This window comes from Peromyscus maniculatus, chromosome 12, assembly GCF_049852395.1.
Source record: "Peromyscus maniculatus bairdii isolate BWxNUB_F1_BW_parent chromosome 12, HU_Pman_BW_mat_3.1, whole genome shotgun sequence".
Classification (NCBI taxonomy): Eukaryota; Metazoa; Chordata; class Mammalia; order Rodentia; family Cricetidae; genus Peromyscus; species Peromyscus maniculatus.
In genome coordinates this window covers 42,504,193-42,792,550 of record NC_134863.1, presented here as the reverse complement: position 1 = coordinate 42,792,550, position 288,358 = coordinate 42,504,193, and the positions used below count along the sequence as shown (strand labels likewise).

Here is a 288,358-nt window from a genome sequence, read left to right as displayed (position 1 = left end):
AATAAGAACCTCCTTTGCTTTCTTCGCTTTTCCTTTCTTATTCTCCAGGCTCCCATCATAGAAGACTGAAGCTTCAGACACAAGGGAGGAGTGAAGGGGGGATGGAGAAAACAATCAAGATTCCTTTCGTTGCCAGACACCAAGGACAAAATCTACAAAACAAAGTCTTCTCTTGTTTTGAATGTTATGTTGCTGACTAACAGCTGGCCTGGCATGCTTACTGAAGCAAGTGAAGATTTCATAATGTCATGTGGCTATAGAATTAGTGTTACCCGTGAGAGATGCAGAAGTCTGTGTGCTGCCCAGGTTTCCACCCAGGGCAGGAATTCAAAACATGTCTGTCTTCTGCTTGAGTGTCTGTTTATTTGAACTAAAAGTCAAGACGTAGACAATAACAAATAAAACAATTATACTTTTTATCACATTATTACATTTACAGATAGCCTTAAAAAGAAAGAATGATCAACTAAGGTATGGCTTCCATAAGAGACAGCAAAAAAAGAACTGTGCTAAAGGTAATCTCTTTCTGGACTTTTATCTTTCAACTCTTATTCAAGTCTTACTCACATACCAGCTAGAGTGCCACAGATTATCTGATCAACATTGTGACTCAAGAGATTGTCTTCCTATTATGGGTATTACAAATTCTAGTTTGTAGTGAATCTGCCTTCTATTGTGACTTAATTTGTAACTTAGTCTTATAGAATCCTTGGCCTCATGTCACTGAGAGTGGTTTAAAGGATTTGTTTTCTAAGTCAATCTGAGTCGATGCTTGGTTTGATTAGAAAACAAGTTACAATGCAATCCAACCATTACTGGATTTTTCTTTACAAAATTAAAATAACACATGGCTAGAATCTCCTTCCTTGACCGTCCCTTTATCCCAGACAGTATATAATTAACATGCAAGGACAGTCATTCCAAATGCAAATATTAATACCAATGACACGTTCCTCCCCTAGAAGCTGCAACTTTAATCCCTTATTATTAATTTGATTAATGCAAACTACTATGTGGACTGTGGAGGGACAGAGGCAAATCAAGGTGAGCACATTGAGTCATTTAAATTTAAATTGCTGAGGAATTTATATACTCTATAGCATGTGAGATCAAGCAAAGAAAAAATATTCTTGTGTATAATAATAGATTTTTCTCCACAGAAAAATACAGGGAAATACTTGTAAGTTCAAAATGACTATATGCATTCTTGTTCTCCAAGGTTTTAAGAGAGGAAAAATAAAATACATAACATACCTGACTGTCAGCAAAGGTGGCTTAGTTGGCCAAAAACCATATGCTAAATGAAAAGGTCATTTGGGCTACAAACAACACTCTAGAGACATATAAAAAAGATAATTATAAACCTCACTTATACTTCATTTTCTATGTAAATGATCTTTTTATATGTCTCTGCCATCATCTTAAGTAGACATACCATTTTTCTTTTTCACCTTGAGGAATACAGAATCGTTTATCAATGATAGCTTGCAATATACTTTGGTTTTTAAAAGTAGCATGCATGTTTTAAAATAATTTATTCAGGTAATATGTAAAAACAAGAATTTCAATTCAAGCATGAACTTTCTGAAGAGTCTAAGTCAGTAGTTGGAAAGACTGCAATTTATTTCAACATTGATAACCTGTTTGCATGTTCATCTAAAATGTCTTCTGTTTCCCAGTAATCATTCTTACAGTTTTAAATCTTCTTTCTTTAAAAAACAAACACCATAAACCTTTTAAGATTGATTTGGTTGTTTTACATGCATGAGTGCTTTGCCTGCGTGTGTGTATGTGCACCACATGAGTACCTGTTGTCCACAGAAGTCAGCAAGGGCATCAAATCCTGTAAAACTGGAGTTGCAGATGGCTGTAAGTGGTGGTAGTAATAAAACCCAAGTCCTCTGTAAGAGGAACAAATGCACTGATTGTTGAGGCAACTCTCCAACCTATGCTCAGCATTTCATTCTATAAGGATTTCCAAACATTGATATCTGGTTTATAACAGATACTTAATATAGGAGAGGAGGAAAATAGAAAAGGTAGGAATGAGTGGTACATTGTTGCATGATACTCAATTGAAGAGTGGTCAGTTGTGCAGTATACTAACATGATTCTGCCTCTACAAGCTTGTGATAGCCATTTTTTAAGCTATAATATTTCAGCAATCTTAAGGCAATCATTTTTCATTCTCACATTTCATCATCTCTGTAACTGAGACACCAGTTCTGGTCAATGACCTCTCACTTTGCTGACAGCAGCCATGAAAACATTATCGTTTTATATGAAAACATCAAAAGTTTCAGCATGGAAACTTGCAATATGAAATTTGAGTATGCTGCAGGTGAAATCGGGGATGCTATTGGCTTGTGCAAGCTATATGGAGCTCAAGGGTGAAATACCTCTATTTCATTGTAAAATTGACTTAGGAACTTAGCGCCAATGGACTTCAATTATATTATGCCCTGTAATATGACAAGGGAAAATGTGCAAAGAAACTCAAACATTGAGAGCTTTTCATTGAAAAGCAAGGAAGAAAACTCATACTTTGGATTTTAAGAAATTTTAGGAATTCTTAGGCACCTCACTCTGCAAATATGACTTATTTAAATTAAGATAGAAGTGGCATATGTCTAAAAATGCATACCTAATCAGGCACAGGTGCAATGAGTTATATCTATAGTGCTGCTTGGAAGACCAAGGCATAAAAATGTTTATGTCTGGCATTCACGGTTAACCTGGTCAACAAAGGACGATTCTAACATTTTAAAACTGGGTGTCTAAGAGCTGCCCCTGCCCCTTGATAGCCACCACACATAGGAGAGCTATCTTTGCCCATTACTAGGGCAGTTTAGAGAACATGTAGGCCAACTCCAACTCCTACCCCATATATGAGCTTAAGGGGGCACATTAAGGGTCCGGTCCTACAGAACCATAACCACAGGATCTCCGTGACTCTGGACAACAGCAGGATATCCGAGAGGAGTCTTTGTGATGATCCGATATGGATCATGTGGCAGAAGCCAGAGGCCTTGAACCAGACCAACAACTCATTGCAATAAAAGCTGTTTAGGCAAACAGGTATACTGTGTGACACACCATAGCACCCAATGCCACCATGACAAACATATATGTGACGGAGAGGCAGGTAAAATGGAGGAGCTGAATTGTACAAATACAGCAACAGCTATGACTGTTATGAGAGAAGGTGGCAATTGATAGAGGAGCAGGTGTTGCCCCGAGAGGTCAGTGAGTTATTTTATCTTAATTTTTATTTTTTATCTTTTCTTTTGTAGGGGAAATAACAAGGGTGGAGAGCAGAAAGACTGGGAAATGAATGGGATTGGGCTACATGATGTGAATTTCCCAAAGGATCAATTTAAAAAATTATGTTAAAAATAATAAAGTCTGTGTGATAGTAAAAAGAAATATGGGTGTCTAAATAATACTAGTGGAGTTATTTCACTATGTAGAAAACAAAATTTGAATGGATAAACAATGCTATAAATGGATTGAGAGTCTTTTTTACTTTTTGGTATATGAAATAGTTGTGAGTCTTACAGTTCATTAAATTTGAGTCAGTACAGTACCAAGAGCAAACCAAGGACATGTCACAAAGAATGAATAGCATAAACAGAGAAATATAAACAATACTCTCATTAGTGAATTTGCTACTCTATGATAGAGAACTCATTGGCAGTGGACTTTGGAGGTTCTGGGTGTCCATAGGAAGTTCTTAACTTTCCTGATGCCTTGGGTTCTTCACTTATAAAATGATATAAGTAATCTGCTGCACAAAGGCTTGTTGTAGGATGGAAGTGAGAACCAGAGACTACGTGCCCAACCTCTGAAAACCTTTTATTAACAGTAATTATTTTTTGCAACTATTTGCAATTCTATAGTTTTGGGTAGTGCATTTCAGGGCCTCCAGCATGCAGTCTAGATGTGTTGTCATGGAAATGACTTTCCTGCTCTCTACTTGTGGCTCTACCCTCTTCTAATACCCCTCCCCTACCTTTCCTCTTGTCAAGACTATAAAGTTCTGCTCAGAGCCACATATTCAGGTCCTTTGTCACCCTGTAGTCGCTGTAAACTTGGAATTAGGTTTGGATGCTTGAATGGATTTAGGTGCAACTATTTAGGCAAACATGTATTATGCCTTGTACGGCACCCTATCAGGAGGCTTGCAATATCTGATTGTCTCACTTATTTAGATATAGAGTTAAAGTGTGGCAAAATGATCCTTCCCTCATGACATTTCCAACTAGGGTTTTCAATGTTAGTTTAGCAACCATTGATCAGCATTGACCAGATTCATTTTTAATTTAGAAACTGAAAGGTTATGATTTTCTAATTCTTGCTGTACAAATTAGAGGACACTCTTAAAAAAAAAAAAAAACAGTGAGGATGCCTGCTTTTTTGTATCTGTTTCTGTAGTAATGAAATCAGATCTAGTGAGCTCCATACAGTGACCAAGGGCTATTTTTCCTGTGTGACTCATAGGAATTCATGGGATTTTTATGTTTTGTGTATTTAACGCCATGATAGTTGCTCATTTTGAAGCTCTAGTTATCCTAATTTCAATCAATAGAAGGGGATAGTTTCCATGTAATTTTTGTTTTCTTGTGCAGTGTAACTAGTATTCTACATATCTCCTATTATGATAAGGTATCTATATTAATTTTATGTTCTCATTTGCTGTCCTAGACCTTACTGGAATCAGCTGCTTCACCACTTTCCTGGGATATGCTTATTGAAAAAAATCATATTTAGAAACCATATGAGTTTTCATTGCTACAGGGACATTTTTGTGGACAAAGTTTAAGAGAAAAAGATGAGTATAAATTTCACATTTCTGATCACAACTTTTTGTTTAACTTGGTTAAACCAAGGATTGCCAAGTAATTTAATATTTACTCTTGTTATTTTAATGTATAAATGTATAAGAAATATTTCTTTTTAAAAAATATTTATTAGCTTCTTTTTAAAAGTTTCATTTCTTTTGTATAGTGTTCTGCTGCATGGATGCCTGCAGGCCAGAAGAGGGCACCAGATCTCATTACAGATGGTTGTGAGCCACCATGTAATTGCTAGAAATTAAACTCAGGACCTCTTGAAGAGCACCCAGTGCTCTTAACCTCTGAGGCATCTCTTCAGGCCAAGAAAAATTTCTTAAATTAGTTTTATCTTCTGACTTTATTTTACTGATAAATGTATTACTTTTACCCACTTTAACTTTGGGTATTGGATACTTTCTTCTCTTAGATATTCTGTTTTTGTACTTTGTCTTATCTAAGATTTTTGAGAGAGATACAATTTATACCATTTGTTATGAATTATTACAAGGGGACTCCGAGGGTATTCCATGCATGCAAGGAAAGATGTTGGCATGCTGGGCAGACGCAGCAGTGGACTGGTGGGCAACCCATTGCGTGCAGGCATGGCAGCAGTGGGGCAGCGGGTAGACTTTTACCACAGACACTACATCCACATGGAGAGTTTATTATAATAGAGAGATGAAGAGGCAGAAAGACAGAGGGAGAGAAGGGAGAGGGAGAGGGGAAAGGAGAGGGGGGGTACACACCTTGTGGGAGAAAAAGCAGAAGGGAGAGAGAGGAAGAGGAGAAAGGGCAGCACCAAGGGGCAGATCGGAATATTAACATTCCTCCACTTTGATTATTATAAAAAGAGGTGAGTTATAGAAGCAAGTGGAAGAACAAGGGCACCAAATTCTCGAGACTGCTTCAAGCTGACAAGGGCGAAGTGGGGAGGAGGGAACATGCAAGACTCCCACCTTGACTTTGCTGTATGGGGCAATTGATCCTCCATTGTTCCTCTTATTCACAGTCTGGACAGCATCTCAGCTTTTCACTGCATGGCCACCCTTGCCATGAGCATCTGGGTGGAAATTCTCCTGTAGCTATCTATCTTCTTGGAGGAGATACAGGATGCTGCCAAGGGCTGACATGACTTTTTATCATAATATATAAAGTTTTTTATATTGAGTGCCATATTCTCAGATCTCTATAGGTATTTGAGGCCTGGGGAAACAAAATCTGTTAGATGTATTTACAACTTTGAGATATGACTTAAATCTGAATATATAGGTTTCCCAGTTGTAGCTTAATGAAGTTAGCAAGGCGGTTGATCTTTGAGTACAGTCAGATTATAATCCTGAATGGCTTATGTAGAAATAATTATTTCTTAAGCTGTCTCCTGAGAAGGCAAAGAAGAGTGGCAGGGGAAAGATCCCAAGGACAAATGAGAACAGGAGAAAGGGGGCTTGAGTCCAGGTACAGCCCAACTCTGAGAAAAGGAAAAGGACCTTTTGGGTGGACCAGAAACTCGATCCTGAATAATTTATATAGAAATAATAACTTCTTAAGGTTATATAATACCTCGCTGGTTCTGCATAAAGAAGGTCAATCTTATTGCAGAACCATGTTAATTAATAAATATCAGTGGCCATTAGATAGCTAATCAGTCCTCTATTCCAGGGGGTTTCCTTTTGACCCAGCATTTCAGTCTATTCTGGACAGGGAACATGGGAGGATATATTCTCATCTGGAACTGCTTCAAGCTGGCATTAGGGCATTGTTGTCAGGGTCCTCCAAAAGTCTAAAAGGCCAGTCAAAGGCTTAAAGGCCAGTTAAAGGCTGGGCAATTGGGCATTTGTTAGAAGCATGTGGTTGTCTGACCTGGCTGTAGAGGCACAAAACAATTACATTTGGCTGAACTGGTCCATATTACATAGAAAAGAATCTCTGCTGGCTTCTGTAGCAGGGAAAGTGCTACAGGTTGTGGTCTACAACTGCTGCTTTGATGTTTCTTCCAGCCTGCTGAAATGTATAGACTAGAGATAGGAGTTAAAATTTATGAATTTATTTGGAGCATTTTGGTGCATGGTCTTAATAATTGAGAAGAGCAAGAGTCCCAAGACCAAGAGAGAGAATACACAAGTGAGGAAAAAATTAAAGTTTTAGATAAATTAGTATTATCAATCAGTACTGAAATCCAAATCATAGAAAAGCAGGTAATGAGTAACCAAGAAAAATTTAAAATCCTGGGCTTGTGACCCAAAGTGTATCAGAATTGTATTAACGTTAAAATCTGAAATTTAAAATCTTAATTATTGGTGCTGCTACCCTATCCCAACATAGGGGTGTGCTGTCTCCACCTACATGAGCAACCAGAGAGGAATGAATGTTAGGCTGTGACTGAACCTCCCTCCACCCAGATGGCTGAGGCCTGGGAAGGGCAGCTGGGGAACACCAGGCCAAGGCTGGAGGACTTTTCCTTTGCCCATAAAACAATGGTGAAATAATGCATGGTGAGTGATTCCCTAACCTACCTCCATACTGATGGCCTGAGGGCTGGGTGCCTCACCCACGCTTGTGTTAGTAAAGATGGCTGTGAAGTCATATGACTTGCCTGTTTTGACTTAGGCAAGATGGCAGCTAGACCAGGTGGTTGCCCTCATTTAAGATGGTGCTGCCTGATCACGTGATCTCTCCTATCAAATATATCAAATATGGTGCCTGACCACATGTTTATGTGGGGTTTTTTTTTTGTTTGTTTGGGTTTTTTGTTTGTTTTGCAAAATAAGCTGAGCAGATAAGGAAGAGATAAATTGAAACATTTAAAACATTCAGTCAGGGAGTTAGGAGTCACCAGCCAGACACAGAGGAAGCAAGATGAAAAGGCAGAACTGAGAAAAGGTACCAAGCCATGTGGCTAAACATGGGTTAATTTAAGTGTAAAAGACAGTCAGTAGAATAAGAACGTGAGGAGATTCAAGATGGCGGAGACAAGCAGACACAGGTAGGCCTGTGGTGGAGGCCCGTGGAGGTGGACGGGCCCGGCTGCGGCTGAAGGGAACATTCAGGCCCGGCGGCAGCTGGCGGAGACATTCAGGCCCAGCGGCGGCCCACAGAGGTGGACAGGCCCTACGGCAGAGATAAGTAGACGGAGGTGGACAGGCCCGGCGGTGGCAGCCGACAGAGACATTCAGGCCCGGCGGCAGCCCACAGAGGTGGACAGGCCACGCGGCGGAGACAGGCAGATGCAGGTCGGCGACCTGCGGAGGTAGACGGGCCCAGTGGCAGCAGCCGACAGGGACATACAGGCCCAGCAGCAACCGGCCGAGACATACAGGCCCCGGTGGCGGCCCGCGGAGGTGGATGGGCCCGGCGGCAGTGACAAGCAGAGGTAGGTAGGCCCGCGGTGGCAGCCGGCAGAGACATACAGGCCTGTTGGCGGCCCGCAGAGGCAGACAGACCCAGCGGCAGCTGACAGGGACATACAGGCCCGGCGGTTGAGACAAGTGGACACAGGTGGGCCTGTGGCAGCGGGCCGCTGGGGTGGACAGGCCCAGGGACAGAGAGGGCCGGACGCAGCTTGGAGTGGGGACGCCCCTGGCCCCAACATCTGGGGAAGAGGCTATCTCCGTGGGTCAGAACCAGGGCGAGTCTGGACACTCCGTCCGGGGACAACCCAGGGCCCAACTGCTGATCCTGTGAAACCCAACAACTTGGAGGTGTTGGTGAGACTACCCTGCTCAGCTGAAACCCATCTGGGAGAGGATTCAGATGCCTACAGTTGGAAGTCTGAAGAAACAAGATCAGCTGAGGAGTTGACAAATGAACAAAACGTGACCTGGGAACACAGAAGAAGGCGCTACCCAGCCACTAAACCAGATCACCAGAATCATAAGTATATAATTCACCGACTGAAATCAGCTGTCCCTGAAGAAACAGCCCAATAGCACCAATTTAACCAAGAACCACTACTAAACCAAGACTAAAAATTAGAACAAGAGAGGCACTCTCAGACACAGACACCACTTGCACCGCACAGAGGAAAAGATGAATAGACACCAGCGCAAAAATACAGGCAATAACATAAAGACCTATATGGCAACATCAGAACCTAGTGATTCTACATTTGCAAGACCTAAACATACCATGACAGAAGAAACAGAAGAAATCAACCCTAAAAATGACTTTAAGAAGATGATAGAGGCTCTTAAAGAAGAAATAAAACATTCCCTCAATGAGGAAATAAAAACTTTCCTTAAAGAGGAAATGAAAAACTACCTTAAAGAGGAAATAAAAACTTTCCTTAAAGAGGAAATGAAAAACTCTCTTAAAGAGAAAATAAAAACTTCCCTTAAAGAGGAAATGAAAAAATCCATTAAAGAGGAAATAAAAACTCCCTTAAAGAAATGGAAGAAAAAACGAATAAAAAATGGGAAGAAATCAAATCAAACCAAGAAAAAGCAATTAAACAGATGAAAGAAACATTCCAAGATCTGAAAAATGAATTTGAGACAATAAAGAAAACACATGCTGAGGGAATGCTGGAAATAGGAATTCTGACAAAACGAACAGGAACTACAGAAACAAGCATAACCAACCGATTGCAAGAGATGGAACAGAGAATCTCTGATACTGAAGACACGATAGAGAAAATAGATTTGTCAGTCAAAGAAAACACTAAAGACAAAAAAGTCGTAACACAAAACGTCCAGGAAATTTGGGACACCATGAAAAGACCAAACCTAAGAATAATAGGGATAGAAGAAGAAGAATACCAACTCAAAGGCACAGAAAATATATTCAACAAAATCATAGAAGAAAACTTTCCTAACCTAAAGAAAGAAATACCTATGAAGATACAAGAAGCTTACAGAACACCGAATAGGCTGGATCCAAAAAAAAAGTCCCCTCGCCACATAATAATTAAAACACTAAACACACAGAACAAAGAAAAAATATTAAGAGCCTCAAAGGAAAAAGACCAAGTAACATATAAAGGTAAACCCATCAGAATAACACCAGACTACTCAATAGAGACTATGAAAGCTAGAAGATCATGGACAAATCTCATGCAGACACTAAGAGACCACGGATGCCAACCCAGACTATTATACCCAGCAAAACTCTTAATCACCATAGGCGGAGTAAACAAAATATTCCAGGATAAAACCAGATTTAATCAATACCTGTCTACAAATCCAGCCCTACAGAAAGCACTAGAAGGGAAAATTCAACCCAAAGAAGCTAAACACATCCATGAAAAATCAAGCAATAGATAATCCCACACCAACATACACCACAGAAGGACAACACAACACAACCACAAAAAATAACAGGAATTAACAATCACTGGTCATTAATATCCATCAATATCAATAGTCTCAACTCACCTATAAAAAGACATAGGCTAACAGAATGGATAAGAAAACAGAACCCATCCATCTACTGCATACAAGAAACACACCTTAACTTCAAAGATAGACACTACCTCCGAGTAAAGGGCTGGGAAAAGTCTTTCCAAGAAAATGGACCTAAGAAACAAGCTGGTGTAGCTATCCTAATATCTAGAGAAAAAGGATGTTTCAAAAGAGAAGAAGTCTTGTGGCAATGCCTCAGTGGTCCAGGTAATTACCAGAACTCGGAAATCCGCGACTGAGACTAAGGCAGCAGAGATCTGGAGTGGAGTGCTGAGTTCTGGCAAGCAGCTGCATCTTTCTTCTAGTGAGTACCTGAACAGGGCTGATGTGAATTATGTAAAGTCCAGATTTTAAGAATCATACTCTCTTCAGGGATCTCCACAGACTAGTGGGTGTCCTCCCTCACTGCCCCTGTGGGACAGTCTCTGTGTGGGAGAGGCCTCGCGTGACTTTGTCTCTGGTGTTCCTCTGGGGACATCTGTGTGAGAGACTGTATGCTCCAGAGCCAGCTCTCGTGTCCTTTGGCCGGTGCCGGAGTGTGAAATAGTCCAACGTGGGAAACAAGGGATGATCCCAATCGGGAATCGGGACTTTTTTTTTTTTTTTTTGGATGATGGTTATGTTCTGTTTTGAAATAACCTCTGTGTATTTCATTTGTTTTCTTTTGCCTGGCGATCTCTGAGCAGGCTTCAGATTTTGACAGTTGATGAAAGATACGACAAGCATTAATGTGTGGGTGAAAAGCTTGGTGAAATTCTGAGTGAAGTTTTAGTTAGAGTTGGTTGAACTTGGGATTGACTGGGAGGCCAAAGATTTAAAAAGCAGAAGATTCTCTCAATACACAAGTTGTGTGATAATAGTGTGTTTTGTGTGTGTGAATGAGAATTTGTAAATGTTGAATTCTAGGCTTCGACAATCATTGTCAGTGCAGATCAAGCTGCAAGTATTTTTTCAAATATCTTAAGTTATATTTTCTTTTTCAGAGCTGCTTCTTATTTGGGGCTACTTTTTTTTTTTAATTGAGGCGTAATTCATAAAAGGGTATATTGTTTTGATGAGACTTTTTACAACTGTGGCTGGATGTCTTTCTTTAGTCTTCCAAGAAGGGCCATTTTACTTTTTTAGAGTTACTTTTTAAAGTCATGAGGTCAACAATTTGGACTACTATGCATGTAAGTGCTAGTGCAAATTAAAATCCAAGTTGACCTCCAGCAGCAGTTCATTCTATGTTGACAGTGAGAGAACACTTTGCCTGTTAGGATACTGTTACTCGTGGACTGAAATGCTGAAAAAACCCCTCCCCCTATTTTGTTTTTTGCAAAAATCAAGGTATATTCTAGGGTTTCCTGGTTGACCTCAACAGATAAACTGAGATGATAGTCTTAGTTCAGAAATGATCTGAATGTAGATTTACAGTCTACGTGTACAGCTGGCTAAGTGAGATCGCTTTCACAGTTCTGCATGTATCCCATCGGCTCCCCATTAGTCACTGAACTCTTAAAACTGGTATTGTAACATTATCACAATGTTTTGTGCCAATTTTATAAACTTTACAGTGCAATATGTGTTCCTTTTCTGAGGCAAACCAAAGGTATATTTCTCAAGGTTCTGCTGCTAACAGCAGCATTGATGGAGGATTTTTTTATACATTTGTAATAGATAGAAATAAACCAGAAAGAAAGAAGAAAAAAAAGTGGTGGAAGAAAAGGTGAACACTGCAAGAATACTCAATAGGGCTGAGAGTTGCAAATGCCAAGAATGGCTTTGCATAGTAAATGGAATAGAACAGCTCTGAACTATAGCTTACTTTTCCTGGTTTGGTCTGACAGAATGATTGAATGCTTTTGTACAAAAATCAGAGCCTTAAAAACAAGGATTTGGTGAGATTGTAAAATGGTGTGCCACTTTGGCAAAACAGTTTGGTGGTTGGTCAAAATGCAAAACACTGTTACTCTGTTACTCAACAATTCTACCCTTAGGAATAAATCCTCAAACTACCGAAAATGTGCACCTATGAAACATGTACATGAAAGTTTACAGCAGTGTGTTGCTAATAGTAAAAAAGTTAAAACAACTCAAATAGCTATCAAATACTGGAGAGAAATAAAATGTGGCTTATTCATACAATAGAATATTATTAAGACATAAAAATGAATGAGAAACTGACAGATTAAATGACTTTGGTGAACCTTCATAATTTCATTTGTAGATCTTTCCATTTCTAATTTATAAATACATTTGGGTTTATAAATTATAAATGTACTGCCTCCTGTCAACATTGTATACTTCTATTTGATGATTTCTGTGTCAAACATTATATGGAAATGTTTCCAAGTATTTTCTGTATTAACTGTGAATGAATAGAACAAATAAAAGAATAAAAAAAAACATTCAGTCAGAAAGAAGTATAGATGGCCATATCAATCATATATTTCCATTCATACATAGGAAATAGACTTTGTGAAAGAAAGACAGAGAAAAGATGGAGCTCAGAGGCTGTGCTGTGGAGGGCAGGAATTGGAGTAGCAGTGCAGCCAGATGAGAACAAGAGACACATAGGGGCCTGTGGTGGTATTGTGTTCCCCAAAATATTGTGCATTCTAATAAACTTATCTGGAGTCAGAGAACAAAACAGCCACAATATTAAACATAGAGGTTAGGTAGTAGTAGCACATGCCTTTAATCCTAGCATTCCAGAGGCAGAGATCCGCCTGGATCTCTGTGAGTTCAAGGCCACACTGGACACAGCCAAGCATGGTGACTCACGCCTTTAATCCCAGGAAGTAATGGCAGAAGGCAGAAAGGTATTTAAGGCGTGAGGATGAGGAACTATAGCTGGTTAAGCTTTCAGGCTTTCAAGAAGCAGTTCAGCTGAGATCTATCTGAATAAGGACTCAGAGACTTCCAGTCTGAGGAAACAGGATCAGCTGAAGAACTGGCAAGGTTAGGAAGCTGTGACTTGTTCTGCTTCTCTAATCTTCCAGCATTCACCCCAATAACTGGTCCTGGGTTTGTTTTTATTAATATGACCATTTAAGATTTGTGCTACAGGGGCCAAGGGGCTATGAGCCCTAAAAACACATGGTGCTGGCACCATGATCAAGAGAGATGAGTGAATCCTCAATTGTGGGAAAATGGACAAAAGGGAGGCTGACCGAAGTGGGAGAGGGCTTACCAATTATGCAGTTGTTGGATGAAGTGAATGTTGAAAGTTCCAGGGCTCCTAGAGTGTCTCAGAATGCTAGCAGGTAGAAATGCACCAGGAGAACCCCTTCTGAGTCACTAGCACCAATATTATGAATTGTTATGCAAGGACCCTGAGGGTATCTTGCATGTTCAGGGAAACGTGCTGGCATGCTGGGCAGATGCAGTGGTGGGCTGGTGAGCAACCCACTCCATGTGCTCATGGTGGTGGGATGGTGGGTGGACATTTACAACCCAGACACTACATCCACGTGGAGAGTTTATTATAATAGATGAAGAGGCAGAAAGACAGAAAAAGGGACACAGAGAGAGAGAGGAAGGTGGGGTGCACACCTCATAGGAAGAAAATCAGAAGAGAGAGAAGGGGGAGAGTTTTTCCTTAAAATGATGCTTTTATATCAGGAGGCAGGACAGCACCAAGGGGCAGGATTTCAAGAGGCAGATCAGAATATTAACACTACCAAGAGGTCTTATTTCCATAATATTACCATTCAGACGTGGTGGCATCTTCAAGAGGCAGAATTTAGATGAGATTCTCAGATTATGGGGTATGCCCTGTTTGGATTGGGGGATCTTAGCTTCTCTCTCTCCCTTGCTACTTCTCTCTTTCTCTCCTTCTCCTTTTATCTCTCCCCCTTCCCTGATTCAGAAACTTATTATGTGCACTCTCAGTCTGCTTTGTGAAAACCACCATGATGTGCTTGCCTCACTAGCAACAGAACCAACCAATGGGACTAGAACCTCCAAAATGATGAGGTTAAAAATGAAGCTTGCCTTTGTAAGGTGCCGACGTTGTTGTTTCTGTTATAGTAACAAGCAGCAGATGTCCCCAATAGAAAGAAGGATTCACAACCTTCTTGCAGTTGTGAGGGCTAATAGGACGAAAATCTACACAGACTGCTTGCTAACAGGCTGCTAAATTCAGGGAGGAGTCCGATGTCTCTGGGATGAAAATTGGGGCAGGTTTCTCTTTTGTTATCTCCAGGAAGCACTTATTGTCTTCTGCAGAAAACTTTACATTTTGCTCTTAAGACTTTGATCCTATGAGATGACACCTAGCCACAGTATGGAAAGTAAGTTCCTACTTTCTCTAGTCTACTTATTTAGATGTATTTACAGGTATCAAGTACCTTCACAGCAAGGAGTGACCGCACAATGGAGTCAAGCACATTATCATGTTAACCATCACATAAAACAGAGGTGTTTTCTCTAACAACTACCGTTTGACATTGACCATTTCAAATCTTGTCTGACGAAAGAATTCAAATAGTTGTTGAGTTTAATTGGCATTAATTTAACTGCATTATCCATTTTTACAGAGCCTTCTGGGAACCTCTAAACCTTAGTGTTCTTCTGAACAATGCAATCAGAATAGTAATGATTTGTTTAATATTGATAATTCATTAAATAACTTCTGGAGTTTATTTATAATCACACTTTGCATGATTTTTTTTATCATAGACCTGAGGCAAACTGAACACTTGCATATTCACAGAAACCTTGGGTTTCTCTAACAAGTTTCTGTCACTATGGAATATCTTTTAAACTCCCAAGTCAAAAAATAATATATGTTATTCATTTATGGTAAATATAATTACCTCAAAATTTGAAAGGGCATTCTCACAAAATACCCCTTTGTGTGACTTTTGTCTCCATGGAACAATGGTGAAGCACCTTTTTTCCCCACATTGTTGTGAGTGAACTTAGGACCTCAAGCATACTCTGCAAGCACTAGAGTGCTAAGTTATATCCTCAAGACTTCTTACTGTTTCAGATTTTATTTTGAGACAGGGTCTCACAGATTTTTCACAGGCTGGCCTTGAAATCACAATGGCGCCCAGGCAGTTCAAATCTACTATCCTCCTGCCTCAGCTACCCTAATATTGGAGATCACAGATGTGTATCTCCAAGCTTGGCAGCCTCTATGTTTTTCTAAGTAGTTTCTACTTCCCATTATCAATTGTGCAAGTGATCATTTCTGTCATCCCAGACACCTCTGGCCACAGAAAACAGTTCTAATCAGGATAGAAGGATCTGTATACCCTATATGATCTTTTGACCTGGGAAGAGAGGAAGAAATTAATTTCTGCTTTTCTCTACTACAGGTGATAAAGCTATCTGAGTCAAGGTATCCAGTGGGAAGATACTGATTGTGTAAAACTAAAGAATGTGCACCCAAGGAAGACAGCAAACTATTGTCAATATTCTTATTGTTGGTTACTCCAGGATTTCCTCCCTGGATATTCAGGTTTCCACCTATAATTTATTTAAATTCCCTTTGACATAAACTGGTCTGGCTTCACTTCTTGTGATTTATAACACAAGAATTCTAATATACACACATGCACACAAGTTTTACACATTATTTCAGGGGTTCATGGGACTCATGAACTTCCTCAAAGAAGATAATCTTAGAATTCTTAGTCTCTTCTTGATGCTGTGTTTCCATTCTGTGACCATTAATCTCTATGATCTCATTATCAAGAAAAACCAAATTATTGTAAGTGCTTTTACTGAATAGTTTTTATTCATTTGATCACACTCAGTATTTATCATTCTTTTCCCTAAATGTACAGGCTGTAAATGTTAAAATTGTTTTATGTTTTATAGAATGGTGCACTAAAATAAGCTGGGGCCTTTGCTTTGTATATGGACTTCTTTTTCTCCTACCTAAGCTGACTTTAAGGCTCACTGGATCTACTGGTGGTCATTAATTACTTTCAACTTACAAACCTTGAAATTAACCTTTAAGTGTATAAATGCAATTCAGCTAAAACAGGAAGTTATTCACTGTTGGTAATATCAAAATTCAACAATGTAAAAATGTGTTGAATGTAATTTAAAAAAGCTTGATTGCTTATTTTCATATTATTTCACCTCAATTTTTAACTAAAATAAAAAATTGGTAAATATCAGTAGCCTTCTAAAGTACTCCAAAATAAAAAAATTCCTTAGGGGGAAAGAGCTACAATGTTATTATAAATAATTAGAAATGACTGCCACATCTCCACCCTTCAAAGATTTGTCGGAAATGACTAGCATCTAACCACTTGGATTAATCCTTCAGCTTCAGTTTACTTTTCATAAGAATTTAGTTAGCACATAAAACTCACAAAAGAAAGCCAGAACAAAGCCCATGCCTGTGAGATAGGGCTCTGTTTTTCTCCTAAATGCAAGGGCAAAAGCTTGTGAATCGGCGTTTGCAAGGTGGCATTTCTGAAATAATTGCGACAGCAGGAGAATCATGCTCAAGCTGCTATGCAGCGTTCTTCTCTGGCCAGACACAGGGAGGAATCCTGAGCAGAGCCAAAGGAAAGCACATTCTGACTTCCAAGTGAAGGGCTTCCCCTAGCTTACCCCTAACCCATCCCAGTCCCAAACTTTGGTGGAAAAAAAAAAAGAAGTTCCTTCAGATCAAACAATTCTTGTAAATGACAAGCGACAAGTCAAAACATTCTGTGAAACATTCTAAAGGACAAGTTCAATAAACGGAGACAATCGGAGGACTCTGTGGCACTCCTATATAACAGCTGTCCTAGATTTTGTCCTCTCTGCGGAGCGATTATGTAGCATCCCCTTTCTCCTGGTACACAAAAGGCTTCTGTGCCCCTCTATTGAGGAAGGGCTGCTCCCACTGCTCGCACAGTAGTTTTCAAGTTGTCTAGCAGTTCATCAATTTATAAGACTCTCTGGCTGCTCTGGACTGCCTAACTCCCAATTCCTCTACTCCAGCAATGGAAATGTTCTGCTAAGAGAGTCCTAGGAGCTTAAAATGAGTTCTCTTGAGTAGGATGAGTGGTGATGTGGTATTGTCCAGCTAACCCTGACTCCCTTGTTCTCTCAAGCAGCTAGCAGACAGAGTCAACAGGTAGGCAGCCCAGCTTCTCTCTCTCTCCCATCCCTCACTGAGCTTAATTAGGTCTACAAAGACCAGTAGGACCAGGGAATGTCCTGTCTTTTTTTCTAGCACTAGAGAATTTCCAGGTGTGGAAATTTACCCTTTCACTCCTGAAATTACCTCTCCTCCCCAGGGAGGCTCCATTCTTCCTGTGTTCCTCCTCTATGCCCCAAGAATAAGGAGTTATACTGCTTCAGTTATTTCCACAGCTACTCGATCCTCTAAATTTGTATCAAGTCTGCTGACATCAAGCAGTGAGAGGGGCTATGAAAAAGACAGAAGAAAAACTGGTAAGAGTAAGAATTTATGCTGAAGGTATACCCAGAAAACACACTAAGCAAGTCTCTATGGGTAGCAGAATATTAAACAGTATTATGCATCAGTTATATGCTAGGCATTCTCTGCTCATGCTATCACTGAAACTTTAATAATCCAGTGCTGTTGTGTATTACTACCTCCATGTTAGATTTAAGAGACATGAAGCTTAAATGATATAAATCCACACAAATAGACAATGAGAACCTCATCACATTGTAAGACCCAAATACAAAAGCTATATTTTCCTTAAAACTCACTCTCCTTCTTAGGAAGACGAGATTCAAACTATGATGCTTTAGAATCCTGTGACTAAATAGTAGAGATAAATGTTAATAATTTAAATATTGAGAATGACTGGAATTTTCCTATGAGAAAACCTCAATATTAAGATTATACTTGGCTTTCAAGATAAACATGAATGGAAGAGCATTTTCAGCATAGAGTTGTAATGATGGGCTTCCTAGGGTTGTGCAAGTTCATGGAACTGCGGGAATTGGACCAGTTAAGGATGTGACCATATGTGTCCAGCCAGGAAACATCCTAAATGATTGGCCGCATCAGTTCACTTGGTTTGAGCTTCTTTCTCCAGAGAAACGGTCAGTTGACTGTGGGCAATAAAGCATCCCTATCTGCTAACAGCACATTCCAGGGAACACTTGTGTGGCCATCGAAAGCAGCTGCTGCTTGGAAGGAGATAATGAGTATCCATCAATCACTCAGAGTAGGAAGTGATGTCTGGGGCTATAGCCCACTTATTCAAGTGTAGTATCCTCTTGTCTAGACTGAAGACTCCCACAGTAGAGATTTGCCAGGAAATGACAAACGTCATTGACATTTATTCAACGACTATTCTTTCCTATATACTTAATACTAACTCCTTATAAGAATCCCATGAGGTTGAATATTACAGCCCTATTTACAGCCCTCATTCCAAGGTTGGCTCACCATACTAGACTCATATTATATAAGTTTTAGCACCAAGACTATTTGTTATCTTGGAGCCCAACAGCAGCATCCCTAGCAGAAGAATGGCAGGAAGCAGCAGCAGCAAAAGGCATCTTTTTGGTCACATTTCTGGGTCCCAGATGTTATGAAAAGACTAGTTCCTTTAATGTAAGGTAATTTTTGAAATCGTGTCTCAAGTCATGAAGAATTTTACCCTTTTGCTCCTGAGACTGAAGTCAGTGAGTTTATCTATGTGTAGTGTTGGGTGCTTGTACAGTTGCCTGTATTATCTGATGGTGTTAGCCAAGGAATGAATCTACAGAGCAGTGGTTTCATTACTGAAATTAAACAAAGGAGAAAATATTTCTTTAGCAAAAATCTGCAGTGTCATTGGAACTGTGGAGCTTTAGCCAACTTTTCATCTCATCCTTGAGCATGTAGTTGTGCTATTCGGTAGAGTTGCTGTCTGGGACACTGCCTTTCATTTGACTGCATATACCCAGCTCTTGTTCATTTATTATTAACCATATTACCACAGGTTATATCTTGTAGGGTTATATTCATTATATATATTCATCATATATATATATATAATATATACATATATATTTAATATATATGTACATATGTATGTTCTGGAAGGTTATTTTTCAAGTGAGCCCTCACTAAGAACTATACTCCAGATACTTTTATGAACTTGTTCATATTACAAATCTCAAGGAATTATGGAGGCTATTACCTAGAATAGAAGCGGGGAAAAGATTCTCTTCAAAGGAGATTTTCTATCACAGCCCAGCTCATCACTCAGTGAAAGGATTAAATGGTGTCTTTCTTTCCTCTTCACTGAATAAGGTTGAGTAGATATAGCTCTTCCTAGGTCACTGTGTATTTTTCTACTGTCAACTCTAGGTTTGCATTCAGTTACATCAATTATTATTATTCAATTAAAGCTACACCACAGGCCGGGTAACACATTTACATGAATCTATCATTTCTCTCCTATTCTGAAAGCTACCTTCTGTTCAGAACGAGAACTTTCCCGAAGGTAAAGAGCCCGCACCCCTCTGAGATTCCATCCATGAAATTGATTTTTACTTCCATTCTTAACTTGCCCTCAAAACACAGATGCTGTGCTTAAAAGAAAAATTGATCATTTTATTTCAATTGCACACAGATGATGTTGCAAAAGTGAGCAGACCTTGGGCCATTAGAACTCAATATTTGGCAGAAAGTGATCTGCTTATCAATTAAAATAAGAAACTCAAACCCTTCACTGTTTCTCATTGTCACACTAATAAGAGAAAATATATCCGAAATGCTATAGTATTGACCATCAAATTCAAGCCTGTGGACTAAGTCTAATGTAGTGTTTATAAGATTAGCATTGCCATTTGCATTAGAAGTCTCTAGTCCTACTTACTAATCATTCAAATGTATTTTTCTTCTACCACAAGCCATAAGTGAAATGCCATAATCATTAAAGGCAATAGACCTGATTCCTGCTTCTTCCACACACGACATGAAACCATTTACTGTTGATATCATTTATGTGATTTAATAGCTTCTTTCTCTATACAATTTTTTTTATTTTTTAAGTAAATGACATTTGGAACATTTGCAGTGATTGAAGACTAGTGAAGACTAGAAAATCCAAAGAGACCAAAAAAAAAAAAGACATTCAGGTTAAAATAAGAATCTCTATATCTCTATATCCCTCTGCATTTAATTGTCCTTTCTATAAGGATTCACTCTGTTTCAATTTTGTTATTTTCATCATACTTGGCAATGAGTGGAATCAGTAGAAATCGAGATACAGAACTCGGCCAGAAGCATATGCAAAGCTGGGCACAGTGGTTCACAACTCACAAGAGTTTCAGGCCAAGGAACAGGAGTTGACTGCCAGCCTAGGCTATGTAGCAAGACCCTTTATCAAAAAAAAGTGAGAATTAATTATAATAAAAAGATGGCCAGGAGAAGTAATAGTCATTATCGTGCAGGACTTTATAACAATGCTGAATAAGAAGGGGCTTTTTTGAGAATAATGGGTTTGAAGAACATTCACAGAGGAAAGAAAAAAAAAAGAAAAGGAGTCTGGGTAAGAAATGAAAAGAACTTGGCTACACACACACACACAAAAAAAAAAAAGTAATGTGAAGGCTCCAGAAAGGTGGAGGCAAGGCAGGACACAAAAATGCATCTTTATTCAGGGGAGGGTTGGGAGGACCTGGGTCTCTGAACCAGGTACCAGGGGACTATGAGTCTGGAGAGTTAGGGCTGCATGTTTTCTGCACTATTAGGTAATGGGGTAAACTACAAAAGTAGTCACAAGTTTTTCTCAATCCCTTGTGCTCACGATTCTTCCCTTTTAAAAATAGACTGTGGTTTTTGTAAAGCATTTCAAGTTTGTAAGAAAAAGGTACAAGAAGTCCAGGATTGTCTATAGCCTCATGCCTCTCCTGGGTACTCTGGCAGTTTCTCCTATTATCATTTTTTTGTTTTTAATTTCTTTCTATTTCATTTTTATCAAATTATCATACAAAGTAATGGGGCTCTCTATGCATTTTTGTGCATACATGACACATTTTATTCTATTTAAATATTTCTTTTATTTTTTGAATTTAATATAATTAAATCATTTCTCCCTTCTCTTTTCTCAACCCAGAACCTCCAACTTGCCCTACTGTTGCTCTCTTTAAAATTCATGGCCTTCTTCTTCTTTAATTGATGTTACATACATATATTTACACACATATGCATTCCTAAACACATAAATATAACCTGCTCAGTCTGTATGATGTTACTTATATGTATGTCTTCAGGGCTGACCATTGGATAAGCAACTGGTGTGCTGTCCCCTGGGGGAGACTATTTTTTACCACACCCAGCATTCCTTACTTGCTTGCTTTGTGTAGGGGGCAGATGTCATGAGCTTTCCCCTGGCCACTTAGTCATGTCTATTGTTGTTGTTCTTGTTAAGCTCATGGTTAGGCAATCCTGCTGGTAAGATTTTATGGGTGTGGCTTCTGATATTACTAAGACACTCAGTCTTAACAGTAAACTCTCCGATCCTCTGGTTCTTACAATCTTTCTGCCCTCTCTTCTACAATGATCCCTGAGCCTTAGGAACAGGAATGTTTTGCAGATATATCCATTGGGACTGGGCTTCACACCTGTATATTTTGGTTGGTTGTGGTTTTCTGTCATGTTTTCTACATCTGTTACAAAGAGAAGTTTCCTAAATGAGGGATGAGGACTATACTTTCATGTGGATGTAAGGACAAATATTTATCATTTAATTATGAATTATGCTGGTTTAGTATTATGGCAGTTGTAAGTTCTCCTCCAAAATCCATGACTTCCTTAGCCCTGGGTAGTTGGTTTGATTTCCAGGACCAGGCACAGTTTCCCTCTTGCTGAGTGAGTCTTAAGTCCAATTATAGAGCTGTTCTTTATCACCAAGATATGAAAGAGTGCCACTGCTATACCTTTAGGAATATCATGCCATGTTGACCATTGTTATGGCTCATAGGAGTCAGAAATAGGACTGTTGGCTGTTTCCCTCCTTTAGAAGCTTGCATGGTACCTTCTGATATCATCATAAAAGCTAGTCCTTAAGGAGGGTTGAGGTCAGATCTAACTCAGGGCCTTCTAGTCCCTGTGTCAGAAGTACATGGTGTCTTCAGCCATATGGACTGACCTTCTACCTCTGGCAGTAGCCAAGGGCAATAGCCTACAATGTTTGGGGAGTCTCTTGAAAAAAAACAGCTAAAAAGATTGATTCTTGTGCCTAATTGGGGATTAGTTATATTAATCTTTGGCTCTTAAAGGGCACATTGTCAGCCCAGATGAGAAAATTTCATATATTTACATGCACACTAGGTTGTTTGTAGATAGATAGTTAGATATAGAGAGATCAGATAAGTATAATTCATTCCTTATGTCATTTTCAGATAAACTTACTGTTATTTTACCATTCTCTAACTTTCTGCATTTATTTCCCTCTCCTCTCTTTAGATCCATTTCCTCATCAGATCCTTTGTACCCTGCTATTCCAATCTCACCACTAAATGCCCCCTACACGCCTTTCCTGCTCTTGTTGATCCCCTTCCTGCACTTCAATCTGCTTTCATACCAAATATTTCAGCACTTTCTCTTCTCCACCTGCACCAGCTTTTTTATGTTCTTAGCATGTGCTTACACATATGTCATGTTCTTAGCGTGTGCATACACATGTGTATTACACACTTTAATCTAGATCCTGCATCTGAGAGGAAAGTATGCACTATTTATTTTTTCTGAGTCTGGCCTTTTTTTTTCTCTTTAAGTGTATATAGGGATGTTTTTGTCTGCATGAATATCTGTGTGCCAAAAAGTGTCACATGTGTTCCTGGTACCTTTGGAGGGCAGAAGAGGGCATCAGATGCCCTGTAACTATAAGTTACAGAGAGTTATGAGACATCGTGTTGGTATTGGCACTCAATCTGGTTTATGTGGAAGGGCATCTGGCACTCTTAACCTCTGAGTCATCTCCCCAGCCCTGCTCTGAGTTTTTATTTTTCTTTAAGTCCCTCCCTCTCTATGTACATGCATACATATATATTCTAGCTTTCTCATTCATGTCATAAATCATCCTCATTTCATTGAATCTCTGTTCTGTTATATCTTCTTGTTTTTAATATCTTTCTTTGGATTTTTGTCAGGTAATCTATCAACTTCCCTTTCTTTGTGATGTCTTACTAGAGAATTATGGTTTCCCATTGTGGGTATCACATGATTCTGCTTTTTTTCTAGCCTCTGTTTTTTGCATAAAGTTGGACAGTTCTTTATCCCAGTTTTATGAGGTAAGATACTCTGATGATCCTCAAGATTAAGATCATCCACTTATTAGATCACCACAGAGACATATAGTCTGACAACTATTTATGTACCAATCTACCTTATCAAGTCCTGCAGGAGCAGGTGGGGGACATTGTGATAATAATAAAAGATGTACTGAAAAGGACAGGAAAGATGACGCTCACAAGTCATTCCTCTGACTGTGAGATTCTTGCTGCTGTGCTCTTGTGTTTTAGACAGTTTCTGATATGTTCTTTGTGTTTGTTTGGATATACTGGACTTGGTAACAGGTGAGGGTTTTAGTATTAGTAGCTATGTAACTACTTAAACTACAATCAATTTTGGTGATACCCATAAGTATCTCAATGGCCTAGACTGCATTACCTAACTGGGATGTCTTCTCTAGTTGGGAAACATTAGCTGGCAGCTCTGATTATGATGTACTTCCTGTAGATATAATGTACCTATCAGTCTTGAAAGTGTGTGAAGTTAGCACTACCATATTGGGTAGATTATACCACATGCACATTATCAGGGTGAGAGCCTTGACAATGAACTATAGGTTTTCATGTAAACTCATAGGACCTCCAGCGAACAATCTGTACGAGGTTCTGCCCAGCTGAGGTGAGGGGTGTGGAGAGGCATACATCTACTTCCTAGGGCCCAAGTCAGTAAAGTATGTGAAAGCAGATTGTTTGTCTTCTTGCGAACAAAGTAGAACAAACAGGGATCCACTTTAGCTTCTTTGAGGGTTACAGTATGCCCAGACAATCAGAAAAAACTATTTGGCTATTTACCAAAGACAGGGCAAATGACAGGGTCATTCATATTATTCCTCTGAGACAATGCAGGTCATCTCACTGTGACATGCCAAGATTCTTGATCAGTCCATGGAAATATGGATTGGACCTCCTGATTGATTTCCAAGACATTATAGATAGAGCTTTTATGGGCAACCATCTGTAGTCTATGTAGTTAATGGCTCAATACACTCTTCTATAGCAATAAGATTTGGGGAAACTTACTACATGGCTAGGCTCTTTTCTATTCATTATTACCACAGTGTGGTAGATATACATAATGGAATTTTATTTCTTTATGAGCAGGAATTAAATTATGAAATGTATAGGAAAATGGGTGAAACTTATGAAGTTATTCTGAGTGAGGTAACTCAGGCATGTCCTTCTCACATGCGTATCATAACTTCAAATTTTTATATTTGTTTCTTTAAATTGGAAAATCTGTAGAAGGATGTTGAAGTGAAAAAGAAGCCATTGTGAACAAGGGTTTCAGAGGCTTTAAGGAGGTTGAGGATCATAGAATAACTGTGCTATAAAAATTTGAGAAAGAATTCTAGGGGTGGCAAGGTTTAGACAGTAATTGGGTTAAATGGTGGATTAGAAGATAGGGTGCAAGGGTTATAACCAAAACTAAGAATGGATGAAAAACCACATAGAAACTTACTACTTTGAGCCGGGCGTTGGTGGCGCACGCCTTTAATCCCAGCACTCGGGAGGCAGAGGCAGGCGGATCTTTGTGAGTTCGAGGCCAGCCTGGGCTACCAAGTGAGTTCCAGGAAAGGCGCAAAGCTACACAGAGAAACCCTGTCTCGAAAAACCAAAAAAAAAAAAAAAAAAAAAAAAAAAAAAAAAAAGAAACTTACTACTTTGTAAGGTAAGTTTTTAAAATACTTGAACAGAGGTACTATTCACAGGTAGATAATGCCAATCCCATAATCCTTGGATTTTGAATGGAAATCCCAGTGCCAAGAGTGAGTTACCTCTTAAGAATTGTTGGTCACTGAAACTATACAAGTATCTACAGCTCAATTGGTTGCCTTCCACACTGATACAAACCCAATGTTGATGACACCACATATGTTGGTAGCAGAATACAGAGAAACCATGCTTGGATTGAGCCAGACACTTCTATTCTGCTACACAGTCTTTATGATACTAGAAGTTGCTATGCAGACAACTAGGAGAAAAGAGTTAGGAAAGGTTGTCACCCAGTCTTAGGATTTACATGCTACCATTTCAAACTGGCAGGAAAACAATGCTTATAGGGACATTAACTGTTATTGGGATAACAAAATGATTTCTGATTTTCTCCGGGGCATGCTCAAATGGGTCAGGTCCAATCCTGTGGACCTGACCAAAGGCCAATTGCTGGGGATGTCATAGGCCCTAGGGATGAACCGTTGTTATGATAAATGAACATATTGTTAAACTGCCTCTTAAAATATTTATCTTTATACCCATAGTCTAGTACTGTCATCAGCCTTGAGTAAAGAAACATCTCTTTGCAGGAAATAGTAGTTAGTGCAGAGACTCATGGCCAGTGAAGATGCTGAGAACTGTTGAATGTCCAGCATTAAAAAAGATACCCATATCAATCTCCCTTCCAACTATGGGAACATTGTGGAGAAGAAGGAAGCAAAAGAAAATCTAAGGTCCAAACAATAGGGAAAGAGGCTTAGAATGCTGTCTTATGGGCATGATATGACCATGGTAGTCATGAATTCACAACAGTTGCCATTGTTTGCACAGAGCCTATATAAGACTGAGGCAGTAAATATTCAGTCAGAGATGGAAGAGAAGCTCATGGGTCTTGATCTATCCAGGGGAGCTAATGTCACTTAAGAGCTACTAGAGGACAGGAAGGCATTGTCTTCAGTAATGTAGCCACAAGTGAATTACTTATGTTCTAGTAGACAGTGTCACACCCACGTCAGGTGACTAATATTAATAAAACCAATGGATCACAAAACAAAAATAGAACAAAATAGACACGAAAGTGGGATGGGGACTGGGTGTGAGAAAGAAAATGGGTGAGTGGGGGTGGCAGGAAGATATACATGTATGAAATTGTCAAAGAATAAATTAATAAAATAAATACAGAAAAGAGAAAATGGATTTGATTTTTTAAGAGAATATAATGATAATTGTCTTCTATAAGTAAACTGAAGCTGGTTACAAAGAAATCTATAGACATATAAAAAGAAGAGAAATGAGACTGTGTTGGTGGTAAGTGACCTAGTCAAGTAAACCATACCTAATAGTTCACTGGATCAGATAATTGGTCTAAAAGTAGTTAAATGTCATAGCGCTTAATGTCTTTGTACTGTGGGTACATGTAGATCACTTCTGCTTCAATTAAGTATTCACTAAAATGTCACCTGTCGCAAACATCTTATTTGGCTACATATTCTAATTTTTTCTCCCATCCAGAATCAAATCTGTTATGTCATAACCTATTATACTCTTCTTAATATTTATCATTTCTGATATATCTTTCCTGTGATTTGCTTATTTTATTGTGTCACACCCCCCGCCCCCGCAAAATACAATTGTTATCCATGATAACAATTGTATAGATTTCTTGGTGCATCTTCAGCTTCCTGTTCAGTTTCTGATCTAAGGAATTCAAGGAATACTGTAGAATTATTGACCAAACCAAAGGTCAGAAAGTTTATGCAGAAATGGGCAGAAAGAAGAGGGCTTGAAATTCTGTTCTGCCTCAACAACGTGGGACTCAGATCCTGGGGTTGCTGAAACTTTATGTAGATAACACCTTTAGACTCATCTATGAAAAACTCTGGCACTTAGAACTGCAGGCAGGCAGAACAGTTGAAATGTAATGATGATCAAAATTCCATTTGCATTTTAAAAATCCCTCAGATAAAGTTGGAGTTTGTCAAATGACACCTTGAATTGAACTGCTTTGGACTCCAAAGGGAGCAAGCAAGGAGTAGTAAGGTCGGAGAATGGATTTCTCTGGATTCCCTGATTCCCTCTCTCCCTTAAATGACAGAGCCTCCAGGTAGCATTTGATTGTTCTCAATCTCTTTCCTGAGATCTTGTCAGTCAGGAAAGACAGATGTATTCAATAAGAAGGAATACTAGATTTGAGACCATATCTAAAGCCCAGGAAAACTGCTATTCTTTATGGGCACATAACTTCCTCTAAAACATTCTACTTTCTCTACATCACTCATTCCTTCAAAGAAGACATTTAAATCTCTGAATCATTCATGGATACTCACTTTTCTTCAATGTTGCCATGATGTGATGTTTATATGCTTTCCCCTTTAATCTATTGTGAGTTTATTTTAGATTTTCTATTAAACATCTAGAAGGGAAAGGCAAATTCTTTTATGCCTATAATAGCAAAATAGATCATGATAAAAAAAAGCATAAATGAATGGATATGAAATGAAGTTTAACTATTTTGCAACTATTTTCTTTGTCAGTTATGATTCACTTGAGGTAGAGGATGGAAAAATAGGTTAAAATCAGGTACTCAGTGATAGCAGACTTTATTCCCTAAGAACTATCAATTTCTCTTACCCTAATTATCAAGATATCCATGAGTTTGACCTTTAGCATACTGTCTTTCCAAATTAAAACCACATTTCCACTATGTGTTCTACCATAGCCTCTTATGTGCTCCTGACCTTATCCTGTCCTTATCACACCCAGCATCTAGACTGTCTTGTAGTCTGGTACATCTTTGCAAGTCTCTACATTTGACTTCACCTTGCCTGTGCCCTCCCCAATCTGCAGACCTAGCCTGATATGTGGATCCAATGCATGACTGTCATGGGGTAATTAACTGCTATTTTACTGGAATATAGTTCTGTTAGGAAGGAATCCATTTGGTACTGTGAGCCTATTCAAATACCCATAGGTTGGGCAAGTCATAGACCCTACTGTGCAAGTTACCACTGTTGTTTTCCTAAATGGATGTGTTATGCTTGTCAAATTGTCTTCTAAATATTTGCGTTTGTGCCCATATATTCATGCTGCCCTCAGCTTTGGTCAGGTGAGCTCCTTTTCACACTTGGTTATGGTTATTGTAGAGACTTATAATTGGTCAAAGTGCCAAGAATAAGTGATAGTGAAATGTTAAGTCCTAAATGGGACATCAATATCCCTCAAAAGCTCAGAGAATATCATGGAAGAAGGGCCAATTAGAATGTATGAGACAAAGGAAGGGAGAGAGTGTTTTCTAGACATTATGTTGCTGTTGTACTAAAACCAAAAACAACAACAACAGCAACAAAAACAAAACAAACAAAACCAAAAAAGCAGCTATGATGAACTGAACAAAACTAGGCCTGTCAACATTTCATCATGAATGGGGAAAGGTCCTAAGCGGTCTCACTCTTCCTGGTAGAACTATTGGCAGCTAATGACTGTTGGAGAAGTGGGAGGGATTTTCTTCAATGGTATCACTGCTAAGTTACATCTGCTAACTGGTTGAGTTGTTTATACTCTTAGTAACCCCTCACCCACACTCAGGTATGCAATGTTACTAAAACTCTTTGCTTCACAAAAAAACAAAGATAATAACAACAAAACCATGAAAGTAGAAGGAAGACTGACTAATGGGAGAGGACCAGCAGGTATTAAGGGAGTGAATATGATCAATACATATTATAGGCTTATATGAAAATGTCACAAGGAAAACTCAGTGTGCATCATTAGTATATACTAACAAAAACACAATTTCAAAAGGAAATCCTATTATAAGTACTTACTATATAGTTTGCAATCCTGGAAATTATTTTCAAGATCCTAGTGGATATCAAAATCCATACCTAAATTCCTTACAGAAGAGTCTCCTGTGTATTTTAAGTAATGTGTAGATTGATTGTAATACAATTTTCATGAAATCTAAATATCTATGTTGCATTGTTTATGTCAAATGGATGATTAAAAATGTATGCTAAAGTTCAGTACAGGTGCAATTTAATTTTTTTAAAGAATGTTTGCTATTCATAGTTGTCTGTATCTGTGAGTGTGGAACCCAAGAAGATAAAAAGACAATTTTATTTATCTAACCCTTTCTATATCACCAATTATATATAATTATTTTTATTTTGTGTTAGTATCCCATTACTGTGAAAACAGCACTTTACTAGTAGTAGATATTTATTTTGGTTTATGGTTTCAAAGATTTAAGTCCATATTAGCTCATCCACACCATTGTGGACCTGTTGCAAAGCAGGCTGTCAAGGTGGAGACTGTGTAATAGAACAGAGCTGTTCATGCCATGGTGGGCAGGGCATTAAGAAGGATAGAGGAAGGGGCTGGGATCCTAATGTGCTTTCAAGAGCACAACTAGGGTGGCCATCTTCTATCAACTAGACCCTACTTCCTAACATTTCCATCATTAGCTGGGACCAAAGCTTCCATACATGAGCTGTGGACTACAATTAAGATCCAAGCTGTAGCAGCTATTAGGGTAGAGTTCAATGATTTATGTATGTGCTGTTTGATTTCAAAGGCTCTGTATCTCACAATGTTTTGTTTTATTTTGTTTTGTATTTTTGTTTTGTTTTTTTAACTGGCTGGTAGCTAGTAAGAGCAATGATGTGGCAGATATTGGCACAAAGTTCTTAAACAGGAGCACTAAGGAAGAGAAAATTATGGAGTGTAAATTTTCCCCAAAAGGGTGTGTTTAAAACATTCTCTCTCAGGATGTGGGTAAGGGTGGGTAACAGAACAACACCACCCTGTGTTGAGTGGCAGCAATATACAGACTGTTCAAAATTAAGGTAGACACTTGATTCCTCCCATTAGAACTAGTGACAGATGTTTCCCTAGTGATATGTGTCAATACTACTTATTCCCTCCAAAGTTCGTGACGAAATTGAATACCCATTATGAGACACTAGAATAGAAACTTAATCTGACTACAGTGGTTAGAGATTCCTTTTGGAATCAATTCATATTAGATAAGGTCAGGAGGATGGATCCTCCTCTACTTCCTACTGATAGCTTAATAGAAGAGGGGTGGGAAAACCTGAAGAGACTTAAATGTGCACCTCTTGTTACTACTCATGTGCTTCCGAACGATTTGCACTTCTAGGACCTAAGCCGGGTCAAGCCACTCTATATTAAAACTTGCCAAGTCTGTGGTATTGGGTTATTAGCAACAGAAAAATGGACTAAGGCAATATAAGGCATTGAACAGATACCAAAGGAACTCAATGGAAGAGTTGTCAGATCCTTTAAAATGTCCTTGAGGCCTTCCCATTGCGTTCATTGAAAGTAGACCTACTGCTAGCTCACACAGTGTGTACTGAATAGTGCAAACAAAATCATAGCCTTCCATTCTGCCTCCCAATTTCTGTAGGTTTCATTCACCAGTATTAACCAAATGTGCTAAATCTTCCTAATGTGCCTGTTGAAAGTAAAAGTTGATCCAACGGTGAATGTTGGGTGCAGTGTTTGTTTCTGTCTTTTACATATCTTTACTCTTCTCGAGAGTTTCATCTCATCTCTGTTTCTTGCATGTCCTACTCCCTTTCTGTGCCATTGTCTCCTTGTCTTTCCTTCTATTTCCTCTGATTTACTTCCTTTTGGGGCTCTTTCAGTGCTTCAGCATCTAGTGATTGATAATAACATCTTGTTCTCCCGCTGTAATTGCTGCATCAAGACAGCAGGCACAGCAGGTTGCCACAGTTAAACAGCAACTAAAGAGCAGATTGCTGTGTGCAGATTAATTGGGAGGGGGTGACTCAAACAAGGAAGTGACTCTTCCCTAGTGTCTCCATTCCTCACTTAGAATCACCAACCATATACTAGAGTGACAGTTCACTATGGACAAAGCAATACATCATTCCATACAGCAGTGGTTCTCAACTTTCCTAATTCTGTGTCCCTTTAATATAGTTCCTTATGTTGTGGTGACCCCAACCATAAAATTATTTTCATTGCTACTACATAACTGTAATTTTTCTACTGTTATGAATTGTAACGTAAATATCTGATATGCAGGATATCTGATATGGAACCCAGAAAGGGGTCCTGCCCCACAGGTTTAGAACCACTGCCATATCATATTAGTTGGTGTATTAATCAGGCTTCTCTAGAGTCACAGAACTTTTGAAATGAATATCTCTCTCTCTCTCTCTCTCTCTCTCTCTCTCTCTCTCTCTATTTTATATATAATATATACATGTATATATTTATATCATATATAGAAAGAAGGAATTATACATATTATATAATCTCTCTCTGTGTGTATGTATATATATATATATAATCTATCTATCTATCTATCTATCTATCTATCTATCTATCTATCTATCTGTCTAACTACCTATCTAGTCCTTCTTCCATTGTCCTTACACAGGATTCTAGCGGAAGGTGTGACCCGTATTAAAGGTGTGTCTTCCAGCCTCAAGATCTTGATCAAAAGTCTTTGTCGTCCAGACTCAAGATCAGGATGAGAGGTATGCTCTCAATTTCTGGGTTGTAGTTCATTCCAGATATAGTCAAGTTGACAACCAAGAATAGCCATTACAGTTGGTTTTGAAGAATTTTTTCCTAACTCTTCAAGACAATCCCTAGTGTTTTTCAAGTTCTTTAAAATAAAAGAGTCAGTAGGGTTAGTTTTCTTTACAGACAGGAAAACAAGTAATGGATAGTTTGCTCATCTTTCTCTCTCACTGTGAATACACAGTACTGAGGGTAGGTCAGGATTACAGGACATTTCCCCATTCAACCAGTTTATATAATACATCCCATACTACATACACATACACAGTTAATATAGATATTAATAAAGAGATAATTTACAGTGACTATCTCTAAAGATAACATAAAAGCTTGTCAATAAAGATAGCTCATTGGGAGTTTTGTTGGGTGAGTGCAAGTACTCCATTCTATTAAATATCTAATTCCCAAGTCATTTATATTTAGTGATGTCATTTTCTTTGGGACCCTTAACAATAGATGTTGTATTAATAAAATAAATCAAAGTGTGAAACTATAACTGTTACCATATTAAACGTATAGTTAGAGCTAAAATTTTAACATTGTCTGATACTATTTGATTTATAGCTAGTTATACTATATCTATATCTATCATCTATCTATCTATCTATCTATCTATCTATCTATCTATCTATCTATCTATCTATCTATCTATCTATCTATATGCATGTACTTACCCTTGAGGAAACTTAATCGTGTCTAAACATTCAGTGGAAAGTTGGAGCAGAATGTGAATGTTGGCTTGTCTCACAGGACGTCAAGAAATAAGCTTCAATTTTAATTTGTATTAACTAAAAAATACTATAAGTATTTTACTCTCCTGTTTATGGTCCCTAAAAATCCAGGCATGCTTGGGTCTGGATTGCACTCTGCGCCTATCTCTTAAGGACAAAGCAACAGGAAAGGAGATGAAGAAGATGACCCCCTGAAGGCCTTTCAAGGTCTCTTCCCATGAAAATGTCTTCTCAGTAATGCCCCTTAAGTTCGTACTTGGCACACGGCCTCCACAGGCTTCTCCAACCAGGCAGATTTTGTAGCCTAAAGATAACAGGAGAGCGCAAAGCCGGAGGCAGTGGCTAATCTTTAAGTTTCTAGAATTTAACACTGAGGGATTTAGAGCAAACTGACTGCCTTGATGGAAATAAAAGGTCACTCATCTAGCTCAGAATGAAACCAGTAAGTGCTTAGAGTTAATCTCCCTAATAACACATGAAAGTCAGCAGTGTGGTAAGCTGCAAGTCGGTTGAGGAGTCTCTAAGAAATTCTGCCAGAAATTGTGTTAACTTGCAAATTCCTGCATTGCTCAAGTTTCATCAAAATTATACTATTGTCTAAAAAGATTTTCACGTAGTCTTCTGAATCATTAGTGGAAGGGATATTACAAGTCAGTTGTAAGTGTCTCTATCACATGGCATTGAGCTACCCTCAAGTTTTTAAAGTTAAATAAATGTTCAGTTTGTGGTCTTCACAATCACAGTTGAGCAATATTTTTATGTGTGATATTTTCTCCAAGTATATCTGGATTTGAAAAAGTGTAGGATATGTCAGTCAAAACTTCTGATATCAATGTAGAATGTGACCCAGAGATGACATCATTTGCCAGTGTGACTAAAAAAAAAAAAGTTCATCACCAACCAGATTGTATTGAGTGAATGTGTATTCTGTGGCTTTATGTGAGAAGAAAGATAATAATAGAATGTTTTGTTTTGGTTTGTTATTCAGAAAAAAATCATTTACAAAAGAAAAATTTCAGGGGCCAGAAACTTGGTGGGAACTTTCCAACTTACATAATTAAATTTCTTTAAGAACCTTCTCAAGAGAGAATTACATGTGGAAGGAAGCACTGTAATAAAGGAAGTTGGGGGAAATAAGAAGAGAACTGAATCAATGATAAAATTCTGTTCCCGGTCCTTTTAAAATATTTAAAGGATGTGAAAATGTATTCTGTATAATTATTGAGATAAAGTATATTGCACATCCTTGTTAGGTGCATTATGCCAATTCCATACTTATTTGCAACATATAACACTCAAATCAGAGTAATAAGCATTTCTGTTTTCAAACATTATTCATCTTTTTGTGTTGGGAATCTCATGTCCCCTAATAAATTTGTCCCCATCCCCTTCCCCACTTTTTTGTGGTCTCCACTAACCACTACGCCATTCTGTTCTTTTACAATGTCTTAAAAATTTCCATAAAAGAGGGAGAAGGTGTGGTATTTGTCATTCTGTGACCAGCTTATTTCACTTGAAATGATGAGATCTGGGTCTATACATGTTATTGATAAAGTCAGGATTTCATTTATGATCAAATAAAAACCACATACATATCATCCCCAGGAAGTCATCTTTGTTGACTTCATATTTTAGCTATTGTGAACAGTATTGGAAGCAAAATGTACCTGATAAGGCTGTGCAAATATTGTATCTCAATAATAACATAGAATGCATTCTTATATCTAGTAAACACTATAAAATCAGTATATTTGGGGTATAATAATTCACCTCCTATGTTGCTATACACAATAGTTGATTGGTGGGTTATACAGTTGCTCTATTTTTAGTTCATTTTAGGCATCTCTACTGTTTCATATACTGACTGCTCTAGCTTACATTTCCACCAGTAGACAATGTAAACATGGTGAGATAATATTTCATCATTATAATTTATATTGCTCTGATCAGTGAGTTCAGCACTTTTCACATATTTTGGCCTTTTTTTTGTCTATTTTTGAGGAGTGATTACTGAAATCTTTATTTGGCCCATGACTTACTGGGTTACCTATTTCTTTCCATGCTCACCTTTAGTTTTTTTTTTTTTTTTTAATTTTTTTTATTTTATTTTTTTTTATTTATTTATTTATTTTTTTTTGTGATATATATTTTTTATTTTACAATACCATTCAGTTCTACATATCAGCCATGGGTTCCCCTATTCTCCCCCCTCCCACGCCCTCCCCTTACCCCCAGCCCACCCTCCATTCCCACCTCCTCCAGGACAAGTCCTCCCCCGAGGACTGTGATCAACTTGGTAGACTCAGTCCAGGGAGGTCCAGTCCCTTCCTCCCAGACTAAGCCAAGTGTCCCTGCATAAGTTCCTGGTTTCAAACAGCCAACTCATGGGATGAGCACAGGACTTGGTCCCACTGCCTAGATGCCTCCCAAACTGATCAAGCCAATCAACTGTCTCACCTATTCAGAGGGCCTGATCCAGCTGGGAGCCCCTCAGCCTTTGGTTCATAGTTCATGTGTTTCCATTCATTTGGCTATTTTTTTTTCAATAATTGAGTAAAACTGAAATTTATTATATGCCACAGTCGTCCTAGGGACCTCCATGCTATATATATAGCCTCTATGGTTCTATGGGTTGTGGTCTGATTGTTCGTTTTATATCTAGAATCCACCAATGAGTGAGTACATACCATAACTGTCTTTCTGGGTTTGGGTTACCTCACTCAGGATGATTTTTTCTAGTTCCATCCATTTGCCTGCAAATTTCATGCTTTCATTGTTTTTCTCTGCTGAGTAGTACTCCATTGTGTATATGTACCACATTTTTTTCATCCATTCTTCCGTTGATGGGCATCTAGGTTGTTTCCAGGTTCTGGCTATTACAAATAGTGCTGCTATGAACATAGCTGAGCATGTATCTTTATGGTATGTATCAGCATTCTTTGGGTATATGCCCAAGAGTGGGATGGCTGGGTCTTGAGGTAGTTCGATTCCTAATTTTCTGAGAAACCGCCATACTGATTTCCACAGTGGTTGTACAAGTTTACATTCCCACCAACAGTGGAGGAGTGTTCCCTTTGCTCCACATCCTCTCCAACATTGGTTGTCATTGGTGTTTTTGATCTTAGCCATTCTAACAGGTGTAAGATGGTATCTCAGAGTCGTTTTGATTTGCATTTCTCTGATGATTAAGGATGTTGAGCATTTCTTTAAATGTCTTTCAGCCATTTTTAGTTCTTTTTTTGTGAATTCTCTGTTTAGCTCTTTAGCCCATTTTTTAATTGGACTGTTCAGTGCTTTGATGTCTAGTTTCTTGAGTTCTTTATATATTGTGGAGATCAATCCTCTGTCAGATGTGGGGTTGGTGAAGATCTTTTCCCAATCTGTTGGCTGTCTTTTTGTCTTATTGACTGTGTCTTTTGCCCTGCAAAAGCTTCTCAGTTTTGAGAGGTCCCATTTATTAATGGTTGTGCTCAGGGTCTGTGCTGTCGGTGTTTTATTTAGGAAATGGTCTCCAGTGCCAATGCGTTCAAGAGTGCTTCCTATCTTCTTTTCTATTAAGTTTAGTGTAACTGGATTTATGTTTAGGTCTTTGATCCACTTGGACTTGAGTTTTGTGCATGGTGACAGATATGGATCTATTTGTAATCTTTTACATATTGACACCCAGTTATGCCAGCACCATTTGTTGAAGATACTTTCTTTGTTCCATCACCTTTAGTTTTTTAAGTATCTTGGATGTCAGTACCTTCTCAGATGAATTGATGGAAAACAAAATTTCCCATTTTGTATATTAAATCAAATTTATTGATAATCTCCTTTGGTGAACAAAAATTGGGTATGAATATATATATATGTACATAGTATATATATATAATAAAGTAAAAATACACATTTACTTTTGTTTTCTGTGCATTTAGGGTCCTAAGTAAAAGATCATTGTCTATACCATTTTGTTGAATTTCTTATCCTATATTTCCCTGTAGGAATTTCATAGATTTGAGCTTAGTATTTAGATATTTGATTCTTATCTAGTTGATTTTTATGTACAAGTTTCACTTTTCCATTTTTTAGTATCCAGTTTTACAAAGCACCTTTATTATATAGACACCCCCCCCTCCATTGGACATTTGATGTGTTTGACAAAAATTGATTAGCTAGATTAGCGTGGACTCATTGGGTTTTCTATTCTGTGCTATTGGACTGTAGATTTTGAAAGTTAGTATACAGCTATTGTAGTTGCGATATCTTTCTAATGTTATTTGACATCCTCCAGGATCTTTTGTTTCACTCAAAAAATGTTTGCTTTTTTTGGGGGATTAATTCTCTTTTAAATGAATTTTAGGGTACATTATGAAAAGCATCAAATCCTGCAAATATTTCAGGTGGGGGATTTTTAATTACTGCTTCAATCTCAATACTATTATTTGTTTATGTTTTCCATTTTTTTAAATTCAGTATTGGCAGGATGTATAAGTTCAAGAATCTACCTTCTCATCTACGCATTTTTTTTAGGCACAATTGTTCAGAGTGTTTTCTTATATTAGTTTCATTTATGAGTGTTGGTTGTTATGTCTTCCTTTCTACCTGTTTGTCACATACTTTTAGCCCATTTTTGGTTTGGTTATACCCCGTCATAGTTATAGCAGCTAGCTAGTGTTTAAAATTTTGTTCAGCTTCCCCTCAAAAACTAACTCCATGATTGGTAGTTTTTATTTGTACATTATTTATTTGTTTGTTTATTTAGTATATGTGTGAGAGCACACAATACCAACATTGTTCCCTTGGTACTCATAGTCCTCAACCTAAGGAACATAGATGATCTTCTTTGATCTCCAGGTACAAGTTTATTGATGCCAATGTGGCTTCCACAAACAACTTCAGTCCAAATGCTATAGGTGTGGACGGATACCTTCTCTTGCTTCTATTAAGACAGTGTAGGCCGGGCGGTGGTGGCACACGCCTTTAATCCCAGCACTCGGGAGGCAGAGCCAGGCAGATCTCTGTGAGTTCGAGGCCAGCCTGGGCTACCAAGTGAGTTCCAGGAAAGGCGCAAAGCTACACAGAGAAACCCTGTCTCGAAAAACCAAAAAAAAAAAAAAAAAAAAAGACAATGTAGGTTTAAGTGAGAACATCAGCCACTGGTAATCACATTCTTTCAGCTACAGGGCTCACCTGTACTGGAACAGCGAAAACCTATATTTATGACTTTGCAACAGTAGCTCTGGCAACAGATACTTCAACATAACTTAAACAAAAACAACAACTGTCGAATTCCCCACTGGTACCTGCCCGTGGAGATTTCTCCCAGGGTCTGGAATAGACACTACCAGTGAAGAAATTAATCTTAGGGATATCAAAAGAATCTATGCACACCGAGCTCTTTAGTCCATTCACTTTATTCTTCTAAGTCTAATCTATCTACACAGCTTCCCTTCTTTTCTCATACTTAGTTCCTCTCTGACCCTTCTTCTGCTGTTCTCTCACTGTTCTTAGTTCTTCTCTTGTTTTCCCCCTGCACACGCACATGCGTGCACGCAAACACACACACACACACACACACACACACACACATATCCATTCATTAACAACTTGTTAGTAAAAACTACAACCTCTCAGGGACAAGCATTCTGATAAGAGTCACACTTGACAAAGACTTGGTCATCTTAATTGGTGACTGACAACAACTGTAGGTTGTAAAAAGTTCCTGCTCTATCTTAAAGGGAGAGCTACAAGAGTTACAAGAAAAAAACTCAACAACTCAACCAATGAGAAATTTAAGAAAAAGGCAAAGAATACATGTACAATTTTATGTGATTAATAAGATGCACACATGGTTAGTAAGTTAACAGCCTTTATCTGTTAATCACCAGAATCTCAGGACCTAGACATAATCTACTGAGCCTAAAACCTTGTATTAAAAACTGATGTAGAAATAAATACAAAGTGTTAATTGTTATTTGAATCAAAGTGGGGAGGTGCTAGTGGAGGAAGCTTAGAGCAACACAGGTGCTATTGATCTCTTGAAGGACTGAGATATACCAAGGCCAGACACCTGCACTATCACTTCTAGTTCCCTATAATTCTTATGAAGGGTTTTGATCCAACAAGACCAGGCATCTGCCATTCTGTTCTGTGAAAGTTCTACGAGGACACTTTGTTTGGCCAATTTTGCCTCATCAGTGACTAAGGATGGAGAACAAGACCACTAAGTGTCTATAATTCACATGGGACAATAGACCTAGAATGAAGCATATTTTAGTATGTTTCTATTCATAAAACTTGAACACTTAAATAAAAAACTATCTTCTTGACTATCTACAATTAGGTGTGCTCATAAGATTGAGATGTAATCATGAGATTACATGTACACATTACAAGGAAATGCATGGTAAATGGGAAGATATCATAGCTGTTATTGCACAAGAAGTTTACAACAAGAAACAGCCAATTCATTTAAAAGGCAGTAATTCCATAACGCCTTGTGTGATGGTTTTCTCCAACAGGACCCTTGGGTTCTTACAGGTTAACCTTCTGTACACTAGTCATGTCACCCATGGTCTTTTACTACCAGTAGCTCTCAATAAACAAGATGCACAGCTTCTATAGCATCAATAAGTGGTTAGGCAGGCTTTCATGAAATGTATACCTCATCTTTACATTAGGTTCCCACTAGTGTGCATGTATTTTACAACTAGGCAAAACTTACTGTAAGACATTTCAGTGACTGTTTCATATTTCTGCTCACTCTTAGTCAACATAACTTGGTTTCAGAGCAGGGAAGATGATTGTACCTTGTGGAGTTTAATTTTCATGAACTGTGTTTTCATGACTCTGACTTTTTGTTATATTTAATGATCATGTAGACTTTGAAGACAGCGTTGATTTCACAGTCTTTCATCTACTTGAAGATGGGTCTCCTTTTAACCCCTTATTTCCTTGTATGTCTGCTTATTAACCTCACAAGGCTGGTGAGTAACTGAGATATATCAAAGGCAGTTCCTCAGCTATATGGTGGAAAGAAGACCTTACTTAGTTCTTGCTAAGCAGACTAGTAAGTCACAGTTCATGGCCACTGTAGGCCATGTCCTCATGCAGCAGGATGCTGAGGGTGCTGTCATCTGCCCAGTGAGGTCCTTATCAGCCCAAGACTTCCAATAGGATCAGATGATCTATTGGTAGTCCCTGTGATGAAATGGCTTCTGGCAATGACCCTTATACCCAATTTGAGTTCCCTGAATGAAGCAGAGAATTTATTTTTTAGACCAGTCAGCTCCCCCAGTGGGTGGTAAATCTTGTCAGTACTATGGGATCCTCCTGCAGGTGGTGTGGCTTATTTGCTCTTATGATTATGGGTGATGGCCAGGTGCCTCCATTTAGTCTTCTTGCCCCTTCATCTTAAGAATATTGTTCTTTTAAAAATGTGAAGAATTTTGGGTGTAGCCACATAATGTCATTTAAATTTACCTGTGGCTCTTCACAAGATCAAGAGCTTGTAACATATGCTAATTTTTTCCAAGTGAAGCAATTTTTCTATCCAGCACATCAAATCTGAGAATGTTAGATTTTTAACTTAGCCGATGAACACAAAATTAACAAGAACACTCAACACTGCTTGAACCTATTGTGCAATTCATTGCATTTTCTGTGGTATATTTTAGCAAACATCTTGACAATTCTAAGCAAATGAAGCTTGAATTTCCTTATTGATATCTGGGCAGATTTTAATCAACAGTCGAGGGGCTGCTTACTTTTGAATGTTCCAGGTGGAAAGAATGTGTACGATCTTGAAAAGGGAAGTAAGGGCTCTTGACGCCATCTCCAACTCCGACTGAATTTAATCGAAGGGTTAATACCACAAAGGATTGATGAGTCATGAGCTGAAGTGGTAGTGGCCCTTTGAGATGGGAACAAGAACATTGGTCTTTTCAAAGCTCTGAAGTGATGATGAGAGGCACAAGTGTCCTAACGCGTCATTAATGTGAAAAGCAAACTGTATTCAAGCTGAATTTGCAGTGTCCTCACCGTGACAAGTTTATAGCCTCTCACCAATTGATAGCACAGCTGCCAAAAGCACTTCTGTGCCTACACATTGACGCTTCACAAATGAAACAGATGTTTTCCGATTTAACCTGTGAGAATACATATTTGTTCTCCTTTATGCATTAGCTTTTTCACTGAATGAAGCAATTAAGACAGTTTTTCTCTTGCTGAGAAATTATAGGCTGAAGCATGAGTTTTTCCTTTTCTACTTTTTAATGAACGCAATAAATAAAAATGTTAAAGTAGGTGTTTCTACACACTCAAAATGGCTGGGTTTAAGACCCACTGTTACAAGCCGGTTTGGTAAGCAGGTTGCATAAATCAGTCACTTTCAAGCGCCTGAGCTCTTTGCCTTGGTGGCTATTTGCACCTATTCACCTGTGCAAGTCTATTTTACCATCGGCTGACCAACTAACAAAATACCCTTGAAGAAAAATACTCTTCAGCAAATAAATATATGTTTATCTTTTGTATTCATATTTGCTATGATATAAGTAAAGGTCACTCACCGGTCATTCCTTTTTAATTTCTTTTCTTGCCTATGAAGGGAGGGCTTAGAACTTTCCTCATATTTCTGAGTTTCACTCTCATGTTTAATATGTGTGATAAACTTAATAGTAGATGATGATCTACTCCTCTGTTTTTTTAGCATCTCATGGAACAAGACTGATTTTCTCTGGTTTACCTATTTTCTCTATGTGCAAAGAGAAGGAATGACTGTGTCTGAGTTCCAGCTTTAAGAATTTGGAAAACAAAATATAAACTTTCCCAAGCCACAACTGCTATATAAATGTTTAATTATGTTAGTGAATATTAAAATGCCCAACAGAGATACATTAGTTTTGTTGTCGACTATTTCTTTTCCTGCTCATTTTGTAGGAAATTCCAGATAAGTAGACATTCCACATTGCACCTGATTAAACATTTATACAATAAATGCATTTGGTACTGCTAGTTTTGATTTATGCCTGAATAGCCCTGGGCCTGGGCACACGTGGTTAAGTTTAATTTTCTTTATAAATACCTTGCATCTTACATTGGAATGGTTCTTTAGGGAAACAGGTTCTATTTGAGAGTAATTGCAGGGTGGTCATTGATGTTCTAGGTAACTTGCTGCCAGCTGGTTTATTTCATGTTCCTTATATTTATTTCATACATAAGCTAACCAACAAAGCAGGCAGAGTTCACTCGGGGAGAAGAAATCACTGCAGTGAAGGGGAAATGAGATGAGATGGCCCCTGCCCTGCTGGCTGGCAAGAAAGGGATTCCTCAAGGAACTGGTAGGGATCAACTAGGATCTGCTCACAAGGGCTGGAGACAGCTGAACTTGTCAGAGAAAAAGATTTCCAGAGAAATCAAATGGAGAAGTCCAGGTGAGAGTTCCTTTCCTGGGAAGTCCCCTTTTGGGTAACTCTTCTACGAAACAGGCTATGCCCATGGGAAAGAAAAATGCTCATTATTTGCTGAACACTTTGGACTTGAGAGAGTACCAGCATGGTGAGTGATGGCTGTTTTCTAGTCACTGCTTTGATTTTGTTGGTCCTTGTTTAGTCATAATTGAATTCCAATTCAATCTAGCCTGCCTACTCTTCTCCAGTGTTGGCCACTGCTCTACCTAAGAACATAACAGAGTGAAGATCCACCCCTTTCTTTCATCGCTCATCACTCTTATACTTCTACAAATCTGGGAAAATGCAAGACAAGTTTCACAAAGGGATGTAGAAACAACCATCTTATTAAATAAGAAACACAGAGCCAATGTAAAGATAAAAGCCCAAGAGGTCAGAGCTAAGAGCCTTACCCTTCCTGCTTCAGCGATCCTCTTCAGCCAAGAGAGCTACTTCCTGTGTTTTTGTCTTTATATAGACTTTCTGTTCTGACTTCTCATTGGTTGTAAACCCAACCACATGACTGCCTCCATCACTGCCTGTCTGTACAGACCTCCAGGTCTTCTATGGTTGGTATTGAGATTAAAGGTGTGTGTCTCCAATGCTGGCTGTATCCTTGAACACACAGAGATCTACCTAGCTCTGCCTACCAAGCGCTGGGATTAAAGGCTTGCACCACGAACGCCCAGCTCCGCTATCGCTTACTATTAGCTCTGACCCCCAGGCAACTTTATTTATTAACATACAAATAAAATCACATTTCAGTACAAATAAAATATTACCATAAAGTGAAGACTATCCCCCTCTTTCATAGGTGCTGTTGGAGGCACAGAAGTCCTTGTACCCACAGAAAAGCAGCAAGAGAACCAGGAATGTTAATCACACAGGCATGTATCCTCTATGGAGGAGATAAAATCAAGTACCTGCATTCCATCCAGAAAGCTAAGCGTGAAGGTTGTTAATGACCTGGTGAACTCTTTGCTCTCTGAAGGGGCAGATCTCACCCTAATTCCTCTGAATGATTATCCCAGACTCTTCCCTCCCTCGACCATTACCCATCCTTAGGGGAGATGTCACAAGTACTTCTGACCTGTTAACCTCTATGCGATAGGTCAGAGATCACACTAGATTCTAGTCTTTTTATCTATAGGCACCACTGTCATGGTCACATGCACTTTGTAAAAGAGTTTCTATGTAGTCACCTACATAGCTTTATTGTGCACCTAGAATTAGAATAATTTGACTGATTGTTGCCTGGAAATGTTTCCCCAAATTGTACTGTGTTTTAAACATGCTAACAATGAGCTGCCTGGCATTAGACCCTAAACTCTGATCCAGGGTGACTAAGTCAGTCTACACTGGGATTTCATTCTCATCTATTCGTTCGAGTAACTTCCCTGTATGCACCTGCAGGGACCCCCTTCAATGTGTCACCGTAGTGTGTCCTTGATTTTTAAAACTTTCCATGTAGCCTTCACATGTGCACACTAAGCTCACATGCATGTTTGCCAGGAAACAGCTAGCTGGCTTATTGTCTCAAGTATCACATATCCATTGACTTGATTCCCTTGAGTCTAGTTCATTGGCGCACATCCTAAGGCTCCTTGGGTGAGTGAGCCTGGGAGCAGGCTTTGCTGGGGTCTTTTCAAGATGGTTCAAAGCTCTGGCAAGGATCTGTGGGCTCCATGGGAATATGATCAAGACTTGCCCTTCAGTGGTGGCGATAGTTGTCAAATGATTCACTGCTGGCTCCCTCTGGTTTTGTTTTGCTCTGATCAAACAAGAAGGAATCCCAATATGTCAGAATGTTTCTAAATCCCTTAGTGTTCTTGTGACTTTTTAATAGCTGTTAAATGATTTTGCTCTTTGTTTAGTGAAAGAAAATTAAGGCAGTCTGTGTAATCATGTTAATAAGTAGTTTTGCTCATGATGTAGTCCATGAGTGAAGAAAACAAGATTAAAGAGAAGTGAGGTCTTTCTACCCAGATGGCTACAAGTACAACTCAGGACTGTTGTTCACTTACTGGAAACCCTTTGCTGAGTTGATCTATTTGCTATGAATGAGATGTGCTTCTTCATATGTGAACTTCAAAACCCCACCATGACCATAGTATTGGCTTTGTGTGATTCTTAAAAAAAAAGGGGGGTATACTGAGGAAGGCAGAATGTGCTTCACAGAGGCATGCCTTAGGTTGTGCTTGGAAGAATTATCCAAGCTAGCAAAACGGAGGGGCAAACATTAGGAAGGACTGGCAAGCCCAGGCATGGGCATATGTGGGCAACTGCAAGCTAAGCAGAAACAGAGGGGCCATCTCAGGAGAGAAGAGGCATACAGACATGGAATGGCCACCGAAAGACACTGCAAAGAGTTGTGTAGTAGAGTTATATAACATACAGTATTTATTGTGCAGAATTACTGATGTGTATCTCCTCTGACTGTAGGTATTATGGTACATGGGATTTTGCATGTCACAATTACTTTTATGACTTTTTGCTATGATTCTTGTTATAGAATGAGTTCCCTGAATAAGGTACCTCAAAACAACAGCTGTCACTGATGATTCATTAGCACCCACATTCACCCATCAAGTACTCTTATCAAACATCTACTGTTTCGATGGGTGCCCTTCCCACTTTTATTCTGTTGTTTTCTCCATGGTGTATGCTAGCCAGTATCCAGTGATTACAAATGTAACCATTTTAAAGAAGAGATGTTAATATTATTAATCAGCAACTGCCCACTCATTATCTAGCCTTTCACTGATAATAGGTTTATTACCTGTACCCTGAAATTCTGACTTTCATTTCTCTGACGTGACTGAAGTCAGACTGTTGTTAAGTCACGTGGGTTTGGCACCTGGTGACTAAGTCATTTTCTATGATGGACATGTCTGCCTACTATATCCAAATAGCTCTGTAATGTCCTTTTCATATCCTTTAGAAAACTGACATCAGCTGGGCAGTGGTGGTGCACGCCTTAAATCCCAGCACTCAGGAGGCAGAGGCAGACGGATCTCTGTGAGTTTGAGGCCAGCCTGGGCTACCAAGTGAGTTCATGGAAAGGCTCAAAGCTACACAGAGAAACCCTGTCTCGAAAAACCAACCAAAAAAAAAAAAAAAAAAAAAAAAAAGAAAGAAAGAAAGAAAACTGACATCAGAAACGTGCTCTCATGGAAATATTTGTGCTCCTTTGAAAAATAACATACAAACTCTATTTGTTAACATTAATTTTTATAAAATACCTTAAAAGAACAGATAAAGTACTTGAGGTTACATATCCAGAATTGGAAAAAATGAATAAAATATAAATTAATTGAACACATAACTATTTGCCACATTAGACAAGTTTAAAAAATGCATTTCAAAACAATAAAAATGGTAATTGGGAAGAAAACCTTTCTTTCTATTGCTGTCTTTTTCTGGAACCTCTTCCTCGAAGCTCTAACATTCCAGGTTTACAGGCAGTACCTGCATTAATATTTAAAATATACCGTATTTTACTTCCAAATCAGTCCATTTGAAACATTTTAAAACCAGATGAGATAATTCAGTGCAAACTAAAGCTTCAAGTTGAAAATCCAAGAGGCAAAGTCACGTTCAAAATGCAGGAAATACTTCTGGAACTGAACAATGAAGGAGTTCACATTATGAAGAATTCTTTGCAGGTGTCCCTGTGTGAGAAATGGTGAGTCAGCAAACAGACCTTTGGAGGTTGTAACTCGGGCTCTATTGCACTGTGCACAGGGCAAAGTAGGACAGGCTAACAACTATACTTGTGGGAGCAAGTTCACGTTAAACATTAAAATGGCTGGATGTGGTTCTAGAAAATTTGGCTGTGATATATCTGATACCAATAGATCTGGAGAAAAAAAAAAGGAAAAACAAAAAACCAAACCAAAACAACAACAACAACAACCAAATAACCTCCCCGAATTCTGGAAATACAATTACCAGAATATTGTTGGAGATGGATCCCAAGTCCTTAACACCCAGAGCAATTTGTAGGTAGGGGCTAAAATTGGCCATGATCTGTTTTAATTGTATACTAAAGCCATACTAAGTATTGGCTTAAGGGTAATTTTATTATCAAATCTTGAGCATTGGGAAGAAAATCTAACTTTCTGGATCGGCGGGAACAAAGTCTGGATCACTTCAAAGAATTAATAGTTTCATAATGAAAATTAGTTTGTATTATGTCTTCAAACCAATTCTGTGAGTTTCATGGTTTCTGTCTCTTATGTATGACTCATCAGATTCACTTTAATGAGAAAATTGGCAGCCGCCAGAGTGGAAGATGCAGAGGTCTTTGTACAATTCAGAAAACTATGTTTTTCTTTCTAGACCTCAGGTTCAAAGAAACGGTGTCATCACAACTTTTGCTTTTAAATTTTTGATGAAAATTACCTAAGAAGTGCATGAGAATTTGCTGTGGCTCCCAGCATTCCTGTCTTACATCACCCCCTAGTCTGTCAAGGATGTTCTAACAATGTTAGAGGAGAACTTTGGGTTTTAGGCTATGCCGATTGTTGGCAAGTTACATGAAGCCCAAAATACACAGCACTGTCCCAATATGACATCAGAACCTATAAAAACAAGTAAAAAAAATATGGGCAGATAATAAACAACAAATAGCCAATTGTAAAAAGTATATAAAAAAGAACTGTATTCACACCTCTTTACAGGAATAGCATCTAAGGAAATTAAAAAAAACACCCCTCTGGGAGCAGAAGCAGCACAGGACCATCTAAACAAATCTAAAATAAGCAAAGACTATGAATCCTCAAGTCCTGTCTCATCCTATGAAAGCTAGACTGTAAAGGAATGTGCTGGATCCCCTTCCTGGGCAAACATGGCTTTGTGCATGAGTTTTTTTACAATACCAACTCCATCAGATTTATACAGTGGTCCTTCTTCTCCCTAGTCAGGATGAAGGACTCCTTATCTGAGGCATTTCTGTGTGTCACACTGTGTGTGGAGTAAGGAGTGGTACAAACCTCCATAAACCTACAACTAAGTCTATCTTTAGAAAGTATCTAAATGTGGTTCAAGCATTTTGCATGGAGATAGTCTTGATTCTTTTTTTTTTCCCCCACTGTTAGGGATGAAAAAAACCCTGAAATTTCTGCAGAGTTCTGAAGCCCTAACATCAATTTCTGGTGCTTACATCCATCAGATTAGAGGCATTTACCATCAAACACATATATACAAATATGCTGGAGTCAGTTTGTGCTTTAAAAACAAATCCAAGAGTGCAAAGCACATTGTAGACGGTCAATAAATATTTTCAGATGAAAAGTAATACCATGGTTTCAGAAGAACCACTCATTTTGTTTAAAAGGCAGAATTATGTTGAAGTCTTCCATCTGACTGGATGGGGCAACATAGAACAATCAATGAGAAAACCCACAGAGTAAACAGGAATCCTAATTTGACTGAAAAAAGGGTCCTAAGATTTTTGCAAGAACCATAGCCGCAGCAGCAGTGGCACATAACAGTCATCAGTGCCTCAAGAGGAGGCTTGCACACCGGGAGAAGCCCGTGTGACATCAGTGAAATAGAAAATGGACTCTATTCCACTTGGGAAAGGTGTGTCCATGACCTTAGCTAAAGGCGTATTAACGTATTCCGAGGTGACGGCCACCTTTCCCAGCTCGCCTGAAAGTGTTGTAGGCATAAATATCAGGGGATCTCATTATGGTACTGTAATACAGCACTGTCTCATGCAAGCCTGTTTCTCCTGTATCTGCAGTAGTCACTTTTACAGCATCATGGCACTCCTGGGGCTATAAGAGGGAGAATATGGAAAACTAAAGGTCACAGAACTTACACTAACAAGGGAAGCTCTTTTATATCATATAAAAACCCCTTACAAAAGGCAGTTTATTGACAAATAAATGCTTTATACATTCAGGTTTTTCCCCACCTCTCAACAGTGATGGTTCCCAAAGAAAAGAGTCAGTAGTGAAGACAAGACCACACACAGTTTTCTTTTTCTTTCTGCATTCATTTGAGACACAGAAAACCAGAACCTTCAGACTAGCGTGCCGTGTAAATGGGAGTCATGGAACTGGACCTGGGGACTTGAGGTGGGGCCTGGAGAGAGAGCAACACAAAGAAGGGATTCTGCTGCCGCTGTGGACAGCAGGGGTGGCGTGGAAAGGTTACAGCAGACATGACCAACTCTACAAAGGGCCTGTCAGGAACACAGTACAGGGATCCAAAACAGAGACGAACTGCAATTCTGCCAACGTGTAAACAAGGAAAAGCGTTTCACAGATTCAAAGTTCAAGGGGAGTAAACGTCTTTAAATTATTCCATCAGTTCAACCCTGATTTAAAAGTATGGCTAGTACAAACAGAGAAGCTGCAGCGCGGGCATCCTAAGGGAGCCGTGGTCTCCAGAGGAGTTGTGCTCCTGGCCTCTCTTCTGGAGATGCCACGCCAAAAGACGCTGTGGCTCCCGCATTCCCTTTCTCAGGAATTCCTTCTGGTCCATACTCCTAGAAGATTCTGTCAATCATTTTACCCGCTGCTGTTTGTAGTTCGGGCTGCTATAGATTCAGACGTGGGGAGACTGGAGGAGGGAAGGCGAATTCTCGAAGTATGCTCCTGGCCACCTCCACGTTATTCTGCGCAATCTCTAAGGCTCTTTTCACTTCTTCAAAGGCGTACCCCTCTCCCATGAGTTTCGCAATTTTGGCATCAACATTTTCCAAGGCTGCCTCAGGCCCATGGGGTTTTCTGTGGTGAACTTCTGGTGCAGTCCGCCGGGGCCGTGGTTTGGGGGGTCTAGCTGGTGCTTGCGAACCATCTGTAGAGATTTTCAAAGACAGACACCAAAGAAAGAGTGAGACAAAAATGAATCCGAGAGGACACAATAGTATTATCGCAATGCTTTTGATTAACTGTTATTTTCTCTACAAATGCTTTTATTTGCTGGCTAGCTTATTGTGAAATGGGAAATGTTACCTCATTTTGAAAGTCAGAATGTGGTAGGAGAATGTGGTAGTTTGATTGAAAACATTTTTTTCTGATTTCATATTTCACAAGAGATATATAAAAGAAAAAAAAAACAAACCAACCAACCAACCAAACAAACAACAACAACAACAAAATAGCCAAAGCCCACAGTCTAGAGTAAAAGTGGCCACGATCTGTTAGTCACATACCTTATCTTTCTCAACTATGGCACAGCCTTTGGCTGCTCAAGTGGAAGAGTGGATCGGTCCCTATCACAGGGGATGCTTTCCTTATGACCTAACGGAAGAATGCAGAATAGCTCCCAAATGTTCTCTGACCCACTCATGTTCTGGTATTCTGAACTACTTGATAAATAGACCACGTAAGCTCCCCCTCTAGCTGACTGTGCATGTTAATAGTGCCGAACCTCCTGATACTATAGAAAAATCAACCGAAAAGAGCAGATCCTTTGACTCTAAGAGTCAACAGGCTCACCAAATTAAATGTGGCTTCGCTTCAGCAAACACGTTAGATTCTCATACAGGAACTTCTGCCCAAGAAAATGCAAACGCCGAGAAAACATCAGGAGGAGACTGGCTTATAGTTCAGGCCCCTGCAGCTAATTACATTTTCTTCCTCTCATGCACTTTTTTTCAATGTGTGCAGCTGTATGTGTAGCAGGTGTGTACACGTTTATGTGTGTGAGAGTGGGTGCTCCTGTGCTATGACCCACATGTGGAGGTCATACGGTAACCTTGGGTGTCAGTCCTTGCCTTCCACCTTGTATGAGGTGGGCTCTCTTGTTTGCCTTTGCATATACCCGGCTGGCTGGCCTACAAACTTCTGCAGATTCTCCTGTTTCTTGCTCTCATTTCACTGTAGATAGCTGAGATTATAGATGTACTCTAACATATCTGGCTTCACATGGGTTCTGGGAATGCAAACTCAGGCCCTTACAGCTGTATGGAAAGTAATTATCTACTGAGCCATTGTCCTATCCCTGATGACAGTTTCTTAAAACAAAACCAGTAACATTGGTACCCATGAACAGGCAAGACTCTTGAGAGCAAAGGAAATTAATTATATAGTCATGTAATGAACATATAATTTCTGGGTCTTGCCAAAATCTGTATTGGCTTTGCATTTCTAATTGAACTATATATCCCTGTACAGCATCTAGGCCCTCACTGCTTACTGGTTAGAGAAGAGGTGCTGCAGGCTTCTCCCAACTGCTGATGCCACTTATGTCTCCAGGCCCTTGCTACAAGTAGAATCAACAGCAACATGGCCTGGGCTGATTTCCACCTTCCCACCCCAACACACAACAGGGATCAGCATTCTAATTTCAGGAGTATCTACAGAGTGAGCTCCTCACACTTTTTGCTGTTAATTCCTCCTTCCCTACTGAATGGCTAGTGTCTGTATTCTTGTGTGATGCAGAGACAGCTGGTCTACCTGATTGTAACAAGGAAGAGACAATGCCCAAACTCACTAATGCCAACTGGGATGTGGAAGGGACACTCAGCTAGAGTCAAAGCCAACACTGTATAATAAACTAATGCCTACGGCTCAGGGAATATTGGGGGAAAGGAGCATGGAAAGATTGCAAGAGCCAGAAGACAAAGGTGCCTGCTGTGGGATGAATATATGAACTTTTAATATATGAAAGGGGAAGCTGCACCCATAAAAATCTCAAATATTTATGGTTACCTAGACAAGCGTTTCATAATGAAGACAAGAGTTGATAGGCCATTGCAGATGGGGGAAATCGAAAAGGCCCTGCCCCTAATAGGACTACCAAACAAAGTAGTAATAACTAAGTAACCAGAGGTGCAAATTTCAAAATAGGAACATAATAATTTTGAGAAACCAAAAAGGTATTATGCTGCCTCTAGAAGAACTTAACTCTAGCAACAAATTTCAAAGAAACACACATAAAATGCCTGACAAAAGAACTGAAAAGAATGAACAGAAAAACACATCAGTGTTCCAAGAGACTTGAAATAAACAGGTGAGTGAAATGAGGACGATGATGTGGGCATATGAATGAGAAATTTAAAGTGAGATTATGAAAAATAAGCAAGCAGGTCCTAGATATGAAGAGCTCAGAATGGAAACATCAGCAGCTGCCATTATCAAGGGGAGGAAACATGAACTTTAAGACATGTCTTTTGAAATACCCTGTTCAGACCAACAACAAAAGAATCATAAAGTACTCAAGATCTTTGGTATACCAACAAATAAAAAAAAAAAAAAAAACCCACAGCATAAAACCAAATCCACATTTTTGGAATACCCACGTCAAGGAGAAAAATGTTGTGAGAAGCATTGACAATGTATGAATAATAGCAAAAGCTTCCATAATCTTGGGAGAGATACAGATGTTTGGGTAGAGGAAGCATACAGAATCCCAAATAAACACAATCAGAAAAGTCATCACCACAGCTGATTACAGGTGAACTATCAAAACTATATAACACAAAGAATTTTACATCTTCCACTGAAAAAGGCTAAAATCATATTTAAAGGCACTATATCAGAGTAACAGTGATTTCTGAGCAGAAACTTTATAGGTTAGGAAAACATGAAGTGATGTATTCAGATTCTTGAAGGAAAATAATGCTTGACATAATTACCATACAAAGACAGCAATCATTGAGAAAATCTGTGATTTGCCAGAGAAGGCTTCCAAACGATGAATAAGAAGTCCTGCATCATAAGTGAAGGAAACATAATCACCTCTGTGAAAGCATATGAAAGAGCAAACCACACTGAAGAGGAGATACACCACAAAGCAATAGAGCAAACACAGTGAACCAGCAAAAAGGATAAACAAAGCCACAGGCCTAAGAATGTTCAACACACACACACACACACACACACACACACACACACACACACGATAGTAAAACAATTTTCAACAATAGGTCACCTAAGACTTTAGTGAGCAAAAAGGATAAACAAAGCCACAAGCCTAAGAATGTTCAACACACACACACACACACACACACACAGGATAGTAAAACAATTTTCAACAATAGGTCACCTAAGACTTTAGTGAGCAAAAAGGATAAACAAAGCCACAGGCCTAAGAATGTTCAACACACACACACACACACACACACACACACACACACACACACACACAGGATAGTAAAACAATTTTCAACAATAGGTCACCTAAGACTTTAGTGAGCTAATGAAATGATAGGGGAATGTCTGTATACTGAGTATGTGTTGCTCTGATTGATTTATAAATACTCATAAATAAAATTGTTTGGTCTATGGCAAGGCAGCTTAGAGGCAGGCAGGAAATTCAAAGAGAGAGACAGGAAGAAAGCAGGGAGAGCACCAGCGAGCTGCTCAAGGAGCAGCATGTAACAGGCACACAGGTAAAGCCACGGAACACATGGCAAAATATAGATTAACAGAAATGGGCTGAGTTTAAGTGTAAGAGCTAGTCAGTGGTAGGCCTGAGCTAATGGCCGAGCAGTTTTAATTAATATAAGCCCCTGTGTGTTTACTTGGATGATGTAAGTGGGAGAGTCCTGACCACCAGCAGGCTGGGACACAGGAAAACTTTCAGTTACAGTGAAGTCCTCAGAGAATGTGTACTGCCTGATATGGGCATGGCCACATCAAGGACTTCAAAGGCTCAGCCCCACAGGAGGGACAAACACTTGCCCAATGAGGCCAAAGGGCTGAGAAAGCATTCCTTGGATCTGAATGTGAATGCTGGCAGTGTGTGGAGAACATGTCATCCACAGCTTTCTCTCTCCAGGTATTTACAGTCTAAAAACTGTTCCTCTACAGAAACTGCTCCTACGGAGATTAGTCAGACCTGTTTGTGTGTTCAGCTTTACATAATAACCCCACCTCCCTGTTCAACTGTACATAATAAACACATGGAGCGTCGGGTCGGAGTGCTGCAGCTTTGTCAGAGCCCCCATTACCTGATCTCAGATTTTCTGTGTACGTCTGTGTGTCTCTGTCTGTCACTTACTCATTCCCAACCTCCCTAGTTAAGTCAACCCCTGGAGCCATACAAACACAAACTCACTTCACTGGTAAATACACAGACTGGTTGAGAGTAAAGAATGTAGAGTGATGTTCTAAACAGAATCTTAAAATAGACAGGACTGGCTACATTTATATCTAGAAATAAACCCAAAGATACCAAGAAAGTCACTTTATAATGAACAAATAGGCCATTCGACAAGGCAATATGATGAATCTATATGAACTTAAATATCAGAATACCTAATTTTATATAACAAAACTATTGCGCATGAAAGGACAAACAGCCTTCAACATAGTGACGGTGATAAGATTTCAACATCCTGCATCTGTCCAGATCATCCAGATAACGACATTATTGAACACCAGAGCTCAACTATAATAAGGATAAATGAACTTAGAAGACACCTACAGAATATTCCATCCAACAGCTGCAAAACAGTCATTTTATCTGCACATGAAGCTTTCTCTAGAATAAATAGTCCATGTTAGGTCATAAAACAAGTATTAACAATTGGAAAACAAGTGAAATGATCAAAATGGAATAAAATGTGAGTTAAGAAAAAGATTCCAAAGTTGTAAAAATTCATGGAGACTGAAGATACTTTTCAACAATCAAGTGAGTCAACAAGAAAGTTGGGAATGTTCTAAAATTTCTAAAAGATAATAAAAAGAGAAACAATACAAAAAACATATGAAATGCAAGAGGCACCCCAAGGCAGAAGATCACTCTGTGAGGACCTTCACAAAACAAACAACCAAACCAAAGAAACACCAAAAAAAACACCAAAAACCAAAACCTTAAAATAAATATCCCTACTATCTCTAAACGTTAGAAAAGCAAGAACAAACCTAAACCCTATTTAGCCTAAGGGAGGATTTCAGCAGAAGTAAGTGCTAGAAAGGACTCACAGAACAAAAAGCTGGCTCTTCAAAAAAAAAAAAAAAAAAAAAAATTAAAGAAAATAAACTTCTAGATAGGTTAACTAAGAAAACTAGCAGGTATAGTCAGAGATGGAAAAAGAAGCATTACAACCTCAAGCAGAGAAATGCAGTTATTAGAGAGCCCTAAGATCAACCATATGCTAACAAGCAGAACACCCAGAGGTACAGACAAATGCTTGGGCCTGTAAAATTGGCCAAAAATGAACCCTGAAGACACAAGAAACTGAATAGAACAACGGCGGCAACGAGATTGAATCAGTCTCCAACCAATGCAAAGCCCAAGATCACAAAGACTTACTGCCCAAGTTTAACAAACTAGTTTCTTTCCACTTTATTTTCACAATTTATCAGGACTAGAACCCTCCCAGAAAACACAGCACTATCTAGTTTCCAAAACCAGACAAGGAGGAAACCAAAAACAACAACAAAACCCCAAAAAACTACAGACCTGTTTATCTCTGATGAACACAAATACAAATATGCTCAACAAAATTCCATGGAATCAACTCACTAGTTAGTCACAAAGATCATTTACCACCATCACACTGGTTTCATCCTGGGGATTCAAGTTAATTCATCAGTATTCAAGTGGGTTGCATTCCTAGAGTCAAAAGGTAGTTCAACATATGAAAATCAATAAATAGATTTATACACTGGCAGAATAAAGTATAAAAACCATATGATCATCTCAACAGATGCAGAAAGAACATTTGATACTGCTTAGCACTTCTTGATCAACACCTGAACAAATTAGGTTCAAAGAACTGTTCATCAACATAGTATGAGTTAGGTACAATGCCCATAGATGATATTAATCTGAATAGAGGGAATCTGAGGGTATTTTCTCTGAGTTCAGGATCAAGACCAAGGCGCCTACTGTCATCAGCTTGTTTAGTACAGAACCATAAATTTCAAACAGAACTTCTAAGAGAAACAAACCGAAAGCCATAAAAATAAACAAGGGAGGAAGTTAAACTAACACTTTCTGTAAATGATTTTTGTGTGATTCTGTACACAAAAAACTAAGGAGGCCACCAAAGAGTATTAGTAAGTATTAGTTCAAAGGAGTGGCAGGATGCCAAGCCTTCATATGAGAATTAGTAGCTTTCCACATATAAGCAATTCAATGAAATAAAAAAGCAAAAAAGCTACATATAAAATTTCTAGGAATGAACTTAACTACAGAAGTAAGAGGGCTTTACTGTGAAAGTTATGAAATAATAATTGAAGAAATGGACAAGAAAAACAAAAAGAAAAGCTCTCCATATTCACTGATTTGAAGACTACTGTTAAAATGTCCTCATTACACAAATCATTCTAATCAATCTAGATTCAAATCAATCTATAGACTCAAATACAATCTCCATCAAAATTCCCATGGTCCTTTTCACAGAATGGAAAAAACAACCCTAATATTTATATGGAAGCAAAAGGACCTCAGAGAGCCAAAGCAACCTTGAACAGAAAGAAGAAAGCCTGAGGCTTCACACACCAGACTGCATGACACACTGGCGACCCACAGCAACACAACAGACTCAAAGGCTAACGGAATTGAGATTCAGAAACAGACCTGTACATCTGCTGCCAACCGGGTCTCACAAAGACATTAAAATCACACACCGGGGAAAAGAATGCCTCAGAAATGGGGCTAGGAAATACAAATGTCCACATGTAAAAGATTGAAATCCCACCCTTATCTCCTACCGCTTAAGAAAAATCAACTCTGAATGTATGGGAACAACCCCGCAGTGGAGCTCGAAGTCATTTCCTTTCTCACTGTTGGTAACTGCATTGTGCTCTTCAGTGTCTATGTCATACTCGTGCAATTCACAAAATTACAGCAAACAGATGAGAGTCCTTCTGCTTCACCGATGTGAGCTGTTCAAGAATGAAGACCAAGATGCCAACAGGGATTTTCTGATATGAAAAAGCAGCAAGAACCCACGAAGGGCTCTGCCAAGGTCAGGGAGGTGTCTGCTGCTTCCAGTACCTTCCATTCCTTTGTTGTCCCTGCTGTTCCTTAGGACTGTTCCTGTTTTATTATACTGGAGTTCCAGATGTGTTTTAGCAATCACTGCTACACGAAGGTGCGATCTTTGATTATGAACTAACTCGGTCTCAGCTTGGCCCCTGATTATGTTGGTAATCATGACATAAACTTGATTAACAGTAAAAGAATAAATGTGTGCACAGCTTACAAAAATTGTCAGAATTAACTTAAATTCTATTAGGCTGGTGCTTGTCTCTGTGGGATCCTGAGAAAATTATTAAAGCTTGCTGGTTTTCTATATTTTATAAATTAAGCTTATTGCAGAGTTGTATGCATTTATTTATATTTATGTATTATAACTATGTTTTAAAGCATAACAGCATATATATTACATAAAGTATAACATTTTATGAATATGGACAAAAGAATTGTGTATATTATACTTGTATATGAAATGACCTATATGATCCTCATATCTAGCTTTCTAGAATATGTATCACAGTTTGTCCTATAGTAAATGCTTAATAAATTAAATATTATATGACATGCACATATATCATCTGGGAAACAGAACTTCAGTATTATAGTAAGCAAGTACAACTCTTAGAATAAGCATTAAAACTCTTTGACTAGTAATTTTTTAATGTATATCAATAATAGTTGATAATTAGAAATAATGTGAATTCAACTAAATAAAAAGTGAATAAAATCTCAAAATATATTATAATCTTGTTATTCAAATATAAGTTGGGTCAATTACTTTTCGAGCCCATTTATGCTGTGATGTTGAATTACTACACTACCTTAAACACTAACAGACAGGATTTCACATATGGTTTTCAGTGCAATACAAATAAATAAAAATCTTCACATACACTGTGCTTAGAATACACAGAGAGCAGCATGACTTTTTAGATACTCATGGAAAAACACTTCAGCCCTGTGGTTTTAAAACTGAAGCCATGTGCACGAAGGTTTTCAAGTGGCATCAATTACCAGATGAACCGGTAAGGCTCAACCACACTGAAATTTCCATCGTGGAAACAAAACTAAGTGTTAAACACAATTTACCCTGTCACTGGTGATTATCTATGCATTTCTAACCTTTGTGTGAATTATAACCATAATTTCCAGCTGAAATCTGCAGAAAGAGTAGTAATATAACAGTCTGTTCAATAGCCCATCAATTTTCCACTAAGTTAATAATAAATAAAGGAAAACAGTACTGCAGTTCATCCCCATTACAACAGTATCTCCTTATTTTCTCAGTATAGTTAGCAATTTAATCATTTCATGAGTCATGGACATTCTAACATTGTTTTCAAGTCCTTGAACTACTTTTTAACTGCTAATAATATGAATAACCTCCACCAAGGCTAACACTGCAATATAAGAACAAGCATTATGGAATGCTTAAGGAATTCAAACTGCAGCATGATATATATTATGACAAGAGGAAAGCAGCATCAAAAGTTTACAAAACTTATATGTGGTTATTAGAGACATGAGCTATTGCCTGAGTGATGTGCTCATGTAAAGATGTCAACTCCTGGCAAAAAGTTAGCTCAATACAGAAGTAAGTGATTTAGAAATAAGCCAGTGAATTTTTATTTCATTTTTTGTAACTGCTTTTTTATCACAATCATTGGATGAAATACCAATAGTAACATTAACTTTTTAATCTATAACGTATTTCCTTTGAGAGAAAAGAATACACTTGAAGCACCTTTTAGTTACCTAGATGTACTTGTGCACACGATGTGTTTAAAAGGCAAACAAGGAAGATGATTTTATTTTAATTTATCTTATCCATTTTATTTGTTTGTTTTTGAGACAGGGTTTCTCTATGTAGCCCTAGCTGTTTCGGAACTCACTCTGTAGACCAGGCTGGCCTCAAAATCAGCTTCACCTGCCTCTGCTCCCAGGGTGCTGGGATTAAAGGTGTGTGCCATTGCCTGACAGAAAGAAAATTTTAAATTGATGGAACTATATTTTTGAATTCTTCAGAACTCTTCTTTTCCTAGTTTGTTGATGAGTAAGCTACTATCAAGTATTTATATAGCTCTGAAAGGTCACAGACATTCAACGTTTTAGAATTATTAACCACACCAGAATTGCTGTTAGGTCAGTTAAAAGAGACTTCGATAAGAACAGGTTATTGTGGAACAGAATCCTGAAAGCACATAGCATCCAGGTCAGGTTTTAAATGAGGATACCTAATCCAGAGGTGATACAGATGTGCAGTTATGGAAAACTAGCATGCTGCCTTGCTAACAAACACAAGTCAGAAACAGGGCATTGTTTCTGTGCTTTGCTAGTGTATGAAAAGTTTAGGAAGTAGGATGAAATATTTGATGCTACAACTGGCTTTGGTCCTCAGTAACCTTGTATTTCTTAGGGGAAAAACTAATTTTTTCAGCTTAAGTGGATGTTTCTGTGCTTGCTACTCCAAGCTCTCTTGAGATTTCTATTGTAATGCTAACCCCATACCAAACACTTGAGTACCTGCAGGGGTGATGCTCCTGTGCTTACAATGTCCACATGTTACAGAGCCAACACAAAAGAAGCCGTGAAAACAGTGTCTTGTGATAACTCTTAAATACTCACTACTTAAATACCTTTAACACAGAGTTGGTGCTGCTGAATATATTATTTCAAGTTGGATGTGGTGCTTTTGCCAAAGGTCTATTTTAACATTATTTCAGTCTATGTTTTACTTGGAACTACAGTCTACACACAGAAGGGTCTGAAAGTTCTGAGTGGCTAGATGTGAACTGACAGACAACAGGAACCAGAATTTGAAAAGGTCGATAAGGTTATTTGTGCTTTCCCAGGTCATGCATAATGTTAACACCACTGAGGTTTTAGAGTGAATTCTGCATCTCCTGTATGGCCCCATGGAGAAGCTACACTGTTCTCACTCCTCAAAGCAGCTTGATAACCTTTATTCAGAAAGTCTCAGGTACGTGACTATTATACTTAACAAATCTTCAGTGAACTGATTTGAGCATAAGACGAAAAAGTGGAAATACTGAAATCCAACAAAGTCTATAGAGTGTGGAAAAACTTCTGATGTTCGCAAAGAGGAACCGAATGTGTTGCTCATGAATCCATGTATCCAGCTTAATGAAGACATCAGTGATTGAGTGTCCCTTCCTTGTTCCCATCTATCTATATACTTCTTTGTGCTGGGCATCCTTCCAGAGAGCTGGGATATGGCAATACTGTGGTCTCACTGTGTATCACTTAAAGGGTTTGTTTGGGGACAGGGTTTCCCTATACAGTCCACACTGTCCTTGGCTTTACTATGTCACTTTTAGCTCAGTCTGTTCTTAAACACATTGTAAGGCCCCTGCTTCAGTTCTAAGAGCTGGGGTTACAGTGCTGTGGCTCTGTTCCTTGCTCTTGCTTGTCCTGTTCAGTGAGATGACATTTGTGGTGGTTGAGTTAGTTGTGAGGGTGGAACCTTCAGGAAAGGAATTAGTATTGATATAAAAAACGTCCAGCACTTCACTGTGCCTGAGTAGGAAGATGGGCACCTATGGAGAATGAAGCCAATGCTCCCCAAATACCAAATATGTCATATTTTTCTTGGCCTTCCCAGCCATCATTATGTAAGAAATGAATATTTGTTGTGGAGTCACAGCCTGTGGAGTCACTCCAGCAACCTGAGGTGACACTCTTCGCGTGAAAGTGTTAAGACACAAGCAGAAGATACAGACAAATGAATCAAGCAAATAACTGCATGATGAAATCTGGGGGAGTGACAGGTATTAGGAAGACTCTCTGTCTACATATGAGACTCCATCTCAAAAAACCAAAACCAACCAACCACACACAAACTACAAAAACAATTAATAGTAATACTGGTTTGGTAGTAGTATTACTTCTAGAAAGACTTTTGTCTTGATGTGAAATGAAAAAACACAGCATGGGCAGACGCACAAAGAGATTTTCTGTATTTCTCAAATCTGATGAGACAAAACGGAAGGTAAAAGAAAGAAAATTTCCTGAAACAAAGACTGGGGACTTACTGACTATTCACACAAAATATTAAGCCTCATTTTTCTTTCCCTGAGGCAGTTTTCTGCATGTTGCTTTCATATGGATGCTTTATAAGCCAAATACAAAGGATGTTAAAAATAAGTGAATGCTTAGATACAGTGCAATAAACTAAAGACAAGGCTATAGAGCAAGAAGTGCTATATAAAATAGGACATCATTGTTACCGTTCCCAGTCAACTCACCAGAAGATGAGGGGAGCTGGTCATAGTCCTGGGAGGCTCTGTTGGATTTGACGCTGTCTCCTGGTGGTCTCCTGGCAGGAGGCAAAGGAACTTGGCCACTTGCAGGGTCAAAAAAGGGATCTTGAAAATAAAGATAATTTTTTAATTAAAAGGATGATCCCTGTTCATTGGCTGAAGAAAGAATTCTGAGAAATTTTGAAGGACTGTAGATTCTCATAATGAATTGGATAACTAATTTCCTGACCAATAATAACCACTTTGACTGTGTGGGTTTTCTAACTCATTCATTTGTTCTGGAAAGCTGCTCACTTTACTTCTGAAATTATGACTATAGATTTTGATTTAGCTTTTCAGATCACTTACTTAGCTTCCTCTTAGCTATAATTTCTGTCCCCACATATGCTCTTTAATGAATAAAAGCTGCTGAGAAGGAAGCATGAAAAGCAAATGGCATCCACTTTGCCTATACGTTGGATCACTTGGGCTCCATGAGCTGTATGTCAATATAAACCTGTAAACATATCTGAAGTTTGGAATTTGTAAATGAGCTAATGAATGTACAAATATCTATAAATATAAGGTATTTTTTATTCATTACACTATATTGCAAGTTCCAAAATATGCTAATACTCAGTTGTCAGCCTGGCTCATTGAATAGTAAACTCAATTGCCAAAAAAAAATAAATAAATAAATAACCATTAATTAAAATAGTTTGAATGTACAGTAAAAATGTGCTTTTTAAAAGCCTTGCCATGTAAAATTGTGAAGTATAAATTGTAGATTCAAAAATTATTTCACTATACATGACAAAGTTCATTAAGTGGAACGACAGAGAGAATACGAGTCTGTGTTGGCAGAAGTCATTAGAAGCACAGGCCTAACCACTTTGAAATTAGAGGTACTTGGGCGAAAGGCCTTGGCACCTTACTCTTTTCTAAACATAGTAATAATAATAATAATAATAAAACATTATCTCTGACATCTTTGGCTCACTAATAATTTATAGGCCATCACCTCCACTCTCAGGTTTTTCTCATGTTAATTTCTTCTGCAGGTACCATCTCTGAAGTTATTCCAAGTTATTTGGAGGACAGCATTTTCCTCACTTATATGGTTTATATCATATCTCCTTACTCAAATACAGCAACGGGCAAACTTCTTGGCAGTTAGCTTATTCTTATGAAATACTTTAACTACTAAAAACAAATCCATGACAACAAAGACTTTACATAATGAAAGACAGACTGTAAATATATACAGTTAGGCTACAGTTTAGTTCATTGGTTTTTCATTTGAATTTGGCAAGAATAATATATAGAATGTGATTATTTAAGAAGAATTTACATGCTTTTGAATTTGCCCATTTTTATACTAATTACTGACTAGAGAAGGTAAGCACCATTTAAAGTTATTAGCTAATTAATATTTTATTTGCTCTTCCTGGAGCAATTATCAGCAGGTTTATGGTGCCTTCACAGTATCTATACTGGTTTATTGCCTTAGAGCCAATTCGCTGGCTTCCCAGACATATCTATGTTATTTCTAGACAGTCACTAAAAGTCAATGAAGTTAAAATCTGTATACATTTCAGCATTATAAATGGAGTACAAAATACACAATCGTAGTTTTTAAATGTTTTCCATTAAACCATTTTACCTAAAAAGGGATACACTAAATTATTAGGACCACAGCAAAAACACATAGGATCTGTTCCATTGCGACACACTCTACTTTGCTTCCAGCTAAGTGCTCCTGATGACGTACAAGGTGAAGGGGTATCCCTGCTGACAGTTATGGAATTGGAGCTACTATTTCAAAGGAAATGGCACTATGTAGAATAATTACTCCAGACAGTGTTATAATTACTAGCTGTCCTCTGATAAGGAAAATGTGAAAATCAATAAAGCTTTGGCAATTAAATTCTGTAAAAATTAAGTAAGCCTAATGTCCATATTTACGATTAAAACATACAAATTGAACATGCCTCAGCCAATGGGTAATTATACAGTCATACGTTTTTAGAGAATGTAACATACACAATGTGATCAATTTGCTAAAGAAGCAATGTAGTACTGAGTATAATTTAAGCACAGGAAGGTCCTGCCTGACTTCCCACTCACAGCAAATCCCCAGAAGATGCTGCTGCGCTGTAGAAGGAGTAGGGACTGCTGCTCTCGCCCTGGAACTTCCCACATCTGAACATGGCGGCCTCCACATGGGAAGGGCACTGAAGATGACTTTACTACCTGACTTTAGCTCTGCGAGGGCAACCTCCCAGATGACATCAGCTCTCTGGCTAGCCCCATCATGACAACGTTTCACTAGGGTTGAGTAAATAATAGCCCCCGCGTTCTTTTCCATGGCTGTTGCCAATCACCTGATACTTCTTTGTATTTTATTTAAGCAAATGAACTTCTATGTCTCCAAGTTAAAAATACGACTTCTCTTCAACAAAGTCAACTTCATTAGACTTTAAACTTGAATTGTGACTTTGAGATTGGATAGGAACCTGAAGAGACTCTAGGTTAGAGAAAGCCATAATAAGGCTGCCAAATGCACAGTGCATCCCGTGCCCTTCACAAAGACATCCATGCAGGGTACGATCAAGACTTAAGTGCTGTCCTGGCTTTGTTGCTTAAGCGCAGGCCCTGGCACAAAGCTGCAGAAATGCCTATTTCAACCTTGCCACACAAAGGAATGCTTCCTTTCTCCCTCTTTTTGTTAGACAGAAAAAAAAAAGGCATGTATGCCAGCAGTTGCCTTGGGTTTGGGGACAGGAAATCATGGGGCTTTTGTTGAGGACTCCGGTTTTGTTAATGTTTGATTGGCTTGTTCCTAATGGATGGCTCATGCACGGTAGTGGGAATTATAATTTTGCCAAAAGAAATCTTGTGTGAAAGCCCAAGATGGGAAGCACAAAGGAGGAACTGAGCTGTATCTCTGCATGGCTTCCCTTCCTCTATCGGGCTGGAGGCACGAGGCTTCTTTGTAGAAAGGCAGCTCCTGCAATCTGAAAACTGAACTACAGAGAAGTCACTGCGTGGTAAGGCTGGCACACTGGACCTGACTCAGTGTGCAGGGCATAGAAGGCTGGCATACAGAGGCAGGCGTTTAATCTAATATTTTGAGAAAAGGCAGTGTCTTTTTGTAAGGTATCTATCTTGTCTTTAAATTGGGCTATTATCTCAAGGACCTCAAATCGCAGCCCTGTGAAATAATTTAAGTACACTAATTAAGAACACGCTATGCAGCAGGAGGACCACAGTAGCAAACATTCAGAGAGAGTTGGGCCACCACCTTCCTTTAGTTTTAGAATTCTAAAAGCAGGAAGCTGAACAGTAGTCTAGTAAGGATGTCTTTCATGAAGTTTTATTCTTAGAGTGAAGAACTACCATTAGCAATGTGCCACTGCATTTCTTTAGAAAAATGATTAAACATTTTGTAAAATGTACCAAAATCTTTTCAGCTAGCTCTTGGAAATCCTGACTTTGTTGTAAAAGAAGCTGGTGCACAGAGGCCACATGAATCAGGACTTAAACCATGCAGGTAATAGGTATGCACAGGAAGCCAATCAGAAATTGCCTACAACATAGCTCTGGAGAGTTGTGGCTATATGCTTGCCTTATTTTTTACTTGGAGCAGATGACCTTAGGACACTTGACCTTAGATAGTACCCTAAGAATCCATAAGCTGCATGAAGATAGACTCCACTGGCACCTGAAGGTATTACTGGCTTTGAATACTATGTAGACCATGTTCCCTCTGTCCTTTCTTTCTTTTCTTTTTTTCAAAAACTCCCTACATGCATGCAATGTACAACCCAGTCCCAACTCCCTCCCACCCACCTTCAATGTTCTGCCCTACCAACAACAACATTTTCAGTCTAACTTTGCATCTTTTTTAAAAATATTAAATAGCCCACTACATTTAATTGGTGCTGCCTACATGCACATGGGTCTGGAGCCAGCCACTGGGCCCTGGGCAACCATTATGATTCCTTATTGTTCTTGCCATCTCTGTGATGTTCCACCATTAAATCCATCTGCTGTCAAGCAAACCAGCCAACCACTGTTCTCACTACCCAGAAGTCTTTCTGCTAGTGTGGCAGAGACTCAGGAAACACGAACATGAATTTGGTGGCGTGATCTCAGATGTACTTTGTTTAAGAGAAAATTCTTTCTTGGCTTATCACTCACTCGTACCTGAAGGAAGAAGGAAAAGGTCTTGTCCTGAGGAAGGTCGGCTACTGGAGCCTGGAGGTTTTGAATGTTCAATGAGACTATGTCTTGCAGGAGGTGGGGGAGGAGGGAGAGATGGAGGAAGGGCATCAAAAGCATCGTCACCTGCATTTAAAGAAAGGTCATTATCAATAGTAGAACTCCATTAATCAAAACATACAGAATCAAGCCAAAGCCATGGCTGACTTTTCTCCCACTACATCTAAGTAAGTTCATTTGCAATTTTTATTCAATAGTTCCCTGACTTTCATAATGGGATTGATTACTTTGTGGAAGAGTGTGGAGAGAAAATACACACACACATGCACACACACACAAAACACCAAAACACCCCTATGAAAACTTTCTTTTTGCTTTCTGAGTCTTTCTATAAAAAGCAGCATTTTCGATTATGAATCAGCTCATGGTCCCTTTGTAACCTTTGTACTATTAGTATACCAGAACTCTGAACTGAAAATTATTATCAGTAAAGCCAGTAAAACAGAAATCTCTGAGCAATAAAGAGAGTTCATAGCCTCTCATGAGAAAAATCACACCATGTACATATAATTTAATGCCAGGGAACACTTCGAACCACCTCTCACATTTGTCCCACTGGACTGTAATTCATTTAAACTGTTCCAAGCATTCAATTCACCATCAAAATACAAAGCCCACGCACAAGTCCAGGAGAATGGACTGTTTACTTGGCAGTCATCTCCAGAGAAGAACACGTCAATGGAGACCCCCTTTTGAATGGCCACAAAGCTAGGGGCCTACACGTATGTATATCTAGGTTTATTGAAAGTATAAACAATATTGCAGTGTGGTCTTATGTCTATGTACTTCTTCCTGCCACACGGTGCTAGACTACTCAGAGTCTTTCTTACCTTGAACCCTTAAAAAAATAAAGTGAATGAAATATAGTTTTCAAATATGTATGTCATATGCACTATCAATGAGACAAGCTATATATGAACAGCTTCATAATAAAAATTCACATGTATTTAAGCTGAATGAATTAAATATAAATACTTTAAAGTGAATTTGCCATTCATTGTGCTTGCTTTGCAAAAATATGCAGAATATTTGATCTAATCATAAATATTTTTCTAATTAAAAGTATCTGAGGAGATAGGAGAGATTTGTCACCATTCCAGGCTCTTGCTGTCACATGATCAAATTCAAACATCTTTTTTTTTTGCCCCTACATATCAGCACCATACTAGAAATTGACTGTTATGAATATCAAACCTTAAGTAGCTTCTAACAAAGGGAGCTAAAACCTGTTCACAAACATTTATGACTGACAGGTCAAAGTGTGTGATTGGTCTTATAAAGGAGAGTTTATGAGACGAGAGAAGAGAAATACCAGTGGCATCTGTGAGGTATTGACAATTAGGAACATGTGGAATACCAGAGGCTTGGAAACAGATATTCAGGAAAATCAAGAAGTGAGTGTCTTTAGCTGAGTGAACAGTATGAACTGATGCAACGGACAAGCTAGAGCAAGGCCCAAGAAGAGAAATGGGTTGTAACTTCTATTATATTAGCTAAAGAGCAAGGTCATCATCCACCTATGGCTATCATATTGAACAACAACAACAACAAAATGACTTCACTAGACCAGATGCAAACACACAGATCCCTGAAAGACCCACAGAGAAGTCTGTTTAATAATGTAATCTAGACCATCGGGACTTGAGTAATGGATCCATAGTCAACACAGAGAAAAAGCAAACAAGGAAACAAGACTATAGACAAGAAGTTAGGAAGGTCTTTGAATTCAGGCAGATGAGGAAAAAGAGAACAAAACAAAACAAAAACCCCCGACCAATAAAAGAAGCAAAAGACATTGTAATTGGACAGTTCAAAATACTGGTCAGGGTGCATATCAGGAAATACAGAAGTTCATTAATATTCTTAGTGGTTTAACAAACAATTCAGAAAGCTTATAAATGGATTAAACAGAACTTGTTCTTGTTTTCTAGAATGAAATATGTACTTTTTAATAATTTAGTTAACCTAACAGTGCCTGCCCATTTCATGCTGAAGTAAAGTGTAGCTCATGCTTACTAAGAATTAGTACACTTGGAGGAGACCTGCCTTACCACTCTAGACCATCACTTGAATGTCACTGAGACCCAGGCCAGGAGAGTGAGCAACACTCTGGGGTCTTAACACTAAATCTTCTAGAAGAGACAACCTGCTGAAATCCTCATTGATAGTTCTTTTAGGTTATCATTTTGTTTTAGTTTGAAAGGATGATATAGTTGAAATACAGCTTCAAACAAACTAGCTTAAGTGTTTTGCTCTGATTATAAAAGTAGTGCATTATTATAGAAAATTCAGACACATTAAAATATATAAAAGATGAAAACCTCTTAAAATTTCACAGTTATTTCCTATATCATTAATTTTTCTGGTAGAGTGATTATCACATGAACGCAGGAGCCACCATCACCTGGAGGACCCTTTCCAAGATTAGGTAAATTCTCAATCCAGAGTCTGCATTATACTGGACTCTTAAATCTAATAATGCAGATACAAAGAGGAGGGCAGGGGTTGTTTAAGCTGTTTTTAAAGTTTCAACCTAATGGAGGGATGAGAAGATCATAATCAGAGGGCGTCCTGTTGAGTGAAGAACCATGCTTTGGGTTGTCCCGGGGTGGAGGCCTGGCAGGTGGTAATGGCACTGGATCAGAGGCTGAATCAAAAACATCTCCTAGAGGATAACACAAAACCTTAATGTATTTTCAGTATGAACACAGAAGGGAACTTTGCCTTTAAATTCCAGCCATTAAGATGTAGATTGCAAAGGAAAATGCATTTCATACATACCCTTCACATAGATGCCTAACTCTGGGATGTTTGATTTCTTCATCTCTGAAGGCGTACCATGAGTTCCATTCAATATACAGTGACCATTATCACAAGACCTAATGTGGAGACCAGAGGGTAAGAATCATTTAAATGTCAGGGCCAGCGTGAAGTGAGGATCACAGAGGGGACTGTCATACCTACAAAGATAATAAGACTACAAAACAGAAACAATTGTCTTTTTGGAAGAAAGTACTAGTAACACTATGCAACTACCCTGCCATGAACTTTAAAATCCGATGTAAATGTCTGAAGGTAAAAGTGTCTCTCTCCCCATCTGAAACCAGAGCTACTAAAACTGCCAAGAGCTGGTGAAAACCTAAACACGTCTGTGCAACTAACATATCTCTTTGCAAGATTTCAGTTGTACCTGACCAAAGTTCTGAAGTGATAGGGAAGTATATGCCACGCAAAACTATGTAAGTTCTAATGGCCTCAATATTTGCTGATGGCATCGAATGTGTTTGTTTATGCAACTTCAGCATTCTGTGAAATAAAATTAGACTAGGGCCTTAAAAGAGAGGAACTACTATGAAGTGGTCAACAATTTCATTTAAGTTCGGCACAGAACACTCAAAGCCCTACAGCTTCTAAACCTGTATCACTTACTACTGTGCAGAGCAAACTCTGGCTCTTGGACACCTTAGGGAAGGGATGTCAGCAAAGGCTCTGGATGCAGAGCAAGTGTTTAATCCAGGTAAATATTAATTCACTAAAAAGGCATGATTTTGGTGTTGGCATCAATGCTGGATGAAACTGGGGCATGGGAGGATCCAGGAGGGCCAGGAAGCACAGAACACACTTGCTCTTTAGTACCTGGCTTGGTAACAGCTGGTTAATAAGGAGCCACAGAAAAGGACGCTTTAGACTTTTTTGAATTATTCCGATTTCTTAGAGCAAAGGAAAAGTGCATACATAATGGAGGAGACAGTGGATATTTCAATAGATACTACAAGAGTGATTCATCTGAAATTCATTTCTATTCTCTCTGGTGGCCACTTCTTCTTAACGGGCAAGATATGGTTCATTTAAGAATAGTTACGTATTGAATCTTCATAATGATGATGGATTTTGCTGAAACTGAATTGAATTATTCATTTACTGTTTCACTTCCCACATATTGACAATTTATTTTTCTTGATGTTCCAAAGGGAATGGGGTGAGTAGCATACAGGAAAAGGAAGTGAGTGCTATGGAGAGGAAGTATTCTGCAGATGACATGAGATGTCACTCCATCCATTGGTTTTCGAGAACAAATTAGATAAAGAATTCATTACAATTAAGTTTAGGGATTAGCAACATTTATTACTTCTCTATAACTGTAGAGAGATGGATATGATGGCTATAATTCAAATTTACTTTCAGTATCCAAGAGGCCAGTCACTGAAATCTCATTCACTATGAGGTGACAATTAAAACTTGATGAACTAAAATTGTATCCTCCAGTCTTCCAACCATGAAAAGAATGAGAATCCCAGAGAGACCAAAACATTCCTGTCCAATTTCAGCTTTTAAAAAATTACTACACTTAGTAAGAGCCAAAGAACTGGAAATTGTTAGCAATTTATACTTGATGAAAAGGTGAGACTTCCCACTATTAGCTCAGTGGGTGCTAGCTTCTCCCAATGTAACAAACATCCTCCCAGTTATTTTCTTCTCAATAACACTCAATGGGATTTTTAACAAGAAATAGCTGGCTCTTATCATGATCAGTAAAAGCGCAGACTACAGCACATCATTAAGCCTGGGGAGTAACTTTGCCCACCATTATCCCTTATGAGACACAACTCCGGTTTAAAAAAAGATCTTAGCTGGGTGGTGGTGGCACATGTCTTTAGTCCCAGAACTCAGGGGGCAGACGCAGGTGGATCTCTCTAAGTTTGAGGCTAGCCTGGACTATGGCTCGAGTTCCGGGACAACCAAGATTACACACACACACACACACACACACACACACACACACACACACACAAAGATCCACTTCTTTTCCAAGTATTTCCTTTTCTACCTAGTGACACACCTGGAGAAGTGTTCACCTCAAAAGAAGGAAACACTTCTCATAAAATGCTATCAGCTGACTGAGCTGGCCTCAGAATGAGACAGGCCATGGGACAGATGGCTGATGGGTTCACTGTCTCCCATCACTCAGTCATTAGGACGCTCTAGGAGTCAGGGCCACCACCAGCAGGGGTTGAGCAGAGCAGCCAAGCATAGCCCCAGGGATATTATGCAAGGGGAACCCAAGCTCAGAAAATAAGTTTTAAAGCTAAGATTAGATTGCTACATACTTGACATGTCAGGAAGATAAAAAATTATCATATAAATGCTATTACATTTTATTAATTACATTAAGTTACACACATGCAAAATCATGATTTTGCTTAAAGACAAACTGATATATCAATATCAGTAATATATGTAAGCCACAGTTGATAGCTCTTATAAAACTCAATGTGGCTGACACTTCAAAGACCAAGAATGTCTCCATTACAGTAAGTATAACAAACAATAAAAAGAATAAGAAAAGGAAACTAGTGCTTATATTCTTGTCCCACCCAAGAGGTTAAAACAGTACTTGGTCAAAAAAGAAGTTAAGAGAAGGAACTTTAGGGCCCCTCCCCCATTGTCTTATGATTTTAGTAGAAGCACATTACATATCAAGAAGCAAAATGGATATAAATTATACTAGTCTTCACATTATGAAGAAAAATTCTAAGGAAGGTTGACCTAGCACCTTAATATTAGTTTCTAAGCACTAATTTTTCTTCATGATATATATGCTTGCAGCTGATGAAACTCATTAAAATTCCTTAGGGGAAATGCATGCATTAATCATCATTATAAGTAACATATAGCTACATTTTATTACATTGTAATTTGGCTTTTCTGTGGTGGGGTGGTGTGTGTGAAGAGAACAAAATGTTATACCTAAAAGCAATGAAGAAAATATATAGAAAGGATAGGCTAGGAACAGGAAGTTACAGACTTTTAGCCAAACACATAAGGTTGAACTGCATACAAATCACCCCCATGCTTGACAGTCTGGTGATGTTTATGCAGATGCAGGATGGAACAAGGATGCTCATCTTCTTACCGGACAGGAGGTTTGACATTATGACAATGAGATGGTTGTGAATTCAGGGAAACAGGGTGGGATGAAGGAATCTTGTATTCATCGTCATCTTCCTCTACCGTGTCTCTTGTTTTCTCTGAGAGACAATTTGCTAATGGACCAGTACACCTACCAAGAGGAAAAACAAAATCCAATCTGGTTTAAATATCATAAATATTCAGAGTAGGGAGATCTGATGTGACATACACAAAGGAAAAAGCTACTTTGTCACTTGCATGCTTCAACTATAAATGGTTCTTACATCCAATATAAATGGAAAGGCCTTGAAACGTTGAGATAAAACACTCATACCTATGGTTTTTAAAGGGTGCAATAAGGAAAAAAAGTAAATTATAAAATAAAGAAAGTGCCTTATAAACAGGAAGTTCTTCAAAGGTTCAAATGTGTAGTCTGTGGCTAGTACCTCGAGTTTTAAAAAGCTATAAAGGGAAGAAACAACTTTCTTGGGAGCTGGTGAGCCTCGCACTAGTGTTCCGCCCTCAGCAAGAACTGAGAACCAAACACGACCAGAATTAGAAGCAGATAATCCCAAAATTCGCTCAACTTTTGAATTTGAAAGGCTTTATTTTTATAATTTGCAGTATCTAATTGGTAAAAGGAGTTACAATGAATAAAACAATTATCTAATACCATGATAAATTTGAGCTTTTTACATCATCATTTGGGTAAATATATAAAAATGAGACGTACTTCCTACTTCCTCTGTGAAATTTACTCTAACCCTGTTATTGGCCAAGAAAGATTCCAAAGGAAAAATGTTCAATGGCAAGTTTGCTAGGTACTAGAAAAACATGGATTCAAATCCATTTTAATCATCAGGAACTACATAGGAAATGTTTCATTTAAAAAAAAAAAGGTGTAATGTTTCAGCACCTTCTGTAGAGGGAGCAAGGGCCCTTTGGTATATGAGGCAATCATGCCTATGCATTTTTAAATTTTCATTTATTCTTGCCACAAAATACATTTTTCATTTTGATTTCTTTTTGCCACACACTGAGTGTCCCTATCTGAACTCTTTGGAACTGAACCTTTTTCAGATTTTTTTCTTCAATTTTTGGAACATTTGCATACTTTACCAGTTGCATATCCCTAATGTAATGCTCACAAAGCTTTGGACTTTAGAGACTTTTCTAGAATTATTTCCTTTTCGGGTCAGTTAGGATGAACAGTTGTTACAATGGAGAATAATTTCTGAGGTGTTCTCTGTGTGTGCATGTACGTATGTGCCCATTTGGAAAGATAGTTTGGAAAGCCCAAGATTTTTAAGTTTCAACTGTATGGATACATTTCTAGTGAGTTCAGGGATAAAAGAAAAGACTCCTTTAGGAGTTTTCAAAAGCTTACATTTCAATCCTTTTTTGAAGAAGTTTTCAGTACTGATTGTTAAAGCTGTGTTTGTTAGAGGTATGTTAGGATCCAATGACAGTTAATGGTGACCTAAGCCCAGAACACAGGGCACAACACTCATTAATAAACTGAGGTGCTGCAGCCAATATGGCTAAACCTTGGCAGACACCTTCCAACTCAAGGCAGGCAAGTACTTAAGTTTCAAAATGATGATCTGACAGTGTTTTCATAGGATAGAAACAACTGTATTTTCTTGCAAATGCTAAATTCTTACAAACAGATATCAATTTCACCAACTGCTGCAAGGACAAGTATGTCTCTAGAACCAGAGCAAGTGTGACCTGTATGCACCGTCCTATGTCCTGGACTCTCAGTCTCAATGCACACTCTACTTTTACAAAATTTAAGTACATAGTACAGAGAGAAAAGAGAAATTTTTGTCCTAAGATTTAATAACCACACCTGTGGCAGGAATGTTCAAATCTGTCACAGGTTACTTCCAAAGCAGCACTTCATTAGGAAGAATGAATAATCATTTTTATTTTGTATTACATTTATTCTTTATTTATGTGTCTGTGTGGTCGTGCCAAGGTATGTGGGGAGGTCATAGGACAACTTGTGGGAGTCAGTTCTTACTCTCTCCTTTCACCCCGTGGGTCCCAGGGATCGAACTCAGGTTGGCAGGCATTGTAGCAAGTGCTTCCATCGACTATTTTGCCAGTGCAAGAATAGACAATCAAAAAAAAAAAAATCACACTTGCTATGGATAATTATAGATTTCACCTTCACTGACAGAAGATCTTGCCCAGCTGAATGCAAGGCAATCAATCATTCTTTTGTAGTCAGAAAACAACTGATGTAAATACGAAAGGCAATAATTCTCTAGTAGTTTATCAAACAATAAGGGCTTAGTGTCAGAAATTACTAGTTGGGGATTTTATCAGGTTAAATGGATTTTGGTGTGTTATAACTAGAAGTGAAGAAAGCTCTGTGCTCTTTATATTGAAATATGAAAAATACATTCTGGTATTTCTCATTTATCATATTTTAATAAAGTCTTTTAAGAAAGTTCCCTACTTTCCCTTAGTTTTAATGCTTTAAAATTTTATTAAAATTTTATTATAAAGAACTTGTAAATATAAAAAGACATTAAAGTGAAATTAAGCAGACCCAAACTCTATATATTTTATGCAACTTTTGTTATAGTTAGAGTAGGCAGTCAGAAGCTGTGGGACTTCACATGGATATTATACCCTCACTATCAAATATATTTATGCACTTATCCACTCACATGAAATGAAAAATATATGACACATTAAAACTAAAACTACAAAGATAATTACTATTACAATGAGTATTTACATCCACTCAAGTGGCCATTACCTCTACGGAGTCCTTTCTGTTCACTTAACAGTGACTATTTCCTGTACTTCTTCCTACACTTTATAGTGTACCCACATGTTACACACACACACACACTCACTCACTCACTCACTCACTCACTCACTCACTCACTCACTCACTCACAGGTACATGCACATGCTAGGGTACACTGTGAGGGAGAACATGTGATTTTTATTTTTATCTGAGATGATGTGACCTTACTCAATATTTACACATTCTACCTCCATCAATTTTCCTGCAAATTATCATATTCTACTTAAAGTACATACAAACCAATTTCTAAGATTTGTTCAGCACATTTCATTCACTATTACATTTTTGGAATAAGAAGAGTAAAAGCCACCCTTGTCACAAAAAGAAACTGAAAACAAAGGTTCAAGTAAGAAAGAATTTGTGTACAAAATAACCAAGACAAATCCGAACTCACATAATTAACTGCTGTGTTTAGAGCAAGTTTCCCCTCTAAAAACCCATCCAAACCTTTATGTGTTAGTCAACAAGAGGTGGCTGGCATAAATGGACTCAGGATTACGTTTGTGTATATGCTATCTAGATGGTAGACTTCGTCCCTAAATGATATTTCTAGGATCCCAAAGGAATAAAGTGGACAGGCTATTTGGCTGGCTCCAAGTTAAAGATGCTAAGTCATCACTCAGTCATTTGTATCCATTACTTCAACACTGTTTGTTATATCACTCCACATTACTGCTACGTCTTGCACTCTGCTGCCATTTCTGAGTCACTGCACATGGGGGTACACTTTTCCAGGTTGCAAAACTATGATCCCCTTGACTTGAAAGTTATCTGAGCCTTCCTAAACACACACTGATTTGCTGTCTTGAATGCAAAGGCGTACGCTTGATGTTAAGAGGTCGACTTTCAGACCATCACAGATGCCTTCTGAGGTATGTGGTGAATACTTACATCTTTCAATGCTGAAGGTTCACAAGTGTATTGCTCCTGAGAACTGCATATTCTCAGAGTGAGGTGTATAACAGGGCTGACTGCACATGCCATTACAATTCACCCCTACAACACACCTCAAATATTACCCTCAAGTGGTTTTCATTCCTAATTGGAGCAACCCTTGACACATCAACTTTCTTTGAAAACAAAAAGCAGACCCCTTCAAAAATCCCTGTGAGACTGGCAACAAATTCAATAATTTTCTTTGACCTTTTCTATTATGTATACTTAGTGTATGTTTTTTCATCACTGTGTTTACTATACTGTTATTTTACTGTTTCTGCCTGAATTGCAATGTTTAAGGGGAGACCTTAAGTTCATCAAGGATTACCCTACTTTGCACATAATGGAGCTCTTACAAGCTTTTAGATAAAAATAATGAGGGGGTATTAGAGAAGAAAATGACCAAGCTGGTAAAGAGAAAGAGAGAGAGCAACCATTTTCAGAACCTTTCATAGACAGAAAAGCATTTCAAATAATATGTCATTTTACTTGTTTTCTATATAGAAGAATCGCTGTTCACTCACTAATGGCAGAAAGTGAAGCTACAAATGTTTTTATTAAAATAGAAGCTCAAGCTGCCATATGTTATATTTCAGGTTTCTTCTGCTTCCCTGTTCTTACCCAGACAAGGAACATCTGTAACTCAGAGAAACCAAAGCCCAAGAATGAGCAAAACAAATAGTGATATTTGACGTGAGTATTTTGTGTCTGCAGCATGTAAGTTATTTACCAAAAAATATTGGGCATGAGTTCTACAACAATTTTGAGGGTTTTTTTTCATGCTATCAAGAGAAGGCGAGTGTGCTGCAGCCTTGAGCTTTAGAAGCTTTGATAGGGAGTAATTTCACAGATGTGTTTTTAACCTGGAGACAGAGCTGTAGGAATTCCACACCTGTGCCCTGGGATCACACTTTATGCACAGGCAGGGTGGGCCCTAGCTCCTTTCTCCTATGGTACTGCTTAAACACACCCTCAGAAGAGAAGCCTTTCCTCAGGACCTCATCTCCAGTGAAAGCCTGTGAGTCATCAGTTATCCTGCTCCCAGTCTGATTTGCCTGCCGGCACTTCCCTCTAACTGACAACATCCAGCACAGCACCTGTTACTTTCTACTCTCCTTAATTACAGCATCCATTCCGAAGGGGATGGAGTTTTTATCTTCTCCTCAGTCTCCAGTGAGCATAGCAACAGAATGAAAATAAGATAGCTGGACAAAAAAATGGATTCTCTTCTCAATGAACCCATGAAATTAGTACCTTATTTGCTTAAAGGATGTGTAACAACAATAAACACCACTACCTTCTAAAGCAGAGAACTTTTTAAGAAAAGTATGAACCAAGCAGTATTGGTTCCAAGGTATTTGAAAGCTTGTGATTAATGTGTCAAAAGTACAATGGTCCATTTGTAAACAGCAAAGCATAAGAAACCATTCTCTGAGAGCAGTGACATCCTTCAGCATTCTACAACATTGTTTTACTTGGAAGTATCCACTCCATTATTATTTATAAGATCATCTCTGTTCATTTGGCAGTATAGTATGCTAAGGCCAACATAGGTTGAACCATGTCTTCCATTTGATAGAACTTAAAAATGAAGTTAGTCAAATATAATTTAATAAGCAACATACAATATACATTTATATATAAAATATATATTATACTACAATTTAAATATAAAATAAAATAATCCATGTAGTATTTTTTGTCCTCTCTATAAAATTTATTATAATAAATACCTATATTTCAAGTGTTTACTTAAAGCTTTGTATTTATAGTCAGGTGTCAATAATGTTAAGTAGAAACCATTTAGAAAAAAAATTCAGGAAACAAAGTATCTCTACAAATAATGATTGTTTCTGTTTACTTTTACTATACACTATCATATTTTCAGAAATAAATTATAAATTGTGTAATAAGAGTCACATGATCACCAAGATGAAGTTTAGCCTGAAGGGAAACCTCACAGAATATCCCTCTCCCTCAAGAAAATGGGCATCGAGTACCAGTATCAAATGTCTAGTAATCTTGGAAACCACTTTAATAACATGACTGAAACTGAATGCTAACTGCTAGCTTTCGGATTCTTAATTTAACCTTGAGGTTTTCATTATTTGTGAGAAGCATAGTTTATTTTAGGCAGTGATTTATAATTTGACTTTGGCCTGATGTTTGAACACTGACCAATAATTTAAGATGGCGATAGGGATCTAAATGTCCAATAACCCTATGTCGGAGAGCATAGGCATTTTCCTAAGACCTTTTCTCTACTATCCGCCAATGGTGTATGCTCGCTGGACTCAGACCATACTCTCCAATGGGTCAAAGTAGAGCAGTCTTAATAATAGAAGATGTAGGTATTATCCAATGTACAATTTCATTATCCACATTATATCAGATATAATAATAATAACATTATGAACAACACAATGATTATAATAAAAATATTATAACCATTATAATAGTAACATTAGTAAGGACAATAGTTCAACTCATACTGGTTTATGCAATAGAATATGGTCAGCCAAGTGTACTTGAGAGCATTTGGTCACCAAAATTTCCAATATAATTGACATCACATAGTGAATAACTCATAGCAATTGCTGCATAGGCAATTGAAGCTCAAAGGATTTTAGACAACATTTAAGTTAAATGTATCCTCTCACTTATTAGCCAGATAGACAGAAGACCCAGAGAGGGTACCTTCTTTAAAATATGGCACTACTGAGTGCTGGAGTAAAGTGTGGAACCCAATGTGGTTTTATTCTACTGCTGACTTCAGAATTTCAGGATTTCACAGGAAAAAAAAAAAAACAGTATATATACTCTGAGGAAGAATGGATGTGATGACATCAAATGACAAGGGAGAGCATGGAGTCATGTCCACAAATAACCAAAATGATGCTAAAATAGGTCTCAATGAAAAAAATGCACACGTATTAAATTTTGATATTTGTATTTTGGGTATGTCTATGTGCTGTTAGGATTATAATTTTATTTTCTTTTATATACTTTACATAATTTCTACAATTATAGTTAGGGGAAAAAGATAAATATAATAATAAAATCCAATTTATAACTTTGCATAACTTGTGACATACAATATCAAAACTATTCTGCTACTAAACATGTTTGCTAAAGTATTTTTCTAGTTAAAATTAGAAATACTGAGAAAAAATTAGGAAATGAAGAGAAAATATAATCTGATCTTAGAGGCTCTTACAAAGTTAATTATAAGAAGCTTACCAGTGAATGTACTTAGCTATGAATTTGCAGGTCACATTAATTTATAAAAGGACCAAATCTAAACAAAGAAAACCACAACCCCTTCTCCAGTCATACTCAGCTATAATTAAATAAGCACAGGGGGTGGGAAGTGTTAATAAGTAACTAGGACCACCTCATTTAATTTGTTCCTGAAGACCCTGAATTTAGAGGTTATGGAGCTAGCTCAGATGTCTTACTGTATGTACACATATTAGAGTATACATGAACTAAACTATCAAGGTTGTTCTCACTGACTAGACTCTATGACACAGAGTGCTTGTAACTGCTTCTGACTGCTGTGTTTCCTACAGACCTGGCAGCTCCTTTAGGGAAGGATCCAATAGCTCAACTTCTCTACTCTCCCCTGAATGATAGAAAATTCCACTCTGTCTTCCCCCCACCCAGCCCCACAGGCTATGAAACATGTCTCACTGGCAAAGTTTGTAACAGTACTCCTTAAACTCCTAAAACTAATCAATGAGCATTACATTGTGTAATTGGAAGTTTTTCTATGTCCTGCCTGGTCCCGCAGCTGCCCAGACCCAAGTAAACATACAGAGGCTTATATTATTTTCAAACTATGGCCATGGCAGACTTCTTGCTAGCTAGCTCTTGTATCTTAAATTAACCCATTTCTATAAATCTATACCTTGCCATATGGCTTATGGCTTACTGGTACTTTACATCTTGTTTTTCCTGGCGGGGCTAGCAGTGTCTGCCCCACTCTCCTTTCTTCTTTCCCATCTCTCTTGATTTTTCCACCTAGCTCCATCCTGTCCTGCCATAGGCCAATGTAGCTTTATTTATCAACCAATCAGAGCAACACATCTTCACAGCCTACAGAAAGACATCCCACAGTAACACTGTTTGGTACAGTGCTCTCTTCTGACATGACACATGATAAAATATTATTTTCTAGAGTAGATAGATTTCTAGAAGCTGAGATTAAGCTTCTCCTTTTTGTAAATCTAGTGGAAGCTCAAAGACCTCCAGAGGAAGCAATGAAGATGTTCCGAGGCTTTTGATCATAAAGGAAGTCCTTAGCTGGTTGTCAGTAGAGCTGTCTAGCATGCACAAGATACACAACTCGATCCATAGCCCAAACCAAAGCAAACAAAGGAATAAACAACAGAAAATGACAAACTTGAAGATTTTAGCAGATAAAAATTAAGCAAACCAATTTTTTTTAATCTTCCATGAGAATATTAGAAGGTATAAACCTTTATCTTTTTAAAATTAGGAAACCAGTTTAGCAGAGTACATAATTACTTATATAATGAGCAATAATCTATAACAAGAATGCAAATCAGTCTTTTCTATTGTTTTCTGATATAGGGACTCTCTCTGAAGCTCCAGCTGCCCTGCAACTCATTATATATCTCAAGTGGCCTCAAAGTTACAGAAATCTTCCTACCTCAGCTTCCCAAGTGCTAGGATTATAGGTATACACTGCCAGGCTTGGCAATGCCAATCAGTATTAATCTCTGAACTGAAATTAAATGAGTTCTTATAAAAAGCAGAGGCTGAGACATGGATCTTGAGGAAGAAGTAGGGTATGGGGTGGGGGGCTCCATCAAAAACACAAGCCAGACAGATGTGCATACAATCATAGGGTAAGCATTAGAATACACTAGAAACTTTAGCTGGTTAAATTCTGAAGGGTCTGACTACTAACAGAAGAAGCCAGAGCTATAAAAGAGAAAGCAAAGCTGGTGTGGGAGTGGGAAGAGGGATGGGGAAATCAGGAGGGAAGGCAAACCAGCTTCAGTGAAGAGAGTATGTAAGACGAAGGGGAGTGGGGACTTGGCTAGATATCACCTAATGGTTTAGCATGCCATGTCCCCAATTCCCAGCTTTGCTTCCACTGATACCAACTTAGAGTAGATATGATGACATTCTGAAGAGTCTTTCAGAAGTCTAGCTGTGAGTTTGGGCTGGCAATGGAAAGCTTAACTGGATAGGAAAAACCCCATGAGGACAATCAACAGACCTTGGGTGCTGAAGATATCTGAGAAGTAGGGAGCTTGGTGGAACTTTAATGATGATGTCAGACTGGGTAGGGGGTCAAAGCCAAGGAGAAGAAGGCTGGCGGAGAGAGCTTGCTGTGCAGCTCTTGCCCCACTGTTCTGTTAGTCTTCTCAAGAGTTTAGTAAGTCTTCAGGAGCTATTATCAGAACTAGGAGGTCTCAACATCTGATATTTTAATTTATAAACATGACTCAGATGCTTTTGTCTTTACTGGTTCCTTTCTATTTACCTTGTAGTTTCTGTACCAAGAAACTCAAAACTACTCTTTTCCATACAATCATGCCTAGACACACAGTCTGCCAATTCAATGAAACTCACTTTATGCTAGGGAGAAGGGTGGTGGCTGGAGGAGGAGGGGAAAGCCGAGGAGGAACATCATATTCTTCACTGGCAAGGTGTCCATTGGAGAAGACCTGAAAGTAAATGAAATGGGTTAGTTCTCTGGACTTGAACCCCGGCAAAGCCTAAAACCATGGAGGCTCTTAGAATTTTACAGAGCTCATATAATATTAGTTTATTTAGACTACTGCAGTGTCATACAATTTATTCAGGCGTCAGCAGGACCAGTGATGACTAACCACAACTCACAGATTACATGAAAATATGTCACAATCTGATTCTTAAACATAACTAAGCGGCAATGCTATAATTTATATACATCAGATCAAGATAGCTAAATACATAAATAGGCAGTGCCATTTCCTAAGAATGATCCAATTTTACTGCAAGAACAGGGGTTGGCTAGAGAAAGAAGCTGCGTGGGCCCAATTCCCATTTTACTTCCCTCCAAACAGGTGTTCCAAATGACATCCCTTTAGGGCTACGAGGACCATTTTCAATTTCCTGATACCACACTTTGTGAATGGACTCAGACAGGCCTGTGTTATGTCCAGACCAAGCTTGAGAGCTATTTTAGATAAGGAGATGATTGTTCTGGCTCTCCCTGTGTGTGGAAATTCCAAATATACTTTTGGTTTATTTATAAAAACCACAAACAACTGGCCCCTTGTTCATCAGATGCTAGGCAGAGCCAACATTTGTTCACTGGGGATCAGGCGCTTCCAGTTTACAAGTGCAGGGTAGCACTGGAGGAAACGCCCAACAAGTGCTCTCTGCCTCTCTTCCACTCTGGGACTGGAGTCACTTAAACGATGGTACAAATGGAAGGATAACTTTACAAAGGCATCCTCCCAAGACTACAGAGCTTGTCAGGTCTGGGACTAACCACTAGGTATTTTTCTCATCAACTTCTTTCACAAACTCTTATGACTTCATCTTGAATCAGCAGAGACTGACAGTGGGGCAGGATGGATGGGATGTCACGTCATTAGTCTTGGCTGAATGAGTCCAGATCTACTGGTTAGTTTCTCTCTCCTTCATAGACGTTACACAGGGGTGAGGATTTAAAATGCAAACCTGCAAAGGCCACAGGTACCCTACCCATCACCAGATTGAAAGATCACCTCTGAGATACAGGGATGTTCTCATCTATTGTAAAAAATCCAATTTTGTAGCATTAAAGTTTCACTCTAAAAAATGAGAGCCTGTGTTAGCTCAAATTTTCTTTCCCCAGTCTCCCCTCATTAGATTCAACACACTGCAGTTACATCCTGATAAAACATATCTTTAAATGAAATGATTTTATCTTGAGCTTTTGACTGAGGACCATGTAACGGAACATGACAAAATTTTTTGAACTTTGCTAGAGAGGAGAAATTTCCCAAGAGATATGAATCATTACAAAATCCTTTAACATAAAAATACCTTTTATCAGATGAATACATGCATCCAACTACAAATGCCAATTACAACACTGAACATTTGAAAGTATTCTTCACCTAATTTTTTTGCATTGCTTGAACAGCCATGGTGCTAAAATTTTTGTAGTAAAAACTAATGTTTTTGTCAAAATTATGTTTAAAACCTGTATAAAATGAAAGGTTTTTTTTAAAATGTGGACTATATGTTCTTTTTGATAATAATATCTATCACACTGACACTTGAAAGTTTGGTAACAAAAGGAAGGTGTGAAAAACATAGTTTGTGGTATTGACTTTAGTTTGACAATAAGCCAACTATTATTTTATTTTGTTTTTTCGAGACAGGGTTTTCTCTGTATAGCTTTGTGCCTTTTCTGGAACTCACTTTGGAGACCAGGCTGGCCTCGAACTCACAGAGATTCACCTGCCTCTGCCTCCCAAGTGCTGGGATTAAAGGCATGCACCACCACTGGCCGGCTTAATTTTATAATCAAAACATATGAGCACATTTGAACAGGAATGCCAATGCCCAAACACCCACTGGCACTGATCACAAGCGTGCTTCAATGTTGATAAAGGAGAGAGCTATACATGAATGAGACAACGCACACAGCATTTCTGTGTGATAGAAAACTTCACAGAGGGAAGTCTCCTGACACAAAAGATGGCTCAGGGGCTAAAGTGCTGGCTGCACAAGAAAGAGGACCTGAGTTCACATCTCAGCACCCACATTATAGCCGGGCATAGCCGTGTGCATCTGCAATCCCAGCACTGTGTTGACAGATTGAGAGTTCGCTGGACAGCCCTAGTCAGGCAAATCAGTGACCTCCAGGTTCAGTGAAAGGCCCTAAATGATATTTCACAGATATGCTGGAGATGGCTCAGTGGTTAAGAGCACTTTCTGTTTTTCTAGAGAACACAGGTTTGACACCCAGCACCCATATGATGGCTCACAATTGTCTGTAACTCCAGTTCCAGGAGATCCAGTGCTCTCTTCTGGCCGCTGCAGGCAGTAGGCAAGTACACAGTGCACAGACCATACATTCAGGTAAAACACCCATACACATAAAAAATAAATAAATAGATAAAATTTTAAAATGAGAGAGTGATGAAGGAAGATACTAGAAGTTAGTCTCAAGCCTCTACATGAATGTATTCATGCATGTACAAAAGAATAACTATATACATATACAACACACACACACACACACACACACACACACACACACACACACACACACACACAAAGAAAAAAGAAATCACACAGCCAGTAAGAGTTGATCATTGGAAAAACACAAAATCTATTACTGGGGACACTGATTCTCAGGTAGGGCAATTACTTGAGGGGATGAAGTAACTTCTTCCTAACTTTGTGAAACAAATCAGTATGTTTCAAAGTGTGAATAGCATTTTATCTAATGACTTTAAAAACTGTCATTGAGAGACAGAAGCTTAAAATTTTCTCCTGTCTCCGAATAATTAGTCTTCTATGAACAACTTATTTGGTATCTGCAATTTAGTTATATTCTGTGGACCACATTGTGTCTGCTTGTTTCAAAATGCAGTCTTTTATGTCTCACTCATTTTACAGTAAAGTCCCTTACATACTTCATGTGCAATAGAGCTTCCATGAATGTTGAGTGACAACAGGCAGGTGACCTCAATGGTGAAGGTATTGACCAGGGAAATGTCTTTGCTATAGCTGGAAGAAACATCTTGACTGAAATACTCTCAGCAAATACACACCAATTGTTTAGCAGCAGATCTTCCTGTAATCGGTTCTAAACTATGTCCTGAGACTTAAGCATATTCTTAATACCCTACCTGGAATACGTGAGGAGACTGAAATTACGCAAACATGCAAACAGCCAAGTGTTTACACGTGCTGGCTCTCATTTCTATGAATCTAATGTGATTGTCCCAAAAGGTAGTGGTTGGCGGATGAAATCTAACATTTGATTCTGACTTCCATGTTCAACCTTACCCATTTCATCAGACCAGAAACTGGATGCACACTCTCTGAGGGAGTGCCATATACTACTCTCACCTAGCTGAAAATGAATAGTACATGCTCCTTAGATGTCTGAAGGATCTGATTGTGAATGGTGGAGACAACAGGATGTTTAGACAGACTGTATATACATCGCTAAAGAAGTCCGCAGTGAAATCCAGACTCATCTGGATCTGACTGGCCTCTGGGCTCAGCCCCCAACATGACTGTCACCTATCCCTCAGAATTGTACCGGAAGTGTCAGACTTACGTTTTTTAAAGTTCACATCACTGACCACGTTAGTCTGGAGCTATCGCTACTTTAAAAGCTCTTTCCTACATGAAGAACTGAAAAAAGCTTCATACCAAAACTGGTTTCAACCTGTATCACCCAGTTTTGCTGCACATGCCTCTTCTCTTTATACACACTATACTCTCTTCAAAATTGCCTCCATATCACTGTCCAGATTTCCTACCTCCATGATATTCCTTCCTGTTATTCCTACAGGAAAAAAAAAGGGCTACCCCTCTCTGTAATTTCTGTCACCCTCCAGTCAGGAACCCTCTTGGAGGAAACTGGATTCCTTTCTGCCTTCCCTTTCAGATTTCATTTTCTTTCTCAGGAAAGTATATATTTTCTGGATCTTTCCAGCATATTTTTTTTTATTAAGTTCATCACAGTGCTGCATTTACACTCTATTTCATTCTCTGTACTCTGCATCCCCAGGGTCATGGATATCCAACTACTTACGGAGCTGAGTGAAGACTATGGAATAAGCACATTCCTGAAGGTTCAGACTTATGAAAGTGTCCAATTTACTGTAAACCAGGCTATCCTAGATTTAGTTTTCTGTATACCTTTGCATCATATAATCTTAACTTATATGTTTGAAATATTTTCCTGGGACGCATATACTGCTAAATATTTCTGGGACTCATATATCATCTAAACATTTGAGATCCTTGAAATGTACAAAAAACATTTTAGGAAAAAAACTGTACAATGAAGAAAATGATTTTTGTTTTTAAAATGTATTTGTTTGTTTTTATTTCGATATGTGTAAGTGCTTACCTGAATGCATGTTGTGTGCACCACATCGGTGTCTAGATTTTTTATTTTTACTCAAAGTACAAATACAAACATGTTCCCTGTCTTATGAATATGACCCCTCCACCATCTGAAGAGGTTCCTCATCACATGTCCTTCAGTATCACACTGCAAATGAAACCTGTGCGAAGGATTTCCATTTGAAAGCCAGATCTTGGAACTTACAGATAAGCTCAGCATCATATGTATGAACATGTGTTTCCTCACCCAAACTGCAAAAGCCACAATCACAAGAACGGGATCATACGACACCCTTATCTAGCGATACCTTCGGAAGATTGTTACACGTAGGGTCATCTGCAGAACAATGTCACTGCAAGGCACATGACAAGTTAAAGACAGTGGTTATCACTAAGAACCAGCTGGGTCCTCGGGCTCTCAAAAGGAACCAACAATGACAGATGGGCGCAGTGTTAGTGCCCAGCAGTGACAACTTCAAGTTTGAACCATATTTTAAAACACTTACTGCAAAGAGGTGGTTAAACTAGCAGCTTTGTTGCAATGTGAAATAATCTTTAAGGACATGAACATGGCATTACTAGTATACACAATGTACTTTGAATAAGAAAATAAGAAATTAGGAAAAACGAGTATTCTTTTATTTCCAGGTAAAAGTATTTGCTCAAGGGGTGAGTGGCAGAAGGTGGGGGGTGGGGGTGGGGTGGAGTGGGGTAAGGGGAGAGACATGAAAGTCGAAGTCCAGAAAGCCTCTAAGAGGTTAGTTAGAAATGGCATAAAAACCCAGGTTTCAGTGAGAGGTGACTCCCGAGTCACTAACTCCTGCACCCTATTAATATCATCCTCTTCAGAAGTTAACAGCCGCGTTCCAGCGTTGTATCTACAGTGACGTACTGTAAGACAGTCTCAAAAAGAATCCTGAAACAAGGGGTCTTCAAAGAATTGGCTCTGACCGTTACTATACTGGGTATTTCTAAGTCATCCAGAAAATACCCTGTGATCCGCCCCTGAGGGTAACCAGTCTACTACACGTGAGAGCGTAGTCCAAGGCTCTTCTCAAGTCACAGACGACAGAGGATAAAGGAGGAACACAAAGAGAAGTAAACCCCAGACATTCTCTCCAGACAGTACTCAAGGCTGTGAAAAAGTCCTTTGAGGACAGGCTTGTGACTTCTAGACGACATTATCCAACTGCTTTTTCTATGTGCTTTCTCCCTACACTTACACTATATTTCCTTAACCTTGAAAAAATCTTCAGGAATCTTAGTAATTACAGGAGTTGAGAACAATGCTAAGGCAAGTCACTGTCAATCATGGTTTGCAACCGATGCTCCTGTCTCTAATATGCTGTGTATCTGAGAGCTGGCTCTTCTTGGCTCAGAATATTCCTGATGCATCACTGTCTTAATGATGTCACTACACAAAGATTTTATCATCACGATGTTTGTACAGACACACACACAGGCACACACACACACTCACTAGAAATCAAATACAGGCTCCTGTGCCTGCTTGGAGTTCCCTATGTAACTGAGGAGACCTTAAACTTCTCATTCTCCTGTTGGGATTACAAGTGTGTGTCAATATGCTGTTCCTCTGTTTCCTGACTGTCAGATGAACACATTAAATTCCATCCATAGTTTTGGAGGAATAGATTATTCTCCCTAAAAAAACAACATTAAGCTGGGATCAACTGAATATTAGCTAAAGATGCAAACTCATTATCAGTACGGAGGGAGAAGACACAGATCTGATCTCACAGCCAAAGCCACCATGGAATAAAGCAGCAGGGATGATTTCCAGATGGTTTGCTGTGACATCGCTCAGTCCTCTAGGCTCAATGGCTGCTGCCGTCACCCCTCCGGTTGCCTGCACACTTTGATTCTTTCCTGAATGCAGATGACAGAGGGTTTGTGTTTAAAGGAGGATTTAGAAGTGTGGGAATCTCTTTAAGCTTGCTTGGTGAGCGAGGGTGAAATGGTCATTTTTTTTTTTTTTTTTTTTTTTTTAAAAGTAGGGGACAGATTCAATTCTATGGGCTGGATCAGGTACAGACCAAGTCCTAAACAACACCTCATTTGAAGACTGATCTATGGCAAGTACAGTTACACAGTGTTGCCAATTTTGATAGAACAGGAAGACTTAGTACTAAACAGTATGATTTTAACAATACTGAGATATTAGTGGGAGAAGCTCTCAGCAGGACAATAAGGAAGGGGACCAATCTCTGTCCAGTTACCTCACATCTGCATCTTAACTTATTTCGTATAGACAGCCTTTCCCTCACTTCTTTCAAGTTCAACTTTAAATGAGTGTCTCACTATTCAGAACCCATAGGTAATTAAAGAGCATCTATGGCCAGGCAGTAGTGGCGCACGCCTTTAATCCCAGCACTCCGGAGGCAGAGCCAGGCGGATCTCTGTGAGTTCAAGGCCAGCCTGGTCTATAGAGTGAGTTCCAGGGAAGGCACAAAGCTACACAAAGAAACCCTGTCTCAAAAAACCAAAAGAGAGAGAGAAAAAAAAAAAAAGCATCTATGGTAGGCAGGTAAAAACAACCAAACTAAACACTGCCCTGCTGGACACAAAGCCTCCCATTGGAGAGCTTGGCAAGCACCTCCCCCGCTTCTGAATTGCAAACTGACTTACCTTGGCTCCTTCTGAAGGCAGATCATGGCGTCTGTGTTTCCGCATAAGGACCTGGTCGGAGCCCATTCTACTGTGTCTTCCATTTAAGTTGGAGTTTGCTGTGACCCCAGGCTTTGGAGAGCCATCCCCTAGGATGCGACATCCCATCACCTGGTTAGTCCCAAAGGCATCCCGAGGGCACCAGGCTTCAAGAGGCATTGGCTGGTCCCTGGAAGGCACACTTTCCCCATGGTGGAAATGTCTGCTCAGTCTGTTCTCAGGTGGGATTGGGGGAGGCCTCTCTGGTGGAGGTGGAGGGTCTCTTAAGGGAGGAGGGGGTGCTGGGAGTGGCTTGTCTTGTTTTCTCATCATGCACGGAGAAGACTAAAGAGACACAAGAGAGACAAAACACAAAACCAAGAAAAGAATTGCACCATGCACTGAAAAGATTTTCAGGCTCATATTACTGAATTTGCATTTTAGCCACAATGTGGTATTATTATATTTCTAATAAGCTTTCAAGTGACTTTTCCGACGTTTCCTTTATTACTAATGAAAAATTTAAAAATTAATGAAAAATTTACATCAGAATACCACATTAAGAATTTTGTAGAAATGACTGTATATATGCAAGAGTTCTAGAAATCATATAAAAAGAAGTAGAAGGTTAAGTAAAATTATATTCTTTGGCTACCATTATAGCATCATGGAAAAGAATACTTTATGTGTTGATTTCTGTGACTCAAGAGACACAGAAAAAAACCACTAACACTGTTTCTATTGTCTCTTCACCTTTTAAAAGATTTGAAATATTTAACAATGTTATAACTGTTTTTTGTTTTCCTCCTTGCAGCTCAATGAAAGCTACATGGGCCATTTGCTTAGGCTTTTTTTTTTTTTTAAACAGTATTACTAAAACAGTAAAGATATAAATAGCAGAGCAATGACTGACAGAATCACTTGACTTTCTGGGTTCTTAAAATGGAAAAAAAAAAAAAGGATATCTGTCAGTGTAATTGTTAGAGGACAACCTGAAGGTATGTACTCCCAAGAGGATTTTGCATGCCTCTTAGAGCTTTTAGTGTTTATTTTCATGCTTATTTTGGTAAACGTTTTGTGTTTTTTACATTAGAAAATGTCAAGGAAAACGAATGTGTTGTATGTCTATACAATTCGAAGTTCTGTCCTATAAGGAGTCACATGAGATTAAAGCCAAGTTCAAGGCAGTGTGAGAGAAGGAAACAGCACTAAATGTATTGTACTTCTTAGCCATCCTAGACGGTAAGCATATTAGCAAATGGTATTTAAGTTTTTATAAATTTACATTTAATAAAGCAAAATATGCTCTTATTATTAAATTTTAAAAGAATCCACATAAAACTAAAATGAACTGTAGGCCCAAGTTAAAATTACGCCTTTAATATTAAACAGTAAAATAATTACTTTATAAATACTGTAATTTATTGTAATTAATTCCCTGGGTTCAAAGAAAGTACATATGATTCTGTCTTCTGAGTCACCTGAAGCACGGGTGATAATGTATCACACCTCGAGCCCTTATGCAAATATACTCCCCTCACATTTTTCTCGTCATGACATTATGAAAATAAGTGTAAAATACCATTTGAGAACAGCATGCAAATTATTGTAATGTATATGATGACCTTTTAAATCCACTTTATAGAACACTAGACTTACACTGCTATTTATTTTAGCAAATCAGGGGCCTACAGACATGCTTGAGTAATTATGTAACTTTTATAGTAATTTTATAGTAACAAAGCAAGAGATATGACAGCAGGCTCACCATAAAATGAGAAACTTACCACAGTTATTTATAAACAATTAAAAGCCTAAGACATAGGTTGATGTTGCACATAAGGAGGCAAGAGCTGCCTTCAGTGTTGCTGATGGCGCTGACTCACCTTTGGGGAGCCTGTGGGACTGCCACAGGGTGATCGGACGATGCCTTTCTGAATGAGATCGAGGCGAGGAGGCACTGGCGGCAGGCTGAGGTGCGGGATCTGGAGAGGGTCTGGCTGAGGCTTTCTTCTCTGGGCAAGGGGTGAGGATCCTGGTGATGTGACTGGTGAGTTCTGCCTGTCAGTGCACTAGGAGACAAGCAGAGAGGCTTCTGGGTATCTGATGGTGCAGTGCTGGGCAAAGAGTACAAGGCTCTGTCCTTGCTGAGGTGGCAAGGATGGGGCAAGGCTGCACACTTGTCAGACCAGCTCGGGCGCGTTCAGGGTGGTATTGCCGTAGGCTGCACACTTGTCAGAATAAAAACCTGAGTAATAGGTCTGGAGATCTCAACGTGTCATTTGAGGGGAGGATTATGGAACGGACAGACTGAAAGTTTGTCCTCACACCTTGTAGGAAGGGCCTCTGAGAAAAGCACATTAGAATGCAGTGTAATCCAATGCAGGCAAATGGCTCTTTCTCCTATGAGGAGGTCAGTAACAAACAATGCAGAGGTGCATATACCTCTAGGTGACCTAGATGAGAAACTTTAGAAAACTATTTGCAAACAAAAATTCCTTATTCCATATGCTATGCTCTCACTACAACATGATGCTCCTGGAAAACGATGAAATCAGGTCAGCCTTAAATTAACTAGACATTAGACATTTAAAACACACATATTTAAACCAAGTATTTTTGTTGTTGTTTTTCTTAAGCTTCCATATGGAAAAGAAGTCCAGAAGCTAAATGCTTTTCTTTAAAAGCAGATAAGCAAATCTCAGAAGTCTATACTTGAGCCACAACAGGTAAAGATTCTATGCTGCCTGAAGTTCATCATCTGTGGGAGTCAGTACACAGGCTACATTTAGGGACCAGGAAATTAAATCCTCCCCCACTTTGCAAAGGCCTTAAAAAAATCAATGGAGGGTCCATTAGGTAAGTGTCCCAAAGACAGGACACCATTGTATGTAAGAGTCACCTGTACTCCTCTACGGAAAACTGCTATTCACAGGAGCCAAGATAGGAAATCAATGTGGGAAATACTATTCAAGGGTAATAAAGAATGCTTTATTGTCATCTGTGGTGAAATGCATGGACTGACCTGTAAGCTAAGACAGGCAGTAAAATACAGATGCTGTGCGTTCTCTACATGAACACGAAGAAAAGCTCACTCACAGGAGAGTAGAATAGTGGGCACTAGAGCGTACAAAGGGATAGATGATTGTTTGGTAATGGGTATGAAAATGTACCTCATAGCACGAGTATCCTACAGGACAGGACAGAAGATAGCTACTGTCAGAAATGTCACAGTAACTTAATGATACAGAGAGCTACGAGCTGTCAGCCAAAGAGATGTCAGAAACTGGTGAAAACACTTGGCCTAGACGGCTAGAAATTCATGTGCCCACCAATCTTGGAATACTGAGGAGAGTATGAAAGAATAGTGTGTTAATTAAAAATAAATAGGAAGAACAGGAAATTGGAATGGCACATCAGATAAGCTTGAGTATCTTCCTCCTATTGCTTATCTACAAAGTTACACCCCTGCCAATATAAAAAACTCAATAGAGCTTGATTAAAACATTCAAATAGCTTTAAATATTGAAAATAATTAGAGTCATATTACATGCAGATGTCAAACAGAAACACTTGGTGGACTATGTGCTCTTACTAACACTGATCAATACATAAACAAATTTGGAACTGATTTTTCTATGATTATTTTGTTTCCAAGGCAGATTCTAAAAGACAGAAATCCCTAACTATAATGTGCAAACTAGTTAAGGAGTTCTTGGTTAGAGTATGCACAATTGACAAGCTTTTTGTAATTAAAAATGTTTTACTGGATAAAGTATCAATCTCCACACAACTCTTCAAATTATCTGTTTATTTCATGCATTAACATTCCAATGAAAATAATAGACTTTCACTCGGTAAGCTTTGAATTTATCTCTACAAATGGCTATAGAAGTTGGCTATTTACTAAAAATGCAGTTTTGAGTCCATTCTACACTGGTTTGCAATAAATACACCAGGAGTATAATAGCCATTGTTAAATATCCTCCCAGAACACTGTCCGAAAGTTGCCTTTGACAGATGTCCTGGCATTTAATAATCATTGCCCTGCTGTGAAAACTTGTACTGAACTCATGGTTTGCCACTATAAAGTAGTAGGAACACTTCTATTAAGAAAGGATCATATGGTTTTTCCATCACAAAAGAAGTAACAGAACATATTGAGAAAGTCATTAATGTGTGTGGCACTAATATACAGAGTTTATTATGTAATATCCAAAATCATCCACACTAGGGAGAATGGACCATTCTTTCCAGTTTAGGGAACTGAGTAACATCATGTTTATCTTGATTTCAGGTCTATGTCACTTTTAGTATTGCCCTAGCCCTCAGAACTTTAGGATAACCCATTCATGTATTTCAGCTCCTTTCAGAATCCATGGGCCTTGATTTCTGTTTTCAGAATTACCACATCGGCATATGAGTCTAACAGTTTCTCCTAAGTTCATAAAGAAAGGCAGTCAATGAATACATCTACAAGCAGGGACTTAGGGACTTAGGGACTCTAGAAATGTCAGAAGCACACTGGATCGTTCCATGTGTATATACCTATCAAATCTTCCCTAGTCATTTCTCTGACAAAATTCCCGATGTGTTTTATAACTTAGGAGATAACGCTAGTGACCACCATGTAGGATCCACATTTGTGATTTTGACAGAACATCTCCACAGAACCAGTTAAAAAAGCAAAGCATTCAAAAGCCACTGCCCTCAGCTCAGCAATTGCTAATAATCATGGGGGCCCTCACCCTATTCAAGTTACTTTTCATTTATCCACATCTTCAAAGAATGACTTTAGAAGACCATGTCATAAGAGCTATTATTAGGGAAATGGTAAAACACCTGCTAAAGGAGCTTCCAGCCCAGGCAGGTTATTATAAAAATGGGGCAGGAGAAAGGCTTTCAATAACTAATGAGAGTTCTAACAATACATAGATAATCAAAGTCATCTTATGATACTTCTAGCAGAATCTTTACTTAATGAATTTCATATTTAACAAGGGTGATACTTGTATGGTAATAACAGTAATGAGAAAGACCCAGAGAGTCAATATTTTTCTCTAAATGCATAAGAATTAATGAACAGTGGTAAATTTTTTACCACATAGAATAGAATAAAATAGTCCAAGTATATTTTCTTTGCTTCCAACTATTATCTTGGTCTTTATTTACTGTATTCGTGAGCATAACAAAATTAAAAGTGTTTAAAATAGCCTGTGTAGAATATTATTCAGAAGTTATACACAACAGCAATGTTTACATTCACAATCTAACATTCACACATGATTTATAGTTTAAGCACAGATAGCTAATGTTCTCTATTTTGAATTATCTCTAGCACTGGCCCCTTTAAAGTAATAAACAAAAGGTCCTATGAGGCACTGGTGTAAAACCAATGCAGACACTTCCTCTTTCTCCACAGCCAAGCTCCCAGAAGCTTCAGCTAGCAGTAATTTGGAAGAAACTCAAAATGGGATAGAAATGTCCAGCAAACATTTCTTGGACTTCTTCCCAGGGGAAAACAGTGGGGGGCCCCTGCTGCCTCACTAAGAGATGGACAGTTAATCCACTTTGGAGCAAAGGTGAACTGGTGTCTTACTTACTTTTCTACTGCTATGTTAAAGCACCATGAGCTTATAAAATGAAGGTATTTAATTTGGGACTCCTGGTTTCAGAGGGTAGTAAGAGTCCATGACCATCATGGCATGGACCATGGCAGCAAGCAGGCAGGAAGGCACTGGGGCAGTAGCCAAGAGCGTACATCTTGAGACAAAAGCAAAAGTAAAGAAAAATGGAAAAGAGAGGAGAGGAGAGAAGAGAGGGGAGACAAGGAGAAATGAAGAAGAGAGGAGGGGAGGGGAAGGGAGAGGAGAGAGAGAGAGAGAGAGAGAGAGAGAGAGAGAGAGAGAGAGAGAGAGAGAGAGAGAGAATGGGGATACACATTATCTAATAAGGCCACACCTCCTAATCCTTCCCAAACAGTTCAACCAACTGAAGATCAAACATTTAAACATTTAAGCCTATGGGGGCCATTTTTTATTCAAACCACTACTGTTGGGGTAAAAACTGATGAACTGAGTAATTTGTTCAAAACCTTAGAAGGTGACAAGGACTTAAATAGTCCAAAAGAATCATCACCTGAAGCTGAGAAAGAATTGGCCTTGGTAGAAAAGAAAGTACAGGAAGGACATATGGATCGGTCGATCCAAAGCAGGATTGCATTTTGGTTATTTTAACCTCTAGGTATTCTCCTACAGGAATTTTAATGCAGAGGGAAGATATTATATTGGAATGGATATTTTTACCAAATAAACAGAGCAAAAAATTAAAAACTTATGTGGAAAAAAATCTCTGACTTGATTTTGAAAGGAAAATTGAAACTTCGTCAATTAGCAGGAATAGACGCAGCAGAAATTGTTGTACCTTTAACTAAGGAGGACATTGAAAAATTAAGAGCAGGAAGTGACCCTTGGCAAAGAGCTTGCAGTAATTTTTTGGGAGAGATTAACAACAAATATCCCAAAAGCGATAGAATTGATCTTATAAAGAGAGCTGATTGGATCTTGCCTCGAATTGTACGGAGAAAAGCCATATCTGGAGTTTGTACATTTTATACAGATGAAAACAAACGAGGAAAGGCAGGTTACAAATCAGAAAATTAAAGTAAAGTGGTTCAAAGTCCTTATAATTCAGTTCAAAAATCGGAATTGTATGCTATTCTGTTGGTATTAATGGATTTTTTTCAGAACCTCTCAACATAGTTATTGACTCTCAGTATGCTGAAAGAGTGGTATTTCATATTGAGACTGCAGAATTTATCCCTGATGATTCAGAATTAACTTCACTATTTATTCAATTACAAGATATAATCAGGAATAGGAATCATCCTTTATATATAACTCACATCTGATTCCATACTGGTCTGCCAGGCCCTCTAGCACAAGATGATGATGAGATTGATAAATTATTGATAGGAAATGTGCTGGAGGCTTCAGAATTTCATTTACATTTGGCATCCACGTGGCAAAAATTCATTAAAAACTGTTGGTGGTTACGGCTCAGCCGCAGCTAGAGTTTACAGGCCCCAGGTCTGGCTGGAGCTACCGTCTAGATGCATGCAGTCGAGTGCTGTAGCTACAAGCGGTTGGTTACCTGCAGCTGGAGCTGCTTGCAGCCAGATCGTCAACTCACGTGGTTGGTGTCAAAGGGAGTTCAGGCCCAAATCAGCTCAAGCCGGAGCACTGGCACATAGCTTTTTCTCTTCTTTTGGTAGTAGGCTCTCTCCCTCCCTCCCTCCCTCCCTCCCTCCCTCCCTCCCTCCCTCCCTCCCTCCCTCTCTCTCTCTCTCTCTCTCTCTCTCTCTGTCTCACTCAGGGGAAGGACAGCAGTGAGTGGTAATATAAGGTGGTCTTGGCTACTGCTCGATCTCTGGGCTTTTAACTCTTTAGGTGGCTCTGTGTTTCTTATTTAATAAGTCCATTTAGAATTACTTCTACACACTATAGTTAGTATCTGTGTTCTACTGGTAACTTCTGGAAATTTTCAGATACCACAAATTCAAAATAATAAAATGGAGGAAACAGGTTATAAAGTTATAAATGGAGAAACAGTTATGGTGATGGGTGACTTTACAGTCTAGCAGGGAAGTAGCCAACAAAATTGCCATCAGGGTCTACTTTAGTAATACAGAGTGTGTCACACATGCCTCTAACCCCAAGGGCATGTCTCTATTAAAGTAATAAACTCTGCTAAGCATGCAATGTGACACTGTTTCTCCTTGAGGCTGTCTCTAGTAGGAAGGTCATGAACCCCTGGCCTGTGAATAGCCACTATAATCATTAATTTCTTTGAAGTTTTACATTTTACCTTAATCATTTCTGTGAATTTCACAATCTGATGCAAGTATATGTGTGATTTTAATTTAAATTTGTGGTTCTTCTCTCTTCCTGCAATGCATCCTTAAATCCTGTCGCAAAATGTAAGTTTCTAGAAATAAGTTGTATTGAGTGCACTGGCTTTGTATGCCCTTTGGTTCACTCAGCTGCATAAGCAATTTTGAGAAGGCAGGGAAGGGTGACATATAATTCAGAAGTGGTTCCACAGAAATGGCTGAGAAGCATGAACACTCACTCTGGGCATTAAAGGAATGAAATTGAGTCAGTGAGAAAATGCTTTCAAATGAAACCCTTATTTCTCCCCATACCATGTAGAGCTTTACAAAGAACAAACAATTAATATTTTGTAATGGTTGTTCTTCTCCCTAATTTAAAGAATTCTTAATCTTTTAAATTTACTTCCAATACAGAAAATAGCATGCCATATGGGTACCTAAATTACTTAATTCTTAAATTAGTATTGAGGCTAACATTTGGCTTTGCATTTTCTCCGAGTCTTAAACATGAAACATGTTTTAGTAGTGAATCATTTTAATATTGTCATGTACTGAAGGAATAATGCAGTATTATTATGTAGGTGTTAAGATACTGAGTATAACCAATTTCTTATTGAATCAATATAGTTTCACCTTATATAGGGTGATAAATAGTAATATCTAATAAAATTTTTGTGGAAATCTCAAGATACTGATATTTAGTTCTCAGGACAGTAATATTCTAAGGAGTTTAATTTTCACTATATTAAAATAATATAGCAACTGATGCTTAGCATTTGCCATGCATCAGAACCATTCTCCTGATGTTTCTGGATTTAAGTCATTTAATCTTATCCTTAAGAACACATAACACAGGGAGAGCTAAAAAATGCAAGGCCCATAGACACTAAGCACACACTAGAAGAAGACATGAGCAGGATAACTCAGTATGATTCAGAGCAGCAGAGATAAGAGCAGTGTCACTAATGGTCATTCAGCACAAAACCTTACTCAAGGGTCTACCATGCAGTCAAAAACATCAGGAGTTCCTGAACAGTGATATTCTGTTAGTCCAGATAGACTCAAAGCTGATTATGAGAGTTCAAATGTTTGCTTTTCCTACTATGCTATATATTCAAATAATTCTTGAGCAATATGCAACAATGCTTGCCAGGTCACCTATAAGGTCATGTATCACATGATAGATGAGGTAGTGTTTCTTTTGTTTATGAATATGAAAAGTATACTGTTCTGCACAGAGAGCTTTAAGACAACTAAGCAATTAAGTGTCCAACATGGAACTCGTATCTGAAGATGGCCTATTATCATCCATAACTCTACCTGATGATTGTAGCAGGAGAGGTGGGACCATCTCATGGCTGGTGGACCATTGGCTAGTCCACTCAGTGCCAGCAGTTACCGCCCCCCACTTCTGTCACTACGGAAACCAAAATGTCTTTCTATATTTCTGAATGACTCAGGAAATGAAATTGCCTCTGATAAAGCCCTCTTTTGCCTCCTCGAGGTCTGTTTTCACTCTGATGTTCACTTCTGTAGCCAGTTCTATCATCATGGCTCCAGCATGGACTCTGGTCTAACTAAAACGCTTACGGGCTATGAGCTTCCGAATCTACTATGAAAACCCGGGAATGGGACACACAAAGCCTTTCCTGAGGATCAGGGAAATTATAAAACCTTTTCCACACTTTATCACCAGGAGGGAAGGCAGTCAGTAAATAACACATGGTTTTTAAGGGACACTGATTTTTAATTGATGAGGAAAACAGTAGGAAAATGTTTTCAAAGATTAAAGACATTCCTTTAACCTTTGTTCATAGCTATTTTTATCCTGCTCTAGTCACCTGCTTACTAATATTTTTTTTTATTTGTTATGGCATTAAGATTGAACCTAGGACCTAATACATGCTAGGCAAGTATTGAACCATATATTAGTATAAAAGCCGGGGGTTTCTGGTTTTTTGCTTTTTAGAAAATATAATGCTAATACCACAAGAATTAATTCAGCTTCAATCAGAAGCCGAGCCCATCAATTGCTTTATTTTACATTTAATTTCTTAATTCTTTTCCTAAGTTACTTTACATATTTGTTGAGTAATGTATTCCATTCAAGATTACTGCTAATACACTATTAAGAATTTGCTGATGTCTTTCTTAATATTAAGAAGATGTTTGAGCAGCAACAGACATCTCTTTGCTGTGATGACTGAGAAAGCTTCGATGTTCTCTTCCATTAAATATGGACTACTTGGGGCTCATCTCACACAGACCCAATTATCTAGGAAATCGGACAGCTCAGAAATTCAGGTAATGACACAGATTTGGGCAAAATCTAAAACACTTTCCAGTTAAATGATAAAATACCTTCCATCCAATAAGGCAAGTAACTCATTGTCTTACAGAATTGTGGGTTCTCTCTGCTTATTGGAAACATCATCATTACTAAATATGCTTAACTTATTAACGAATGCCAAGGAAACAATCTGTATGCCATGACTTATAAATATCAGTTGTTGGAAATCTCTGTGATAATTGGAAAATACAATCGGCTCAGTTCTCTATGCAGTGATGGAAGAATTATCAATTTAATGAAGGCAACAAGCTTAAGACAGACAAGAACAATTGTACAATATGGTCATCAATGAGTTCATGAAAGGAGAAAAAGATGAGCAACTGAAATGGAACAGGAAAAAATTGAATCATTCTGCTGGCAAATGATTGACAGTCACTCTTGAGTTGGAAAAATAAGACACTTTAAAAATGAATGAATAGACACTGAGACAATGAAGATTATAAAACAGAGGAAGAACATGCATGAAGAATGGCTTTGTGTCAAAGATCTCAATCTTCGTTCAGAACCTTTTCTCTAACTCATCACTGCATAAGACCTTATTAAAATCTGGCCTTTCATGCAATATATTTATTCTTTAAATAAAGTGGAGATTAAAGAGAGACATCTGATCAGGAAACTGCCCTCGGAGAGCAGGTGCACATGCATTTCCTGGGTTTCTTTAAATAGCTACTGAGTATGTCTGGGTGACAGGAACAGTAAGTGTGATTTGGTCTTAGGAATTTACAGTCCTCTATAATAACTTAGCACAATGATTGTATCAAAACGTATAAACAGAGCAATATGAATATGATTTTAAAGTAATATTTTCCCAATTATTCATACAGAATTTATGCTTATATTCGTACTAAAATTTAGGATGCATTGAAAGTTAAGTGGCAGAGGTTGGTGAAATAATATATAAGTCTGCTTAACTTACTAGCAGCAGATTAGTAACATAAGAAACATTTAATTAAATCATGACATCAAATTAAAACCAAATAACTGTAATTTAATTACATTTCTAAAATATCTAACTGCCATCAAAGTGCGGAACAATGAAGGCCAGAGACTTATCACGGGACAGAAGCCAGGAATGCCGGAGAACATCCTTCTCTTGGTGGGGCTAACAACAGAAGAGAGGATTACTCTGAAAACCTCTCATTTTCCCGACAGACACCTCCCAAAGTAGCAGAGGGAGCAAATCCAGAAAGGCCAGAGAGGGTGGAAGGCAGCAGGCCTGTTCCTCCCCTGTACATTTCATTCTCAGTTTGTGTTACGGGAGCCGCTGTGAGAAGAGGCCTCAGCTTCACATTCATTCAGGTAGAATGAACTGATAGAGGCAAATGTTTTCCCCTTCTCTAAGTGGCAAGGTACACAAAGTTCGAAAGAGAATTATTCTGGGAGCCAAATCCCCAATCCCCATGTGGAACACTGAAAGAAAACCCATTCAGCCTGGAAAAGTGAAATGCCTTTCTCCAAGCTAGAAACCTTTACCACAGAGGTCATATGAACTTCGAAAGCTGTTGCATGTTTCTCAAATACTTTTCTGCTATTTCAGGTTACCCAGGCATTCAATAAACATTCTTTAAATGCACCCTGCACCCTATACCTGGGGCAACATGCTTTCTTAAAGGGCCAGGTAAGAAATACTTTAGATCTTGCAGATCAAGAGATAGAAATCAACAGAATTATATAAGCGATCCATTATCACCAAAATACAGTTCACTTGATATACAACATTGTCACTTCAAGGGAAAAAGTGTCGTCAATCAATGAAGACAATGTTATAAGCATATACCACTTTATTCCCAATGTCACTTTGCATCTGTCTTCTCGTTTTTGAATGAGTCTTACATAGGACCTGAGATATGGCCAGACTAGCACAACAGTGAGCTCGCATTCAGATATTCAGATGTCCTCTGGATGAGGGCAAGCATCATCTCTGGTGTGCTAGTGTAGCTCTTTTTACATGCACAGGATGCAATGATTTCTACTAATTCAGATTGGGAAATGTGTCACAAGGCATTCAGCACACAGCATTTTTTTTTTTTTTTTTTTTTTTTTTTTTTTTGAGACAGGGTTTCTCTGTGTAGTTTTGGTGCCTGTCCTGGATCTCACTCAGTAGACCAGGCTGGCCTCGAACTCACAGAGAGCCACCTAGCTCTGCCTCCAGAGTGCTGGGATTAAAGGCCTGTGCCACCACCACCTAGCTAGCAATCCTAAATACGATTAACAGGGTCAGTATACCAAGCATTTGTGGTTTCTGTGACTTGACACTATGTTACTGTCTGAAATCTAAGATCTCATTTGATCATTTCAACAGTTAATGGGAGGAAACGCTGTTGCTGTCCTGCTTTACAGGAGGAAGCCAACATCAGCAGGAGTGGAAGGAATCAGCTGAAGGAAGTCCCAGTTCTAGCCTGTAACAGAACTGGTATGTCACCTCTTCTTCAAGGCAGAATTTTAGCTGGCTGGGGACTCAAGTCATACTTGTCTCTAAGACTTCTTTCTTCCTTATTCAACCTTTAGAGTTACTGAGGGATAACAACTTTCTCTTGGATCAAAGAGATCATGTAATTAAAAAATATTCTCAACAGCTGTTATCACTGAAAGATGAAACATACAGTAGTTTCTGAGTTAGCTTATGAAACCTATGTAAATCAAACAGTGTGAAGAACCAACACCATCATCCCAGCCCAAGGTTGAATCGGAGAGTAGTAAAATTGGGGATATCAACATAACTTCACATACAAAATCTTTCATATAAAAATGATAAGGGGGCCGGGCGTTAGTGGCGCACGCCTTTAATCCCAGCACTCGGGAGGCAGAGCCAGTTGGATCTCTGTGAGTTCGAGGCCAGCCTGGGCTACCAAGTGAGCTCCAGGAAAGGCGCAAAGCTACACCGAGAAACCCTGTCTCGAAAAAACAACAACAAAAAAAAATGATAAGGGGATGTCTGAAGTCAGCATGGAACTCTGGGACAAAGAAAATGCAAGAATTTTCTTTCAGCGAAGTTTGATACAGCCTTGAAGTAGCTGTAAAAATGGCCTCTCCTGTAGTCTGCACCAATTATTTTCCTACTCTAGCAATAGGTGCACAGTGTAAACAATGGGAAGTGGCCATCATGATCGCCACCCACCTCAGTGGCAAATGGTTCTCCTCAGGGCTACCTTGGAAAGCTCGGAGGCCAACCTGAACTCCAGAGGGATGAGCACTGTGGTTGATTAGTTATGTCTGCATGAGCCAGGAGGCAGACAGTTCACTCCTCTACAGATGCTCCCACAGCAATTAATCCCACTGTGACTTCCACAGCGTAAAACTTCTCAATCTAATCTGAATTTCATGTGCATGGCTACACCACAACAAGTACCCTGATATCTAGGGATGTATCTCCCAGTCCTGATTTCTAAATTATTCAAGCAGCACGCTGATTCTTTTGTGAAGTAAACACCAGTGGGCAGTAGCATCCACTCTCAGTTCCTAAGGCCAGTTTTCTAAATTAACAAGCAAACCTCAAATTACAATATTCTCACAGAGATGAATTTATATGAATTCTTATAAATTGAACACCAGGATGTCATTTCTGTTAAGAAAATAAATCTACTCAACACTTCTAGACTCAACAGAAATGTTAATCAAGTGCATCTTACCATTTGCAAATAAAATAACTTCCTTTCTTCAATTTTTCTTCACATCTATTCATCTCATTATTGGATGTTTAATTCTATACAAATGTTCTCATCTGCCTCACATGAGTTTTAAAACCAGGTGGGTTACCTTAATAGATGATTCTGCTTGAGCTACTGTTTTATGAGTTGGTCAATATTGCTTATAGTTTTTAAAATTATTTCTTTTATTTTTTAGCTAATATAATCACATAATCCCTAGCTTTCTTCCCTCCAAACCTGTCCATAGTACTCCCTCCTGCTCTCTTTCAAATTCATGGCCTTTGTTCTCACTAATTGTTGTGAGATGCATATATGCATATACATATATTTCTAAATATAACATACTCCGTCTGCATAATGTTACTTGTATGCATGCTTTCAGGGCTGACCATTTGGTACAGGATAATCAAGTGGTGTGCTCTATCCTGGGAAGAACTATGTCTCCCACTGCCAGCATTTCTTAGCCAAACAGAGAGACAAGGAGGAAAAAAGCAGAGTCCGGGAAGACACTGAGTACTGCTGGGGAGCAAGATGTAATGAAACACAGGTAACGCCATGAAGTCATGTGGCAAAACATAGATAAATAGAAATGGGTTAATTTAAGATGAAAGAGCTAGCTAGCAAAAAGCCTGAGCCATAGACCAAACAGTTTGTAATTAATATTAACCCTCTGAGTGATTATTTTATCAGCTGCTGCAGGCCAGACTGGTCACAGGAAAACTTCCAGCTACACTCTGGCTCCTACAATCTTTCTGTCCTCTTCCCACATTGTTCCCTAAGCCTGAAATGCAGGACTATTTTGTGGATATATCCAATAGGATTGGGCTGCACAACTCTGTATTTGCTTGGTTGTGGTTTTCTGCAGTGGTCTCTATCTGTTGCAAAGAGACACTTCCTTGATGAGGTATGAGGATTACACTTTTTTTTTTTAAATGGGAAACTGCTTGTATTTTAACCTTAGTTTTGAATCAAGAATGCTTTCTTAGCCAAACACATGATCACATAGACTACTTGAGACTGATTTATTAGTCCTCTCACAGCATGCAAGCTACATTCATGAATTCTGGTTTACCTTTCGAACACTCGCCAGCCTGTTCATCATCAAGGACTCCTCTCGATCATCATCATCATCCAAGTCAAGCATGGGGATGCTGAAAGGGTCAATGATGCTGCAGCACCTGGACCCTTCATCTCTGGGATCAAAGGGATCCACGATGATGGGCTCAGTTCCTTTTATCTCACAGCGACAGAAGGGGCAGCCTTGGCCATCGGACTCCTAAACAAAGAAAACAAGCTCATTGATTCAAAACAATCCAGGGGACTCTCAAGATTGCACATCTATAAAATGTTTCACAAGTTTGTGGGTCATGGGTGGAGACAAGATGTCTTGAAGAAGCAGTTGAGTAAAAAAAGATTGTAAGACAACAAAATATATGATGAGGCTCGGCATTAAATTTACAAAGAGCAAAATTCCTTTCAAAGAAGCTTAACTTAATTTTCACAAGTATGCATCTTTAATTCTAATGTAGAAGGCTTTATAGTCCTCAGATACTGAAAAATGAATTACATCCCTCTTCAAAACAATGCCAATTAAATATTCTATAAAAAGAACATGTTGGCAAAATTAAAAATGATTAAAGCAATAATAAATAGTAATGAAAGCGACCTACTTGAAGTCTACTTTGGAAAAGTTCTTGTGCATATTAACTGTGGGTAAATATTTCTGCTTAAACTGACTAGGGTTTGCTAAATCTTGATTACTAAGGGATGAGAAGGGAAAATATTACTGAGAAGTAACCATTTGTGCTGAAAGCCTTATGGTCTATATCTTACACATCCCCTAAAAGGATCATGCATTGAAGGCTCAGTTGCTAGTCTAAGGTGTCACCTCTGTGACGGGAGGCCTCGTGCAAGGGTGGTGAGGCGTACTCAAGTGTGTCCATGAAGGCGTTATTAGGACACTTTCTTCTTCCAATCTTTCGCTCTGCTTTTTAGATGCTATGAAGTGAAGAGCTTTACTCCATCACATGCTTGATCACCAGCCCAATGCAACAATGTCAACCAACCAGAGCCTGAAACCTTGGAAGCCATGAGCCAAAGGACATTCTCATTCCTAAAGTTGATTTATCTCAGAGAGTTCTGACTCATGGGTGGGAAGCTGACCGTGTGCATATGGAATATAACATTGTAAGATATGAAGCACCTCCCAATCCAGCTTTCAAATTATAGGCTACAAAATATTTGTTCAAATACTTTTGGGCTAGAAATGTCTTGATTGGTGATCACTAGAGGTTTTGTTTGGCCTTCCACATTCATGTCCCTAACTAAGCTCTAACAGCATAAAATATTCACAGTTGGGAGCAGACAGAATGATATGGTCTCTCATCTGCCTTCTAGAAACAGGAGGTAAAAGACATTCACCACTATGGCATTTTTGTATTATACACTTAATTTAGTACTACATTTTAAAATGTCAAAAATCAAAAGAAAAAAAAAACAGTTTAAGGGACAAACAGGACAAATTAGCATCATTTTTTGCAGGCAGATACACAGAAATCATCCTGTACTTAACTCAGACCTATTGTTTTTATCACCTTGGCCTATGGGAAGTTGAATCACCTGACTTCAACAATGTGGCTTCAGAAGCACTGCAAAAAATTCTCTTCCTCTCCTCTTACTAGACAGATTTCAGATGTCTACTCTGAAGCAGATACTACTGGCCTATAGTTTCCTTTAATTTCTCTTGGATTAACAAACTAAATGCCTTCTTTGCAAAGTATAATATCAAAAAGAAAAAAATGCAAATTGGATGGCTTAATGAAAAGAAGCTGCAACATCCCCTTATTCATATGCTTTTACACAACTTTTAAAAACTTGGAATAGTAAATAATTAGATATATGAATGAGTAAACTCCAACACACATCAAATAGAGAGAGGGAGTGAGGGAGTGAAGGATGGAAGTATGGAGGGAGAGGGAGAGAGAGAATGCACATACCAGCATGTTCAGAACTGATGAACTTAAATGTTCTGTGACCCATAATTTCACACATGATAAAAACAAGATTGAATTCTTCCATTTTGGATAATCTCCTTACTTTGATATTTTTAACACCGAGAAACTTTAAAGAAATATAAACCTTCCTAGTACGATTTGAAGAAAAGAACTTTAAGTTAAGGGAACAGTCAATACTTTATCTGGATGAAGTTTTACTGTGAAGGTTAAAATCTGTACTGTGTGTCTGTACTGGTGCATCTGTATAGATCTACATTATATTGAGTCATTTAAGAAAGCTAGCTCTTCATGTGAAGTGGAAAGAGCACTCACATTCTCTGTAACAAGAATGCATGACAAATGAATGGAAAGCAGATTCTGAGCCCTATGTGGACATTTCATTCATTACACAATTTAAACATTATTATAGCAAAATAAAATTAAAATGTAGAGTGTAATGAATACATGTATGCACGGCCCAGCTTGACGAACAATTAATTTATGCCTAATATATTTCCTCTGTGCCTTTACATCTTCCACTTGTCAATTATTTTGAAGCATAGTCTACACATTATATAACTTGAACCACATATGTCTTAGTATGGATACCTAAATGCATCATTTAAAAATCTATGTACAACTGCTGTAACTAATATAATTCATTCAAATTGAATCATAAAGCCTCATCATGTGTTAATACAGTGTCTAGAAGCTGTAATGCTTTTGTTGTGTTCTCACTCCCAGGACCATTTCCATGTAGCTCTGGCTAAGAATGGTTTGCATTTACACCTCTTTTCCTCCTAAGATTGACTGGGTTTACTTTGGAAAAAGGAGGAGGTGATAGGTAACAACATCCCAGTAACACAAGAGAAAGAAAGACTGGACATGGTTCTTCTAAACAAAGACTTAAGTGCTTCCCCTAACCTTCTTACCTGGCAGTTTAATTTTATGAAAATTATTCATGTGTGTTGCAAACATGAGAGTAGATATCTCAAAAGACATTTTCTGATCAGTTTGACCTGTTGATGGTAGGATGAATTTACCCACAATGTAAGTGGAGAAGAACTACCCACAAGTAACCACTTTTCTTAGACCAGAACATGTGCCCATTTCGTGGCTGTTGAGTGTAAACAGCTACACCGACTGTCTATCCCCTGTGATGGGCAAACAGTTCCCACTGCCTGCAGAACTTACTCTTGTATAACTTCACCCTTCACTCTTTTCCTTTAGCTACTCTCATATGCAAATGAAACAGAACCATCAATTCTCAAATGCCACTTTGCTTACTCTGCCCTGTTTTCTGTCACATGGTTGATTGACTACAGATGAAGAATGTCTAGAATAGACAAATAACTCATCAGAATTGTGCATCCATAATTAAAATAATGTTCCTGTCAACATATACTAGAAGTCAAGATCAAAGAACATATGTTATAGGAGAAGAAAGAACAATAAATAATTCTGCTCTAGTCCTTAACATGTTTACAACTTGTGAATGCTAAGAGGAAGTATTTAAAATTCCTTTTATTCTAATTGACTCAGTAGCTTTCACTTCCCCAATGTAGAAATACTTTAAAATTAAAGGTCAGAAGTTACCAGTGACTACTACAGCTACTTGAATATTACCTACGTAATATACTCATGATACAATAACTCTCATTTATATACCATCCATTAACACTATGAGTCAATATTATACATAAGCATAATTTTAAGTAACATCACAATGAATTTCCAATGATAGAAAATACAGAAAAATTAATATAGAAAACATATCTGTTTTACTATAAACACTCTATGTAAGAGCCCAAGTGAACAATATAAGTACCAACTTCCACCTGAATCACTGTGTGTTTTACCTATATGTTGCTCAAAAACACACTATATCCCAAAACTTTCTTTTAGACATCCTAAGCATTATACTTATAATTTACTTGCTTTCAGAATTATTAGAAAAACACTTTGACTAACAGTCAATCACTTTCTCTAGAATACAGTATATGTGATGTATCTATGTGCACGTTCCCAGGTCTGGGTCTATGCATGCCAGAGGTCCCTGTCGGCTGTCTCCCTTTATTTGCTTTCCACCTCAGTTTTTGATATAGAGTTCCTCGGTAAGCCAGGCTCACCATTTTGGTAAGTTCCAACTCTGCAAATCCTAGGTATCTAAACCTTCCCCTACAGACATATGCCAGGCTATAGGGATGCTAGGAGGCCAAACTCAGGTTCTCATGCTTGTGCAGCAAACACTTACCAACTGAGACAGCTGCCAGGCCATAGGCAAGCACTTTCTATTTCTCGCATATACAATATATATATGGAAGGCTCCAGGACACAAGTATACTCATAGCACAAGTATACTCATAGCGATCCCATTTTCATGTTTATCCCATGTTTCTAAGTGAATGTGTGTTTTATCTTTATTAGTTACTTGTAATTTATATCATTTTTCTATATTTTATGCTTTTGGCATCTACCATGAATATTTTTTATTATTGACAGTCATGTGAAATAATTATATCAGAATAATAGATTTAAGAGTGGGTCACAACTTTATTAAACATTTTTATATTTCAAAGAATTTAACAATAACTTCTTGTTGAAAGTAAGTGAAATAGCAAATGAAGATTAAATGCTCCAATGTGAAAGAGAGCTCTGCTTTGGTATTTTATAATGGATGTGGGGGAAGACTCAGGTGCCTTAAAATCTCACAGCTTTGCTGTGGAAGATCTAGAGAATTGTACAGTAAATCACAAAATGCTCTAAGGCATTCTGACTTAGAGCATCATAACTGGACTTCTACGACCACCATATACTAGACAGCTCACTGCCTTTTATTTGCAAGGTATAATGAGATAACCCACCATTTAAAGGGCATCATTTGGTCATAATGACTATTAAGTGAGTTTAACTAGTTCAAAGCTTAGCAAAGTTCTGCTCAAATTCCACTTGCAAGTAAAAATACCTCCAAAACTAAGCAAATGTGAGTACTGAGGGAACGTAACAGCATCTGAAACAAAACTTAGTTCTGGAGGAATTCCATCTTTTCCAGAAGACAAATATGATTTTAATCTCAATGCAGAATCATTGGTATAACTCTGCTTAACCATAACTAGAAATAAGGGATGTCTGCTAAATAATACTTTCTGAAGGACTCTTATAAACCCATTTATATAACATTACCTTATTTGTTCTTCTATATACTCCCAGTCTCCATTCTATTTCCCCAGTAAGAAAATTAAGGGTTTTCACAATCTGATAAAGGCCACACTTAACTAAGCAATACTGTGCAGGGAATCAAGGCAAGGACACCTGTTTCAGGAGCCTAATCACTTCCTCCCAAGACTTTACTATAACATGATAATTTATCAATGTCAGTTCATAGCCTAGGTAAAGGTTCACACGAGCTTCTGGTCACTTATTAACAGACACATTTTTGTTAAACTGATATGCTTAAACTGTAAGTTTTGAAGTATGCTGTTCAAGCACTCAGTTTCTTCACAGGATGATGGACAGCTCATCTCTACAATCTGTGGCATGACAGCAAGACATTTCATTCTAAAATCTGTGCCTTAAATCTAGAGCAGTGGTTCTCAACCTGTGGGTCGTGGACCCTTTGGGGACTCACATAGCAGATAGCCTGCATATCAGATACTTAAGTTATGATTCATAACATTAGCAAAATTACAGTTATGAAGTAGCAATGGAAATAATTTTATGGTTGGGGGTCACCACAACAAGAGAAACTGTATTCAAGGGTCACAGCATTAGGAAAGTTGAGAACCATTGATCTAGAGTATCATACACATTGCTCCTGAGTCAGCAAACATTTTACTTAATGCTACCAACTTTCAAACAACCCAAGCCAGAAAGGCTCATGAGACGGCTCTAAGGTTAAGAGCACTTGTTGCTCTTGCAGAGAACCAGGGTTCAGTCTGTAACACGCACATGGTGGTTCACACCTGCCTGTAATTCTAGTCCTTTTCTGGCCTCCATGGGCACCAGGCACAGCTGTGGCATATAAATGTTTTGCCATGCATGCTGGCAAAACATTTCATACACATGAAATAAAAATAAATCTGAAAAAAGAATGGTTCACGTCAGAGTGTTAGAGTCAATGACTACTGCTTCCTAAGTGTCCATTTCTGTTAGGCTTCAGATACATGGTGATGTGGTGAGAGTCCACCTGTTCAGTCAGGAGACTCAGAATCTAGCATTTGTTCTACAAGATTTTATTTTCTCTGGAGTGGGTGAGATGGTTCAGCAGGTAAAGGCCTCTGTGACAAAATGGGAGGTGGATCTAGGATCATGGCCAGGAAGCTCTCCAGAGGGCCAGACTGGAGTATTCAGCAGGCACAAGTAAGAGGGACCAGGCCTCAGCAAGGTGAAGAAGAAGAGGTCAGACTCCCCAGAGGTTCCTCTGCCCCTCTCCTGCCCCCTCTCTCGGTCCCGTGCAAGCCCAGCCATGCCCGCTCCATTATTCTAGCTCAGGAAGTCACTACAACATTTCTGGACAAATCTTGCCTCTCCTCCAGTTCTCCTCCAGGGAAAGAGAAGCCCCATTCTATTCTACCACAATAACTCAAAAAGGTGCAACAGAAGCCAAAGCTTGAGGCATCCATTTTAATCGCTCTTAAAGGCAAATATTATTTTACTTTTTGGTTAAAAAGTTTCTGTAAGGGTAGAAATTCTAATACTTTTGTAAAAAACTGTCAGAATAATATGTGTTTATTACTAAGATATAAGCAGTGAGCTCAATTCTCACATCTCCCTCCAATGTTCTCTTTAATCATATGGTATTAAAGCCACACTCACAGATTTGCATGCATTCACACTTTTCTAAATTACCACTTTGAACACTGGGAAGTCTCTCCTTCAAAACTGAAGAAAAACACAGGAAAAAAAATCACAGAAGTTTTTTTTTTTTTTTTTTTTTTTTAATTAAATGAAAGTTCTTGGTAGCAATTCAAAATATAGCTGCCTAGAACTGACAGAGATAGTCATTTTTCTTTGAGAGAGTGACACTCAGGTTGCTGTCTGTGCCATCGGAAAGCCCAGAAGCCATTTGACAGACTCTTTGTAAAAACAGTAGCGCGCAATTCCTTACTTCACACCCTATGCATTAGGGGTGTTTTTTAAACTGTGCCCAAAGGAGGATGTGCCGCTCGGGACTAGGAGAACAAATATTTTCTTAGCATCTTACTGACATGTGGAGTGAGAGGGGACTCTGCAAGCTTTACTGACCAAGGGTGGAACAGAGAAGCCCCACCCAGGGTAATGTTGCTTCAAAGGCACTGGAAAGCTGATTATTTAACTTATTTGGTATTCTGTACAAACTTTTCCATGGTTATTCAATGTATTACATAACACAGATGTTTCAGAAAATGAAAAGAAAAAAGTCTGACACCTCTTTGGGGGCATGACTAATGGGCCATTACGACAGCAATTAAAGAACAGCCACTGACAGTCGAAAGAGCTACCACTACCGTGCCTTTCTTAGGTTTATTGGTAATTACATCAAATTTAAGTCTCTAATGAATTTCAATTAAACCAAAATAGGGCATCAGACAAAAGACAATTTTGGTGGAGAATGACTTGCTAACAATGCACTTTCTTAAACACATTATGATATACTGACTGTCCAGGCTCAATGTTGCCTGTTGGGCTCTGACTGATTCACCCTAACTTCTTGCCAGGCAGGCATTTCCCTAAAATCATTTTCATATCAGCACACCCAACCAAAGAACTGTAAAGTAAGAGGAAACTCTCTAATGCCCACAATTTAACCTGCAGAAAAAGCTGACATCCATCAGGTAAATATTAGCAGCAATCTCATCTATAAAACTTTAAGGATAGAGATACCAGTTGCTCAACAGATAGTTCTAAAAAAAAAAAGTCTCAAGGTCATGGGGCATGAACGTTGAAGTGTCCAGGTTTGCTTCTATCAAAGGGTATTGTTCTTGGGTAACCACAGCAGTCGATTTTTGCTGTGCATGATTTACCTTAAAAGCTTAACTTTTTCTCTAACAGTAGAAGTGGGCAATTCCATGAAATAGAACCAACAGCTTTAAAGAAAAAAAATGATTCTATGCTTTATCATTTTGGAACACAAGCAAAGTAAAAAGACAGAGACATCTGTTACAACCTGCCCTTCAGCAAAGGCCGCAACTCCCAGAAATTCCTCACTAAATCTGTACCTTTAGATCCAAGGTTTGACAATATATTAAAGAACAAAATGTTCTATAGCTGTGTTCTGTTCACGTACATACAATCAGCTAAATCCAGTGAACCTCAAACTGAGGTTCCAGACAGGAGGTTGTTGGAATATTGAATGTTCTTCAACTATGTTTTAATTGAATTAAGTTTATACGACTTGTTCTTAAGAAGGGAGGCATTTTTAATAAGGATCACAAAACATTGCTGTCCATGCACTCCCTGGAAAGCTTTGCACACAGATGTCCTGCTCAGCAGGAGCACACTACATCACATCTGTATGTAAATGTAGAAATGCCCCTAACCCAGGAGTAGAAAGGTTGAGTATGTGTGTTTTACTAGTGAGACCCCTTTGGGACACAGGGATTGCAGAATATCACTTTAGGAACTCCAGGCCTTATCCTAATGACAAGTTATTTAAGAACAAGAAAAAGCGTGTCAGACATCACTGCAAATAATTCTTGCGAGGACACGATATGCAGAAGCCAGGTATCGTGGCCGTCCGTGCTGGCAGTCCGGCCAGCAGCAGAGGTAAATAATGAGGTTCAAGGGTTACTGCACAGAAAATATGGATCCGTGGCTACAAGCTTTAACTCTCATTCTCAGGCGGTAAGCAAGTAAAGGTCTCTGAAAGATCAGTGTCTTCTCAGGAAGAACGGTCCTGAACAAGCACTTCAGGAGGCTTCTCGAAGATGACCTACAGCACTGTCCAGTTAGAACAATCTCATGCTCTCCTGCTTCCTTCACAGCATCTAACAGAAAACCACGTATTGGTTCACCATCAACACGCAGTATTCTAACATCAATGAGCCATAGTCTAGATGGCAAATGGGTATATGTGGAAATGTTTACAATATAACCAGGAAAAAGCTCATAGAGAGTCATACAAAATGAACCAGAATACTTACTAAAACATTTTTTTTTGTGTGTGAAGAGATATCAAAATTAATACTGAAATAAAAACTTTGCCCATTTTTCCTTAGACTGTATGCAAAAATCCAACAATCAGTTTAGGGTAACAGTACTGACTGATGGTGTAAGTATATCTTAAGGAAATAAGTAAATCTTATTTCAACTTCATGAATACCTTTGAAACGGTTACTTTTTAAAACTTTTCTTAATAAGTTACTAATTTATTAGTACTTTCTCATATAACTTCTGCTAGTTCCCCCTGACCCTGTTTGCAACACTTGATCATGTATGTACTTCCTCAATTTCTGAAAGTAAAACTGAGAAGTATTTAAGCATTAAAAGGAGAACAGCAAAGGCTAATAATTTATATTACTGGACATATCTACATAGAAGGTCACTAGCATCAATATGAAAATGTATGCAAGGTATCTGGGAACTGATTAGCAGCTAGAAAGAGGAAGTACGGGCACCCTTTGGAAAATGTTTGGTAATATACAGAAAAGTCGTGGTGATGAGAAGGGCAGAGCATTAACAGTATATAAAAAGCTGGAAATAATCTCATGCCCTTGTACACAACACACTTTAAAGAAGGTGGAAAAAAATTAACAGTTGTTCTGTAAGAACTATATAGAATAAACACACTGTTTCTTGTTTTACACTCAGGCATACTTTTAAAAACCCACCTACCTTTGGGCTACAATGTAACTGGCATTTGTAAAGAGCACTAAACTGTAGTTTTCACCCACCTACCCATCTACCTCCCACATAGCAAGCTCAGCAGTAGGTCAAACACATGAATTCTCATAATGTATAACATGGCTATAGCACATGTTTCAGGACTGGAGCCCAGAGAGAACCAGCCCCGAAAGAGGCAGAGAGGGCCCAGTGTACACTAGCCTAATTTATGCATTCCATTTGAAAATAAATAAATAAATAAAGCCTTTATTTTCTATCAGGAACACGTGAGAACCATTATTATTAGACTGTATGCTTAGTGTGGGAAAGGACACAACTTGGCTCCTTCTTGGTTCAATACTTGTCCTGCGATCCTAAATGGGTGTCGGGTGAAGCAGCTCTAAATACTCCTTCACAGGCAGTCAGTGGGGGGGTGAAAAGTCAACAGCACTTTGTACCAGTTCATCAGAAATGCGCCAAGGTGCGGCTGGATGGATCTGAGTTCCATCGGCATATCCAAACTTATCACAAGGCACTTTGGAGATGGCCTTGCTAAGTGTACAGAATCACTGCTGCTAGCATAACCAGCAAATCGAGTGCCCATCTGCTGGGAGTGATTCTTGCTGATGCCACATCACGTCCCTCCCTTCCTCCAGCAACAGCCTGTGCTGTGCAGATTCATCATCAAAATGAACAGGTTGCAGGAGAAGAGGGCAAGGATATCAAGAAAACGTAAGGCAACATAGAAACCAAAAGCACATTGAAGGAGACAGGCATAGAGATGCAGACAAATTTTCTGAGGTGACAATGACGCCTGTGAGCTCACCTCAGAGGGCCATGGAAACCCGAATCAACTGTATTTCAATTCTCGTTCTTCCTCTTTTTCTTTCCTATGTCTAAAGTCTCTTCAGGGAGGGCAGGTCCCTTTCAAAGACTATGAAATTGTGAGTTATTATACTTCACTGCCAATCCATGAGTTCAGCTGGTGACATCGCCCTCTGAGGCAGCTTGTCTCTTTTCATGAACTCACTGGGCCATCTTCCCTCACATCCGAAGTTCAAGGTTGGAAAGAGCAGGCCCAAGAGTGACAGGGCCAAGGTTTAAAAATTAGATGTTTTGCTTTCCAAATGACATTAACATATTGCTAGTTTTCATAAAGCTTCATTAAATAGCAAACTGCAAGATGGCTTGATCAAAATAGTCTCTCAAATAGTTAAAACTGGAATTCTGTTAAAAGACCTACTTTAAAGCCCCAACTTTTGCAACAGTTAAAGATCTACAAAAGAGTCATGTGGGGGGGGGGGGTTGGTGGCCTTATTCTAAAACATTAAATCATTTTGTATTTAGTGACTATCTAACCATGAACAAGAAGGAAGCTAGTCTTTGAAAGTTTCTTACAACTGGAAATTGTGCCTGTTAGGGTACAAACTGCTTCAGACACTGCTTCAGACACATGTTTCTCTGACTTCCCAGTTTGGGTCTCACAAAGCAACTATCATGGACACATGTGAGACACGAACTGTATCTCAAGAGAAAAGAAATTTGATTGACAGCAGCATTATAAGATTTATCTAGTGTAGTTCACTGTGCTCCAAAATCTTTCCATGAGCACAATCTGAGACAGGCCAAATTAATATTTGTGTCATCATGAAACTAATTGGATGACAGAAGCAAAACTACTTACAACCAACAGAAACTTAAGTTACACATGTGAAAAAAATACAATACAAAACAGCAAAAAATCAATTCATACATTATATATATATATATATATATATATATATATATATATATATATATATATATATATATATTAGTATTTTAGATAAAACAGTTCTAAGTATTACTTCCTGACTCAAAAGATGTAGAACCCAGAGAGGGAAGTGTGAGTGGGGTACAGAGAAGTGCCCCTGCTGCCGCAGAAAAATTGGCTGTACCTGCCATGCAGTAAGGCACGAGGTGCACATCAGATGTCCACAAGGCTCAATCTTGACGTCTTTGTCGTTCTCTGCACAGATCTTACAGAGCTGAAAAGTGGAGCCCATTTCACAATACAGTTCATACTGTTCCTGGAATATAGGGAAAGGGGGCCAATGTTAATGGCTTTCTAGCATAAGGTGTTATATTGAATTTCCTCAAGTACAATGACTTACAGTAAGTTTCCCACACTTGAACTTGTCAGAATTATGTTACCATTTAAGAACATGTTTTAAGTTGATAGTCACAATTTGATCTATAAAATCAATTTTTCAGACATCTGAGATCTTGGCATCAATTTTATAAATGTTTCCTTTTTTAAATACTCTGGGTTATTTTATGTTTTATTCCATTACTTTAAGGACAGACTTGCTTCAACAGCCACAGGGACTCCAAAGACAATAGCTACAGTTTTAGATTGGCAATATAAATGACTTGGTCTTTTTTGTTTTCTTTTTTCTTTTTGTAAAGGTCACACATGAATTTCACTGCACTGTCCCATTGGAAATGTGCTGTCTGGACATTAGACATCTTGGAATGAAAGATCAGCAGTCGTGCATGCTGCCACACTTGCTAGAGCCCACCAGCCCAAGCACAGCATGAAAGGAAGAGAAACAAGTTGAGTCACAGGGAGTTTCAGCTCTTTGCTTCAAATTCCAGAGTAAATCCCCAAATCCAAAGTAAATGGAAAGTAATTATCTTCCCAACTCAAAACTGGCTGAGTCAAATTTAGAATGTTTGGAACTCTGCCTCAGTGAACAAATACTGACAAATTCTGTTTGATAAGAAAAGACAGCCTTGTAAATGTAAACTAGAAATGCATATTCAAGAGTGGTTTATGAGAGCTGCGAAGAAAAGAAAATGAAAGTCTGTGAAAATTAAGTCATGTTTTAGTGAAGTAAATGCCTATGAAATCCCAACACATGAGTAGAATAAATAAATGGCCATGTTTATTCTGTGAATACTAAAAACATCGCAATGTTCAATTTGTGCAGATACACACACATACATAAGTGCATGCATAGATACATACAAATCTCATCCATTTTGATATTTGTCGGGTACATGATACTTAGTAAACTAAAGACAAGAGCAAGAAAACAAAACAGTGGAAAGGAATTATTACCAAAATAATCCAAAATAAGTTAAGTTATGGTTGAAAATCCTGAACTAGTAGAAAAACACTGAGACTGTCCAAGTCAGTCTGCAATTATAATATGCTCAAGTCATAGGTAAGGCATTTCAAGGGGGTAAGATGACTTTATGTGAAACTTAAGGGATCATGCTACTCTTGAAAATTTATCTATAGTTTCATTGATTTGTTTTTGTAGTACTGGGGTTCAAAATATAAAGCTCAAACATGTTAGGAGGTGTTTTGCCAACTAAGGTACATCCTCAGCCCAAGTTTCATTTTTAAAAAATGGACTCAGAAAGAACAATTTCTCATTAGCATATTATACACATTAGAAAATACAATGTCAAACTGCTACACAATGCTAAGAACAGTAGTCATATGTTACATTTTAAATGCCTTCCACAAAGTATACATATACATGATGTATATCTCTCACGTCTCAGCACACCAAGCCTATATGTACTGAAACCAATAAACATGTTCTTACAGCCTTTGAACTTTACTGTTTCTCAATTATGAACATATTTAAATCATGAAACATTATAAAAACAGACACAGCAAGACCACGTTTAAGTCCCGCTTCATGCTCTCTTCAACTCCTCAACAATTCCTCAGTTAAACATGTCTCTGGTTTGGCAACTTTGGGAATACACACTCATATATTCTTATATGGCAGATTGTTTTTAAAAAGTGGCCTTACACAATGTAAGTTTGAAAGGTGAAATACTATACACTAAAGTTCGGAATCGATGGAGATTTGTACAGGACGAGAGGCAGAAGTTCCCAGTGAACATCCAGGGCTCCTGCCCTCCTGTTGTTCACTTCGCACAACCACTGTGAGCAGCTACGGGTGATTTCATCCACTACTGAATGTTTTAGTATTTTGTGTTCTGTTGCTTTGTGGGAAATGGTACAGTGAGCACCCTGGGGTGCAGATCCTCCTGTGCACAGGAAAGTGGTGACACATGGTGTTTATTGCCAAAAGATGTTTTCATTTAGAGTTTTGTCTTTACTGAAAAGTACATTAAGAGTTTTCCAAGTTCTCACTCGGAGTCCATGAGACTGTCAAATTCTAAGTATAATTTTCAATGTTCTTTAGTACTCATTTAACTTTAAAAACCTTAATACAAAACTGATCACTTCTTCTCCTTTTTTGTTTTAATTCAGGTTTTCTCCTTACATCTATGCAGCTACATCTGACTTATCTATCTCTAGATAAGTGCCAATATTAGATAAGCAAGCATTATCATTAACAACAAAATTTTTATCTAACATAGATCATAAAATTTCTTTGAATTCTCAGAATTCCTGACATTATCATGTTAAATATTTGAATGCGCTTTTGAGTATAATATAGTTAGAAGTTCAGATTTATTTCAGAGGTAGTATAGTTATGCATTAATTAAATTTCCAAAAGTATTCTTACCTGTGTAACTTTTATATGATCATGAGGTGTAGGTTCACATAATCCGGTTAAATCAGGGTTATAACTTCGCCCATCAGGATAAAGATAACTGAATTTAAACAAAAATTTTATCACTTTAAATTTTATCACTTTAAATATATAAGTTTTTTACTGCAGTTAAGTCTACTCAGGTTCTTCTATGTTTAGACTCATGCTTTTATTTGTACTTTTTTGCAAATTATCCATATATTCTTGCACTGTTTTCATCACAAAAATGCATAATATAAACTCATCCTTTCTATAATCATTTTCAAATAAAAATCTGTTAGTGTATATTCCTCATAAGATAAAAAGTTAATTCAGTGGTGAGCTATATCCCATTCTAAAAGCACCTGAATATATTTCTATTTGCAGATTATTATATACTTTATTGAAAGCATCATAACTGTATCATTAATGTCATGTTGAAAGCCACATGGAGAGAAAAAACAGAATTATGTCATAACTATGTTCTAAATAATCAAGCTCTTCTGTGGTGGCCTTTTCCACAGTCTCTCAGTCTTTCTCTCAGAATATTTCCACTCCTGCTAATATGCACACATGTGCATAATGCCCAGATGTGCATACTATAAAATATGCATATGTATGTTACAACACCTGGAAAATATGATAATCCCATATTTCATGGACTCCAATAAAGTCACACACACAGGCTTGCAGATACAGGCTTTCTTCTCAGAATAGAACATTGAGCAAAAGTTATAAGGGATCTTCTTGCAGTGTTCAAAACAGTGCTTAACGATTATTCAAAAATAGACTGAATATCAAGTTTATTGTCAGTAATGTCATTTTTACTAAAATATGACTGTAATGTTACTGCTGGCATAATTAGTTCAATAAAAGTGATTAAAATCTATGATTAGTCCTATTGAACAGTTTTCTTTATTATAGAGCTTAATACAAATTTAAAAATACATAGTAGTGACTATTTTAATGAACAGGTCTGCAAAATATTTTTGATGACATAATAAAAACATTCATCTTCAAATGAAGTATCTAGAAAAATTAGAGTAATCAATACTGGAATCATGCTAGACAAACACACAAAAGAATTACAGGACTGAATATTCTTACACAGTAATAGATCGGCTACAGCTTTCTTTGACTTGGGAAGGAAAGGGAATGGACTCATCAGAACAGAATACAAACTTAGTGTTACCACTGGGGCAACTGAATCTTACAAATATTAAACTAGGAATAACAAGCAAAAGTGGTTACCTTTCTCCGCATATCATGAAATGGCTATTAAAATTAATGTTATGCAATACTGAAATCATCAACTACATACAAATTCTAGGAAGAAGTCCAAGCTGGAAAATTATAGAAATGAAAATGAAGATCCAGAGAAAGCTTACAAGGTTCTACTTAACCCATCAAGGAGCATCTCAGTGATTTGGTTCTCAGCACAGCCAGAACGCTACATAAGCTACTGACCATGTCAATGAGGAAATGGCATCTTGGCCATTATCAACATACAGCCGTCATCTATGTCATACAGTATTGGTTCAGCTGTAGGAAAAAAACATCCAGCTTTGATGATAATTAGACCAGATGCTATCCTTTGGTGTAAGAAAATCCTCCCCAATTAATATTATGTTTACTTTATCCGAATCTACTGTGGGAGTTAGATTCAACCTGCCAATTGGTTTGAGGATACATCTGAGTGCATATGCATTTGTGTGTGTGTTTGTATACATATTAAAAGTTAATTTTCTAGGGAGTTCAAGGGGTTTGTTATCCTTTAGGAAAAATTCCTAGGTGTTACTCGATCATTCCTTTTTGCTTGACTTTTGAAAAAAATAGAAGCAAGGCAGTGGGGCGGGGGGAAGACAAGGGAATCCGTGGCTGATATGTAAAATTAAATTAAATTATAAAATAAAATTAAAAAAAAAACCAAAAAAATAGAAGCACAAAATACAAGCAAAGAACAAAACAAAAACCAATAAGAAATAAACAAAACAAAAACCACTCATACTAGTCTATGCCTAGTTCTGCCACCTTATACCTTGTTTTAAGTTTTAAAAAGCCTATATTGTGGCAAATCAAAAGGTTCACATACCAATGTTTAATGTACTGAAAGTAAAGCATAAAAGAAGAGAAAATTTATGATCTCTGAAGATCAAGAGAAGTGCATCTGTGGTACCACAACCTCCTTACATCTCCCATATAACTGCTTTCTTGAAGCTGTGTATCCTTAAAAATAACAGTAATGCATTCTTGATGGGACAGGAAGATGCATCCTGTAACTGGAGAACTAAAGAGGTTGAGGCAGGTACATGGAGAGTTAAAGGCCAGCATGGGCTGCACAGTGAGTGTAAAGGACAGGATAGAAAACACACTGAGGACCAGTCTCAACTAGCCAAATAGAAAATACTAACAGTAACAAAAGAATTGATTTTCTTCACATAGTTAACACCTCCTTCTTCCTTTTATTTTTGAAAACTGTCTTCTTCCTTCCTTCCCTTCTCCACCATGTTCATTTTTGTGGTTTAGTAATTACTGTAGAAAAGGTAGCATTGAAACCATCTGCTCTCTACTAATTCTGGTGGACTACCTCAGCCAGGCTTCCAACACAGCCTTTCCCAACCCTTCCTACAATCTGGGTCACAGGAATCTGGGGTGCTGTACAGGGGGAAGAGAGAAAGAAAGGGGCAGAGAGGGGTGGTGATGCTGAGAATACAAGAGGGGAAAGACAACAGGAGATGATTCAAATTCCTAAAAACCGGGTGGACCGACCAGGAGCGTCTGACACATTGTCCACACTTTGGGGCTGGGAACATTCTAGGAGGGAAACTTAAGTTATAATAAAAATGTAATAAACAACACCTTGGCATGAACTGAGTTTAGCTATTAACATATAAGTCTGAAATTTGGATTCATTATTAAGGTGACTAAAAAGACATACATATAAAAAGGGAAGTGAACAGGTAGAAGATTAAAAAGGAGAAAAAAAAATCTAGTACTCAGAACAAAAAGTAATGCACAATTTCATTTTACTTGAAATAACAGCATGAATTACTCTGAAGTCGCAATAGTACATGCACATATTTTAAAAGTACTTCTATGTTTCAGCATTTTTTTTTGATGCTGAAATGTATCTGCTCCATATAACTAGGGTGCCATAAAATGATGGCTTAGGCATGAGTAACAAGAACTAAGGGAGGTCTATTTCTTAGGCTTGAAGTAAACCGCAAACTACGAGCTCATTAGCCTCGCTATCTGTTCCACGCCTAGGCAGAATCTGAGTTTTGAATTGGCAAGTCAAATGGACTGTTTCATACTTACAAGCCTTCCCTGCTCCCGTCAATGAGGGCTTGGAATAGGGGCTTGTTATGAGGTATGGTCTGGAGGATATTGCCGTCGCCAGTCACATAGCCAATGGCCCACTGTCCCAGCCGAGTGCAGCTTAACCGGAAAATGTAGCTATGAAACATAATAAAAAAAAAGATTTTCACTCACACTCAAAAGGCATGCCAACCACTAAACAGTTAATCTTTTGTCTTGAGCAGAACTGTTTAGAATTCCTGATAGAAATTTCTACCCTTTTCCTCAATTTAACTCCACTGTGCCTCACTGTTACCAATTTGTGAAAGAAATACTGATAATAATTCTTGTTCATTTAAGTATCTCCAGAGTTCTATTGAAAGTAAATGAGGCTGGAAACTACCAAGAGATTTATTACCATCGTCCTTAGGGATGTGTGGGAACGTGGCTGCTGTGATGCAGCTGAGACATAAATCATCGTTGGAGAAGGATAAAATGAAGCAAATAGCTAAATAATTAATTTATCCACCACAGAAACTAACCCAGGAATTCAATATATTTCTTTACCATTCAGGCATTAAAATCTGGTCACAGACTTATTTAATGTTTTCTTGCAAGCATTCTGTGACTCATCTTTAAACAAATCTCCAAAGAGCTGAACTATATCAATTACAAACTCGATATATTCATAGCTGCTCCCCAACCTGCCAGTCAAATATTTTTTTCCATAGGCAGCCAATGTAATTTAAATACTGGTCATTCAAATGAGTGATCAATCTCTTAAATTAATTTCCAATAAAAGCGAATACTGACATGGTTTTAAATTTATCATCATATATTTATTCATTTCAGTACATTATCCCTCGTTAAAGGAATGTATGCCACTCAATCTTGCAATCATGATATCATTATCTGGATTGTACAGGCAGTCAATCAGTCAGAGCAAAAATAAGTTATCTTAAGCCCACTGGATAATTAAGTTGTTACATGAATGCATAACATAAGGGGAAAAGGGTAAGAAAAGTTTCTCATATTTTAACTATTGATAAATAGAGTGCACTGAAAAACTTCCTAAGCTATAGTTTAGCATACAGGATGGTTTGCCACTAGAGTTAATAGTACAATGACATTTCATTTATCAAGGAAACTGGACTTTAAAGAAAGGAGGAATTGTTGAAAGAGCCATTCAATAGGGTATTTCCAAATTAGTCTAAACAGATTCCCCTAAGAGATTCTAATAATAGAGTATTGACTTTTAAATTATTGATATTATTAATCAGAGTAAAAACATTTCTACTCATTTCAGACTAATAGTTATATTAGGAAAACTGTTTTCAAACAATATACAGTAATTAATTATCATCTGGAAGATCCCTTGTTACATAAGAAATGTATAAGGAGCAGGAGAAGTAACTCAGCAATTAAGGACATTTGCTGTTCTTGCAAAGGGCTGGGTTTGGTTCTCAGCACACACACCAAGTGGTTTTACACCACCTATATTCCAGTCCCAGGATATGTGGTCCCCCCCTGGCCTCTAGGGGTACCTGCATGCACATGGTGAATAAATACATACACTCAGTAAATAAATCTTTCCAAAATATCTCCCTCAAAATTTATACAATACTTCTAAATAAAGAATAAAATGTAGAAATATCAGAGATTGTGGAGACTATGTATTTGAGAAAACATGTAGAATTTGATATTAAATTGAAGAACACTGTTGCACAATTGAATGGTTAATATTTTAAAAGTAATTACATAATTATGCATCTTGCATATCTGTAGAATTGTCAGGTTTTAGTAAACATCTTTTCTTTTTCTCTACACTGTCTTAGGATGGTGTTTTGAAAATCAGTCATTATAGAGGAGGTTCAAGCCCTCCATACCAAGTTCGCTGATATTAATAATTTGTGAGAGCCACATATGGCTACTAAGAATGGTTTGTTCCTCACAGGTAAATTTTTGCTTCCATTCCATTTGCTCAACAGCTTTACATCATTTGCTGTTGACCCCTCTTTGTGTAGCTACTCCCGCTTCCCTTAGGAAGAAGTAAATTCACTCTTTCAGCTTTAGTACCTTATTCTCTAAAACGGCATGATTAACATAATCAGATCTATCTGTTTCATTTTCACAGGGTGGCTCATGATTAAAAGTCATTCTTGAGCCTCAGTCATTCAAGAGATTAGCTCCTTAGATTCTCAGTTCTTTGGAGGGGTACTGAGAACCAAACACAGGGCCTTATGCATGCTGGGTGAACATTCTTTCAAGGCAGGCAGTTAATGTTTGATTGGTTGTGATCCAGGTAAAGTACTACTGAAGGCACTCAAATGTCCTTGGAGTGGACTTCAATGTTTGATTTACTGTGAAGCCAGAGAATACATACTTTCTAAGAGAAAGGGCCGGTTAGATAGCTATTTCACAAAGCAAGTAACCATCTGTTCATACAGGCCTTTTCTAACCAGATCTCAAATATCCAAATCCCACCTCACATACTATAATTACTACCCATGCATTATTATGAGGAGTGATCCTTGAATGAAGCAAAATGATTCATCTAAACTTTGGGTGATACAAATTACCTGATACGGCTCGGGATCAGAATGATTACCTCCCTAGGATCTACAGGGAGGGCTTCGATAGGACCTAATTGGTTTTGTACCACAACTCCTATAAATATGACATATTAAATGTTTAAAATATGAGCATTTTCATTATCAGAGAAGGAAATGAAACTCTTAGCTCTGACTTAAGGAGACTGTATTAAAGGCCAAATAAGCACAATTGTTCTATGTCAATTTAAGCCGATCTTAGTAGAAAAGAGAGACTTAAAGACAAAGAAAATTCTCCCATAAACTGGAACAACCTAATGGTACAGTGACAAACTACTAAAATGTAAAGACTTCCAGGACAGGTCTCTAATGCCACTGACATTGTATCCAGGACTTTGTCTGCTGTGGCTTAGATGTCATTACAGAAGGCCGACTGTATGCCTAACACCTGTCTAGATGCCACACTGAGCCAGGGAAAGCCAGATTTCCTGACCAATGCCAGAAGAGCCGACTAAACACCTAGACCTCTGACAGTCACTTGGATTAGTCATTTGAAAAGCAAAACAAATTTTGAGGCTACAACGAAGTAGGTTATGCTAAATTGACAAGGGCATGGAACTGAATTGAAATATAACAACGAACTTACATACTTTTATGTACTTATTTGCATATATGCATATTGATATGTATTTATACATTACTCTACATTTAGTAATAGATACTACCTGAAACTCCTCAAAGCTGTCCTAAAATGATACACAGAAAACTAATTTTCTACGTAATGAGTACTTACTACTTAATTTTGTCTTCAACACAATATTTGAATGTTCAATATACACACATAAGTTTAAACTGGAACACTGTAAACATAACAGAACTAATATGAAAACATCCCACACTGATTTGAGAAAGAGAATCAAGCATTACATAATCTTTAAATGTACTAACATCACTTTCTACTTCATGACAATGTTAAAATTCAATATAATAATTTAAGGACTCACTCAAAATGCACCCTTTCAGTCTATCAGCTTTCCCATCCCACCTGGGCCTTTGAAGCTCTGGCCAGTTTTCCTCAGTGAACCGCAGGAAGCTTTCTCTTTAAGCGAAACATCTAGTACTATTGCTGGAGTCTTACCTTCCGGGCTTGGTGCTGTATTTCTGCAGACGCGCTTTAACTTCATCGTATGTGAGAAATGCCATGTAGCCTGGATGTGTCACAGCCAAGAAATTCCAATTCCGTAAAATAGAGCCCCAAGGCTAAACAGAGAAATCAATGGAAAGAGATTACCCACAAAATACACACCAATGACATTGTTTCACACGCTTAGAGGAAAAAAAGTCTCCTCTATATTTTTTAAGTTAATATGGCCTATGAGCTTTAGGTCAATCTTTGTTAACTAACAGCAAACAGACAATAGCTTGTTTTGTTTTACAGAAATGTGTTGAAACAAAAACCATGTTTCTTAGGAATACAATAGAGAGGGGAAAATGAAAACCAAGTGTATATCTCCATAGAGAATTTATGATCACCACAAAATGGAATATGTGACCAACTGGTCTTAGGGTTCAATCCCCAGTTGATTTCTGTACTTACTGCTGTCACTGACTTGTCTGTAGCCCACTAGTGGCCTTCTCTACTAGTTTTAAATATAAAACCCTCTCCAACCTTAGAGCCTTTGAATTTGCGGAATCTCAGGCTCACCTGAATATCCACCTCTTCCTCAATGAGGCCTATTAGACCCTCCCACTTGGAGCTGTTATCCTGACAGAGTCGCCTTTCCCATCTGTTTTGTCCATTGCTGCTTCTTGCTCAGATGCCTTGAATAACAGCAAACCATGTTACTAAAGTTAAATGTTCTGGAAAAGGTTACACAATAACCACAAGCCATGTAAGGCCAAGGAGCATTCCTGTGCGGCTTGGGCCTGGATCCCAGTCACTCAAGCAGCATCAGATACATAGTAATCAGGCTGTGATAATTACATATATACAGGGTTGCTTTAGAGGGGGTGGTTCAAGGTAACAGGCTCGGTCCTTATACTTGCTGTATGCAAGCTTTGTTATGGACCTGGGAAAGGTTTAGGCTTTGAAAACAAGCTCAGCGAGAAGGAAACTTTTCACAAAAACATGTGTTTCATATCAATCTCTCCTAATCTAATTAGGTGTCTCTCCAGGTATCATGGCATGAGAAAAAAGGCAGGGAGTAACAGGCAGCTTTGCTGCAGGGTGTGGATGAATCATCCCTGCAATACTTTCAAGACTGAAGCTACACTTCTTCCAAAGAATTGGCAGCACACTCCATCTGTTCTGCCAGATTCTTCACTCAAATCATCTATGTGAAGAAGAAAAAAAAAAAGTAGGTGTTTCAAGTCACCAACTTCAAGCTGCTGAAACTGGCATCCCAGACTGGATGACTGTAGGAGAGTGCAGGCGGTCATTTGTTTGGAAACTTGTTCTTGGTCTTCATTGTAAAGCGAGTTTCAAATATATAAGGCAGGATTCTGCAAGGACCATGTGTCCCTTACAATGGGGATAACAAGAAAGAATGATTTTGTACTCAAGAGCTTCTTAGACTTTTTGACTTAACAAGAAACGTCTTTGGGGAATTTCCTCATCACACTGACACATCTAATTGGGTTAGAGAGGAGGCCTGAGACACTAGCAACACAGACGCCGGCTCTGCACTTGAAAAACTCCAGCATGTTTTTAATTTTCTTCTTAAGGCTTGACTGAAATTGCATAAAACAATTCTTGGAAAAAATATCAGCATATATCAAAAAGGCAATGGAGAAATTACTGCCTGCCATGCTAGACGTTTTGGGTTTTGTTTTATTGCTTTGCTCCACCATCCAAGAAGGACAAGGCAAAGGGGAATATCAACCCAACACTGGAGCTGCTTCCATCAATGTCCACACACATTCTGGAAATAGGCTGTCTGAATCCAAAACTTTACAGAGAAGCAATTAACAGATCAAAATACAACTAAAAACCAAGATGAAATTGAAGGTTAAAGCTATCCCCAGAGATATTAAGTCCGAGGGACAACTTCTTATTGCAAAAATATTTATGTGATAGTCTGTGCAGTTGTGAACGCAACCCATCCAGCATAGTCAAAAGCCCCCATGCCCTGGCTTAAAGAAAGAAAAACATACTTTCGAGAAAATAAATCTTTAACTAATTATTTTTATAACTCATTTGTCTAGGATCTAAGGAAATCTTTTTCCTCACAAAGTTACTGGGAGGCTATTAAACAGCAACAGAATCTACTGAGGTGAATTCAACAGATGAACAACTTAGGTTGGAGGAGCAGCCGCAGCTCGTCTACTCTATCTGAGAAACCTTCCTCTCTGGAAACCTTGCTAGCAATGACGGCTTCCTTCTCTTAGACACTTCTCTATTCTGTTACGGCTTCATGTTCCCCGTGACTAGAATGCTCTCCCAAATATTCCTTCCTTATTCTGCCACCCCACCCCCACAGACACACTAACATAGTATTTCAATGACCCAGGCTTTTCCAGCAGTAGGGGAAATGGGAAGAGAAGACAAGTTGCAGTTCTGGGGAAGGACTAGGAGGAAAGATGCAGGTATTCACTGCCTGACTCAAGTATCGTCCTGTCCCAGCCTCTCATTGACCTGAAGAGTAAAAAGAGAAGGGCACAGGTGGGAGAAAGAAGAGGAAGTGGAAGAGGACCACACAGCACAGCCACTTCCTTCCCAGGTTCACCAGCGTTTGCTGAAGTTCCATGTGGACTTCAGGAGGAGGGCTGGGAAGAAGGAGAGGTCTGTTAGTCCTGCCATTCCTGTAGCCTTCTCCCTCAGTGCTGGGCTTCTCTTCACTGCCTCCTAAAGAGCCATCCATGTTGCTCTCTCTACTTCAGACCACAAACCCTAATGACCAGGAAAACACTAAACCCCAGTAATGCAAGACCGTAAGAAGTATGTACTAAAGAACCACCATTATCAAGTTATAATAAAACAGATGCTTATGTACTTACAACACTAAAAAACACATTTTTACAAAGGCTGTAGAAATACAAAGTTTTGATAATAGTGAATTTAAGAAAATTATCACTTAACTTTTAATTGTATGTAAAGATAAAGGTCAGTAACACTTAAAATACCATAAAACAAGTTTCCTCATATTTGAAGCCACACGTGATGAGTATGGTTGAAGTGTTTAAATAGTGAGTACAGAAACCAGAGTTAAGGAGGAATCTCAGAAATTAGAGGATTAATCCCATTTGGTGAGTCACTGCCACAATTAACTGTTTTGAAACAATTACCAAGAACCTGCCCAGGTGAAAGGTATGCAGAACAATCCTTTTGTACATGTGATGATGTTTTTGCTCTCATTGATTTAATAAAGAGCAAACTGGCCAATAGCTAGTGAGAAAGAGGTTAGGTGGGAGAGCCAGACAGAGAGAATGCTGGGAAGGAGGAGGGGGAAGTTGGCAGCTAGCTACATAGGAAGCAGGGGATGAACATGCCTCCCTGAAAAAAGGTACTGACATGTGGTAGAGAGCAGATAAGAAATATGGGTTAAAGTTGTAAGAGCTAGCTAGTAACAAGCCCAAGTCATTAGCTGAGCATTTATAATTAGTGATGCCTCTATGTAGTTATTTGGGAGCTGGCTGGAGGGACAAAAACCCTGCCTACAGCTGTCACATTATCTATGCTTTCCCTTTCTCACAGTACAGTAAATACACACAAGATAAGCAAACCTCAGAATATTAAGGCTAGTTGTCTATCTCTTAGTTACATACAAAACAATGTATGCACAGAGCAAACAGCAGTGTGGGTAGTAGGTAAGCATATAAGCAAAATGAAGCTGTATTATATAACTGAGGTATTAGAGCTCTTGATATCCACTCTAAAAAGTCACCCACAACTATCTCTCTGTCTTTGTCTGTCTGTTTGTCTGTCTCTCTCTCTCTCACACACACACCCCAAATAACTACAACCATAAATGAAAATAAACTCAAGTTCTGCTAGGTTTAACTGTGAAAATTACATAAGCTTTCTTCATCACAAGGTAAAGAATCAAAACTCTGACCATGAAGAATCCTTGATTTCCATTAAAACTGAAGCCTTTGTTCTGCAAAATGATCAGAAATCTTTAACAGGAGCGAATTATGTTGTAAATGATTAGTATTGGGTAACATAATGCTTTTCTGAAAGCCTTCTTATGATCATTTACAAGTACAGGCTTTAATTACATTATTAAATAATTTAAAAAGAGACTCACAATATGTATACAAGAAGAAAATAACCATTATGCAACTAGAAATTTAAAATGAGCAAACACATACTTTCTACCATATCTTATCGAATTTCTTACCCCATATACTATGTAGAGCTATTATTTTAAATTTGATAAAGTAAAATCTACCCTAGCTGTGCTGTTGGCTGGAGTCTATTGGTCTTCTCATAACGAGTTATGTTAAGTTCATGCCGGGCAGTGCTTTCTGGCTAAATAATCAGTTATCTAGACTGTGCAGCTAGCATTAAAGTTGCAGATCACACAGCATAGGAAACTTGCAGCCAGCGTCATACTCTTAACATTGTATTTACTAATATCACAATCAGAATGTATCAATGTCCAGATTGAAATTATACTTTCAGAAGACAAATAAGCTTGGTGTCTAGTCAATCTTACCACATTTACTATAATTATTACAACTAGAATTGTAAACATATTAAAAGTATGATTTCATTTTGTAAGTGCTTGAATTGATTCCCATAAATAATATACGTTTCAGTGGCAAAACTAAACTCAAAACACAAATTTCAATTTTTTGCATTTAGAGAAATTCCATTTGGATATATATATATATATATATATATATATATATATATATATAGAAAAAAAATGACTGTTTCAGTATTATGCCACTTGCTTTTGAATATCTATGTAAAAATATTTGGTGAATGCTTAAAAAGGATAAATAATAAATAACACAAAGTTATCATTGGACCAAGCAGAAAGAAAAACAAATTTTTGATAAGAATTTTATAAATTAATATCATACAAAGTTGTGACAGACAATTATATAGACAGTAATAAATATACTGATGAAGAACATCTGTTGTCATGAATAAAATATTTGTTACAACTTGTTGAAAGAGAGGGGAGCAACTTGTAAAGTGGTATAAGACCACAGTACCCTATAGATAGATCACTGACCTATTTCTAGCTTTACTGTTTATCTTCTGATCCAAAAAGTGCCATTGCCAAATAGATGGGATGCAACTCTGGCGACACACACCTCTAACAGTTTCAAACTATCAGCCATTGGGCTTAAAGATGAACAAAGTGGAAAGTTAAAAATGGAGTTTAAAGCAATTCCTTTCCTGGAATCACTAATACTAGCAAACAACCTACAGGATCACATGACCTGATATACCAAGCTTGTACATAGGACTCACTCTAAACTTGGAGGATTGACCACTGGCTACAAGACTGACAGTGTTGTCCCTATGTTTCTGTATATTGTATGATGAAAAGACATATACACAGAGCTCTGGAGGAAGGGAGGGGAGGAGGGGATAGATAGATTAAGTAAGTGTATAGCTTACCTGAAACAGCCTGGTAAAAATATCAAATTCAAAAACTGAGATGTAGTCATTGCACGTTAAATCAATGGTTGATTTTAGAGCCATTGCTTCCAGGCCAGAGCTAATCTGATGGACCTCATGCAGGCACTGTCTGAAGACTTTCCATGGTACAATGGTTCTGTGCAAGGGGAAAAGATGAGTCAATGAGTCAAGTGTCAATGAAGAGATAGTTTCCACTGAGAGAAAGAAGTAAACCATAACGTTAATAGTATTATATTTGAGCCAGATGGTGGTGCACGCCTTTAATCCAAGCAATAGGAAGGCTGAGGCAGGAGTGTGAGTTCAAGGCCAGTCTGGTCTACAGAGGGAGTTCCAGAACAGACAGGCCTGTTACATTTGTTACACTGTTCACACAGAAATGGTATTGTATTTGTATTAGAATAGTTGAAAATACTGTTCATAATTCAGGCTCCATGTAATGTGTTCACTTGATTATTATGCATTTGCTAAGCATCTAACAAGAATCTTAGTTTTTCATTCAGTCATTGGATATCAAGATGTATCTCAAAGTTTATCAAATAGAGGGCATTAAGGTCAAAGTGTCAGACATCTTGATCTTTTTGTTTGTATACTCAAGGCAGTTTAACTAGGGATCAGTCACCTACCACCTCTCCAAAGCTTTTTGCAGAGATGAAAATCACATGCTCTCTGACCTTTCGTCTGAATACAATTTGAAAGCTTCTTTTATAAATGTAACCATCTTGTAGAATTTTTTTTATTCAAGATCTACCAATTAATATATTTTATTATATATCATATAGCAACAGTTTCAATAAGTAATGCACTGACGTGCTTCAGAACTTTAGGGACCACTGAATGGATTCAGAAAAGGCCTGTCTCTTCTTCCTCAAACATAGCAATTTCCAGCACTCACCCACCCTCCTTTCCACCATGAAAATCTGTAACATCCATCATCTGTTGGTCCTTAGCAACCTTTCCTCCCTTCACAATGCCAAATTCCTATTCATGAATAGATGGAAGGAAGAAACTATTCACATTTTAAACATTTATAGTTCAGTCTTCAAAACAGGACACAAGAGCTATATGCATGCTCCCGAAAGATAGTGCATAATTAAACCTTGGGTTTTTCTTTACTATTGTCTCTAGAGAAAATAAGCAGAAATGAGCTAAAATTTCCCTGGCCTCGCTCAATGCCAATTTTCTCAATGAAGATCGCATACAGTTACAACTTGAATATTCTGAATTATTATCATTTTCTGCAGCAAACAGTAGCACAGATTAAATCATTTAAAGGGCTTATTGTCACAGAGAATCAGGAACCTAAGTTATTCTGTGGCTCCTGGTGGGGCCCAAGAACGAACAGTTTTGATGAGTTCCTAATTGGTGTTGACTCTGCCAGCCTCTCCGAGCCACTGATGGGCCATATCTACCTAAATGGCAATGCTGTCGGAGGCGCTTAACTATGGAAGGACCTCACACCACCTTCGGCCTTGAGGAACGTGCACTTTGGCAGGCAGGGTTTGCAATGCTAAGGGAGACGGGTGGAGAAAACGGAAAACCCTGCCGACTGAACACTCACCAAGCACTGAAGGAATTACAGGAAAGCGTGTGGGAGCAGCACAGAAGAAATGTCAGGCCAGGCCTACAAGACGCTGAACCTGCAGGGAAGCTTAGGCCTGGTGCACCATTACAGAAGAAAGGTAAGATGCTTAATACCTCAAAGGACGTTTCTCTATGTATGAAAAAAACAGGAAACCACAGTGAACTGAAGGGACACACCACATCAGACGCCATTTAAGAGAAACACACGTCAGACTCTGATGAAGGTTAACAAAATGTTGAAGTCTTAAGAGAACGAGAAAAGTTCTAGTAATATTAGTAAGCTCTTGATTTACAGAGACGTGTACGGATGCAGTTAGGCCAGTGGTGTTATAGTTACCATGAAGGTGTTACCTAAGAGGCATGCATTCCTTTCCCAAAGTAAAGTTCCAATACTAACCGGACACAAAGAACAAAACTCATACATAATATGCACAGGGGAAAATGTTGATGAAAGGATGGCTAATTTCAAAATAATATAGTTAGAACTTTTTTTTTTCTGGAAAAGCACAATGTTACTTTACTTCAAAAGCATAAACTGAAAATAAACTGGCTGAATGGCAAAGTTCAGTCTTCCGTGTGTGTAAAAGTATAAAAGTCAAAACAAAATGGCTCTGATAAACATTCTAATGTTATCCTAAAATTATCACCATCCAATACTTAAAATCCATGCAGATTATAACCTATTTTAACTATCTCATGATTTTCCAAAGAAAAAAATAAATAAAATATAGCTACTTCTAAGATTTTGTGTAACATACAACTGCAGAGTAATAATTTTCAACATAAAAAAGACACATTTTCATAGTAGTTGTGCAATGAGATCTGATCATAATTCATTTATGACAAACCCTAAAGCCCCAAGTACATATTCATTAGAACCTTAATTAAAGCTGGTAAAGAAGGCTGAAGAACCAGATCATTATTTGGCTAGTTTATCACACAGAATCATTACTGTAAGTATTCCTCCACTTCTGTGGGCTCAGCAGAGACCAAGTGTAGGGGGTTGGGGGAGGAGGAGTGGGGAGAAGCAGACTGGCTTCCTGAGTGTGGGAGCCCGTTTTCAGGTTCCTCGTGGCTTTACCCAGGAGGTCTGCATAGAGATGATTAGGACCACAGGCCTGAGTGCAGGTGTCTGAGATGGTCTGCACTTGCCTGTGCTGGGGGGAGGTCTTTTGCTCCACCCCTTGGTATTTTTATAAATATCTTAGGGCAGAGATAGTCAGGGCCCCATGGAATAGGTTCCAGGTCCTTTTGAGGCTATCCTGTATTTTCTGTTTATCTCCACACTCTAAATCCTTCTCTGTAATATTTTCTACTATTCTTACTCAAGAGCACTCTGGGGAAATGTGGCAGTGGTGGATAGTGCCCCCACACATGAGGGAAGAACAGAAGTAGAGTACAAAGATGTCTTTAAATTAAAGGGAAGAATACTGTATTTTCAACTTCTTGCTCCCTGGGTCTCTTCACAAAGACGAGCATCAAAGGCCACAAGATGAAGCCAGAGGGGAATATGTTGATGGCAAGATGTTTCACTGATATGAGCAAACTTGTGTGTCTGGGCAATGACCAGAGGCAAAGAGAGAGAAGAGAAGCAAATGAACAGAGTGGCAGAAAGGGGCCAACTTGAGCTTCAGTATCTCACAAATCTAGAAAGTTTAATCTGCTCTATTTGCCAATTTTCATTCATTATAAATCTCATTAGCTGCAGGCGGAATACTGGAAAAATTATTTTCATTTTATTGCATGTATGTATTTCTGTGCGTGCGTGCGTGCATGCGTGTGTGTCTGTGTGTCTGGAGGTGAGGTGGGAGGTCTGAGGACAAACTGCCAGAATTGGTTCTCTCCTTCCACAATATTGGTCACGGGGATTAAAGTTGGGTAATCAGGTTTGGCATTAAGTGCCATCTTACCAGACCAAACACAAGTGATGTTCAATATACAAGACAAGCAGAAAGACCAGGGGGTGTCTAGACAACTGCTTCCATAGTATGATCACAAAATCTTTAGACTCTCAGTAAAGACAAGAGCCATGGTTCAGTCACAGCTTACCATTGCTCACCTGCAATACAGAAATCTCTTAAGGACTTACAAAAGGGGAAAATTGTTTTATATAATGCCCTAAGAGAAAACAACATGGTAAATAAGGCCGTGTACCACTCAGTTATTAGATACCATATCTTAATCTGTATAGCAAAAAGTAAATATTATTTGAGAAAGGATAAGGAAACGAGATCAATTAGAGACCAGAGGACAAAACGGACAGGGGTTCAGAGGGTCAGCAATCAAGAGATGACTCAGTCATCTAGGTTGCCACCTGTGTGAAAGAGGAAGCATGTGTCAGTCTAATGGAAAGCCTTGACATTTTAAGATATGAAAGATGGACATTAGCAAATCAATACAAAAAAAAAAAGGAAGGCAAAACATTTTCATGAAACTTCGAGTTCATACAAGGCTATGTGTTTTATGTGTAAAAGTTGGGGGGGGGATGTCACATAATAAAGGTTTGACTATGAACAAGGACGGCGGTGTCTGGGAACAGGAAATAGAATCCACATGTGGTAAGAGGAGAATATACACAGCATTTCTAGAGGGCAAACTGGTAACAAGGTTCAAAGCCTCTGCACCGTGAAAGTCTACTTCCATGAGATTCGGTCTAAGAAACACAGGTCTAAAAAAGCCCTTGGGGTGTAGTGCAAAGCCTCACCTACCTGCCCCCCAAAACCAAAAGCAAATAAATTCATGTTTAATGACAGAAAGACTATATCACAGCAACTGGGATTGCACGGAATGATATTTACTATGTAAATGTGTTCATGGCACATTATCAAATAAACTAGTTTTTATTCAATTACTGGCATTAAGGGTCCAATGTTAAACATTTCCGTCATTTCTAGAAAGAGCATTATAAATCTGGACTAGAATCTAAAACTCTAAAATGCTGCATGACACAATGGTATGTGAAAATATGAAGCACACGGGAATGGGGAGCTAACAGGAGAAGAACAAGGTCAACGCACATGCACAGAGTCAGAAATAGCAAAGTCCTAAGGAGATATAACCTTCCAGTAGGCTGACAGACTCAGTATTATAAGGTTGTCACTTCTCCTTAAATTGATCTATAGATTTAATATAACCTCAGTCAAAACCCCCAGGAGGCATTGCTGCAGCAGAAACAAACAGATTCTAACCCTCACAGCAAAACGCCAATAACCAAGATTAAATAAAACAATCTTCAAAGGAACACAAACAAGCTGATATCCTTCACATTAACACAGTGGCGATGAGATATGGATAGACAAACACGGACAGACAAAATTTTAGAAGGAAAAAAAAACACAGCAGCTTGCTATATAAGGTCAAGTATTTGTAGACTGTGTTTTTAAAAAGATGTTTTTCATAAATGCTGGTGGATACTAGTGGGGAAGGAATCAAATCTTGACCACGAGACAATAGTATTCTTTTAGAAAATCAACTTGAGGTATTTTAACCCTAACTATGAAACAAAGTTTTCTTAGAAGAGACACAGAATGATATCTGCACACATTTGGAGCAGGCATAAAATTTAAACAGGACCCAAACATTCAAAGCATAAAGTAAATGATGAACTGGGGGGAGGGTGGTCATGAGAAGACACTATAAACAAAATTAAAAGGGAGCAACATATTAAGATTTTGAATAAACATACAATAGGAGACTCCACTTCATTGGTCATCAGAGAAAAGTGTGTTGAAATTGCACTCTCCCAAAAAGATATGAAAAAGATGATTGACACTAGAAAGTATTGAAGGGGTGAGCAGCAAGGTGAACCACTCCATGGCCAGAAGTGACTGTAAGGGCTTCAGAAAATGCTGAGGAGCTTACTAAAGATGAAGGCCTGAAGTCAAACACACCCATCAGAAATGCATAAATACTTCGAAGCGTTGTACACAACAGTTCTTTATTGACAGTCATTCAGATGCCACACACACTAGGAAGAAAGCTTACATGAAGGAGAAATGAACAAAACACTGCTGCAAACAAGAATAGGGGGCTTTAGAGAGCACCACAGAGAGAGGAGCCAACATCAGGACAAAGGGATACTTCTGAACTCTTAATGACTCCATCACACTACAAAGTAAGACTTGGGTGGGTGGGCAGTAACTACAGGGAACTTGCTGCAAATGAGGTCTCTGAGCAACCGAGGGGCAGCTGATCTGCTGATACCTCCTTCAGAATGTATTTACGTTGGTGAGTTCACTTCATGAAAATTCATTACCTAACAACATGTATGTTTCTAGCCATGAACATTAAGCTTGAATTTTAGGCCAAATTCTTAAAATATTATACTAAAATTACTATTGACTATCAAAAGAGAGCATGGGAATTGACAATACAGTCTTTAATCATAAAAAACAAGAAAATCAAGACTTTGGTTGTTTGTCAGTTTTGCTGTGGTGGTAGTAGTTTAGAAAGGTTGATTCTAGTTCATTGATATCTAATGTCATTTTGGCTGGGAAGAGGTAATCTGTCCTATTAACCCATTTCTTAATTTAAAGTTTTTATTGAATTTTTCAGCATATTCACCTTACCAAACAGATATTCATTGTCAGCACTTCTAAATTGGAGGCTAGCTTTGGCAGAATGTAATAGGGTGTTCAGAAGATGTCTGGTAGTCTGATTATATTTTTTTCATTATGGATACAGAACATTAGAACTCTGATTCCTAGTCTGTTGACATTTTTGTAAATAGTTATTACTTAAATCCAATCTTTTTTGTAATGACTGCATTTCTTGAAGGATATGAAAATAGATTCTTATCAGGCTCTCATTGCTGTGCTGCTCCATCAATAACGGAAAACAATTGGTTTCCAGCAGGGCAGAAAAAGCACATCAGAATCACTCTGTCAAAGATGCCTCAGGACTACTCATATTTCACAAGACGTTACCATGGTTATTAGAGATGTTCATAGTTAGATCTAACTACTCCTCAACTTCCACAGAGAAAGTCATAGACACCATTCCTGATACATTCTTCTTATACAAAGAAGCCTATGATACTTTGCTATAGCATAGACAAGGATTTCTCTGTGGAGTGGACAATTATCACATCTCTAGTCTGAGATCTACATTTGCAGAAATAAGGAAATACTTTCTTTATATGGCCCTTGATTTTCACAATAACATCATTCACATAACTTCTGCGCTCATAGCCTAACCCACTCCTGTTCTTTATTCTAGGGAGGACTTTTTCCTTTATTAGTAAACAGTCTCTTTCAATGACCTTCTGAACATTTTGACTCTCTGAGACACATATGGCCTACTCCATTCTGCAATACAGCTGCTTACTGACGTCCATGGCTGAACCTGCCTGCTTCCTTGGACCCTAACTTAAAAGGCATGATTCTCTGTCTTCTTCTTCTGCAGTTCTTTCCTCCTGGCAGCTGCTGAGATTTTCAGCTTGCCTGCTCTATTGTTTTTCTTCCAAACCCTAATAAAATGGTCACCATGCTTCCTTCCAAGTCCATTTCTCAATCGTTTTTGTTAACCAGGAGAATAAGAATTCACTAAGAATTCACCACTGTAACACTCGTATTTACTTTTTGACTTTGGAAATATGGTTGTTGGTAGAAAGAAATAGGCAGAGAAACTGCAAACATGCCACTTATAAAAATACATTAAAATTCCTGGTATAACTTTCCCATTTCAGTCATGGGCCACAAAACAGCAGCCTCTGGTCTTAAAACCAGAGTATTTGTTCACATCTTCTTAAAGTATAACTGGTCTTCAATCTATTTCCTCAGAAAGTTCATTAACATTTGGAAGGTGCATGAGATACAACTGTTAATGTTCAAAGCAAGCTGCCCTTGATCAGCTAGAGTCAGATTAAGTAAAATTAAAAAGATATACACATTAAAAGTAGGTAATTATGCCACAAAAGTTTGTGCAATGTTTTAAAATGATCTTCCTTTCAACAATGAACTCAGTGTTAAAAACACAAAAAAGTCAAAAGTAAAACAGAATTCCTCTTAAATCTTTCAATACTGGCCAATTAAGTCAGTTAGCAATGAGTGAAGCCTATTAGAAGTCTAAGCATAAAAGCAAAACGAATAAGCATCCAGCAATATTCTAAGGTCCTTACTGGAGAAACTGCACATACTGAGCATATTTAGGTATACCACAAGGTCCTTCTGCATTCAGACAAGGTCTCATTAAGTAGCGTAGGCTGGACATAACTGTCTCAGTAGCCCAGGCTTGCCTTCAATTTGTGATCCCCCTGCCTTACTTTTTTGAGGAGCTAGGATTACAGGCCTGAGGCAAGGATCAGGCTTCATATTTTGCAAGAAACACTACTTTATTTCTGAAGAGTAACAAACAGAGGGCAAAACTACAGCTAAATAGGAAAAACTGTTATGTTGTGGAATATTAGTTTAAAATGAGTTACATTTATTCATGCTGTGGAATATTTGTTTAATGATGCAAAGACCTGTTGTATTCTTTTATGTTGCATTTGTTTAACTCCGTAAAGCTGTGTTACTTTGCCTGTCTAAAACACTTGATGGTCTAATAAAGAGCTGAATGGTCAATAGTTAGGCAGGAGAGAGAAAAAGGTGGGGCTGCCAGGCAGAGAGAATAAACAGAAGAAGAAATCTAAGCTCGAAAAAGAAGAAGGAGGAGCAAATAAAGGAGAAGAGGAGGACACCAGGGATCAGCCACCCAGCCACCCAGCCAGCCACAGAGTAAGCAGAAAAGAAAGATATATAGAATAAAGAAAGATAAAAAGCCCAGAGGCAAACATAGTTAAAGAGAGACAGGATAATTTAAGTTAGAAAGATGGCTAGAATTAAACCAAGCTAAGGCCAGACATCATTCATAACTAAGAATAAGTCCTGTGTATTTATTTGGGAGCTGGGTGGCAGGCCCCAAAGGAGAGAGAGAGAAAAAAAAAAAACTACACAGTTATTTACTATCCTTCAAAAACATAGTCTACATTCAAAACATAAAATGAATATTTAATAACCAGCAATGAATATTTAGCAATCAGTAATATATTCCCATATGTTGACTGTAAAAAAAAAAAATAGCAATTACTTTGCTATTAAGTCAAATAGCTTTCCTACCAGCCAAAAGAGATTCTAAGGTGCTGCAAAAGCTGGGATGCTACCCAGATTCCAAGCTCCTAGGAAATTAATTTCCAGTTTCATGGATGCTGACAGAAGTCTCCAGGCTACTGGGTCAGCACAAAAGATGTGTTTTACTCACAGCAAGACAGTGACGGAAGCATCAGTTGTCTCTTGCATGTATTCCCTGACCCTTAATTCTCTCTCTGAGGATGCCCAGTGGTAACCACACACACCATGGGACTCTCAGTGACATACAGCCTGGAATTTAAGGAACCCAGATATTTTCTAATGGGCAATAAACATGCCTGTCCAGTCATCTGGGAGAAAATTATTTGTGCCTTATAAGAATGAAGGTACCTAATCTCCTGATCCTCTTCTCTCTCCCACCCTGCTACCAGGGCCAAAACATCCAAGCCAACAGAGAAATGGCTGGAAGGCTACCAGGGTTCAGTAAACAGAATCTCTGATTCAAAAGAAAACAGCCTTTCTTGTAGTATTTTAATATGAAGTCTCTTTTTAAGTATATTGCAATTTATTTAAAATATTTTGAAGCATATTTAATATTATAATAAAGCTTTAAACTATTATAGAAAACACTTTTTAAAGTACTGGATTCCTAGTTTTGTTGAGATTAACTACTCAAAACGTTAATTAAAAAAAGTAAAAATGTACAAAAATTTATAAGAATGAAAATGCATGAATCTTAAGCCTTTTCTTAATGAATCAACTCCAAACTAATTAGCTGACAAGAATTGAGGAGAAAAAAATTACGGAATTTGGAGATTTGTGAGAGATGTTTTTTGGTTATTTAAATTTTTTGAAAATAAAATATAATTGCATCATTTCTCTTTCTGTTTTGTTTTTGTTTTTGTTCTGTTTTACATAGAGGTTACACAAACTATACTTCAAAAACAATTTGAAGATACAATTTTGGAAGTTTAAACATTAATGATGTCTAAAATGTCATTAAGCAGTGCACACACAAAAACAGTCAGAAGATGGGTGGAGGGAACAGCAGGGAGAGAGGGAAGGAAGATGGGAAGGGAAGGGGGAGGGGAGGAAGTATGGAGGGAGCTAGGAAGAGAAGATGAGGAAAGAAGGGAGGGGCAGGGGAGGGAAGGAAAAAAGGCCATGGGTTTGAACAATAATTTTTCAAGATGAAATAAGGAGTTGAAGGCTAGATGGATCGCAGACGGATGCTTCAGGTGCAATCCTTTCCTCCCCCTCTGTCTTACTACAGGAGCAAGTCCTAGGAATGTAGCTTTTTCCCATGCTTAACACCATGCACTTCTCCCTCCGGAACATCAACTACAATTACCTCCTATTTCATCCTGTCTCCATGTGTGAAGGTGAGTGATAAGAAAGTAGAAGGGAGACTTGGGGGAAGAGAAAGCGTAGCAGGAGAGCAATGGGAAGCAAGAGAGGGTAAGGGGTGAAAACAAACGTATATAATGGGCATGTGTGAAGATGTTACAATGAACCTTTTTATTTTCTATACTGATAGAAAATGTACCTGTAGGTGGAAGTCATAGACACCAGAGGTTATACACAAATGATCCTTTCCAAGATGTGAAGAATATATCATTATTCTTTTGCTGCATATAATTTTAAAATTTTATATTATAGCATATCATTCTATTTGTGTTATACACGTGGTGAATACATACATGAGCAAAGTAATGGAGATATATAATTTATATATATGACTGAATATAGGCAAAAAATTGAGTGATATCCTATGCTAGAAAAGTACTTAGGAGTAAATTGGTAATGAATACCATTAGGATTTGAAGACCATTGCTGGAATTTCTTAACCACACATACATATTGTGATCCACCCAGCATATTAACTGAACCCTCTTCCACAGAAAACTTACCAATGGCTTTCATTTTTTTCCTTGGGACCCAAACAACTGAGCTTTAAAAGTATGGCTTTGTCAAACAAAGCACCAGGAGGAGGTGTCAAAATACAGCACAGAGGAGAGAGAGCCAGCAGCCTGGAGTGTGCTCAGTCCTGAGCCAAGGGAGCCCTTGATGCAGCAGAACCCACCCTCTCTTGTTTGATTCCACAGTCACCAAGATCGTTCTGCATAGAATGTAGTTCGGCAGATCATTTGCCAATAATGCCACAACATCTTCTGCCTGATAGTGGCATCAATTACTGTAACATACTAAAATCATGATTCTGTTTTGCTTGAATTTTTAAGTTTAGCCAGTCTAGATCTACTCTTTAAATATGTTCTTATTTTTAATACGATTATGCTTAATGATGCTTCTTTCAAAGTAAAGAGAAAAATAAAGAAAAAGGAGGGGAAGGCAATGTATTTACAAAATACTGACTTTCCTATGCTCCTTTCTTTTGAACAAACCAGATGAGCACACACACAGTAAGTCATCCCCACTCCTACATCCCTCGGAAGAGGACAACTTCGTTAATAAATGTACGTTCTCTACAATGTGCACTCTTCTTGGAGGCCAATGTTCTTCTCACACTTCTGTCAGTGGCCACTGGTAAATTAACTCACCACTTGTAGTAAGTAGGCACTTTCTAATGGTAAAATAATGATTTTAAGCATTGATCACTTTTATATCCTGTACCTCAAAATGAAGACTCACTGTTTATAATTGGTAAGTTACAATTTTGTATTTTTGTATTTCAGACAATGAGTCAAACAGTAGCAAATAAAAAAACCTTCAATTGATATTTAACTTTCATTATTTTATTGACATAGAATGCTATAATTTGTTTAAATGAGACAACAAGAGCTGGTTCAACAGGAAGTATTTTTGCGCTTATATTTCAGTTGCTAGTTAATTTTTCTAGTGAACCTAATGTAGAGTTCACTGTAAAAGTCCCCAGTTTCAACAGTGTGGTCCCTCTATTAATTAAAGAGAACTAGGTTGTCTTTTTGATAACGGAAAAACAGATCGAGTTAATAGCCTAGAAGAATATATATATGTGTGTGTATATATTTACACACACACACATAGTACTGAATGGAGAGGAAAAGAAATAAGTTTTCCTTGTTCTTTATTAAAAGTGAAAAGTAAATACAGGAAACCAAAGAAAGTCCATCCAGCTTCCCTGGGAAATCAAAGGCAGAGGCAATAAACCCAGCTATAAAGCAGTCATTTTCCCCCAGAGCAAGCAAGGTCATTTGTCTTTAACTCATTTTTACAAGGGGACATGCATAATCTTAGAACAATTCAATTTTCACTTTTAATTCTTTTTGGTTTGCTTTAGATTGCCAGATGTGGAAGTTCCATCAAAGTCAAAGATTAACTCAATTAATTCTAGAACTAGCATATATATATATATATATATATATATATATATATATATATATATACACATATATAGCATTTGAAGTAAGATCAAAGAACAAAACTGCTTAATTACTTCACAACACAAATGGCTCATTATGAGCCAGACAATATTATGCTCCATATAGGCAGCTTCTCACCTGCTAAATTTCCACAGCAGCACCAGACAACAGATATTATCACTATCTCACATGCACTTTAGACAAAAGGAAAAGGATTGATGGAGAGTCCAAGGAGGGTCCCCGGAGACAAAGTGAAGACATGTTGCAGTCAGAGCCCCTCCACACACACACACTCTGACTCCGTCTCTCTGTCTCTGTCTCTCTGTCTCTCTGTGTCTCTGTCTCTCTCTGTCTCTGTCTTGTCTCTGTCTCTCTGTCTCTCTCTCTCTCTTTCTGCAGAGCCTCATATCTAAACCACATTCCTCCCATTCAAGGAAACCAATTGCTTTGTCTTTCTCTCACATTGGCTATGGGGCCATACAACGCCTCTTCTCCCCTTCTATGAATTAAATATACAATATTCATGAAAGCATAAATGACACATTCTGAAGAAGCATCTACAGAGACAAATACATGAACCTGATTCATGAAGCTCAGAAACTAACTGAAGGATGATAATTATCCAAATAATTTTAATGAAATAGTAAAAATAGTAAATGCACAGAGTCTGCTACTAAGAATTAGTACCCACACATTCTAAGACATACATCAGACTCTGAAAAACAAAGTTAAATCAGAGTTCCTGTCTTCAAATGGACTGTCTAGTCTCCTGGAAATGCCTCAACTGGGAAACAGGAACATATCACAGCTCCTTGTAAACTAGAAGAACGGATGGGAACCTGGGTACTAGGCCAGTAAGAATGTGGAAACCCACTTTAGATATCAGGAAAGCCTCCAAAGTGGTTGGGCACACCACGGGTGACTAGCCACCCAAGCAGTGGTAGGAAAATTAACAGAATGAAGCGTGAAAACAGAGAAGTGTGCAAGGGGAAATGCTGGTAAACTGTTGGAGAGATGTTTCTTTGCAGATGACCTGGTTGTGGGGGCAGAGAACGGGTCCAGCAGAGAGAGTGGGGAGGAAGGAAAGAGAAAGAGATCAATTAACCTTTCCTAAAACCTAAAGCTTGGGGGCGGGGGTTAGACTTGATCTCAGAGCCAATATTCCTGAAAGCACTTCTGACCAACTGCTTCCCACAGTTCTCACTGGTCTCAGAAGCTGTTACCGAAGACAGAGGTTCCAATAAAAGGGCTGTTACAGCAAACCAGGGGGAGTGGAAACTTCAACAGGAAGAAGCCAACTGGTAACAGACACACTAAGAGAGGACACCCAAGAGAAGTCACAATCAGTAGTCCATTGGTTCTTGCTGAATAGTAATTTGCCCGGAAACCACTGATGAAACCCCAAAGGCTACTGGTCCTGCTTACAAAAACAGCTCCCCCAGAGTGTGAGCACTGTGGCCCCTCTCCTCTTCCCTGAGCCCCCCATTCTGTCCCCTTCCTTCCATCCTTCCATCCCCTAAACTCTCACCTGCCCTCCCCCCTCTGGGCCTTCTTTCCTAGGCAATTATACACTTGTGAATTAGGAAACGTGCCAGACTGAAAATGCTTCTGGATTAACAGTATGGTCCGTCCCGTCCCGTCCCCCCCCCCCCCCCCCCCCCCCGCCGCCCTTGGATTATAAGGATTATTTCAGAATATGAAGATTTGGTCTGATATTGTCTCATTTGTAAACTTATACTGACACATTTATTCAATAATGTTACTTTCCTACATGTTTCCATTACCTCCTGGGGAAAAGAATAAGGAAGTAAAGGCAAGACTAAACTTCTGAAATAGTAAATGGATTTGCATAAACATTTGACATGTGTAGGATTTTCTATTCCCTTTTTCATGCCCATTTTGTCTCACTGAGGCTCTCTGGCATACAGGGCCAATTGGCTGCTCTGCTGAGCCCCAGACAGAGAGTAGGCATACAGTATTGGAAGTTGGTTTTTTTTTTTTTATTCCCTGTTTTCATGAGGTCTGACATGAAATTATATTTCTGAGTGTCATAAAGTCTTATGAAAAATGGCTTGTTTTCTATTTTAATTCATTCTTAATGTTTTGTTAACGATGACTTTATCTTTCAGGAGAGTAAATCACAATAATGGTCTTTAAGCAAAAAAAAATTATAAAATTATAATCTGACTGTTTGTAAAAACAATCTCCTATGGGTCTGTTTGAAACGAATTCTATTCTTAAGTGTAAAGTCACTGGTTAGATTAAATGAAATCGTCTTCACTTATCATTACTATAAAGGAAAAATGACAAGAATTCTTTAAGATGAGAACCAAGTAAACATGAGTTATTTGGAGCATGATGAAGAGAAAGGATTCAGTCCACGGGAAGTTACACTATTCATACACTTTTCATGAATTCAAAAGACACAGGGAAGTACAGAACAACAGCCAACAGAGAGACTGTGGAGATGCTTTCTTGAATAATCTCGCAAAGGCGTTGCTCATTTTATAACTCCAGTTTTATTCCTGTATCAGTTCTGGATGCACCTTGGAACTGTATACAAGGTCCAGCCTTTCTAAGTCAGTCGACTCAGTGGGCAGGGGGAGGACTGGGGAGCAGGGACAGCAACGTTAGACTCAGAGGGTGGAGGGAGGACTGGGGAGCAGGGACAGCACTGTTAGACTCAGAGGGTGGAGGGAGGACTGGGGAGCAGGGACAGCAACGTTAGACTCAGAGGGAGGACTGGGGAGCAGGGACAGCACTGTTAGACTCAGAGGGAGGACTGGGGAGCAGGGACAGCACTGTTAGACTCAGAGGGAGGACTGGGGAGCAGGGACAGCACTGTTAGACTCAGAGGGCGGAGGGAGTACTGGGGAGCAGGGACAGCAGCACCGTTAGACTCAGAGGGTGGAGGGAGGACTGGGGAGCAGGGACAGCACCGTTAGACTCAGAGGGTGGAGGGAGGACTGGGGAGCAGGGACAGCACCGTTAGACTCAGAGGGTGGAGGGAGGACTGGGGAGCAGGGACAGCAGCACCGTTAGACTCAGAGGGTGGAGGGAGGACTGGGGAGCAGGGACAGCAGCACCGTTAGACTCAGAGGGTGGAGGGAGCACTGGGGAGCAGGGACAGCACCATTAGACTCAGGGTGGAGGGAGCACTGGGGAGCAGGGACAGCACTGTTAGACTCAGGGCTGAGGGAGGGCAGTGGGAGGGTTGGGGAGGGAGGCATTTGGCCTGCAGCTTAAGTGATCTCCTGACAGAACAGTTTTACACCATAGCAGCCCCTTGATGTCTGTGGCTATGCAGAGGAAACCCAAGGCGTCTAAAATTCATAATTCACCGTAATGTGTGGTGTCAGCAAAGTAAACACGATTCTTAAACTATGGGCAGAGTTGTCATTTCTGAGGAACCTTCTAAGAAAGCATTTTATAACAAAGCAGAACCTTCAGCTTTCAAAATGAATTTCCGTGAACAACTTGTGCTATACATTTTCAGAAGCCGTGAGAGAAACGTTATTTTGAAAGTCACCATGTGTGCCCTGGGCTCGCAGTGTTAATACAGGAGCTGCAAATGCTGGCGTTCTTCCGGAATGTGCCTCTCCGCTTTGCGGCACTCATACATATTCCATGAGGACACTCTCCGCTTCGGTAGTTCACATTAGTAGGTGAGGATGAAACTACTAATCCCTCACTGGAAAATGGATATAGAAATGTTCATACTACTGGAATAGAATGGTATTTTCTCCTTTCATTTCAAAAGTCCATTTTAATAGAGGAAGTGAAAATGGGATTTAACATTTGTTTGAAGCCAAACCAGGACGGTGGCACACATCTATGATCCTGGCCCATGGAAGGCAGCCTACGGAGGACCTGAAGTTTCAGGCGAGTCTAAACTACATGGTAAGACCCTTTTCAAACAGCAAACAAAATGTATTTTTTGGAACCAAAATGTTGTATGACTGCTAAGATTACTGCTCTATGTAAGTATATTCTAGTCATGGTAGAAGCTCCCTAAACATTTCATGATAAAGGAAAAGACAAAGATTAAACCAATGTTACAATCACCCATCTGAGAGCACGGAGAAGCTCAAAGCATAGCCCAAACTTTACATGTCTAACTTCACAATTTATGTAACAGACAGATACATCTACCCAGTTTTTAAAAACTCATGAATGTAGAAGCCATCAGTCTTCCTTCCTACTGGGCAGTATGTTTCTGACATCACGAGCATCTGAAAATGCTCTTTTTAAAGGAAATCTTAGGAAGTCACCGAAGAGGCCACTTGCCCTGTTGTTCACTTCTGAGGGATGCTCCACAAAGTTTTTAAAGTTTTATATAAATTTATATAAATTATGATGAATTCATACATTCAATCCCGAACATTACCCTGCTCGTGGACATTTGTATCTGAGGAAGACGTGTTTATGAGAAACATCTTCCCTGGTCTTCACTTGGCAGTTCTGTGATGACACTTGCAACATGGCTTCTGTTTACACATAATGGGCTTTTGTGAACATACACAGAAAGGGGAGCTGGGTGAAACAGGGAGTTTCCTGCACCTCATTATCAAAAATCTTTTCTAAGCTTAACATACACCTCCTCTAGGAAGAAGTCTACAGTTGTTTTTATTTTGTTTGTTTGTTTTTTTCCTCTTTGAGAGCCCACCACCTAGCTCCCAAATAAATATACAGAGATTTATTCTTACTTATGAATGCCCAGCATTAGCTTGGCTTGTTTCTAACCAGCTTTCTAACTTAAATTATTCCATTTATCTTTAACTGTGTTTTGCCTCTGGGCGTTTTACCTTTCTTTATTTTATATATATATATATATATATATATATATATCTTTTTTTCTTCTTACTCCATGGCTGGCTGTGTAGCTGTGTGGTTGACCCCTGGAGTCTTCCTCTCCTTCTCCTTTTATCACTCTTCCCTCCTTTTCCTGGATTCCTCCTCCTATTTATTCTGTCTGCCAGCCCTGCCTTTTTCTCTCTCCTGCCTAGCTATTGAACGTTCAGCTCTTTATTAGACCAATCAGGTGTTTTAGGCAGGCAAAGGAACACAGCTTCACACAGTTAAATAAATGCAACATAAAAGAATGCAATACAACTTTGCATCATTAAACAAATATTCTACAGCACAAAATAAATGTAACACATCTTAAATTAATATTCCACAACAGAAGTCCCTCTTTTTTTTTTGCATGTATATGGTGTGCGTGTGCGTGTGTGTGTGTGTGTGTGTGTGTGTGTGTGTGTGTGTACACATGTGTGTACACGTTTGTATCTATTGATGCATGTGTGTGTATTCATACACAAAGAGGCCTGAGGTCAACACTGTATGTCTTTCTAAGTCACTCTCTACCTTATATGTGATGCAGGGTCTCTCACATTACCTCAGGCTTAACAACTCAGTTAGTCTAGCCTGTCCACTTGCTTCAGGAATCCTAGCTCCATGTTCAGCATGCTGGTGTTACAGATGGGCTGCTATGCCCATCAATAGTTATGTGGATACTGGGAATTCAGACTGTGATTTCCTGCCAACACAGCAAATACTTGCCCCTGTGCTAACTCCACACTCCCTTTTATGCTTTTCAAAGTAAATATTCCCCTGTACCATATATATATATATATATATATATATATATATATATATATATATTAGATGAGCATTAAATGATAAGAAATTAAACACATGAATTGTTTTATATGTCTCTGCTTCTCAGAGCTAACTGACTCAGTAAGTTCTTTCAGAATACATAATTCTGTCTAATCTGACATTTACTCTAACAACAAACATTATATGTTCCATTTTAATACATTTATTGACTACAACAGGAACAATTACCATTCTAAACACCTATCAAGGTTTGGGGGACATGGCTCAGTGGTAAAACACTTCAGAAGCATGTACAAGTTCCTGGCTCAAATCTTCGGCATTGAAGGAAAAAGGGGGAAAAAATCAAACCTTATCAAAAATACTAAATACTATCTCTATATACTCAAGACAAAAAATATGATAACATAGAAAACTAGGTCATTCTAGAAAGATAAACCCATACTACAACTATAATTTCTACTTACTTGTCTCCAAAAAACTTCCTCCAGAATTCAGCAGCATCTGCTTTTGTGATCCGGAAGTTATCTCCCTGGAACTGGCCATTGGGAAAGATTGCTTTAATTTCTGCCAGCATGTGACTGAAGATAAGGGACAATTTTGTGAGATTCCGTCTGTACAAGAGAAAAAAATAAAGAGAGGTAAATACATGCATGCAACCTTTATTGGAAATCTATATTAAACCAAGTAAATTCTGTATATATCAAGCTAAGTCTTAGTGGACAGTCATGCATGCACCTAAAAATAGGTTGATCTCAACCTGAGAATCCATCTAAAACAATGTTCTCTCCACACTTACATTCCTAACAGGTTTTTATTTTATCCTTTATCCATGTACTTATTTAACGGAAACATGAGCAAGAAAAATTACATAATTTCACTCATTACGCTCACAGTTTAAATTGAAAAATAAACTCATGGAAAGCATAATCAAATATAAGTGCTAAACACAAATGACAGGGTTCTATTTCCACCTGGAAATGTCAGGGGAAATTTGCCATTAGAGGGGAGACCAAGGAGATGTGTAATTGCATGCACACAAAATGTCCCGAGGTAGAGAGAAGAGGCTAGGAAGGAGAGGAGAGGGCACTGAAAGCCTCAGGGGCAAAGGTTTCCAGAGTATAGATGTCACTCTGGGTCACTGGAGCACAGGAGAGGGAAAGAAGATGTGACAGGAGGAGAGGACATTTATTTGTGCTTGACATGAAGAGAGAGCTAAATCAATGAGGCAAAGTTTCTGAGTTCACTGGCCTCTTGCACCTACAGATGAGCTGTCCTTAGGAAAGGTTGGAAACAAACATTTCTAGACTTTCCTGGGCCATTCTAACATGTTTCCCTCATGACAACGACTCTATGTGAAGGGGAGCCAATGTGGGCTGAATGACATGTCTCAAAAGGACAAAGTGATAACAGGAGGAGAAAGGATGGGAAGGCAGAGAGTAAATGCAGGGATTCTCCATCCTAACTCCCATGCTTTGGGGGATTCCAAAGTCATTTCAAATGTGTTCTATAGGGCGAAATAGCACTATCCCTACAATCGCTCTTATTTCTTAAGTCTATGACATAAACTCCATTAAACGGCCCTGGACTGCCACTGCTGGATAGCGGAGAAGCAACTGAAACACAAAATGCTAAGAAAACTTATTTGAAACTAAGTTTTAAATGGACTTGACATTTTTTTGAACTCACAATCACCAGCCAGAACTCAACCAACCAACCCCCCCACCACACACACAAATGTAAAACTTCTATTTTGAGGCTTAAATCATTTTTTGTTCATACGTGTGTTGGGGGCTGGGGTACGGGCAACTGACTCAAGAAAAAACACTTGAAATATAGAGAACCATTCAACTTGCAATATGTAAAACCTTGCATTTCAGCAATATCTTTGCCACTAAAAACCATGCTTCTCTCTCTGCCCATTTTTTTCTACTGAAGGTGTCTGTACTTTGGGACAACAGGAAAACAAACACACACCAAACAATGACAACAAACAACATGCTTAGGAGAGATAGTGTAATAGGAGTACTTTGCTTCCTAAAACACTTTTAAAGACACATAAGGTGAACAGAGAAAAGAGTGCCGATACTCGATAAATGGCAGGGTAAAAACAAAGAGGAAACAATAGAGTATAAATTGTGTTGTCATAATATCTTTATCTTCAAGCAAAGTGCCAAATAGTCTCAGAACATACGTCATCTATGAAATTTCATTTCTAAGGAGTCAGAAGTTAGCAATCTGCAGATTCACTATCCCTGTCCACAACTCTTCATTTTCTGAAATACATCCGCACTGGTGCTCAACACAACCTGATCCAAGCGCGAATCTGGGACTCAGCTGAATCTCTAAGACTGACCTGGCTGCCTTATGCCTGCCCATCCATCCAGATTACAATGACAGCGGGTGTTAAGACATGCATTCTAGGAGATGAAAAGCAAACTGTTCTGCTCAATAAGAGCAACAAAGTGTGCTCAACCTCAATTGTAAAAGACCTTCAAGATCTATGCTTAGAGAAAACATAAAGTCACTTTAGAAAACCTGCAATGAATTAAGTCCTATTATTAGGTGAGAGGGTTAGTTTTCCACCAAACTTCCAATTGACACATAAGAAAGAAAAAAGAAAAATGAATATGGTTATAATTAAGATAAACCAACTGTTCCTTATTTTCTAAAATGCTTGCCTCCATCCCCTTGTGCCTTTGTTCTTTAATCATATCCAAATGTTTCTAATTCTCCCTTGCTAGGTATAAGTCTGGAGCATAAAGTCAGTGATGACTAGTCTTGGATATTTGAGCCACATGAGATGAAAGAGGGCCGAGTGAATTAACGTGTTCATTGGTTACTTAAGACACTCAACTTTCAAACAGAAACATCAACATTTTAGGATTTATAATCCAGAGGCTCTAACAGTCACCAGTACATACATAAATAACCATTCCTTATTCCTTTATGTGTATAGTTCCAATCTTTTTACAACCTGCAAATGGTCACGAAATTTCATCAGACTTGTTTTAGATGACCTGAGATAATGAAAAAAAAAATGTATTTGACCTGTCTTTTGTTTTTGGGGGGTTTTGTTTTGTGTTTTGTTTGTTTGTTTGTTTTTCAAGACGGGATTTCTCCATGTAGTTTTGGTGCCTGTCCTGGATCTCGCTCTGTAGACCAGGGTGGCCTCAGAACTCACAGAGATCCACCTGGCTCTGCCTCCCAAGTGCTGGGATTAAAGGCGTGCGCCACCACCGTCCAGTGACCTGACTGTTATTTTTTTAAAGAAACTCCAACTCATGTTGTTAAAAGTATTTGGAGTCATTAGTCTCATGTTATCTTAATTTTCATATAGTCCAGAATCTAGAATTTTATTATATTTACACACACACACACACACACACACACACACACACACACACCACAAATATGTAAATGACCATTCTGGGAACTCACTGCCAAAAACACTGATTTGTGAAGGTTATAATTCAAAAAGTTTAATTAAATCTTCTATTACCATTTAAATTTATTGTCATAGTAATCAGGCTATGGCATTCCTGTATTTTTCTACATAGTATAGGCTTTATGTAATTCCCCACCACACTCTGTATTATAGTCACCCAGCTTTTAACAACACCCTACCTTCAAATAACATATAAAAGTACATTTATTTCTAAACATCTAAATACAGGGGAAGAAAGAAAGCATCACTGAGCATGTTCTCTGAAGCTGAGATATTTGTTCCTATCATACAATCATTCAATTCCATACTGAGACAGCTTTTCCTAAAGTGACCTGACTTGCCACCATATGATCAGAAATGATGATTAATTAACAGAGGGTTTCTTGATTACTAATTACTAGTCAACTAAAACTCTCCTGCCTCACCACAACTTAAAAAAAAAAAATCTGTTCACAAAGACTTTAACAATGTTACAAATATAATTGTAACTTCATTTACAAGGAATTTTGTATTATGAATTCTTTCATTTACAAGAAAAAGTTCTCAATACTATTTACCCTCCATTAACCATCACAACTTGAGCCATTTTTTCATTTGTTTTGTGGGGAGCTTTGTTTATAAAGGATTGTTTCAGAGTAAAGGTATTTTGAAATACCAGCCAGTCAGAAAGTAGATATCAGTACTGAACAGAACTGCTGAAGATGTCCACAGTGCAGGAGACTGAAAAGGAGGGAAGGAGAGTGAACTTAAACAAGCAAACAGGAGAAGAAAAGTAAAGGCAGCTTTACCGCTGTTTGAAAACTGTGTGCAATGCATCCCTAATATCAAGGCCACCACCTAAGCTGCAGGACACCTCTCTGTCCTAGGTTCAGTTCTCTTTCAACGGTGAGAATCAAGCTCTCTGGACCCCAAGGAAGGTTGTGGAATGTGCAATAAAAACATACAGCTGAATCAGAATGAATAAATTACTTCAATTGATGGCATTTCACTGTTCATGAGTGAGACCAAGTAGTTTAGATGGCTCTAGCCAACATCATAGAGGACAAAGAATAAATATAGTTTGATATCGAGACACATAAGGCTACTATTAGTGAGCTTTGGCACAAAAAGACACAAAGAGAACATTACAATACAGCCTATCAGGGGTGGTGGTACACCTTCATCATGGCCATTATGACTTGATGAATTAATGTTGAAATGGATTAATAACATCAATTTTTCATTGGCGGCACCCACTAAACATGAGAGATGCACAAAGCATATAATCTTGTGAGATTGCACGTTGCTGGTTTGCTCCATCGGAGAAATAGCTGTCATAAATCAGGCAGGAAATAAAAAGCCCAAATTAGTCAAAAACTTTAAAAGACATTTAATTAGTGGATCCAAACTTCATGAGAATATGCTGCTTTGGGGAGAAGAAACGGAGGATCATACTTTATCAAAAACTATTAATAATTCAGTCCTCACATTTAAAAGCTGGAGCATATGTTTCTAAGTCTTGACAAGGTGAAACAAAGCTACCATAAACCAAAAGCAGCACTTAAAGCATGTAAACAGAGGCAGTTCAAGAGAAACTCAGGTCCAGTTAAGGAGCAATTTCTACTGCATTTGCAACATAGTGCCTCCAGGACAGGCTTAGAGATGCTCCACACTCTTGTTGACCTTGGGGACCCTCATTCCTAAGGGAGCAGGGAGACTTGGCTGATGTCAGCGCTGCCTTTCACTTTTCCTGCCTGAGAACAGTCAATTATTAAGAAGACGCCCGCCAGTCTTAAATCAAACTGATTATCACTCACCCCCTCTGTCCAAATACTAAAAGCTGTCAAGACCTCTAAGGGGACCGACAAAGATGCTTCTTTTTTTCAGTCCGCTACCAGGGTAGATGTGAAACTTGGTTCTAGTCACAGTGTCGGAAAAAAAAAAAAAAAGCAAAAGAGCCCACTACTCAAGAATTAGTGTTTACTTCAAGCCCCAAGACAAGTGAGGAGTGTGCCCAGAAACAACTTAGACCAGAACAAAGACTTTAGGACCCTCTTTAACCTGCCTACATCAACAGCTTCCTGGAAACTGATCTGATGGTTAATGTGGGAAGCAGAAGAGAACCAGCAAGAGGGGGAAGAGGATACAGACAGGGGGAATGAAAACTAAGTGTAATGATGAGTAGGAAAATGCTACAATAAATTTCATTGTTTTGTATGCTAATTAAAATATTAACAAGTTAAATATGAAAATTTATTTGAAACTTTAAAAAGAAATTAATAACTAAGTAACCCAGAAGACTGCTAAAACAAAAGCCAAACTCTAATTCCTAGACTAAAGCAGAGATGCACACTGGGCATCCTTTGATCTCTACACAGCATTCTCTTCCACCTGCAATATACCAGTTTCCATTAAGGTAAAGGTTATCAAAGTAAGAATTCTGCTCATGAGGAAAACAGATGGATCAATAACAAGTGGCTACCAATGGACACTTTATGACCATCCTACTTTAAAACACTCAAAAGTGAAAGTATGTTACTATGCTCAAAACTAATATCCTTAGGGGAGTTTCCAAAAGATATCCGAATACATACAGTTTAGTCATTCATATACGCTACATTTGAGAGTTTGGCTCTGCAGTCTATTATAATCATGTTCACATCTTACTCTGCTGCTAAAGTCTTAAGTTACTAAGCCTTTTGGAATCAGTTTCCTCATTCTGGAATGTTACATAATGGAGTGCCCCATCGAGGTTTTTGGTTTGTTTTGTTACTTTTTTTTGGATTAAGTGATGTATGGAGCAAAGGATCAAGTAGGCATAAGTATGAGAAGGTACAATCAATAATCAATTATAATGTCTCAAGTAGCTTTTCTTCCACTTTTACTACATCATCTATGCAACTGATAGCCATGGACTATAGCGCATACTTTAGGAAGATCATAGTACTCAATCCATACTCAGGAACAATTGGCAAGCGGTTGACACACACATTCATTCAATCATTTCCTCTACAGATCTTTGTGAATATCTAACACATGCCAGGTTTGGCCTATGAACTGAGGACACAGAGAACAGATCACTACACTTAAAAGGGATCAGAGACCTCCAAAGATTAAAAAACTACAGTAAAAATAAAGAGAGCTAGACCCAGAAGCCCTGTGAGAGCAATCACCTGAGAGAGGAATTTCAGATTCCCAGGGTGACAGTTCTGAAGAGAAGGCTGCCTGGAATGAGCAGGTCCAGGAGGAAGGTGGATTAGGTTGGGTGTGAGGGCTCTGAGGTTCAACAGGGTTGTTTTCCAGGGCTTTGAAAAGTTCTAGGATTAGGTAATCACTGTCCACAAAAAGAAGGACTATAATAAACTGTACCTTACAAATTCCATAAAGCTCCTAAAAGTTTCTTTCATGCTGGCCATTTTAGCTTTGCATTAATGCCAAAGCAGGATTAACAACTTATCTTTGCTGATTTCTACAAATGGTTTTCTCTGGAAATTTTCCATGAAAATCTACTAAAGCAATCGCTCCTACTTTTATCTGGTTTAAAGGCTTAAAAAAAATCTACCTCAATAACATAAATAACCCTTCTTTTCCTTAGTATTGGGCCTCTTTTGGTGAAACCTTGCCTGTGACAGAATCCTTTTGTAATAAATCTTTAAAATGTAGACCAGACTATTAATTATTGCAAGAAAAATAAGGGGAACACACAACTTTCATTCCCTTAAGATACAAGATAAAGTACAGTGAAAGGTCTATATACTAAGTGGAAAGTTGTGACTATGAATAGAAATGATCAGAACACGGATTATTCCTTTGGTTTATTTTTGAAGAGAAAGAAACATTAGGAATTCAAGTACATGCTCATGACCTGAGGTAATGTGGCAGTGAGTTTCATAAAAAAAAAAAAAAAAAAAAAAAAATTGACTGCAGAAGAATGGCAGTGAAAATAGTTAGAAAGTAGAGAGGTCAGACTAGCGAGTTGGCTGGGCAGGTAAAGATGCTTCCTTCCCACCCTGAGAGCCTAAACTTAATCCCCTACTCCCTCATGGCAGAAGAAGAAACTCAATTCCCATAAGTTATCCATTAACCCCTAAAAACACGGCCTGTGTGTGCACACTAGCATGCACACACACAAAATAAAAAAGAAATAAAGATTTTAAGAAGAGAGATCTTTGGTATTTACAACCCACAATAACCTACCATTAAAAAATACAAAAAAAAAAAAAAACCTCCAGTGTAGTAGCTATCTGAATAATGCCCATTTATTTTATAATCCACTTTCATTTTAAATACATAAAAAGTAGGACATAGTTGGGTTCTTCACAAGCCCTATCACAAACACATCAAAAAAACAAAGAACAAACAAACAAACAAAAATCACTTAGTTTCTTTTTCCTTGAAACACTCTTGAGTCCACCAGTTTTCCTGATTTATTATTTAAGTCACTTGGCCCTGTGAAGGATGGTTTTCATTTTGTTTTGACTCAAGTAAAGATACTCTACAGTTCTTCAGCCTTTTAAAAATATCTGCTGAACGTAGGGCCAGCTACCTTTCTGTCTATCTCTTGATGCTTTGCTTGAGTTTGCCCCAAGTCATCCAGCAAGGCCCTTTGTATTCCCTGACACCATATTCATAGGACTCACTCTGCTGGCTCAGCCACACCAGGCTTGTATCACAATCATGGGCAAGTCATCTTCTCCTGAACCTTTCTTGCAGTGTTCAACTGGCTGGTAAATGTGCTATCATTTTGCCTTCCCCCAAATGATGTTCCCCGAAGGGTAATGAAGGTCACTTTATATGCATATTGCAGTGGATTTTAATCACATCATACGTTTGTGTTGGTGAAGAAGTTTTATACTTGTAACAGCTTCATACACATATTAAAAATCCCATAAATATTTGACTATGAAGAGATCATAAAATATTTAAAAATTATGAGAAAAGATTTCCTACCACCTAAACAGTGCCAAAGACCAAATAGAACAAAGTAATATTCTATGTATTTGTCTGTGTGTCTCTGTTTATCTGTCTGTCTCTCTCTTTTTCTTTCCATACACACAGAGAAAGACAGACACTCAGCAATTCATTTTAGAAACACTGCACACTAAGGCAACATGCTTCCAAATCTTGGTAAAAATGATTTTCAAAATTATCAAAAACTACCTTAATAACAGAATAATATAGATCTTAAATCTAGAATCTGAATCAGAAAAAAAAAAACCCACAAAATTAAGCTCTGTGACCTCAGAGATCTTTTCTTTTCATGATTTTTCATTATGTTTCCTTTCTTCATGAATGAAAGGACAGATGTCAGCAAGTCAATGGAAATCATTGTTGCCTCTCTGCCACGCAGTCTGCAGTGACAGAAACGACTGGAACACATCGGCCCTGCTTCCTGAGGAAGCATCCAAAGTTCCCCATCTTACTAACTGCTCCTCACAACCTTCTTCCCATTTGCGAATCTGCAAAATTTCCTTAGAGATCCTGCTGCCTCATTTCCACACTGTTCCCCTGGAAAGGAGCACAGGAACAAAGACAAACGACACACAGAAGTGGAAAGCCCAGCTCATCTCCGTGCTGACACCGCAACACTGAACCATGGAAAGATATCATGAGCTTCACACCATCTCCCTAGTACTATACCACGGCAGGCCTATTCATGGTAGGCACAATCTGGTATGCGTGTCACATCCTAAAATTGGGGGACAATGGGATGAAAGGAAAGTGTGAGATGATGAAAGCCAAATAAATATTAGTGTGCCCAGCACAACCATATCATTAGACCTCAAGATCCACCCACAGCATCACATTAGCGATAATGTATAAACAGTGAACACAAAGGACAGAAGACAATATTGGCAGTGGTGATCTCTGAGGAGCAGATTCACCTGAGATGTCTGCCTACTTCTTTATATTCTTTAATTTTTTGCAAGGAACAAAATCATTAATGAAACCCTTTTCTATTTTTTTTTTTTCAGACAAGGGTGAAATGTGCTTGTAGAAGAATGAACAGATTCCCAGACCAACGCATGTCTCATCATCTGAAGAGCCCCACTGGCAACACCTGCTTTGGTTTTCCTCTCAAAAGGTTTGGTGTGACACTCACCACACTCTGGGGACACGAGTTGACAAACTCCTACAAAGGGCTGTGCTCACCTCTCCCCTCTAAAGTTTTCACAAACCCCACAGGTATATTTTTTCTAAATCCTTACCTCCAACGAAGGGTTCTTACAGTCATACTCTTAAAATAAAAAGCACAAAATATAATGGATAAACACTAGAGCCCACAGCTAAAAACTGCTCAAGATAGAATGGGTCCTTAAATCTCTTTGATAACTTTATCTCCTGGTTTTATAACAGGCTCTAAAAAGTTCAACTCAAAACACTCTTTGCAACTTTGGAGAAAGTGCTTGACTTTTGCAAAGTTTGGCAAATTAGTACATTACACTCCACTGTGACATACATTAACAAAAAGGATGTAGCTACATGAAACCACTGATCACAGTTCTTCCATTTACAAAATGTAGAATATGATAACAGCTCAAGAGGTGTTATCACAGAGAAATGCTGTGAGGATATGCTGTTCAGTTATTCTTCTTCCAGGGGAAAAATAAAAGGGTAAAGATGTCTCGGGAAAACAGCTACCATAACCTATCAGCCCTTAGGCATGAAGCTCCTCTGGACAACAGACACACTTTTCTAAACATGGGGGACACTGAATGGTATGACCAATCCTTGAATATGTGGAATCTATATCTCAAGCAACACGGCCAGTTAAAGAAATGGCAGTCTATAATGGGGTATACACAGAGTAAATAGTATACACAGCACAGTGGTGGGAGCTGTGTGTTCTAGATATGAGTCCTCGGTGGAACATCTCTCATCCAAAACATCTGTGAGATGAGGTGGTTGGAAGACATATTCAAAGGCTCCACGGCACACACTGGGATGGCTAACAGTTTACTGTGGTGAACAGGGGGCGACTAGACAACAATGCACTGGAGAGCCCCATGTCACAGGCAAATTCGTGGATGCACTTTACAAACCGCTGCCAAAGTGAAAGTATGATGCTCTACCATGATTTCAACTTACAGCCTCTCCCCAAAACACCTGTATTAAAGACAAAAGTCCTCAAACCAGGATGCCAGGAATCGAACAAAACTTTAATTATAGAAAACACAAAACACTGTTATTAGCTCATCCCCAGGCCTTCATTTTTACCTTGTTTTCTATGGCCACTGCCATTTCTGACATTTCTCATCCTTTTTTCCTTTTGCAGCAAAAGAAAATTCATGAATAATGTCTGCTCTCAAAATAATGAAAACCACAAAACGACAGGAAAAAGAGGCCAATTTAAAATTTCTGTGTTTCATGTTAATGAACAGTAAGCCCTAAAATAGTGAGACCATATGAAAACTGTAGACTGCAGCAGAACAGAATATGCCTACTGGGAACATACACTTTCAAAGGCTCTATTTGTTCTTGGTAAGGAAACATCCCAATATACATAGTGAGGGCAGGGCAGGATCAGAATTTCTCCACTCCCTTTTTACAGCCATTCAGAAATATCCAGCTATGGATGCTCTTTTGACTAGGCACACTAAGCACATGACAGCTGCTCACCAATGGGATCCCAATATCTTACATCGCCAGTCTGACTGCAAATGGGCTAAGTCATTTAAACTCCCCTCAGGTATTTGCTGTGGCATGTAAACAAAGTTCCAGGTAATCTGCCTCTGCAAGAGACTCAGCACATCACAGTGGTTAAAAGCTCTATGTCGGCCATCACAGCCACATCTAGCATTTACCTTAAACCACTTAGCAACTGTATATTCCAGGGCACTGTCCTGTCCTCCACAAACCTCAGTTTCCTCATCTTTTACATAAACCTTGTAGGACTTTACTCAGAAGATCAGTGGAGGTTAGAGATGACCAAAGATTATCTTGTCCTTTGTTTCAATATGAGATGCAAACCAATACCCTCCCTTTCTGTCTGGAACAGATTATGGCCCGTTTGGTCAACAGGAAGTGATAGAATGGTACCCTACAATGTTAGACATGACACAGTGAAGGTGGATCTTAAGAGACCCAAAGTTCTGCCTGTCTCTTTGCAAGTGCTTCTGGATGCAGTGGATTTACTTTAAGTACACCAAAGCAGATATGTAGAAATGCCTTCACCAGCCCCTAGCAACCATGTTATATATGGCTCACCAGTTGGATCTTCCAGTTGAAATAGTACCCCAACCAGCAATGACATGAAGAGATCTTCAGAGTAATGAGCATGTAACTAAGGTTAAATCACACCACTGAGGTTGGAATGGTTTGTAGATCGTGTAGTATGACTGGTTTAGGAAGCTGATACACACAATAAGCATTGGACATTCTTTGGTACTACAGCATCTCTTGCTCATGATGCTTATGAACAGAAGTGTTTCAGATCTGTACTTGGAGAGGGAAGGGTATGTGTGTGTGAAAAATTAGCATGTATATAGTGAGGCACCTTGGTAATAAGGCCGGGGTTTACACTGTATATAATTTACAGATAAGCTTTCATGTCATTCTAAATAATTAACATAGTGGGGAATTTTCCATAGATGCCAGCACTCAATTCTTAAGATTTGAAAAGCATTCAGGGCTGTGAATTTCAGATTACTCATGATCCACTTATGCTGACCAGTGCTACCAATTTACAAGGGCTACAGAAGTTCTTCCTAATTTGCAAGATTCTCCTAGGATACCTAAAGCTACAAATAGTGTGGGCCTTTATATGTACTGTTTTTCTTATGTCAGTAACTTTTACGTTTTCACTTAAGGGAAGCCCTTTACATTGTATCTTTCCGTATTTGAATTGCTAATTATTGCTACACTTGGACTTAAAGGCCACTATTAAAGTAAAATAACAGTGCCAAGGAATATAATGCATAATGGTTGATCTGACAATTGAAGCAATCATAAATAACTACAGGGCAGGCAGCATTTATACCTTGCATGTGAACATGATGTATGTTCTGAGCTGGATGGAGTAGGACAATGTAAGATATTTACCATGCTATACAGAAAAGACATTGAAAATGTGTTTGTTTCTTTTGGGAATGTTGCATTTAATATTTTCAGACTGCAGTTGGCTCTGAGTAACTGACATCACAGGGAGAGACTCTAAAAACAAAGAGGGATTACTGTGTCATCAGTCAATAGCAGCAATTGAAAAGACAGAACTGTTCTCAACACAAAAGAATTAACATCCCACAGGCAAGGTATCAAGTACAGTATTTCAAACAGTTGTTCTTACTAAAAAAAAAATATATATATATATATATGATTTGATTGGAAATTAGAAATGTTACATTTCTTTATTTTCTGATACTAAAAACAACCAGCCAAAAGAGGAGTGTAAAGGAAATTTGGAGTAGTAGCATGAATGGAAAGCAGTCTATCCAGATTTCAACCAGAATTGATCAGAGAATTCACTTCCAAAACATATTTACCTAAGCACCCATGAGAATATCGCTAAGCCAATCTACTGACTTCCACTGGCAAAACAATGGACTTATTTGTAAAAGTCTCAAGTACTCAAGCAAAGGCAGAGAACCTCCTGACATCCCCTAAAAGGTAAGCAGAGACATGAAATGTTTATAGACTTTACAGCACTCCTTTAATTGAGCTGCCATTTAAATCTGTGTCTCCTGAAGACAAATTAACATAACCATATTTGACATATGTCTAGATAAAAAATCAGCCTAGATGTTCACTTGTCTAGGTGTATTCACTAAGTCTAACAGGGGTCTCAGTCTAAAAGTCAAGCACTATTTATAACCCTTAGCTTACCAATATTCAAGACACACTTTACAAAGAATACCCCTTTTGGATCTCCACTATGCTCAAATTACACAGCAACAATTTCAAAAAGACATTGAACAATGCTGCTAATCAGACTGCTGCTCCTGTCCACCCATGGAGGTAACCTTTGTGAGACAATTACTCAATAGATGCTTTGCTATGACTCAAGACTTGCTGGATTTAATTCATACCCAGAGCAACAAAATCAATCACTACTTCTCCCCTGGAGACACCAGTCATTTAAAATTTAAAAGAAACAAGAAAAATCACTGTATTTGAAAAACAGATTAATTTTAATATTTCAGTCAAACCTTAGAAAGATAAGATGACTGCATACCAATTTATTTTTAAAAAGTGTATTTCTTGGGTAGGTATGTTGTACTTAACTATTTCTTATGGAATTCAATAACAAAAAAGAGAGGTAAGGCTACAAATAATTCACAAAGATCAAGGGTAACATAGCCATCATTAATCTTTTCATTTCCTCCATCTCTTACCCCCACCACAGGCTTCTGCTTCCTAGTCTAAAAACTTACCTTACAAAAAATGTCAGTTCTCTGTTCTTTCAGAATGGTGTAACATGCATAGAAATTGTGATCAATGTACATGGAATGCCATTGATCTTAGATACATTTATTCAACTCAATGAATATTCATTGAGAACTTGCTGTAATCTGCCACTATTCTACACCACGGCCCCAGGGGGTGAAAGCTAGTGGATTCCCTGCTGACTGGTCTACAGTGAAATGCACAACTTTGATTCAGTGAGCTGCTCTTCGGGTGCTTCTGGACGACAGGAGGTCAAGGAGTGACTGCTCCACTTCGAAGCCCTCTTGGACAGGGCTAAGAGGGCCAGAACATAGGAAGAACATGACAAAGGAAAGCTGCCAGTTTAGCAGAAGAAAGCATGCAGGCGTGGAGGAGGGTGACAATATCACAGGCTGTAGGCAGAAGTGACGGGCATGCCAGAACGAGGCTGATTCGGCAGCAAGACCACAGCACAGAAATGAAACCACCCCCACACTCAGGCCTGTCCATCTTGACGGTTGAGTGTCAGTGGGAACATTATCCACAGATGTTACCACGATCTGAGCAGCAAGGCACACGTGGTTGAGAAGGGACTTGAATAAAACCACTTCCCATCCAACGTTTCACAGTGGATAACTTAGTGACTAGGAACCTGTGGATCTTTATGCACACCTGCAAACTGGGCTGAGGAAGCTTTCTCCATTTGTAGATTATAAATGGATTTTGAGGGGGGAAAAAAAGGAAAAACCTCTATGTGCAAGCTAAAGCATACTCTATATTTAACAAACTAAAACGCAAGCAGATGAAAACAATAACACATGGAGAGGCGCACAGCAGTAGGTAGGTCTTCAGAACAGTTGTTCTGCCTTGGAAGACCCTCGTCGCCTGGAGTGTTACCATCTGAAACAGCCTGAGATAACACCGCAGATACACTTCTGAAAAGATGTGTCTCCATTTCAGATACCAAAGTCATTCTCTCGCTTCCAGATATGAGTCACCAGACAAATATCTAGTATGGTGAAGAAATCCTATTCTTCATGACTGAAAATAGAATTCTCAGCTGAACATAACCTAATCCAAACACACATGGACAGCCAATCACATACCATGCCGTCATCTACCATTCCCTTGGCTAATCCCAGCCAGGGAAAGTCTTCCAAGCTCTCAAGAACACACCCAACCTGATTCTGTGGGATGCCCTGTAGTTTGTTTGTTCTTTACAAATGGACTGATTGTCGTTTTCCATGAAAAGTTTTGTGGATCCTAACAAAACAGTATGAAACATTGTGTTCTAGACAACTGTTCAGTTTCTTGCATGGAAGTATTAGGCTGCATGACCTGCAAACACCACTGTGTAACCAAGCACTTGGTTTCTAACTAGAATGGACTCGCAGCGTGCTTATTGCATCTAATTGGTGCTCATCAATGTCTAGCTTCATTACTGTTCTTCCAATAACACAACAAATTGTTACCATGGAGAACAAAATATTTCTTCATTTAGACAGCATTTAACCCGAAAGTAGAAAGAAGGGAAACTAAACACTGACAGTATGGCTATCACTTGAACGTCTAACACTGCTACTCAACATTGGGTTCTCAGGCCAGCAGTATCAACAGTAGTTCAGAGCTTTAAACATCCAGAATCTGAGGCTCCACCTCAAAACTGCTAGACCAGAGCACGCATTTAAGAAGATAAGGTGGTTCAAGTCGGACACCTGAGAATCACTGGTTAAACAGGAAGCCAGACAAGTTCAGAAAAGTGAAATCTTTCCTTTTCTATCATTCTTGTAAGACATATAAAGTAGCCTTTGTTCTAAGTCTCCATTTAAAGATCTGTGAGCGACTTCATTTGGTTGTCCTGCACTCCATAGCTATCAGTCCCTTGGTGCCACTGTCAGTGCGCCAGGAGCCTGCTCACATCACCAGCGGGAGGAGACATTGTTGTTCTACAGTGTGTTGGTTTCTTTTGACTTGGACTTCAAGGGCAAGGCTTACGGGATTTGCATTTGTCATCCCTCTTGCTCAATCACCCAAGAGACTCACCATAGTACTTGAAGGCCTTGTCCTGGGACAGTCTGTACTTTTTACTTTTGTAAATACCAGCATCACATGGATGACCCCCAAATCACCACACCCCAGCACAGTCCCATAAGTCTCTGCTGGTTGATAAATCAGAGCCTTCTGATGAAATAGCACACTGTGGGATGACTGAGGAAGGACTGGGGGGACTCCCTGCTTCCTTCCTAATGGTAGAGCACATACATCCCTGCTCTGGGGTTCCTGTGGCTCACCTACAGCTCTTGAGAAAGGAGCAAATTCCCAATAATCTTCCTCATTCTCCATTAACCTCCCAGATGCCTAAGTGCAAGTAATCCACCCAGTATGGCTGAACCTAACCTTAACATCAGCAAGGAAGGAAAAATGGTTACATGTGCCAGCAATTCATGAAAACCATCACCTGTAAATGCACAACTACCTTCTTCCCCAGACTTGACCTTTCCCACTGCTATATATCTCCTTCTAACTTAGTAATTAAAGAGAAATCAGAGTGGGGGTCTCTGTTTACCCCTTCAAGGAAATGTTCTTGGAAGGTGTCAATCAAGCTCTGCTAGCTTACTTTGTCCTGAGATGCACAAATCAGAGAGAAGGACTACAGTGCAGCCTACAGTGGGGTGAGGGAGCCACAACACCACCGTCAAAGGAGGCAAGAGAGTAACGGAGTTTGAAACTGGCTGCTACGCAATCCTAACGGAGGTGCCAGTCCACTCCTGCAGCTGAGAGAGAAAGTGAAACGCAGGAAGACTCTGTTGGCAGAGCAGGAAGACTGTTGGCAGAGCCAGCTTAGAGCAATAAATCAAGGATAAAATTAACCAAGACTGCCGATCTGCCTCGCTGAGAGGCATGGCTTTCAATACAAAGCCATTGATGAAGACTGTGCTCTCTAAAGCACTGGATCCAGACGCTTTCATTGATAGGACCTTCAACTCCTCAACAGCAAGGGTGAGTGACACAAGAGTCCCATTTATTTCACAAAAAAATGCCTTCACATGGAACCTATTTTCTATCTGTCGCTACCTAATGTTTTCATACAGCAAGAACAAGGGTAAAGGTCTCGGGGGAAAGAATATATCTCTCTGCTGGGGCCAGGTTTCACCTCACAGAAGACTCACTAATGTGTGCTCTACCCTCTAATCCCAGGCAAGCAAACTCGGGGGTATTCTGAGTGTCTGCAGTATTTCCAAAGGCCTGGAATCACAGCCATGGAATCCAGTTAGGTACATGCCACAAGCATTGAGAAAGATGAAAGAAAAATGCCAAAGTATTAAGTATGCCCTGATAACAACTGGTTACTATTTCCCAATGAAATAGCAGCTCATAACTTTTCAACTTGGAAACTGACCTGGTGAAGTTAGAAAAGGTCATGATGAGAGGGGGGTGAGGGGAGAGAAGAACTGGGAACAGGAATGGTGACAAAGCTCCCATCTAATTCACTGGACATTTAACACAAACACAAACATTTGGAGAGACTAAAGTGTAAGTTGTCACACTATTTGAATTTACTGACTTTAATGCTTTCAGTTAATTTTGAATATTATCTGTTAAACTTCTAACAATGTTAGTAAAACAATCATCATTTTTACAGGGTGCCGTGTTAATTAACTTCTTACCAGAAATCAGACTTGTTAACTGAAAACCTCAAACAGATGTCAGCAAAGCCGACATGCGGTATACCCGAGTATCAACCTTGCTGGGAAGTTGTGTTTCTTCAGAGTTAGCAGATATTTACAAACAAAGTCTTTTGTACTCTTCTGTCAGGACATTTTTAATTGCAAACTTGCAGACAGATGGAACCTCAGAAATAATGTGTTTCTACTTCCTATTTATAAGTGCACAACTACAAACTCAGATATGCTGTGCCTGGCCAATGCCCCTGACCAGCTGAAAATTAGCAATGACCAGATGAACTGCCAGTTGCAGTAAGGTCACACATCCTCTATCACTGTTTCCTGGCAAGAGGCAATACCTTTTTGTGGGCTAGCTAATTAAAAAGCCACAACTCATTTTCAAGTGTACAAATTGTTAAGAGCAGGCACCATGTAAATATACGAAGATATATTTAAAATGCATGTATATGTTTTATTAAACAAGAATGCATATATATCCTACAGCCTAGCAATTTTACTCAGAGATATATATCCACCAGAAAATAAAGTATGAGGACATTTATGACACTACTTAAGACAAATGTCCATCAACAGCACAGACTAACTATGACATTCATAAAGTAGAATACTACTCAGTCACAAAAGTGAACAAACTGAAAGCAACAATATGTAGCTGTAAAGAACACATCTCCCAATCAAAGCTCAGCAAAATAATCCCAGAAGAGGGCAGGGCAGAGAGAGAAGATAGATCTATTTTCCCCTGTCACTGGGTAAGGAATGAACTCCTAGGAACACGCCCTGTGACCTGGGATGTTCTTCCCCACTGGCCGCTTTGCCATCAATCTTCCTAGAGCTCAACAGAAAGGAAGCTGACACCCCAACTAAGCCCATGAACTGAGGCCATTATCACAGGGACAGCTGATTCACTGTGTTGCTGTTTTTCTTTCATTTTTGTGGGGACTACCTTAACACTGTGAGTTATTTTCTTAATGCATCTTCTTTCCTTTGACAAATTCGCCTGCCACATTTATAAAGTCTGATCTCAATAAAAACTTAGAATTCCCCCTAAAACACTGTCAAATGTATGATATGCATATGTAAAACATTTAGGCACAAGTACACGTAAGTACACTTTGTAATTGAATTCAACTTTTGATTCCGACAATAGCAACACTTGATTTTATCAGTACAAATTTCTCTGGCACGGACATCCCCAGTTTCTGCTCATGTATGCATGGGTGCTCTCCCCTTTCATGAATTTTACAAGGATGATGAGAGGGGTGGTTTCCTTGTGCAGATACATTGGGATGCCATCAGTTGTGGTTAATCCCTAATGTCCCTTGGATACCACATACAGAACTGGTCCTACTCATTCCAATCTTTAGGTGCATTTACCTTCCAGAAGAAGCCAGCTAGCTTAGTATAACCTCAGCAAATTACAAAGGAGAAAGAAAAGACTACTTCAAAGTTTAACTACATTGACTAGAGATATAACCCCTATTTAATGACTTCTAAAACCTGGAATTATTTAAAGTCACATGGATATCGTATCACTACGAATTCTGTATGGATTTATTACTTAAACAGACTTAAATAGGCTACAATTTTAAAGCAAAATAAAATCCAACCAGCACATGAATGAATGGCTTCTGTTGTCTTGTTTTGTTTTATCTCTGAGACAACACAGAAGGACATGGGGTTCAATAACTGTTTATTGCCTTTGGGGCTTGTGAAAGAATGACTAAATGTAACCCAATCTAGAGATTTGAAATGTTGACACGGGGCACTGGAACTGGTCAGAAAGCCATAAGGAATTTCTACAACTTCCTGATCTCCAGTTAACCAACTACTAACAAAAATATCTGACCCACAAACCACAATAAAAGTAGAGATCAAACTGTCTGGGATAAGAGCGGGATAAATGGAGATTGGAGTCTGTTTTTCCTCCCCCATCTGTAGTCAGAACCAGATGTTAAGCTTGAGGTTAAGGGTGGGAGAGGGAGACTTCCTCTTTTAAAACTGAGAAATGACCCTTTTTCCCTTTTACCGCTTATTTTCAGTGACATGAGTTTACACAAATATGATTTCCAATGAGAAGCTGCAGCTAGATGTTACAGCCCCTTACTACTTGCCTTGTTATGTATGGGGAGTGGGGGGGGGAATCAGACAACTCACCACAGAGGACTCAAATACCTTTCCTATGATTCTCAAAGACTACCCACCTTGTACCTTAAGGCCATTACTATTCAGTGAAGAATACCAAATTATAATCCATCTACAACTATGTATGGAATAAACCACAAAGTAATGACGAGCTCCTCCCTTGCCTATATGTACTATCTTTTTCGCTTCTTCTATATAGAGATAAAGACTTCTGCTCTAACATTGAATCAACGCATGACCAGACAACTTGAGTAGGCCAAAGAGCCCACAGAGCAATTTCAGCAGAAGCAGAGATTGCAAAAATGCTGTGTGTTGATGTATCTCCTCTGCTGCCAGGAAGCCCTTTGCAATCATGTGAGCATGCTAAACCATACTTGTTGAGGGAAGAGACACATGGAGGGACGCTCCTGGCATCCTTCTGAGGTTGCAGATACAGAGTGAGGCCACTCAATGCCGTCCCCCACAGCTAAGCACCAGAGACCACAGAAACCACTTAGTCATCTAGAGCCAGGAAAACAAAGGAACTCTTATAAGCAACTACATTCACTGCACAACCAGCACAAACTGGCCTGACAGAGAGAAATGGCTGAAAAAGCTCCTGTGTAGTATCTAGCATATAACTATGGTACGTCGCTAGCATCTTGTTCTTTATTTTAGGCTTTCAGAGAACAACAACAACAAAACAAAAAAAAAATATGATGGTCCTCCTCTCATGAAAATGAGCATCAGAAATCATGAAGTCTTCAGAAAATCTCCTTAGTCCTGTGTTTCTGACTCAGTAACTTTTGGGTAAGACTGAGACTATCCTTGTCCTGCAAGTTTCTCAGAGTTGTCTTCATCTCTATTGGTCTGTAGTTCACACGCTGCAAACCACTCCCCTAAGTCCACAGTATAGTTACTACATTCAGTAAATTCTTTTTCATCACGGCCTGGGTCAATGGGGATGGTAGGTTGAAGTCTGTGAAAGACAGCAAGTCTAATGTGTAAGGGAAGCTACAGGCAATGGGAGGGATATCGGGCAAAATTATAATGAGGGTTGTTGAGTATCTGTGTGTTTGGTAAGTAATGAGATATGGACAGAAAGGACAAAAAGCACTGTGCGACCTTCTTCTCACTTCATATCCAAAACATACCTGTTTCTCAATATATGGGGATATGTACTTATTCTACACCACTTTCTCAATTATCTCCCCTTTCATAACTCTGCAAATTCCATTACTAAATGCCAGTCTAGTTTCTACCTATCTGTCTGTCATGTGCGCTGGAGCACAGGAATATGGAACTTCGTCCCGAAGCAAGACTCATGTTATAAGATGAACATTATAGTTCTGTTATGGAATTACTAACATGTCAACCTGGCCTAACCCAAATCTCAGCTGCCTTATTCCTTTGCTTGATTTTCTTTTAGACAATGTGGGCAAGTTACAGAACACATGATTGTGTCTAAATCTACCTCCTAATTTCCTGCATTTCCTATCTAAGGTTAAGACTATATTTTTTGTTATGAACTTTCATGTTTCATTTCCTGTGTTAAAATAGATTAAAAAATACTTGTCATTTTTCTCGACTAAGCGAAGAAGTACCACAATCCCATGAGTTCCTCAGAAACAGCAAAGCATATATTTTTTATTTTCAAAAAATTTTCATGTCCTTATACAAAACACATAAGAAGCTGTCTAAAGATTAGAGTCTGTGTTGTGTGGGTCTGGGGCATATCATTTCATCTCTTTGGTTGGGCCTCAGACTCCTTATCTGGTACAAAGAAAGTGGTGACAATCATCTTAAATCCTGCCAGCATGATAGAATCACCAACTCACTTTAGAAAACTTCAGACACTAGCAAAATCTTGCACTATGTACGTAAAAGTCCCCGAAAGGCTCCAGTATCAAGGCTGTTTAAACTTCCCAGGGAATCTCAACATAAGCCAAGGTTGGAAACCACTCAAGAGGCCTCCAGACATCCTGATACCCAGGGGACCTCAAGGTGGACAGTGCAAAGGTATCAACTGAGGGGCTGAGAAATGCTTACTGTTAAGAAGACCTAGTCTAGGCCCTGTGTTCCGGGGCTTCAGAAGGCACCAAAGTTCTGGTGTGACCTTAAACACTCCTCTACGCCAAGATGTCTATGTCCCATCATGACTGGGAATCACTGTCAAGACTGAGAGGTGTGGCAGAGAAAAAAAATTATTTCAGACTATTTTACATCAAAACAAAACAAACAAAAACCCCTAGAATTATATAAAAAATACCTAGAAAAATAAAATAACCAACTCCAATGTGTTAGCCAAGCAATACTCAAGCTTACTGCTAATGCTAGACGAAGTCACTGACAGTCCTTACTAAAAAAACATAAGATACCGTCACAAGTAAGTAAAAAAGAAAAAAAACTAAAAAGAAATAAAATGTACACATTATTAAATTACTACACTAATCAAACTGAGCAAATAAATGTAACAACTTAAGAGAATTAATTCAGGAATATTCAAAGACATTTTTGTCCAGAAAAGTTAGTTTTGATCCATTAAGTTTATATAATTTTAAAGACTGAGAGAGAAGGAAAGAGTACTACATCAGCAAATTAAAAATAAAATCCCAGGTAGGAAGAGTTGGCTCAGCTGTTAAGAGCCATTTGTTGCTCTTGCCAAGGACCCAGGTTTGGTTCCCAGCAACCACATGGCTAGTCACAACCATCTGTCACTCCAGTTTCAGGGGACCTGACACCCTCCTGTGGCTTACGCCAGCACCAGGCATAGAGGTGATGCACATACATACACGCAGGCAAAATACATGTATACAAATTAACTTGAAAATAACACAAAACTCTGGACGAGGCCGTTGAATACATTTCTTAAATATTTAACTGGTGGATATGCCCATACACACACACAACCACTTTTGAAAATATTCATGACTTGGGCTGGTTAAAAGACAAACTTCAGGGAGGATTAGCCATTTCTTTGAGGCAGAACTATCGGCTTATTAATAAAAATAATCTTTAGAGCACTTGAGAAAACAGTGTAAAAGGAAGCTGCAATAATCATAAACAGATAAACAGTCCATAACTTTAATAGTTGGCAAAACACAGGTATGGGACACTAAACCCACAGCTAATCGCCACGTTAAATACCACACTTAGAAAAGTGGTGAAGGCAGAAATTTTAATGAGAAAAGCATATCATATTTTTTTTAATATTCCAGTGTATTAAAGATTAGTTTAAATGTGTCCAGCTACTTAAAGTATAATGAATTAAAAGGTTAAAATGAGTAATCTTCTAACAAATGGCTAGTCAAATTAGTTACTGAGCCTCTTAAGTATGCATTAAACATTAAGACAGCTCTGAAAGACTGTCCCTTTCGTTTTATGAAGAACTCGGAAGTGCTTAGCCACATCACTGCATTCATTTGAAATGGCTGGCCTCTATGTGGTACAGGGACCAGCTCGGAGGTCTCACAGCACACTTGTCCTTCCCACTGCCCACCTGTAACACTCCACAGCTAATCTGTCAGCACTTTTGCCAAAAGCACCCTCTAGGCTAACCTGTCTCAAAGGAGAGTAGAGGAACACTGGTTTAAACTTCTTGGATGAAGAGTTAGGGGGTAGAGATAGCGTTTACTCAAGCACATGCCTCGGAAACAGTGCCATTACGAGGACTCCACCTCTAATAGAAGTCACCTTGAACTTGAACCTAGGAAAGGTTCTCAAAGCCAAGGGATGCTGGAGAAAAAAGAGGAAGGTGCCTTGTGTATGTGGATTTTAGAAAATGTACAGATTTCAGAAAGAAATAAAGAACAAATCTACCTTAATATTTTTTATTTAAATTATTTTTATTATTATTATTAATTTTTTAAAATAATGATCACAATTTCTCCTCCCTCCTTCCCACCCAGCCCCTCCCCTCAAACCCCCTCTGCTCCCCCAGCCCCATCCACTCCTCCTAGGTTTCTGTTCAGGACAGAGTAGGAATTCAACTGCCATGGAACTCAACCAAACATGGTGTATCAAGTTGCAGTAAGACTAGGCACCTTCCCTGGAATTAAATGCTGACAAGGCAACCCACAATGAGAAAGAGGATCCCAAAAGCCAGCAAAAGAGTCAGGGACAGTTCCTTAATGATTCTGAAGAGTCTCATCAGCATGACACTAATGGGACACAAGGCAGAAGTACCCAGAGACACCTGCATCCTCACTTACAGCCACATCAGGCCTGGTGTTGTCTCCTCTGTCTTCACTGTCAGGCCCTGCTCCAGCCTCCCTCTCCACTCCAGAGTTCACACCCAGGCTCTGCACTCTGATGCTGCTTCAGGAAAGGGGTCTCTTCCCACCTCTGGTCACATCCAGCCGAAGTCAGGAAAGGGGTCTCTTCCCACCTCTGGTCACATCCAGCCGAAGTCAGGAAAGGGGTCTCTTCCCACCTCTGGTCATATCCAGCCGAAGTCAGGAAAGGGGTCTCTTCCCACCTCTGGTCTCATCCAGCCGAAGTCAGGAAAGGGGTCTCTTCCCACCTCTGGTCACATCCAGTTGAAGTCAGAAAGGAGGTCTCTTTGCACCTCTGGTCACATCCAGCCAAAGCAGTGTACTCTTGGCTTCTTGATTTCAAAAACTCCTCCTTGACCTTAGGCTAAATTACTCATGCCTATCTTTCTGGTAGAAAAATTCAATAGTCTCTACTAGACTCTTAAAGTATGTGAATCAAAGGAGGTTAAGCACAGGCCTCTTCTCCTTGGCAACCCACTGAAATGTAAATCAAAGCTACATGAGTGCCAAGTGCCAAATTAAAGGCCCAGACATGAATGCTAAATTCAATGAACATCCCATAGGGAGTCTGAGCGACTCACAGCCAAGACCAAACTATGATTTAAAATAAATCAAACCTAAAAGCATCGACCAACAAAAATCAGTCATGTGCCTCTATGTCTGGGAAGGAAACAGAAGATGTACAACTGGCCCTGTAGGTACAGCCTCAAGAGGTACTCCAGGACGTAACCACATGAAAGCAGCTCAGACATTTACCACTGAAGCCCCGACACATATCATGCAGTAATGTGGAAAACTCAGTTTGCAATAACACTAAGAATAAAGTTAATCCTGTCGCTATTCATACATGCACACATAGACGTTTTGATATAATACATCACTTCACCATTACATTTGCACTGCTTTATTTGAGGATGGGACAACTCCTTGACTGAGGCAGGTAACACTGAAACCTGCAGTGTTGATGAAAATTCAATTAGAGAAATCAGTAACGTCTCTACACCAGCCAGTGCTAACAAGCACTCCATTATAAATAGCTCTCATGAATAGTCATTTTATGTACAAATTTCAGTTGCTGAAAGATATTCACTGAGCAAGCAATTCCAGGTAATTTGCTAGTTGTGATTATTGTAATGTGTAATTTTTGGCTGTGATAATTACCCAAGAGATTTAAAACACACAATCTTCGGAATAATTATGGAACCTCTATTTATTTCTTTAGGTTTGCTGTCTGAGAAGAGAGGCTGTGTATTTATGAGGCCTGGGGTCTCTTTTTCATGCCCCTATTGATCTGTCTCCCTGTGGCACTTTGTATGTCTCCATTTCTACCCCATGGCTTCTCTCCTCTATCAAATATACCTCCTCTCTCAGTGTCAAGGGCATCATAAAGGCAACCAGAGTTGATTGTCCTGGAGTAGACCACCTTGGTGCTTAGTAAGAAACCCACCTGGAAGCAGGGCCATCTTCTTCCCTCTGCAGTGGACGTGGGGCACGAGAGGGCTGCAGTTCCCTGAGGTCCCTGCTTCCTACAGTTCTTTGAAGTGAGAGTTTCATTTATCTGCTCTATCATTCCAATTTGGGTCAATGGGGTGGTATATACCATTAGTAGAAACTCTAGATAATCTGGAGGTTGGTTAATACAGCAGAGTGAACAAAACTGAACACATACACTTTTAAGACACTAGAACAAACTTGTACTTGTGATGTTACACACATTGAAAAAGCTACAAATCTTTCAAATGCAATTTTTAAAATTTGCATTTCATCTTAAAATATATTCCAGCTTACTAATATTTAAAATGAGAACAAGCTAATAGAAATGTTAAGATATTCTATTTCGGGAGTACATTTTAGGATAATGTTCCCAGTAAGTTCTTTCGTTTTGCCCAAGAGCCTACATGCTTTCTTCAAGCTACAACTTAATCCCATGAAATTGGCAGCACTCAGATGGCACTTGGACTACATTAAACTACCCAGCTGCAACATTTTACATATAGAGTAGATAACTTTTAAAAATGGCTTCTTAGATATAAACTGTGGAAACAATTACCATAAGACACATGTGAGACTCAGCACTTCAAATGTGGTTAGTACAAATACATACCAGATTTTAAGACAGTATGAATAAAAAACCTAAAATATTTCACTAAGAATTCATTATTCTGAGTTGGCAAAATGGCTTGTGGGTAGAGGAATCTGCCAACAGATGAAAATGTAAGTTCAAGAAACAGGACAATCACAGTGGAAGGAGAGAATCAACTCCCACAAGTTGTCTTATGACCTCCCTCCACATGTGCTGTACAGTGTGCCTTAACACACACACACACACACACACACACACACACACACACACACACACCCCAAATAACACAACGCAATACAGAATTAATTATTCTGTTAATATAATATGGAATTTGGACAGTTTATGCAAAATAAAGGATTTAATAAAGTTCCTTTCTCACAAAGCTGCTAGATGACCTAAAATGTTAAGTGTTTACATTACAGCTCTACTGGACATGGTTGTCTCTTGAGCTTCCACCTCTGCTACGTCTCTTTGTTTCTTTTTTCTCTTTCACCTTTAATAGCTTATTGATGTGTCCTTGAACCCATTAGATAGTGTCCTTTACATCTTTCAATGCAGTGAGTGGACATCCCATCTCAAGTGTACTCTCATATCAATCAGCTCAAAAAAATAAGTTCCTCATCCTCACTGCACCTGCTCCTCATCCTCATTGTACCTGCTCCTCATCTTCACGGCACCTGCTCATCCTCACTGCACCTGCTCCTCATCCTCACTGCACCTGCTCCTCATCCTCACTGTACCTGCTCCTCCTCCTCACTGCACCTGCTCCTCATCCTCACTGCACCTGCTCCTCATCCTCACTGCACCTGCTCCTCATCCTCACTGCACCTGCTCCTCATGCTCACTGCACCTGCTCCTCCTCACTGCACCTGCTCCTCATCCTCACTGCACCTCCTCCTCATCCTCACTGCACTGCTCCTCATCCTCACTGCACCTGCTCCTCATCCTCACTACATCTGCTCCTCCTCACTGCACTTCCTCCTCATCCTCACTGCACCTGCTCCTCATCCTCACTGCACCTGCTCCTCATCCTCACTGCACCTGCTCCTCATCCTCACTGCACCTGCTCCTCCTCACTGCACCTGCTCCTCATCCTCACTGCACCTCCTCCTCATCCTCACTGCACCTGCTCCTCATCCTCACTGCACCTGCTCCTCATCCTCACTACATCTGCTCCTCCTCACTGCACTGCCTCCTCATCCTCACTGCACCTGCTCCTCATCCTCACTGCATCTGTTCCTCATCCTCACTGCATCTGCTCCTCATCCTCACTGCACCTCCTCCTCATCCTCACTGTACCTGCTCATCCTCACTGCACCTGCTCCTCATACTCACTGCACCGGCTCCTCATCCTCACTGCATCTGCTCCTCATCCTCACTGCATCTGTTCCTCATCCTCAGTGCATCTGCTCCTCATCCTCACTGCACCTCATCCTCATCCTCACTGCACCTGCTCCTCATACTCACTGCACCGGCTCCTCATCCTCACTACATCTGCTCCTCCTCACTGCACTTCCTCCTCATCCTCACTGCACCTCATCCTCATCCTCACTGCACCTGCTCCTCATCCTCACTGCATCTGTTCCTCATCCTCACTGCATCTGCTCCTCATCCTCACTGCACCTCCTCCTCATCCTCACTGTACCTGCTCATCCTCACTGCACCTGCTCCTCATACTCACTGCACCGGCTCCTCATCCTCACTGCACCTGCTCCTCATACTCACTGCACCTGCTCCTCATCCTCACTGCATCTGCTCCTCATCCTCACTGCACCTGCTCCTCATCCTCACTGCATCTGCTCCTCATCCTCACTGCATCTGCTCCTCATCCTCACTGCACCTGCTCCTCATCCTCACTGCATCTGCTCCTCATCCTCACTGCACCTGCTCCTCATCCTCACTGCACCTGCTCCTCATCCTCACTGCATCTGCTCCTCATCCTCACTGCACCTGCTCCTCATACTCACTGCACCGGCTCCTCATCCTCACTGCATCTGTTCCTCATCCTCACTGCATCCACCTCTGTACCATGTGATAATTGGTGATTCAGAGCATATGGCCGTCTATTTAGACCACAGCAATGGCCATCCATATTCATCTCTCTGCAGGCAATCTAGTACATCTAATACAATTTCTAAATTCTGCCAGGACCAAACAGAGCACATCACTTATCACCTTAAATGTCAATGATAGCCTGATTTTTACAAGTCCATGTTTCTGAGTACAACATTAGTTCTCACTAAACCGAAAGTTATAGTCACACTTTCCCTGACATCTCTCTTCAAGTTATCTGACCCAACTGTCAACATTACTAAGGGACTCACGGCATTCTTAATAAGGCATATTAGGAGCCCTATGTTTACAGGCACTGATGCTTCATAATGCCAAACCCTCGCTCATGGTACTATCAAAACACCACTCATCTCTTAGTAAAGCCCCAGTCTCAGAAGTTGTAACTAATCAGCCTCGCCCTGGAAGATCCCATCACTTCTGCCACTACTGTACATTATAATTTCTTAAATTATATTCAAAGGACTGTTATTGGCAAATGTTTCTTAAAGGGGAAGAAATGAAAGAATAAGAGGGAAAAGGGGGGGACACAAAGTGACCCTTTAAAACAGGCAATAAACCATGTGAACCACAACATTCTCAGACAGCAAGCGCGTGTGAGAAGATAAATGGTCAGGAAATAAAGAACAAATGAAATGAAACTTGTTCTGGGTTTAAAACCCCAGAAGTTTGAAGACGTGTTTTGTTTTTTTTTTTAATTTTCAATTTAATGTGACATTACATATACCATATGTTGAATTAAACAATGGACTTCTGGGGCTGGAGAGATGGTTCAGTGGTTAAAAGCACTGATTGCTCTTCCAGAGGACCTGGGTTTAGTTCCCAGCACCCATATGGCAGCTCACAACTGTCTGGAATTCCAATTCCAGGGGATCTGACACCTTCACACAGACATGCATGCAAGCAAAACACCAATAAAATAAATTAAGGAAAGAAAAGAAAAGGAATGGACTTTTATGCCCATGCAGTCTCTGGAAAGGTCCTAACAAGCTTCATTAGGGCTGGGAGCCATAGTTTAGTGGTAGAGAGCTGACCTAGCACAAAACCAGGGCCAAACAGAAAACCACCATATTCGGCAGACAAACAAAAGTCAGGGCAATGAAGCCAAACCCTCGATGGTAAATTACTTATATTCTCAAATATTCGCCCATTACCACTTTCAAACAAAAGTATAATCATTACTCTGTAGGTTTAATGAGCCGGCTCTTTAAGAGTTCTCAAAAGAGACAGAGGTGGTAGGTGGGAGATTCTTATCTCCTATCAGGAAGCGGATATTCTTTTTAAAGGTCACAGAGCTAAAATGGGGCTTGGCCCTATCTAAGCTGTTCCAAACAGTTGGCTGTAAAGCAACTCAAATATTAGAGCTGCCACAAACCACACTAAAACAGTTCCTTTAACTTTGAATTGAAAATTAACAGGAGGAAACTCCAAGAAAAGGATATAAGATAACTTGATCCTCTAGCAAAATGCTGGCCAATAACATGGAAGGCTTTAAAAACACAGGGTTTTGTTGTTGTTGTTGTTTTTCATAGAATAAAGAAATTCAAAAGATTTTCCTTGTTAGTGTTAAAGAAGCACTGTCAGTAATTCATTGCAGAGTTGTACATTCAAAAACACACATATTTAAGGGGGAGACAGTATTTCATCAAAGGATACCATTTTCAGTATTTTATCCCTGTTCTTTTATCCATGCCTACTCTCATGATCTAGCCAAACCTGGAAGAAGTATACAGATCTGTTCACTAAAGAACACAGTAACTGATATTTGCTCTGGATTTAAAAAGAAAGAAAGAAAAAAAGAAATTTAGAGAGGTATTTTATTCTCACTTTAATGTAACATTACAGACATGTTGAAAGAAAATTTAAAAACTTAAAAATAAGACCTTCCCCTTGTAGGTTTGTCCAAGCATTGTCTAGCATCCCTGCCCTGAAGCAGGCTCTCGACATCCAGTGGCTACCTGGAAGCCACTTCTGGGAAGGTGCAGCGTGGCTCTCAGAACCACCACACAGGGGAAACAGCCCTTCACTGCCACACAACAGAATCAGGAAGAGCGGCCTGGAAGTGTGATCTCCACACACCCCAATCAGTACTCACTGTTACACTAGCCCTGAGCAGGCAATAAATGCACTCCCTCTCTGTATACCTAGAACACAAGCCACCCAGCAGGAAGTTGCTTAGAGAATTTCCCCGAAGGCCACTGCTGGTCCTGGGGCTATTTGGCCAGCTGAACTGTTTAAGCTTAGAGACTAGCAGCCTCCTTCGCCAGGACCTTCAAAAATTCAGTGTGAAAATATCTTCTACATAAGTGGTTTTTGAATTTGCCAGCAGACACGCAGTCATGTGCCTCCAACTCCAGCACTTGGGAGGCTGAAGCAGGGGTGACGTCAGTTAAAGATCAGTGTGGGACTCTGAAGGAAAGGCTGAGCAGATAAGAGCACATATTGCTTTTACATGGACCCAATTGCTTACCAACTCCCAAGTCAGCATTCACATGGAACATGCAAGCCTGTAACTCCAACCCCAAGGTGTCAGACACCCTCTTCTGGACTCCACAGGCACTCCACATGCACATCCTCACAGACAGACACACTGCTGTTGTTTGTTTTCTTACTCTTTGTCTCTTTGAGGGCCCACCACCCAGCTCCCAAATAAATCACACAGGAGGCTTATGAATGCGCAACCTTAGCTTGGCTTGTTTCTCGCCGGCTTTTCTTAACATTCAATTAGCCCATCTGTCTTTTGCCTCCGGGCTTTTACCTTTCTCTATTTTTGTAAACATTTCCTTTTTACTCAGTTGCTGGTTGTATAGCTGGGTGGCTGGCCCCTGGGGTCCTCCTCCTTCTCTGGCTGCTTCTTCTCCCAGATTTCTCCTTCTATTTATTTCTTCTGCCTGACAGCCCCACCTATCCTTTCACCTGCCTTGCTATTGGCCGTTCAGCTCTTTATTAGTCCATCAGGTGTTTTAGACAGGCAGAGTAACACAGCTTCACAGAGTTAAACAAATGCAACATAAACAAAAGTAACACATCTTAAAGTAATATTCCCCAACACACCCTCCTATACACACAAATAAAAATAAAATGAAATGAAAGACCAGCTGGAGCTACATGTTTTTCAGGTAAAGGGATATATATATATGATCAAGCCAAAATATTTATTTGTCTTTCTCCAAATCTTACACCATAACTAATATTTAGCAATGAATTCCATATTCCTGTAAGAACCGACATGTGTATTCATCCATTTTTCAGTCTTCCTTTGAAAGACACACTTGCCAAGTATCCATTCACCCAAGATCCATGAATAGAGCTTACAGTTCCTGTCTTGAAGATACAGTTCAAATTTTCTATTCCCTTTGCTACCAAAGCTTCGGGCACGATTATCTGTCAGTTGTTGAAATGAAAATGTAAAAAGAATGACCACTAAGACTGATTCAGTCACTCACTGAGCAATGCAGGACTGAGTACAGTTACATGCCACGCCACGTGCAATGCCGGCCAGCACCGGCACGTCAGTGACGCACACATGGGTATCTGGATAAACAGATGAATGGGGAGACGAAAAAGAAAACCCACGCGCATGCCCCCCTCAATGTCTCTAAAAACCTTTCATTTCATTATACTCCCCTTTAGTTGAATGAAATCAGAAGCAGTAGACCCCGCATTTGAATTTTACATTAGGAGAGCATTAATGCAGCCCAACTTAGTGACACAAATGGAATGTGACCATTAGCAGGTCAACAGTCACCTGATTTCTCGGGAAGCCTACGACGAGGTAACAATGTCAGCATGAGCACTTACTGACGCACAGTAGGATGACGCTGCTGCACGGCTACTCAAGAGTCTTCCAAAAGCACTTTAGACTTTTCTTTTAAGCATGTGTCCATTAGGTTAAGTATATCAGGTAAGCTTAATACAGTGACAACACAGCCTGTAATCTTAGCACCCAACACCCAGGTGGGTGAGGCAGGAGGATAACCGTAAGTTTCAATCTAGGCTGCGTTGTATAGGAAGACTCTGTGTGTATAAGTAAGTCAATGAACCCTCATCACCATGTGAGATTCATCTTTAATCCCTGTGTGTGCAGATAAAGGTCTGCTCTCTGCTCACGCTTGTTCACAGTTGTTACAGCCATAAACATAAACTTATCTCCTTAAGGGAGAGAGGAATGTGGACACATCCCAGGCTGGCCCAGCAAACTACCAGACACTGGCTTTACCGTTTTCCTTTCCAGATCCTGGTTGGTTAACTTCTTCATCAAACAGATAAGGGCTCAGACGGGCAAAGGTCTCAAATACACAGTTCAATGGCAAGCAGCGAAACAGTAAGGTGGCGCAAGCACACATTATTTTTAATGTCTGAAGTGAAGAGCTTCTAAGGCAAATAAAGATGAGACTCTGCACTTGGTAACAAGAATAAACAATGTAGCGAGGCAGCCAGGCCCAACTTCCTGCATGAACGCATCTGTAGACATCCCAAAAGAAGCAGCTTTAAAACTGCGCACTGACCTAGGAACTACAAGCTAATGTCCCATCAAGTCCAAAGGCAAACTCCCCAAAGAAGTGTTCTGCTCGCGTAAGGAGGCTGCCAAGTAGGTTAAATGGTTCTGCTCTGTACTCAGGACAGCTGCTAATCAATTGGCCTGAAATAGAGCCAACTCTGAGCAACTGCTAGTGGAGAACCAGTTCTCTCCTACTGTTCAGTGAAATCAACTGAATTTCTAACCGTCTCTGTAGCATGTTGTATTACTAAAAGAAGCTTTCCTGGTCTAAAACCCTATTTTCTCCCTTGTGGAATAAAATGAAAATATATAGTTAAAATACCTGGAATTATTCCTGTGTGGAACAGAGTTTTTTATGGTGGTAACTTTTATTTGTGGGTGCCTAAGAATCACATGTGAAGAGACTCTCTGTAACTCATCACTGGACTACCTTCAGAAGACAGGAGCCAATCAGAAGCTAAGGATCACTTGAGCCAGAGAAAGAGAGAGAGAATCACCTATGCCCAGAACACTTACTTCTAAATCCCAGTGTCATCCAAGGAACGTACACAGCGAGCGGAAATATGACTACAAGAGAGCGTGAACTAGTCTACAACCGAAGACAGGATTAACATGTCGAAAGCATTTTATTTGGAACACGGGAGATAGTTGGAGGTTTCTTGCTCCTTCTTTGTTTTTTGAAAACACAATCTCAGAAGAAAAGAAAAAGATTTTAATTTATTTGCACTTTCTGTTAGGGGCATGAGCCTCCAATTCCCAGAAAATATTGGGTGCGTTTGACTATTCATCAGTTGTAGGAGATAGTTCTTCACAGTCAGTGTTTAAAACTCTACTCAACTCACTAAGGATACATATTCCACAACTTATCTGCTTCAGAAGACACAGGTTTAAAACCCATTAACTCTCCACTTTTAGTACTGCTCTGTTATCAAAGTAATCAGACACCATAAGAAAAGCATTAGCAGATACGTATGTGATTAAAAACATTCCTTTTTTACTGTAATCCAAGTGATTAAAAGGCAGTTTCAGGAAACCTTAATTAGGCTTTTCCTTGAATAGTGGAGGAGGCCCGCTGAGCAACACCAAAAGGAGGCCTTTCGTTGCAATTTTTGACACAGATCCAAGCTGATAAAACTCAATTTTCTGAGCCAGTATAAACAGGGCTGGCTCAGAGACATAGTTAATAGTTTTCAATATTGGAGGAAATGAAGAACAGCAAAAAAGCCCGCTTGGAGGACAGGAGAGCATCACAGGGCACACAGAGGACAGTCAGCCTGGACTAAATGAAGGACCAGGGACACTGGCAGGAGATGCCCCGAAAGCTCAAAGGACCAGAACAGGAGGAACCAACAGGCTGGCTTTACAGAGCAGACTCTTCTCCTTTGCTCCTCCCAGCCCACAGGAATCCTATGGAAGATAACTGCTAAGCCACTCCTTGATGGCCGTGTTAAAAAGAATCAAGATCTTCATGTCAGAGTCTTAATTTCTTGCCACAACTTAATCATTGCTTAAATGGCCAGTTTGACAATTTCTATTTCTACAAAATACAAATACATCATTTTTTTATGTCTCAGAGCTATTAAGAAAATGAGATGGTAAAATGCATTTTAAAGGATGATATGAAGAATAAAAGCACATATATTAAATCAAAAAAATATTCCAATGACTGGTAAGGCTAACCTTTTGAAACATATTCTCAGATGGGTGAGATCTGGCCACTAAATAAATACAAGAAGGAAACAATGGCCAGTCATTTTCCCCAGAAGGAAGAATCAGGACAAAATCATTAAGAAAAAGTCAGGAGAATATCTCACCTCACAGTGACAAAAGCAAACAAAACATAAGGAAATCAAATTAACCAGATCACATACAACCTCCACTGTGGGGCTTAGGAGCTTTATCTCAATCCTGCCTTGTTTCAGAGAGGAAAGTACTTTAAAGAGCGATAATTCCAGATATGGGGATAAAAGAAAACTCACTTTATAGACAATGTTACTGAATAACTAAAGTTATTACCGAGCACAAAGTGAGAGGCATCTGAATTACACTTCACTACATTTACAACAGAATTTTTAAACACAGGTATTCTGAGAAAAATCATTAAAAGCCATCATTTCTTTTCCTCGTAAATATTCACACTTCTCTTTACTATAAAATGAGTTCAAATTAAAATTGCAAATTAGTTTTAACTGTCAATTATTCCTCAGTGTAGCTGGAGAGAAATTAATCTTTCAAGGTTTATAAAGTTATGCCCCATGGGGCCATAAGCAAAACTGCATTTATAATTTAAGAGAGAAATATTTGAAAATGTGTAATTTTGCGGAGACAGATTCAGCTCTCAGGGGCAAGGGAGCTGCAGTACATGTGGGATCAATGTTGGGGCACCATGGGTGGGCTAAGCAGGAAGCACTCAGGATGGAATGGCAGCCCTGCAGTGCTCAACACTGGTAAACCCATTACTACGTCACACTAACTAGTCCCACGTCACACTAACTAGTCCCACTTCTGGGGTCTGCCTTCCTTCATTCACATCAGGCAGGCTTTCAATGGTGAGAACCAGCCAGATACTCTCCCTACAAATCTTTTTAGATAATCCTGTGGAATCAGTTGGTAAGATGGGAAAGGTGATGGGCGGTACTGGAACTTCATCTGAAATTTGTCAAGTGAAATGCAACTGAACATTCTGATTGGTTATGTGGCTCTTAAGTTAATTGCTATTACTGTTATTCACTTTAATGAAGAGAAAGAACCATCAATTGGATTTCAGAAATCAAGGTAACCCCAAATCTAACTTAAAATTTTCCCACCCGAAGCTTTTGTGTACCTTCTGTTTCTATGAGCATCAAAGATAATGAGAAAAACACACACAATGAAAAACAAAACTTACAAACTAGAATCCAAATATGAGGATCTGCAAATATAGCTAAATTGGTAGATCAGCATTCCCAAGAAAGTTGCTTACGTTGTGTTCTATGCAAAGGTCACATTTAAATAGGTAAATAGGTAAATGGGTCTAGCTTATTCATTATGGCAGCAAACATTTTGATGCTTCAGCTTATGTATTTTGATCGGGTGAGTATCTTCTACCATGGAATGTACTAGAAGAAAATAGTGAAAGTGTGTAAGAGATGTTTTCCAGAGATCAAAGGATTTGATGGAAACATAAAGGAAGGCAACTCACAGCTCAGGGGACTATTCACAAGTGATGTGTGTCCATTTAGGGTCTCCCGCCCCAGTTGTTACCTAAAGAATCAATAGGGTCTTCGGAGTACACCCATTATCAATTTGATTAAATGCTGATTAAATCTGGACAGTGTTGTCAAATGTTCAAAAACACATCTCTGTGATCATACCACTGCTATGTAGTTATTCTTCATGTCCCAATCAAGGTAGAAAACCCCATGTCTAAGACTCAGATGCCATCTAGATATGATTCAAACTCAAATTTCCTCCTTTGAATACTACCGTGAGCTTGTATCTTCTGGTTTATGCCTTGTAAAACAGTTCCTTGATTTCCCATTCTCAGTCTATGAACAGCCTGTCTCTATAAATGAACCTGAATACCACCAATTTACAAAACTCTCTCTCTGAGCAAACCAGTCTAATATAAGGAATCTTTCCCTGTTCTGGAATTTTGATTATCTGTGTTTCTTCTTCTCAGACAGGGTCTCATGCAACTCAGTTTGGCCTTAAACTCACTGTATATGGAAAGATAGCCTTGAACTTGAAAGCAGAGCTTCTCCTGCCTCTGCTCCCTGAGCTCAGGGATCACAAACACACTCCCCATGGATGCTTCAGGAAGCCTTTTTATTGACATCTCTGGGAGCACTTCCTAGCATACTACTTTTCAAAATCATATTGTTCATTTGTGCCTATACCATTTTCCTAATTTGACAGATAACTCTATCAGAAATACCTAGGCTTCAAATATAGAAACAAGCCCTTATACACTTAGAGGTGCATACATCTTTAATAAAGAGCTTGTAACATATTTATTTGGCTGAGAATTTAAGTGAGTTAGAGAATACTTGCCTACCATGCACAAAGCTCTGAGGTCAAATCCCTACCCCCAGATAAACTGTAGACACTCACCTGAGAGCCCAGCATGTTGGAGGTGGAGATAGGTGGGTCAGGAAGTGAAGGTCATCCTTGGCTACACAGAAGACTTAAGGTAAATACAGGCTATATAATGCTCTGTATCATTTTTAAACAATTGTACTAGCAGGATGTGAGATCAACAGAAGTAAAAGCACCTATTCTACTCACAGGGTGATGAACAAACCCCATAGGAAGATAGTCTATCAGTGGCTTTATTGTGGAATGGAGTATTAATGTCAACTTAGATTCAGTGAAATTTGCAAAGACTGAATTGTGACATCTGACTTAATACGAGTTCCCACTCTGTAATACCATAAAATTAGTAAGAACAAATTGACTGATCTTTTTAATTTAAAAAAAGTTAGTAAATTATGTGTCCCAAAGTCATTTGAAACACACTACCAGGTTTTTCATTCTTTTTTTTTTTCCTTCTAAAGCCATGGTTTTTCAACCTTCTTAATACTGTAACCCTTTAATACAGTTCCTCATGTTGTGGTGACCCCAACCATAGAATTCTTTCATTGCTATTTCATAACTGTAATTTTGCTATTGTTGTGAATAATAATATAAATATCTGAGATGAAGGATATCTTTTTGTGACCCTTGTGAAAAGGTCATTCCGCCCCCCTAAGAGGTCATCATCCCCAGGTTGAGAACTGCTGTTGTAAATCAATCAGGCACATTGATTGCAATATGTCCTGAAAGTCCAGCCGTATTTTAATAAAGAAGCTCAATGTTAATGCAGCTTCTTGTATCAACGATGCTGAAATTCCAAAGACATTTCTGATATTCGACAGCAAATTAAACCCATGATAAATATTTACCAGCAAAAAACCATGGCTCTGAGCTGGAGAACTGACTCTGCATTAAGAGTGCCTGCTAGCTGTTCCTGCAGCAGGCTCAGGTTCAGTTCTGAGCACCCACACAGTGGACTAAAGCTCCCCCTGACTCCAGTGCCAGGGGATCTGACAGCATCTTCTAGCTACACTGGCACCACACACTCACACAGGGTACACACACATATCTACAGGCACCCACACATGCACATAAAAGAAGAAAAAACAAATCTCTTAAAAACTATGGTTGATTTAGATCACTTGATTGCATGTACAACTACAACTGTATAATGCCTCTGAACTGAATGTAAATTTGTTTACGCAATTCTGAGCATAAGAGAAAATGTAAGAATTCTTCAACAAATATGAGAGGCCTACAAGGCTTAGAAAATTTGATTATGAAGGTTAGTTTTATTTAAACAGTTTTGAAAAGTATACAGCTACTTAAACTCATCCTATAATTTCAAAATCTTTTGCAGGGTATAAAATATGCCTAGAAAAATAGAGTGTAGAGGTTTTTTTCTTTAGAGAGCTAAGGTCATTTCAATTGGTTTTTGTTGCTGATTGATATTTACATATGAGAAAATGGCTAAGTTAATAAGCAAAACTACAGACAGGAAAAATGGTGTTTCAAATCCATTATCTCTGAGCTGATTTCACAATTTTTTTAATCTACAAAGCAGAAATCCTTGCATTTTATCAGCACTTACACTTACCACTGTATTTCTGTTGGGGTAAAATGTTATGTGTAACTTGGCTAGGTTTAGCTTCCTGTAGTAACTAAATAGAGCCAAAACGTGATTCCCTAAGTGAGGGCAGAAATTTCCCCCCAAAATCAAATTGACAGATTCATTAGAACCCAATGTGGGGTGAAGCAGGAAGGAGGACATACAGGGACCACTAAGTTTTACCAATAATATCTTTATTGTTTTGTTTCCTCCCTGTTTGCTTGACTCAGTGCTTCTGAAAACTTCCAACTCTGTTACAGAAATACACTCTAATCCAAATTGTGCACTCCATAGCATACAAAAAAATCCTCAAAGTAGAGACCACCTTTTCTTTCATTGCCACTCACTGGAAATACATACACACACACATACATACACATACATACATACACACACACACATATACACATACATACACACACACATAGATATACATACATACACACACATATATACATACACACACATACATACATACATATATATATATATATATATATATATATATTTCTAAATTAAAATTTTATCTTCATTGTGTGGTTCTAGTGAATCTTTAAGATTTATTTCTTTCATGTGCATGAGTGCTTTGTGAAGCACATTCATACCTGATGCACAAGAAGGGGTCAGCTCCCCTGGAATTGAAGTTACAGATGGTTATGAGTTGCCAAGTGAATGCTGGGAAGCAAACCCAGGCCTTCTGTTGGAGCCAAATGCTCTTAAATGCTAAGCCTGTCCCTCTCATGTATTCTCAAGTCCTCATGATCCTAAGTGTATTAGAGTTAAGTAGAAAGAGCAATGTTTCATTTGACCCTAGGAAAAATAAGTAACACGAGAAAGTAAAATAATAATAATAGTAGTAATAATAATAATAATAATAATAATGAAGTAAAACTAATGGCAAACAGCACCATGGAGGCTGTGAGCTGTGCTCCCCAGTCACGCATCCATCCCTGGTATCCCTTTCTCTGTCTTATGGTGACTAAGGCAACAACTCGTCAGAGATGAGGAGAAAAGAACAATGGATTTGTTTTAAACCCCTTCTATAATTCAGTTATGTTAGTTTTAAACATACACACAGTAGAAATGGAAAAAACTGGGAGTACAGAACAAAATTCTTTAGGATAATAATGGAAGTTTTTTCATAGCATAAAACCAGGATTGTCCAATACAAGGAAACTGGTCACACAGAACGGAAATGGACAGAATTGTCAATACAAAAATTCATTTGTTGCAAAAGACATAGGACATTTATTGTCTCTTTTTGATACCTGCCAATGATCCATTTTGACCTTCTCTAGGAAGAGTGGAATTTTAATTCTATAAAATTAAAACTTAAACTCTATGTGTGATGTGTGTGTGACATATGTAATATATGCTGTGACATGTGTGATGTGTATTGTGTGTGGTATGTGTGTAACATTTATGGCATGCATGACATGTGTGTTGTGTGACATGTGTGTGATATTTGTGACGTGTGATATGTGTGTGTGATGTGTCACACATGTATTGTGTGTGATATGTTATTTGTGTATTTGTGTTGTGTGTGATATATGTGTGATACGTGTGTGATGTGTGTGATAGATGTGTTGTACATATGTCATGTGTGTGTATGCATGTGATATGTATTGTATGTGATAAGTATGCTGTGTGTGATAGGCATACTGTATGTGATGTTTGTTGTGTGTGATGTGTGTGTGGTATATGTGCAAATGTGTCTGTGCGTATGCTCACCTGTGTACACATGTACAGAAGAGGATGTCAGGTGACTTCTATCACTCTCCCTTGTCTTTAAGGAAGGGGCTCTTACTGAGACTGAGTTCATCATTCCAGCTGGTCTAAGCAGCAGCCAAGCTCCTGGGACTCACCTATCTCTCTCTCTCTCTCTCTCTGTCCCTGCCCTCAATATTGGCTTTCACTTGGGGATCTGAACTCAGGTCCCTTCCCTTTCACACCATGCACTATTACCCAATAAGCCATTTCCCCAGCTCCCAAAATGTCAACGTTTTTAATGGAAGTTCATAATATGTTTATAAAGAACACTTTACTGATGTCCTTAAAGTTGGGACATGAAGTGATAATTATGAGGTATCACAAGACACCATAATGCCCAATACTTAGGCTTTTATGAAATAGCAAATAAAAAGTGTATGTTTCTATTTTTCTAGTCATAGTGAACGAAGAAAACTGATCTCAATTTTTGGCCTATTTCTTATGCACAAACATAAAATGTATTCACACAAAAAATACTTCAAGGATTCCATTAACATTTTATAATCCAATAACATTCATATGAATGACTTGGATTATAAAATTGAATGGATGGATGGATTGAGAGAGAGAGAGAGAGAGAGAGAGAGAGAGATTCAGTTGGTGACCCATCAGCCTGAGAGATCCATATAATCTTTCAGTTCTAAAAAAACATTTCAAAATGTATTCATTCACCTTCCTAAAAGTCAGGGATCACAGCAAATGGCCTAAGTCGGTACTTTCTGACCTAAGACTTTCCCACCACACACACACACACACACACGCACACGCACACGCACACGCACACGCACACGCACACGCACACACACACACACACACCTGTAATCGGTGTTGAAATCTCACACTCAGAGCACAGATCCGCGGGAACCTTTGCAGGAAAGGCCGACACCTTTCAGAAGTGCCGGCAGGAGCCGCACCCGCGCTGCACTCCGAGAACCCGGGAGAGCGCTGCACTCATCCAACCAGTGACAGGGCTGTCTCCAGGGTTTCCAAACACTGCAGCAGAAGCCAACTCGAGATTCATTCTCTTTCTTCCTTTCTCCCTCAAATCCTTTTCTATCACTTCAATGTTTCTCCACCGGTTTGGGGACCACTGCCAAAAGGGAGCTAATAACGGACCAGGCTCTCCTAACTTCAGAACGGGAGAGTACTCATTTCCAACCAAGATCACAGCTTTGTTTCCTCCTACTTAGCTTTTGAGTTCATGTTTAAGCAGACATGTATCTGAACGTGTCAATGTTACTCTAGTAAATGCATTCTTCTGGATTTCCCTTTATTTATGTTCTGCTTACCAGCCTCAGAACAGTTCCACAGCAACACATAAAGCTCATTAAACTAACAAAAGGAGATGCTTCATTATATGAAACTATAATTTGCTTAATCAATTACCATTATTCACACATAGAAACTCCAGATTACACTTTTATCTTTAATTATATTTTATTCCTTCGCATTTGTATACAAACATATATTCTCTGTGCACAAGTAATCGGGGTGTTTAATCTGTTAACCGCAAAGTGACAGTTTTGAACTGGATAATTTTAAGTTTCTCTAAATGGGGGGCAATGGGTGTGTAAGAACATGCCTCAACAGTTCTAACAGCTCCATGGTTAAGGTCACCTTCTCAGGATAAGCATCCTAACAGGTACCAGTGCATCTTGCCTAGGCTGATCAAAATTCTGCAACCAACCAGTGCTAATTTGGAGGGTGTAACTGGGTTCTCCTCCCTTAGGAGAAGGAAAACAAAATTGAAATAATGTTCACAATCAGTTACATTTGCTTGGAGGCTAATATCTGTTCAAGCACACTCAGGGCCAAAGTAAACAAACAATAAATATACAAGATTCCAGGGGTAACACTAAGACCCTTTAAAGATAATGGGAAAAGATGGCCTCCAATGAAAAATTCTTATCAGTCAATTCTGTTATTCTCTGTTCCCAAACATCCTATTTAGTTTTGCTTTTCTATCTTGCAGTTTCGTTGAGATGTAACATTTGTTTAATCAACATATAACATAGTTAAAGCTTCCCCAGTAGCAATGTCTAGAGAATTGAACAGCTGCCTTCACATGTGTCGGTGTTTGGTGTTCTCTGTAATTTCAGGGCTTCTTAAATCAAAGCAGGAAGAACAGCTTCCCCAGAGTAGAGCAGAGAAGCCTCCTGCGTCCTGCCCTGCTCCTCAAAGCCGCTGCTGGCTGACACGCTATCCATGTACTTGTTGTATTCCTGTTTACGGCTTAGAAAAGTCCTTGTTTATAGGACCCGCTCAATGGCCTAGTCAGCCTCAGAGCTTAAGTGTGCTGAAATTAAAAGGCTGGGCTTGAATTTGATAAGTGAAATGGCAAAGGGCAGAAGGTCTCCACGGCTTAATCTTAGACCCTTACAAAAGGACAGAAAACTCAAACATCACCTCTGACACTCTCCCAGCTTCTACTAAAAATAGATGGCGGTCTGAGCCTTGCAGAAACAGCTGTTTCTGGCTATGACTGGTGCCACTGACAAAACCCACCCAGAAAGGGAAGGCCACTAAACAGACAGTGTCCTGGCCTGAAGCCATCTCTTCCTCTCAGGCCACCCAGTCATCCTGCTTAAGGGGACAGTCGGCAAGGTCCCCAGAAGCAATCCCAGGGATCTCCTTCCTTCTAGCTGTTAGTCCCCATCTACAGCCACTGCAGTTCTGCACATGTTTCCTGGACACAAACTAATTTTTATAACATTATGAGGGAAATGTGAGTTAAAAGGCATCAGTTTAATGACCACATGGGACATTTCACATTACTTGGCCAGCTAAATTTACTTTCAAATCAATCAGATGATTGCAATCCTGCTGGACAGTAGAGCAGACCCTTCCTTCTGCCTGCAGAGATGGGCCATGCACCTGGCTCCTCCTTCTGCCAGCAGAGGCGGGTCATGCACCTGAGAATGCTTGGATGGGTGCTTTGCTGTCTGGGCTTCAACTAACCTCTTTGTTTCAAGCTGCAACTGATCTCTTATGATGAGCTCCAATTTGCCAGGGTCTCCTGAACTCTATACACAAACGTTCTCCTCTAGCCAGAATACAAAAAAAGGTACAAGGCTCCTTTGAGCTTCAATTAATTGAAATCTAAATTGCTGTGTTCCTAAACGCCATCCTCCCTCAATATGCCTCCATTTGACTCTGGATCCTCCAGAAACTGGCATGCCCCTGCACCATCACCATCATTACTTTGTATTGTCACAACCTCTATCAAACCTCTCCTTTCACAAACTCTGCTCTTGAGAAGCTGGCAATTAACACATCACAGCCTGAAGCGCATTGGCGTGTTTTATCTGTGCCTCAGCATCCCTCGCCTCCAAATTTACAAACTGTCAAAAAGGCCTTGATGCTTCCTCTGTAGCCCTTGACATTCTCAGGGTCAATATGAGAAGAGCAAGGAGGGCTGAGTGCCCAATCTTCATGCTCTGAAGGGTTAATGTTATGTAGAGGAGACCTTGGATAGTGTGATATCTGTGGACACTCATACCAGGGACTCAAAATCAAATGCCAAGCACCTCTTTTGCTTATGCATGAAAAAATGGTACTCTGACATCTAAGCAAGTTCATAACTATGTACCTAGAACCTGATCAAATGTCAGACATTTGTGTCACCAAAGAGGATTGCATACCACAAACACATCCTTGGCTGGGGAAAACTGTGGCACTGGCAGTTTGTCTTTGTGAATTCTGCCCTTGCCTCTCAGTCTCTTTCTTTTTTGTGACTTTCCCTGGTAGCTGCCATGGAGTCTATGTCAACTCACAGGTGTTCTGTGGAAAAGGGCTCTTAAAATAGGATTGTGAGGCCAACTGTGCAACTCTGGGTGGAATGTGGAGGAAGCTGACAGCTGACACTCGGTGACCCGGATGAAACTGGAAGGGCAGGGGCTATCCTGCAGCTTTCCTTTCCACTCCAGCCACTGCCAGGGAAGCCTCACCTTCCACCCTACAGCCAGACTCAGAAGTCCCCACGCCTTACAAAAGTGCTAGGCAAAGCAGAACCACACACAGCACCATCCGCTCGCTCTGAAGCACACTCTCCTTCCTAGAACCCACCACTAAATGCAACCAGAGCAGGTTTGTACATGCTGATTTCACTGTGGTGGGATTCCTCCTCCTTCACTATCACTGAAGGAGCTCAAATAGGAGCAAACAAACAAATAAACCTGAACATGAGGGCGAGCAAAGCCGGACCTGAGTTCAGTGTCCATAACCTGCATGGTGGAAAGAGAGAACTGATTCCCACAAGCTGTCCTCTGCCCTCCATATGTCCATGAACATACATCCACAAACATGTGTACATATACATGTACAAAAAGGAAATCAAACTATATTCCATTTTTGAAAATCTGGGAGTGGGGCAAATAAACAACTTTGAAGTTTGTGCCCATGTAAAATCTTGCCTGAGCTTTTAGGGTCAAATGACTACTTGTGACATTGCTTGAAAGATACAAGGTGCTTGGTGGCTTGCCATTAGTGGACATTTTGATCCGCCCTTGCTTTACACTTCCTGATGTTAAGATATGAAAGCATTAATGTAAAAGGAAGATGTCAGCATCACAGGTGATGTCCCACATTTCACGTTACAGATTTATAAACCATGCATTGCATCAACAGGCAGGCCCCAAGTCTTTCAACTAATATTTCATCTAAACCTGAAGAGTGTCTTTGAGAGTGTTATGACATAAAAATTGCTGAAAGTTAAAATCAACTTAATAAAATTTAAATTATTAAGAACCTCATTTCAACTAAATAAACAACAAATACAAACACTCTGAAAAGTTAAAATCATTCGACTTTAATTTTCCATCATTTTCTTGACCAGAGAAGTCAATATACTGACATTTACTACATACATAAAATGATTTCTATCGAGTCACTTATAAAGAAGTAACAAAACCATGCCACAATGCAGCATAAAACATGGAGTCTACTGAAAGGAGATAAAATACTCAGCAAGACACGCTAACCTAGAAACAGCACAACATTTCAATATAAATCCAACAAAGCTCTTACTTTATTCATTCATCCTTACCATCATCATACAAACTATGGAAATGACCATTCATGGGCATGTTGAATAATGCCATGTCACTGCTTAGCAATATCTGCTGGTTCCACACATCTGTAATATCAAGTCCATACTTTTTAACTTTCATCAGTTCTTCACCATCTTTATCCACCACTCTATTTCTATTCATTCAAATAACTATCACATTAACAGTAAAAGGAACTCTCACTTGTATTTAGATGGCTCAAACCATCCACCAGTATCTTTCTGAATCCACCCATGTTCTTCATGGAGATTATTATAATGCCCCACCTTGATGTAAGGACACTCGGAGACTTAGGAGTTAGAAGACTAGACTCATACAACTCATGATTGATGAGATCCAAACCGGATAAAGATCTGAGTGAAACCTGAGAGAACTAAGAGGACAGACAGTAAGTGACACGGAAAAAAATACCAAAGAAGTCTAAGAGGGGTCTCATGGACAAAATTAAAAAAAAAAAAAAAAGGTACAAAGACTGGGAGTGTGTCTAATGAAAGCCATTCTAGAATAGAGTGTAGGCACCATGCTGCATCAAGGGCTGAGTGGAGCAATGATAACAGTTTCTGACAGGGGTATCACCCAGGTGAGTTGTAGAATGGCCTAGAATGATGCTAACAATGAGAAGGGGGGAAAAAAAACCCGTATGGACAGATCCTTAAGAACACACCTGCTAACATCATGAAAGCTGGATACTAAAGATTAATGAAAATGACCAAGAAGGCGAGAGTGGACAGCAAATGCGGTACAGCGGGTGACGGCCAACACCCACCCAGGATTAGAGAAGAGGGACTATGGGATTCAGGGTTTCCCATATCCACCTGAAAAGAAGCATTCCTCCCACCTCTCATTTCATATGTGAGATGAACTATAAAACATGACTGAACCACTACAAGGAAGACTGCATGTGTTCACTCCAAGTTAAGGTGTGAGATGTCTGGTATTTGTAGGCACTGAGAACTACGCATCCAGGATGTGGTAGAACTTGGCACAGCCACAAATACATAGCTAGGAAAGGACACCAGTAGAATGTACTGTTCCTTTAAGATAATGTGGTCCCTCTTTCAACTTTTTTCAACATAGAACTTCAAGGATGCTTTACCAAGAGCACAATCTTTTGATATCATGAAACACAACTAAGTATTTGGGACCAAACACTGACATTCAACGAAGCGACATCCCTTCCCCAGAGTGATGATGTAAGTTGCCTTTTGAACTGAAAATGACAAACCAAACCATGCTTCTGAAAAACGTCTCATTCATCATTATGAAACTTTTTTTCTTAGTACTCATCTCCCACACGGAAATTGGTTCCCATAACATTCACAATTTCTCGTAAATGTTATTACTTAGTTTAAAAGGTTGCAAAGCACAGGGCATTTTTCCATCCATTATAATGTAAGCCCACAAGCTCCCCAAGCAGCTAACTGAATTTGATCAGCGTGTGTGTGTTCAGGAGGATTGCCAGGCACCTGGCCTCTATTAAGGCCTCCAAGCTTGGGTGAAGTAGCCACTTAGAGCACTCCAACCTTTACCCCTACCCAGCCAAATGCACGTGGGGAAGGGAAAGGTTGCTACAGGAAAAGAAAGGAAGGCAGAGCAAGGAAACACAGGGACTGAAAAGACAGAGGATCTAGACTGTCGGTGGACAACATTCTCCGTAACCTTGTTGGGACATTAAATCCATTAAGACTGTAAATAGTCCCTAAACAGTCTAACATCAGGTAAAATTATCTAATAAAAACCACAACACATCATATTGAAAAGCCATATTAGCATGAACTCAATGCTTGCTTTTGATTACGCCAGGTGCAGTTACTAAAGCTCAATATTTCATGTGACAATGCCTTCATGTATGTTACACAAATATGAAACTTAAACCTCAAAGAATGTAATAGAGACAGCACATACCATCAACATAAAGATGGATTTTAGTACGTGGAATGTGCAGTGCGTATCTGACACTGAAGTGTGTTTTCTTCGTGCTGAGTCTAGCACTTCTAGTCTACAGGATAATTAAGTGCCCAGACTCCATCTGCCATCCCTACAGCATCCAAAGATGATTCCTAATCATTTTCGCGTTCTAACCACTCCACGGACAATTCTGGTCTCAAGACAAAGTAGACAGCCTTCCCAAAAACAAACAGCCAAAGGTGACCTCTGTGTTACACACACATATACACGGGTACATATCCCCACACATACACATGCACCACACACAGAGAGACACACACATGTACATTGGTGCATGGGTGCATAGCCATACACACACACACACACACACACACACACCAAAAAAAGGGAGGGAGCATGAGCCAGAAGCTCACAGCTCACCTCTATTCCCATTTAATTGGTCAAGGCTCACAAGGCCACACTAGGTCCATTTGAGCCTGTGAAATATTCCCTTTATTTAGAATGCTTAAGAACAAGGGAAAAGAGTATGGCAGAAAAATAATCAAAATAAACCTTGGAGGCAAATGCCAACCTTTAATACAGATGTCAACAGAAACTGCAATATAATTTCCATCTGTATGAAGTAATATTGAATTTACCTAATGAATGAAGCCAAGAAGTAAGTTCCCCCATTTCTACCTTCTGAAAGTATTTAAACACCAAGACATGGCAAAGGTAGAAATTTTAGAAACAAACAACAAAATTAATATGTTAGTCCCATATTTTTTAGCATGGTAGAGAAAATAAAAAAATAAATACCAGAAAGTTGAAATGTCACCTTTCACTCTGTTGTAGACACTTCACATCTTTACTGCAGATGACCAACCGAAATATCTCTTTAAATTAACTTTCTGTTCTGAACACAACCTACTTTTTAAAAAAGTAATCAGTGGGTACATGACATTTTAGCCAGGAGTCCAGAAAGGTCAAAAGATGTTTCACACAACTATTTCTAGGAACAAGGCAGGTGTCACCTACACCAGCAGTAATGAGGTGTTCAAGGTGAGAAAACATTTCAGCCACAGTGGCAGAAGCTTCCTGAGGACTTCTTTGTCATATTTCTAGACCTAAAACTTTAATGTATGAAATTTGCTATAATTCTTGTTACTGTCTTCCTGAACATAAAATAAAAACACTTTTACTAATGGTCAGTTTCACCTTCCATTCCCCATGTCCAAACTGCAGAAGCAACAGGGAAATATTCTCTATTGTAATGAAAGACTAACATTTAAAAATTCTGGTTTTATATAGCTCTCAAAATATGGATTTAGGAAGTATGGGTTGCTTTTTCCAATCTCCTTTTGTCTGTAGCTAGAGTTTTCCTGCCTTAACCACAGTCAGGACAAATCTTTGTCACCCTCCAGTCCCACAGCAGCTCAGACCTGACCAAGTAAACACAGAGACTTATATTGCTTACAAACTGTATGGCCGTGGCAGGCTTCTTGCTAACTGTTCTTATATCTTAAATTAATCCATTTCCATAAATCTATACCTTGCCACGTGACTGGTGGCTTACCGGCATCTTCACATGCTGCTGGTCATGGAGGCAGCTGGCAGTGTCTCTCTGCCTCAGCCTTCCGCTTCCCAGAATTTTCCTCTCTCCTTGTCCCACCTACTTCCTGCCTGGCCACTGGCCAATCAGTGTTTTATTTATTGACCAATCAGAACAATTTGACATACAGACCATCCCACAGCATTTGTCACTTATTACAAAATAAACACATTATTATTGAAAGTTTAAGTGAAATGGTCTTTTCCATAGTTTTGTCTTAAGAAAGGTAGGCCAATTTCAATCTGTAATTCTGCAGAACACATTTAAGGATCAATGTTCCATCTTGCCCATCTATATATAACAGTAACAATTCCTACTTGCAGGGTATTTAACCAATCTTCCAACTATTGGTGGTATGGAATTGATTTCAAAAGGGAAACCCTTTCAAAAGGTAATTAAAATCCTCTTTGATTACAAAATGACACATCATTTAGTCTAGAATATCAGAGGTTTTAATAGCCAGAAAATGTATTCAAATTTTTAAAACATCTTCAAATTTCCTGATTATTCCAAATCTAAGAGAAATTCCAGCTACTGGAAGTAATAAGGAAATCAAATCATTTATTATTGCTAAAAATCTAGTTCAAGACAGTCCTAATAACATTTTGAATACCAGCTTCTAATTGAAAATAATATCTCATTGTACATGGAATCACTCAGGATACCTATAAACTCAAGAACAACCACTGAGAATATTTGCTTGCTTTTCTTTTCACTGAGATGTTTAATCCAAGGAAATCTGATTCCTTGGATATTAAAAAGAACAAAGAGAAGAGAATAATGCAGAGTGACTTGTGTACTTTCTGTTGCCCTTGACAACAACACAGCACTGCTCCTATGCCCAAACACCTCACAGTAGAGGCCATAGTACCACCACTGCTGTATAAGCCTTATGAACCATGATGGACAAGCCTCCTACTCAGTCATCTAAATCACCTAATAAGGCTGTCTGCTCTATAGGACACACATTATAATCCTTGGGTTTCGTCTCCTAGAGGAAGCAATACTTCCTGCCGGAAACTTCTCTCCATTGGAGGTAATACTTTCCATCAGCTCAGCACCACAAGGACCTGAAGGTTGTCTTTTTTGTCACAGGAAGTGCTAGTAACACTGATACAATTTCCATCTAACAGAGCATCACAAAAGAGAGGTGAAAACTAGTTGAAAAACATCCCACCTCTGTCTCTGAAGTGTCTCCAAGGGACAAATAAGGGAAACAGACTCCAATATTATGCTTTGATGCTAAATTAGTAAAAAGGTACGGTATCTGCTCACATAATTTTAGAGACAAAGAGACAGTTGGACAACCAAATAACACACAAAACCCTGTGGTGCTGAGAGCTAACATGACTTAATGTGAAACCAAGCAACTTAATTTGAAACCAGGTTCTACTACAACCAACACAGTTGAGGCATGCTGTGGTTTCAGTGTGGACTGAGAGTTCACTAAAGGTCTGTCTGAGCAAAGCTAAGTAGTGGATGATGTAGAAAAACTTCGAACACTTGAGAGGTGGTATACAGCAGATGAAATTTAGGCCATTGGAGCATAAGGTAGTTTACAAGGGGGTCATTAAGTTGTCATGAAAGGACTGCCCCAGGAGGAATGAGCCTGGTGATGGCCATTCTCTCAGGTCCTGCTCAAGACTGGAACTCAGAGATGTTCACCTCCACTACTGCCATTCACAAACTCCTCACCAAAACTGTGCATTTGAGGTCACTAACCCTAACCCTAACCCTGAGGGCATGAACTAGATCCACACCACTGTAAGGAATGAAAATAGGGGGGTGGTTGAGAGCAGTCACGCCTTGACAAATGGATAATAAAAATGGAAATAGAAAAGAATCATCATAAAATCCTCCCAAACACTAACTGATAACCTCAATAGTCAAAGACACATCTAAAGAGGTGATATTTATGACCTTGGTTTTGGGACTCCCCTAAAAATGTAAATAGTACAAAAGGAATCTTTCTAGAAAGAAGCAGGTTAAAAACTCAAAAAAAGTGAAAACTATCTAGGCCCAATCCAAAGGGAAAAATCAGGATCAAGTTCAAGAGTAACCAAAGGTATAAGGTGCTACATATTCTTAAAATTAAGAAAAGCAAAGAAAGAGAGCTACTTGGTAGGATACTGTAGTGTGGAAATACCTAACAATTCAGCATACAGAAGACTTGCATAAGAAAATTATGTTGAGGCCAAAATGTCACTCAACATAGTTAGAGACTGACAGAGTTTTAAATAACAGACTATTATAAAACTGTTACAATAATAAATTGGCATGAAACTACTATCAAAGCACTGATGGCAATTATATCAAATTGTAAGGGAATTAACAGGTCACCTGTTTCATGACGGGATGGAGACCAAATATTGCTATATGCAATTCACAGTATTTGTAGTGAGTTCAGTAACTTAAAAGTCATGCTCAAGAGGCTTCCCCATATACCCTTGTTATAGGGCTTTTGACATTTAATTTATAGTGAAGAAACAGCACGTGGATACATTGGGTTCCAATGTCATACTTCTCAGTACTTTTGAATATATTAATTCTGATATCTCAGTTCTCCAGAAACATGAATTCTAGACAGTGGTTCTAATTATGGATGAGGAGCAGAGTTATCCACGAGGCTGTACAGTCTTTTTTATCCTTTCTAAAAATGTCACATTCAATCCCCAGCTGATTAAAAGAAATACCTCTGCACAATACCAGAGTAACAAGCCCTGTCTTCTGCCTTATAGACTATTACATCTATCTTTCCACCCACAGAAGGAAAAAGAACTCGAACAAAACAAAAACAAACCAGCAATAGCTCCAGTTATGGTCTGAGTACAGCTTGTCTCCACCACAACTCATGTTGAGACTTAATTCTTCAAAGCAACAACGTTGGGGGAGGAAGCCTGGTGGGCGGTGTTTGTTGGCCACCAGGGCTCTGCTTTCATGAATGGATTAAGACAGTGAGCTTGTGGGATGGGATCAGTTGCTTTAGAATTTATTTGTCATGTATAAAGTTCCAGTTTTCTCCAGCTTCCTCCCTCACTATGTGATCACTTCTGCACACTCGTTTCCATGTATTTCCTTCCATTCTGACTATGCTTCCACTTTCTGCTAAACATGGAATACAAGAAGGCCCTTGACTTAGCCAATTACACCTCTTTTCTTTATAAGTCACCTAGGCTTAAGTACTGTAGTATAGTAAACAGAAATTGAACTAACATAGAGGATTAAGGTTTAATATGCTATTTATACATGTGTGCACCATGCACATATAATCTCAATAATGCCTGCCAAGTTTTATAATATTCCTAATGAAGAATAAAGAAACCCATCTCTCATTCCTTCAATGCATATACCTGAGATCTTATGACGTGCAGGAACTAGAAGAGAATCTGGGGTAAAAGTGGTGAAAAGAAAAAATACAGGGCTGGAGAGATAGCTCAGTGGTTAAAAGCACTGGCTGCTCTTCCAGAGGACCTGGGTTCAATTTCCAGCACCCACATGGCAGCTCACAAGTGTCTGTAACTAGACATACATGGAGGTAAAACACCAATAAACATAAAATAAAAAATAATTTTAAAAAAAGATGAAATACAATTAGTAACATGTTCTTGAAGTGAACAGAGGATATGAAAATAAACCATGGGTGGGAAATGGCAGCCTGATCCACTGGGATAGTCCCTTTTGGGGACTGACATTTAACTATGTGAGGAAGGTAACCTTCAACTGTGGAGGGCCTGGAGTTCAGGAAGGTGACCTTCAACTGTGGAGTATCTAGAGTTCAGGAAGGTGACCTTCAACTGTGGAGGGCCTGGAGTTCAGGAAGGTGACCTTCAACTGTGGAAGGTCAAGAGTGAGGTCTGAAGAAACTGACAGGTGATGAGTAGCTGGGTTTTGACAGCCTGGTGAAAGTGCTGGCAGATGTGGACTGGATGAAAACTAGGGAGAAATACAAAAGACAAACCTTCCACATAGATAAGTAATACTTCTCATCTTCATTATTTCTCCAGGTTGGAGTCATCCCAGTTTCTACCATGCCAGCCACATGATTTTGACTGCAGTAATTATAATGTATCTAAAGACTGGAAATCAATATAGCACTGTATGTGGCAAATAACAGAAACTCATTGAGTATGATGAGAACATTCTAAAAAACACTGTAGAATCTTACTTTAAACAGAACAATAAAAGTAGATCACTTAACTTTCTCTGAAAAATACAGTCTTACTAATTTCCATAAATAATCAGAGCCAATAATAGAATTCAAAACTGACATAAGACAAAAATTAATATTTTTACAGCCAGGAGTGGTTATAAAAGGCTGTAGTGCACACATTTAATCCCAGCCATAGGGAACCAGAGGCAGGCTGGTCTCTGAGTTCATGACCAGCCTGGTCTACAGAGTAGGTTCCAAGGCTACACAGAGAAACACTGTCTCAAAAAACCAAATATAAATATTTGGCTTTTCAAAGTAATTCTCATAGAATATTTTCTTTTTCTACTTGTAATCATTATCATTTTCTGAATAAAATGCAATGATGACTTATTTCCAGGACTCAGTAGTACTATCAAGAAAAGTGAATTTAATTTTGATTTGAAAAGAAGGTTCATATTTCTGGGAATTAATATTACAATCTAAATCATTTTGTTATTTGGAGAAATTTCAAAAATTTAGTATGTTTCCCTCTAAAGGAACTTATTAGTAATAATAACTTGAATACTTTTTCTGAACTCTTGGAGTAGCATATACTTAAAAGTGAAAATAGTTGACATAATGTTTCTTCAAAGACATTTAAATAATCGGATCTTACAGCTGAAATATCCAGAATTTAAATAATATTCACATATAGAGGCCCTCTCTAATTACTGTTTTTAGTTGCCAAAGAGAATATTAACTTGGTACCTTTAAAAGCTCTATCAGTAAAAACTCAAGAGAATGAGAAGCATGTGGATGGTGGCAGTTTGGAATCGTTAAGGTCACAAGAGTTCAGTCAGATATACAGTTTCAAGAGATTAGCTCTACAACACAGTGACTGCAATTAGAATATACTGCATGCTTTAAGATGGCACAGTATATGTTTTGGCTGTTCTCACTACAATAGATCTGAGGTAGCAGGTATGCTAATTCGTTCAGTAGCTTGATACTGGTATGCCATAAGGCATAGAGATAATATTAGTGCATTATAATATATACAATGGATACATAAAGAACTCAACTTGAAATTAAAACACATCAGGAAGTTGAAAATAAAATTTTTAAAAATTCATCATATATAAAAATGAATTCATGAATTAAGAAATAGGTTAAACTCTGGTAACAGCACAGAATGAGGAAGATGAACCCCAAATAGGAATGTCAAAATTCCACACTTATCTCCATTGAAGAATTCATTTAAAGAAGTAATTCTTGATGTTTGTGTATGCTTTATTTCTTCCTTTCTTTACAGGGTGACATGTATAATCCAGGCTGGTCTTGAACTTGTAAATTTCCTACTTCATTTTCTTGGAGGCTGACACTATACACTATATCATGGTGATCAAATCCCAAAACTCTAAAAATGCATACTACATGGAGCTTTTACCTGTAATGTAAAATACTAAAAGGCAAACATGCACTGCATAAGGAAAGCAAGGACAGTCCCAGGCCACACAAATGATGTGTTTCCAACAAGATAATGAAGGCACTAAAGAGAACTTCTATTATCATCTAGTGATGTCATACCAAGGAGCTATTCATGCAGCCATTGTGATACTACTGTTTAAAAAAAGGGGGTTGGGGGAAACCCTACTGTGTTGCCAGTCATATAAAAGTTCAGTGCAAACAATTACATATAAAGCATGGCTGATAAATGAGTTTCTGGCTTGCACATTTACTGTATTTTCATCACTATTTGATAATGTACTACTCTCTACTTACTAAAAGAAGCTATGTATAATATATGTATATATATATATATATATATATGACTGAAAAACATTATGCTATGGTATACTAGCAAAACATCATCTTCTGTTTATGTCTCCACTACATATGACTACAAGAAGTGTCAGATTTCTGCACCTGGGTTTGTGTAGTTATACTCTGATGTTCATAAAATACCAAAACTACCAAACGGCAGAGTCCTCAGAATTTATGCCCTTTGTTAAGCAATGTATGCTTGGAACCACACAGGAAATAGCTATGAATGTTGATAGCATATTGTATTATGGCAAATTTTCACAGAAAATGGACTAAATGAGTACAAATTCAAATTAAAAACAAAATATCTATTTATGTTTAAACACACACAAGTATTCAAGTCCCTTTTTTATTGTGATGTTGTTCTCTCTGAGATCATTCCAATTAAAGAAAGTCGATTTTCAAGTTTAACTGTACTATTGCCATATCATGAGATACTTAATATTTTTCCGAAATACTAACATCCTGAAGCAGAAAAGAGAATCATCTAGAGGACTTTTCCTTAGAAGCTCCTGGCGGCACATGTGCTATCTTGAGCTATCGAGGTGCTCAATCTCAGTAACATGTTACCACTGAAGGCCAGTGCCCTGTTCACTGACCTCTTGTTAAACTCAAGCTCTACTAGGCCCACACATTTCAAGGCTGTTCATTTTCAATGGTAAGAAGCAACTGCATTTCCAAAGTCTTCAAAAGGATTCCTGCTGGTACAGGGAACGCATGATTTTACAAAGAATAACCAAAAAAGGCTTTATTACATTTTGATTTCCTAAACCATCAAACACTTCTGATCACTACCTTCTTCAATTTGAAAAATCTAACAGAAATCCTTTTGGCATCAATGTGAATGCAACACCTCTTTCATAACTTTACTGCCTTGCTGAAAAGTGTCCAGTAGCTGAGAAGCTGTGAGAAAAATATAAATATTTGCCATTTAAAAACAACAGCAACATGAAAATAAGTTGAATAGGAAGAAAGACCTAGGCAGCAAAAGAAATCTTTACAGGTTGAGGCCCACCAGAGGGGATTCTAGACTGTAGCTGAACATTCAGAACAGAATTATATAAAATCAAATAGGAAAAGGTTTACTCTAAGACACACTGGGACTCAGTAAAAAGCTTACACTCTTAAAAATATAACCCATAAGCGCCAGATCAACTAGAGAAGTAGCTGGGTGTTATATGAAAATAGGGTGCATCCCCCACTTCTGCCCACGCGTCAGTGACCCGCAGTGAACTGGGAACTTCCTGAAATAGCATCGAGTTAAAAGTCATAACTGGAGAGGCAGCGCAGCAAACCAAGTCTCACTCTCACCCTGTTAACTTGCCATCTGTCTTGTGGATCCAAGTACTGAAACACCAAATAAAAATTCTTGTTATTTCAGCCTTCTCGTTATTTTAAGGCCCCTATAAGTGACAGTCGGCAAAAAATGCATACACACTTGCTGCTAAAATGAAGCAACACACACAGTAGAGGAGGCGGATAAAGAATATTACATAGTGGACAGTCATCTGTGCCAGCAGACATCTACACTGACTTAAACCCAATAGTAACCGTGGCGGCCAGAGATCGACATTGTATTTTGTGTTTCACCTAGAAGGCTCCTACTACTTCCCAAGCTTGGTGGTCTTGGCTAGCATTGCTAGGAGGTAGCATTGCTCTAAGGCAGTGGTTCTCAACCTTCCTAATGGTGTGACCCTTTCAATACGGTTCCTCATGCTGTGGTGACCCCAATTATAAAATTATTTCTGTTGCTACTTCATAACTAATTTTGCTACTCTTAAGAATCCTAATGTAAATATGTATTTTCCTGGTCTCTGGGGGTCGTGATCCACAGGTTGAGAACCACTGCTCTAAGGTAATAAGACAGGAGAGACTGCCTGGGACACTTCCTCTTGGAGAATGGCTTCTCAGCCAGGGTTCCTGCCTCTCTGTCAAGTACAGTAACCACAGATGTTGTTACACAAAGTAATGTAGGACAGCCATCTGTGTCTACACTACCTCCTTCAAAATGAAAGGTGGATTCGGGAGTGTTCCCAACATCGTCAGAATACACAAAATTAACTGGAGCTGTAGGAAAGCCTGTAACACGAACTGAAAAAGGGCAGTTCATGGAGGTGCTCAAACCAGTCTAGGGAAATACCACAAACACATCACAGAGACAATAGTGAAACGAGAGAGGCTCTGACCGCCAGGGTTACAAGATGAGAAAAACAGCCTGGCATTTACTTTAAGGGCAAGTTTGAAAACCCAACACTGACCTGAGAAACGGGGACAAATGTTGACGATTTCTTTACATGGAGGGATCGTGGCCAAGCATAATGGTAAAGTTGAGATAACTGACATCCTACACTGCATAACTGACAAAAACACATGAAGCCACCCCCTCGTCGGGATTATGAGTCAAAACAAACTGCTGACAAATGCGAACAGCTATGTGAGGGGGTGCAACAATAACACAGAGAACACACAGGCCTCTGTTTGCCTTTCAAGTGTTCCAAGTCTGCTCCGCTGATGTAAGAAAACAGCAGTCATTTCTTTAAAGGGCCTTTCACACACGTAAACCATCTCAGATGTGCTTCAGAGCTGCTCTGCTCATGAGGAAGAAAAGGAGGGGTCAGTATAGTGAGCCGAGGCTCCAAACGTGCCTTTTAAAATGGACGAGAGAAAGATGGGAGCTAAGTAAGTATAAGAGAACCTCAGCTGAAATTTAACATAATGTTCACATTTGAAAGTCCTGCTACATATTACAAAATTCTATCAACAATAATGCAGGACAGTTTCCAGAACAAGATGCTTGCAATTATTTGGGGGAGTTAGGGTAGGTAAAGCCAACCACCTCCTGCCACAGCAAGTCATGAGTATATCAAGTACTTCTGTTAATAATACAGACCAAACAAAACCATACTATTCATGTTGAAAGCACACATTTTGGGAGGATTCCCCAGTTGCTGGCAACTGGTATATTTGGAGTCACGAATATAGCACAGAACATAAACAAAGCCTTTAACACAAGGTTAATGTAAGAATTAAAGGAAGTGAAAACCACTCACTGGGGTTCAGATAGACAACTAATAAGCAAGCAGGAGAGTTGTGAATATGCTCACTTTGCAGAATGCAGGGGCAGGCAGAGGCCAAGATGCCAATCGATATTTTCAAGAATGTATATAAGAGCCACAGGGAGCCACGAGGACACTTCATTCAGAAAGCATTTCCAAACTATAGGACTTCATCGACTTCTCCCCAAATCTTACTTTACTAAAGATATACACATAGTTAAGAAGTTGCTCCAAAATATTACTCTACAATAAGCAGCAATGGTATTATTAATCTACTTTTGCACATGCTTTCCTTATAAAATAGCTGGCACTCGTTGCCAGATCTCAAGAAGGTGACATCGTTGACCGACAACTTCTAACCGGTCGATTTTAGACTTTTTACTAGTTTCTAATGTGAAATTTAACCCTTGTCCTCTTTCCAGGCAACAGAAGCTTTTAATCTGGAATAAATTAGGGTTTCCAAATAATAGTATGGAAATTGGGAGAAAGAGCAACTATCATACATATCTGCTTTGAATACTACTTTGAACTCTATTTTGAATACTATATGGAAATACACAGAAGTGAGTTTTGCCTTCAAAACTTTATGAGCAGTATTTCTTCCCTTGGAATTTCTTCCACTCTTAGGAGTTCTTTCTCATTTTCCTTTAATGAATCAATGTTCTCTTTGATCCAAAAAAATTAATAACATTAAATTAAACTTTTATGAACATTTAAAATGCCACCAGTTATCACCACTTAAAATGATAGCAATATTTGCTGACGTAGGGCTGATTGCCACATCACAGTCCTTGGCAAGGGCTAGACGGTCAGAGGAAGAAGAGAAATTCTGCTCAGAGCGATCAGAAAACACTTAGTCAATGGATGTGAGCATAAGAGGGATGGGAGATTTAGCTGGACCAGGAGCTGGAAAGGGGGACTTCAGAGAGGAGGAAAGAAAGAAAGAGGGCAAAAAAAACAAGAAGGCATACAAAAGTAAACTATATGGATAATATGGAGGGGGAAGGAGAGGAGGTCTGAATCCATCTTCCGCAACACAATTTTCCCAATGACCTCGCAGAAAAGCTGGCTTCTGGCAAGTGTTAAATGACATGACTGGGAAGGCCCTCGTTCCTCCAGCGACAAGCACAGGGGCTTGGTAAACTACAAAGAGCTCTGCACTCATGCAGAATGCTCCTCTTATTGGAGCCACTTCAAGTCAAAGGTCCCTGGCAGTTTCAACCTTTGGATGAGATGATTTGACTAACAGGGGACTCTAACGGCGGGCCAGATGTCAGACAGAGCTGACGCAATTTTTCTAAGCCTACATGCTTAGATCCCAGGTGACAGAATTCAGGACATGCCACATACAGTTTAAATCGGAAGGGATACAAAGAAAACCCAAGGGACTAAGTACCTCGGGCAAATCTTACTATTTCCTTTAACTGAAATAAAACCTTGCTTTTACAGACTAGGTAAAAAATGAAAATAAAAAGGCTTAGAGGTGCCAGACAACATTTCAGTCAAATTCAGGTATTTACAAAACATGTGCTGAAGAAATAGTTTCTAATAAGCAGTATTGTTGGGTGTAACTAATGGCTAGAAACAGTCTTGTTGAAAAGAACACACTGCACTGGCTGACCAGCTGATAGGCATTATTAACAGTAATTAAATGAAGATGAGAAAAGTGCAATTTTCATGCTCCTTAAATGTGCAAATAGCTCCACTAAGTCCTTCCGAAACACAGGCTGAAAAAGGCATCCGACACTAATACTTCTCACGCCAGCGGCTGCAGACGCAGGCAAACGAAGTGGCAGGGAGCCATCACATGTGAACACACATGCACAGCTCCTGTTGAGCTGTGAAACCTTCAACCAACATTGACTCTCCAAACAGAAAAGGGGTCTATCTAGGCAGCTGGATACAGATCTTTTCTGTACAGGCACTGATAACTAAGATAAATACCATTATTAATATACCCAACACACCTAACATTGATCTTCCTTACCTAGCTAATCACTTATTTGAGTTGAACTATAGGTTGATATGCAAAGCTTCAAAGAAAATAAAACCGCCTTGTCTTCTAAAGACTAGGTAACAAGTGTGAGATGAACCACACTCTTCCTACATCCGTTTCCTTAATTTGTCCTCACTTTTCTTCTACCTAGAGAGCCAATAAAAACTGAGAAAGTTTACAATAAAAAGCTGCACTGACAGATTGTAGTTCGGTAGTAAAGCACCTGCCTGAGACCTGTGGGGCCTTGGGATGGATCTTACCACTGAAAACAAGTTTCTATTGCTCATGTGGACATCACAACATTTGGTGGAGACGAGATTTTCAAAAGGCATGTGAAATGTCACCCATACAGAATTCATTACATGTGAGAGTGACAAACTCCAAGATTTTGATGTTACTAATAATTTCAAATAGTGCCACAATATAAATATTAGTTTTCATATTGAATACTAATAAAGTATTTGTTTTACATAGCACTCAAAACCTGAAACTTCGCACAATTACATTTCCTGAGAAACCACTGAAAATGTATTCTGAGGGGTTCTCTGAGAATCCCTTACCAAGTTGCTCATGGCCTTAACCCTGAGTCCTGCCGGGGACACCCAAAAGCCTCGGATGTGATGACAGCATCTCCCCTTGGAGCAGAGGGAAAGTTTACTGCAGGTACAATATGTCTCCTTCCAGAGCAAACCTCATCAATATCAAAGGCTCCCCTTTAGTACTGAAGATCTCCAGGCTCCAGCTCAGGGTGCACACCAGTGTCACAGGGTCTTCACACTGTCCTGTAGGAGCTGGGGCCGAGGCTCAGAACAACTGACACACTGTTAGTTCTGAAACTAACAGTCAGTCCTAATCTCCCCATCGAAGATTCCCCTACCTTCTGCTCATCCGTGAAAATGAAACAAGGACACTGAAACTCTGCAGTCTTTGGTAAGACACTTTTAAATAATGAAGCCTGGAGCCGGGCGGCGGTGGCACAAGCCTTTAATCCCAGCAAAGGGAGGCAGAGCCAGGTGGATCTCTGTGAGTTCAAGGCCAGCCTGGTCTACAGAGTGAGATCTAGGACAGGCACCAAAACTACACGGAGAAACCCTGTCTCAAAACAAACAAACAAAAAGAATGAAGCCTTAAAGCTTCCCCAGGAGATAACCTCTAGTGTATGTCCACATCTGCTTATCTGTTGTGACAGATGCTGTCAGGTACCACCACACCTTCTCAATCCCTGTTCGCCTCTGTCTTCCTCTACTGTGGAGGTTGAAATTTAAATTTTTGGTATGCCAAAACCATAGTACCTTGGGAGTTAAAGCACACACTTATCATATATGTGCTGTTCCCATTAAATCCTCCTCCTTCCTCTTCTGTAGCCTGGGGGAATGCAGTTATATCAAGAATTCTTCAACCAGAACAGAAAGGCAAAGCTCAACCTTCAAGGCAGGGAATGACAGAGCCAGACAGCACAGATTTCTAGTTACATAAACAACTGTCATTGGGATATCATACGAGTCACCAAACATTTTCCTAACCAAGGTGACACATACACTCAGTCTCTGTTGATAAAATACTTCTAATAGTTTCATGTCCAAAACCTAGCTCAGTACTTTACACCAGCAGCTAGCCAACTACAACCCACGGGCAAAACTCAGCCTGGCACATTTTGAGTAAATATGGTTTTAGCAGACCATAGTCATGCCAATTGATTTATGCACATTTCCTTCCTAGAACAAAGGCAAAGCTTACTGGTTCCCAAGGTCTATCATCTTTACTATATGGCTCAACAGTTTGTGCAGCCCTGACTCTAGCCACTTTTAGAAATAGTCGTTTACTCCCATTTAACATCTCTAAACCAATTCCCTATAACTAGACTTGATATTGTACATGGTGTAACGCTTTGTGTTTTAATATTAAAGACAGGAAATGGATGTCTGCCATCCACATGAAAAATGCATCCTATTTCTTTTTATTTGCAAAGTGAATAACTTTGCATACAGATTTAATGATATAAGTCATGGTTGCTTATACTGATTAGCTCTCTAGCATTTATCAGGAGACGAGAAAACAAATAGACATTCTTAATCAAGAATAATCACAGCTGTTAATAGTACAACTTTTAATTATATATGCTGATATTTCTAAAAGTTTTTAAAATAGAGATGGCATTTAAACATTAAAACAACAATGTATCTGCCAACATATGAAACTGGATTACTGAGCAGCACTGATTTCAACATATTTTTCAACATATGCATGTTAATCAATCAATCAATTCAGCATTCATTCTAACATAAGCCTGATTCTAAAAACTACAAAACTAATTTGGGCTTACAAGCCTTTCCAAAAAGAATTAAATAATTGTGCTTCTCCTATCCTATCAAGCAAAGTTTTTCAAGCTTTGATGACCTGCTAATGAGTTCCAACTTTCTTCCCCTGTGAAGTACAAATTTATACTTCCATATCTAGTCACCATTAAGAGCTGAACTGTATCGTCTAAAGAGATAAGTGGCATTCTAGGCTCACGCTTACTTGTGACAATGACTTTGCTTGGAAATAGTGTCTTTGCAGATGTAGTGAACTTAAAATGGGTTATTGGGGCTGATCTCAAACACACATTGACAGGTGACCTTCTGAGAAAAAGGTTTGGATAGAGAATAAGTTAAGGGGTAGTGGAGGGTGAGGGGAAGAGAGAGAGGAAGAAAGAGGGAGGAGACACCATGTGATGGTGAAGGCTAGGACTGGAGTACTGCTTCCACACAGCCAGGAAGACCAGAGCTACCAGAGTCTGCAAGAGGTATGGTAGCATGCCCTCCCTGAGGAGATGCCCAGGGCAAGGCCCTGCAGATGCTTTGCTTTCGATTTCAAAGTCCAGAACTGGGAGAGAAACAAATTCTCTTGCTTGAGCCATCGGGGTGGTTGCACTTTGTTATGGCAATTGGAAGAAATGAATGCCACTGCCCATTTGTGGCTGCCTGCGGAAGTGATGGAGTACAACCGGGATCAGGTGTTTTGGACAACGCAGTTCAATAACACATCTGAGCATCGTTCAGTTTAACCTGGTCCTCCGCTGTTCTACCCAACAGGATGAACTTCTGCTTGTATTATTTTAGTCTTTAATGAGGAGTCCTTTTGGTAATGACCTCCTATGTGTATCTTGCTGAGATGAGCACAGCCATAAACCAGTAATGCATGTGTGTTCACATAAACAAGAACTCGGGCCCAGATGATGTTAGCAGAACTGAAAATATTGAAAACTGGATCAGAAAACTGAAAGACTTTTACTGTATGGCAGACAGCCCTGAGCTGTACTCTAGCTACACCTCCCCAATTAGTGCTGAATGCTAATCCCTTTGGGTTCCTGGAAACTCTACTTCATTGTTAAATCACTGAAAAGCAAGAGTCCTCTCAGGGTGGATAGCCAAGCACTCAGGGGCTATAGTACTATCACTGTGGGCTTGTCTGCTTTATAAACAGACTTAAATTAGCTGTGTAAGAAACTGCCAAAGGAGCTTTCTCTAACTAAATAACAAATCTGCCACTTGAAAGACATCATTCATCAACCTTCTTTGTGGGAGTGTTGTTATTATGAAACTAAAAACAAGCATTCTTTCTTAAGTGCTTCTGGATTTTAATTATCAAATCTGAACGTCACCAGATATTTACCGGCAGGAAAACATCAATTTTAATAAGCTGCCTTAAGACTGAAAAACATGCCGGGCGGTGGTGGCGCACGCCTTTAATCCCAGCACTCGGGAGGCAGAGGCAGGCGGATCTCTGTGAGTTCGAGGCCAGCCTGGGCTACCAAGTGAGCTCCAGGAAAGGCGCAAAGCTACACAAGAGAAACCCTGTCTCGGAAAACCAAAAAAAAAAAAAAAAAAAAAAAAAAAAAAAAAAAAAAAAAAAGACTGAAAAACATAAAAAGTATTCAACCATAAAGCCAAGTTCACTGGAGTCTTATGCATTTGTTTATTGTCTTCTTGCATAATGGTTATCTCTGGAATTTATAACATTTAATAAACTGGAATCTGCAGGGTCAATGCCCAAATATAAAAATCCAGATAATGTGTGTGTATAAAATATAATCTGACTTGAAAGATACTAAAATAAGTTTCAAAAAAAAAAGACTCTAAGGAATCAGAAGTTAAAAGCTGGATGATATATTTGGTGTGGAAATCAAATAAGCCAAATAAGCAACAGATAGATGGATTACATGCAAATATTTTATTAAAATGTTGGTAAGTGGAATTTTTTCTAAATAACACCTGAATCATTTTCTGTCCCCTTATATTTTGAAAAGAGGACACTAATGAAGAACTTGCAGCAAAATGGACAGTTTCACTTTTCATTTGAACACAAACCAAGTGTCAACTAAAAATGTACTTTGTGTCTAGTAAACAAAGTAACAGGAGTGCAGTTAGCCACACACATTGGGCCACAGAGTCTGTTAACAGTCAAGGTCTGCAGGCTCTCCTGCCCACCCTAACAGTCTCTCTTTGTTGAACTCCAAAAACAGTTGTCCAAATAACTTTCCTGTGACCTCTATGTTAATGATGTGCTAAAGAAATGATTCCCTTCATTTTCAAGGCTTAGAGAAGGCTACTCACAACTTCTCATATACATGAAATATTCTTCTTGGGAACAAATAAGGCGTTTACTTCACTCATTTACAGTTAACTAACCCTAGAAAAAGGTTTACGTTTCTTAAAAATAAATAAATAAAACTCCATTTCCTAACAGGCAGACATATTTCTGCATAGAATGTTAATGTTTTAATTATCGAGTTTTGCATTTTAAAAGACAAAATGCCTAAAAGACAGACAAGTATACAAAATTTAAATAGTAAACGTATTAAAATATTGGTGTTCAAAAGGAAATTTGTATTCTACTTTGTTTTACTCAGAAACTGCACCTCTTTGCTTGCAATTTGTATCTCTTTTCCTCACGAACTCAAGAAGGCTCTAATTTTGACGATTAGGAAGTAGAGATAGAGTTTATTTAAATAAATATAACCATTTCCTTTCATGCAGTTAAATAACAGATATATAAGAGAACAGAAGGCATTTGATAGCAGGACAATGTATCCTCCTGCCTCCGCCAGTGCAGCTATTAGAACTATCATCTCTATGGGTCACTATGCCAGACCAAATTTAAACATAATACATGTCACATTACTTTTGTTTAAAAGAATGATGACACAAAATAGTATGATTGAAGGAAGTCGATTTGTTTGTGGCATTGTGTCTCGTTAGATACTCTTTATCACTGGTATTATGGGGAAGATCGAAGGGCTGTTTTGATTTTTCTGCTCTTATTTATTTATTTTTTTCAATTCATCTTTTAACTATGTCTCTTCAAAAGAGCAGTTCCAAAATGTTCTGGAGAGCTATCTCAGATATCACAGCCTGGGTACAGAGCAGTGAAAACAAGCCCATGAGGGGAAGGGTAGTTCATTAACATGGCAGATAGCAGCTTTTCCTTTGCTCAGCTTAGTCAGTGGACAACAAAAATCTGCCTTATGTTTCTGCAGTTTCAAATAAAGGCTAGCCTCTGAAAGGATTAAATTCTCTATGCTGAAACACATTCCCACTAAACCTTAATAAGCATGCACATTATTATGTGAAACATGATAACATTGCTCCCTTCTATACAAGCACTTGCTCCATTCTCTGTCTTCTACAACAGTGGTGTACAAAGAATGAATGAGGGACTTTGAAGTGATACTAATAAGACAACATCTATGCTGTCTCTGTTTGCCTTTTAAAGCTTTTATTTTCTTCACAGACAGACTTTCAAATGCAGCGCTATTTTTCCTCATCTCGGTTAACTTTGGGTTCTGTTTTGGTACCAAAGCATGTGGGAGGGAAGGGCCTATATGGACCTGGCTCACTGAAGCAGTCCTATAAACATGTTCATAGGTCATCCTAGGCTGCTGTCCAATACCAGGCTTTGGACAGAAGCTGATTAATGTTTACTTTACTGATGGAAGATAAAATTTACTATGGAAACAGACAACGGGAGAAAGGGCCAGGAAAATCACAGAAGAAAAGGTTACAGCCTTGCTCAGAAGGAATTATCCTCAGGTCTATGTGACGTCTGCCTCCAAAACACCAACCTGAGACAGTGTCTTCTTTCCCCATCCTCTAAGCAGACTTCTCCCCATGCCCCTGCTGCCCACCATGTACACTCACACGCATTCTGTGTGTCACACATCACTCTGTCATTCTTCCCAGAATCACCTGCTCAGAATGAGCTCCGCACCCGGCTGAAGGTTCATCAACTTAAGCCAGGGTGAGCTTCAACTGCTTCTCTAAAACATGAGTAAACAACACACTGGCAAAGCGACACAAAGGAGTGTGACTGCACTACTCAAGCCTTGTGCACTCCCCCGCCCTCCCCCGCCCTCCCAGCCTGCACATGCCTCTCCTCTGTCAGAAACCATCCCTCTGCCAATTCTTAAGGCAACAGCTTTCACTGCGCCTTAAATGTCTATTTCGGTACCCAATACATTTACCTAGCTATAATTTCTACCTCTCTCCTTCTCTAGTAGTAACTAAGAAATACAATGAAAGCTGTTTGCTTATTTTACATTTATTTTACACTGAACGTCTTGTCACATTAGGATGAAACTGCTTTAACAATCCAGGCCACTTGCTCTTTAGCAGTCAACTAGGAGAGCTCCAATTTCAGAACTGATATACAACATTTTCTGTTTTTTATTTACATTTAATTTTAAAACAAAGCCAGAAGGAAGTACATTGTTGACACATCAGATATACTGACATTAAACATTTTGACACACACCCTCTCATCCAACACAACTTTACCCAGTAAAGTAGAGAATCACTTGAAGCAGTGCTGGTTTAAGCTGCTGAACTCCAAAAGGTTGTTTCCACTTCTGTTCTTCATTAATATTATTAATAATATTACCATTTTCAGTGAGCCATTGCAGAATCAAAGAAAAGACAGTACAGAGGATTTATACGAGTCCCAATAACCAGTATGTCTGACACTATCAGTGGTCACTCTATAGAGCACAGTCAGGAGCCAAACTTCCACAACAACATTCTCAGAAGTTTCCGTAAGGTTCTACAAAGCAAAATGCCGCAGAGCTCCATGTGCAATAATATACCTCAAAGAAGTTTGCATTTGGACTCCAAGGATGCTCAGCAGTGAATGTGCACAATTATATGACTGCCAGAGGAACACAAATCAGCAGTCTGTGTCCTTGGTACCTATGCCAATGGTACATTATAAATTATCATTGGACAAGTATCTAGCACAGAATTTGTACTTTATTAAAAAATTGGCTATAGACCATAAAAAAGAGGTCACAGATAATAGTAAAATCCAACAAGGGAATATGCTATCCTAGCATACAAACGACTATATTTGACCTTCAAGACAGAATAATTAAATTTACTTGGGTACTCAAGCCATTGGTACAAATGCAGTTTACACAGTTGCCTATCATGCCCAGAGAATCTTACTTGACCTATCATGGTCTATGGAACTCTATACATGATCAAAAACATCTTATATGTGTCCTGTGATTTTTTTTTTTTACAATCAAAGGTGTAAATATAAAACAGACGATGTGGTGGTAATTATAAAACCTCTGTTGAAAGCATAAAAACTTCAAGTTTCTTTTGAGGACATAAAAATTGGGATACAAGTTCTCCGCCTCAATCTTACATCCGGCTAAAACACTACTTCTCCACTCAAAGTTCTGAACCTGAGAGCCACACACTTTGTTGGCATTCTGATATTAAAAAGTGACTTGATTGGAATGCCAAGAACTTTGAGGTTAAATCTGAACATGAACTACAGTGACATTTGTAAAAAGCAATTTGGTTTTTTTTTTTTAGTTTTTTGTTTGTTTGTTGATTTTTTTGTTTTGTTTTTGTTTTTTAGATCAATGATACAAATACTATGTGAAAATTAAGGTTTTTATATCAACATTGGGATGTCAAGATTTTGGGCCATCTTTGAAAGCCTGTAAGAATAACGATCTCAGTGGGCTCTCTCCACCTTATTGCTGGAACCTTGTGGCAATTCAAATTCTCATTGACAGAGCTGGAGTTTTGAGCTTTAAAACTAAATGGCAACCAGGAAATTCCCTGCCCTCAAGATATATAAACTCATGCTGGGCGGTGGTGGCGCACGCCTTTAATCTCAGCACTCAGGAGGCAGAGCCAGGCAGATCTCTGTGAGTTCAAGGCCAGCCTGGGCTACCAAATGAGCTCCAGGAAAGGCGCAAAGCTACACAGAGAAACCCTGTCTCGAAAAACCAAAAAAAAAAAAAAAAAGATACATAAACTGTCTTCCAAGAACATCAAGTGAGGAGCCCAGAGTTACATAATCAGTTACACTCTGTGGATAAACCAGGGTTGTGAATGAGTTAGAAAACATTTGAAATAAACATTGATGTCATTTTACCTTTGGCAGAGGGCTTTGCTATGCCTTAACTGGATCGTTTTACAAGCTCCGTGTATTTGTTTGGCCAGCACTCACAAACAATTCCAGAGCCTCCATACCAAGACAACTACATTTTCCATTATACAACCCTAAACCATCTCAAACCAAATGTGGTTATGTTTCTGATATAAAAGAAACATTACATGTTTCTTAGAGGTTTTCTTATTTTAAGGAACTCAAATTCAGAGAGGTAAATGAATTCATCCAATGCTAAGACATTATATATCTTAATTCATACTAGTTATCAAGGTGGAAATACTGTTACACTCAGTGAATATTCTAGGTAAATTTAAGATAGTTCAGGAAAGGGACAAACTATCAGTTCCCTTATCTAGCTGAAGAGAGAGATTGAAATTGGAAACCTAAAAGACCAGGCAACAAACATCAATTCCCTTACACAAAGAATCCGGTTAGAGAAACCCAGCATCCTGTTTGAAGTAAATATTTAGCTACTGGCAGGTCTGAAGGTCACTGAGAGACTCCTATCTCATAATCAGCTGCTTGAAAACCAGAATGACATACCCCAGTAGCATCAGAAGGCAGAGGCAGGGGGATCAAGAGTTCAAGACAAGGCCTGAGTGCACAGAAAGTTTGAGGCCAGGACTGGAGAGATAGCTCTCCAATTAAGAGCACTGGTTGCTCTTCCAGAGGACCCAGGTTCAATTCCCAGCACCCACATGGCAGCTCACAACTGTATGTAACTCTAGTTCCAGGATACCCCACATCTTCACACAGACAAGGCAGTCAAAACACCAACGCACACAAAATAAAAATTCAAAAATAAAATTAAGAACAGAAAGTTTGAGGCCATTCTAGTCTACATGAAATCTTATCTTTGAGAGGGAGAGATGGGGGTGGGTTGCAGAGACAGAGAAAGACAGACAGAGATACCCAGAGAAAGACAGAAAGCACAGACAGAACACACATGGACTACATGGAATGAACTGTATCATATAAGCCTTTCCCTACCCAGTGGATCTAAAATATAGTATCTTCAACACCCGATGCTGATGGAGATAAGCACCAAGAAATGTCATTCATTATCGGTGGGAATGAAAAACAATACAGTCACTATGAAAGTCTAGAAATTACAAAATTAAACATGGGAAAAGTCATGTAATCTTACAACCATGCTCCTGTTTCCACAGATGAACTGGATGTCCTGAGCAGCTCCAACAAGAGCTGTCCCAAGTTTAGGCAATCAAGTTAACCCTTCAACATGAGAGTGGGTGTTAAAACAAACTGTGCCATAAGCATGCAATGGCATATTCCATGAAATAAAAAGTGAGTTGTGGAGCTATAAAAAGACCAGCAGGAGGCCAGTCTGAAAAGTAAACTTATTGCACACTCACTAGCTAGAACATAGAGCATTTTTGCCATTTTGGTCATAATTTTTAGCCTTTAACAACTGAGCCATTCCTCCAGCCCAACAGAGGGATTTTTTATGGAGTATGGGTAGATACACGACAAATATATATTTATAAACCATAGAACGATGCAAACAAACAGTAAACTCAAATACAAAGTGATCAAGACCGATTCGTTGACGGCACTGTGGACCACACTAAAGCAAAGATGGCATTGTGGTGAAGCTTCATTCTCAAGGCTGAGCATGACCACATCCATCACAGAGTAGATACTGCTCTGGTGATCTACAGAAAACCTTGATGCCACAGCGATGGCAACAAAATAGACAAAAGCATACAGTGATGGCTACATTCATAGAAATGGAGCTTTCTGACATCTTCTCGTACAATGAGGTAGAGGGCTCACCAGACCCTTGGCTGCTCACCTGGCAGTCCACCTGCCACCCTCTCCTGCCTCCTAGACCTATGGCCCTCAGCATGCGGGGGGCAGTAGAGGAAGAAGGTTAACCGAAGATAAGATGCTAGGAATACGGCTTCAGAGTCATCACCCACGCTACAGTGGAAGTTTGCAGTGAAGCTCTCGTGATGGTTGTTACCCAACCTCTATACACAAGCCCAGTAATCACACTGGTTTACCAAGCTGGACTTAGGTGCAATTGTTTCCTTGTCCTGTCAGTGGCCTATCTGGGGAGAAGAGGTGCTTGTTCACACGTTTTGAGGAAAATTCACACAAAAGATATAAACTGGAGAAGATTACTTGCCTGGGAGGAAGGAGGATGAACTACTGTGAGCAGTCTTCCTGTGAAACTCAAACTACTCTAATCAGTAGTCTATAGAAAAGCAAGAACATTGGCTCAGGTTCAGTTTTCCACCTAAACTTATGCCAAACTTAAATAATGTGAAAAGTAGATACACAAGGAAATGATATATTCCCCCAAACATAGTCATGGCACTTCTGTTCACTCTGAGGTAAAAAGCAACATAAGAATATGAAATAATGAACAGTAGACATCCGACGTGTACTCACCTGTCCTGTGACTGTTCTTCATACATCCTCTCTTTGCCTTCTTTAAAGAGCCGTATCGCTCGTTTTGACTTCTTCATTAGACTATCAATGTAGATTTTAAAATATTCATTCTCACTCAGTTGAGCAAGCTTCTGGTTGTCATCATATTTACTCAATATAAGTCGCAAGTGCTGATACGTATCAGGTAAAATGTCAAGTATATATGGTGGGCTATTTTTCAACTGCAGTTTGGGATTTTGGCACAATCTTACCTAAAACAAACAAAGAAAGAAAATTTTTGATGAGAACTATAAGATTTTTCTCTCACAGAAAAATGATAAACGAATAGAACTATGTCCCCTTTCTCTTCCACAATGTAATCTGTACTTGGAATTACTGATTCAGTTTACAAAGCAGCAACAAATACTTTGCTCTTACAATAACTGAATCCTATCTTTTAATCCACGCAGGCTTTCCTTTATCACATCCTCGTTTTCAACCCTAACATCATGATTATCTGTTCTATAATGTCCTAATGTATAGAGTTTAATAGAATTCCAGTATCTTGCTCACTAATCACCTTATAATGCCGCTACTCTTTTTAATGAAAGCAAGTGACCAGTGAATAGCTAATTTTAAGATGCTATTTTATTCTATTAAATTCATGGTGAAAGCTATTTCGCAGATTTTAATTAATATTTTGATCCATTGTTTCTGAACCCTGAGGAGAATTTTTTAGCAGATATGTAATTTTAACAACCGAGTTATTAAGCAGTTAAACAGGTGTCAGGTCTCAACAAGTCTTTCCCCCTCACAGTGACTAGCAGGCCTATGAACATGTGACGTATACCATTTGGTCATCCCACCAGGTGCCACCCGGTCACTGGAGCATTGAAGAGTAAGTGCCTCCTGCAGAACTGAAAATGCTTTCTACCAGAAAAAAAGAAGTGCTAATTCAAATCTACACTGCAGTCACTCTTATATGTTAATATGACTTAGCCAGTAAAAAAAAAAAAAAAAAAAAAAAAGACCAGTTCATTCTGTCCTAGGACTAGGGTATTGGGAACCCACCAATCAACTAATTGTGAAAAGATCTTTGGGAACTGCATAATGCTTTACTTAGGTATGAAGGCAGTACTCGTGAACTCTGAATTTCCACCTGCAGGAAGATCTATTATATCAGCGTAGCACAAGGCCCTGAGTCTCTCAGACATGTGGCCTTCCTTTTGGTTGTGTGCATGTTTTGTTTTTAGAAAAGATTTCAGAGCAAGGTATTTTAAACACAATAAATTAACAACTTTGTCAGCTTCCTTCCCATCATACTGAACCTCACATTTGAGTGGCAGTGGTGTGGCCAAAGGACGTTTCTAGAACCTGGCTAATAGGAAGCTGAGTTAGAGAGACATTTAGCATGGGTTTAGAGGCTTTGTATGCAAAGCCTACAGTCACTTCCAAAAATAGTAAAATTATGGTTGGCAGGCTGAAATAAGCCAGACAGAAAAAAATCCTGTGTGATCTCATTTATATACAAAATCTAAAAATGAAGACATGAAGTAAGTAGAACCAAGTTGAAGGGCAGGGAGAAGAGAAAGTGGGGAAAGCAGGTCAAAGGGCACAGAGTGCAGCGAAGGGAGACGAACAGGTCTGGAGACCTAACATAAAGTGCGGGGACCGAGTCAGCAGCATCACCCTGCACATATACCCAAGGGGCTAGGGTAAAGGGCTGCAGACACTCTCACCGCAAAACAAAGTGGATGTGTTTACTCAATGGACTACAGTACCTCTTTCTCTTCATAGCTGTATCAAAATCGTGTGCTGTAAACACTAAAGATACACAATCCTTAATAAATGGAGTTATATATATATATATATATATATATATATATATATATATATATATATATCTTCAGGAACACACAAGTATCATAAAATTGACCATGCCGACATGGGGCCAGGGAGGTCCACATTCATATGCCATCCAAACAGCCTCATGGAAGCCAGGCTTGGAAGACCGTGTGGGTAACAGAAGAGGCTGAGAGCAAGAGGCGGTGTGTGAGACAGGGTGCAAATATGTTCATCAACATGTACAGTCTTGGGAGCTTTTCAAATTTTTAATTTGTTTTTTCTATAACTGTAAGGAAAATTCTCCTTCCTAATCAAGCTTATATAGTAATGTAGCCGGGACCCTTCAAATAATAAGTTTCAGGTTTCAAAAAACATACACCTGCTTCTGGACATGCACAAAAATGCTGTGACAAACAGAAAATGGGTAAACTGTACTAATTTCAAAAAGAGTGAACACAAGTAAAAATTGGTCAACAATTAGTGAAATAAACTACCCTCGCATTATCACATTTCCTTCTGTGAAGATACATCATACATATATATATGGCTTTTGTTGTTGTTGTTGCTATTCGAGACAGGGATTACTTTTTTTTTTTTTTTTTTTTTGGTTTTTCTAGACAGGGTTTCTCTGTGTAGCTTTGTGCCTTTCCTGGAACTCACTTGGTAGCCCAGGCTGGCCTCAAACTCACAGAGATCCGCCTGCCTCTGCCTCCCCAATGCTGGGATTAAAGGCGTGTGCCACCACCGCCCGACGAGACAGGGATTCTTTATGTAACAGCCCTGGCTGTCCTAGACCTCGCTTTGTAGACCAGGCTGGCCTTGAACTCAGAGATCCACCTGCCTCTGCCTCCCAAGTGCTGGTATTAAAGGCACAAACCACCACACCAGGCTCAATCATGGGTTTTTTTGGTGGTGGTGGTGGGGGGGGGGGGGGTTGTTGTTGTTTTTGTTTTGTTTTTTTAAGAAAACTCTGGCTTACATTGTCAGGCATCGACCTTAAACAAAACCAGTTCCCACTCTGACCTGTTGTATTATCCTATTTTCTCCCACTGTGTACAGTTCCTAAGTCAGAAGATTTAGGCACATAGTATACAACTAGTAAATAAAACAGTATAATTGACTGAAAAGAATCAGTGTACACACACACACACACACACACACACACTTCTGTCTTTTAAATTGTGAATCTAGCCTTTAATGATAGAACCACTAACACACACACACACACACACATAAACACACACACACACACACACACACACACACAAATACACAAACACACTTTGTATAAATGGTTTGACTGTGTAATATGCTTAATTTTCATACGTGAGTTCTATAGGTATACAATTAACAACCCAGAGGTAAGGGTTTGACTTAAGTATAAGAACATTACCTCAATCCTGCAGAGCTTTCTTGGCAAGGGTCGGGTGGACTCTCTTATTAAATAATAGCAGTCTCTGTAGAGTGGAAGGGCTGGCAGCTGGCACAGACCAAGAGCGGAAGCTCACTCTGCCGTGACCATGGACCATATGTCAGTGATTTACACACCTAGGACATAGCTTCTCAACTATTTGTCGACTTATTTTCTTATTACATTGTGTATGTGTCTGTGTCTGTGTGTGTCTGTGTAAATGTGCAAGGGCATGTGGGTGGAAATCGGAGAACAACTTGACAGAACCAGCTCTCTCCTTCCACTACATGGGTTCAGGGACAGAATTCAGGTCACCTGCTTGGCTGCCAGCATCTTCACCCACTGAGCCACATCTTACCAGCTCCAGTTTTTCAGTTCTTGACAGTTAGCATGAGCACACAAGAATTCCAAGCTCTTACAGTGGACCCATTTTAGCAACATGTCCTTGTAAAATGTCACAGATTGATAAATTATTAACTTGTAAAGAGGGGACAGGGCAACTTCAAATTCATTTGTTCCATTGGTTAATCTGTTAACTATTTAATAAAAAAAAAATCACGTATTTTTTTAGATATTCTAATTAATTGTTTTTAATAGATACTTTTCAATTTTGTGGATATCTAATTCACTATTCACCAAATGACATTTTTCTCACTTGCTTTTTTTTTTATTGTAATTTCATGTGGAAAACACACTACTTGATTAAAGGACAAAACTCTCTGAATAACTTCCATATATCAGGTACTAAGCTATGTGCCAGGAAATTACAGATGAGTAGAATATACTTCCTGCCTTAAGGAGTCTGGCAAACGAGACCCTGTTCTATATAATTAACTTAGGAGCAATGTGATTCTTGCTGGAAGGGATCTTAGAAAAGATCTCATCCAATCCATTCATTTCCAGATTTAAAAAGCTAAGAACTACCAAGATTAAGGGACAATTAAGAAACCATCGATCCAACACAAGAGCCTGCATCTTCTGAACCTCAGGACCCTGCATCTTCTGAACTTCAGGACCCTGCATCTTCTGATCCTCAGGACCCTGCATCTTCTGAACCTCAGGACCCTGCATCTTCTGAACCTCAGGACCCTGCATCTTCTGAACCTCAGGACCCTGCATCTTCTGAACCTCAGGACCCTGCATCTTCTGAACTTCAGGACCCTGCATCTTCTGATCCTCAGGACCCTGCATCTTCTGAACGTCAGGACCCTGAATCTCTGACGCCTACATCTTCTGGACTTTGGACCCCTGCCTCTTCTGGACCTTGGACCTCTCTGCCTCTTCTGAACTTTGGGCCCCTGCATCTTCAGCACCTTGGGCCCCTCATGTTCCTAACTATAATACAACTGAATTAGAATTAGGCATATAATTAATGATTCTCTTCCAAGCTCATTTCCACTTTTATGTCCTCATGGAGTTTTCTAGTGGGAGAGGCTGGTGGTGTAAAAAGAATTACAGAATTCAGAATTGAGGTGAAGTATGGAACAAAGCTCTAGGGGAGAGAACGAGCAGCTAAGTCACATTCCCAAGAGCATCAAGAAAGCATGCCTAAATTTGCAGAAAGGACTATTCCAGGTAAATCATTTGCAAAGGCTTAGGAGACACCTGGATAAAGAAGAGGTTCATGCAGCTGTGCTAAAGTGTGGGAGCACAGGAAGGCTGTCAAGTATATAGTACAGAAGACCTGAAGAAGGCTAGAATCAGTTGGTGTACCAGGACCCTGCAGGCAACACTGTTTTCAGAGTTTGTACAGGAGAAAGGAAACTGACGGAGCTGAGCTACTGTATGTATGGCTTTGAAAGCGCAGTTCATCAGCTGGATTACTGCTAAACTCTGTGATTTATGACCGCTCCTGCCCAAAATGAATACTCCTATCCCAGGACTATGACTTCTAAGCAGGTCAAATTCAATCCCATTCAATAAATATTTATTAAGTGCTTGCTATGTGCAAGGAACTACAAAGCCAGGGAAAGAAAAATAGCTTCTCTAAAAACAGTGCATTAAGGGGGAGTGGGGAGTGAAGCTTGCCACAAGGTTAAAGCTCTTCTAGAAACACCTAGGCTGCACCTACAATGAGACCTGGTAGCTATACAACAGAGCTTTCACAGAGAAATAAACCCACGTCCTGCTATGCAATGAAGGACTAATTTAGGGCACTGACTAATAACAAAAAGAATTGGTCAACACAATCACTCTTCTTTTGAACCAGTAAAGAAAAAAAGAAAACCAATCAGGTTTAGAATTAGGCTGAAAATGTCATTATAGTCATTGACCCAAGGGTTTTTGAACTTTTAAAGAGAAGTCTTTAAAAACCTTGAAAATCACTAAAAGCAACTTCCTCATTGTGACATGACAGTATTAAAACATGGAAATGCAACTTGCTGTGGGCTACTTCTCAGTACCAAGATGATTGACATAAGGATCAGCCACTCTAGAGTCATGCAAAACGGACACTCGCATTTAACTCTACTTAAAGATGTTGAAGGGAACTCTCTGTTCATATAGTCTATGTTGATTCAAATACATAAAATTATTGTTTAGCATCTATATACTTTACATATTTCAATAAACACAGACATATGTAATCATACAATTAGACATTTTCAACTATATCAAAGCAAGGGCACACACATAAAACCAGAATTTATTATTGCTATAAAAAAAACTTTAAAGCTATTAATTATTCTTGGAAGGTTCTTACATTTAAAGATTTCTGGCTGTGTCTTAATGAAAATTTACAGCCAAAAGGTAATAAAGAGGTTGTAGATAAGCTAACATGCCTTGCAAATTAGGTTAAAACCAGCTCTAAATCTATGAAAGAAGTTTTACAAAACCAAATGGAAACATCAATGGTAAGCAACTGTGTCTATACTGTAAATAACTTTCATTCCAAAGCATACTTCAACGTGTGGATCATCCAGTGACACCGAAGCAAGTCATGTAATCTCCAAACCAAGTATGTATGTTGTGTTTACTCGTGTGGGACTGGAGACTGGACCCAGGGTCGCATTCAAGCTAAGCTAACATTCTATTACCATTGAGCTAAACCCCAAGAACCCATGCATCTCTCTCTCTCTTTTAGATTGTATTTTAATTACATTTCTCCCTTCCCTTTCCTCCCTCTAAACCCTCCCATATACTCCTCCCCATTCTCCTTCAAATTCATAACCTCTTTCTTCATCAGTTGTTATTGCATGCATATATGTATTTGTTTATACATATATATTCCTAAATATAACCTTGAGTCCATATAATGCTATGCTCACGTTTGTTTTCAGGGCTGAATGTCTATCACTTGACAAGTCCCAATAGATACAGCCACAAAACAGCCCCACACATAAGACTCAGGGAACGTTTCAGGAGAGAGGGCAGAAAGGCTGTAAGAGCCAGAAGATCAGGGACTTTGCTGTGAGATTTCCTAGTAACATGAAAATGTTTCCTAGTAACATGAAACATGTTTCCTAGTAACATGAAAAGCTGTGTCCACAAAGTCTCACCAACATGACCCTCCAAACGTGAGCTGAACAGAGAGCACACCAATGTACATGCCAAAGCGTACAGGGGGAAGCCCTAAGGCCTCAACTCTACACAAAGAACTACAGACAGCCAAGTAAAGCTGGAAGCAGGAAAGGTGGTCCTCTCCAGGGAAGAGCACACCAATTGGGGATCTCAGTTTGAAGACAGTAGTGTGAACGCCTTGCTTGCTCTTGCTCTGTGAACATTATCAGGGCTATCTTACTCCAGCTACATGAGTGTCATGGAATAAAAAGCATCTGAATGGCTTTAGGTTCTTTCCATCTTAATTTAGCAACTTCCTAAACATATAAAAGTACAAAGGAATAAAGTACACATAAAAGCATCATATTACAGAGTAAGTATAAAATAACACAGCACTCTTCACAGTATATTAGGCAAAAGGAAGTTAGTATATAGAATTGGCCATGAGCTTAAAACTGCTTATAGTGGGATTTAGAGAAGTATAATTCCTTTCTGTTTTATAATGACAGTACCTTTAGGAGGTTAATATTAAAAGCTTAACAAACAATCATTATAGTTAAAATATTCATGTGTCTTCATCTCACATGGAGAACCTATCTGTTTTCTTCTCTAGTCTGTCTTTCTCACTTTGTACAGAGAGGTCCAGCAAGTGTTTGATAGAAAGAATATAGGAAAATATCCATGTAATTATTGACTAAATCTCCCCAAACTGAATATCCGGAGTAGAGTTTGGTGGTACCAAATATAAATAGTAAACACCTTTCTGATTGAAATGCTGTAAGAGAAAGGTCACTCGACAGCAGTGTGCCTCACTATCCTGCTGTAAGGGACACACATTGGGAACAATCAAGCCTGGGCCCTGGCTCTGTTTCTTTCTGGAAGTCTCACTGGTTTTCTTAATTTTTGAAACAAAAAAAAAAAAATGTGAAGCGCTCAGCACCATGCCCAGTGCAAATCCATCTCTCATTTCTTTCTAGTTCTTCTTCTCCCTGTACTTTACATTCTATCACAACAAGGCAAGTCCCTGCAGAGTTTATAAACGTACAAGATAAAGGCTCTGGCCACTCTGCTCAAAACTGTGATCTAATCTCTTTCTCTTTCTTTCTTCCTTCCTTCCTTTTTTCTTTTTTTTTAAGAGTACTTTCAGCTGGTGAAAACTTTTCATGCTGTATGAAACCCTTAAAGAGTCCGGGGTGTTCTGTGCAGGAGTAAGACTAAAGACAGGCCACTATTTTTGTCACCTTACACTGAATCTTCTAGTTTCTTCCTAGAGAAAAGAAGCAGGTATAAAAACACCCACCAATCTTTGAACAGATAAAATACTAAGAACTACTTTAACTGCTGGCATGTGATATTTTGATTCAGCTTAACAATTACTTAAATCTTAACATGCCAAGTATGGTGGTTTGAATATGTATGCTTGGCCCAAAGTGGGTGGCACTATTAGGAGGTTGAAATGTGTCACTGTGGAGATGGACTTTGAGGTACCATACACTCAAGCTATGCCCAGTGTGGGACACAGTTGCTTCTGCTGCCTGGAGAACTCTCAACTCCTCCAACACCATGTCTGCCTACACAGTGCCATGAAGATAATGGACTGAACTTCTGAAACTCTAAGCCAGCCCCAATTAAATGTTTTCCTTTATAAGAGTTGCTGTGGTCATGGTGTTTCTTCACAACAATAGAAACCTTAACTAAGAAACTAAGCTATACATGTTGGTCCAATATTATCTAAAGTTTCTTTCATTAATCAAAAAAAAAAAATGCCACCCTATAAACATACTCTAAAAAACAAGCTTTAAATATGATGAGGCAGAACAGACAAAAGTGACATGGCAGCATTATTATCATCACAGGATGTAATTGAGATGATCTTTAATGTGAAGGAAGAAAACAGGCTTCTGTTTATATTTATATTATTTACCTACTTCGTTGCTAGAAGACTGGCCTATAATATACAACTTTAAGATATGGCGTAAACCCTGCAAATATCTTAAACTACTTGCCAACCTAATAGGAAATGTACACATTCACTCAAAACGTCCCTGTATGTGCTTCACTTGCCTCTTGCCTACATGGAAATTATACCTATTTGCCAAGGTTAGCCCTTCTAGTTGCTTCTCTATAGCTTTCCCTTTCCACATTACAATCTAGAATGCCTTCAGTTATTCCTTCTTCTTGTACACCTTATATCTTGTTTTATCTCTGTCTTGCTCATGCATAGACACACACACATGCTCGCACACTCACACACACACACACACACACAATTAATTTCAACCTTCAATAAATCCTCAAGCTATCATAACTTTCTTTGTTTTTTTTTTCCCTGTTGCTACAGTTGTAGAACCACTAAATTATCTCCATATACCTTCTAATCTGGCCACATCACAAGTGAAATTAATGTGCCAAAGTCAACAATAGCCTCTGATTAGGAAACCCAATGACTTCCTAAGTTTTACCCTGTTTAGTTTCTCTACTTAAATTTAACTTTCGAAGAACTTGAAAGAATCTTAGCTCTGTATTTAGCATCAATTCAAAACTGTTCTTTTTCTACCTTTCTATTCCTATTCTATGTCAAGATTCCCTTCCCTTTACAACCTCTAAATAAATATCCCCCATAGTCCCAATAACTGGCTTTGTTTCTGACTCCACTGCTCTGCCTCAGAACTCCTTTGAGCTGCTACAGCTTGAGATGCTATGCCTCTGAACACATCTACCAAATACACATCCTGGTTTCAAATGCTCTCTGAATTATATACCCAACATTCTCACTTCAAAATCAACTACTCAACGCAAAACAAACAGAGCAACCTTCAAGCTCAGCCTTCCTTTCCCTTCCTGGGCCCCATCTCAGTGGGGCTCCATGGTCTTCAGAGTCAACCGGGCTGAAAACCTCCAGTCACTTTCACTTCACCTTCTCTTTCAGTCTCCAGCCCTCAAGGTTCTCAGAACGGGAGCCTTTCTTCCAAATACCTTCCACTCTGGCCACGCACTTGCTGAACCCACTGCCAATGTTCTAGACCTTCTAGTTCTTTAGGATTTCTTACCACACTTTTTAATTCTCCCTCTCTCACTCTTCTTTAACATTACTCCAACCTTCACAGTCAGGAGAGTAGTATATGAAGACAATCCTTGATTTCTTTTTCTCCCTGATCAAAAGTTTTCAACAACTACACGCCAACCAAATAAACTGAATCCAAATTCTTTAAGGAAATTGAAGTTTCTATCATCCTTTTCTACTTTACTCTCTCTAACTCAACAATTTCCCTCTATGCCTCCCTTCCATCCCCCACCCTAAGTTCAAACTATCTTCTAGAACACTTGGACAGTCCCTTTCAACCCACTTCTCGCCCCCAGCAAGCAGCAGTCACCTCCACTAGGTACAGTATTACATCATATTAAAGCACTTATTTAATATACTGTGTGATGCAATTATTCACAAATGATATCTGACCATAGCTAGGATTTGAAAAAAAAAAATCAGTAAAGAAACTGACAGCATATAAAAAACAACTTTTGAAAGGCAAATCTAAATGTTAAAATAATTTTTAAGAGTTAAAAAATAATTAACCAATTAAAGCTTCCATTATCTGTCTGTTTTCCATCACAGGGATATGCCAAGGTAACTCTTGGCAGGGTCCCTTTAAAACTTTAATTATGGCAAACAAAGTTTTTCCTAGGTGTCACTAGTACCAAACCTTAGAATCACACCAATTATGTTAGCACAGATTCAAAATCTAATTCAGTAATAAGCTGCCCTGACAGCTAGTGTGTTATTATAACCAATCAAGATTTAATAGGGCCCAGGATTCCGCTAATGAATGACTTCAAGAAAGAAAACGAAATACAAGAATAATTCAAATCAGTATTATTCTCTTTATTGAGGCCTTGGAAAACCAACAAACAGAATTTGCACAGAAAACCTTCGGGTCTGAAATACAGGGTTGTCATCCCAGCTACTCTGGAGGCTAGGGAGACCACAAGTTCAAAGCCTGTCTGGGCTAAAAAAGTAAATTCAAAATTTTGGCAATTTAATGTGATCTTGTTTCGGGGGGGGGAAAAAAAAAAAAAAAAGAGTCAAAAGTACCTTGGTGATGTAGCCCAGTGGTGGGTAGCACACCTGCTCAGTGAGGGTGACACACCCAGTACCACTCAGGGAAGGGGAACTCTATTTTATAGCTTGTAGAATCTTTTTCAGATGGAGAAGAAATGCAACTTTTGAAAAGTAATCTTCTAGTACTATTATTTTTAAACTATCTATATGCATAACCTATGCATCACTGATTGATAAGCTTCAAATTTCATTCTGGTGAAATCACACACAGAGAGAACAAATTATGTCAAGTCTCAGTGACGTGCTATGGGTAAGAGGCAGGAAAATGCTACTTGGCGTCACCGCTGTCTAAGTGCTCTTAACACTTATGTACCAATGGAACTTCAAACAAATGGCAAGGACAACAAGACAAAAGCATAGACAGGTACTCAGCTGCTTTGCTTTTTAGCATCAATTCATTATTTTCTAATTTCCCGAGCATCCATGTACACTCAGGGCATTTAGCATCTATTAGAAGACAAATGGTTTCTTCTGTTTTCCATCACCTGGCTCAGACTCCTGTGCAAACCACATTTAGGAACCTCACATTAATAAATTATGACTCCAACCACACAGATTAGCAACCATTTCCTTACCCTCACTTCAGCATTTCCAACAGGAGGAGTACAATAACACTCTTCCTAAAAGGCAGAATCCAAACAGAAAACCATGGTCCAGAATGAGGTATGTATCCTCTATTCTGCTTCCACTGTGCTTTGTTTGAGTCTATACTCCATACCCCGTGGCCATTACCAACTCATATGTCTTGCTCCCGATTCACAGACCAGGATAGTGCTATGTCTTACCTTGTCTGCCCCAGTAATAATTACTTAGTAACACACAAGAGACCCTCAGTAAGTGCTTAGGAAACCGTGCCTGTAACAATTTTGGAACAAATTCCACATTTGATTTTGTGTGTATTTAAACCAGTATGTGTATTCAAGAATAGTTCTATGAGTGTATCAGTGAGACATCCACTGACCCGCTGGTTTAGGGTCAGTCTCTTAGGAAGAGCTAAGACCAGAAAACTGGCCAAAGGGGATGCCTTGGGATCCACCATTAGTCAAGTTCTCAGTGCATGCACTGAGTGAACTCTGTGTTACTGATTACAAAACATTACACACTAACAAAGAACACAAGGAGCAATTGCTTTCTCCTAGTCTTGGTGACCTTGGAAAGAATGCCTGCCCTGGGAAAGCAGAACAGTTAGTTGCAATTGAATTCTCAGTTGAGTATCTTAAGTTCTAGAGAGCAAGGAATGATAAAACTATACGCTTACGAGGTATGTCCTTTACAGCCCTAGACTGATTCACTGTCCCCTCTAAAATGAGTTATGTTACTTAGTAGTGACTTGCAAATAATATTTGAAGACCTCCCCAAAGGAGGAGGCTTCATGAAGAAATCTGTAACCTTACACTTAAACCTGACTTTTGCTTAACAACCTACCTATTAGACCTGAAGGCTTTTATTCTGCTAGTCACAAAGTAAATTCATACTACTGTAGCTACTTTTCTAAAGTAATACATCAAATGGTAATATTTTTGTACTAGTAATAAAGTTCCTGAAGAACCATCACATAATGTTGATATTATGAGCCACTTCCTTCGTCACTGTCACATATGAGAAGATGAGCCCATGTTGGAGAAGACTTCTACATTACAACCTTCACTAACAGGTTGCCAATCAGGATTAGTGATTTTCAGTGCCTTTCTCTTACTGTGTGATAAGGGAAGAAATAAACATGCCAAACTCTTAGGACAAATGAGGTGAGTTTTCTCCACAAAGCCCACAAATGCATTCACATTGTCATCTTTGACAAGGAATGAAGATGAATAGGGAAAGCCATGCCACATTTTTGCCAACACCGGCACCCACATCCCACTAAGTAGAGACTTGGGGTAAGAGAGGTCCCTGTGTGTCAAACTCCTCAACTGGAGAAGCTCAGTTTAAACCCACAAAAGGGTTAATAAACAATGGCAGGTGTTTAACTGTCAAATAACCATCCACTGACTATAACTCATGGTGAAATAACTTGAAGGAAGCAGTTAATATGTAGGTAAACAACTGGTCACAGAGCAAAATTATGCATACCACTTTTTTTTTTACTATTGCACTGACTTGACAGCAACTATTGCTCACCACTTCCTTATATAAATCTTTTTGATTTTATGTTCTAGCCCTCAATTGCAAGCATACAGATGCCGACCATCTTGAGGACTGGTATGGACAAGGACCATCTGTGAAATCTGACCCGTTTGTTGCCTCCTTATGTAACAGGACTGGAACAAACCTTGAATTTCCTCTCCCACCACTAACTAATGACTCAGGCAGTAAGGATGACCTTCAAGGGCATACTCCACAGAGAAGCAAAGACGGCTCATATTGTGCTCGCCAAATACATGCAGTTTTCCAACTGCATATTTTTCATTCTTAAGTGTCCAAGGCTCAAAACCAAACCCTGACCCCGAGCAGCAGCAAGTTGCAATGTTCTGACATCATGACATCATTCTGTCTGGAGCACTTTACTATAACAATTTTTAAAAATTGGCAGAAGCTTAAATAGGTCACACTGACGTCCCAAACTAATGCTATTCACCTGGTTAAAATATTCTGGTTCTGCATTTGACACCAGTGACCATCCAAGGACAGGCCCATGGTTTAGTTACCTTATCCACAGGCTCCATAAGGATACATGAAAATAAAGCAAAGAGTGCCACCTCCCAGTCTTGTTACTACTACTCCACGGCTTCTTTGTATCCAATTTTGTCTTTAGTAGCAAACCAAAGCCAAGATAAATGCCACTCTGTGATTTCAAACCAGCTTTGGCTCCTCCTTGCTTAAGGAGGAGCATTTTCTTTAATGTCTAAAATGCAGCAAAGTCTAACTGTTTCCAGATCATAAAGCATGACTTTGTGCAAAGAAGTAAGCTACCACACTTGTCTCACAAGCCTCCTTCCACAGCTAGCTTTACAGCAGGGCCCTGCGAGGTGCTCACACGGCTCTTTTAACTGGACTGTTCTGAGAACTGACATCCAGTTTGGTTTCTTCTTGTGAAACTAGAGTTCATCTAAGAGCAACAAGCAGAAACCACAGAAAGTTTCTGACACTCTCTGGCCCACACAACCTCCAACATACATTTTCCTTTCACAATAAACAATGTACACCCAAAAAAAGGTTCCCTGTTTCAAAAGGGAATAGTAGATGAAAGAAACCATAACGATGATGCCACGAACAGTAAAGACAAAAAAAAAAAAAAAAAAAAACCTTTCTTAATGATAATGAGCTGACACAGAGAAAATGGAAACTCCTAAAGTAAAACACTGGTTCTTTCCCCAGAGAATGTTTCAACATCACACATGTGGCTGTCCTAAGTGTGATCCAGCTGAGACTTTAGTTCACTCACTATGTTTAACCTTCTGTTATCTAGTAGAAAAGCAACTCCACATAAGACTAAACAAACTTCTAAACCATACTATAGCCATACACCCACCCAAAGCAGCCAATGGTAAAAACTCTGGATATCTGAGTAACATCCAGGAACTCTGGACCTTGAAAAGCAAGACAAAAGGTTAAACAGGAAAAAAAAAAAAATCTTTGCTTGGAATCCAACTTTTCCAAACACAGAATTGAAGAAAAATGGCCCAAGACAAATCCAAAACCCCCTGCCATAATGATGATTATTTTAACCATATGTATAAATGGAAACTGGAGATAACCGCATTCAGGGTGGACAGGCCTTGTGCACACACTGAACTCACCACTTTGTCCATGAGCTTCCAAGTCTTCTCCACAGTCCTGCGATCAGCTGCAGCTTGCTTGGGGGGTCCCACTGCATCCTGAATAGCATCAATAATCCCCAAAATTCGACCTTTGCGGGGGTTTCCTCCTCTACCACCAGGATTTCTGCCATTCATAGAATTTGCCATCTGGAATCTTAGTCCTTTTTGCAAGGTAGATTTTCAGAAAGAAAAAAAAGTTAGCTAGATAGAAAGTATTTTCCCAACAGGAAACTGAACTGGAGAGGCTCGCTTGTACCCACTAGTGATATTCTCCACCATTGTGGGACAAAACGGACAGTCCCACATTCAACTTTTTTAATCACCCGGCGTATGCATTCTCCAAGTTAGGAACTGTAACGCTAGGTTTGCTTTCACAACAGCAGAAGTTAAAGATTCATCTTCCTCCTGGTTTTCCACACAGCTACAGCTCACCAACAACAACAAAACAACTTTTAACAGATAAGAACTCAATGTTCCTCCCCCTTCTGTTGTAATCCAGATTCAAAGTAACAGAGCCCGCAAACCCTAAAATTCATGTTGGGAGCTTCACTGAGAAGCCTCCTTCACGCTGTTAGATTTCGCCAAGTTATTACATAAATGCAAAGTGCGCCGCACTCGCATAAGGGGCAAGTCTGTTGTCAACAAAGGCGGAGGACTTGGATTTCCCCCGGCAAAAGCCAGCAGCCGCGGACACACAAATAGTTCTTTAAAGCAATGCGGTGAGTCGTTTTCCCCTGGAGCCAAATAAGCGAACCAACAAACAAGCTCTTCTTAAAAAGCGGTGAGAACCCGGCAAGGGCGGGCACGCACAGCGGAGTTCACTTCTCGGGTGGCCCCAAGTCTGCCTACCCGGGATCAGAAGACCCAAAGCTTTGTTTCAGGACGCCTGTACCCCTTTCCCGGGTCGGGCCTCTCGTCTGCCACGCGAGGGTCCCGGAAAGGGACGCGGAATGCAGCGAGGATAAAGTATCCCTAGCCCCAGACCTGGCCCGGGTGTCCCACAGCTTGCCCGATCCCGCGCCAGTCGCACGCACCTCCCACCGGCTGCAACCAGCCTGAGTCCGCTCCCTCCCGGGCCTCGGGCCAGCCAGGGACTGCTCTTTAAATCCCCACTTGGCTCAGGCCCGTAGTGGCGACAGCAGCTGGAAGCCAGGGCTGTCCCCTCTCCCTGATGGCCCGCGCCCAGCTTCAGGGCCCCCGGGCCAGCAAACAGCGTCCGACCTCGGAGCTCCCCGTTCCTTCCTCTGCTCAGGTCACCGCGGCCCTCCCGAGCCACGCGTGATCGTGGGTCCCACTCTACACACACACCACACACCACACGCTGCCCTGGCTGGGGTGCCTCGGGCGGGGACTCTGTGGAATCGCCCTAAGAGAGAGCTCCGGGGAAGAAGCCACCGAGATCTGGGGACACCGAGACATGGGGACGCGGCAATTACCGTGCAGACAGCTCCACGCCCGCCCGGCCGTCCCGCGCCACTCTCGGGAGGCCGCCGCAGCGCCCGCCGGAGGAGGAGACCACTCACTGGCCACCCCACCCCTGAGCCATCCCCGGAGACTAGGGCGCGGGGCGGGGCTAAGGCGGGGCCTCAAGTCTCCGGACCAATCCTGAGAGCCCGCGCTCTGCCAGACAGCGGGCGGAGCCAATGGGCGGGGACCCGAGTCTCCTCCCGCGCTACCCCCGGGTCCACGTCCTCCACGGTACACAATGGCCCCAGAGGAAGGCCCGCTCGCCTGCGTCCCACTTGGAGAAGAACTCGTAGGGGAATGGGGTCTGGGGTAGCCTGGAACAAAAGTGGGGCAAGGAAAGGAACTGGAAAGAAGTGGCAAGGCGCCGGGGAGCTAACCAATGAGGGGGTCGCAGGTGGGCGTGAGCGCCCCGAGCGGGAGTCTAAGCCAACTGGGGCTAAAAGGCGGGACTTCCTGCCTCACTCACCTTCCTAGTCTTTGTCTCATAGCAACAGAGTACCCGCTGCCAGAGTGGTGCTTCTCAGCTCTGGGCGGGTCCCAGGCTTAAGAAATTCATCTCCCTAGGGCTGCCAAACTCTGCTACCCAGGACTGCAGCCAAATAGGTCCAAGACCGTGTTTCTTGTTGGCTGTCAAATAAAGGGAAACAGTCCCCTAGCTTCTAAGTCGAAGGGTAACCTCACACAGTGTAGGCGAAGAGTAAAACCCGATTGCCAACTAAAACTTCCTAAATTTCTGAAATGTTTCCCTTTTACTATTAGTTCTAGAGGGATTCCAGATCAAACACCAGGCTGATGAGAAAGCAAATAGTAGACAACTCTGGCTAAATAGTGTCTGTGAATTGTGCCAGGGCAGTAATATGTCTTGCACCTTTTTTTATTCTGTACAAGTTTCTCCATAAATCTCTGTAAAGAACTCAGCTGTTAGATTTTGTCTGAGTCACTTTTCCTCCGTGTGGATTTTTTTTCCCTCCGAGTCTCCATTTTAATGACAACCTTGTATCTACCATCCTCTTCCAGTGTTCATCTCTTTCTGGGACTTCATCCTTGATGTCTGTATAAAAGGAAACATGTCTGGTAATGTCAGGGCTCTGCTGTCAACATAACCATACATCTCTCATTTGATTTATTTTCATACTGCTACTATTTGTTGAGGGTTTAAATACTTGGGAACTGGTTTTCCCTTGAAGTTTATAGGACAGGATATACCTCACACCTTGGGCTCCTGGACATGATACACACACACATACACACACACGCAAACACGCATGCACACGAACACACACACACACATACACACACACACACACACACACACACACACATATATATATATATATATATATATATATACATATACATATATACAACCAATTATCCTGATAAGTGTGTCTCAGTGGTTCTGACCTCTCCCTAGTAAGTATTTAATGCTGTGATTGCTTTTGCTGAGAAGGCTTCTGAACTGATTTAGAATGCTCTACACTTCTAAATTCAGATAGTTTCTATTTTTGTTGAATGGAAACAAGCAAAATGTAGCCCTTTAAGCCATCAGGAAGTATGATTCAGGAAGTAATATTCTCTGTCATTATTTTTATACTAATAATTAGGAGGTAGTTCCCTGTTTTACATATGTGGACAGTACAGACCTCTGTATCTCCTCCACTAATCCATATCTCCCTTACAGCTAGTAATAGTAGCTACAATTCCTAAGTGGAGACTGGATAAAAGAAGACATCTGTCTACGTTCTCTGTGTATGTAAAAGGCACCTTGAAAGTAAATTCAAAAGGAACTGTAACTGTGTGTAGAACGTTCTGCTGTACATAGCCAGTTACACTTTAAATTGAATATATTGTTTAACTTCGTATTTGGAGAACTATAGAATAAATATATTTTTTTTATTCCTTTAAATAAAGGTTTTTAACTGAAGGGTAGGACAGTGAGAAAATAGCTCTATGGGATAAAGTGCATCATGTAAATACAAATGCCAGCTTTATTATATTTTGTTTCTCTACTCTGGTTAGGACCCAGGTATAAGAAATTCATCACTTAGCTGGGCAGTAGTGGTACATGCCTTTAAACTCAACACTCGGAGGCAGAGGCAAGTGGATCTCTGTGAGTTCGAGGCCAGCCTAGTCCACAGAGTGAGTTCCAGGACAGGCTCCAAAGCTTCACAGAGAAACTTTGACTCAAAAAATAAATAAATAAATAAATAAATAAATAAATAAATAAATAAATAAATAAATAATGAAAGAAAGAAATTCATCTCTTTGGGGCTGCCAAACTATTCTACCCAGAGCAACAGCCAAACAGGTCTAAGACAGTGTTTCTAGCAGGTTGTCAAAAATAAAAAGCAGTCATTATGTTAGTCAGGGTTCTCTAAAGGATCAGAAGTGATGGGCTATAATGTATATGCATATAGCATAACATATAATATAAATATATACTAAAGGGGTGATTGATTAGACTGACTCACATAATATGGTTTGGGTAGTCAAACAAATTCTGTTTCACACTGCAAAGGCTGAGAATCCAAGAGTTTCTCAGTCTATGAGGCTGATGTCTCAGTAAGTGCAATCTGGTGCTAAAAACCTGCATTAATAAATAAGGGGTACAAGCATTTTCTCAATAGTCTTGGTGATATGTTGTATCTAAGCTGTAATATTCCAAGCTGACAGAATTGACTAAGGAAGCAGTATACTCTTTTCTACCAAAAGGTAATCCCCAGGCCCATGAAGTTTAAAAAGTAAATGCAATGTCACCGGAGGGGGTGGGGGGACTTGAGAAACAATGGGGTTCCTACATAAAAGGTCTTGCATGTACCAGAATGGCCAAGTAGTGAAAAATACAGCCAAATTGGCTGTTTTAGCTTGGTTTCCTATTGTTGGGATAAAGACCATGTCCAAAACCAACTTGGGGATGAAAGGGTTTGTTTGGTTTACTTGTCCAAACCACAGTCCATCATTGAAGAGAGCCAAAGCAGAGGCCATGGAGAAATGCAGCTAACTGGTTTGTTCTCAGGGCTTGCTCAGTCTTTCTTATACCACCCAGGACCACCTGGTGGCACCCAACCCCCCCCCTCCCGCCCCCCGCGCGTGCCCCCACGAGAGTGGCCTGGGCCCTCCCACATCAATTATTAAACAAGAAAATGTCCCCCACAGAATTGCCTGCAGACAGTCTGATGGAGGCAATTCCTCAATTAAGGTTCTGTCTTTCCAGATGACTTGAGCTGGTGTCAAAGTTGACGAAAAGAATCTAACCAGCCAACTGGCCAGAAAGGACATGTGAGGCCTCAAGCGAGGGACTTAATAGCAGAGGCACTTCAGAAAGTTTTACAGAGACAGTGTTGAACACTTACAATTTCAGCATAAATTACTTAGCATTAATACATGCCAATGGGTTGGTGTCAACTGAGAAAAATGCAGATTATAAGACTGTCATTAAGCATGGCTAGTGTTCTTTAAAGAGAAAAAACAAAACAACTGTCTAGGGAAAATATGACAGCCTTTGCCCATTTGTTTTCTTTCTTTTTTTTTTTAACTCTATTTTATTCATAGTCAAAAAACAATCCCTGTGACATTAGACCCGAGTTGAAAAACTAGACCTGAGTTTTAAAAATGTCAACTGATTCAGTGGGCCACTTGAGAATATCATATAGGGAAAGCATGGCAATTCTATTTTTACACAATAGAGAATTCACTTAATTCACACTTCCAGCAAGGTGTTCTTAATCTACCTGCAAACCTTCCAGGGTATATTTACAGTGAGTACCCTGACACAAAAACAGAATAACATAAAAAAACAAATATGCTACTCTCCCAGAAAAGAAAGAGGAACACAGAATCACAACTAGAAACAAGAACCATATGACCTAGTTATGTTTGACCTTAACAAGTCATTGCTTACTAAGAAGAGTACATTTCTAGTCATCCTTTAACACATAGTAACAACCTCCAGTGAAGAATGCTAACTCACGGAGTGATCAAATGCAGCCCCAATCAGAGTCCTAATTTGGGCTTCCTTGCAACACTTACCAACCAACAGGGACAAAACAAACAAACAACGTAAACAAAAGACAACCTTGATTCTTAAGCACGACATCCGAAAGTAAAAATATTTAAGTAAACTGTTGCCTCACCATTTTCCCTAATATTCATGTTTCCCTCATACAGTTCTAGCACGTGGCTTCTTGTCCGCAGAGTTACATCATATTGCAAAATGGGCCGAGATACTCCAGCCATTATCACTGATTTTCAAGCTAGGAATGTGACTGAGAGTCAGAGGAACAAACTGAACATCCATTAGAATCAATTTCTTTTAAATAATCATTAGAGAATCCCATAAATATATCTCACAAACATCTCAAGGACAGAGTTTAGCTGCAAAAAATTGAAAGAAAGGCAGTGTGCTTTTTATATTTTTCTGCTAAGCAAAAAGGCCAACTAAAATTTCAGGTTTTGTTTCTACTTCCTACTTTAACCCAGTTATATACTCTTTCCTACTTCATTGTGCCCTCCATATTTCACTATGCATGTGAGTGCATTACAAGTGAGATCATATGTAAAGTGTGAGGATTACAGACCTGTGGTGGTATTGTGTCCCCAAAAATATTGTGCACCCTAATAAACTTATCTGGGGTCAGAGATAGAACAGCCACTACATACAAAGGCTAGAAAATAGTGGCACTCACACCTTTAATCCTAGCATTCCAGAGACAGAAATCCCTCTGGATCTCTGTGAGTTCAAGGCCACATTGGAAACAGCCAGGCATGGTGACTCAACGCCTTTAATCCCAGGGAGTGGTGATAGAAAGCAGAAAGGTTTATAAGGCATGAGGACCAGAAACTAGAAGCATTTCGGCCTGGTTAAGTATTTGGCTGGTTAAGCTTTTAGGTTTTGAGCAGCACAGCTCAGCTGAGACCCATTCTGGATAAGGACTCAGAGGCCTCCAGGCTGAGGAAACAAGACCAGCTGAGGATCCGGCGAGGCGAGGTCGCTGTGGCTTGTTCTGGCTCTCTGATCTTCCAGTTTACCCTAATACCTGGCCCGGGTTTGATTTTATATATAAGAACTTTTTAAGATTCATGCTACACAGACCCCAGCTCAGGGACAATCTAGAATGAGAGAGAATGTGGATCAGGATGCAGCACCTCCGTGCATCCTGGTACCAAAAGTTTGCCCTTTCCCAGGGACAGATATAAGGGCAAGTGGGAAGTACATGTCTAGATTGCACCTTTCAGGACTGGAGCCCTTTGAAACTAGTGAGTGACCAGTTCCGCCTATAAGTCCACAGTGCCTATCTCCTTTTGAAAGCACTAGGAAGGTGTGAGATAAAGATAGACTGATCTCCACCTGACTTACCATGTCTGCAGTCACTGACTGTATTAATCTTAGCCTTGTGTTTCTGCTCTAGGACCTGAAATGCCTGCAGTAGCCTCATCTAGCTAGGCGAAGTCTGCAATCCCTGTGTCTTCCCCACTAGCCAATTTACAATGGTAAACACATCATTGTTCTGGCCACTCCTACAAACCCATTTGTAAAGGAATTTGATGATCAAGAATCCAGGCTTATTTTTTTATGGAACCAGTAGAAATCCTCTATCTCCCTGAATTCTTTTTAATATAAACTGGATTGACTCAGCAGGAAGATTTCACTGTGGCTTGACATTGTTGAACAGTGGGCTCTCCTGCACTTCCATCCCTTTCTTACCGGATTGTCTGTGCAGACATCAGAACACGAACCGACAGCACCAAGCTGCGAACTCCTCTTGACAAGTGTACACGCTTGGCTGTGGTCTAAAACAAGGAGGGAAGCAAAACTGCCACTGTCACTTGAAACTCACAGCCATCACAGTAGCCCACAAAAAAATCCAATAATCCTTTCTGGAACGTCTAATATATGCCAAGAACTATGCTAGACACCAGGAAATATAATGATGATTAAGCACCAGGCATTCACCAAGAGAAAGCAGGCACATAAAAAAAGAGAGTTTTAACTGAAGTGTCGAAAGCAGTGATTCCTTAGGAAAAGGTCACTGTGATAAGCTTAGGAAAGGTGGCAAACAAGGATATGAAAAAATAATTAGTAAGCCAAGACATATAAGATAAGAGAATTGGCCAGGTGTGGTGGACCAAGGCCTTATAATCCAAATAATCCAGATACTTTGGAGAACTAAAGTAGAAGAATTGAATTGACCTTAAGGTTATATAACAGTGCCAGTGAAGCCTGAGACACAGAGTGAAGCTGTGTTTTAAAAAAGTCAATGGAAAGAGAGAAAAAGAAAGGGAGAGAGAGAGAGAGAGATCAGGACTTGCAGGAGTTGATTATCTCGTTCTACCATGTGAAATTACAATTACTAGTATCATTGTAGTATTATTCTAATTAAAGGAGTGCTCTCATGATCAGGGACAGATAAGAAACCATGTATATACAGAAAGTGAAGGAGCAGTTTAATTTCATAAGAAAGAAATAATGATAATTAACATAAAAAAAATCAAGCAGAGAGTAAATGAAATAAGCTTCTATGCCTAATTAAAGAACTTGGATTTGTTCTCTTTTTGATAGAAAACCACTGGAGAGTTTTGAACCAGGGGAGAGTATATAGGAGCAGAAGCGACAAGTGAGATGATGTGTAAAATGTATTTTTAAGATGACCAGGTTCATGATGGAGTAGACACAAAAAGCATTGAAACTATAATTTTCCATCAGGAGATATGTAACAGTGATGATAAGGACCTGAGTGAAGCAGTGGTAACTCCAACCACAAGCTGTGTATTTCAGAAATATTAGAAAAGTGGTTTCCCATCCTCTCTGTACGCTCAAATAACAAGTTCCCAAGCTCTGTGCCCAAAGAGTCTGCTTTAATTGATCTAAGATATTTTTAAATCTCCCCTGGTGATCCTAGTTAGCAACTAAGGCCGAGAACCACTGATTAGTCCTTTGAGTAGCCCCTGCTAATTAAAGAAATATGTATGTGCAGAAGATGGAGAAGGCAAGGATGCCTGACAATTTTCTAGCTTTACTCACAGTGAAATATGGCTTCAGAAACTCGCATGGAGGTTATCAAGGGACAGTCGATCTCCAAGAAAGGGGAAATGAATTTGCTTTAGTATATGAGAACTTCAAGGCACCTATGGAATAAACAAATGTGTGTGTGTGTGTGTGTGTGTGTGTGTGTGTGTGTGTGTGTGTGTTTCAATAAGGCTTCTGAGATTATTAATTGGATAGTATTGACAAGTGAATAATAGTTGAAAGGGCTATATAGGACAAAAACTGTATCGAAGGGAAGCTATAAAGGATTAGAAGAGTCTTAAGTACTTAGCTGCACACCGAGGATCAACATGTAGAGAAATGTAGAGGACAGAAAAGAGAATCACAAGATAAAGAAATTAAGTACAGTGTTCGATGCATAAGGGAAGATTGGTGTTATCATGAAGAAAGCCACAGCTTCAAATCCAGCAGTGGAGACAGCTGTTGGAAGACTACAAAGGACCCTTAAGAATGAACAGCTGAGAGATCACTTGTGACCTTAGAGGGAAACTGTTAACCCAAGAGTTGATTAAAAAGAATGGGACCTAAGGGAATAGTAAGTAGACCCATATTTACAAAAAAGAACTTTATAAATATGAAGAAAAGAATGTAGAAAGTCTGCACACAGACATAGATCGTACGTATGAGCATGGTGACACAAAAAAACTTAGTAGAAAAGTTATGCATGGGAGTATGTGCTAAGAAATGTCACAAGGTCTAACTCCTAGAGAAAGAAGCACAGGTAGCTAGTGACTGCTGGCAGAGGAAGACTTAGCCTCTCCCAGGGATGAGCCCCTCACTGTATAGCCAATACAAAGTGCTTAGCCCTGAAATCATATGCATGTAAACACAGAAAAGACTCAGGAGGTTGCATTCATGTATTTGTGGTAACAATAATAATCAAAGAAAAACAAACCATCAATTTGAGAGGGAGTAAAGCAGGGGAGCATGAAAGAGATTGGAGGAGGGTGCATAGGAGGGCTGGAGAGAAGAAAGAATTGCTTGCATAGTTTAGGACTCAACAGCGGGGAAAAGAGAGAATATTGAAAAGAAAGGTTCTTTACACTTGTTCACACAGTGTTAAAAAAAAAAGCAACAAGTTCCAATAGTTTAAAGGATGATCAAAAAGTCATCGTGTTGACACTTAATCTTTGGTGTTAATGAAGACACAAGTATACTTTTAGAATAAAATTTTATGACCAGTAGGCAAGAAAAGAAAGTAGGTTGGTATCGGCATTCATATGCATAATCTTCATAAAATAAAGATCAAAGACTTTCTGATTTTGTTTCATTTTAATATGAAGAATGAGTTTGGAAATAAAAGGCAATTTTTTTTTTTAATGCTAGCCTTCCAGAAGGTGAGGAAAACAATGGATTCCCACTCTCCTTCCCTTCTGTTATCTTAAAGACTGCCTTCCAATTTTCCATCTTATGCTCATAAATCACAAAGAGATTGCAGAGAAAACAATCAAAATTGTTAACACTTATTTTTAAATGCATATAAATGGATAAATGAGAGGATTTTTTGAGCTAAGTATCAACAGCAGAGATACAGAGAGGAAAAAGAAAAGAGAGGAGAGGGAAGGGAGAAGGAGGGAAGGGAGGGGAGGGGAGGGAACAGGAAACCTATCACCTGCTAAAGTTAATTTTTTTTTTTTTTTTTTTTTTTTTTGGTTTTTCGAGACAGGGTTTCTCTGTGTAGCTTTGCGCCTTTCCTGGGACTCACTTGGTAGTCCAGGCTGGCCTCGAACTCACAGAGATCCACCTGGCTCTGCCTCCCGAGTGCTGGGATTAAAGGCGTGCGCCACCACCGCCCGGCGCTAAAGTTAATTTTATAAAGGAACTTTAGAAAAGTGTTTAATAAAAATTCTTGGAGAAAGTCAGTTTTTCCTGAATTGCCAAATGTCTTGATATTCTTTTCAAGTTACAAATAAGTGCGCGCGCGCGCGCGCACACACACACACACAGAGAGAGAGAGAGAGAGAGAGAGAGAGAGAGAGAGAGAGAGAGAGAGAGAGAGAGAGAGAGAGAGAGAGAGAGACTGCCGAAAGTATAGGGTAAAAAAAAAAAAGATAACCATTCCATATCCTGAAAGTCCTTTATTTATTTTCTCTTCACTTCACATAGTGTTCCATACTTGAGTTTTAAATCATGGAGCCGTTCTCCTGCTTCATCAACATATGCAAAGAACAACTAGAGAGTCTTTGCTTTGGGTCAGGTGTGAGGTAATTCCTGCATGAAATTAACTATTGCTTAGGACAGCTTAGAAATAATAAGTCTGCAACATGGCACATTCAGCTTCTAAGCAAGGGTCTTCCCTGAAATCCTTTGTGGAGAGCTTGTCATCTGCCTCTTCTGCTTTAAATCTACTAAGGGAAGTCTATTCTCCTACTTACAAACATTGAAAGAAAATGACCACTCATTTTTTAAGGACTCATTCTTTTGTAGGAAATGAAATGTCATTGTGGAATTGCAATTAGATATACACAATGAAACAATATTATTGATTAGAAAATGAGCAAAATTATTTTACATATGTGAAATTTCATTCTATAAATTAAGTGTTGCTATGTTATTCAACATTTCTAGTCTATATCATTGTAATGCCTATTATGAAATAAAAAAGAAATGGCCACTTAGCTTAAACAAAAGAAGTAAGAGGAAGCCTATGGACAAAAGAGGTGAATAGTATGAAGGGTATTTAAGGAAAGAAATATTAATGCACCAATGGGGTTGAAGGTTAAGAGAAGGAGTGTGTGTGTGTGAGGCAGAACAAAGCCCCAGGCAATGCATCTCCAAGGACATCAGCTCTATGCTGGAAAGATCACATTGAAAATGTCAAAATTCAACAGATTATTTAAAAAATGATGGTAAATTTTGATTATATAATTGGAAACTACTATCAATTTTAGAATCAAAGGAAAATTTACAAGCAGTTTTCTATAGTGAAACAGAAAAGATATACTAACAACAGTACTTAAGGGATTTATTTTTAGCATGGTAGAATATTTTTTTAAAATTGAAAAGACAAATAGTAAGGCTTCTTGGGAGGCTACTTACTTGTTTGTATTTGAGCATCTCAGCATCATGTGATAGCCCCAGCAACGAGAGGAAATTAATAGAATGAACAGTTTAAAAAAAGGGGGGGCGGGATCCCTAACTATAATTTGACTTAAATTCAGTATGCCTTTCTTTATATATTTTTGACAATCTCATATATATATATATATATGATGCAATGCACCTTAACTAAGGGAAGGGATGAAAGTATGAATCAGAATGGCCCCTATGGGCTCCTATATTGAGTGCTTAATCACTAGAGAATGGAACTTTTTGATAGGATTAGAAGGATTAGGAGGTGTGGTCTTATTGGATGAGATATGTTACTGGAGTGGGCATTGAAGTTGCAAAAGCCCAAGCTTATTCCAGTCTCTGTCTACTAACTCTGGATCAGGATGTAGCTCTCAGCTACTGCTCCAGCACCATGGCTGCCTGCATGCCACCATGCTACCCACTATTGTGATAATGGACTGAACCTCTGAAACTGTAAGCGAGTCCCAATGAAATGCTTTCTTTTATAAGAGTTGCCTCAGGCTGAGTGGTGGTGGCACACACATTTAATCCCAGCACTCGGGAGGCAGAGGCAGGCAGACCTCTGTGAGTTCGAGGCCAGCCTGGTCTACAGAGCGAGTTCCAGGATAGGCACCAAAACTACACAAAGAAACCCTGTGTCGAAAGAACAAAAAACCAAAAACAAAAAAAGAAAAGAAGGAGTTGCCTTGATCAAGGTGTCTCTTCACAGCAATGAACAATGACTAAGACAGAAGGCCTTCTGGGAAAAGATAAGTGCATCATCACATTAAAAGGACAATTATTCCTCCTCTCTCCTTAACACATCTCTGAGTAAATCAGATTCCCTGAGTGATGGGCTGTGGTAGACTACTGGCTAGGTGATTAGCTTGCCTCACTGAATTTACTTTTTTTATTGTTAATAAATTTTTATTCATTTTAAATACCAAACACATATTCCCCCTCTCTTCCCTCCTCATGATCAACCCCTACCCTCCCCCCCCCACAACCCACCCCCATTCCCTCCTCTGAAAAGGTAAGGCCTCCGATGGGGAGTCAGTAAAACCTGGTACATTCAGTTGAGGCAGGACCAAGCCCCTCCCCCTGCATCAAGGATTTACTTTTAAGGGAAGAGAAAATGATATATATTGCTCTAACCTTTGGAGCAGATCAGACTGCCATGTTTCTACCCAGGACCAGAGTGGATTCCAGTAGGAAGGTATGATACCGCCTCACAACAGTGGGTTTTCCTGCACTTTCTACCTAGTAGCAATAGCAGAAGATACTTGAACAAAGCCACTTTAGACACTAAATTTATTAAGGACATTTCTTACACCACTGCTGTGGGCTATTAGATCACTTACTTACTCATTTTAAGTTAATCACATTTTGTCTATAAAGCTACTTAGTGTCGTTTAAACAATCTTGTTCATTGCTTTGGCTATTATAAATTTTCAAAGCAATCAATTAAAACATGAGCAAATATCCACACTCAGACCCCAACTTCATGATAAATAGGATCATTTAGCATACTACTAGGATCATTAAGCATACTACTCCACCCAAACTTAAAGTTTGGCAAATCTACTTATTGCCTAACCAGGATCAAAGAACAGACTTCACATCTACTGCAAGTCAGATGCCATTTGATTAATTCCTGAGGCTGTTAAGCTGATTAAGAATGGCTCAAAACTTTCTTTATCACAGATTAACCTTCAACAAGAGTACAAGAGAAGAATTTTTACTGAAACTTAGCAGTAACACATGTTTAAGGAGACAAGCTGAATAAGCATTTGAGAAGAAGATTTTTACACTTCTGTAGGTTTATGTCTTAAATACACTTAAATACACTTTGTAGCTTCTGATTTCTGTTGTTTTTAAGTAATGGTATAGAAGTATACATTTATGCAGTGTGTATTGATTATATCCATCCACCCCTACTTCCCTCCAGTTCCCCAAGTGTCCCTAACCCATCTCCCTCCCAAATTCATGTCCTCCTTTTAGTATTTGTGGTTGATAATCCTTTGAGTCCAATTAATCCTTCCCATCAGCACATGGGTGTATGACCATATACTGGGGCATGAGGAACCTATCAGCAGCCACATTTTCAAAGGAGAGTGACCAATTGCTAATTGCCAATTGACAGTCAATTGCCAATGACTCCTCCAATAGGAGTGGAGCCCTGGGGAATTTGGTTTATCTAGGTTTTCTGCACTCTAGTTGCAGTGAGTTTTACACACACACACACACACACACACACACACATCAGCTATTGCAGGGTGGTCTGGTGATATAGATGACCCATCTATGGATAGTCATTCAAGATTATGTATACTTGGCACTTATGAGCCTCTACATTAACCATTCATTTTTGAAAAAAAAAAAACCTTCTCTAACCAAAGTTGAGAGCAGCACATATCCATGGGAATAAACATAGATATTTAGCATTTTGATAGCATGGTAATTTAGACAACAATAGTAGATTTCCTCATAGGACTCATGATCTCTCTAGCCACTGACTTTAGACCATGTTTATGTACCAGGTACAAAAATCCCTCATATATAATCAGAAAACATTTGCTTACTCCTGTAACTACTGTGGCACTATTGCATCAGTGGACACATCTTTCCAGAAAGTCAGTATTGTAGCATGCAGAGCTCAACACTAGATAAGACCATTGATGATCCCCAACTCCCAATAACCTTCATAGAATCTTCTGGCAATATGGATGCTAAATAGCCAGGAGAGTTTCCCGGTAATTTCAAGGTTGATTTCTCTATTTCTTATATCCAAAGTGAGTAGTCTTCAGCGAGGTCTTCATCTAGTTATGGTGGGCATCAAATAGCAATGGCAATAGCCTGTGTTAAGTCTCTTTGGCCACTAACATATAGCAGCCCATGCCTGGTTTATCAATGCCATGCATTGATATTTTCATTTAATAACCCATGTGTTCTGAGAGCAGCATTGTCCACCCATGTAGGGTTCTACTCTCTAAACTCTATGTACCATCAACTTATCATCTATGTATGTGTGTATGTCTGCCTGTCTCTCTGTCTGTCTATCTATCCATATATTCTTAGTTTCTAATTCATTTTTTTCTTGAGTTAGAAGAGCATAGATTTCCATATAGCTTTTACACACATACTGTATTTTGGCTATGTAGCTTCTTATTGGGAAAATGATTAACTTGATTAGGAAACTTATCACCATGGAAACTAAAATGTTTACTTGAAGTCTGACATATATTAAATAGATGCAACTCACTCCAAGAGTCCTCAGCTTGTATCATAAAATCCATGTTAAAAAATAGAAAGTGTAATCATTAAAGAACAATGTGTGAAATTAAGTATTCAGTAAATGCTAGTTTTGATCCAAATTGTGCAAAATTGAGGAAAGGATGCTGACAGTGAGAAAAACTGCTTTATATCAGCACAAATGTGATAATAACCCAATGTGTATTAAGAAAAGGGATTAGGTCTGATTGGGCTAGAGAGAGTACAAATAGGAGGTGAAATAATACCTTGCAATGACACATAAAGAACAGCAGTGGAGAAAATTGACTATGCCATGGCTAAAATTAACAGTAGAGGTTGGATGTCACAAATTTCACTGGCATCTACCGAGCTCATATCCATGAATCAGCTTCATGTAAGTTCCTGATATAAAGACATTGGACATGCAGAGACTATCAGGAGAGGCATCAGAGCACTAATAGAATCTGGAGATGAACGTTTAGAAGAAGACAACACAGGGTACCAAAATGTTGCCACCTTCGTTTTTAAGATGGTCTTCAAAAACAGCATTATTTTCTCTCTGTTAATAATTAAATTTTTCTCTGTAAATTAGTTAAAAATGAAATAGTTGGATATATAAATTGGGTTGTTTATTCTGATCCTAATGAAATGAATACTTAAAAGTCCTTTGCAAGACAAAGGATTTATATTTGTTATCTTTATTCACAAAAACATCAGCAATGTAAACTTAAAGCATCAAAATTTTCTGAGAGAAATTATTTCACAATAATAACGGCCATGTTTTTATTAGTTGCAACTGAGGACACAATAAACATATAGCAAGTACTTAGACTGATAAAAATCTATTTAACAAGTAGAACCTAAGAAATAAAAAAAGATGGTAAATGTGATAAAACATTTTAGGAAATAGAGACATGTTCCAAAATGTTTATTTTCAATTTCAAATTATGAACATGTGTCTACTCCTTAAAATGTTCCTTTCCTTGTCCATCAACCTGCCTTAATAACGAAAACCTGTTTGTGGAACTCATCTCAAATTCTCTATCCCCTAACAATCCATCTTAGTGGTTCTCAACCTTCCTGATGCTGCGATCCTTTAACACAGTTCTTCATGTTTTGGTGACCCCAAAGCATAAGATTATTTTCGTTGCTACTTCATAACTATAATTTTGCTAGTGTTATGAATCATACTGTAAATATCTGTTTTCTGATAGTCTTAGGTGACCCCCCACAAAGGGGTCACGACCCACATGTTGAGAACCATTGGTCCAATCCTAAACTGCTGACTCTTATCAATCGGTTTCCTAATTGAACTTCTATTTTTCCAACAATACATAGATAGCAAGACAGCCAAAATATTCCTGATACAAGGCAACTTAGCTTATATCACAAACAAATGTCCAGTTTATGTCCCTTGCCATCTCAGAGTATGTCTTTATGTTCTCATTGTCTACAACCCCCGACATGATCTGGCCTCTACAGTGTTTCACAGCTCATTTCCGGCCCTTCCAACCCCTCACTCACAGTCCTTTATTCCTTTCTGAGGAATTTCCTTCTGAATCCTTTTCTTGTGAAGCTTCTCTTACCCATCATCTTTTCAAAGCCTGATTTCCTTGATTCAGTTATCATGTTAGATGTCATTTATGCAGAAAGTTTTTCTCAAAAACGGTCATGCAATCTCATCCGATGACATTGGTTTGTAAAACCTTTTCTGTAAGGGACCTGATAGCAAATGTTTTCAGCTTCACTGGCGGTAAATTCTCCTGCCACAGCTGGAAAACCAATGCTGGATCAGAAAAAGAGTCATGGACAATATACAAACAATTATAACTATGTTTCACAAACCTTTATTTGAACTAACAAGCCAGTATAATTTGCCAATGCCTACTCAATCACATCAGAATCTATTGAGCCTCTGTTGAACAAAACACTGCTTTTGTTACATGCTTTTCTTCATTAGAATTCAAACTACATCAGGTTAACAACAATATTGCAAATCTCATTTATTATTTGATCCTAACACCTAATGCTTGGGCAACAGATGGAAATGCTCACTTCCTGAATGAATAAATGAATGAAAAAATGGTATGCATAATTCAAAACACTACGGAAGAATCAGAGCAAAATCTTTGAGCACTTACTCAGTTTTTCACTAGTATAATAAAGGTTAGAAAAGTATTGCTATAGGCAGATTATCGACTGTTGAAAAGGTATCACTTATTCTTTCCATAAAATTATGCTGCAAAAAAGGACAGAAAGTGCAGAAGGAAATTTAAATGATGCCACAGTACCCATTTTACACCTTCTATTCATTTTTACCCTGCATTAGGGCATCTCTCTGTGGTCAGTTGTTCTCTATCTGAGATGATTTTTGATTATTCTCTTTGGGATGGGAGGATAGTACAGGGTGCTACTGGAATCTATAGGATAGATACTATGAACACAGATTAAAATCCTCCAATGCACAAGGCAGATCCCTATCAAAAGGAATAATTCCACAAGGTGGATAACATATTGTACAAATACATAAATACTGAGTTAAAAAATCAGACTTTAGGCTTTTTCTCTGTTAAAATGGTTATTTTGCTGTTGCTGTTTTAGGACAATTCTCATGGAAATTCATGATGCTAGATAAATTTGCAGACACATTTTCACAATGTGTGAGAAAGAAAATTTGCGTTTGTTCTCGGCTATATAGCTTTGAACGGAAAGCAAAGCGTTTCTTTAGCCATCATTTCATTGACAGGATGGAAGACAGACTCTCACTGCCAATTTTGTATTTCAAGACTGTTCAGCTAATCTGATAACCTCCTTAGAGGAGTCGGACCTCAGACTGCCCGCTCCGGGGCTCACACACAAGGTTAAATGCCTACCACATTTCATGATATCCATTGGCCAAATGACATCAGTGACAGTAAATCTGAGCTGACATCCTATGTCAGCAACAGAACAGGAAAGGAAGGAAGGAGCGTTCCAAGGGCAAGAACAATACAGCAAATATCCTCTTCTGGTTTCCATGTAAGCCAGTGACTTTGTTGTTTTACTGCAGAGATTGTCCACTGCTGAGTTAAACTGGCCCTGGGCCACAATATTTCCACAACTCAAGCTCAGTCCAATAACAGCTATAGTTTCTTGACATTTAATTCAAGCTATAAGGCTTCACTTCTGACTTATTTTTTTAGACCTCAATTAAATAAATAAGAATTTGCTTAAATACAGATATACTACTGAGCATTATATAGAGTAACTTTCATGATAATGTAATTTATACTTGCCTAATACGACAGGGGAGGAGATGTGTACCTGTGTGTGTGTGTGTGTGTGTGTGTGTGTTTGCGTGTATATGTGTGTTCATGTAGTCTCTATGTATACATACATGTTTGTACACGTATCTATTTGCATGTATGTACACATGTGTGCCTGTATGTGTGTTGGGTGGTCCAGAAGTCAGAGACTATGTTTGTATTTATTTTAAAGAATTGTTTAATTTATTTCATGTGTATGTGTATGTGCCTGAGTGTAATATGAGCACCATGTACAGGCAGATGTTCTTGGAGACCAGAAGAGGAATCAGACCCCTGAAACTGCAGTTATAGCCTTATGTGTCTACTAGTAACTAATCTCAGGTCCTTTCCAAGAGCACAATGTGCTTTTAACTGCTGAGCAATCTCTCCTGTTCCCTGCTGTGGATATCTCAATCATATCCTATCCTTAAGTTCTGTCTTTGGCTTCCTTCATCTCATTTGATATTCTGTATTCAGATTCCATTAGCTCAGATGGTTTCAACTACCATATTCCTGCAGATAACTTTTAAGTCTTTACCATTTATCAACTTCAGAGACATTTTTGTTTCTAATAGATATAAATTAAGCCTTTAATTGCATGTACGAAAAATCAGTTCTGAGCTTCTTCCTCTCATGCAGACTTTTCTTACTGATATTCTTCTCATTCACTGCATTAGATTATATAAAAGCATAGAGTATCTGGACTTTCCCTTCTCTCTAATGCACGGTGCTGGTTACTTCATAAAAGTTATCTTAAGCTCTGGGCACAAATATTCAGAATCCCTTGGGTTCTACTACTACCAGCATATTTGTTTGTCTCATACCATAGATTCTGTCTCTGGAGTGCATTTTCCACAAACATTCTCAGGGCCATTGTTGCTCTTGTCTTTCACTTTTCAAATATTTTTAACTGGTTCATTTCTTTCCCATTTCACAATATCAGTAACTAGTAAGGCTGCATTTCTATCTCATCCCTAGATTATAATACTTTCATGCTTATTTCTTTCAGTGTCATCCCATGTATCTTAGACTGAAGGCACTTTGACATAAATTACAAGAACGTGCATGACGCCTTGACTTTTCCTAGCTCCTCTATGTGGTATCACATTTTTTCTTCCCTATCGTTCTTCCTCAGACACATGGCTCTTATTCCACCTCTACCACAGCCAACCTTTATTCTCTTCACAAGGTTTTGCAGTGGTGGCAGTGATCTTTTTAGGAGTATAAACCTGTTTGAGAACTTTTGCTGGTTTCTTCTGTTGCATTCTCTCTTACTGTAATTCATGATTCATGTTGAATCATTTTAGTGAATCAGTCTCCCAAGAACCTGGCGTTTTGTCAATAAATACATTTATTTTATCAATAAACAAATTTCCAAATCAACAAAAATTAGCAAATATTCCTTTGGAGTATTAATATACATTAAACCAACCTTTTTTTTTTTGGTATAGGTTTGGCTTTGGAAGTGCTTTTAAACTTACTTTATACTCAACCCTTGAGCAAGTTTTCAAACACAAACTGATTTTAGTCACATGTTACTATCTAATCATTTACTTTTATTTCAGCAATATGGCTGCCTAATCAAGATCTGAACAATGACAATACCAATAGACATAACTTGGAGGGGAGAAATCTCACAGGGCCCTATCCCTAGACAATGAGCTACAGGCAATTAGCCATTGGTGAGAAAAACAACATACATCTTACTCGGGGATGAACATCCAATACCAAGTGGTCAGCCCTGAAAATAAATGCATATAAGCAACACTAAATGTACTCAACCAGTCTGTATGTGCACACGTGTGTGTGTGTGTGTGTGTGTGTGTGTGTGTGTGTGTGTGTGTAACAATAACAAAGGAAAAGAAACTATGAAGGAGAAGGAGTGGGTATAGGGAATGGGAAGGTTTGAAGGGGGGAAAGAATGTAATTATATTTTAATTTAAAAATTTGTAGTACAAAAGAAATGGTTCATTTTTGTTGCATAAAATGTGAAAATGACAGTTCAAAATGACATGTTTTTTTTTTTTTATTTGCTTGTTCTTGTCAGCTCCTGAAGCACGAGCCACTTATAGCTTTCTTCCTTGTTTTGCTTTCTCAGCTTCCTTAAAATGCCAAACCGTTGAATGACCAACTCCGAGTTCTCGGGCAGCTTCTCATGTGGGTGCAGCTTTGACGAGAGCTTTCAACTGATCATTGTCAGTATCTGATAGTGTACCAGAGGCCCCTCATCTTCCACGTTCTGATCTCTTTTGCAAAACTTCCTGAACCAATACTGCACTGTATGTTCCTTAGTTGTTCTTGCCAGTCACCTTCAATGTTTTATGACTATTTTGAAAATTGAAAAAGAAAATCATTTAAATTTGCATTTTGTCTAACATTATTTCCAGAGTCCAAAATCAATACAAAATGAAAAGCAAGCAATATATTATTAGCAAACAATAAAGCAAGGACTTTGCACTAAATTTGTGTGTAATATAATCATATATATTAAGAATATGTTCTAATATCAAATGGCAAATTTCAAAACAAATGTAAATCTGATTGATAACTTTTGTGTCAATCAAATATACTTACTGAATGGTCTCATTTCTCTAATATTCCTACACAGCCTTGATCTTTCGAAAGTAGAATGTTTTCTGTTTTATTTTATGCTTTTTTTCTACCAAGTTTTACTTATATTTCTAAAAATCTCAGCCTGAAATTAAACTTTTAAAAAGTCTGCCTCCTGTGTTTGATTTAGAAATAATGAGTATGAGTACATTTCTGTTTAGGGAGATGGCATGTAAATCACAAACTGTCCAAAGACAAAATAAAGATGACAGCTATATAAGTTAATAATAAATGCTATATGGACAGTTCTCTGTTTTTCCCCTTGAGGGCTCTTTCCTTGAGGATGCTAAACACAGGCATTCTGGCCGTTTGGAATCACCTTGCTACTGTATCTGTTGTCATGGTAGTCAGTCTTGAAGCAGTGAGTTTTAATTACTAGCATCACAGATTGTTTCCTCTGCTACCAAACAAAATAAACATGAAATGAAAACATAGGCAAACATTAATTTTAATAATATAATTCTATAAAGCTGTGTATTTTAATAGGGATCAAGTAATATTTTGAAAAATGTACATGTTGTATAATATTTAAATCAGCCCCAGAATATCTAACTCTTTAAACATTGGTCATTTCTTTATGGTGAAATTTTCAAAGTTCTTTATCCTATCTATTTTTTGATGTATAGAACCTGACTGTTTTCTATCTCCACCTTACTGACACATTTCATTCCTTTGATATGATAGTTAACACCATTTGGACACTCCTTAGCATTTATTTATTACCCAGTGAGTGTCATGAACTATTGAAGATACTTGTATATTCTCACATACTTCTTTAATTCTTACAACACCCCTATGAGGTAGACACAGCTATCCAAATTCAGTGGAACTGATGCTTATCAAAATTTAGCAGTCTGCCCAAGTCATGAAGCCGGTAATTAGCAGAACTTGGATTCTAGCCCAGACTGTCTGATTGCAGAGCCCAGGGCTCCACCTCTCTCATAACATGACCTCCCCAAATCGGACTTTCCTGAACCGAGACTGTCACAACATTTACTCCTAAAATTACTGACACGTGGTAGAAAATGTGACCTCTCTATAAAAAACTGAAAGGGTGTCTCAGATAAGTCAATTAACTTACAAGAAATATCAGAGCTTAAGTTGTATCTCAAGGTTTGTCCAAAGTCAGAGTTCACATTCTTCTCACCAGTCCAGCCCAGCTAGCTTGCAGCAAGGATGGACTGTTCTTTACTTCTGGCTTTCCAGTTAGGCACCTACTAGCCATATGCGGCTGCTAAACACAAAGATGTGGCTAATGCTATTCAGGACATACTTCTTACATTTACTTAATTTACTTAATTTCCATTAAGTAGGATTGAAACTGAAGTGCTACATGCATGTATCTACTAGCTGCCACTGCAGTGTCGTTTTAATGAACTCTGTTCCTCTGACCTCTTAAGCAACATGTAGAAAGCACTTTATGAAAAAATTTATAGTGAACTTGATTGTTAAATAAATCCAGTTTTAAGCAAATTAAATTATTTCTCATTAGTTAATCCTTTAATTCATTATAAAATAGCATTTCCCAGTAATAAAACCCTGCCATTACTGATGAAGGACTTTAAACATTATTGCACTAAGATACTTTTTCCTAGTTGCTTTATTTCTTTAGCTTCCTTTTACGTTTGTTTTAAAATGTAAACACTTTAAATCATGTGGTAAAATACTTTTCATCTTTGACCTTCTCTCCCTCTATGTTTCTCCATCAAGAAAATGTGAAGTCAGATTTCAGTTTCTCTGTGGTGTGTGGATACACTGAGTAATTCACTGGCCAAAGGACAAGGAACATGGATCAGGAAATCTTCATTTGAGGACCAGGAGCTAAAGATGAAGGAGTGAGGTCAGAAGAGGATGAGATCGGAAGAGGATGAGATTAGCATCACACTTCCTGCTCTGGACAAACAGTGTAAGACATTGACCTCTTAGTAAGACAGGAAAAATAACCCAAAGTCTTAGAAAATGAAGTGCTGCCACAGGCTAAAATATACAGTCAAGACCTTTTGCAAATTGCTGCCTCGGTGTCAGCCTCTACAGCCTAATAAGGCGAAGACCATGAAATAACCCCTAGTGACCATCCAATACTCTTAAACCATAGGCCCGGAGGCTACTTCACGATTTCCTTTAAGTCTGAAACTCATCTTGGAACTTGGTAGGATAGTGTCTAGATTTCTGAGAATGGGCATGCCAACCTACTTCTCCTCGTCTTTTGTTTCCAGGATTAACCCAGGCCATCCTTAAGCTCTGTTCTTCTCTTCCTGGCTTATCTGCCACCAGAATCCGAAGTTCCCCCAAAGACACCTGGTGATGGAAAACTTTGCATCTTTGCTACCATACACTTATTCCAGATGAACCATTTCTGTCATTCAGTGTTTCCGGTTTTTACAGATGTGCTTTGGGGCCACGTTTAGAGTTATTAGATCCCACTTACAGTGTCACCCAAACACAATAATGAGGTCTGCTTTTGTGTGAACTCTGGTCTGATGGACTGCCTGGAAACGGTGTCATCTTCACAGTTCTCAGCATTCAATTAAGCAGCATCTTCAAGCAGTATTGTCCTCCAGATTTTCAATGTTAGAACCTCTACCTTCTTTCTTTTAAAAGCATATTCATGATGACTCTGTAAAATGCAAGACTGAGTTGTTTGTTGTAAATTCTTGGAATAAAACATGAAAATCGAATAAAAATGGAAACATTTTTGTAGCGTGATTTCTATTTTGGTCTTAATAATAAAATCCCAGAGTCAGAAATCAGGGTGAAATCTCAAAGATCAGAGAAGCAGAGGAGCCAGCCACTAGAGAGACTTCTTACCTCTAGAAATCCTCAGCCTGAAAGGGGCAGAGCTCCTGTCTCTACCCCGCCTTCTCAATCCCTGTCCCCATTCAGCCATATCACTTCCTGTTTCCTCCTCCCAAGTGCTGGGATTAAAAGTCATGTGCCTCCCAAGATTTGGATCAAAGGCATGAGATCCCAAGTGCTAGGATTAAAGGTATGTGCCACTACTGCCTGGCCTCTAGTGGCTAGCTCTGCACTCTAATCTCCAGGCAAGCTTTATTTGTTAGAAAAAAAAAAAATATCACCACCACATTTTTTAAATGGAGTTTGGGGCTAGGGAGATTCAGCATTAAAGAATGCTTGTTGCTCTTCCAGAGGACATGGGTTGAGTTCCCACTACCCACATACAAGCTCACAATTACCTCTAATTTCAGCTCCAGGGTATTTGATAGTCTTTTCTGACTTCCATTGGTATCCGTGCTCAAATGCACGGATCCACAGACAAACAATCCAATTGATGGGAAAAAAAATCTTTAAAAAATGTGGAATTGTAGAGTAATAATCTGTATCTTTTCTTTCTTGTTTACCATGCTGTGAGCATCTGGACACACAATGAATTTTAACAATTTGAATGTGTCAAGTTCTACAAAACACCAAGCCTAAGACATATGGCACAACAAAATATTCTGATCAGATTCAAAACTACTACTAAACTCAATAAAATCCAGTCAGCATTGACAGAAACCTATTTAAACATCAGGTTAAGTTTTCATCACGCTAAATCTCATTGGCTTTCAAAAAAGTTTTAAGAACTAGCAGTAAGAATTATTTCTGTAAACAAAATATTCTACTGAAGGGTAATTTTGCAGTATAACTGACAAAAATCTGGCAGATATTGAGAATAGACTATTCTCAGACAGGAAGCATTTTATGTATGCTTTGTCTTAACTTTCAAAGTAAATTTTAAGGTCTGTGGATGTGTCTCAGTAGGAGAGTGCTTGTCATAGTACATATATATGTAATATGGAGACATATACTTATACATGTGTATGCACACATACACACAAATATATTTGTTCACATATATGTATATAATTGAACACAATATATACAATTAAACCAATTAAACAATCAAACACAATATATAAAATTAAACAGTGTATATATATAAGTATATATATACAAATTTAATTTAATAAAACTAAATAAATTGAAAAAAGGTGGACAACAGTACATTTTAATAAGATATTATCAAAGTACTCAGTACTGTTCTTAGGAAATAAAAAACACCATTGACTCCTGGGTCTTTTGTTTTGTTTTTGTATTTTGTTTGTTTTTGAAATAATTCTTCATATAGCCCAAGCTTACCTGAGAGTCTCCATGTAGCTGATAACCTCAAGTTTCTGATATCCCTACCTTCACTCTCCAATGCTAGGATCATAAACCTGTAAAACCATACCTGGTTATACAGGGCTTGAGACTGAACCCCAAGTGCCCTGACCGCTGAGCAAGCACTTTGGCAGCTGGGTCCATGCCCAACCCAAGTCTAATTTTTATTGGAGGCATTAATGGTTTCAGTTAGCTGATGGCAGATAGTGGGGTACAGTGGGTAGATCTAGAGAAGGCTGCCTCTTGTCAGTGAGCATAAACAGACATTAAAATGCCTTTGCTATTTGCATCTTTCTCTGAATTCTGCCTGGAGCACAGACGTCATAGCAAGAATTATGAGCTCAATCTTGCACCTATAGTGATAAAATACTATAATATTATCTGGAAAATATGAGCCTGGGGAACTTCTAACACTAAGAACCTGCTGCATCAGTCTGGACTGCAAGGCTCAAGGCAACCTGTTCTATGATAAGAACCAGCCATCCATCAGATGGAGTCATGTAGGTCATCTCTGTTAAAAGAAAAACTAATTGATTTAATATTGTACTAAATTACAAACATTTAAAAGTAATGTTTAATTACTTGACTATTAAAATGAGTTATATAATGGATGATGAAAATGTATAGTGATAGAAAATTAAAACGCATGGAAATAGAAGATAGATTTGCTGTTTGTTATGTGTTATCTCCTAAGGTGTCTCCTAATTGGTCTGCTATAAATCATAACTTAGCATGTTTAAAAGTTTATAATTACCTCCAAATTATGTTTTTAATTTCCCAAAATAGGCTAATAAATTATTAAATAGATAAAAAATGAAGCTCTTGAGTTTTGTTAACTTTAAAGCAAATAGAATAGGAAAAGGATCCTAATCATGACGTGCAGGCATATAGAGAACATCGACTTTTCATATAATTGGCAAAATCTTTAACAAGCTAGACTAATCAATACTAAATAAAGTAAGCTGGTCTTCTCTGTGATCTTTTCTCCTTATTTGCCAAATCCATGTAGAGGAACTCCAAGGCCTCAGTAGATAAAAAGACAAAGTGAAAGAAGCATGAGTCTTTAAATGACAACATGGAGGGGAAGTTGTACACAAAGCAATGGCGTGTGTGTGGTGCATGCATATATGCGTGTGCATGGACTGAGTGTCTCTCTGTGTGTGCATGCGTGTGTTTGTGTGTCTGTGTGGATGCACATGCTTGTGTGTTTATGTGTGTGTGTGTGTATGTGTGTGCGCGCGCACATGTGTGTACATGCATTTGAAGGCTGGAAGTCAACACTGGATGTGTTCTTCTGGGAATAGAATGCAGGTTATCAGGCTGGCTGGCAAGTATGCTTTTTTGCTGAGACATCTCCTCGGTGCTTCATTTTAGCTTTTCAGACTGAATGTGTCACTGAACCTGGAGCTCACTGATTTGGCTGGAGACAGACAGGCTAAATAACTTCAGGGATTCTTCCAGCACTAAAGTCCAGTTGCCTTCTGCCATACCTGGCTTTTATGTAGGTTCTTGGGTGTCCCAACTCAGGTCCTTATGCTTGAATGGCAAGTACATTTACTGACTGAACCATCTTTAAGACCTTGGAGGTGAGCTATTACACAGGAAAAAAGCAGTAAGCCAGACTATTTCATGATTCAACAACAAACTTTTCTGATGTTAGCATAATAAGTTTGTGAGTCCATTTGTTAATCAGTTGTATAAATGTTCTGTAATTTAATAAAATTTAATTTACTAAATAAACTAGAAGTAACATTCTTATTTTCTGTGAGCTAGCTATGAAATAATGATATTAATATATTTTCTAATTAAATTTCAAAAAAATAAAATTTAGTATTACCTTATTTCTTCTATATATTCAAAATTTAATTTATATGAAGTTCACTTACAAAACTCAATTAATTTTTGTGGATTGGAAACTTAATTATTGAAGCCAGAAGATATATTACAGAAGCTATTATAATTCAAGATTTTCTTTTAAAAAATGAATGTTCATAACAGAAACTTAAAGATGAAAAAATAATTAAAAGGAGAGATGTTCTTGTAATTGATGGTCTGGTAATTTTGCTGCTGAACAATACTCTGTTAACATAAGTTGGACTATCCCTCATTTGGTATTTAACTGAAATTGTATTATCTGTGATTTTTAGCTATGATACTATGACCAGACTTAATAGTTGTTCCTTTTATACAAATACTTAAAATTGTATTTTCAAGCTCTCTACTTCTTTTAATTTATTTTTTCAGTTTTGGAGATCAAAATGAAGGCTTAGTGTATTCTAAGTGAATGGTCTATCGCCAATGTACAATTCTATAACTATTTTCTAAAAAGTAAATTGGATGTAGTTTAAAATACAGAAGTTGTGGAAATACCACAGTTTTATTTCCCTTACTAATTTTTAGTAAAAGTAGAGAAATGTGCTTTATTATATATTTAGATCTTTGAATTGCCAGATACATCTATAGTCAGGTCTTTTGACCCTTAATCAGAAATTTATACTAGAAGTCTAAAGTTTGCACGGTGAATTTGCTCCAGTAAACTGCACCGATATACATTTTTTCCCCAAAAGTCGCTTGGTTTAATATATAACATTCACAGTATCATGCATGTATTATGCACCAAAGTGTACATAGCATGATTGTACATTTGTGGATGGAGATTTGTAGGTGAGAGCTCTCCTTCAAGGCTTCGATACTCCTAAAGAAGAATGCTATAATAGAGATGAAAAACACAGAACTCTGCCTTCAAATATTTTAAGACATGAAGATATTTTGCAGCAATAATTAATCTCTAAATTAAGATAATATGCTTGGTTTGTGCATTAATTATTCTTTTGCGTTTAACTGCTCTATGATATTCAGAGTCAGTGGTAAAGGTTATGCCTACTCAGAGAAAGATTTGCAACCCATACAGTTGCCATAGGAACTACATTCTATATTCATCAAATTAATCTATGTAAGAAAAAGTTTAGCAACTTATTAGTGCAGTATATTATTACTAAATGAAATTTTAAAAGATAATAAAAAGCACAAAATGTATCACCATAATTCTTCCACCAAACATACTGTTGATATTTTGAGATCCTCTCTTTTATTCAAAGTTGCACATTGTTTTAGCCATGATGCTGTTTGAAATACTTATGTATTTTTTATCACCATTTATCTGTTAAGTGTATATTATATATTTTTCATTAAATCCATTAATTTAATTAGAAATAGGCACAAAAACACACATAAGGTAATATATTCTTTAAGTATCCTTTTGCTATCTTTTATTGTAATGCTTGTGAAACTGTGATAAATTGCATTTGTATTATTCCTTCTACAACTGTTCTTTATGATATATTTTCTTTAAAAAAACGTTCCCCTCACTACCCATAACTCTCCACACAAACACAGATAAAACTACTCTATTCACTGGCTTGGAATCCACCTCACTCATTACCATCCACCATGTTGCCATATATGGCCAAGTTTACTTAAGGGTTACTCATGGTTATGTGTCAGCTAACTTCTAACATATGTATTTTTGAAGAAATTATCCCTGTGATTATACCACATTTAGATTGCTCTTTTTAAATTCATATTTTCTTCATTATTCTGTCTCCTTTGGTTCCCATTTCATACATTTACTTTCAAATATTTATGGAACAATTTTACATGCCAGACAATATACTAGACACTGAGATGGACAGGTGTGTGTGTGTGTGTGTGTGTGTGTGTGTGTGTGTGTGTGTGTGTGTTTGTGAATACACAGAAGTGTGCTTGTGTATATGCATGTGGAGACCAGGGGTCCACCTCAGATGTTGTTCTTCTGAAGTTGCCAGTGATTTTTGTTGCTGTTTTTATTCTGTTTTTTTGTTTTTTTGTTTGTTTGTTTGTTTGTTTTGTTTTGGAGATAATGTCTCACTCTAAGAATGGGGCTCACCAATTAGGCTAGGCTGACTCTCCAGCCAGCTTCTAGGATTCTCTTGTCTCTGCCTTCCCAGGGCCTCAGAGGTTACAAAATCTAGCACCATGCCCAGCTTTTGTTGTGGGTGCTGGGCCTAGAACCGAGGTCTCACAGGTGCAAGGCAAGCACTTTAATAATTGAGCTACCTCCTCAGTTGCAGTACACAATTTTTAACCGTCAGTTATAACATTGTGTTATAAGCGATTAGTGTTCTTATTCAAAGGTAGAAGGACAAGGAAGAGAAGACACTGCTCTTCTTTCATTCAATGCCATTCTTGGGATTTGGGGTGCCCTTTAGTAGAAGAATTTGGACATGTATGTAGAAATAAAAGGCCTTGATTTTCACGTTCAGCATGCCAATCCCCACCCTCCAAAACAAGTATTGCTTGAGATCATAACTAGCTTTGTGTTACTATAACGAATTACCGTAGGCAGTTAACATATAGAAAGAAGAGGTTTACTTAGCTCATTCTTAAAGGTTTAAGCTTCTGGATCTTATACAGGCTCTATTCTGAAATGTAATCTTTCTACACTTTATCACATCATAGCAGAAGCTGTGTGAGGAAGAGCTTTTTATATTTCCTATCAGGAAGTCAGCAGAGCAGGAAGGGGGGGGCACAGCAAGCTGTCAATCACAGTGGAACTTTGGAAGAGGTTCACTTTCATCCAAATCATCTTATTGTCATGATACTGTTGGTCCAAGATATGGTTGTAAAGTTAGAAAAGGAAGATTTATTGGTGTAAGGAAAGTTCCCAAATATAATTTTGGGAACCCAGATACACTTAGAAATGGATCATTTTTAACCTAGACAATTTAAGTTTCAGGAAAAGAATAAATAAACTGTAGGGGATGGTGCTGAGCAAATATTAATAATCTAGAGATTCTGCAGCTGAAGATGGTCCTATGTACAGGTGACCCCAATGCATGGTGCCTGATAATCACACTAACTCCAGGGAACATAAGAGGCTCACTGATGCCAGGAAACTTAGTCAGGCTGGCTAGTGGGGCAGGGAATTCAGGATGAATCACAGCACATGTCAGAGCTTCCTGTGCGTACATAGAAGTACCCTGGACAGGAAGTCCTGGAGGCAGGGGGGTCCAGTCATGGTTAAGGAACACACACATTGGTATTGAATATAGAAGATCTCATTGTGAGATAAAAAGGCATCAGAGTTCATTAAATATAACATGGGACAAAATCTAACAGGAAGAAATCAGGGTGAACTCTGTTTAAGAGTCTGAATTAACATGGAATGTGAGAAAAGCTATATAGCAATGAGCAGGGGACATACCTCAGGCCCCGGACACATTGTTTATCCTTGGGTTGGGAACATACTTTTAACCCTAAGTGAAAGTATGTTTTCAATGCCACTACACTTGTTTTACTTACATATACTCCTTCCAAACCAATTCACTAAGATTTTAGTAACATTTTACATAAAATGCTTTGAAATGATGAATACTCTGAACAAAGGGGATATTAAGCAGAGAGTGTTATCTAAGAAACACAAAGGACCATAGGCTCCCTGTTATATCAAATTAGAGTAGCAGGACATGCCTTAGTACAAGCTGCCAGGGTGGATCTCAGATCTCTGCAAGGAGCTTGTGCTTCTCCTGAGAAGTGGCTGAGGAAAGGCAAGACTCCACGCCCTGTTGACATTGGCTTAGGAGCACCACAGTTAGGTGTTGACTTTGTGGATTCACAACTTACAAGGGCAGAAACTGAGTAAACCTCATCAGTTCTCCCCAAGTTCCATTGTGGTAAACTCTGCTGATGCTGTCCAAATAGGAATCTTGCAGGGACATGAGAAATTCCCACAGACAGTTCTTAGGAACCCACTCGCTGACTCAAAAGTCCCAGACTGTTGGGCAACAGGCTGAGGCCTATGAGCAGTAATTATGACTCGTATGAACCATCAGCGGGAGGAACTTCCTCTGATCCAGACTGCTCTGACTCTTAAACTTCTTAACTTCTTACTATTAAGTATGTAAAGACAAATTATTGAATGAATTTGTGTTCAACATAAGTCATTTTTTAAGAAAGAGATTAAGGATAAAAAATACAGACTGTCCATGTATAATCATATTAACCTTTCCAACTTTAAATGTCTAAATATCTAAGTGTGAGATCTGAATTCTGAATTTTTAAGAAGAAAAAACCCCTTTGATACAGCGTAGCATCTGGTATCAGAGGGAGAAATTGTCCCCTTACATGTGACATTTCTTTTTAGGAGATTTATTAATTTTTAATATGTTTGTATGGATTTATGTGTATGAATGCATGTCTGGGGCCCACTGAGGCCAGAAGAAGCTTTTCTCCTGGAACTAGAGTTACAGACAGTAGTGAGCTGCCAGTGGGTGCTTGGAACTGAAGCCAGGTCCTGTGCAAGAACAGCAAGAGCCCTTAACCTCTCAGTCAATAAAAAGAACTTTTTATGTTTTGAAATGATGATAATGTAATTACATATTTTCTTCCTTCCTTTTTCCTCCTTCCTAAACCTCCAACTCTCTTTCAAATTCATGACCTCTTTTGTTTTCTTTACACACACACACACACACACACACACACACACACACACACACACACACTCACACACACTCACACACTCCTGAATATATAAATACAACCCTCTCAGTCTGTATAATGTTACTCATGTGTGTTTTCTGGGTTGATGCTCTCCCTTGGGGAAGGCTAATTCTCCCACTCTCAGCATCCCTTTGCTGCCTGTAGTTCTTTCTGTGAACTTGTCTGCCATTAACATTTAGCATGTCTGCTGGTGCCCTCCTTGTTCAGGTCACGTTTAGGAAGCTATGTTGATGAGATTTAATGAATGTGGCATCTGACATTTCTACGAAACATAGTCTCATAGCAAACTCTCTGATCCTCTGGATCCTATATTCTTTCCTTCCCCTCTTCTATAATTTTCCCTGAGCCTTAGATGCTGGAGTTATTTTGTAGATGTATACTTTGGGACTGGTCCCTACAACTCTGCAATTTGATTGGTTGTGGGCTTCTGTAATGGGCTCTGTCAGTTGTAAAGAGAAGTTTCTCTGATAAGGGGTGAAAATTACACTTACCTATGGGTATAAGGATAGATATTGGTATGCATTTAGGTATAATACTGATTTAACAAACTTTCGGTTGTGGGTTTTCCTCCAAAATCTTAGACTTCACTATCCCCAGCTCCTTGGCTAGGTTTATAGTACCAAGTGTGATTTCCCCCCCCCTTTTTTTTGAGTGGGTGTTAAGTGTAATTAGATAATTTTGGTTACTGAGAAGGCATACATGGTGGTATTGCACCCTGAAGATAATCGTGACATGCTGGTCAGTGCTGTGGTTCAGAGGCAACTATTGGTTGCTTCCCTCCTTTGGAAGCTTGCACAGAACTTTCTGATACCAGGAGATCTGGTGATCAGAGAGGAAGCTTTTGGGTCAGATTCAGCTGAGATTCTCTAGGCCTTTAGTCTGAAGTACATGATGTCTTCAGCAATAGGTATTTACCTTTCACCTCTGGGATGGAACCAAAGGCAATTGAGATAAGGTGTCTTTTTGACAATTCTGATGCTGATTCAATAGAGGGCTTCTCATTCTTGATGTTGGGGCTTTTGTAGATGATGTGTGGTTCTTGAGGGATAGCATCATTGACCCAGACTGGAAATTTTTTTTAAGATGTATATGTACATTTATGCACAGACATACATGAATTATAGACTTTTTAAGGCAGATAGTTAATAGTATGATGCTTTATGACTTTGTCAGGCATCCTTACTATTATTTTACATCCCTCCTTCTTTCTGTATTTATCTCCCTCCTTCTCTGTAATTAGAGTCAACCACATTTTCTCATTTCTCTCTTTAGATCACTTTATCCCATCATTACCCTCTAAATTACTCCCCTCACAATGGATCTATTTTACTTTACTGGTTTCTGCAGTTATTCCAGGTTTTAGATTCATAATTGAAGATTTGGAGCTAGGAACTTCAGATGAGGGAAAACACATGATGTTTGTCTTTCTAGGTCTGGGTTACCTCACTCAGTATGACCTTTTTCAGTTCTATCCATTTACCTCCAAAGATCATGATTTCATGTTTCTGTACAGTTGAATAGTGTTCCACAGTGTACATTATGTACCATGCTTTCATAATCCATTTGTCAGTTGAAGAGCATTTAGGTTGTTTCCATTTTCTGTCTGTTGTGAACAGTCCTTTGGGTATATATGTCCAAGTGTGATCTAGCTGTTTCATAAGGCATATTTGTTTTGATTTTTATTTATTTTTTTATAAATTCTTCATATTGATATCCGGAATGACTAGACCAGCTCACAATCTTGCCAACAGTGACTGAGGGCTTCTTCCACTCCCTCTCCAGCATTAGTTGTCAATTGTTTTGTTGATCTTTGACATTCTAATTGGAGTAAGATGAAATCTCAGTGTTGTTTTGATTTGCATTTTCCTAGTTGCTAAGGATGGTGAACATTTTTTGAGATATTTCTTAGCCATTTTAATTTCTGCTTTAGTGACATTCTATTTAGATCCCAGGCCCTTCCTTTTTTAATGGGTCATTAGTGTTTTTCACTCCATGTTTTGAGTTCCCTATATATTCTGGATATTAATCTTCTGTTATAATATCTGGATATTAATACATAGCTGCCAAAGATTCTCACCCATTCTATGGGCTCCCTTTTTACAAATTTGAATTTTAATTTAATTATGCAGAAACGTTTTGGCTTTATAAAGTATCTCTTGTCAGTGCTGGCCTCAATTCTTGGGCAAATGGAGTTCTATTCAAAAAGTCCTTCCCAACACCTTCATCATATAGTACACTGCCTATGTTTTCTTTTAGTGATTTCAGTTTCAGATTTTGCATTAAAGACTGATTCATTTAAAGTTAGTTTTTGTGCAAGATGATAGATTTGGGTCAAATTTCATATTTCTGTATGTGGAAATCCAATTTTCTGGGTAATACTTATTGAAGGTAGTTTCAATATGTATGTTTTTGGCATCTCTGTTGAATATTAAATGGACAAAGGTATGCGTACTCATGCTTGTATCTTTGATTTTGTCCCATTGGTCTAAATGTCTTTGTGTGTGTGCCCCTCTGATAACATTTTTTTTTTACTATGGCTTATAATATATCTTGATCAGGATTATTTTGGTTATGTGGAGTCTTTAATGATTTCACATGAATTTTATAACTTATTTTTTCTATTTTTGTGAAAAATGAAATGGGGATTTTGATTGGGATTTTATTGAATTTTGCTGATTGCTTTTGGTAGAATGGCCACCTTTACAACATTAATTATACCAGTCTATGAACATGGCATATCTTTCCATATTCTTTTATTTATTTTTTATTTATATTTTTGAGACAGGTTCTCACTACATAGCCTTGGTTTTTCTGGGACTCACTATGTAGAGCAGGCTGTTCTTGAACTCACAGAGATCTGCCTGTCTCTGCTACCCAAGTGGTGAGATTAAAGGTGTGTGCCACCACAGCCAGCTTCTCTTGAATTTTTTTCTCCATCTCTTTCTTTAGAGGCTTAAAATTTTCATTGTAGAGATCCTTCACTTACTGGGTTTGGCTTTTTCCTAGACCCATTATTTTCTTTGGGAATATTGTGAATGGGAGTGGGCCATGATCACTTTCTCTATATGCTTATTGTTGGTGTATAGGAAAATTACTGATTTGTGCAAGTTGATTCTGTATTCTGTCTCATCCCTGAATTTGTTTATGATTATTAATTTTCTGGTAAAACTTTTGGGATCTTGTGGTGATATATTGTGTACCCTAATGAAATTTGCCTGAAGAACAGAGGAAAGAACAAGCCACTAGATTAAACATAGATGCCAGGCAGTGATGGCACACACTTTTAATCCTAGCACTCGAAAGACAGAGATCCGTCTGAATCTCTGTGAGTTCAAAGCCACTCTGGACTACATGAGATTGACTCAGTCTAGGAGAGAAACAGAGTCAGATTAAAGGTATGTACCTTTAATCCCAGTACTTAGGAAGCACATATGCCTTTAATGACTGGGCTAAAAAAGGCATATAATGTGTGAGGAGACAGTAACTAAAGGCTCTTTCAGGCTGAGGAGTTGGTGAGGTAAGAAGTGGTGGCTATGGCTTACTCTGTTTCTCTGATCTTTAAGCTTTCACTCCAACATCAGGCTATGGGTTTTTATTATAAGACCTTTAGAAATTAGAACAACATGATCATCTGTGAATAGGGATGATCATCTGTGAATAGGGATAGTTTGACTTTTATATCCATTTAATTTTATTCCCTTACCTTACTTCTCCAGCTAATGCATCAAGTACAATATAGAAAAAAAAAGTGGGAATAGTGGATATCCCTGTCTCATTCCTGACCACAAGAGGGTTGCTTCAATTTTTCTCTAATTAGAATGATGTTAACTAAGTGTTTCTCATATATAGCTTTTATTATGAAGAAGTATGTTTCCTCTAGTCCTGTTCTCTTTAGGACTTTTATTATGAAGGCATGTTGATTTTGTCAAAAGGCTTTTTATTCCTCTATTGAGATGATCATGCAATTTTGTCTTTTATGTAGTTTATTACATTTATTGACTTGCATATGTTTACCTATTCCTGTGTCTCCAGGAAAAAACCAACTTGGTCAGGAAGGACAGTCTGTTTGATATAAATCTGATTTTGATTTATAAGTATTTTATTGAACATTTTGAATCCGTGTTTGTTAGAGATATTAGCCTATAGTTTTTGTTGTCTTTACCTGGTTTGGGTATTAGGATGATACATGCTTCACAGAAGAAGTTTTGGAATACTCATGTATTTCTATTTTTTTTTTGAGTTTAACTTCTAGGGCTATAGATCTTCTTTGAAAGTCTGGTAGAATTCTGTTGTGAACCCATTCACTCTGGATGAGTTTTTCAGATGGGAGCCTTTTTATTACTATTACAGTCTCCTTATTTGTTATGAGTCTCTTTTGGTTCTTGATCCCTTTTTGGTTTAATTCTTTGGTATCTATTGCAGTCTCTCTACACAAACATAACACAGTCTGTTAATTTGCGACTTTTCTTGCTTTGTTTAGTTGGGTCAAGGATGTGTTGATCTTGTTTATCTAGTTTAAGAGCCAGCTCTTAGATTCACTGATTCTTTATATTGTTTTCTTTGATTCTATTTAATTAATCTCTGCTCTGGTTCTTATTATTTCTTGCTTTCCACAGGAATCAGATTTGGTTTGTTTGTTTGTTTGTTTTTCAGTTTTTGTGTTGTAACATTTAGCCACTTACTTGTGCTCTTTCTGATTTTTTAAAGTAGAAACTTAAAATTCTCTTGTAAAGTATAAATTTCTTCAATGTGTCCCAGTGGAGGATTTATTAAAATGGTGTTTTAATTGTTGTTCAATTCCAGAATATTTGGTTTCTTTCTTGATATCTTCTTTGACCCATGCATCATTCCATAATGAGTTGTTTTGTCCCCATGAGTTTGTGTATTTACCAGACATTGATTTGCTGTCAATTTTAAGTTTTATTTAATTGTATTCAAATAGGATACATGTGTCCCAGGATATGGTCTATTTTAGAGTTGCTTCTGTATGCTGCTGAGAAGAATATGTATTCTTCAGTATTTAGGTAGAATATTCTGCTGTTATCTGTCAAGTCCATTTCATGTATGATGTCATTTAATTCTGATGCTTCACTGTTTATTTTTTGTTGAGATGACCAGTCTATGGAGAAAGTGGGGTATTGAAATCCCCTGCTATTGGTGGATTTATGTTAATCTGCATCAAATAACATTCTTAAAAGAGGGGCAATGAAACAAAAACTGACCAGAGAGCTAACAGAGCCTTCAAATGCCAATGTAGATTTGAACCAGACTTTCGCCACATTTAGGGAAAATTGTTTTTAAACCTACAGATGGTTCAAACCATAGAACATAATGATTATACTATGAAATAATGCAAACTAAAAGGAAAAGACGATAAATAAATAGGCAGAGAGCTGAATATTTTAGTGAGGGAATAACCTGAAATAAGGAGAAAACGTTTAGTGTGGGTGCAGTTTCAGCTATTTCAGAATATGGGTTCCTGCCCCTAATTTTCCAGGCTTCAGATAGCATAGTCCATCACAGCAGAAGTATTTTGCAGAAGGTAGTTTTCACCTTGGGGCAGCAAGAAGAGAAACAGAGAACAAGAGGCAGCAGGAGAGGTTTCAGTACACCCACCCATGGCATGTTGTTAATGAGCTAACTTTCTTCCTAGAGACTCTGCCTCCTGGGGGTGGTGCCACTTAGTACAACAGCATCGGCTAGTGTCCAAGATTTTAACATGTGGACTTCCACAGAGAGTCCAGATAACCACACACCTAATATATAAACTTCAATTTTGTTCAGAGTCTCATATATACATGTATGCATATATGTGACTTTTAGTAGAAAATCCAAAATATAGTAGCAGATGATTGCAGTTTCTTTTTTGTGTGCTAGGGGAGGGAGAGCAAGCCTAGTTATGGATGCTGGTACTGCAGCAATGTGTAGGTGTGGGAGAAAGACTGTTTCTACTTAGTTTTCTTCAGCTTGATACTTTTACTTTAATTGTGTAATGTTAAATGTCTAAGTCTTAAGTAAACATTGTGGCATATATCCAATGAGATTGGATTTTAATGAAAATTTACTGTGGTAGTAAATGACTGATGAGATATTAAAAGTAGATTAGATTGATGTGCCCATTGTCTGTATGCTAATACACAATGAATTTATGGAATTTACATTACCACAGTGCTGACTGTGGGAGTTCATATATGAAGTTCTACATATTCTTTTAAGGAAAATGTTTCATGATTTCAAAATATATTATTTATAAATTTTAAATTTTGCTATGAGACCATAATTTATAATCAGCATCTCTTTACTTTCCACATTTTAGATTACTGGGCAACGAGATAACTTCAACTCATCTCTCTCAGGTGCTGTCAGAACACCTTCCAAGCCCAAACCCTAGGAAATATCTTCCACTGTCCAATCTGGCAAAATAATCTATGAAGTATGATTTTTATTAGTTTGAGAAATGCAATATTTATGGTATTCCTGAAACATTTGATGATCTTAACATAAGTTCCAGGAGACAAAGAACACATTCAGTGACTTATTTTCAATCCCCTGAAGAGAAACATAGGATTTTAAAGCCTTATGTATAATCATGTAGATCATTGCAATATAATATTCTAAATAATTCTCAGAAAATTTTTGATGATACATTGCAGAAGTAGACTCTTCATAAAAGAGTATCCATTTCCTGGATTTATATCCTTAAGGATATATTTCTCTTCTATTATTTAGTTCTTTACTCCAGAGTCTACAAAAAGGAAATGGATTTTAGCTGAGGAATCTTCATCTCATTTTAGAAGGTATGTTAAAAGCAGCAAGAAAAATGTTTCATTTGAAATTATACTTGAAATTTGACAAAAAAAAGTTCTGGTATCCAGTAAGTAAATAAAACAGAAGTAGTGATGATTGAGCTAAAATAGTCTCTTCCCACTCAGAAGGGTTTTCTGTTTTCAGAATCTAGCCCTTTGAAATGTTACTAGCCCTGCCCCACACCAGCTGCAGCACACAGGATAGCATGCCCTGCACCCCCAACCCCACCCCACCCCTTGCTGCCTGGGCAGCACATTAGAGCTGACCCTGTTGATGGGGGCCGGGGGGTGGGGGGTCACACAAGTGTGCCAGCTCTGAGGTGTGAGAGCAGGAGAGATGTGCCCCGTCCCGACTCACACCTGTTTGTATTCCTCATAGAGCAATCAAGAGAGAGGGCCCTGCACCTAGCCTGGGCAAAACAGTAGAGCTGGCCCTGGTGATGTGAGGAAGGGGGACTTGGATCTGAGGGCCTGAGAGCAGGAGAACTGGCCCTGCTTCTTGCTATAGGCTGCATTGGATGAACAAGCCTAGGCAGTCCTGGAGAGCTCATCCAGGTAGTGACGATGAGGGAAAGTTAGCGAGCTGACCAACCCAGCTACCACCCAGGCCCAGAACCAGGGCTATGAGTTGACCCACCCCAACATCCACCTCATCTACGAACTGCTGGAGCATGTGAAGGGGATGGATCTACAGATTCAAAACAGCTGGATCTCCATGACACAAGACAACAGCAGGATATCCGAGAGGAGGCCCAGTAAGAACCCATAATAGGGGGTGTAGGAGAAGCCAGAGGCCTGGAGCCAGACCATTAAAAACTTGTTAAGTAGAGATGAATGGACCAAAGGGTAAACCGAGCGTCTCAACGGGCCACACTGCAGCTTCCATGTCAAGATTCTTCTTTTTGTTTATTATTTTTTGTTTCTTTGTTTTGTTTGGGGCTTGGTTTCTCTTTTAAATTTGGTTTTGATTTGGTGGGAGTGTTGCAAGGGCAGAGGGGAGATGCAAGGAGACAGAAGATAAGTATTTGAAATGCATGGTATAAAATGCACAAAGAATCAATATTTTTTTTAAGAGATTTGATTGCCTGAGCACTCTCAGCTCTCGTCACATTTCCTTGTCGTGAGCCAAAACAGCATATATAGTAAGAATACGAAAATCATACAAGTATCTGACCGATAATCACACTCTGAAAACAAAAACAACATAAAACTCTACTTGCAACACCTGTACATGACAAGGGCAGTTCCTGTCTAAGGTGATTTTCTCAGTTTTTGTAAAATCAAATCCACTCTTAGGAAGATTTTTTTTTTTAAAAATTATGATATTTTATCCAAATTATCCTTTAATTGGTTCTTTGAGAGTTTTATACAACCTGTTTTGATTATTAAAAATATTTATTTATGTGTAAGCATATGTGTGTATGTGTGGTGGTAGGGGAATTGTTTCAAAAATATTTCAAGAGAATTGAGATTGGATAAGCTCATACTTAAAAGTGTCTAAAATGAAATTCAGTGTTTTCTTTCATTCATTGCTCACAACTACATTTCCTAAACTCTTTCTAATCTCCATAAAAGACTCTGTTCCTTACTTACCGTGAGTTCATCTCTAAACCCCTGTAAGCTGGCCTCCAACCATCTCTCAGAAGTGACTGCCTTTTCTCTCACTAACCTTTTTTTGAGTTCCAGTAATTTATTTATTCCCACATATCTTACTATTACATATGCCTTTTTCTTTTTCCTCTTCTATCTCTTCCATAATTTTAAAGAAACAAACATGAGTATGTAATTCCTTTCAAATGGTCTCTTTATGAAAAGGTCAAGGCTTCAAGGTAATTAATTACTTGCTTAATTTTTCTATGACTAAACTTCATTCTGTTTCTTTTGTATACTATGAATTATCAGCTATTGTACAGTCTTCTGTAGTTACGTAGGTAATTTCAGTTTACTATTCTGAGTAATTCTCAGGTTATTCTTGATGTTAACGTGTAAAAGTAGACTAATTTATAAACATAACTGAATATCCATTTGGTGACTTTAAATCCTTAAGAATAGATCTCTCTTCTATTACCTACATATTACATACATTTTCCTGAATGAAACAATTTCTCTTCCAACTTTCTGGAATTTGCAACACAGTTAGGCAAACACAACACTTTGAAAGTCCTTCTTCCAGGGACAAATACAACAATAATCTTAAATCTACATATCAGAAAGTGGATTTACTCTGTAAACATAAGAAACATAAATATACGAGACAATCTTTTCTACCCCAAATATTAGACACAAAGAAAAAACTACTAAGTACTTACCATGCCCTAAGGCTTAATTCATGTTCCTTTTTTCTTCCCCTGAAAGTAAAAGAAAGACATAGAATAATGCAAGGACAGGTGTGGTTGTGAATGCCTGTAATTTCAGCAAGAGATGCTGAGGAAGCAGGGTGGTGAGTCTAAAGCCAGCCCTGGGCTATAAAGTTTTTCTTTTTCTTTTTTTTTTTAGTTGTCAAAATTGTCATCTTATTAGCAAAGTGTGTAGCTGTAGTGCTCCCATTGCACTGGGCAGGAAACAGTACAAGGGTGACTGGAGCAGGTGAAACAGGCCGCCTTTCCCATGGGCTTCAAATTCCAGGCAATTCACACTCATTTCCGGTAGCTCCCTGAGGTCATAGAGCTTTCCCAGATTTCAGGCATGTGGCTTTTTTTTTCCCACCTAGAATCTCCCTTTCTCTCTCTTTTGCTACCAGTTTACAAATCTTTTGAGTTATTTCAAGCATCAGAGCCTCTTCTAGAACTTTCCCACATTGTCCTAGCTTTGTCTCTTGGGTCTTGCTTTCTTGAAGGACATTATTGTATCCTTAGAAACTCTCCCAAAACCTTTAGGTCTGATGAGTAAATTAGATGATGAACCCACTAGTATCAGTGAAGAGACAAACAGAAGCACTATCAAAGTTGTTAGGTCAACTATATATTTTATTATCACCAGCTTTCAAAACCATGTAACATTACATACGTTTAGGCTGATCAATAGTTATCATATTATGTACTATTGTGAGAGAAACCATCCTTCTGCTCTTCTTCCTGTCATCTACTTTGTTAGTCATACCAGAGCTTCAACTCTCAACTCTCTTGAGAATTTTACAAAGGTGTTGCCAGAGTTATTAGGGCCTTAGTAGCTCCTATAAGCTAGATTTAGCCGGGGCCCTCTATAGGCCAAGTAACAATACAGATAATGATGAAAATCAGGGGAAAAGGTCATTCAGTGTGACTACTTTGGGAAGAGGATAAAAGAGGTTCAGTGACACTCCAAGTCCATCTTTAGTGTCCTGACTTGCAGTTTAGGATTAATCAGAAGTCGAGAGGCTTGCATGTCTAATTCATCCTGGTCATGATGTCCCATCCACAAAGTGGTTGACAAGTTGTCCAAACTTTGTGAAATATCTTTTTAACAGACAATCTCCCTCTATAGCTAGCAACAAAACTCCACACTTTCCTATAACCCAGCATGATACTAATGAGGAAAATTCAACTTCTTAGAGCCCAGTGTTTTAATGGTGTGATAGCCCAAGGCAAGGGTGACAACTATGCCTTTAGGTCATTTTCATTCCTGTCAAGATGATTAAAACAGAATTATACACTTATCTTCAACTTCTCCCTGTTCTTTTCCTTGGAAGGAAGAGCAATTTGTGTGATTGGTATCATGGTGGGAAGCTGACTTGCATCGGTCTAGCTCTTTTTTTCTAATGTCAAACATCAGTCTGTTCAAGGTTGTTGAACAGATGTGGACTTTCCTTGTGTGCCTGCTGTATGCAGCTGGAGGCAAGGCAGTTAATGGACTGTGTCTGCTGTGCAGACACATCTCTCTCCAAATGTAAGCCTTAGTGTCTAACCATGTGAAGAACACAGTCTCAGGGCAAGATGTTTTCTAACCTAGCTTTACCAGGTATAAATTAGCAACATACTTTCAGTCACATCTTACTCTTCTGTGTATTGTTCACTTGGTACAGAATTTGTCTTTGTTGGATAAGGCTAATGTACTCAAGGCCAAACAACACTTGATAAGCCTTGTAAATGAACATAATTATATATGGCAAACATAAGTATTCTCCCTCATCATATACCAGACCTACAAAATGTTGGAAGTAGAGGACAAACAAGGTTGCTTTCATGTACTTGTAAGAGATAGTTTCTAAACATTGATAATTAGATACTACTACCAAGAACCTCATTAAAAAATATTAACCAGAAATCAGAACTTACAACATTTAGAGGCACCTCTCCTCCCTTACCACTAGGTCACTGAAATCCTTCGACATTCCATAGGTTATTCTCTGTGGTTGACATTATAACCAAGACTTGCTTCTATCAACATGATGATTCAGTTGGCTCCTGCATTTTATTACAAAAGTTGAATTTTACTGAGCTTTTCTGCTTGTAACCTACTTTCTGAGCATTTTCTCCCCTCCCCCAAGGAAGGAAGACATTTACAAGTGACCAGGAGTGTGAAAAAGACAGGATCATATTTCTTCCTCCCAACAGGATATCCACTTCCTTTCTCTGATTTAGGACACAGATAACAAATTCACGGTGGAGATGGGGAAATTCCTTTTTTCCTTCCATCTTCAGGAAGGGTCAGGCCAGAATTTAGTTAGTTAACATTTCTTCATTATACAATTAAAGTCTTCCATCTGAAGAATGCAAATGTATGACTCACATCAGGGAAATGCACTGTGGAAGAAGAATATCTAGGGAATAGGCTGGGCTGAGGTTTCTTGGAAAAAAAAATGAGTGAAGAATAGCCAAGAGAAGCTTTATAAAAGAAAGCACTAAATGACTTCCATTAATTTTCCTGGGAGGTGGGGGATAGAGGGAAGGAGTGGGGATTCCGATAAGATGAGGAAGTAAGTGTCTGGGGGTGTGCTGATGAGTGGATTCCTATGAGGAACTCTCTTTTTGTGCTTTTTCTTCAGATACTGAGAATTCTCTATTTGTCATAAGCTTTAGATTTTCTCTTCTTTAAGTTAGTTATCACTTCAATAAAGAAAAAACACGTCTAGTCTAACTGTACATACAGAGAGATGGTGTCGGGGATGATGGATGAATGAGATGGTAAAGATATAGGATGAACTAGGTCTATACAGGGGAGAAAGCAACCACCCATGAAGACAGTGATCATCATCTGAGGAAAGATGAAACCTCAGCCAATTTTATTTCTCTCCCTTATTCTAGACACAACTTTTCTCTGAAGGGTATACAACACGATGCTGCCTGATTGTGGCATGGATTAAAACATAGAAATAAGGCAGAAAGTCTAGGGACCATTCAGGCCAAAGAAAAATGTGGAACTGTCAATTGAATATTGACTTAAATCAATGCAAGTTTTTAAAATCTACAAACAAGAAAATGATAGTCTCCTTTTACAATTGAGGGACTGACAGTACTAAAACATGAAGAGACCAGTAACATACCTCAGCGAACTGGTTCTCTCGCCTTTGTCTTTGAACTTGAGTTTTCAAGAAGCTAACAATCGGTGTTAACATCACAGTGTGTGGGACAGGGAGTACAGATATGGAAGCCCATCTTTTCTTCATAGTTTGTGTCGCTTTATGCTCTACCTTATGGCTATTCTAAAACAGTCTCTATTGACTGTGATGTAAACCTCTCTCTGCCCCCAGTCACCAATCAGCCCAAGAAGAACAGTTTGCCAGTTAAGTGTGCCTGATGAGCTCCATGCCCCGGCTTTCTCCCATTGTGTCTGTCTTCCCCTGCCCACTTACTTTTATGATCTATTTAATAAGTCATAAAATTATTTACTAAATTACAAAGATGATGACTTGTAAAGCTATATGATGAGAGTAATGTCATCAGGAAGAAATCCTAAATAGTACTATTGCTTTTTAAAACTTTCAGAGATATCCATAAGTTCTGCTTTGGGGAGCAGGTTTAAACTTAATATAAGGAAATTAGTCCTGTAACAATTCATTTCTTTGGCAAGGTCATTTTCCCAGCAGTTCAGAATGACTCCGGCTTCAGCAATGAACCTATGTTCACAGCCAGTGTAGAAACTTAATGGACAATGCAGTCATGTAGCAAAAATCACCTGACCTGTCCAAATACATATTTTTAGAAAGTTCTAAAAATGGCTTCTTCCCATGAGATACATATTTTTCTTCCTGTGTGTGTGTGTGTGTGTGTGTGTGTGTGTGTGTGTGTGTGTGTGAATGAGTGTTCCCATTCCTATGCACTTCATTTACAGGAAGAGGAAGAAACAGGAGGATTACTAAAGAAAGCATGACTCTTTTTCCAGACAGCGGGTCCAACCATGAGAACTACAGCGTCACTTGGCAAAGCTCTCCCTTCGGTCCTTGGAGGGGACGACATGGCAGGAAGATCTCAGAGTTCCGGAAGCCTTATAAGGTTAGGAATATATGCCGTGAAACAGTTTGTTTTCAAGAGACTTTCTAGAAAGTTTTCAATTCCATCTGTTTCTAGAGAACTTTTAGTTCAATAATTTGGTAAAGAGACTGACGACCTAAAATTGATCCTATTAAAACTATGAAAATCAGCTCATTGTGACTTGTTCCAATTTAAATAATCATCACAAAACTGTGCTCCCTCTACGTGTGCTTTTATTTAAAGAAAAATAAAAACCCTCACTTTGAAAAACTTTTAAATATTAGCATTAATCAAAGATATGTTTTAAAAAACTGCCTAAAACATAGGAGAAATCACAAATTTGAAAAAAATAAATAGTCAGGATAAAGTTTTAGAGTAAAGGTGTTCAACTTATCTCTCAAGTGAACTATTTAGACTAATATTTTTCTTTTTCTTTTTTTTTAAGGAAATCTCTTAGGAACATGGTTAAAGTTCACTGCACCTTCAGAAGCTTCCAGTAGCGGCCTGCCCTCTTCAGTCATAATTGAATCCTGATTTCCAATAACTAGGCAGCAGAAGAAAGTCTCCATGGAGCCGAAAAAGAAAAACAACCAAACAACCAAACAAGAAATGTATCCTGAAGACAGTGATTTGTTTAGAAGTGAAAATACAGACAGAAACCAGTGGCCGGCAAATGCTTGGAAGATTTCAATGGCCAACTGTCGTGAATGTAAACAGTGTGAGGCAGAGGCAAACTGTGGGAAGCTCAAGATTTCCTAAGCCTGTATCAGATAATACCAAAGCCTCTGGAAATGTTAAAACATAAAAGCCAGCACTCTAATCCCTTCTGAGAGAAGTTCTTAGTGCCACTGAAAGTTCAAGGTACTAAGATACCCCAACTTCTAAGAGATCTCTGCTCCTGAAATAAGGGACCAGGATATTTCAAGTGTTTCTCATAAAATGACAAAAACAATCCATAGTCTTAGAAGGTCCCTTATCTCACATTTACATCTTAACTGTAGTTTTGTCCAGTTACAAAAAGTTTTACTATAAATTACATAGAAACAGGTTGCAGCCTGACAATGTTAGGTTATATGACTGAAGGTCTGATACATTTAATCACACCTCTTTACTGACACTAGTTATATGAGATAGTTTAGAACATCACACACTCACATACTTGAACACATGCACACATATTCACATGCACATGTACACACACATACACACACACACACACACAGAGAGAGAGAGAGAGAGAGAGAGAGAGAGAGAGAAAGGGAGAGAGAGAGAGAGAGAGAGAGAGAGAGAGAGAGAGAGAGAGAGAGAGAGAGCGAGCTTGGCCTTTGTAAAGAGTTTAAAAGCACAAAGGAGAAAACTTCAATAAGGAGATACCCTGGGACTGGCTAGAAGCTGATTGGAAATACGAGCTGAAGATTATCAATAAAAACGAATAAGTACTTTTGGTTGTGAGCCTAGCCTTTAATGGCTGAGCCATCTCTCCAGCCTGGTGATGGTGGCGCATGTCTTTAATCCCAGCACTCAGGAGGCAGGGGCAGGTGGATCTCTGCTAGTTCGAGGCCAGCCTGGACTACAGAGGGAGTTCCAGGAAAGGCACAAAGCTACACAGAGAAACTCTGTCAAAAAAAACCCAAAAACCAAAAAAACAACAACAAACAAAAACAAAAACAAACAAACAAAAAACCCGCATAAGTACAAAGTCTTAAGTAACTCTACTTGATTTCAGATGCTCAGGAAAAACACAAAATTTGGTTGCAGGAGAAAAAGTCAATAATATTAAATAATACTGCTTATACTTATGGTGATAAGGAAGTCATTGGTGTCTTTGTGACTGTTTTTTCACCCACAGTTTTGATGGGTTAAAAAAAATCACTATTACTGTGTGTAAGGAATGATTGGGGTGACAGATTAATTAGAAATGTATCCTATCTGCTTGCTCTGGGTGAGTAGAACAAACCACAGGTCTGCCCATTATATCTGGAGGGGAAAGGACACCCACATGCCCACCTGAGGCCAATTGCCGCGGGCAGGTAGAGGAAACCATGTACATTCGAGTGCCATTATGGTCAGCAAGTATTTGGTGGGGTATGTGAGAGAGAGAAAGAGGCAGAATGGTTCATGTCCTGTGAGGGAGGCAGATCTGAAGAGGCGAAACAGTGAGGTATGTGCTAATATGGGAGACCTGCTTGCCACCTGGGGCCATGGCGACATCTGGGACTGGGATGCTGCCAAGGGCCATGTCTGGGTCGGTGGCCCTACCACAGCCAAGGTCTGTGTTGATGTCTGTGGCTCCTGTTACCACCAAAGGCTGTGTTAATGCCCAGCGTCTGGGCCAAACCTGAAGCCATATTGATACCTGAGCGTCGTGCTGCTGCTGGGACCATACAGAGCCAAGTGCCCTGCATGGCCACCGGGGCTATGGTGACTTCCCAGCCCGACCTGCAGCCTAAGGCCATGTCTGGGTCTGTGGTCCTGCCACAGCGAGGGTCTGTGTTGATATCCGTGGGGCCTGTTATAATCAAAAGCCGAGCAGATGCCAAGGATCTGGGCTGCCGCCCAGGACCATGTCGTTGTCCAGGGGCCTCACTGCTGCTGGGCCCATGCCAATCTGAGAGGTCCAAGCTGCCACCTGGGGCCACAGTGACATTGTACCCATGTTGCTACCCATGGCCATGTGTGGGTCGGTGGTCTGGTTGCAGCTGGGGTCAGTGTTGATGTCTGTTGCCCATGGCCCTACTACCCACGCGAACCATATGTTGAACCATGTGTTGAAGTATGAGGGCTGTGACAAGCTGATCCCACCCCCACTGACCTGGGGAAGACCCAACCCCTCCCCTCTTGGGCCTTGAGATAATGGACCCCTATGAACGCAGTTAGGGAGAGCTGGTTCCATCCCTTGTAGAGTTGCCCCTCCAGCACACTTTTAAAAACTGGCCCCACCTCTCACCAAAGGGGTGGGAGAGCTGGCTCCGCCCCTCACTTGAGGTGGGTGGTCCCAGCTGCCTGGACTGACCAACGCATCTACCACTCAGGCATGCATCCAGGGCTTTGAGTTGGCACTCCCGAACATCTACCCCATTTATCTACCCCATGCCTGCTGGAGCGTGTGAAAGGACTGGTCCCGTGGAACCATAGTCATAGGATCTTGGGGCAACAGCAGGATATACCAGAGGAATTTCCCCGAGGGTGTAGCGTGAATTGCTAAATGGTCTTATTAATAAAAACAAACCTGGAGCCAGCTATTGGGGTAAACGCTGGAAGATCAGAGAAGCAGAACAAGCTACAGCTTCCTCACCTCACTAATTCCTCAGCTGATCCTGTTTCCTCAGACTGGAAACCTCTCTGTTCTCATCTGAATGGCTCTCAGCTGAACTGCTGCTCAAAAGCCTAAGAGCTTAACCAGGCTCTAGTTTCTGGTCCTCATGCCTTACATACCTTTCTGCTTCCTGCCATCTCTTCCTGGGATTAAAGGCGTGAGTCACCATGCCTGGCTGTTTCCAGGGTGGCTTTGAACTCACAGAGATCCAGATGGATCTCTGCCTCTGGAATGCTAGGATTAAAGGCGTGTGCTACCACTGCCTAACCTCTATGTTTAATAATATGGCTGGTCTGTTCTCTGACCCCCAGATAAATTTATTGGGGTGCACAATATATCAGCCAGATGAGGGTCCAGTATTGATGGTGTACCAGAAGCCCGAGGCCTTGAACAACATATTGAACAATGAACTTTCGCAAGGAAAGCTGTTTGGACAAAAGGGTCTACTGCATGATACACAGCAGCTCCAATGCCACTAAGGAATGAAGAAGTGATAGAGCGGCAGGAGGGCTGGAGGAGCAAAGTGAGTTTTTTGTTTGTTTTTCATTTTTTGTTTGTTTTAAATTAATATCCTTGTTTGTATTTTTTATTTTTATTATTTCTTTTTAACTTTTTTTTTTGTATGTGGGGATGCTATAAAGGGTGAAGGGCAGATATGGAGGAACTGAGAAATGAGTGAGAATGGGGTGCATGATGTGAAATTCCAAAAGAATCAGCAAAAAATTATGTTTGGGGAGGAAAAAAGAAAAATGAGATTGAGTGAATGTTTTCCTTGGTAAAGCAGACAGACACATAGGTAGAAAATTTCAGAATAATAAATGTTAGTATAAAGAGAAAGGGAAAAAAAGCAATATAACTTACTTTCTGACAAGTTTGGGTGTGAGAAAGAGGACTTTAGCTGGTTCTTAGAAGAAGCTACTGCAATAAATAGAATGTTTATACTGGGAAGGCAAGCATATTTGTGGGCTCCATGGTAAGAATGTAGAGAGGGTTAACATAGAGGGAAACAAAGTAATGGAAGGTAAAATAGCAGATAGTTGAAGGATGCAAAAGATTCAGGAGCAAACACATTTAGGAATTAATTTAAAGTATACAGGAAGCTCTCAAGATTTTTGTTGCCTTTGAAAACAACTTGGCTTCATATAGTTGGAGCCAGAAAAACTGAGATGGATCACAACCGGAGGTTTCAATAGTACCCATAAATTTATAATTAGGATTTCTGCAGTAAATGAAGACTGTGGGGTTGATTAGCAATTCAGAATAATCATTGAGAGGAATGAGAGAGAAAGATGACCACAAACAAAGGTGAATTGTGACTCGGGATAGAGGCACCTGCTCAGATCTGAAACTGTCCTGAAAATGCTCACTCTGCCAGATTCAGAGGGTTTCTGCACGGTCCGGAGGCTACAGGGGCACAGATGACGTATCCCAGCATTAATGCAGATCTGGTCTCTGTTTCCAGATGAAGGCAGCAGACGAAGCATGTAAGGAAATTGAGGAGATCTGAGTCACTAAGAATGTGAGGGTTGGAGATGAGGACAGATGGCTGAAATTACAGGCATAGAGGGACAGACCTAGTAGCATAAGAAAAATAAAAAGGGGGAATCGGAATTGTTAAAGAAACAATTGAATAAAAATAAATAAACAAACAAACAAATAAATAAATCATAGGAGGTTTTGAACAGGGATTAGAATGGAAAGAAAGTAACTGAAGAGGGTATGAGTATGTGGTATGATCTGACCAGGACCACAATGCTGTGGGTCAGTTATAGCAATCTTCATGTGTCCAGCAAGCTTTTCTGTTTCTTTTTCTTTTTTTTTCTCATTTTTGCTTCTAAATTTTTGTCCTTGTCTTTTTTTTATTTATTTATTTTTTTTTAATTTTTTTGGTATTTCAAGACAGGGTTTCTCTGTGTAGTTTTGGTCCCTGGATCTCGATCTGTAGACAAGGTTGGCCTTGAACTCACAGAGATCTGCCTGGCTCCACCTCCTGAGTGCTGGGATTAAAGGCATGTGCCACCACTTCCTGGCCTGTCCTACCTTTTTAATTTTTTTTTTTTTAACAAAAGATTAAGTATTATTCTACAAAAAATGAAATTGAGGTTATCATGTGCTTTTAAGAGATTTTTACCATAAATCTTGCAGAGATAAACTGACATGAGTTTAATTTCTGTTATCTCTGGTAATAGAGAGATTGTAAAATATAAAAAAATAGAAATAGTGAGGTTGGGGGAGACTTGTTTCATTATACCATCCCAAAACTTGAATGATGTTTTCTTTTTTAATTTCTAAGAGACACGGGTTATTCCAAAGCATCACTGCAGAGTCAGTTCTATAATTAACTTAAAGGAGTTTGAGTGCATAACACAGATGATGATGTCCATGTTCTGCTTGTTGACGTTTTCAGAAGAAATGCCAGTGCTAGCCCAATGAGAGGCAAGAGAGAGGAAGGACAAAGGAGGAACAGAGTGTAGGCAGTTTTCTGTCTATGCAGTTGATCAGCTCTGTCCTGCCAGGTGCTCCCCAAATAATAATGGAAAACTTATTAATTATAAATGCTCAGCTGATAGCTCAGACTTCTTGTCAGCCAGCTCTTATAACTTAAATTAACCCATTTTTATTAATCTATGGGCTGCCCTGAGGCTCATTTACCTCATCTATGAACTTCCCATGTTGTTTCCCATGTCTGGTTCCTTCGGTTCCACCCTTCTTCCCAGCATTTTCTCTCCCCCGCCCAAAATCCTGCCTAGCTATCAGCCAATCAGCTTTTTATTAACAATGAGAGTAACGCATCTTCACAGTGTAGAAAAGGATTATTCCACAGCAACAGAGAGCAAAAAGATTTCTTTAAAAAAAACATTTGTTTTTAGTGTGTGTGTGTGTGTGTGTGTGTGTGTGTGTGTGTGTGTATGAGAGAGACAGAGAAAGAGACAGAGAGACAGAGAGGTAGAGACAGAGACAGAGAAAGAGATAGAGGGGCATGCACACCATGATGAATATGTTTATATTAGAGGGCATGTTTTTGGGGTTGGTTTCTGTCAAACCTTCATGTGAGTTTCAGGGACTGAAACAGGTCACCAGGCTGGGACAACAAAAGGTATACCTGCTGAGCCATCTCCCTGGCTCAGGGAAAGATTTCTAATGAAGTCTACTAAAATGTAACAGAAAAAAACATTGAAGTGAGCTGCAGGGTTGCTTCTTTATCCCAAAAACATAATAGAATTCTTTCTCTCTCTTTCAATATTGTGGACAGTTCTCAGTGTCTCCCTCTTAATCATATCAAATACTCTCCTCAAATCCAGACTAAAATGGCTATTGCCCTTTTCATCCTTGCCCATCAATCTTTCCTGTCTTCAATGTGGGCAACCTTAGGCTTTGCCTGTGTTAAAATTTACCTTTGGGATTACACAAAATTGGAGAAGTGAGAGGGTTGAAAATTCAGCAAACTAACATGCATGTTTTACTTGGTGGCTTAAAGAATGGTAATACAAGAGGCTGCTCTATGGATTCCACATGCTTTACTCTGTTCAGATTAGGGGATAAAGTGTCAGAGAAGTATTGTTGGATATTCCAGAAAGTGAAAGAGGTATTTTCTTTGTACAAAAGAACACACTGTTTGCCTGGTGTTTGGCTGTGGATCTCTGCATCTGCTTCCATCGGTTACTGGAGAAAAGTTCTATACAGTTAGGGTATTCACCAGGCCAAGCTCTGGGAGTCCAGTCAAAGAGAGGAAAGAGAGATTATATGAACAAGGGGCATCAAGATCATGATGGGGAAACCTTGAGACAACCAAACAAAACTAGTGGGATCTCATGAAATTTGGATCAACAGCTGTGGAGCCTGTATGGGACTAGACTAGGGCCCTGCATAGCGAGACAGTTGTGTAGCTTGATCTGCTTAAGGGGCCCCCTGACAGTAGGATCAGAATCCATCCCTGGTGCATGATCAGGCCTTTTGGAGCCCACTTCTATGATGGGACACCTTGCACAGCCTTGAGGCAGGGGGAGGGGCTTGGACCTGCCTCTACTAAATGTACCTTCCCAAGGAATGCCTTACCTTCTTGTAGATGGGTTGGGAGGGGGAGGCTAGAGGGGTAAGAGGAGGGAAGAGGGGGAGCTTTGGTATGTAAAATTAATAAAAAAAATTGTTAATAAAAAAGAACACACTGTTGTAGTTCATATTCTGTCTTTTTATGTCATGATTGGAATCAAATAACAGTAAAAAGCCTGAATTAAATTAGGTTGATAGGATTTAAATCTTCATTCTTCTGCTTATGAGATGTGTGCCCCCCTAAGCAAGCAATTTAGCTGCTCTACAGCTGTACTTCCTTATCTATAATGAGGAACAATGATAATAGCATTGGACTCACAGTTATGAAGACTGAAGGAGATAATATTGATAATATGCAATAAGTACTCAATAAATGTTAACTATTATTGCTTTGACCACCTATTCAGAGAAAAGAAGAAAACCTGGGTCAGAGATAACAGAAATTAAACTCTTGTCAATTTATCTCTGCAAGTGTCTGTGAGATAGACACTAATCAGAATTTTTCCCTTTGGGTCCATTGAAGTACACAAAGCTAACAAACCAAGAGACTTTCAAGGAGTTTGAAGGTTCGTTCTTTGGAAATAATGCTTGTTAGTGATTGTAAGATCTGATTGTGTACATTAATTCAATTTGAAGGGAATTAGGAAGATGTTCTCCAACAAATGATTCTTAGAGTCATGTGTAGTATGACAATTAGAACTGATATTAGAAATAAAAAGATTATTGAAGTCATAAAAGGCTATACATTCAATACATTACATGGCTGGCAGTAAGAAAATTAACTAAGTGTAATAGTATTATGTTTCATTCAATAGTTTTTGTTTAAAAACCTGGTGGTGAGAACATATGGTTCCATAGTGAATGTCCTGACTATGCTGCGTTTTGTCCTTACCTATATTATATATAGGTATATAGCAGAGCTATATAATTTATTATTTGTTTGTTTGTTTATTTATTTGAGATAGGCTTTTGCTCTGTAGCTTTCCCTGGACTCTGTATCCACTGCCTAGCGTAGTACACACATAATATATGATTGAAGGAATTATTAGGAAGAAGTTATATTCTTCAAAAGGTTATAATTTGAATAGAATAAGCTTGGGCATTATTGTGAAATCCTTGAAGCTGGGTTTTGATACTTTTAGCCTCCATGCCTCATATTCTCTGTTATTCTAGAGATATCTCTATTCACCCAAATAAGTAAAATGGTGAAATAAGGTATCTCAGGCACCAGAGCATTTCTACCCAGGAAGAGCCTATCCACCAGGCTACCTTATGAAAGAGTTTAAAAGTTGACAACTCCACCTTCCCCTTTGATTCAAGCAGGTGTGCCAGCACTTGAATAGGGAAAACATGGAAACTTGTGAGCTTTTTTTTTTTTAACGTTTCTATTTCTTTGAAGGGAGGTTTCTCTGGTTTTTAATTCCTAGAGACACTAGAGAAAAAGTCTTGATATATGGAATATGAAGAATGTCACAATGTATTAGATCTTCCTGGTCTTGGTAGTTCTCTTGCTTAAATGTCAAAAGTAGTGTGGTATGTCCCAGCTGAAAGGTCCCTTTGGAAAACCATGAATTCTTGGAAGTACAAAAAAGGGAACGTTTGGCATGAGTACTCCTTTGCTGTCAGTGGCAACAAGAAAAAAAGCCTTCGTTCTTCACGGCTTCACTCTTCCACAATCCAGCAATCCAGCTCAAAGGGCAAGGATTTGGAATAATATTCGGCTTCAACTCTGGCCTTAGTCTTTGATTTTCATGTATTAAAGATGGATAAGTCTCTGCCTCTGTAAACTTTAATTTCAATGAAAAAAATGCAATGACAGTAACACTTATCTCATGGATGATAATAATGACTAAAAAAGACCAAGTGCATAAAGGATTTGGATGTTGTCTAATGTAGAAGAACAGAATCTTTACTATTATGTAGTGACTGGTTTACAATATCCTGGGTAGTATTGTCTTCTCTTGAGGAATTATATCTTTTCTTCAGGATAGCTGACAAAAATAGAACCTGTACTTCAGAGCATAGTGCTGGAAGAGATGGACATATGAACACCCGTGTTTACTGCACCATTTCTCACAATAGTTCAGAAACAGAAGCAGCCTAGACAGCCATCGAATGATGTGTATTTAAAGAATTTGTGGTACATATTCATCATGAAGTTTGTTTTTGGACATAAAAAGAAATGAAATCATGACATTTGCAAGAAAATGGGCGAACCTGAGTTCATTATATTAACTGAAAATCTGGATTTGGATCTCTCTGTCTCTGTCTCTCTGTCTCTCTCTCTGTCTCTCTCTCTCAGTGTGTGTGTGTGTGTATAGGTTATAAAAGCAGAAAGAAGATAAGGTTAGGGAAGGGCTTAAGGGTATTAGGCGGGAAATGGAGATAAAGAGTGAAGTTGGAAAAGGGAAAATGGGAAAAGACAGGAAGGAGGGTGCATAAGGACAAATTAGCACATATATACACACATATGTGTACACACACACATACACACATACACATATGTATGTGAAAATGCCTTAATGAAGCACACCATTGAAGGGGAAGTTAAAGTTAATTTGAAAACTACAATGTCAGGTTGGAAACATGATATGGTCTTGGACTACCTGGTCAATCTTGCGCTGCCCCAATTAGCAGATATGGGAGACTCAGTATGTATTCCTCTCCTGGATTTTGCCAGCTGCAACTTGTTAGGAAGAGTCGCTTTTGATGAGCAGCCCAGGACTGAGGTCATCACAGGGAATAAGAAAGAGAATCCTCAAGGGTGCCAAGGCTGGGTCTCATCTCAACCGATGGCAGCTTCTCCTTCACCAGCTGGTTTGCACCAGGCTCCTGGCAGCTGCACTCCAAAGCATCCTAACTCACACAGCTCCAGTTCATTATCTTCCTCACTTCAAAGGTCTTCTAGGGATTTAGGGAACTCTCCACTTTGAATTGGGATGCCCAGATAAGATCACTCCACTTCTTGTCTTTAACATGAGTTGTTTTATTACATATGCCCCTCCCTCTCTCTCTTTCCTTAGGACCCAAGCAATAGGAAACCAGGTACTCAAATTCTGTGACTGCATCAATTACTTTAGAAGAACATGAGAAGTCAGTATGAAATACTGAAGACTAAATACAGTTATCAATACTTTTAATGATGTAACATTTGGGACCAGCCAACTTGTGGATGTCAAGTATATATTCCGTGTTGGGCAAACTTGTGACAAGTCATTTCCACGTTTCTTGTTGAGCATGTATGAAGTTACAGAATATAAAATCATTACATAAGCACTTACAGTACTTCATTTCACTCTTGGGTGCAAATAAAAGTAAAAGCAGAAACATGCAAAGGCAGTCAGCATGCTAACAAATAACCTGCTTCACTTCTTTCTTTCTTGCCAATCTTCTGGAAAATCAGAGGCATTCTTCAGCCTAGGCTTGTTGGAAAGCTTGCCCCAGGCCCTAGGACATGCTCAACAAGTAATTTAAGTTTGGAAGCTCAACAACCTCCCACCCCAAACCTTAATTCTGAGGACAGAGCCAGGTATCCCTAGTTTCTATCTCTCCAAGTGCCTTCCTTGGCAACGCATCCCATTTCTCTGTTCGGGGATCTTTCTATATTTCTACTAATTTCAAAGCTATGGACCCTGCTCCTTACTTCCTGATACGTACTGGAATCATTTGGGATTTGAGGAAGGGGTAAAACAAAGAAGATGTGTTCTAATTAAAATCACATTCGAAGTGGCTCCTCTCATACCAAAGACTTAGGTTTTAGTTCCTGGGCTGGATTGTGGCTGGGCAGTGGAATGACCCTCTGTCCAAAAAAGACAGAATCAGAAATGGGCTGCCGCATTTATAAATGAGGGCAGAGGAATTGTCCTCTGGCCGGAGGTCTCTACTTTAAAATCATGGAAGGAATCATTCAAGATAAATGGTGGTTAGAATCTGTATTGCATACTGGTGAAAGGCCAAACCAAATTTAAAGGCTTATTTGGCACTGGTGCTTCCTGCAAGGTCTTGGCAACATGTCAGGATCCAGGTACAAGTGTCTGGTACAATGTAAATGTCTCTGGGGATAAAAGGATAAATGATAATCAGAAAATATATGAAGAACCCCTGCAAATTTTGTCGAAGGAAACTAGGGAAACTTCAAAAGGAATTTAACTAAGCACAAATAAATTCTTCCCAGAGACAGAGGAAGGACTAAGTACTCACCCCATAAGAATTAGAATACACAGGAAAAAGGTTTGCAAATACTGTTTTGGTTTTTTTTTTTTTTTTAAAAAAAAAAAACAAAAGAAAGCAACAACAACAAAAAACAACCAGACTACTGGAGCTATCATTTTCAGTTTCATCAGTTAAACATTAATAATTGAAAAACTGAAATTTTAAAACTGATCTAAGATGAGTTAAATTTCCCCATACTTCCATCCCTGATCTCATCTGACAGGTTAGTCAAGATATAGGCACACTAAGTCACATGAAGTGACTTCCGGGATATGATGATATGTGGAGGAGGTGTGCACAACCAGTTCTGTTTATACTTAGGCCCCATCTCCAAGACACCTCATAATGTACACTAAAATATTCCAGAATCCAAAAATATCTCAAATGTAAAGCACTCTGGTCCCAAATATTTGAAGATAAAAGATGTTCAACCCATGTTCTTAAAAAAAAATTCTGTTAAAGGAAGAAGAGGGGAGTGACTAGTCTCCCAGCTAAAGGGCACAATCCCTAGACCCTAAGCCCTAAGGCACAGCCTGTGCCCCTCCCATCTCAGCCCCAGGAGCCAGTCAGTAGATAATAGTCCTTCTGGCAGGCCTTTCAACCACATCAGCCACCCACTGGACTCTGTAAACTACAAGACCCACTCCGCCTCACAAATCTACTGAACCTATCATCCTCCCCCGGTCAACCATCCCCTATGACATCAGCAGCCCCTGGAGAGGTAGACTCACCACCTGTACCAATTAGAATAAGAGCCCCTAGAGGCACAAGCACCACCTGCACCAATATTCTGATTTTTTAAAACCTCTTATCAATAGAGTCATTACATGCCAGGATTACTGTCAATCATTTTTTTTTGTTAATTTTTTTTACATTGAAATCACAACATTTCTCTCTTCCCTTTCCTCCCTTCAAATTCTCCTGGCTCTCTTTCTAATCCACGACCTCGTTTTTCCCCATTAATTGTTATTATTTTATTTAAAAATTTTATTTATTTGATTTATTTATTTTACATACCAACCACAATCCTCTCATCCCTCCTCCCCCTCCCCCTCCCCTCTTTACCCCCCCCATCCCCTCCTCCAACAGGGTAAGTTCTCCCATGGGGGGATAGCAAAGCCTGATAC

The 288,358-nt window shown here is 38.9% G+C and overlaps 1 protein-coding gene across 7 annotated transcripts; it reads right to left on the bottom strand.

The window, feature by feature from the left end:
- Nucleotides 1-46,955: 46,955 nt before the first annotated feature.
- On the bottom strand, nt 46,956-232,986 carry Cblb (Cbl proto-oncogene B). 7 transcript variants are annotated; one of them, XM_006989988.4, is made up of 19 exons: nt 232,488-232,604; nt 231,031-231,212; nt 216,444-216,694; nt 146,525-146,671; nt 128,411-128,567; nt 122,972-123,093; nt 119,306-119,443; nt 115,982-116,069; nt 113,381-113,512; nt 101,723-101,926; nt 88,649-88,834; nt 86,745-87,107; nt 79,599-79,693; nt 70,233-70,379; nt 67,100-67,197; nt 66,852-66,983; nt 64,244-64,384; nt 60,041-60,160; nt 46,956-48,692 (listed from the first exon to the last, which is right to left on the bottom strand). In XM_006989988.4, exons 2-19 carry the CDS (start codon nt 231,196-231,198, stop codon nt 48,433-48,435), a joined length of 2,949 nt encoding a protein of 982 aa, XP_006990050.1. In that variant the 5' UTR covers nt 231,199-231,212; nt 232,488-232,604; the 3' UTR covers nt 46,956-48,432. The 7 variants fall into 7 exon arrangements, with proteins under 7 accessions (XP_006990050.1, XP_076405094.1, XP_076405093.1 ...); XM_076548979.1 differs by lacking the exon at nt 232,488-232,604 and adding an exon at nt 232,086-232,194; XM_076548978.1 differs by lacking the exon at nt 232,488-232,604 and adding an exon at nt 231,901-232,036.
- Between the last annotated feature and the right edge of the window lie 55,372 nt (nt 232,987-288,358).

Bases quoted from the DNA above. Each gene is read 5' to 3' on its own strand.
- Cblb (XM_006989988.4), bottom strand. From the start codon at position 231,198: ATGGCAAATTCTATGAATGGCAGAAATCCTGGTGGTAGAGGAGGAAAC. The intron at 123,094-128,410 runs GTAAGCTATACA...TTCTCTGTTTAG, and splicing joins TTTTTACCAGGCTGTTTCAG to CCTTGGGGCTCTATTTTACG. The intron at 66,984-67,099 runs GTATGTATGAAA...GTTATCCTCTAG, and splicing joins GTTAGGCATCTATGTGAAGG to GAGATGTTTTTGATTCAGCC.